Genomic DNA, 288358 nt, shown 5'->3' with positions numbered 1-288358 from the left:
ACAGCTGTTTTTACTGTTAGATTGGATTATCAATTGCCAACCATTTGCTTTTAACAAGCATAGTATAATGCATAGATAATGTAATCTAAGTTGGAATGTTGTTTTTATTGCACTTCATTATATGGGTCTCATTTTCACATAAGTGCAGCATTTCTTATTTGTTATGTGTAGCTTACTTGCTTAGAATGTTAAGTCGTAAGTTTAGAACAGGGAAATAGGTTGAACTTATAAATCTTTTGACATATTATAAGAGACTTGTGCGGTGGTGAATTAAACTTCTACATGAGTTACATAATATTTTGGGGTCTCATCAAGGTTCTGAGTGGCATTGCAGTGTCATGCATATGCAGCTGCAGGCTACCTATTGGATTTTGTTTTGCTACATTTTGCTTGGTTGGCTATTGATTCCAGTTTAATAGTAATGAGAACTGTCTTGCTTTCATAGTGATTCTGTGCTGACTGATACATTTGAATTTTCCAGAAGACAATAACAAAGATTGATGAAATATTAACTTTTTCTTGCTAGCCTGCCATGTGCTTTTTGGCACGTTTACTGTGGATTCTTTGTTATCCTATGTTGTCTTTTCACAGTAGTCTTCTTGAGAACTAGCCGTAGTCATGTGTACTTACAGCAAGAGTTGTTGACACATCTCGAAAAGCGGCTCGACACTGCCATCCAAGAGTGAAACGACTTACATGGATCAGTTGCTTTATTTTATTTGCAAGAGACCGGCACCACGCACTAAGGCTAACTTGACACACACTGCTGGAGTCATCAGACTCATCTAGAATAGTTACCGGAATCATTCTTGCAGTGTTCATGTGACACTTTATCTTGGGTCGTCTGACTCATCTAGAATTGTTAACCGACTCCCTCAGCACTAGTCTTGTAACACTTTTGAGAGAGTATAGGCGACTACTACAACAGAGTATGCATGACTATTGTGTGCGGAGTCACGCAAACACCTTGTATGGAGCACAGATAGTCTCGGGACTCTCTGCCAAAAGAGAGTTCGGGTGTCTCCCACAAAGTGTGTCATATACGTGACGAGTCCAGACTCTTCGAAAAGAGTAAGGGATACTCTTTTTTTTCTTAGTGTGTATGGTGGATCGGCGCCCGCTCGAAAGTAAAACTGACGTCTGGCGTACTCCGGACAGAAGGCCTCTGTGCTATCACTGTGGAGAAGCCGGTCAGGTATACCGCGAGTGCCTATACCGCCACCTCGGACTGCAAGGTTTTGCCGCGGATTCACCAAGGCCCATATATGGCGAAATGCCTAGGGCGATTGAAGAATACCTGAACCAGCAGAGTATGCCACTGTTCCCGTTGCGGCAGTCGCGCTCGCTGTCCCCCAGGCGACCAGAAGCCCTCCAATGGCACTGCAACGACGATCACCAAGCCCTCGCCGGGAAAACTAAGAACAGCGACCTTCGGGGGCGAGGCCGCTGATAATTGCCCTTCCGAAGACCTCGCATCGACGCGAGCACGGTCTATTCAGCACGATTCAACGACGACAGCAGCCGAACTTAGCGACAGACTCTCGCTAGACATACCTGTTGTGCTCGACGGCCCCCACGTTAGTGCGTTATTGGACAGGAGTTCCGACTACTCAACATTGTGCGGAAAACTAGTGACGGAACTTAGAAAAGTTAACAGGCCTTGGTCTGGAACGCAAATTCGTACCGCTGGCGCGCATATCGTAACACCGTTGGGCATGTTCACGGTCAGAGTACAAATTCGTGGGTCTACGTTTCCAGCCACCTGCCTTATGCTCCGCGATTGTTCTCGCGACCGCATCTTGGGCGTCGACTTTCTGCGAGAGTATGGAGCCATGTTAGACCTCCGGTAGCGCACAGTGACTTTTTCGACAGAAAGAGCAGCGAACAGCCGCGACGATTGCCGACGTGACGCACTTCAGGTTTACGCCGACAGTGTAACTTTACCACCACGCACAAGTGTTCTGGTAGTGGTCGTATGCGACGGTCTACGTAACGGCGAAGCTGTTGAAGAGATGAAATCCTCTCTTATGCTGACTCGTGTTGTATGTGCAGCCCGCAGTCTCATTATGCTTCGAGATGGACGTTCTGCGCTCCTTGTGACGAATTTCAGCCAGGAACATTGGCACCTATCTCGTCGTACTACTATCGCTTTGCGTCTATGACACTATGACTACTATGCGTCTATGACAAAGGACAACCCAACTCAGACACTCAGCAATATCGACATCAATTCAGACCTTTCGGAGGAAAAGCAGAAAGCGCTGCGGGCAAATTGCTACTTCGGTTCAAGGAGTGCTTCGCATCTCCTTCTACGGTACGCCAGACGCCCATCACGAGACACCAAATAATCCGATCTGAAGATCCGAAGAGTGGATATTGGCAAACCGAAGTTGACGAGCGAGATCGCGAAAAAAGCTGCCTTTGTTACCCCGCATGGACTGTACGAATTTAAAGTACTTCCATTCGGCCTGTGTTCTGCACGGGCCACATTCCAGAGAATGATGGACACTCTTCTGACAAGTCTGAAGTGGCACAGTTGTTTAGTATACTTAGATGACGTCGTCGTGTTTGCGACGACCATCGAAGAACATCTGAGGCGTTTAGAGGCGGCACTTTATGCACTCCGCTCCACTAATCTCACATTAAAGCCAGAAAAGTGCCACTTCGGTTACGAAGAGCTGAAATTTATCGGGCATGTCGTGAACGTCGACGGCGTCCAACCTCACCCAGACAAAGCATTTGCTGTTGCTGCTTTTCTGCCTCCTCGTGACAAGAAAGGAGTACGCCGCTTTCTCGATCTGTGTGTGTATTATCGTCGCTTCATCGCTAATTTCTCCCGGATCGCCGAACCACTCATACGCCGCACGCGAGAAGACACATCCTTCGTTTGGACGCGTGAGCAGCACGCAGCTTTCACCGAGTTACGGCAGTGCCTGCAGGAATCGCCCGTCGTCACTCACTTTCACGAGGACGCTGAGACCGGGGTGCATACCGACGCAAGCCACATCGGTCCTGGCGCTATACTTGTTCAACGCCAGGAAGGACCAGATTTTCTACCACGGTGAAGCGTTACGTGCAAAGCTGCCGTGAGTGTCGACGCAGGTAATTGCCGTCTTCGAAGCCCGGGGGTTACTCCAACCCATCGCACCACCTAGCGCACCGTTTGATCAAATCGGCATGAATCTTCTGGGATCCTTTCCCTTGTCAGCCAACGTAAACAAGTGGATTGGACCATCTAACACGCTGCGCCGAGGCGAAAGCTGCACAACGCGCCTACGAAGTTGCCCACTTCATTATCGATCACATAGTCCTCAGTCATGGTGTCCCATCACATGTCATCACCGGCAGAGGAACTGCCTTTAAAGCCCAACTGATAGAGGACGCATTCGAGCTGAGCTGCACGTAGCATCACAAGGCGACTGCCTATCATCCGCAGACCAACGGACTGATGGAACGGCTAAACAAAACTATTGCTGACATGTTGTCTATGTATGTAGACGTCCAGCATAAAACATCGGATGAAGTCCTGCCGTACGTTACATTCGTGTACAACACCGCCATACAGAAAACCACACAATTCACACCGTTCCGTCTTTCTACGGGTGCGAGGTCCTGACCATGCTAGACGCAATGCTCCCGCACGACACCGATGCGCCACTTACTTCCGATGCTGAGACTTACTCTACACGCATAAGAAGCTCGTCAACTCGCGCGCATGCACATCACGAAGCAGCAGAGTAGAGATGCACGACGCTACAAGCTTCGATATCGGCAAGTCAAATACCAGCCAGGTGACAAAGTCTGGGTGTGTACCCCGATCCGTCGCCAGGGGTTGTCTGAGAAGCTGGAGTAGATACTTTGGAACCTATAAAGTGATAGGCCGCGTTAGTGAACTATGAGGTCATTCCCGACGGTGCCGCGTCGCCTCGGCGTCGACAGCACCACTCAGAGATAGTGCAGATTATTCGCCTCAAACCGTATTTCGCGCGTTAAGGCGGCGCCAACCCGATCTCATATGACTTCCACACTTCCATTTTCTAGTTTATTAAGCATCGGGTCGATGCTTTATTTTTCGGCGGGGGAGTAATGCCACTAGGTGTCACGTGCCAGCGCTGAGAAAGAAGTTGTGACTGGAACGCGCACTCGGCAAGAGGCGGGCGCTGAAGAAGTGGAGGCTGAGGACGCCAGCTCAAGTTTTTGCACTCTTTCTTGTACAACTGTCTGTCTCGCCGAAGCCGGGTACATCTTCAATGGTTTTTTCGTGACACTATACCTCTTATTAGGTTGATTACGACTACAGCTACCCTCTCATTACTGCTGTAGAATTCGTCAATGTTGCCCGCTATGTCCTTATGGATTAGGAATCCTACTCCGTATTGCTTCTTATCTATAGCAGAGGACATGTCCGTTATTCAGCAATGTATAAGCCTCACCAGTTCTTCTAACCTCACTAAGGCCGGTGATATCCCAAACAATGTCTGATAGTTCCTCAGAGTCCTGCTAAGTTATATATATATAGCCTCACTCGACAGGCTTCGGGTGTTAAACGTTGCAAGGGTCAGTTTTCATAGGCGGCCTGTCTGGACCCAGCGATTCTTAGCAGCCTCCGCTGTGTTACAGGTCTGACCATCGCTTTGATCAGGTGCTCGGCAGCTGCTGGGGACTGAGGGCCATGGGTAATTGAGTGAGCCGATTGGGAGGTTGTGGCCGAATACTGCACTAGGGAGGCCAATTCCTGTTCTGGTGAGGCAGTGTCTTGTTGAAGCTTAGTGGGCCTTCCTAATTTGCTTGTACCTGGATTAGTATAGCCCCACTCGCTCTCGGCATCTTTTGCCGGTGACAGGCGTCACTGCAAGCCTGCAGATGTTGTGCACTGGAGGAGGTGAAATTTATGCTCACCATCGTGGAAAAAAAAACCGGCCTAAGAGACTGTTTATAGTGTCCCTGTGCACCCTCCCACACGCACTCAGTGCTTACTCTCTCCCTGTTTTCCTCTTCCTATTCCCCTTTCCCCGACCCCAGTCTAGGCTAGCAAACCGGGTGCTCGTCTGGTTGACCTCTCTGCCTTTCCTGCCCTTGCTCTCTCCCTTTATCTTGCGAAACGCAGACGCAAAAACATATGTAAACTTCCAGCTTCCCGCTTAAAACGAATAAAACATATGTGCTCCCACCGGCGCCTTGTACTGAGATTTACTAGAAGCATTCTTATACAAAAAATAAAGAAAAATTGCAGCGCAGCATCCATCCATCCATACATCCATACATCCATGTTGCCGTGTTCCTCGCGTAACACAATGCGGAGTAATTGGTACGGGTTATCTTACTGCGGTCGGACCGGGTGCGCCGGAAACTTTTACGTAGTCATTATATATGCTAAACTTTGGCCCGTAAGCCGTGACATTTTTTGGTGCCGTCCATGCTTAACAAAAAAACCTGGCGCGGTAGCCTAATTAGTGGTTGCAGAATAAATATTGTCACGTAGTAGTGACGGGGAAGAAGGCAGCAAAACTGTGATTATAGAAACTAGCGTTTTACTGGGCGAACTTCTGCCCTCAAGAGCAATCTACACTCAAAACAACGACAGCGGCGAACACACTCGGCGATCGTCGAACATCTGATCAGCGGGTCAAGCGCGTCGGCTTTTATACGTCAGTCGTCGAATGTTCCAGAGTAATCGCTGGGACCCACGTGCCTTCCGCACAGTTCTACTTTATTCGCGTCGCGCACACAAGCAATCAGATTTCACAAGGTTCGGTCACTGACAGCGGATAGAAGCATCACTAACATTCCAAAAACTTCCAATACATGCAGGGGCGTCCTGCGCTGTGCGATAACATATGTTAGACGGTGGAACGTGTCACCCGATAAAGACAAAGTACACGTGTCAATAGCCCCCTCTTAAAATGCATCGACCCGATGCTGCAAACGAAATTAATAAAGAAAAACACCTGTAGCAAAAAGAACAGCAAAGTGGAAGTTCGTGAGCATCCGTAAAATGGTTTAAGACGCACTTCAGATCATGCACGGCGACGCTGTGAATGCGAAATGCCGTCTGGCGCGACCTCATAGTCCAGTGCGCCAATACGTCGAATGACCTTGTAGGGACCAAAATAGCGTCGCAATAGTTTCTCACTCAGTCGTCATCGGCGTATTGGGGTCCAAATTCAAACACGGTGTATCGAGCGTAATGCACACGGTCGTGGCTACAAGAAGAATGCTTGATTGATAAGAGGGGAACGTATCTATAGCTGCGCTGCTCTCTTCGTTTGCACAGTGTTGCTATCTTGGTTAGCCGTTGCATCCTCCTTTCTTTGAAGAATGGAAACACTGAAAACACGGAAAGCACTCAACATCGAAGAGTAGCAGTCAACACTCCTAGGTTGTTTCAGTCTGCCCGAATCCGTGCGTGAGGGCCACGCGATCTGGAGGTCTTCGCGGTCTGGTAAATCGCCTTAGTGAATCTGAGAGGTTAGGTGGGCCGGATGTGCCTGCTGGTGGTCGATCCGGTGCGGCCTGCGGAGGTTCAGGCAGCTGCTGCGAGGCTGCGCTCGAAGATGAATCAGGGGTGTCGTCGCAGTCGTCCGCCTAATAATGGATGGCTCGATGGAATGCTTCTGGTGTTTTGCGAAGGTGCTGTCTATTTCGACGGAAAACCCGACCATCCTCTGTCAGAACGGTGTACGACCTTGGGGCCAAGAAGGTCTTGGACTTGCGCCTTGATTTCCCATCTATCATTTCCGAGGATGCAGACGACGTCTCCCTTGTGTAGTGGAGTTAGTGTTCTTCCTGTGGTCCTTGCTTGGACATGTTTTTGGGCCTGACCTGATGATGACGCTGAAAAATCTGGAAGTAGCGTTCTAAGACTTCGTCCCATTAGCAGTTCCGATGGTGTTCGGCCTTCCTCGAGAGGACACACCCTGTAATTGAGAAGGCCCAAATAGAAGTCCTCTTTGTTGCTCTCAGTCTTGCCAAGAAGCCGCTGGACCCCTTGTACGCCCTTCTCGGCGAGTTCATTAGACCTGGGAAAATGGGGACTGGAAATCGTATGCACAAAGTCATAACGAGCCGCAAAATCTTTAAACTCTTTTGACGTGAACTGCGAGCCGCCGTCACTGCAAACTTCTAGTGGTATTCCATGCCTTGCAAAGATCTGACGTAGTTTATGGATGACAGTCGTTGCAGAGGTATCCTTGAGATGCTCGACCTCTGGAAAATTAGAGTAGGCGTCATAGACAGCTAAGAAATGCTTTCCGGCGTGTTGAAAAAGATCTGTACCAACCCTCACCAATGGCATGCCTGGAACGGTGCGTTGGCACCGGGGCTCGTCAGGCTGTCGATAAGCAAACTTCTTGCAAACGTCACACCTGTCAATGAAATGGGCAATATCTGTTGACATTCCTGGCCTCACTGCGAACTTGCGAACCCTCGATTTGAATTTTCCTAAGTCGAGATGCCCTTGGTGCACTCGTCGCAGCATCTCTGTTCGCATGCTTGCAGGTACGACTACTTTAGTTCCCTTGAGGAGTACTCCGTTGACTACAGAAAGTTCTTGTGCGAAGGACTTTAACTCACCTTCTACAGGTATTGACGACTGCAGGCTAGAAATGACGTCTTGCACCGTTGCATCACTGGCCGTTGCTGCCTGCAGACGAGATAGGGTGGCTGGTCTAGCAACGGCAGTCAGGACGCCCACGGCATGAACTTCATAATGCAAAATAGAAGTGAGGCGTGCAGACAGGACACAAGAGTAGAGAAGTGGACAACACGAACGCCGACTATCAACTGAAGGGAGCACAGAGGCGAAAAATGAAAGAAGGCACAAAACTCATCTGCGCATGCTCAGGAGTGGTAACACCACGTGTCAATCGGGTACACGTGCTGGTCTACGTGAGAGATAACTGTTAAACACCACGTGTCAATCGGGTACACGTGCTGGTCTACGTGAGAGATATGAACTTCAACGTCCGTTCAGCCTTTTTCTCGTTGTTTCTGTGATGGGATTCGTGACAGTGTGTCGGCAACAACCAATTTACCGCCTGGAACATACTGCAACTCAAACTCGTACTTCAGCAGTTGAAGAAATAGTCGTTGCAGACGGGGTGGCATGTCGCCTATTTCTTTCTTTGAAATAGCCAATAATGGGTTGTGGTCGGTTTCGATAACGACATGTCCAATACGGTAATCATTAAACTTTTCACAGCCGAATGTTATGCCCAGGACCTCTTTTTCTATTTGGGCGTACCTTCGCTCAGTTTCTGTGAGTGCTCGCGACGCGTAGCCTACCGGGCGCCAGTCTTTTCCATGTTGTTGGAAAAGCACTGCTCCGAGTGCTTCCGTCAGCATCTTTCTGAGCAGCACCCACTCACGCTCGTGAACATGCGTCCACTTGAAAAGTGTGTCGTTTCTAATCAGGCTGCGCAGGGCCTCAGTGTGGGCTGACAACAGTGGCAAGTATTTCCTGAAATCACGGTGCCAAGCAAGCGTTGAACGTCTTTCTTGGTCGTTGGCGGAGGGTGGGTTAAAAGGCACTTTATCAGGTCGGGATTTGGCTCAATACCTTTGGAACTAATCTTATCACCCAAGAGGCTGATTTCAGTACGCCCAAAAATGCACTTTTCTGCATTCAAAGTTAGGCCCTCTGCCTGTGCCCTTTCCAGCGCTTTGTACAGGCGTTCATCGTGCTCCTTTCGCGTAGAACACCACACTAGCATATCGTCAATGTACACACGTGTTCCCGGGAGGTCGTCGAATATCTGGCTCATTGTACGCTAGAAAACTTCGGGTGCAGATGCAATACCGAATGGCAGTCTGAGATAGTGATACCGACCAAACGGCGAGCTGAATGTGCAGATATCTTATGTTTTTTTTTTGTCGAGAGGAATTTGATGGAACCCACTGTTTGCATCAAGTCTGCTGAAATACTTTGCATGCACTAGATCACCTTCGATTTTTTCCCGGCATGGCACCTGAAGTGCTCTCTCTTCACCGCCCTAATAATTGCCCGCGGGTCCATGCATACTCTTAAGTCTCCATTTTTCTTCCTCACGATAACCAAGGGACTTACCCAGTCTGACGGTTCTTCCACCTTCTCGATGATGTTCGCATCATTCATCCGGTTAAGTTCTTTCTTAAGCGGCTTCTTGAGAGCGTAAGGCACACGCCGGATTGGCTGAACCACAGGGACAGCGTCCTTCCGGAGCACCATTTTGTACACACGCCACGTCCTGCCAATGCCCGTGAATAGCCTTGGAAATGCCTGCTTTAAGCTTCCTTATGTCTTGCTGCTGTCCACCGAGTTCACTCTGTTGACCAGACCAAGTTGCTCACTTGCCCCGAGGCCCAGAATGGCTTGCTTCTTCTTTATTATGAAGAACTCAAGTAGTACACGCCGTTTGTCTAACTGCACGGCGAGGCGAACTTGTCCACTGTGCGGTATTTCGCCGCCCCCGTAATGGCGCAGGATGCTCCTCGTGGGGTACGGCTGCTGTCTAGTTCCGAGCCTTTTGAACAGCGAACGCGGCAACAAATTACCCTGTGCTCCCGTGTCGACCTTGAGCTTTCAATGCTCGTTGTTACAATCCAGTCGCGACTTTCGGGACCACGCTTACTTTCCGTCGTCCTGATCTCCAGAACGTCGAAGTCATTGTCACTCTCCGCTCCTTCGACCACGTCATCAACGGCTGCTCGCTTCCTCGTACAGCAGGCGGCAAAGTGATTAGGCTTCGTGCACATGTTGCATGTTTTGCCGTACGCCGGACACTTCCTTGGCACATGCGAGAAGTTGCAATACCGGCATTTTTGGCGTCCGTGTTTAGCTTGCGTTCGTAATATAGGTTCAATCTTGTTTTCCTCCGTCCATGCCCTATTTTGCGATTCGGCAAGTTCCTCAGCTTTGCAGCATTCCACATCTGTGGCTAGGGTCAGGTCTTTCTTTCGAAGAAGATTTTCTCGCAGGGAAGAGCTGCAAATGCCATAGACAACTTGATCGCGCAGCATGGAATTTCGTAAATCCCCGAAGTGGCACGTTCTTGCTTTTAGTTGCAGATCCCGAAAGAACTGTTCGAATGGCTCTCCGTGTGCCTGACGACGCGAGCGAAACACATATCGCTCATAAGTTTCATCACACTTGGGCAAGCAGCAGTTTTCAAATGCTTTAACCAAAACGTCGTAGTCTTTAGCTTCCTCTGGTGATGGGTTCAGAGTATTAAACACGTCAATTGCTTCTTGACCCGCAATATGCAAAATAAATTGCAGCTTTCTGCTCCCTACTGCGTGGCTTCGTGGGCTCAGTTGCTCTCAGGTACAGCTCGATGCGTTCCTTGATTGTCATCCAGGACGCTGATGCGTTGTCGCCCACTCGCAGTGGTTCAGGCGGGCGCAGGTCGGTCATGGTCCTGTGAGCGATCCCACTTCTGACACAATGTATCGAGCGTAATGCACACGGTCGTGGCTACAAGAAGAATGCTTTATTGATAAGAAGGGAGCGTATTTATAGCTGCGCTGCTCTTTTCGTTTGCACAGTGTTGCTATCTTGGTTGGCCGTTGCACACAGTCACCAGGCTGGTACTCGACGAAGCGTCGTTGGAGGTTGTAGTGTCGGCTGTCGGTACGCTGCTGGTTCTTGATCCGTAGGCGGGCGAGCTGTCGGGCTTCTTCGGCACGCCGGAGATAGCTAGCGACGTCAACATTCTATTCGTCAGTGACGTGCGGCAGCATGGCGTCGGGCGTCCATGCCGGGTTCCTGCCGTAAACCAGCTTAAACGGCATGATATCTGTGTTTCTTGCACCGCCGTGTGGTTACGCTCCGGAAGAAGAGCCAAGAGTGTGCTTATACACTCATGAAGAATCCGCAATCAGGCTCGCTGAAAAAATCAAGGCTCTTGGGTATCACATAGACGGAAACAATGCTAACTATAGAACAAAACAACATATCTCGAATAAAACAGATGAAGTCCTGAGGTTACTAAAGAGAATTACCGATAGACACAGAGGCTTTGGAGAAGACAGCGCTTTGAGGCTGATACACGCCTTTGCTCTCTGTCACTTCACTTATGTGGCTGTATTATTATAATGGAAGCAGGCAGAACTTAACAAACTTCGTGTGATGCTCAGAAAGCTCGTTAAATTAGCCCTAGGGATACCCAGTAACGCTGCAACCGAAAAACTCGTGAGTCTAAGGGTGCACAACACAATGGAAGAAATCGCGGAGGCCCAGCAGCTAGCGCAGCGCGAATGATTGACGAAGTCACGAGCTGGTAGGAACATATTACCTGCAGGCAATAGGTGCAGAACTGAATACATCAAGGCGCCTAATAGAGGCTGAAGTAGAATTAAGGACTGAAGTTAAGAACAAGATCAGAACCAACCCTCTCCCTAGAAACATACATCCAGAATATAATGTCGAAAGGAGAAAGGCAAGAGCTAAAGCACTCTTGCAGGAAATAGAGCAGCGGAACGAACTGGCAGCTATAGTTGATGCTGCCAGGGGGAAAGGTAAAGAAGCATATATGGCCATTCTATCAAATTAGCAAGGCAAGTTGCAAGACGCTCTCACTATTTTTACCAAGGAACCCATGGTGGCGGAACAAGCGGCAATTGCTCTAGCCATCAGGAGTAATAAGTGGGCCTGCATTTATAGTGATTCGAAATCCGCTGTAAGGTGTCTTGATAAAGGCTACGTAGCTGGAGTTGCACCGAAGCTTATGAACATCTCGGGTATCAGCTCTTCTGTGGGCAATGAAGGCCCAAGATTTTCAGCCATCGCCAGAACACGGAGAAGGTCGGCGCTGCTTTGACTTATCTAATCTTAGGTGCAGGAGGGTGACGACTTTTTGTATGCAATTGCGACCGGCGGCGAGTCATGGTGCCGCTACTACTAGCGTGAAACACTACGGTAAACCTTACAGCGTAAACATTTCAATTTAACCCCCCCCCCCCCCCCCCAAGGAAAGGAAAGGCCGTCATTTATGCCGGAAAGGTGTTGTGGACTTTCTTTTTCGATCGTCAGGGGCCATTATTGGTCGAATTTGCTAAACCTGGAGAGACTATCAATAGTTTCCGATATTGTGAAACGTCGGATCGGCTCCGCGTCGCAAGCAAGAAGAAACGACGTGGAAAATTGAGCAATGGGATCATCTTGCTCCACAACATTGCCCATCGCCACGTCGCTGATGTGGTTACTACAAAATTGGCAAAGTTCAAAGGGGAAACGCCGCAACATCCGCTATACAGCCCAGACCTGCCGCCTTGCGACTTCCACAGTCGGGAGCATTTGAAAAAAACTGTTCAAGGGAACCAGTTTCGTGTCGGACGATGACATAGAGTCAGTTACAGATTTTTGAAGCAACAACCCAAGGAGTTTTATGAGATGGGAATTACGCGACTCGTCAGTCAGTGGGACAAATGTCTAAATTCTCATGGAGGCTACTTTTAGATAAATTACCCCGTTTGTCACATATTCGCATTGGCTCACTTTCATTTCACTCGCCTCCTTCTATTTAGCAGATATCCTGCTTTTTATCACAATACATGACCGGTCATGACTCACAATACATGACCGGTGACAGCTGCTGCTGCGCAATACATTGCAACAAAGGACAGCGTTATTGAGATTTTCCCCTGGCTGTTGCATATGTACAAAAATGTAAACAAGGTTCTTGAATGACATAGAGAGAGAGAGAGAGAGAGATGCAAATGAGAGAAATGCCGGGAGGCTAACAAATTTTCATTAAAAATTTGCCCTCAAATTGTACATTTCATGGCCTTTACATTTTTCATATCAGCGGCATGCACTGCTTTGCTGGTTTCAAATTGATATAGTTCTAAAGTTCGTCTGACATTTGCTTTACTTATTAAATATACAGAAAACATGACATATATATAGGATATTTCGGGCACAATTTTGAGACGTACGAGTATATTCTTTTAAGAAAAAATACACCTTTTACTGGTCTTGACTGTGCGTACCGTTCAAGAATTCGTTTGCAGAATCTTTGGCAATGGCAACGCAGTTATTATTAATGTTTGATGTATTTGATCCATCGACTCTTTCTATAAGGAGGAAGCCGAGCTGCAAAGTGAGCCCCCCCCCCCCCCCCCCGAACGAAATTTCTGGCTACGCCACTGACGTAGAGATATTTGTAGGTGTGCTGTTGAAGAAGTGGGGTACCACATTGGGCACCGAGTTTTGATGGGTTGCAGACATGCGGAGACTGTCAAAAAATGTTTTCCTTGCCTCAATCAAGTTAGCAGATTTACAAGCTGTCCCAAAACGGGACAGCTAGGAATGACAATCGAAATCGCCAACAGCTAGGATCACAATCGAAATCGCCAATTTAAACTTTTGTTTAAACATCAAAGGCGATTTCGATTGTGACACAAAAAACGTAATATATATGCTTGAATGTACGCTCTGCAAAAAACGGTACATCGGACAAACAGAAGGGCCTTTCAGATTCCGCTTTAACAATCATAAATCCCACGCTAACACGTTGCCCAACCTGCCCATCTCAAAGCACGTACATCTTCCTGACCACTCATTTGATAAACTGAAAGTCACGTTGCTTGAATCTGGATTTCGCTCAAATTATGATAGAGAAGCCCGCGAATCCTTCCTTATCCATAAGTTTGATACTGTCGCGTGTGGTATGAATGAATGTGTAGGAAAATTGAGTTGCCTGTCTTTGTAGCCCGTCACTTGTCCCTTCTTCTACTAGTACGTCGCTATTCCCCTTTTTCTGTGTCTGTGTTTGCTTGATAACATAGCACATATTGAGCGCATATCGACGTTTTGTTGTCACGTGACGATTGGTTCTTACAATTCATTTCGGTACGTTTTTATACTTTGTATCTTAGATTATATGTTTGCAATCGCCATCGGTCTATACACGTGTCAGCTATCCTTTGAACGATTCGGATGTATTTTGTTCGCCCATTTTATTCGTTTTTAATGTTAACGTATCTTCATTTGGTTGATAAGCGCCTGTATATTAACTGTACTGACACCATGCAATGCATTCTGATGAAGGCCGGACCCCGGCCGAAACGTCAATAAACCGCTTCATACGCGCGTCTACTTCACTGTGAATATTTACCCGGACCCAGAACTGCTTTTTTTCTGGTATATATATATATATATATATATATATATATATATATATATATATATTGTCACAGACAAAGCCACAAAGATTTCGGTCGACGCTGGAGATCTCTTTATTGATCGTTGTCCTGGCACCTTCGTCGTTCTCTTCTTCTGCGAGCCACCCAACATGCCTAGCATGTGGCACCGAATTGCACCGTGTGGCTGTCAGCTGTGTCGAGGTCGTGGCATTACCCCCCTCCCTAGGAGCATCGTCTCGATGCGGAACATTGATGCACTGGAGATTGCCACGGGGATACTGTTAAGAGAGATGCAGATGGTGAGAGAGGTGCTGAGCTTTGCGTTCAGCGGCTGTTGTATAACTTCAGTCGAGAGACGTGAACGACATCGGACAGGGGTGGGCGTCGGGGACGGTGCGTGGTGCCTACTCCTTCAGGAATCACTTCGTATGTGACGTCGCCGAGTCGTTGAACGATCCTGTAAGGTCCAAAGTAGCGGCGCAAAAGCTTCTCCGACCGACCACGCTGGCGGATCGGTGTCCACCCCCATACTTTGTCACCGGGTTGATAAGTGACGTCGCGGTGACGAAGATTGTAGCGGTCGGCGTCATTTTGTTGTTGGTAGCGGATACGCATTCGTGCGAGCTGGCGCGCCTCTTCGGCGCATCGAGCAAATTCGGCAGCATCAGTGACAACATTAGAGCAGCAGGTGGGTAAAAGCATTGCGTCCAACGTTGTGACAGCTTCCCGGCCGTGCACCAAGCGAAAAGGGGTGAAGCCGGTAGTTTCTTGAACGGCAGTATTGTATGCAAACGTAACATATGGGAGAACGTCGTCCCAGTTCTTGTGGTCGACGTCAACATACATAGAAATCATATCAGCGATCGTTTTGTTTAGCCTTTCTGTGAGCCCATTCGTCTGGGGATGGTAAGCAGTGGCTTTGCGGTGAACTGTACCACTGAGAAGCATGATATCTTCTGTGAGCTTCGCTGTAAATGCTGTGCCCCGGTCGGTTATAACCACTCTAGGGGCACCGTGGCGGAGTACGATACCATGTACAAAGAAGGTCGCAATATCATTAGCGGTGCCTCGTGGGAGAGCTCTGGTTTCAATGTATCGTGTAAGGTAGTCTGTGGCAACAGCAATCCAGCGGTTACCAGCCCTCGACGTGGGGAATGGTCCAAGCAAATCTATGCCAACCTGCTGAAAAGGGATCCTCGGAGGATCCACGGGATGGAGAAGTCCAGCAGGACGCACGGGTGGTGTCTTGCGTCTCTGGCAGTCGCGGCATGTCTTCACGTATTGCTTTACGTCACGGCGAAGGTTAGGCCAGAAGTACTTTTGGCGTATGCGTGAAAACGTCCGTGCGAAGCCCAAGTGGCCCGAAGATGGCTCGTCGTGAGAGGCCCGCAGGATGTCGTCACGTAGTGAAGACGGCACTACAAGGAGGCAGGCGGTTGCGGTCGAGTGAAAACCTAATTTGTAGAGCACGCCATCGCGGAGAAAAAAGGAGGATAACTTGCGCATAAACATAGGAGGCGGCTCTGGTAGACGGTTCTCAAGGTAGTCGATGAGCGGCCGGAGTTCTGAATCATCGCGCTGTTGCTTGCTGATGTCTGATGCTGTGATAATGGACAGAAATGCGTCCTCTTCATCAAAGTCGTTTGGCGACGGTTGAAGTGGAGCACGTGACAGGCAGTCGGCGTCGGTGTGGATACGCCCGGACTTGATTTCGAATGGCGTCTTGCTCTTTACGAGAAACACGGTAGGCACGTTGGCGCACAGGTCTTTTATTCGGATTTGTAATAATTCTGTGTTTCGCAATAGGCGTTTGGTTGACCTTCGATGTTGAAGCGAAACAGTCCGCAAAAGACTGTAAAAGGCTCCAAATGCTAGCCTGTTGTTCAACTGATAATTTAGAATTCACATCAATATTGTTGTTGGCTGGTACGCCACAGTTAGAATCTTCATCAGTGTGTCCTACAGTTAAACACGCGGGAAAGTCACTGACTGGCTCCAAATAGGCAATGGCAGTTCGTGTGGCGAAGTGCTGGTCTTCCACGTCCTCAAAAGGCTCACCATGGAACGGCCGCGGCCAGCGTGGGGTGTGGAGAACCAGCGACGCAGGAGGCTGTCCCGTACCGTACGTCTCCTGTGTCTGGCTTGCGGTTGTGGTGGACATCCTCGGCAGATCTTGCAGGCCGTATTCCGGAGGCAGTCTTTGAAGCCGTCGGCTTTTGCGTAGGTTGTCCACTTCCAGTTCCCGGGGGTCAGAGTACATAGACGCGTACCCAGCACCTCCACCAGTTTGTCACAGACAAAGCCACAAAGACTTCGGTCGACGCTGGAGATCTCTTTATTGATCGTTGTCCTGGCACCTTCGTCGTTCTCTTCTTCTGCGAGCCACCCAACATGCCTAGCATGTGGCACCGAATTGCACCGTGTGGCTGTCAGCTGTGTCGAGGTCGTGGCAATATATATATATATCCGTACTCTAGCCACAGTGTGCTACTGTGACTAAAGCTCTGTCTTTTTCACAAATTATACTTTAACTTTCCTGCACTGCGCGAGAACTTATTACATGCTCCGATACGCTCATTTCACCGTTTGTTTAACTCCCTTAGCATACAGCGTTTGCATGGTTCTTCCAACGCCTTCAACAAATCCTTCCTCCCCATCGCCATAAAAGGATGGAAAAATCTTCCCGAAGCCGTGCATTTAGAGTCAAATCCTTCCAAATTTAGAAAATTACTATCAGACCATTTCTATCCAAAATAGCCACTTTTCTTCACGTTACCTCTCCCAGCAATCCGACTTGCTTGTGTCATCGCCTATTTTTCCTTCTCTTCTTTTTTGCACTTATGTTTAGCATGTTTCACATTTACGTATACACTTTTCATTTAATTTATTGCTGCTCAGTTTGAGATATGTTCATTGTTCTGTTTATACCTGATGTTTTTCGAAGGGACCCTTAAGGGAATAATAAATGATGATGATGAATGCTTTGCAGTGGGCTCACTGGCCTATCCTTCCAATGGTCTCCACTGAGACGGCTGCTGTTCCATGCAAATGCGCCCGCTACAGGCGTTGCAGCAGATTCCTAGAGTAGCGTGAGATTTTGTGACGGGTGGCCGTGTTTTTCCAGGGCTCCGTGGCGGCGACAAAATCGTGTTTTCTTTTTGTGCGTACTTTGAGCTTGCTTCTGTTTTCGATTTGCTGAGATTTTAGCCTTGAAATATTAATGCGCGGGTGGTTTTTGTGCATATTTGGTTTTGCTGGATAGTCAAAGCGTCCATTCGCGCCATATGCTTCAACACGTGCAACCAGGTGGGAGATGAAGTCTTCATAGCCTTTAAATAGTAGCTTGGAAGTGGCAAGACTAATCGCTATTAGTGGTTTTACTCTGTGTGCTTTGGTATCGGGTATATCACTTTGTTAGGAAACTGAAAGCATGGCCGAGTGGTTGAACACGTGCGAAAACGCGGCATACCTTAAATCTGTGCGACATTGATTGCTTCGAAATCATTGCTGAGAATTTGCGACATTTTAAGGATTTCAATACTGTGCGCATCGGCTTTTGCTGGAACGCACGTGCTCTGCATTATTTAGCATTATAGCGTTTGAATGACAAAAAGTCGTGCAGTACATGGCAAGAAAGCCGGGAAAGCGTGCAGTCTGCGGGGGTCCCTCAGGACAGATGACGGGACGGATGAGAATCGAGAGGACATCGAGTCAAGCGGCCCACACTGTGGTGTCGATGCTAGGCTGACGAAAATGGAGGCTTTCCAGAATGAGCCTGTCAAACAGGTCAAAAGAGCTCAAAAATGAGCTTAATATGGAGCGAAATGCACGAAAGGTAGTGGGCAAAAGACTTCAAGCAGCCGAGTAAAACCTGAATAGGGCAGCTATTGTGTACGAGAATCGTCGCGACAATGGAACGCAGTCCCCCGACATGACAGTAGAGGGAGTGCCAGGGAAGTACTGGGAGCACGTGCGACGTGATCAGGGGGTAGTTGGAAGGAGCGGCACCTGCCTTCAGGCTTCCACACAAAAAAGCAGGAGCGCATGACGCTTGTCAAGTCCAATTCACGCGGAAAAGAAAAAGGGACGCAGGGATAGGAAAAATAGAGTGAAATGGTGTTTTTCGCTGGCGACTAAAATCTGGCTAGGTGCTCAGAAGCAATTCTAGAGGCGGTGAAAGTCTATAAAAAAGTGGTGGCAAGAAAATTTCTAGGGCGGACACTGGGTTCTGTCATGGAGCGAGCAAAAGCAAAGCACGCAGAAAATAACGAAGATCCCCTAGGATAACCTCAGAATAGCATCGCCGTCAATACCAAAACGAGTAAAACAAGAAAGAAAGCTCGCCATGCAATAGGCTACATCAACAAGCAGCGTGGCAGAAGAATGGAAAAGGGGGGAACCCTTTTCACGAACTGTGCGACTCTACCTTAGGACCCTTTTCACGAACTGTGCGACTCTAGGGGAGAACCATTTTCACAAACTGTGCGACTCTAGGGGAGAACCCTTTTCACAAACTGTGTGACTCTAGGGTCGAACCCTTTTCACAAACTGTGCGACTCTAGTGGAGAACCATTTTCATGAACTGTGCGACTCTAGGGAAGAAACCTTTTCACAAACTGTGCGACTCTATGGGAGAACCCTTTTCACAAACTGTGCGACTCTAGGGGAGAACCCTTTTCACAAACTGTGTGACTCTAGGCACAAACTGTGCGACTCTAGTAGAGAACCCTTTTCACGAACTGTGCGATACTAGGGGAGAACCCTTTTCACAAACTGTGCGATTCTAGGGGAGAACCCTTTTCACAAACTGTGCGACTCTAGGGGAGAACCCTTTTCACAAACTGTGCGACTCTAGGGGAGAACCCTTTTCACAAACTGAGTGACTCTAGGGTCGAACCCTTTTCACAAACTGTGCGACTCTAGTGGACAACCCTTTTCATGAACTGTGCGAATCTAGGGAAGAACCCTTTTCACAAACTGTGCGACTCTAGGGGGAACTCTTTTCACAAACTGTGCGACTCTAAGGGAGAACCCTTTTCACGAACTTTGCGACTCTAGGGGAGATCCCTTTTCACAAACTGTGCGACGCTAGGGTCGAACCCTTTTCACAAGCTGTTGGACTCTAGTTTAGAACCCTTTTCACAAACTGTGCGACTCTAGTGTCGAACCCTTTTCACAAGCTGTGCGACTCTAGTTTAGAACCCTTTTCACGAACTGTGTGACTCTAGGGGAGAACCATTTTCACAAACTGTGCGACTCTAAGGGAGAACCCTTTTCACAAACTGTGCGACTCTAAGGGAGAACTTTTTTCACAAACTGTGTGACTCTAGGGTCGAACCCTTTTCACAAGCTGTGCTACTCTAGTTTAGAACCCTTTTCACGAACTGTGCGACTCTAGGGGAGAACCATTTTCCCAAACTGTGCGACTCCGGGGGAGAACCCTTTTCACAAACTGTGTGACTCTAGGGTCGAACCCTTTTCACAAACTGTGCGACTCTAGTGGAGAACCATTTTCATGAACTGTGCGACTCTAGGGAAGAAACCTTTTCACAAACTGTGCGACTCTAGGGGGAACTCTTTTCACAAACTGTGCGACTATAAAGGAGAACCCTTTTCACGAACTTTGCGACTCTAGGGGAGAACCCTTTTCGCAAACTGTGCGACTCTAGGGGAGAACCCTTTTCACAAACATTGCGACTCTAGTGGAGAACCCTTTTCACAAACTGTGCGACGCTAGGGTCGAACCCTTTTCACAAGCTGTGCGACTCTAGTTTAGAACCCTTTTCACGAACTGTGCGACTCTAAGGGAAAACCCTTTTCACAAACTGTGCGACTCTAGGGGAGAACCCTTTTCACAAACTGTGCGAATCTAGGGTCGAACCCTTTTCACAAGCTGTGTGACTCTAGTTTAGAACCCTTTTCACGAACTGTGCGACTCTAGGGGAGAACCCTTTTCACAAACTGTGCGACTCTAGGGGAGAACCCTTTGCACAAACTGTGTGACTCAAAGGGGGAACCCTTTTCACAAACTGTGCGACTCTAGGGGAGAACCCTTTTCACAAACTGTGTGACTCTAGGGTCGAACCGTTTTCACGAACTGTGCGACTCTAGGGGAGAACCCTTTTCACAAACTGTGCGATTCTAAGGTCGAACCCTTTTCACAAGCTGTGCGACTCTAGTTTAGACCCCTTTTCACGAACTGTGCGACTCTAGGGGAGAACCCTTTTCACAAACTGTGCGACTCTAGGCGGGAACCCTTTTCACAAACTGTGCGACTCTAAGGGAGAACTTTTTTCACAAACTGTGTGACTCTAGAGTCGAATACTTTTCACAAGCTGTGCGACTCTAGTTTAGAACCATTTTCACGAACTGTGCGACTCTAGGGGAGAACCCTTTTCACAAACTGTGTGACTCTAGGGGAGAACCCTTTTCACAAACTGTGCGACTCTAGGCGGGAACCCTTTTCACAAACTGTGCGACTCTAAGGGAGAACTTTTTTCACAAACTGTGTGATTCTAGGGTCGAATTCTTTTCACAAGCTGTGCGACTCTAGTTTAGAACCCTTTTCACGAAGAGTGCGACTCTATGGGAGAACCCTTTTCACAAACTGTGCGACTCTAGGGGAGAACCCTTTTCACAAACTGTGTGACTCTAGGCACAAACTGTGCGACTCTAGTAGAGAACCCTTTTCACGAACTGTGCGATTCTAGGGGAGAACCCTTTTCACAAACTGTGCGACTCTAAGGGAGAACCCTTTTCACAAACTGTGCGACCCTAGGGGAGAACCCTTTTCAGAAACATTGCCACTCTAGTGGAGAACCCTTTTCACAAACTGTGCGACTCTAGGGTCGAACCCTTTTCACAAGCTGTGCGACTCTAGTTTAGAACCCTTTTCACGAACTGTGCGACTCTAGGGGAGAACCCTTTTCACAAACTGTGTGACTCTAGGGGAGAACCCTTTTCGCAAACTGTGCGACTCTAGGCGGGAACCCTTTTCACAAACTGTGCGACTCTAAGGGAGAAATTTTTTCACAAACTGTGTGACTCTAGGGTCGAATTCTTTTCACAAGCTGTGCGACTCTAGTTTAGAACCCTTTTCACGAACTGTGCGACTCTGTGGGAGAACCCTTTTCACAAACTGTGCGACTCTAGGGGAGAACCCTTTTCACAAACTGTGTGACTCTAGGGTCGAACCCTTTTCACAAACTGTGCGACTCTAGTGGAGAACCCTTTTCACGAACTGTGCGACTCTAGCGGAGAACCCTTTTCACAAACTGTGCGACTCTAAGGGAGAACTTTTTTCACAAACTGTGTGACTCTAGGGTCGAATCCTTTTCACAAGCTGTGCGACTCTAGTTTAGAACCCTTTTCACAAACTGTGCGACTCTAGGGAAGAACCCTTTTCACAAACTGTGCGACTCTAGGGGAGAACCCTTTTCGCGAATTGTCCGACTCAAGGGAGACCCTTTCCGCGAACCAAACAGACCCGCGGGTCTTGCCAGAGGAGGCAAGCACGTGCAACGTCGCCTAGGAGAAAGGATGAGCCGCCCATCCCCGACCAGACTCAGTGCATGTCACGTGACGTTGACGTGAGCAAGATCCCGCTTACGATTTTAGCGGGGCTATTTAAGTGGCCCTGCAATGTATTTTTAATTCATCCATTCTCTTCTTCTATTTCCTTCACCAACCATTGAATAAACAGTGCCAGTTTCGCACTAGAAATCGTCTCGTCCTTGCCTGGTCACCATGCTCTACCGGACGCCTGCAGCCTGCAGCCTGCCGACAACGCCACGCTACCCAATAGTAACGCCAGTCGAGGTTCGAGAAACAGGCGTCGCAACAACTTGAAGCCCAACGATAGCGGAGAACACAGTCGGCGATCGTCGGAATGACCTGCGGGTCAAGCACGTCAGCTTTTATACATCAGTCATCGAAGGTTCCAGAGTGATTGCTGGTGCCCGCGTGTCTTCCAGAAAGTTCTACACCATTCGCGCCACGCGATGAAATCAGGTTACTCAAGGTTCGGTGAAAACAGACAGCGGATAGAACCACCGATAACTTTCGGGAAACTTCCAATACATGCAGGCGCGTCCTGCGCTGTCCGATAACATTTATAAGTCGGTGAAACGTGGTCATCCGATAAACAACTACACATGTCAATACCCCCCTCCTAAAAAGCACTGTCCCGATGCTACAAACATAAGAGAGCGAAACACAAAAGGTCGCTGAGAAAATAAAAGTAACAAGAAACAAACTCCAAAGTAACACAGTCCATAAAAGGAAGGTCCCGAGTTCAGCTATGCAAAGTCTCAAAGTGCGTTAGCGCTGGTAGAACCGCTTAAAACATTGACTATTCCAGGTCGTGAACGAAGGCGCTGTGATAGCGACATGCCGTCTGGTACGACCTAATAGTCGAGTGCGTCAATGCGTCGAATTTCATTATTTATTTATTTATTTATTTATTTATTTATTTATTTATTTATTTATTTATTTATTTACGTTTACTGCAGCCCAGAAGGGATACTGCAGGAGTGGGTGAATACAACATGTGGCAAACACAAATCACAATACAAAAGAAACATACGTGAGGACATGGCTAAAGGGAGTACTCAATAAAATCTCGAAATTCTTTAAGTGGTAAACAACGGATGGACCCAGGCAGGTCATTCCAGAGTTGAATAGTCATATGAAAAAAACTGTATTTAAAAGTGTTGGTGCGAGCAAAAAAAGACCGATAAATTTAGGTGATTGCTGTTTCTCGTGATTAGGGCTTTGCACGGGTCAGGTATGTGTTAGGGGAAACATAATGTGGAAAGTAAAATAGATAGTATAGAAGTTTCAGAGAATTAATGTGAAGACGGCGGGAAACAGGGGTTAAACCGAGCATATGCAGATGAGATGACGGTGAGAACATTCTACATTCTGTCATAGCGGCGGTATATGAAACGAACTGCCTTTTTCTGAACATGTTCAATTTTGTGGATGTCCGAAATTTTGTAAGGGTTCCACATGGTAGCCGCATATTCAAGAATAGGTCTTACAAATGTTTTGTGTGTAATAAGTTTAGTTTCTTTCGGGGCAGCACGTAGGGTTCGGGTTAGGTAACCAAGTTTTTTTAGTGCTTTGTTGCAAGTTGTTAGAATATATTCTGACCACGACAGCCTTGGAGTGAAAAGAAGGCCTAAATACTTATATTCATATGCGCGCTGCAGAAAAGTGGACTCATAGGAGTAATTGAAATATGAGAAATTAGCGTGCTTGTGAAAGGACATGAAGACAGTTTTTTTTAAGTTAATGTTCATTTACCAGAGTTCGCAGCATTCATAGAAAGCTATAAAAGATTGATTCAGAGTGTTATGATCGTTAGGTGTATAAATGACATTGTAGAGAACGCAGTCGTCAGCGTAAAGCCGAATGTTTACTGATACAGTTTGGAATGTCGTTAATATAAAGCGAAAATAGCAATGGCCCTATAAAAGAACCTTGGGGTACTCCGGAAGATATTGATGCGTCAGGAGAGTTGAACGAATTAAAAGAAACATACTGGGAACGATCATGAAGAAAACTACAGATCCAGTCAACAAGAAGAGGGTTATTAAGGGTAAGGCTTAGATTATGTAATAGTTTAGGGTGTGGTGCAGTATCAAATGTTTTCGAGAAATCAATAAAGAGCGCATCTACTTGATGACCTAAATCAAGAGCAAAACTGATGTCATGCTTAAAATCATTTAATTGAGTCAATGTGCTAAAAGCACTACGAAATCCATGAGCGCTGCATAAAATGTTATTAGGCTCGAGAAAAGTGATAATGTGTTCATAACTTATTATTTCAAGGAGTTTCCATGCATGAGAAGATAAATAAAGGTGTCTATACTTTAGAAAAGAATGTTTCCGCCCAGATTTGAACAATGAAATGACTCTCAGCCCGTTTCCATGAACAAGGAACTGTACAAGTAGACACCGATTTCTCAAAAATTAATGTGAGGTACTGACTCGTCCAAAGCGCATAACAATAAAGGAACACAGTGCTGACATTGTCTGGATTGCAGCCTTTTTCGGTGTCAAGATTTAAAATAAGGTTCAGGACTCCCTGCTTAAGTACTGTAACGTTGTTAATTGCACAGGACATGTTAGTTGTCGTGGAAGAGGGAGGAATTTCGCTATTGCCCTGTGTAAATACTGACTGAAAATATTCATTGAATGCTTTAGCAATAGCTCCAGGATCACTTATTTCGGAATCATCCCACCCAGACATTTCAGAAATGTCTGGGTGGTGTTTTTCATAGGTGAAGTCGAACTGCAAAATTTTCATGGGTTATCTTTAATTAAATTAGGTAGAGTGAACTGATAATAGAAGTTCTTAGCTGCATCCATTTTTTACGAATTTCTTCCTTCATAAAGCGAAACTGGTCCTTTGTTTCGGCATTCATATGGCGCTTCCGACCTGCTCTGGCTACTCGACGCTGCAAATGCAGCATTTCCCTTGTCATCCAAGGAAGGTCAGGATTTTTCTTTTTTTGTGTTTTTAATGGCACATAGCATTCTATGAAAGTATAAACAATGTTTTCAAAATGGGATACTATTGTATTGATATCACTGGTACTGCATAACCGGGAGAATCGGTCGAATGAAATGTTTATTGTATCAAGTATGGACGTATCATCTCCATGATTACAATCGTAAAAACGTATAAACATACTGGTGCTTTCAAACTGAAAGAATAATAGTAGCAATAACAGCTTTGTGATCGGAAATACCATAAGTAATCTCAAACTCAAAGCCACTTGTAAAGACCGGTGTACTTAGGCAAATCAAATCTAGTATGGCGGACTCTCTAGTAGGATCAGATACAATTTGTTTCAATCCAAGGGATAGTGAAAAATCGAGCAAGTCTCTAGAAACAGGGACGTTATCTCCAGTTACCGATAACGAAGCCCACGATATGTTAGGTACATTGGAATGATCTTGTAGGATGCGTAATAGTGGTGTAAAAGTTTCTCGCTATGTCCTCATCGGCGTATTGGGGTCCAAACCCAAACACGGTCGCCGGGCTGGCACTCGACGTAGCGTCATCGAAGGTTGTACTGTCGGCATTCGGTCTTCTGTTGGTTTTTGATCCACCGGCGGGCGAGCTGTCGGGTGTCTTCGGCGCGCTGGATATAAGTGGCAATGTCAAGATTCTCTTCGTCAGTGACGTGCGGCAGCATGGCGTCGAGAGTCGTCGTCGGGTTCCTGCCTTAAACCAGCTTGAACGGCGTGATCTGTGTTGTTTCTTGCACCGCCGTGTTGTAAGCGAAGGTTACATACGGCACGACAGCATGCCAGGTCTTGTGTTTGACGTCGACGTACATTGCTAGCATGTCGGCGTGGGTCTTATTCAGGCGCTTTGCAATAACATTCGTCGGCGGGTGGTAGGTAGTTGTGCACCTGTGGCTTGTCTGGCTGTACTGCAGAACGGCTTGGGTGACCTGGGCTGTAAAGGCCGTTCTTCTGTTGATGATGAGGACTTGTGGGGCGCCATGTCGCGGTAGCATGTTCTCGACGAATAATTTTGCCATTTCGGCTACGCTACCTTTCGCCAGAGCTTTCGTTTCAGTGAAGCGGGTGAGGTAATCCGTCGCCACGACGATTCACTTATTTCCGGTTGTTGACGTCGAAAAGGCTCCCAACAAGTCCATCCCAACCAGCTGAAATGTTCGGCAAGGAGGCTCGTTTGGCTGTAGTAATCCCGCTGGCCTCGTCGGTGGTGTCTTGCGTCGCTGACAGTTTCGGCATGTCTTGGCATAACGGGCGACGTCGGCAGTCAGGTGTGGCCAGTAACACTTTTCCTGTATCCTCGATAGCGTCCGGTAGACTCCGAACTGCCCAGCGGTAAGATCGTCATGTAGGGCGTGCAGTACTTCTGGACGCAGCTCTGAGGGAACAACAAGAAGGTCGTTGGCGCGGACTGGTGAGAAGTTCTTCTTTACGAGTAGGTTGTTTTTAAGCGACAACGAAGACAATCCTCACTTAAATGCCCCAGGGACAACGTCGGTGTGCCCTTCCAAATACTCGACGAGACTTTTTAGCTCCGGGTCTGCTCGTTTCTGTTCAGTGAAGTCTGCCGCGCTTATTACTCCAACGAGGCATCGTCATCCTCGTCATCTTGCGGCGGCGGGTCAGTGGTGGCGCGTGATAGGCAACCGGCATCAAAGTGTTTTCGTCCAGACTTTAGGTTACAGTGATGTCGTATTCTTGCCGTCTAAGGCTCCACCACGCCAGCCGTCTTGAAGGGACCTTTAAGTTCATTAGCCAACACAACGCGTGATGGTCGCTGACGACTTTGAATGACCTGCCATATAGGTAAGGGCAGAATTTCGCTGTAGCCCAAATGAGGGCGAGGGATTCCTTTTCGGTCGCAGAATAATTGCCTTCCGCTTTTGACAGCGACCGGCTAGCGTAGGCTATCACCCGTTCAAGTCGGTCTTAGCTTGTGACCAGGACAGCACCGAGGCCTAGGCTACTGGCGTCAGTGTGGATTTCAGTATCGGCGTCCTCGTCGAAGTGCGAAACTACCGGTGGCGACTGCATGCGTCGTTTGACTTCGTGAAATGCGTTGGCATGCTGCGTTTCCCACTTGAACTCGACATCACATTTAGTTCGATGTGTCAGCGGCTCAGCGATACGTCAAAAATGCTTGGCAAAGCACCTGTAGTAGGCTGACATGTCAAAGAATCTATGCACTGCCTTCTTGTCGATGGGCTGCTGGAACTTTGCGATGTCAGCTGTCTTCTGCGGACCGGGGCGGACTCGAGATTTCCTAATGACGTGGCCCATGAAGAGGAGCTCATTGTAAACGGAGCGACACTTTTCCGGCTTCAGCATGAGCTCTGATGACTTGATGGCCTCTAGTACTGTCGCAAGCCGCCTAAGGCGATCGTCGAAATTTCCGGCGATGACGACGACGTCCTTAAGGTGGTAGGCCACTAATCAACAAAAAAAGTTTTTTTTTAAAGGAGTTAGGGTTGATATAAGGTTTTCTTTAGAATAAGCATGGTTTCGTGAGGCTTATAGCGCGTGAAAATACAAGGACGAAACGAAGACGTGACACACACAGGTGCTGTGTGTAGCGCCTGTGTGTGTCACGTCTTCCTTTCGTCCTTGTCGTTTCATGCGCTATAAGCCTCACGATGTCATACCAACAAGCCCAAATCACTGCATTGCAGCATGGTTCATTTACCTTACCCAGCTGTTTAGCGCACAATATTGTAGTCACATCAGTCATGATAACTTACTAATGGAAGGAATAATTCAGTATAACTTGGACATTTGTGTAGCTAAATGTTGGGGTTATGCAATCAACCAGCATAAATATTATACAATAAGTATTAATGAAGTAATGTTCAAAAAACAAATAGATTGAAAAAAAATTTAATTTTTACTGAACCTCTTTGGAATATGAGCTCTTAATTCAAAAGCATTGCATCATTTTCTTTTATTCTAGTTCATTGCACAGGCATATATCTTGGAAATGAGCATATAAAATTTCAGTTCAACTTACATACCCAGAAAAAAGGTTATGAAAGTTTCCGTCATATGAGCCGGAGAAAAATCTTGTTTTGAGAAAAACGTAAACAAAGCTTTCAGACCTAGCGAAACATGTGCAGAACACCACATAGAGACCTAAAACGCACTAGGTTCATAGCTAGGTTGCTCGCGAGATGCATTAGAGTCTCCTTTAGCTCGTGTAGCTGCTCATCTTTTCTTCCTGGCCTGTTCTGTCCCGTAAGTTGACTTGCGCTGAGCATTTTGGATGTGTTGCTGATCTCTGGCAATGCAAACTTTTGTCGTGTAGTACCCTGGTTCGATGCTAGCCTTCCCGAGGACTTCCAGGGTGCTAACACTGCAGAAGGGTTGAAATCTGGGCCAGGTGGTACATAGTTGAACGAAAAAACCAGCCACAAAACACAAAGGACAAGAGGAGAGGTTCACACCACAATGACGGAACTATCAACTGAGCGTTAATAGAAGCGGCATAGTCCCAGCAAGGCCAGCAGAGCATGCGCAATCACAGCATCGCTAATCACTGAGCATGAAAAGACAAGATATCGCACCTATCGCGACCAACCTAGAAATGCAAATTCTTTTTCAAGTAAGCGCACCGATCGGTTGCACTAATGCGGCCATCACCTAATAAACTGATGTAGTGCGCTTCCAGGATTTCTCGCTCTTCTTTGCCCTTGCCCAGACCAAGAATCGTTACATTGCTGAACAAAAGGTAACAGCCACATTCATTGCTATGGCAGAAGGTAGAAGAAACGAGAGCGTGCGTCAATATCTGCTTCCCCTGCTCCTCTACATGATTAAGGTGCGGAAATTTGCTCAATCTTGAAGATGTCGGCACCAATCGACGGTTAAAGTTGCAAGGATTCCGCCGATACCAAGTTTTTAACGGTGGTTGGACATTTTCCCAGTTGTTCAAGGACTTTTCTGTGTGACCTCTGCCCGGCAGACGTTCGGCGGGCGAGCTCAGCGCGGTTCCGCACGCTCAAGCCACGATGTTTACGGATATGCAAATCACCATTGAGGGTGAGGATATATCTCCCGAAGAAGTTAGTGAAAGCGCTGGGTGGACCACGGCATTACACAAGCGAAAGCCCATCATCCAGGGCCCACTCGGGCATGGTGGCCGAGTCACCGACGCGCGACGTGGCGGGAATAAAAGCCAGGCTGCGGCGAGTGTCAAGACACGGCTAACCACTGCTTCGATCGGTATTGCCTCAACTACCGAAAGAGCATGTTCGAATCATAATCCGTCCCCGTGGAGAACTGGACATCAAGAAAATGGGCCGCTTCGGAGTTGCCCAAGCCCTCACTACCGCTGCTAGACTTACGCAGGCGGATACGGCGGAGGATATTATATGTCCGAACATGGTGCAAAACATATTGGTGACAGGCACACGATCAAAACGCAACGCCATGGCCTACGCCGATGTAAAAGCGGTACTTATTGGAAAAAGCCATCAAGCGAGAGACAGTTCTACCCACTCAGTCCCCTGCAGTAGAAACGTACATGGAGACCCCCGTAGCGGAGCCGACTACCAATGGTCTACCCAAAAAGAGGGCGCTGGTAGGTAATGCCTCAGACAAGAGCGCCAGTGTTCGTAAATTGGAAAAGAACGATAGATAAAATTGATGAATCCCTCGAAAAAGTTCAAATTATTATTCACAAACTCGCGGAGGCGGTCAGAGCTCTAGGAGTTAGGCGCGATAGTCTGAAGCGCCACGTTTCTACAACGGCTACAATTACATCGTTGGACAAAGTGAATAAAACCAACACTGAAAGGTCGGCAGCGGCTGCACTCTGCAGCATTTTACAATACAAGCTAACTGCTACGTCCCACCATGGCGGCACATCACAGGATTATTAATATTATTAATATTAATATTAATATTAATATTAATATAGGAATATTAATATTAATATTAATATCCCCTACAGTGGAACTGTAGGGGATTCCATCGTAAAAGGAATGTACGCTAACAGTTCATTCGGACCCACCCGTAAAAGCAACAGCATCCTATTACAAGAAACGCTCACGGATACGGTCACCCAACCGGGCTATAAATCGCATACCCAATATGGTGATGGGAAGAGGGGCATCAGCACATTAGTCACCAACAAATGTGCGTTCATAGGTCACAATCTGAATCTTGCATGCAATAAGGTTGAATACTCGCTCGTTGAAATCATCCCCAGTTCAATACAAGTATATTTATGCTTAACATATACGGTACACCCAAAGACCTCAGGCAAAGATTCGCGGCAATTATCAACAGGGCTACAAGCAAGGCCAAGACATTCCCACTCCTGGTGGCCGGAGACTTCAACGCTCCGCATCAAGCATGGATGTACCAACAAGCTAACCGCAAGGGCGTTGACCTATGGCAAACAACAGTCAATAATAACCTCACGCTTATAACAGATCCGGCTTTTCCGGCCAGGATCGGCAACTTCCGCTCTAGGGATACCACACCTGACCTTTTTTTCATACGGAATGTAGAATGGGCATCTTGGTCCAACCTCCAAGTGAACCTTGGCAGTTATCACAATGTCCTGGCCACCTCCGTCAACATAAGAAGCGGGGACCTCAAAGGGTTCACTATAACAGATTGGGATTACTTTCGCAAGATTAGGGAAGAGCGAGCATAAACAAATGACTCAGAGCTTAGCCTAGAGCAGGGGGCTGAACAGTTAAAGGAGGATATCAGCGCGGTGACAAAGAAAGTCCAGACTGAACTGGATGTGGACAGGAATGATAGCCGCCTCGCTCATCTTCTAGAATCTAAAACGTCACTATTGAACAGATGGAAAGGGCAGAAACTCAACCGAAGGCTCCGAAAAAAGATCGGGGAGTTCAACAAAACTATAGAAGGCCACTGCCACACCTTGAGCAGACAACAGTGGGATGAGGTCTGCAATTCCATGGATGGCCAGATGAGAGTTGGAGTTAAATGGAACCTACTCAAGCATCTGCTCGATGATACCAGTACCAAGTGAAACCAAACACAAGTGATAGCGAAGGTTCTACACCAGGCGTCACAATCGCAGACATTGCAGGCCGTACTCGGCAGCCTCGTTCGCAAGTATCTGCCACTGGGCAACTCGAGTGACGAGGACTATCCCCCCTACAAAGGCTCATCTTGCCCCGAGCTAGATAACCCCTTCAAGGTATGCGAAGTAAGGGAAGCTCTCCAGAATCTAAATTACAGGTCGGCCCCTGGTCCTGATGGCATCCCCAACCGGGCCCTCAGAAACCTGGATGACTGCTCTATAGAATGGTTGACAGTGGAGATTAATGAAATATGGGAACGAGGGATTGTCCTGGAGTCCTGGAAAATGGCCTCGGTCATCCTCATTCCAAAGCCTGGAAGACCCCCGAGTCTCCCAAACCTCAGACCCATTTCCCTCACGTCCTGCGTAGGGAAAGTAGTGGAACATGTCAAACACAATCGAATTTCCAAGCACATCGAGAAACAAGGATTGTTTCCGTACAACATGATCGGCTCTCGTCCGGCCTTGTCGACGCAAGACGTGATGAAGCTCATGAAGTGTCAAATCATTGTCAACACCACAAGAGATATAAGAGGCATCCTAAGCTTAGACCTGGAGAAGGCCTTTGACAATGTACCCCATGCTCACATTCTGACCTCCATCTCGGAGCACAATTTGGGAGACGCCTTCCACAGATACACAAGCTCGTTCCTGCGGGATCGCAAGGCCACGCTCAAAATCGGTGACCCCAAGTCCGACAATTTCAGTTTGGGACCCAGAGGCATGCCACAAGGAGCGGTAGTCTCGCCACTGCTTTTTAACATCTCGATGAAGAAACTATCGCAAAGGCTCTCCAACATAGAATGGATCAATCATACGCTCTACGCTGATGACATCACAATCTGGTGCACCGGAGGAAGCGAAGGATCTGTTGAATTAGGCATACAGGAGGCTGTAGATCAAACAGAGGTGTTCCTGGAAACTACGGGGCTTAGATGCTCCCCGAGCAAGTCTGAGCTCCTCCTCTACAAGCCAGTCAGGAGAGTTCCCAAACCTAGAGGCTGGAAATCGTTGTCTCAAATAAACATCAAACTCCACACTAAAAGTGGCTGTACCATCCCCAGAGTAGGCACCATTCGGGTCCTTGGCATGTGGATCGAATCCAATGGCAGTAACAATACGACGCTCAACAAGCTCACAGCCAAGACTGAGAACATGATCAGGTTCATCAACACAGTCTCGAATGGGCGTGGAGGCTTAAAGGAAGACAACCTCCTCAGGTTGTTCCTCCCCTTCCTCATGAGTCATATAGTTTATGTGGCAGCCATGCACAACTGGTATAACTCTGAGAAGAAACGATTAAACGCGCTCATCATAAAAAGTATAAAAAATACTAGGCATTCCGTTACGGGCGAGCACGGACCTCCTTATGCAACTAGGAGTGCACAACACATTGGACGAGATAATCGAGGCCCAGGAGTCAGCCCAACTATCCCGTTTATCCCGAGCAATCTCGCACACATGCTCTGGCGATGCCCCTCGTTACAGGGACCCAATCGCATCACGGAAGAAAAATGGAGCTCTGCCATCCAGAGCTCAAAGCTTTCACGTCAAACTTGGGCTGTCCGAGAGCCCACGATGCGGCGGTTAAGCTCGGCCTACCAGTCCACACGTGGGAGCGGCCCGCAGCTGTGACCTAGAGCAAAGCTTCTCAGGACCGTGTAATTAAAGTTCTTTTTCTGTCTCTATATCATTCCTATGGCGAGGCATGTTTGCACCGTTATCTGACCCCAGGGAGGAGCGGTGCTCACGCAGGCGGTCATTAATACATAGACCAGTTTGGCCTATGTAAACTCTTTTGCATGTGAGAGGGAACTTATACACAACCCCTGCGACACATGCCGTAAAACGGTTTTCATGCTGCGTTGTGCAAACGTGATTCCTTGCCCTGCCTCGAGAAATGCGCGAACACAGACCCGAAAGCTTGCAAGGGGCAGAAAACACAACACTTACTCCCTGCCTGCCAGCAAACTTTTTGATGTTGTGGCTCACATAATGCATATACGGCATGACTTCAAATTGTTGACTTGAGACGTCGACTTCAGTCGGGGTGTGAACCTCTCCTCTTGTCCTTTGTGTGCTGTGACTGGTTTTTTGCTAACACTGCCATTATTAACGTGTGTCAGAGCATCGTTCAAAGCACACAATGGTGTAGGCAAGGTTACATAGACCTCCTTGGGAGCCCGCTGCCATATGAGACCGTTGAAGCACTCATTTGCATTTTGTGTCTTTCCATGCAGACACTTCATCAGAAGTTCATCTTAACACAAATCACTGAACACTCTTTTCACTTTGTTAAGCACACAGTTTGGAAGCCCTTCTTTGTGCACATACTTCCTTTGGCCGACTGCTTCTACCCTTCTGTACCCACACCAGTTTTGCGGTCCAACTGCGCACAGGCCGTGTCTCGGGTGCTTGTCTGTAGAGCTGCAGTGAAACAGACTGGCTAGGGTAACTTGTGTCATTGCGGAACGGTTCCCCACATTAGCTCTTATGGCGATGCCATAATAATTTTGCAGGCGGTTCATGAGAGCATCTGTGAGCTTCCCTTTACCTCCAAGTCCACACACTGTCTTCTTGAGTTTTCTCAGGCGGCAGCCAACGTGCTTTTGGACAAGCCCAATGCATTCAACTTTCTGGACACTGCTCCTTCCCTACATGTATTTCACAGTCGCATTACTCTTAGTATCCCCGTCACCGTAGTATTACACGGACCTCAAGCTTCTGGTTGTTTCCGACCTTACAAATATTCGGTATAGACCAACCGTCTACATAGTGCCGGCAGTTCCTTAATGAATTTCTTGGCAGGAAGTGCGATTTGTCTTCCATTCCTGGTACTCAGCACATTCTAGGTTCAACTTGCTTTTTGATTGGCAAGACTTGCATGAGCTAGAAAGGGCCTTAACATCAATAACATTTCTTGTGCCGATAGAAATCACTGATACGCAGAATCGTTCAAAGAGGAATGTCCACACTTTTACCGTGTTTCATCACCTGAAACACCACACGTGGCACTCCCCACAACACTACGAACTTAAGCAGCAGCATCAATCATTTATTTGGACGCCACTTCGGCAGCCGCAGCAGAAAGCTGAGACGACATATTGTCGGAGGCGGAGTGACGTGGAGGGGAAGGCATGTTCATCACTTTATAAAATGTTTCCGAAGCTGCGCGCCCTTTTGCTAGCTGGCGCATCACGTAAACGAGACACACGTTTTTCTCCTTGCCATGCGCCACTCTTTTCAATGTATCGAATACAAGCTCGAACCCACGATCGGTACACACGACTGCGCAAGTTGGGCATATCCCTCGTTTCGAGCGTTCCTCGAGCTTCAGTGACGTCTTCAAGCATTCACTACATGCTAGCGATGAAAACACATCAGAAAGGATAGAAATGTCCGCTACCCTGTTTCCTTGGAGCATAGAGTCCTCTAGCGGAGCTTCGTAGGCTTTCGCGATGTTCCCAAGCTTCTTGGCAGTCGCGGAAACATTGGCGTCTACTGTGTTTGAAGACAGTAGACAACTTCAGCGTGTGTTGATTCTCAGCAAACTTGCGCTTCCTTGTTTAGTGGTATAGAAACATACTGCCGTAGTTGCACTAGCACTTGGTAAATTCGCCAAACTGAGCCTGAAGCAGCCACTAAGGTAAACATAACAACAGATATTCTACGAGCAATGCGACGAGCATGATGGCTGGATGGAAGGTAGGAGAGTCCCCGGCCCCTTTGAATCGGTGTGATGGCAGTTGCTATTATGCTCAGCTTTTTATTTTTGTTTAACTGTGTTGTAAGTTATTAAAACTCGCCATTTTCTTTAAATACGTCTTCCTACACTTTTAACCTTATGTCACCGCTCTGCTTTTGAGCCACCAATCCTCCAATCGCTTTTTGCTAATTTACACCGCATATTTACTTACATGACTATTGTTATCTCTGAACCGTAGGGCCTCAGGAAGCGTGACTGCGCCCGCATCGACACCGGATGGATACCATCACATTTTAGTATCAGGTGTTCTATTGTTTCTACAGATTTACCACACACAGTACATGTGTCTTCTTCGTTTAATTTCGTTTTATAGCTCCGCATTCTAAGACATCCTGACCTATCTTCAATGAGTAGGGCACTGCCTCTTGAGTTATCATTAAACGCTTCCTTCCTGATCTGCTGTTTCCAGTATCGATATAGTTCCACACTGTGCTTCTTTTCCATTGAATTTATCCAATTTTCACCTTACGCTTTTTTAACCTGTCGTTTAATGCTCTGTCTTTCTCCGTCTTCGTGTCTGGCATACTTACTGGTTAGCTTCCTAGTTCTTTTCCGCCATTCTCAGTCGACGCTCTTTCTGTATAGGTATTTAAATACCTTAGCTGCCCACCTGTTATCGTTCAATTTCCTAAGGCGTTTTTCGTATAGGATTTTACTCTGAGCTTCTCGTGCTTCGAACGATGCCCAGCTAATATCCCCCTGTACTCCTTCGTTTGTGGTTTTTCCGTGGGCACCTAGTGCTAATCTTCCAACAGCTCTCTGATTTATTTCAAGTCTCGACTGAACTGCCCTAAGCACAGGACCGCATTCCCGAAATAAGCCCACGCACCATTACTCCCTTCCAAATACCTCTCAGTACCTCATACCTGTTGTACCCCCGCAATGCCCTGTTTCATTATCCCGGCATCTCTTCGCCCTTTTGCTATGAGGAACTGTTCGTGCTTTTCCGTGTACATTTTCCCTTTGTTTATCCATACCCCGAGATATTTCGATTCGGCCACTTGGGGTATTTCATGGCCTTGTATTGTAAGCTCCTGATCAGTTGTATCGTTGAAAAACATTCCACTGGACTTAGCATGAGACGAGTGTCCCTCACCCCTCACCTTGTGGTCGTTTCTAGAGTTAAAAATGATTACGAACACAAAACTGTTTTACGACATCAATTAAGCTTTCAGTCATAATAAAATTTAGAAAGTATTTTGAGTAATCATAGTATAGACGAAAAAACAATTACTTTCTGATCCCATGCAATAAGGTTTGCGAATACGAGCGCGTTGTATGAAAAACGTACTGTAACTCCGGAACTAATGATGATAGGAGAATAGTTTTTTGTTGCTGCATATTTTTGAATGTTTGGGCATACAGAAACCACCAAAACCAAAAAATCGATCTCGTGCACACACACAAAAAAATACTTTTTAGTGGCCTACCACCTTCAGTAAACAAGACAGGTCTGCCCCTTCAATTTTGCTAAAACCGTGTCCATCACGCGCTGGACTGTTGCAGGCGGCGAGCACATTCATAGCCTTGAACTCTAGAGGCCGTCTGGCGTGACGAACGCGGTCTTTTCACGATCTTTCTCGTCGACTTCTATTTGCCAGTTGCCAGACTTGAGGTCCATCGACGAGAAGTCTTTAGCGTTGCAGAGCCGATCCAATGAGTCGTCTATCCGTGAGAGGGGTATACGTCCTTCTTCGTGATCTTGTTCAGTCGACGATAATCGACGCAGAAACGTAGGGTTCCGTCCTTTTTCTTCACCAAGACTACAGGAGATGCCCACGGGTTTTTCGACGGCTGGATGATGTCGCCGTGCCGCAGTTTGATCGTCGACTTGTTGCCTAATAGCTTCATGTTCTCGCGTCAAAACTCGATAAGGGCTCTGGCGGAGTGGTCAAGCGCACTATTCGGTTAGTATGCGATGCTTTGCGACTGGTGTTCGTCGAATCCTCGATGACGTCGAAAAGCAATGTTTGTATTGCCGGAGCCGACTTCGGAGTTATTGCTTAATCACGGGGACACTTAGATTTATGTCGAAGTCTGGTTCGGGATCTATGGTCCTCGGGGTTGATGCGTCAGAATCAGATAGGACAAACGCATTGCTGGTTTCCACAATTTCCTCAGTGTACGCGGTCGTCGGGCCCTTGTTGATGTGCTTGAACTCCTGGCTGAAGTTTATCACCATCACTTTCGCTTTCCCTCTGTGCAGAAGAGCGATCCCTCTCGCGACGCAAATTTGGTGGTTGAGCAATAGACGTTGGTCGCCCTCGATGACGCCTTCTATGTCAAGAATCAAGAAGTCTTTATTGAGTAACACAAACAAAATGTATACACAGATATTTGGACCGATAGCCAATGAGGCTAGTAAGCGGTCCAATACAAAATAACATATAGGACTGCAATCACAAACACATTGAAGAAAAACTAACTTTGTAGCCTTGCTTCCATTCCAAAAAATGTTTCTTGCATGTCAGTTTAAAATTCCTAGCTTGCTTTACTTCAATTGGCAACGAGTTCCAAATTTTCGCTCCTGTAAATTTTATTCGTCTTTCTCCGTACGCATTATGGCAAATAGGAAGGTTAAAATTGCCATTGCTGGCTTGTCTAGTGTTGCGGACGGGAATACTGAATGCACCAAGAGGTAAGGGGTAGTTGGTATTTATAATATTATTAACCATAAGAGCTATTTTGTAATCGCGTAAGGTTGTGAATGACATGATTTGCATTGCGTCAAAAATGTTATTGTTAGAACTATTCGAAGAAGGTAATCCCATGGTTTTCAAGGCACGTTTTTGTAGTCTTAGCAATGGTGTTAAATACGTTTTGTATGTGATTCCCCATGATTCACTGCAATAACTGAGATGACTGTGACATAATGAAAAATACAGTGATCTAAGAATAGCAGGTGGAAAGTGCCGCCGTGCCTTAGACAAGGTAAAACAACCGTACGCAACCTTTTTACACACACTGTGCACCTGTTCCTTCCAAGACAAGTGGCAGTCGAACATGACCCCTAAATATTTAAAAGAAGACACACTATCAATAACATTGTTGTCAACACATATAGAAAAATCACTTAATTCAATACACTTTTGTTTTGAACGAAAAATAACATATTTAGTTTTTTCAGTGTTTAAAGTTAGATGATTATTACGAAACCAGGTCGAGATACGTTGGAGTTCATTGTTAATAGGATTTTCTATTGATTCAAGTGAGTTGCCAGTAAAGATAAGTGCAGTGTCATCCGCATACATCAAAATTTGAGAACACTGTATTGCATTGGGGAGGTCATTAATAAAGAGCGAAAATAAAAGCGGTCCCAGAACTGACCCCTGGGGTACACCACACGTAACAGTTTGGTATGCAGACTTGAACTGTTTGAGGACAACTTGCTGCTGTCGTGAAGAAAGATAACTTTTAAAGAATTCAAGGGCCCCGCTACGCACACCATATGCTTCCAGTTTCATTAAAAGAATGGAGTGTGAAACTGTGTCGAAAGCTTTTTTGATGTCTATAAATACGCTTACAGCAACATTATGGTTATGAAGAGCAGATAGGATAAGCTGTGATAGAGTAACTACAGCCGTGGACGTGGACCTGCTAGAAACAAATCCGTGTTGCTGAGGACAAATAATATGATTAACATCAAGAAAGGTTTTCAGTTGGAAAGCAATTAATTTTTCAAAAATGGTATTGACGACACTCAGCACAGATATTGGCCTGTAACTAGACGGGTTGTTAGGGTCACCAGTTTTAAATATCGGAACAACTTTTGCAACTTTTAAAGTATCGGGGTATAAGCTAGAGTGTATCGCATGATTGAATATTCTGCACAAAGGAACACAAAACAAATCAATGTTGTCCTTGATTACCTTAGCCATTATGCCGTCTGGCCCGGCCGCTTTATTCGTGGGCATGTTCGCCACAACACTTGCAACTTCATCGCTAGTAATGTTCGAGAAACTGAATTCATTATTAATACATCGAGGTATGTCGGATTAATACATCGAGGTATGTCGGAGGTATGTTGGTGTCTTAGGGTGTTTTGATGCCAACGGCAATAACAATGCTGGAGCGAGGCGGGATGCTCACTTGATCTTTGAGCACGCTGAAGACGTGGTGACTGCGACAGCCCTCCGGCGTTTTCGCTTGATCTTCCGACAGCGTTATCGACTTCGATTTCAGGTCGATGATTGCGCCATGTCAGTTCAGGAAGTTCATGCCGAGAATGATGTCTCGTGAACACTGTTGGAGGATAACAAAGTTGGCAGGGTAGGTCCGGTCATGAACTGTAATATTTGCGGTGCAAGCAGATCCCAGTCGGCGTAATAAGGTCTCGTCCAGCGGTCCGAATTTGGGGGCCTTCCCACACAGCCTTAACTTTCTTCAACTTGGCGGCGAAGGGTCCACTCATAACGGAGTAGTCCGGTCCCATGTCTGCTAATGCGGTGACTGCGTGGCCGTCAAGCAACGCGTCGAGGTCGGTGGCTCTTTGTTTTGCGTTACAGTTAAGTCTTAGTGTCAGATCACGGCTGCGTAGCGTTGACGTGTGCACGGGCTCGGGCCAGCCCGAAAGCCCGGACCCGGCCCGGCCCCCGGGCCGGACTCGGGCCATTTGGAGATTCTCTCACTCGGGTTTGGGCCGAGCCTGGGCCAGGCTTTCTATGTCTCGGACGGACCGGTCGGGCTCCCCGATCTCGACTGCGTACCTTATGCGAAAGTATGCTTGTCGTCTCGCATGTAGGTCGAGCAGGAAGTACAATGTATTTATTCATCAAAAATGGAGTCTACATCGACGGGAGGAAAGTACAAACGCTAACAAAAGGCAAACGAAAGCTAGCGGAGGCTCGGAAAGCGTTTTAGGTTCTACCAAGTACCGACGCTTTGGAAAAGCCGCCACTTGCAGGCACCTCACAGTAAAAAGGCTGAGAAGGGAAACGTTTGGAAAGTGAAGATAAGTCTGTGTACGGCGCACGTGGGGTCGCCTTTGCCACAAATATAAATTAGCCAAGCGGCAGCGTATAGGGGGCTTTTCCAATGTGCAGTGGTATTGCTTGAAGGCTGGCCGTTGACCGAAGTCGACAGGAAGCAGACGTCGTCACTGTCCGTGCTAGAAAGGTCACTGTTTTCTCTCAGCAGCCCCTTAAACGGGTGAACTTCTTCAACTCGCCGTTGCCGGCACCCAAAAAAGGGGACCATCGGGTGTTTTGTGGCATTCTCAGCACGAGGTTTCACAAAGCTCCGAAGACGCACACCCGGAAGCGCTTGCCTTAACCCTTCATCAATGAACAGCTTCTTGTTTTTGCACAATAACTTAGGATAACAATTGTGTGTGCCCGCTGCATCTGTATATATTCAAGATTTTGTCATATGGAATGCAAGAGTTCAACATTATAAGATCATTCAAATAAACTGATTTTCCTGATATTGTTTCTTTTTGTGTCGGCGTCGCTTTATTGCAGGTCGGGTCGGGCCCGGGCAGGGCCTTAACCTGGCCTAAGGCCGAGCCAGGCTGTGCCGAGCGAACTCAGGCTTCTTTAGCGTCGGGCTGGGCCGCCTGTGGTAGTGTAGGGCCTGGGCCGGGCGCGGGCTGAAAATTGCGGCCCGTGCACAGCTCTAGCCAGTACGTCGCGTCGTCAAGTCCTTGGTTGGTGCATTCTTTGCTTCCAGGCTTCGTCGGGATGGCGGCGTGTAGTTGTTATTTCGTCTAGATAGTGCCTTCGGCATCTTCGTCGGCGGCGGAGGATCTTCGTCATTTCGAGAAAGAGCAACCGCACATCGATGGGTTGCTGCTTTTAGTTTTACGGATATGGGCTGACGGACTGGCAACGGGTTGGGCCACTGGACGGTCGGCGCTGCGGCGACAGGTAGCTGCCTGGTGATGGTGAACGGGTTAGTGGTCGAGAGCTCCACTTAGTGGTGGCCAGGTAATCGCCGATGTCACATGTGCGTTCACCTTGCTGAGGGCGCGATGCGTTGACGGCGAACCCTCGCAGTCCCATGTCGCGGTAAGGACATCGTCGGTAGATGTGGCCTGCTTCCGCGCGCAATGGTAGCAGAACGGGCGGTGGTCGGGAGCGCGCCAAATATCCGTCTTCCTCGCATAGCTGCGCTGGGCCACGGGTGGGCTTGCTGGCGGCGGCGGCGGTGGACGACTGAATTGCGGCGTTGCAGGGCCCTGCCACCGTCGCGGAGGGGGACCTTGATGGCGGGCGACGGTGGCGTAGGTCATTGTTTCCGGCTGGGGCTGCGCCAGTTGTGGTTGTACCTCAGGAACTCCAAGCGATGCTGAATGTCTTCTTTGACGATTTCGGCGACTGAAGCCACTTGAGGCTACGACCTTGGGTACAACTTCTGCAGCTCTTCCCGTAGTTTGTAAAATTCGTGTGGCGGTTGAATTGCTGGTGCCGCCTTTCGAGTCTCTTCTCGATGCTGGTGGCCTGGCGAAGAAACTCGTCAACCTTCTTCGGTGGGCTTCGTATTACTCCGGCGAAAAGTTCCTCCTTCACACCACGCATGAGTAGGCGGACTTTCTTCTTTTCAGACATTTCTGGGTTGGCGTGGTGGAATATAAATACTTTGTTTAGCGCAATACAACGGACACAAGAAAGGCGACCAGGACAAGGCGCTACTGTCAACTATACTGTTGACGTGGCGCTACTGTTGTCCTGTCGCCTTTCTTGTGTCCGTTGTCATTGCGCTAAACAAAGTATTGACGTCATTGAGGTGGCTTCTCATTTCTCGAACCAGGTCCTGGCGGCGTCTTCCGATACAAAAAAGACATGTCGCAGTTTGTTAGCGCTGTTCCAGTTGTTAAATGCAGTGACCCTCTCATACGTCTCAAGCCAGCTTTCTGGGTCCTCGAATGTTGAACCGCGGAATGTCGGTGCAGTGGCGTAGCTAGGTCGTCTGGCACCCGAGGCCCACAGGTCTTCTGTCACCCCCCCCCCCTCCCGAGTGTACTCGAGGAAGGCGAGGATATCGACAATTTCCGGGTTTCAGCACGAGTACAGCCGCCTTGGACACCGCGCACGTCCCCCGGGTCCCCCTCTCCTTCGCTTTCTTTCCCAGAGATCGCGAATGCAGCAGGCATTGGCGGCGAGGAGTTACGGAGTCGCCATCTATCGGAAGCGCCTCGCTGGCGTGGTATGAGGGATCACGTGGCGCGCTCCTCATAGGTTTTGCTGTCAGCGCTCACTGAAAACAACACGCGCAAGCTCGCCCGGACATTTCTGTAAGTACTTTCGAAACAAGAGAAGTTTTCTACAGTCTAAATAATAATCTTGGGCAAACTGAAAGCACAGAATCGTTTACAGACGCTATCTCTTTACCGAATACGTACAGTGAACGCCACTGTGCGCGGTCGCCGCGATTTAGTCTCCCGAACCGGCTTCTTGCGTGAAAGGTAGGCAAACGCCGAGACCAAACTATGTGAAATATGGTCTTATAGTGTTTATATATCTAAATGGAGCGTAATAGAATGAAGCCTCAATGCAGCGATCGCACAGCTTCGCAGCGACCGACTGCGCGCGTCTGCATGCTTGTCCGCGCACTGTTTCGCTTTCGCCGTGTGCGCGTTTTCGCACCGTGCCATGAGCTTTATGCTGCAGAATATGAGCATTTGACAGTATACAAGCAACCAATGTTGCGTGGGCGCTATCAGAGCTGTTCAAAAATAATTTCATTGTAGAGACTTCGACGCCTACGGGGACTGGGATGTGCCGGACGTCGCGACGATTCAATCTTCTTTTTTTTCTAAATTCCTGGACGTTTCAATATTATTCCTCGAGCAGCGTCGCAATATATGTTTATCGGTGTTTTCGGCATGCCATTTCCCGCTGCTTCTTTTTCTGTAATCCAGCGCCTTAATTCATAACACAAACAAGACCATATGCCATGCGTTTTTTTTGTGCTTCTTATCACTCCTTATCCACTCCAGTGAACTTGCCAGTATATATAGCATCGACATGTTCATAGACCAAACCATCATGACATTAGTCGGGCAGCGGACTCGGGCGAGCGTCTCAGTGCGCATTTTTCGAACATTGCAGACCCGGCGCCGAAGCAGAAATCTTCCTCGCGTCTGTGCTTGCTGCATACCCGAGTTTTAGCCGATGACTGTTTGCCGGTTTTATGTTTCGCGAGCCAAGCTTCACGCAGCTTCTTGTCCTGCGGTGACGTATGAATAAGGCTGACACCGCGCTCCGTTGCGTACGTCCGGCACTGCGACACCGAGCAGCAGCCTACCATGTTGCGAACCTTCAAATGCAACCACTACCTATTCTATAGTGCTTTCAATCGTTGTAAATGAGACACTCGAAGCGGGAAAATCCCACCAATAAATGAGGACCGCAGCGTACGAGGGAACTTAAACTTTCCTTTTCAGTTCGCTTCGGCGCTCCCGAAGCAACCGACGTGGCCGCTATGTCCACGTGATCCCTAATAGCACGCCACGCCGACGGTACCGCCAGCTTTTCCAGTGGTGGAGCTATACCATAGTGGAGCTCGAAGCCCATACACGCTGTTTTTTTTTTCTGCGCCAAATAACACAGTGTGCTGCACTGATAACTTGTGATAAGTGCATGTGCACATCTTCTGTCAGACTGTAAGGCTTGGCAACCAATCCAAATGCGACATCGTGGCAAATACGGCTCACGTCACAAGTAAAAAAAATTATAGTTTTAATTACCAATTTTAGCGGCAATATTGTAATTTGCAAAATTGAAGGCCGACATTCATATCTTGCCCAACAACAACTTCACAAGAATCGTCGTAGGTACTATGGCCCGCACTATTTTGGCTGTGGGCAGCCCTGAACGAAAACGAAAATTAAATTATGTCTCAGTGACGCTGATCTCCCCACCATATTAGAAAAACGGAAAACGCCACCTGCCTCCCTGCTGCGCGGGCGCCAATGTTATGACAATTACGACTTCTTTTTATTGTGATCAATAAAGCCTTGTTTTTATTTGCTGCTATACGGACAAAGATGATTATCCTAGCTGCGGTACCACCAAAAGATTGGGACCAGAATAGAGCACGCTTCGCATCGATTCCTGGCGTCACCATAAAAAAAAAGGACCTCGATGAAGCCCGTGCCAGCGAAACCTGTTGGTCTGCACTCGCAATGGAGAGGGTTGAGGGATCAACCTCACTGGTGCACTATTTCATATTTCTTTCGCTACTGCCATACTAGGCACCACCCGCAGTGCCAATGTACTGTAGCACATTGGTAAGTTGTAGCACAGGTAAGTTGTAGCACCCAAAACGATTTTGTTTAAGAAGTTTTTATTGAGTTAATAATATGACTTTGAATCCTCAATTCTGGAATTGAAGTACTTCCTCTATAAGCACTTATTAGGGGAATATTAAGGATATGGTTATTACTTACCTGCCATATTTTCCACGCTACCGAGTTCCTAGTAATCACAGGCACATAACTTCATAGAATATCCGGAAATATCCTTACAAAATTCACGTTTTTTTAAAATTCTGTGCAGCTGAAACAGACACCGTACTTGACATGAAGTCACACAATTACAACAGTTTTCTGAAACTTTTGAGGGTAAGAAGGAAAGCGTGAAACATAACGGCAGGTTTCGCAGCGACTTCTCGGAGCGAGTGGGAGAGGGGAAGTAAAAGCGAGCTGAACATGGCGGCGCCCACGACTATATACAGCCTGTCGAGTCATACGCCGCCAAACTCTTCAGCCGCACCGAGTCTGACGACGATCCAGAGATTCCCATTCGCGACTTTTGACGGCCGCACTTATGCAACGTCGCTCTCAACGACCGCTTCGCCGTAAACGAGAGCGCCGGGCGCGCTCATTGAACGCCCTCTTACTGCTGTCTGTTCCCCTTCGCTGCGCGTTCTGAAAGGAAGAGGGACCCGAGAGCAGTGGCGTAGCAACAGGGGGGGCCGGGGGGCCGTGGGCCCCGGGTGCAGGGGCCAGAGGGAGGGGGGGGGAGGTGTCATACGCCTGAAGACACCCCTTTTTCCGCCGGCTTGACTGGGCGCAAATGGCAAATAATGCTCCGGTATCCAGTAGCCCGAGCTCATGTACCCGATGCGTTGCGCCGCAGAATTGTCGGCTGCAGCTCTATCAACACTCCATGAAATAATTGCACGAGTGTGCGGGCTAAGAAATTTAATTCCCAAAATGGTCGCTAAACTATTCGCCTTAGTGGAATCTTTCATGTGGGGTGTGCCGTGCGTTTATGCTGGGAGCAGGAGTCGCTAAACATACAGTAAGGCGTTGAGGCTCTTGGGCAGTGGCGTAGCTAGGTCGTCTGGTACCCGGGGCCCATAGGTCTTTTGTCACCCCCCCCCCCCCTTATGTAGTCGAGGAAGGCGAGGATATCGACAGTTTCCGGGTTGCAGCACCAGTACAGACGCCTTGGATACCGCGCACGTTCCCCGGGTCACCCACTCCTTCGCCTTCTCTCCCAGAGATCGCGAATGCAGCAAATATACACGCTGTTTTTCTTGCGCCAAATAACACAGGGTGCTGCACTGATAACGTGTGATAAGCCCATGTGCACATCTTTTGTCAGACTGTAAGGCTTGGCAGCCAATGCAAATGCGGCATCGTGGAAAATATGGCTCACGTGACAAATAACAAAATATATCTTTATAATAAAGTTTTAATTACCAATTTTAGCGGCAATATTGCATTTGCAAAACTGAAGCCCGACATTCATATCTTGCCCAACAACAACTCCACAAAAATCGTCGTAGGCAGTATGGCACGCAGTATTTTGTCTGTGGGCAGCCCTGAACGAAAACGAAAATTAAATTGTTTGTCAGTGACGCTGATCTCCCCACCCTATTAGAAAACGCTACCTGCCTCCCCGCTGGGCGGGCGCCAATGCTACGACAATTACGAGTTCTCTTCATTCTGATCAATAAAGCCTTGTTTTGATTTGCTGCCATACGGACAAACGTGATTATCCGAGCTGCGGTACCACCGCAAGATTGGGAACAGAATAGAGCACGCTTCGCGTCGATTCTTGGCGTCACCATAAAGAAAGAAAGAAAAGGCCGCGATGAAGCCCGTGCCAGTGAAAGCTTGCACTAATGTCGGTCTGCACTCGCAATGGAGAGGATTAAGGGATCAACGTCACTGGTCCACTATTTCATATTTCTTTCGCTGCTGCCATATACTGGGCGCCGCCCGCAGTGCCAAAGTACTGTAGATTGTAGCACCCAAAAACATTTTGTTTAAGAAGTTTTTGTTGAGGTAATAATATGACTTTGAGTTCTCAATTCTCGAATTGAAGTGCTTCCTCTATAAGTACTAATTACGGGATTATTAAGGATATGGTTATTACTTATCTGCCATATTTTTCGCGCTACCGAGAAAACCTTTCAGCGCTACCGAGGTGAAAGGTTTTCCAGAAAAAATGAGTGAACATCTGTACAATTATGGTTTTCAGCCCTCCGAATTCGAATATCGTATCGAAATTGAGCGAAAGAAAACGCAAATATATTTTATTTCGACGAAAAGTGCAGCAGCGGACACGCCCAGCTCGCGCGTCTCGTTTCCGCCTGTGATTGGTCGGTGCGCCTCTTGACGTCAGCTCTTGTAACCGACCGCTGCCGCTACACATGAAGCGTGGTGCCAGGTAGTTTGGTGCTGTTTTTCTGAGACGGTAATGGAAATTTTAGAGAGACTGCGTTCTTCTGAGGAGTTCGGCGTTGCTCCCTACATGTACGAGCCGATTGCGAAGAGCCGGCCTCTCGAAGAAGCAAACAATGCTGGTGCGAGCAGTGCTTTCGACGCGAACGAAAGCAAAGTCTTGGGATCTCGTCATGTTGGAAATGCTCTTTTGTGAGTATGTTTTTTTTCAAAGCGATCTAGTGGTCTCGCCGATCTTTCGCCGATCTAGTGAGCTCGTTTCCGGTCAAACAACTGTAGTGTTGTGTTCCTGCATGCCTCCTCGTGGAACGTAAGCGGGGATGCGATCGTCGGCATTTGTGCGCTGTCCAAAGCTGTCGGCAATCTACAAAGACGGTTTAAACGCGTCAAAAGCTTCCCGGTTCATGCAGTACGTGTAGTGACCTTCATCTGTTGACTACCACTCACGTTGACTACCACTGACGTCGATTACCACGCACGTTGACTACCCCGCACGTTGACTACCACTCTACATACACGCAGACGCACCAACAAAGGAATGCAGGGTCGATCGAAGCAGATTACGATGGCACGCACGCAGAAACAAGCGCGGTCAGGCACGGTCGCGGACTCTGCGAAGGAACGAAACACTAGAGTTGACGTCACAACATCGCGGTTTCCGGTCTCCGCTCCGCTCGCTCACTCAACGGGGGGCGGAGCTACAGCGCGATTTCAACCGACGATTACGTCGCTCGTAATTGAAAAAAATACCCCAAATTTCACCTACATGGTTTATAAGGTTCCCGCATCCGTATATTAGCGTCTTATTGAATTCGACAGACTCTTCAGCTTCCATTTAACTTCAGAGAATTTCGGTCGAGAAATATCCTTACAAAATTCACCTTTTTTAAAAGTCTGTGCAGCTGATACAGACACTGTACTTTTGACATTAAGTCGAACAACAACAACATTTTTCTGAAACTTTGGAGAGTAAGAAGGAAAGCGTGAAAATAACGGCAGGTTTCGCAGCGGCTTCTCGGAGCGAGCGGGAGAGGGGAAGTAAAAGCGAGCCGGACATCGCGGCGGGCCCGCGACTCTACAGCCTGTCGAGTCATACGCCGCCTAACTCTTCGTCCGAACCGAGTCTGAAGACGATCCAGAGAATCCCATTCGCGACTTTTGACGGCCCCAGTTACGCAACGTCGCTCTCAACGAACGCTTCGCCGTAAACGCGAGCGCCGGGCGCGCTGGTTGAACGCCCTCTTGCTGCTGTCCTTGTTCGTCTTCGCTGCGCGTTCTGAACGGAAGTGGGACCCAACGCCTTACAACGCCTCACTGTATGTTTAGCGACTCCTGCTCCCAGCATGAACGCACATCATGAGCGCACCCCACATGAAACGTTCCGCTAAGGCGAGTAGTTTAGCGACCATTTCGCGAAATACATTTTTTTAGCCCGCACATTCGTGCAATTATTTCGTGGGGTGTTGATAGAGCTGCAGCCGACAATTCTGCGGCGCAACGCATCGGGTGCATGAGCTCGGGCTACTGGATACCGGAGCATTCTTTGCAATTTGCACCCAGTCAAGCCGGCGGAAAGAGGGGTGTCTTCAGGCGTATAAGACACCCACCCCCCGACCCCCCAACTGGTCCCTTGCACCCGGGGCTTACGCCCCCCCCCCCCTGTTGCTAAGCCACTGGCTACTCGAACAGAAAGTTGCGGGCGCCATCGCGTCCAGTTCACGTCGAACGATTCGCACCACGTCCTCTGATGGCGACGGATGGTGCAGTGCCGGTTGATCTTCACACGTCGACGTTATGGTAGCATTGGGAAGTCTGGCGAATGGCTGCAAGACGCGTCGGATTTTGGCCTGCTCGAATTGTCGGCACTCTTTAATGATAGCATCGAACGTAGAGCAGCTGTTTCACATGAGCAGATTACACGCGTCGTAAGCAATGACCTTAAGCACGCGCCTGACCTTCTCATCGTCTGTCATGTCGTGATCGGCTTTACGACAAAGTGCGCGCACGTCCTGGATGTACGAGACATAGGACACCGTGGGGGATTGGGCACGGGAGGCCAGTTCCTGCAGTTCCTAGAAAATACCCTTTGCGTTGATTTGGAAGCGTTGAGGAACGGGGCGATGATATCAACAAGGCACTGAGGCAAGGGTGCCCTTTATCTACACTGCTGTTTATGATGTAGTACATGGTGAGGACGGAGAGGGCGCTAGAAAGAATTTCAGCTTTAATCACTCATACAAACAGGTGGGTACAGTAGTAGAGCAGCAGCTTCCAGGTTTATTTTATGCGGACGACATTGTGTTGGTAGCTAACAAGCAAATTGATTTACAACGTCTGGCTATAATATCCGTAGACAGCAAGGTGAGATTTTAGGCTAGAAATTGACCGTTATGAAATCAGGCGTTATGGTTTTCAATGCAAGCAGTGAACAGACAGTGGCAATACAGGGCCAGTAATTACCTCAAGTGAAGGAATATAGATATCTTAGTGTATGGATGAACGAAGGCAATACATATATGGAAACAGGATAAAACAATAACTGTAAAGGGTAAGCAAAATGCAGCCATGATGAAGCACAGAGCGCTAAGGGGATACAACGGGTACGAGTTGCTCTGCGGTATGTGGAAAGGTGCAATGGTTCCAGGACTTACATTTAGAAATGCGGTTGTTTGCTTGAAATCAGGGGTGCAATCAAGACTCGAAGGCAACCAAAGGCCAATGGAACGCGTCGCATTGGGCGCTCACAGGAAGACTACAAATGAAGCTGTGCAGGTTGTTATGGGCTGGACAACTTTTAAAGTGATGAAAGCTTACAGTAAACTTGATTATGAGGAACAACTGAGGAATATGGAAGAGAGTAAATATGCTGGGAGAGTGCGGTTGTATTTGTACAGAGAAAAACATTGATTCATAGTGGAGGAAAAGAACTAGGAAGCTTACCAGCAAGTATGCGGCCTGTAGGCTGAGGAGCACGGCAACAAAAAACGTCAAGCATAAAGTAACAGAGGTTGAAATAATCTCATGGGTGACGGCAATGGAAAATAAACCTGACATGAGTAACTACTTAAAAAGAAAAAGCGAAATCAGGAAAAAAGCAATTTATGATAACTCAAAGGAGAGCTCACTACTTTTCGAAGCGAGACCAGGGTGCCTTAAAACACGCACGTTTAAAGCGAGGTATTAGAAGGAAGAAGACGCATATGTGCTTGCGGCGGTGAAGCTAGGGAAACGATGGAGCGTGTTTTATTAGAGTGTGAAGATATCTGCCCAGCGGTCGATTTAGGCACCACTGGCATCCAGCCCTTGGGATCAGCGAAAGCAGGGGGATAGTAAACATGTCTGCAACAGAAATTAGTAAGAGGCAATTGGAAGATTGCTGCATGAAAAGTAGCGAAACGACAAAAAACGGAGACGCACTAAAACAAAGTTCAAAATATCACCTTCCCGTCCACAGATATTAGCCAGATGTTGCAAATCACTTTGCTTGTTTGCTAGCAACACAATGTCGTCCGCATAAAATACACCTGGGAGTTGCTGCTGTACTACTGTGCCCGCCTGTTTGTAAGAGTGATTAAACCGGATATTACTTCCTTCTAGCGGTCTCTCCATCCTCATTATGTACATCATAAGCAGTGGAGATAAAGGGCATCCCTGCCTCACAGTGGCGTAGCCAGAAATTTTGTTCGGGGGGGGGGGGGGCTACGCCACTGGCCCAATATATGTATATATATATATATATATATATATATATATATATATATATATGTAGCTGCACGTTGCAGCTCAGCCTCCTGAGGAAGCTTTAGCTCGGGTGCTCCTATTTAAGTACATGTAGAAGGGGAATTCGTTTTTCCCTGCAACCACTTCACCAAATTTGAGGAGGTTTGTGGCATTTAAAAGAAAAAGTTTAATTCTAGTGACTACTGGCTTCGAATTTTTCATTTAAGAGGTCAATTATTTATTAAAAATTGGCCAAAATTGAAAATTTTCACGAAACGAGACTATCAAGTTTAAAACTCCGTGACTCAACAATGAAAAATTATATCACAATTCTGTGAATTGCATCGAATAGTACATCTACAGCGGACAAAATAGATGTGTTACACATGAATCTTAAAAAAATTTAGTAATGTGGAAACATGGCTTTTGCAGAACCCTTGTACACAACGTAACCAATTAACGTAAGATACAAATTGACACAGCAAACTTGTCCGCTTTGACTGTTATAATAAATGCCGTTTACAGAACCACAATATCTGTTCTTCATGCATAGCTATTAGTTTGTAAACGCCGTGCTTCTATTTTTCCAAACTTTCGAATTTTTCAAAATACTTTAAACAAAATTCAGGCCCTAAATCGAAGTTCTGCTTCCAACAGACACTAGGATTTAACTTTCTCTCTCAAGTGCAACCAATTTCAATAAAAGCGATTAGCAGGATTATCTCAGAAAAGCATTTCCGCGTTTTACAAGTATTTGAATAGGCCGCGTCGGATTGGGCCCGAGCTAAAGCTTCCTCTTAAACAATTTATCGAGGGATCAAATACATGAATAATAACTGCATTGTCATTGCCAAAGATGCTGCAAACGAATTCTTGAAAGCTACGCTCTGTAAATACAAGTAAAATATGTATTTTTTTCATAAAATATTATACTCGCATGTGCCAAAAACTGTGCCCAACATAACTGACGTCAATGCTTCTATGTTTTTTGTCTATTTATTAAGTAAAGAAAATATCACACGAACTTTAGAACTATATCAGTTCGAAACCAGGAAAGCAGTGCATGCCGCTGATATGAAAAATTAAAAGGCAATGAACTGAACAAGTTGAGGACAAATATGTTAACGAAACTTTGTCATCCAAGAACCGTGCTTACATTCTTGTATATATGCAATGGCCAGTGAAAAATCTCAATGACGCTGTCGTTTGTTCCAATGTATTACGCAGGAGTAGCTGTCCCTTGTCGTGTATCGTGAGTAATTGCACCGAAGTTATAGTCGCGACAGAGAGCACGTATAAAAAGCAGGAGTTCTGCAAGATATATGAGGGCAAGTCAAATGAATGAGCCAACAACGGGGTACTTTATTTAAAAGTAGTCTTCATGAGAATTTAGACATTTGTCCTATTGACTAACGAGTTGCGTGATTCCCGTCTTATAAAACTCCTTGGGTTGCTGCTTCAAAAAGTCTATCTGGTTCCCTTGAGCTCTTTTTTCGGTTGCCCCAAAATGTAGAAGTCGTAAGGTGACAGTTCTGAGCTGTATGGCGGATGTTGCAGCGTTTCCCACTTGAACTTTGCCAGTTTTATATTAACCACATAAGCGACGTGGGGACAGGCATTGTCGTGGAACAAGATGACCCCATTCGTCAATTTTCCACGTTGTTCGTTCTTGATTGCGACACGCGGCCGTTCTGGCGTTTCACAATATCGGAAACAATTGATAGCTTCTCAAGATTTAGCAAATTCTATCAGTAATGGACCCTGTCGATCGAAAAAGAAGTCAACAACACCTTTCCAGCGGAAATGATGGCCTTTACGTTCTTTGGGTGTGGTAAATTCGAATGTTTCCACTGTAAGCTTTGCCGTCGTGTTTCAGGCCCGTAGTAGTGGCACCAAGGTTCGTGCCCAATCACAGTTGCAAACAAGAAGTCGTCGTGCTCATTGTGATACCCGATCAGATGAGTCAAGGCAGCGCGAAACTTCTCCGTCTTCTCGCGATGGATAAAAATCTTGGGTATCCATTGCGCACCAAAGAGCCGATAACCGAGAAGCTCATGAATTATGGCGTGAACCGAACCGTGACTGATGTTCAGACGGTCTGCCAGTTCATCGATGCTTATCCTCCGTTCTTGTTTCAGCAGCTCATGAACCTTTGAAATTGTGTGGGGGGTGATTGCACGATGGTTTTGGCCCGGTCTTGGAATGTCTTTGCAACGTCCTTTGAACCGTTTGCTCCAACGCTTCACAGTGGTCAATGAAATGCAGTGTTCAACGTACACGGCAGTCATATGGTGATTAATTTCTGTTTTGGAAACACCTTCAGCTGTCAAAAACTTCGCGACACCGAGTTGTTCAACTTTTGAAGTGTCCATTGTGTGACGCAACCATATTCAACCCAGTGTATGAGAGCCTTAAAGAACATTTATCTTCACACCTGCGTGTCACTTTTGTAAATGAGACATGCCGTTCTCCTACGCGCATGCCTCGCAGATAATGAACGGAACCATTATTGCGCGGTTAGGGTAGGCTCACTTTCATTTGACTCGCCCTCGTACATTAGAAATGCAAAAATACAATGGGATATGCAAATGCGAAAATACGGCTTGATAAAGGACAAAAAAGTGTCACTGGAAACAAAGTTCACTGCATGTATACACAAAACCTCGCAACAAGATATTTAAGTATACGTATAGGTCTCCAATGAGTCTATGTATGTAACAGTATCAGTTAACTGTATATAATGCGTCTAATAACTGTATAACTGTAATAACTGTATAATGCGTATATAATACTGTAATGTCAGTAAGTAAGGAACTGTATATAATGCGTCAAACAAGGCAAATAAACATGTTGCACAATCATAGATTCAGAGAATCCTAGATTCCGCCCCCATTCCATCCACTCCCCCCGATGTATTGAGCGCGACGGAAGGCGGCGCGCTTGCTCCCCGCTTTTCTCCTTTGCGCACACAAGACTGAGCCACCATCGTCGGCTCACCCATTCCACCTCCCCTCCTACGCTTTCACTCGCACATACAGCATGCAGTGCGTGGTCACGATGTTATCACCCTTGGACTTTATACGAAACATGAGGGCGATGACAGGAATGCACCTGGAGTGTCCATATAATTGCTTTCGCAATAATATAATAAACGTATCCGGCAACTGAAGCGTCCCGTCGCTTAAAAAAAGACGCATAGGAAAGTATGTTGGCCAGAATCTAATGCCTACTTCGAGCACCTAATGGGGCTACGGAAGGAATACCGAAGAAAACATGAGACGCTTGGTCCACTGAGAACCAAACGCATACTGCTCAGTATCCTACAGCGGCGAAAGAAGACTTTCCGGAAAGCTTCCGCTCAAGGAATGCGGTGCAATCCTTCGAGTCCCCACAGTGATGGCGGCGAGCGACCATTGTTTTTTTTTTCTCGTCTGCTAGCCAGAAAGCGTCCAAAACTCTGTCCGGTGAAAATCCACTCGGCCAGAGCAAACCGAACGCGCACCGAAGTGTACCGCACGGTGGTCGGGGCCATACGAGAAAAACGTGTGCGCTCTGGTTGGCTCTGGCAGCCCGCGGGTATAGGGTAGCGAGAAAAAAAAATTGAAGAGGCTCAATGTGTCCTCGCGAATAAAAGTCAAAGTAGAAAAATAAATAAGAACGTAGTTACTTTGGCTGACTTTAGTGTCTTGACATGGATGTTCTGGCGTAGGTTAAAAAAAAATGTTGATATTTTTTATGTGACATGACGGCACAAATGAACCACCCCAACGCTTCGTCTCATTGGACCTCGCTGCCTGCTTTGTCAACTCGTCTGCTAGTGTGTTGATTTGGCTTGTCTCGTTGTATGTTCCGATGTAAGACTTTAGAAAAGTCAATAGACCTTTGGCGTCAAATGTTTATTACAACATTAAACCCACAAAGTTCCGCAATTGAAAATCTAAAGCACAACTTTGGAAATGTCAATGCATCTTTCACATCAAGAGCTTTAGAGATTTATACCCATAAAGTTTCGCAATTGATATCCATGCGCTCCATAGATTCCGTGGCCTCAGTGAGATGCCGCGGCGAGCCAGCTCACCATCAAAGCGTCCTTGAAACTTTGTGCTCGGATGGGACTGCTTGGCGTTATGTGACTCCCAGTGTATGGGCGTTGCCACGAAATCCAGCCCGAGTTTGCCATCTTCGCGGTTAAATGTCTTTTCGAGCGTCAAAAAGACATTCTAGACGAAATCCAGAGTGATTTCCGGCGCCGGGGGTCGCTTTGGTCGGCGGTGCATGGACAGCACGAAAAAATTTTGGGGGGGTCTGAAGCCCCATAAGCCCCCCCCCCCCCCCTGGCTACGCCCCTGCTGCCTCAGTGCCTGGTTGATCAACTTTCTCCACCTTTCATCCCTTCCCATTCAAAGCAAAGGGTACTTTCTAGGTAAATCTCCCTCTAAAGCTGAGACAATTGTCGCCTAAGCCTTCCCCTTCCAGAATATCCCACAAGATGTTACGGTCTACGTTGCCACACGTTCCTGTAATGTCTAAAAAGGCCACATATAGCGGTCTACTTCCTACTCCTGATATTTCAATACAATGAGTAAGAACAAATATTTTATCTTCCAAATTCCTACCTATTCTGAAGCCATTCTGAACTTCTTCCAAAATGCCATTATTCTCTGCCGATGCTTGCAGCATTAATTTTATTGCCTGCATTGCTAACCATTACATTGCCGATGTAATGATCAACGGTCTATACGAGTGAATTCTATCTTTCTCCCCCTCTTCTATTATAAATTAATTTCATTCTACTTTGTCGCCAACTGTCTGGTTTTCCTCTATCTTTCAAAGTTTTTTTCCACTGCTTTCACGATAGCTTCCTTATCTTTGGTCCTAGTTCATTAATCAGCCTAATGGGAACCTCGTCTGGCCCTGTGGCTGTGCGCTTCGGAATTTTCTCTTCGGCTTTGTTCGGGTTCAAATTTGTCAGCATCTGCTTCTCTTTCATGTCCTCTATTTCCTCAACAACATCATCATCATTGCCTTGGAAAAGTCTGGCTCTTACTTTTCGGATATAATTTAATGCCGCGTCCCCTTCTAGTTTCCATCGTCGTCTAGGATATGTTGTTGTATTGTTGTTGACTTCTTGCCTAATAATTTTATGTGGTTCCAAAATATTCTTGGCGCGGCGTTCTTTTTCTCACGTATTTCTGACAACCAACGCTCACTTTTACCTTTGGTTGCATCGGTATTTGAACCACAGTATTTTTCTCCCGGTATATTTCCCATTTACTGGCGATTTCATCCTGCGGCAACTGCGTCTTCCTTGCCTGCCTATATTTTCACGGAATGCATTCTGTCGTTCGGTGTTCGCTTTTCGTATCTCCCTGTTCCACCAGCTTTTCGTTTTTTTTTCTTTCCAAAAAACATGCTTTTTCTCTTTCCGTATTTCTGTCGTTACTACACTTAGACGCTAACTATATTCCCACTCTTGGCCATTTGCAAAGCTCTTCCTCGACTCTTGTGACTGTATTTGTTATTGGTTCAGCGTTCAAATTTGGACTGCTCATTTTGCACTCCTTGGCCTGTTTCCCATCTGCATATCCCATTTGCAAAATGATGCGTTTGTGGTCACTCCCTATGCTGCTTGAAGTTGTAAAGGCAAGGCGCAGAAGCCCAGGTCCTGTCGTTTGTGTTCTTCTTCTTGAGTCCTGGTCTTCTGCGCCTTGCCTTTACTACTTCAAGCATGAACCAACTAGTCCAAGCAAGAGTTTTACTATGCTGCTATACCCTTCCTCGTCAATGACCATTTTTCTCAACTTATCATGAATTTCTTCTGTCATCACACAGTAATCAATGGTCGATTGCCGGTTCCCCACTTCCCGCGTTATCTTTTCTTCACACTTACGCCCTGTATTCACGATAACAAAAAAAATTAAATTATGGGGTTTTACGTGCCAAAACCACTTTCTGATTATGAGGCACGCCGTAGTGGAGGACACCGGAAATTTCGACCACCTGGGGTTCTTTAACGTGCACCTAAATCTAAGTACACGGGTGTTTTCGCTTTTCGCCCCCATCGAAATGCGGCCGCCGTGGCCGGGATTCGATCCCGCGACCTCGTGCTCAGCAGCCTAACACCATAGCCACTGAGCAACCACGGCGGTCACGATAACAAGGTTATGTTGCTCACAAAGATCTAGCATCGACTTCCCGTTGTTGTCGGTACAGCCATCTAGATCCTGTATGTGGGCATTCGTGTCACCTAATAGGATAATTTCGGCATCATTCCTGAAACACTTAATGTCATCACTTGTGCATTGCAGTAACCCTTGATGCTTCTCTGTGAAATAATGTCCGGCACAAAAATAGGTTACGCCCAGCCAAGTTTTTTTTTTCGCTTATTGTTTCTGATAATCAAAGTTACTCCTGACATTTTTAATTTACTCTTTCCCATTTGGCTCCCTGATGGATGAGTATTCTGACTCCCCCTCCCTTTATTTCCGACTTAGTTCTGTTGGACCCTTCTCAAACAGAATTCTCAATCATGGGCGGCTCTTCCGAGTTTCTATGGTTCGTTGCTGTAGCCATATACGCCCTTATTTGTTCTCTATTTACCTGTGACCACTATTTATTATGTGGCCACTTTTCCTTTCTTCTGCCACCCTGCATGTTGATGTAGCCTATAGCATGGCGAGCTCTCTTTCTTGTTTTATTACTTTTTCTGGTATTCACGGGGATGCTATTCTGAGGTTACCCTAGGGGACCTTCTTCATTACTACCTACTCTGGCCTCCTGAGCGCCCGTCGATCCACTAAAGAAGCAAAAGCACGACCCGCAAGTCGCGAGGCCACTTCTCGTCCAAGCCCGCAATCAGCCTTTCTAACGACGCGAAGGCGCATGCGCCCTGCCCTAGCGGATTAGTCGCGAAACATTTTGGAAGGGACGCGCGTGAGACCGCGCGGCCAGATATTGGGGAAAGTACCCCGAAAAAAGAAAGCGCACGGACGCTCATTGCAGTGAACACTTGTGCATGGTTCTTTATTCTATGACTTGTGCCTTGTGCCGTGTACCGCGTTGAAACTCAGCGGGCAGCTCGACGCCGGTGCGGTGCCGAAAATGTGCATAGCGTAGGACTGCAACTCCACTTTAAAACAGAAAAGGGCCAGGACTTTGTCCGGACTGCACCATGAACCACGTAGTTGCCGCGCTGCATTGACGGCTGTCAAATTTATCGATAAATCCCTGCGTTACACTTGGTCGACATTTCAAAAAATATGTTACTGAAGCAGTCTTCTCGCAGGGTCAACCCACTCTTGCTGATGGTGGCAGCGTAGGCCTGACTTCACGTACTCGCTTAAGGCGTGGTAACACTAAGTCGATACGAGACCTACAAGACGTTGACGCTGACGATTGGACGACTATTCAGCACTGTGTCACTAAGACCATTTGATCAAAATACGCCAACAACGGCGCAAGAGTTTTCATACAGCGCGACGGGCTTTCTTGTCGATGGCACCGAAGAATCAGCGTGCCGACCATGATAGCTTGAACGGACAACGCGATAGCTGCAGCTCATTCACTTGTATATATAATTATTCGTGCTCAAAATGCGTCGACACGCCTTCGAAGTTGAAATGCACAAGCTTCAGTCTTCTCAAGCCATGCACGTGAGCCAATGTTAACCCTGTTTAGCAAAGGTTGGGTTAGGCCTCCGCCCGTCGACTTCGCGCACCCGCTACCGATGGACCTGAATTTAAAAAAATAAGCAGTCAGGGCGGACGAAGGAAACCGCTCTTATACACAAGAACACCGTGAATTCAAAGGGCGCCGCCATATTGATGAGCGCCGGTCGCGCCATCTATCCCAAGCGCCGTGAAGTAGCAGGCCTGGGCTGCCACGCCGGGAGATGCGACCCGGCGCGAAGGCGAAACTTGGGCTTTTTAGCTGGGCGGAAGGCGTATTTCGCGTTTTAGAGCGCAGCTCTTTGGCGTCCGTTCGTGGGTTTCGCGTCGTCGTCGGCCTCGTAACCAGCTCCGCCCCCCTTTCATCCCCCCAGCGCTAGCAGCGACCGACTGATACCGCTGGATGCCGCTGACGCCGCTAGAGAGTGAAGATAACGTGACTGCATAGACAGGGTGTCTACCAAGTTGACATTTCCAAATTCCCTGAGTTTTCCAGGTTTTCCCTGAGCACCTTTGCGAAATTCCCTGAATGAGCCAAAACTTTGTTTTATGTCAAGACAGGCCGACACCACGTTGCCTGATGCTGTCACTCTCTAGTAAGCATACTGAAACAAAAAAAAAGACTTAATCCAGTTTGAATAGTAAGGAGTAATATCTATTTTATTTAAAAAGAAAACAGAAGGAAGGTGTAAAATGCACAGAGAAAGAAATGGTAAAGCCCATTCCAAATTGAGTCGAACATTTTCAAATACGAATGAAAAGGAGATGCATACATAAGTAAATATTTTTTAATATCAGCTATTTCCATCAAATGATAGCAAGCTCATCTGTATGAGGTCCTGAACTTTGTCACAACTAATTATTAAGGTTCTCTCTCAGCAGCTGGAAAGTCAACCTCAACTGTCCTGACATACTCTCAGCCCGTACACAACATCTCAGTGTTGGGTTTCACTGCTTAAACAATTTATTTTGGTTTGGATGAGGGTCACCTGTCTCAGCGTCAGGCAACACTTAGTTATTTTAGCTCAAGCTCCTTCAAAAAGGCGCCGGCAATTCCTTTCCCGTTAATTCCTCAGTGCGTCGGTCCTTTCTGTTCTCATCCTCCTTCTACCACGCTTTCACCACATGGATCACCTGAAGCATCGTCTTGGTCAGATGTACAGTCAACATTTGATTTTTCGGATTTCCGAGGGGCCGCGAAAAAAAAACGAAAAAAAACGGGCAGTCTGAAAAAAATTAATGCATGTCTTTAACTGCCTTTAAGGGCTAAAATTACCACAGGCAAGTCTGAAAAAGCTCTGAAGGCCTGCCAGTACGCTTATTAGGCATATCAGGGCTTGTACTGTGACAGGAGACGGGGTGCACGCATGTGTAATTAAGGAATACATACTATGTCCCGTGACAATTGCCCCCTTCCCACGCTTGTTATGCTTCACCGCCTAACATTAGTGTACTGAGGCGAAGCTAACTTTCGGAGACTGGCATTACGCAACACGCTGTGCTCTGCGAGTTTCAAAGCCAATCGCGAGGATTACAAAGGCGGACTCGGTGCCATTGGTGATAGCGGCGAATTCTTTCAATGAAAAACACGGCACTGCACGGCAAGAAGCTTAATAGCGAACATAGAAGCAGCTAGGCCTAACGTTGCCGCGGTGGTGGTTACGGCTGCCAGCGGATCTGCCTGCGAGAGTGCCGGTTCGAGGCGGCGAGATAATCAAAATAGCGGCGGTGGCGGCTTTGATTAATGCCATTTCAGACCTGCAGTCAGGGCAGTACACATTGACTATATGGAGTACATGGTGGTGCCGCAAAACCGTGCAAATTATCGGGCATGTCTGAAAAATCGGGCGTCTAGAAAATCGGTCGTTAACTACTCTGGCAATACATCGTGCCGATGACACGGCGTCAATGACGATTCGTTGCGATTCCTCTGTTACTGGAGCCAGCATTAACACGACTTTCGTTCCCTTTCAATAAAGTTACAGCAAATTTTCCCTGATGGAAGCACAAATTCCCTGAGTTTTCCCTGAGTTTTTCCAGACTGTTCAAATTCCCTGAGAATTCCCGGTTTTCCCGGTTGGTAGACACCCTGATAGAACACCGTCGCCGCCATGCAGAAAGAGGAGGAAAGGGTCCCCCCCCCTGTTCTTGTGTGGCGGATAGGGTGCTCTTCAGTTGCCGACGCGCCGGTTATTTCACGTAGGCCCCGGCACGTCGACGAATACGTGACCACCTTCCCACGGCTAGACCTGGTTCTTAGCGCTGCGGAAGCGAGGGTATCATACTGTTTGTGTCGGCATCGGCGGCGTTGTCCCTGAAACCAACTCCGCAGCTGGGGTTGACTCACTATCGGCGTCAGCGGCATCAGTCAGTCGCTGCTATCTCTTCCCTCCTCCCTTTATCGTGTTGTCCGCTTGCTGCACGCGCTTCTGCCCCCATCGTTTGCCGCTGGGTGTACACGCCGCCCCCCTCCCCCCTCTTCCTGCGAGTCTCCGGTTGTCAAAGCGCCGGCTCGAACTTAATTCCTTTCTTCGCTCCTCCTCCAATGCAACCCCTGTGCGGTGGCAATCAGAGAGCCAGATCGGTGGCGGCGGATCTGTATATGTGCACCGCCCGAGCCGAAATTGCCGCTGCCGTTCGCCCTGTGCGGTGGCAATCAGAGAGCCAGATCGGTGGCGGCGGATCTGTATATGTGCACCGCCCGAGCCGAAATTGCCGCTGCCGTTCGCCACTGCGAAATTATCTGCCAGTTCTTTCTGAGCCATGAGCGAGACGACCGATGGAAGTCCTCCGTCTGCTGCTGCTAAACGAGCTGCCAGAGCAGAGGCCCAGCGCCGTCGCCGTCAGAATCCAGAGGTGCGTGCCGCCGAAGCAGAAGCTTACCGTCGCCGCCGTCGAGATGATCCAGGAGTACGCGTCGCCGAAGCAGAGGCTAAGCGCCGCCGCCGAGAAGACCCTGCCGTTCGCGCCGCCGAAGCGGAGGCTCATCGCCGCCGTCGAGAGCAACCAGCAGTAAGCGAGGCTGAAGCAGAAGCTCATCGCCGCCGCCGAGAAGACCCTGCAGTTCGCGCCGCCGAAGCGGAGGCTCATCGCCGCCGTCGAGAGCAACTAAACGAGGCTGAAGCAGAAGCTCATCGCCGCCGCCGAGAAGACCCTGCCGTTCGCACCGCCGAAGCGGAGGCTCATCGCCGCCGTCGAGAGCAACCAGCAGTAAGCGAGGCTGAAGCAGAAGCTCATCGCCGTCGCAGAGAAGACTCTACCGTTCGCGCGGCCGAGGCCAAACGCAAACAAAGGCTCGCATTTGCTGCGCTCAAATTTCGCATTAGGAAGTAACGTAATCGTCGGTAATTTTTTTCTAGCCTGTCACTTTCGCTGTCTCGATTCAATCAAACTTCAAGACCTCATGCAAGTCCGCAATGGCCACACTGAGTGATGTGCAGACTGCAGAAGCGAATACATCGGGTAACCACGTAAGCACGTAACCTGTGAAGGATTTTACAGCACTGTGTTGGTGACATATATTATTAAAGAACGCAGAACATTGTCCTCTGCACTTTCAGCTTGGTCTTGTTTGTCATGGTCACTACTGGGTTGGCCGCGTTTGGCAACCAACTGGCGAGGTCGTTTGACTGCCTGATTAGCAGACGCCAGCCCTTCACCACCTGCACATTGAAAACAAAATAGATGTTATATTAAGAAGGGCTGTAGTTCTTTCCCATGCCATCACTGTTGCGAAAATATAAAGTCCTCGCAAAATGAAATAGAAAATGCACAAGGCCAATTGTATCCTGCAACCACTTAAGAGTACAACATTCAGAACACAAGCCTACAGCACTCGAACAAGCAGCATATGATGCTAAACCTGCACTCATTGGAAAATGAGGAACTACAGTAGTTATAATGTTCAACTACACCTGCAGTCAAAGCCCGTATAACAGGGCGAGCATGACGGATGCAGGTGTTGTACAGTTGCACAAACCATGACAGGGCACATAAAATTACCACCCCTACTTAAAGCTGCATCATCAGGGAAGCCTTTGGTACAAGACAACAACCGCACCTGCATTCCAAAAAATTAGCCCCACCAACTGCAGCTACCTGGTTTCAGACCTGTTTCGCTTGTACGAGGCCATATCGGATTCTTAGCGCTCCCTTAGAAAATAGTAAAAAAAAAAAACTGGTGAGAACGAGCAAAATTTTGCTACAATATACAATAATAATTACGCACCTTATTTTCCTCGCCTTATGAACGGAAAAATTTTGCGCTTTGCCCCGCATAACAGCCCGCACGCAGTTTAGAGCTCAGGAGGCTCATGTGAATTCGTTAAGAATGACACCTGCAACACCAGCTCGTAAAGACAGGCGCGCTGCAAGAACGCCTTCGTCGACGAGCAGTCGTCGTTTACGTTTTTGTGGGCGCATGCTACGTGACGAGCAGGCTTCGGTTTACTTTCATTAGCAATAACGCTCACCAGCAGGGCAACATACTTTCGCCTACAACTTGTCGTTCACCCTTAATGGTCATGCCGTGCACCAGCTGCAAGTATCGCTGACCGCAAGCTCAACTGTTCCGCTTAACCGTCGGGAGCTCTGCCTGAATGAAAACACGAAAATGCTTGCCTTCTTGTTATAGCCAAGGCGAAGCACCGGCGCGAAATTCTGCTCTGTGGGCTTGTCCAGAAAGTGCTCAGAGCAAACCTGCGTGTTACACATATTACGTTCGTAGGGCGCAAAGTTGAACGTGACACCATAATATACACAGATCGAATACTCACTCGTGCGTTTTCACTGGGTTGGTAGTTCTTCCTATTCACTGCAGCTATCCACCGGTGGCGCAGCTTGTCATTCTTCGTTGCGGATGGAAATCGGTGCAGGCTGAAAACACCGCACCGGCACGATTCCCTACGTGTATTGTGCACTTCGCAAACAGCGCTAAGCAACCTGCTCCTTTCCCGCTGGTTATTTTGGCATCCAAACACGACGCAACGATGCCCAGATGACTTCTTGTACTTAGGATCCGCGTGAACGGGCACATTTCCGCACTTTGGAGTCCTAGAGCTAGCGCTAGCCATGTCTGCTGGTCGCCGGCGAACACACTTTGGCACACGGAGGAAGGAAACTAAGGAGAGGCCCTGATGTCACTCTTTGTGAAGCAAAAGTGAAGCCGGAAGTTGGCGTTGCTCATGGCGATGCTCCGCCTTTTGTGCCACCCTCCTCTCTTGTTTACATCTTTCGCGAATGGTTACGCGCGCGGAGCGCGCGCGCTCGCGCAGCATCCGGCAGAGCACGGTGCAGGTAACACAGCGCAACAAGACACGGTGACTAACGCAAACCCGCCCACACAGCGCCTTTGCCACGGCACGAAACCTACCAGAGCAACACGTGTGAGCGCTCAAACAACGCCGCCATTGTGGCCCAAAAAGCGTGACCATACAGCAAAAAAAAATAAATAAATAAATAAAATAAATAAAAAAGCAGCAAAAAAATGAGAACCTACCACGTCATTTCCGCCACACTTTTCTCCTAGCGCGCGGAGGGGGTAGGGCCTCTCCTTCGTTTCCTTCCTCCGTGTTTTGGCAGCCCAGAACAAAATGGCGCTGGTCGACCGGGCAATCCGGGTACGAGAGTATGCGTTCAAATAGTCTGACAACTACTCTTCACTTCGCACGGCACGTACGCAATAAGCGTCAAGCGGCGACACAGTGCTGTGCAGTGGCGTAGCAACAGGGGGGGACGGGGGGCCGTGGGCCCCGGGTGCAAGGGACCAGTTGCGGAACCTGTGAAGGTCGCGCGACCTCCTCAAGTCGCAGGTGTGAATGTTAGGTCCCACCCGGTTGCACGGGCTTTTGCGTCCTTTTGCGCATGCGCAAAAGGACGCTCTATCCTGCAAAACCAAATATACACGAAAACATGCACGAAACACACTCGCGCACACGAAAAAAGAGAGAGAGTAAAAAAAAAGAAAACTACCCATTTATTATTTAAAGGCTAAATATCAGCAAATCAAAAACAGAAGCAAGCTCAAAGCATGCACAAAATACGTATGATTTCGTCGCTGCCACGGAGCCCCTGTGACTGGATGTTATGAGCGTCCTCTTCGGAACGGGGCGATGGGTTGCGCCACGAAGCTCTTGCGGTTATACTGCTTAATGTCCTACCCAGGTTAAGCAATAAATAAAAGCACTATGAACTCCCACGCCCAACTTTTCTTATCCCCTATTGCGAACTGTGCTATTGTACGTCTCCGTCTTTTGTCGTTTCCCTACTTTTCTACCACCAAACCTCCAATCGCCCCTTACTAATGCCTATTGCGGACATGTTTACTTTTCCACTGCTCCCGCTTAACCCAAGGGCTTCAAGGATGCCAGTGGTGCCTAAATCGACCGCATAAAACATGCATAAAACATGCTCCATAGTTTTCCTAGCTTTACCGCAGCAGGCACATGCTTCTTCTTACTTCTTTTATCTCGCTTTATAGGTGCGCGTTCTAAGGCATCCCGATCTCGCTTCGAAAACTAATGAGCTTCCATTTGAGTTATCATAAATTGTTTCTTTCCTGATTTCGTTTTTCCTCTTAAGTAGTAGCCAGCAGTCCTATGAGGACTGCTGCAGCGCCACTACCACCGTCATTCGGAAACATTCCTCGCTCCTGTCGGCGGGCGGTATACTAGCCAACGACTAGGTGTTTACGGTTCTAAAACAACGTCCTGGCAGCGTCTTCTAAGGCGAAGCACACATGCCGCAGCTTGTCGTCAGAGTTCCAGTTGTTGAATTCAGCGACCGTTTCGTATGTTTCTAGCGAGTTATCCGGGTCATTGTCCGGGTCTTCAAAAGGTGATCAACGGCGGACTATCCGATGTTCTAAGAGCCTGGAGAGCGCTGACGAATGCAGCGCCTCGACGAAAGAGGCGGCGTCAGTATTTGCACGGTGGTGGTGGTAGCGATAGTAGTAGTAGTAGTTTTGCACAGGCACTTCGTTCGTGGTCTGCTGGGGCAGCAGGGGTGTCGGCGCAAGTGTGGGTAGTGGGTAGGCAGTTGCCTCTCAGTGTGACTGCTCTCTTAGCAGTGCGAGTACTGCGCTTCCATGTGCCTCTGAGTGCGGACATTGCTGTGTTTTCCGCGCGTGCGAGGAATTTTGTGCACGGGACACCGCGGGTAGGCCCGAAAAGGTGATCGTGCAAACGACAGTGCCGGCAGTCTACAGAGCACCGCCACAATGACGGAATATAAACTAGTTGTCGTCGGCGGTGAGTTTTCCCAGTCCTGTGGCTTTCACTTCGTGATCTCGTACTCTTTTTACTTTGCCATCGCTGGTCGCGCAAGTATTGTACGCTGTCGTGCCTTGGTGCGATACCTCCACCCCTTCTGGTCGTTGCACACGGAATTTCTCGTTTGCCTCACGTGGAGCTTGTTATTTCGTTTGAACGCCTTTTATTTTTCTTCCAGAACTGCGATGTATTCGCGCTTAACCGCTCTTGTTTTATCCCGGTACACAGTATTCATTCGACAAATCCTGTTGTGGTACGCCGCTGTCGGCTAAACACGGTACGGCCTCGGCAATACACGGGGGCGCAGTACGTTGGTAGCACCACTGTGCGCGCCGGTCGGAAGAGCTGAGCATTAACCTCCGCACTTGCAGTCTGATCTCCTACGGCGTTGCTTTGTGCCGTCGCGAATCTCGTGAGAAAAAGCGCCCCTCTTAGCAAGAATGACCGCACATAAAAGCGCACGGTAGAGAAAAAACGAAGGGGAGGAGGAGCGGGTCTGACCGCGTGAGAACCTCCGAGATAAATTCCCGCAATAAAACATAAAAAAGAAGCGGGAGAGAGAGACGCTTGGGGGTGGGGGGCTGGGTTTTCTTTCTTTTTCTTCCTCGGCTTTTTTCTTGTCCGGTTGCCTTGAGGCCTTAGGCTTAAGTGAATAGGCCTAAATCGAGGAAGCGAACGCCGGTGCTAGTCGATGCTGTCTTTCGCAGTGTGTGATGACTCGTATACTTGGCGTTTCCACATCTCCTCGCGCGCGATGTATTTGTATATGTGCGTGTGTGTGTACGTTTCTGAACTGCACTACGAAAACACTTCGTGTTTGAGCCTTTTTTGAGCCTTTACCAGGTGGAATAAATATTTTTACGAAGCATCAGTCGCCGCCCTCACATACTTCTTTGTTAACAAAATTTTGCGCGACTAGTTTTTCGTCTGTGACGCATCTTCGTGACACACAACTCCGGTGCGCTACTTCTACCTGCGTATGTCAGTTCATTGAGAAGCGCCCCCTCTGCCCAACATTCTTGGCAGTTTTCCTTTGTTGGCGCTGTCGGGCATCCGTAAGACACCGACGAGATTGCTCGAGAACAATCAGCGTCAGTTTCAGCTTGGCCGCTTTTTTTTTTTTTAATCTCTCGCCGAGTGAAATCCAAAGATGACATGAAAAAGCGGTATTGCAGGCAATAACTACGCTGTAGAAACCATCGTGTGTACTGGTGGTTCGTACTGTTCTAGCTTCTGAGCGCAACGCTATTTGCGCGTGGCGACTGCAGTCAAGTAGCAGAAATGCATTGTCAAAGCCTGTTGCATGCTTGTATGCCAGTCGATGGTTATGGAACGTGAAAATAAAAGGGCTCAGTGGGTCTGCGCCACTGTGGTAACATTGTGGGCATCACGAGAGTTCACTGACCTAGCGGACACCAGTGATGACAAAGCGTGTGTTTATCCACGCAGCGCACTGTACCTCTTTAAGCATTTAAGCATTCGTTACGTTTTTGTGTGGTTCATTCATTTTCTGTTCAGGTGTTCGGCACAGCTTGATGGGTGTCGTGTATAACAATGTAACCTCAGTCGATATATTGTATAGCATGAAATCTGACATTGTAAACTTTATGACACAGTTATTGGGCAGCTAGCAAAACATTCTCCCACACATTAGAACTGCAGACACAAGGAACATGCACTGGCTTTAACCTTTCATAGGAATGTGTTTTTAACACCTGCAACCGCCTATAGAACACAGTGCAAGCCAAGAGAGGCTTAATTGTGCACTTAATTTGTTCAGAATTTGCTAGTGCAGAATCTGCTCGAATGTGGTGTGGGGTGAGAGAGAGAGAGAGAAAAACTTTATTGCTAGTGTGGGGTGAGAAGCTGTCTCAACTATGGGGCTCTTGCATGGCCCGAGGGGCGCTGCGAAAATGGTGCTAAAAAGCGCCCTCTGTCCTCAACTGGGTAGTACCAAGCTCTGTCGTCTGCTTCGGAAAGCACGTTTACAATATGGACCCCCCACTTTCGGTTTTGTTGTACTGCGGCTTGCAGCGAATTTCGGGCGCCGAAGATTTTTTTCAGGGGTGGCACGCTGCGTAAAGGCAATAACTTATGCAACGCCGAATACGTGTGCGCCGTTCAAGAAATAAGTGGCGAAGTTTTAGCGAGGTGTCAATCGCTAGTGAAGTGAGTCGCGTACGAAGTTGAACTTCAGGTAAGGTTTGCACGCTGCTAGATTCATGTGCACAAACGCAAGGAAGTGCTTGCTATAAGTGCATTCACAGCAGCGATAAGCCGGCATCATGTGTATGGAACTGCTCGAGCGCACGATGGTATGCGCGGCAACGGCAGCGGTCTTTCAGCAAGCTGCAATGTACGAACTGCTCGAGCGCTCGATCGTACGCGCTGCGACGGCAGCGGGCTTTCGACATGACGTGAAACGGCGGGCCTCCTGCAATCTTTGTTGACTGCATGCTGCTTGACAAGTAGTTATGCCTGCGCTGTAGTAGCGACCGTCTGTTCCTTTAGCAACTGATAAATAACTGATGCTATGCATATGAGCTCGCAGTAATGTAGGTGCGAATCGCGCTGCAGCGCGAGCTCGTGCGCTGCTCGCTTGATGTAGCTTTTAATGACAGTGCTCGAACATCGATGTGCTGCAATCAATACTACCTTGCTGCTCTGCCTCAACTTGCTGGCTTGAAGTCAAGGATAAGCACATTTAACTCTCTAACCTGTGCTGCTCGTAGTAGGGTAGTGAATTGTCACCGAATCAGCCTGACCATTAGTGCTCATTTGCACGCACCACTTCGCACGGGTGGAATTGTTAATTGTCGCTGTGGCTGGGTCTCGAATCGTGAATCACCAGCCATGACTGCTGCTATGTCGGTCTGCCGTCGGGAGTGTATGTGCAAAAGACCGAATTTTAGAATGCAGATAAGCAAGGTTCAAGACAGGCGAAGCAGTCAGCATGGCGCAAAGTTTCGCTTACCCAGCGCGCCCGACACTCCGCTTTGTGAGGCCTTGAAGGAAAACGGTAGAATCTGATGTTGGGATTCAGGCCTTCTTGTTCATGGCAGCCTACGACGCAGAAGTAACGACGGTGACGCTTTTTTGAGGCTGAGTTAGGTCTCTCCGGATCGGCGTCGCTGATTCCTTCTGCTTCCAGCATTACGTCTCACGGAGAGTCCGTTTTCGTTAAACAACAGGCGGCAACGAGCTCGCAGTGTGGTCTGTGAGAAATGACAAGCCTTTTCGCACTCGCAACAGGGGAGAAAAAAGTGCGAATTGATGCAAAACTTGGCCGAGAAACGTGCTTTGCCACAGCCAGGGCTCAATACGACCCAAGCTGGTACGACCCAGATGTCTTTTCCCGCGCCGCCACCCAGCGCCGCTACTATTGGCCTCGAGCTTCACCACTGGAAAAGCTGGCGCCACCGTCAGCGTGACATGCTATTAGGGATCACGTGGACATAGCGGCCGCGTCGGCTGCTTCGGCAGTGCCGGAGCGAGCTGAAAACGAGAGTTCAAATTCCATCGTACGCTGTGGTCCTCATTTGGTGGCGAGATTTTCCCGCTTCGAATATCTCCTTTACAATGCTTGAAAGCACTACAATAGGTAGTGGCTGCCTTTGAAGGCGCGCAACGTGGTAGGCTACTGCTCGGTGCCGCAGTGCCGGACGTACGCAACGGAGCCCGGTGTCAGCCTTGTTCACACGTAGCCGCAGGACAAGAAGCTGCGTGAAGCTTGGCTCGCGAAGCATAAAACTGGCAAACAGCCATCGGTTATAACTCGGGTATACAGCAAGCACAGACGTGAGGAAGATTTCTGCTACGGCGCCGGGTCTGCTTCTTCAGAAAACGCGCACTGAGACGCTCGCCCGAGTCCGCTGCCTGTCTGATGTCATGACGGTTTGGTCTATAAACTTGTCCATGCTATAGATACTTGCAAGTTCACTGGAGTGGAAAGGGAGCGGTAAGAAGCACATTAAAGATAAGTATGGCACATGGTCATGTTTGTGTTATGAATTGATGCACTGGATTACAAAAAAGAAGCAGCGGGAAATCGCATGCTGAATGAAAACGCCGATAAACATGCAGTGCGACGCAACTTGAGGAATGATATTGAAACGTCCAAGAATTTAGAAGAAAAAAAAAAGATTGAATCGTCGCAACGGCACATCACAGTCCCTGTAGACGTCGAAGTCCCTACAATGAAATTATTTTTGAACATCTCTGATGCGCCCACGTAACAATGGTTGTTTGTATACTGTCAAATGCTCATATTCTGCGGCCTAAACTCATGGCATGGTGCGAAAACGCGCACGCGGTGAAAGCAAAGCAGTGCGCGGGCAAGCATAGAGACGTGCAGTTGGTCGCTGCGAATCTGTGCGATCGCTGCATTGAGGCTTAATTCTATTACACTCCATTTAGTTATACAAACAATACAAGAACTTATTTCACATAGTTTGCTCTCAGTGTTTGCCCAGCTTTCACGCAAGCCGGTTCGGAGACTCCATCGCGGCGACCGCACGCAGTGGCGTTGCGTTCACTGTAGGTATTTGGTAAGGAGATAGCGTCTGTAAACGATTCTGTGCTTTCAGTTTGCCCAAGATTATTATTTAGACAGTAGAAAACTTCTCTTGTTTCGAAAGTACTAACAGAAATGTCTGGCAGAGCTTGCGCGTGGTGTTTTCAGTGAGCGCTGACAGCAAAACCTATGAGGAACACGCCGCGTGATCCCTCATACTACGCCAGCGAGGCGCTTCCCATAGATGGCGACTCCGTAACTCCTCGCCGCCAATACCTCAAACTCCAGTGCAAGACGCCCATAGTTTTGTTCACTGGTAAGCTATTGTGGCACCAGCCGTGGTTGCTCGGTGCCTATGGTGTTTGGCTGCTGAGCTCGAGGTTGCAGGATCAAATGCTAGCCATGGCGGCTGGATCCTGATGGGGGCGAAATGCGAGAACACCCATGTACTTGATTTAGGTTCATGTTAAAGAACTCCAGGTGGTTGAAATTGCCAGAGTCCTCCACTACGGCATGCCTCATAATCAGAAAGTTGTTTTCGCGTGTAAAACCCCATAATTTATTAAAGCTATTGCGTCAGGTCGTAACATTCTTTAAATAGCATGGCTGATACAAACGACAAATGCTGTTTATGGCTCAGACATCTACAGTTATGGCTCAGACATCTACAAAAAAAAACAGGATTCCATATGGGCTGTGCGACACGAAGTTCACATTGATCATGATGCACATATGAGCTAACATGCTTTTGCTGTAGTATATTTACTATTGAGACACTGATTGTGGCGTTAGCTCTCGTACTGGAGTGGCCTTTCAAACTGGTGATGCAGCTACTTCTCAGGGAGTCGCACAATATCGAGTTGACTTTGAGAGAACTCTCTTGCCACATTAATGATTACCTTGCCTAGAGGATGCTCACTGCAGCCTAATCCAATATCCTAAGCTTTGATTAGAACTTAAGGCTCATTGCTTAGACTTTGGAGCTGTCTGTAGTCTCATGGGTCTCTCTGCTTCCGTAAACTGTTGTTCTTTTCTCAATTACTTTGCAGCAGTCTTCTGCAGACATTGGTAGTGAGGAAGTTATGCAGGCTTACCCCAACACGAACTGTTCTGTAGCATAGAGGCTCAAACCATTATTGTGAGCACCTCTCTTAATGACCCAGTTGTTTCAAGTGGAGGCCCACTGGTGCCGCAGTGATGTGCAATGCATGTACACCATGCATTGTAGACCATGGAAACTTAAACTTTAAGCAGTAAGTTAGAAAAACAGGTGAGTTAGAAAGGATGCATACTTATTAATCAGCACGAAAATAATGGAAGACAAAGAGTAAGAACGCAGGACGAGCAACAACTGAAATTTATTGAACAACTGAAATTTATTGAACAAAATGCTTGAAAAAGAAAACACGAATAAACCAGCTGCTTGCGTGCACAGGAAATCTAAGTCACCTGGAAATAGTTGCTGAGCAATTGCATTTCACAATCTAGCAGAACGACAGATGGCTCACACAGTCTTCGCGCAACGTTTCTATATTGTCAGATGTCTCCAGAGAGGACTGGTGACAATTCATGGGGACAGCTGGGCTTCTGAAACACAACGATAGTGGGACCAGGCTATCGACTTGGCGGGGGTAGCATGCGCACTACTTCATTCTTGTCCTTACTGCTTCTTGCACTACGGCCACTACTGCAGGTGGCATTTCAGCCCTTCCTCGAAAAGGGTATTGGCTCGATGGTTAAAAAGCGGTGTAAGAAAAAACGGCGAAAATAAAACATGGTCAAGGCAGATTATCGCGCAGAGAACACAGTGACAGCTACAGGAACGACACTAGTACAGCAGAGGTGGAGCGTGTTGTGCAGAGTATAAAGAAATGGATTGGTATCTGCATTAGCTGCAAATATGAGTGCAAATATAAAAATCGGTAAATGAATAAAAAGAACACAAATGCCCAACATAAGGCTTCATGCGTACAATGTGAACGCTGTCAGGGCTAAGTTATTATCTGTGCCGTGCTTGAGCTGCACTGTTCGGAATGACTTCGTGGTTCACGTCACTGATGAAGGCAAAGCACTTTGTATAGGCCAAATACCTGCTCAGCAACTTTTAGCAAAGGCCATGAAGGTGGACAAGGGTCCACACCCACATTTGGTCTCCGGGATTGTAGCACACTGGTCAGTGGTGGGTGTTATAACGCCGTGCGCCTGCGTGCCGCTGCTGACCGATGTGTGGCTGCGCAAGCTGGCGAGCTTCCTCAGCTTGCTGAGCAAATTTTTCCGCGTCAGTAGTTAGGTGCTCGATGTCTTGGCATGGAAGCATAGCGTCCAGCATCATCTGAACTTTGCGGCCGTAAAGGAAGCAAAATGGTGTGAAGCACATTGTTTTTTGTACGGAGGTATTAAATGCGAAGGTAAGATAAGGTAAGATATAATAATAATAATAATAACCTTTATTACATCCAGTCGTGTCACGGTTACAAGTCCAGCCCGCATAAGCAACATTGCTTGTGTGCGAGGCTGGGCAGTCAGCTGGTAGTACTGGTATGTGTACAAATAAATAAATAAATAAAAAGAAGAAATATAGGAAAAAAAATAATATTGCAGAAAAAGATAATATTGCATCAACAGGAAAAAACGACATTGACCTTAAAGATAACTTCACAGTCAGGTTCGCATGCTTCAAATCACGAAGAAAAAGTTTTAAAAAATGTGGGCATTACGTATCACTCGCGACCTTGAATGGGATTTTATTTGTTTAAATGTTCCTGTGGTATCATTCTCATTCAATTTATTGAAATTAGCCGGCACCTAGAAAGCACGAGTCCTCTTGCCGTAGTTTGTGTACACACGAGGTACCACATATTTTTCTGTTTGACGTAAGCTGTGAGATTTCATGTGTTCAAGTTCTTGAAATTAGTAGAAAAACAACTCTTACACATGGCGTCGGACAAAACTTGTTGCTTTACAAACATGTCCGAGTGGTACATGCTCAGCAAGACATCTTCCCTATGACCAAGTGTGCCATACAAGAGGCTATAGCAATTTTTTTTAGGATGCGGTTAATTATCTTCAGTCTACTACAAAAAGCAAAGCCATAAATTGTTATTCCGTACCTTATGATCGATTCACCAAGTGCTTCGTAAGCCATAACAGAAAGATTCCATCACAGAAAGCAACCTTTACGACGCAAAGGTTGCTTCACCGAATCCTCTAAAGGAGCAACCAATTCTTCATTAACTTCAGCCCTTATTTCCGGCGATCGCAACAGTTCACCCTGTTCAGTGTCTGCGCTGATTTCAGCCCCAGCGGTACCCGAGTTGTCATGAGGCAATTCCCATGCCCATTGTTCTGTTGTCTGCGATTGATTGCAGGGAACCCGAACTAGTTTAGATGCGTTCCAGCAACGACCGTCGCTCATCAAAAAGCTATTTTTGCCTTTTCTGCCGACAATCTTGAAAGGTCCCATATAGTTTACCGACGCATTCCCACCGCCTGCTGGCTTGCATACACGAACGAAGTCCCCTACATTAAAGGCTGGTCTTTTCGCACCTCGCCTCCTGTCCGTATACTGTTTTGCATACGTCTGCTTCGCCTTAACCCTAGCAGGAACATTTTTATTCGAACCGGCATGGACACCCTCTCTTGTCGGCAAACCCATTGTATTGAGTCTTGTCCTTGGCTGGCGCCCGTGAAGCAACTTAGCTGGCGACACACCCGTTGTCGCATGCGGCGTCGACCTATATATGCCGAGATAGTCAACCACAGCAGCCTGGAGGGGCCGTAGTTTGTCAGGCAACCTGCATGAAATCTTTCAGCACGTGATTAAAGCGTTCAATCGCGCAGTTTCCTTGTGGATAGTACGGAGAAGAACAATGATGCGCAATACCCCTCTCTCTCAAGAATGTTTCAAACATTTGCGATCAAACTGAGAGCCATTATCTGCGACAATTTCTTCCGGATAGCCTTCTCGGCTGAACACAGTCTCCAAAAAATCGACCACACTCTGTGATGTCACTGTACATGAAAAGGCAACCTCAGGCCACTTGGAATGATAATCGATCAGCGATATCATATACCGTATTTACTCGCATAATGATCGCACTTTTTTTGTCAGAAAAATTGACTCAAATTCAGGGGTGCGATCATTACGCGGGTTAAATTTACCGCGAAAAAAAAAAATTTTTCTCGCCCCGCGTTTGCTGCGGGATGCGAGATTGCGGGTGCGGGACACCTAAACAAAAATGGCGGCCGGCGGAGCAAGCCGAGCGCGCCGAACGCGATTTTTTTTTCTTCTCCTGAGTACATTACGTGTATTGAAACAGTTTCTTCCGTATCAGTGATGAATAATATCATTAATATCGGCAAGTTTGCAGCAGTAACGTAGCCATGTCCACTTTGAGGGGACAGAAACAGGTGGGCGCGCTTAGCTGCCAGTGACATGGAAATGCATGGGTGACGTGCTGCGGAAACTGCGACATCTGTCTTCACTACTATCCTAATACGGCACGTTTCCGCTAAGGGTGGGCGAATATCTTAGCTGTGTTACAAGCGTCGGCGTATGAATAGGGTACACTTTTAACGTATCAGAGTAAACGTGGCTACTATCATTGCCGCGCGCGATTTGTTGCGTGCTCACGAGTGCAAAAGCAGATGAAAAGAATCGAAATGCGCCTTTATTGTTTTTGTTGACATCAACCATTATCAAGCCAACCCATAATAAAGGCAATTTGGCTGTACCTCATTTTGTCATATATGTGCGGAAAGTGATGAAAGTAATGAAATGAGGCATCTACTTAAGAATGTTTGGTGCGTGCAGGCCGCTTGTCTTGGAAGAGTCGTTCGCGTAGCATTCGACAGATGGTAAGCGCGATCATTATTAGCTAGACTTAGCACACGACATATCGCTGCGGCAAGTTCGGGGTGCGATCATTACGCGGGGAATAAAAAAAACCGAATTTTGACGACAAAATTTAGGGGTGCGATCATTACGCGAGTGCGATCATTATGCGAGTAAATACGGTACCTACAGTTTGAAGGGGCCCCGTCAATCGGTCCCACTATATCCATTGCTAACTTCTGCCATGGTAGCGCTGTAAACGTCACCGGCTGCAGCGGTGCAAACGACGGTTTAGCGGACTTGTCCGCAGCCTGGCAGATATGACAAAAATGGATTGCTTCTTCTACCTGTTTATTCAAACGCGGCCACCAGTAAAGATCACATAGTCTCTGCTTTGTCCTCACAATTCCTGGGTGACCTTCGTGCGCAAAACCAACAAGGAGCGATGTTAATTCACTCGGAACAACTACCTGCTCGCCGCGCATCAAAAGGCCATCAACGAAAGAAAGCTCTTCCCGCACGTTAAAGTACGGCATTATTTCTGCTGGCAAAGCTTTTCTAGGCGCCCAACCATGTACCACGTGTGCAACAACCTGTTGCAGTGTGCTGTCTGCAGCAGTGGCCACCTGCAATCGTTCCTTTGTTGGGCACTCTGATACAACGGACACAATTTCTTTCTGCATCGTCTGCTGCGAATCACAGTCAAGAGGTAGGCGTGAAAGCGCATCGGCCACGTTATTTTGCGATCCCTTATGGTACTCTATGTCGAAGTTATAATACAAAAGTCGAGCTGACCATCTGGATATATGCAAATGTCGGCGTCCTGTACCGGCATCTGAAAGTAACGTCACCAGTGCCTGGTGGTCCGTACGCAACAAAAATTTTCTACCCCACAAGTAGACGTGCACACGCTCGCATGCGAAGAGACAAGCAAGGGCCTCACGTTCACCAGCGGAGTACTTCCGCTCAGCAGGAGTCGGGGCACGCGATGCGAAGGCTACCGTGCATACGCTGTCACCATCGCGTTGCTGAAGAACGGCTCACAGTCCCTTATCGGAAGCATCTGTCGTAACAATTGCATCAAGGTCTGGGTTAAACATTTGTATGACTGGGCTTGAAGACAAACAAGCTAGAAGCTACGCTCAACCTCATCATCCCACGTGAACCGTTGACCAGACCGCAGGAGCCTTCTAAGCAGCTCGACGAGATCAGCAAATCGCGGCACAAACCAAGCATAGTAACCAGCGAGACCCAAAAATGACCTCAAAGTGGCAACATCGTGAGGAGCAGGCACTTTCACAATAGCATTAACCTTAGACTGCAATGGTGTGAGCCCTTTTGAGCTGACTGTATGCCCTAAAGAGGATAGTTCTGAAACAGGAAATGTGCATTTCTGGTTGAGCTTCAAACCTGAATCACCAATGCGTTTTAGCACCTGGTGTAGATTCTTGTGGTGCTCCTCACGTGTCTTGCCCCCACACAGTCACATCATCAGTGTAACAAAGTACGCCGTTACAATCTTTCAAACTATGCTGCATCATTCTCTGAAAGGCTGAAGGGGCAGAAGCAAGGCCAAAACACACTCTCTTAAAACGAAACAATCCTTCGAGTGTGATAAAGGTGGTTAGTCCCCGACTTTCCGGAGTCAGTTCTAGCTGGTGGTATGCCGATGCTAAGTCGAGCTTTGAGGAGCACGTTCCTCCGGCTAGTTCATGAGGTAGTTCCTCTGTATGCGGAAGAGGAAAAGCATCGGGAATCACTGCCTTGTTCACTTCACGTAGGTCCACATAAAACCTAATTGAACCGTCCTTCTTCCTCACGACGACGATCGGTGAAATCCACTCCGATGCGTCGACAGGTTCAATTATATTTTCGGCCAGCAGACGTTGTATCTCTACCGATACCTGTTGGCGTAGTGTGAGCGGCAGGCGTCGGAGCTTCGCAACGACTGGTTTCACAGATAAACGGCATTTATCGTGGTGAACAAAGCCTTTCACATGCCCTAACTGTTCTGTGAACAAGTGCGCAAACTGGTGCATGAATTCTGAAGGCAGTGAGTCAGGGAATGTCACCTGGCAGCAATTTAAGGTTGAGCCTTTGATAGTGATTCCCAGGCTCCGAACGGCATCAAGCCCCAGCAGCGAAGTGCCCTTGGTTGTGACAGGAAAGAGCACACTGGCTCTGTTTCCCTTGTAAGGTACGTCAGCAAGAAAGCAACCGCTTAACTTGATTTGTTCTTCGGAATACTTACACAAATTGGCAGTCGGCGGTCGCAACGAGTAGGTGTTGGCTAGATATTTGTGGTAGTGCTCTTCACTGAGCAAAGAAACCGTAGCGCCCGTGTCGACAATCAACGACAATCTTATCTTCCTGATAGAAATGTTGGCTCGAATATCTTTCGCCGAAGCATTACGGTCACTGATCTGAAGTACCGTGATGGCGTTGGCCTTCTCGGGCTTTCGAACGGCATATTTCTTTTTCTTCGATTTGCACATGCTTGAAAAGTGACCAATTTTTCCATAAGAGTGGCAACGCTTGTTCCTCGCCGGACATGCAGTCGAGTTAGCCATATGCGATGACGAGCCGCACCTGTAGCAACTTCCTTGCTCAGAGTCTGACCTTTTTCGCACATCTTGAATCTTGTACACAGTGCTGTGCGCGAATTCCCCGAGCTCTTGTTGCGTTTGCTCAATTTGCTTCGCGATGTCAACAGCACGCTGCAGTGTAAGCGAAGACCCTTCATAAAGCATGTGTTCACGGGTTGTTCGTGACGAAGTGTCTTCCAGTAATTGGTCTCGAATCATGCTCTCGGTAGCACTGCCAAAATTGCAAGTAGGCACAAGGTCCCGAAGACTGTTTGTAAATGCTTGAAAAGTCTCACCAGGCAGTTGTTGTCTTTGGCGAAACCGGCGCCGCTCCACCAAATCATTCGTAGCGCTCGCGAAATGCGTATCCAGTGCAGCAAGCGCGTCCTTGAACTGGTCCACCTTGTCCTCGGCTTTGGCATTCGTGGTCACGTCTGCTCCTTGTGCAAGGATGCTGTAGAATATTCGCTGGCCTTCAACCCCGAGTGAGTTTAGCAGAATTGCCTTGCAACGCTTCGGCTTCTGTTCATCGCCGCCAATGGCCTCCAGGAAATCCAGGAATACGCTTTCCACTGCTGCCAAGGCACAGCCGGATCACCGGGTGCAGGCAAGAAAGGGGGCGGTGCTGGGAAACACCCGAGCGGCATGGCTCCGATACTGACCCTCGTCGCCAATATCTGGTGTCTGGCTCAGACCAGACGCATGACACTGGACCACGCAAGCGCAGTATGCAACTCCTTTTATTCGTTGCAGTAAAGCCACTTATATAGGAAATCATATTGAATGACGACGATATGTACACTGAAAGAAATGAAACTGAAACAAGAAAGAAGGATACAACACTGCTTCGTGACTGGGTGGCTTTGGTCCACGGCATTTTATCTCAAGTGTTATATGCGCTATAGGCGTGCTCTGTTTTACTAGATCGCGTTGATCTGTGGGTATTTAAGCAGGAAGTTCTTGGAAAATAAAAGCAGTTGTTATAAAGCGCTTGTCCTTGTGTTGCTCGTCTTCTTTGTCCTTGTTTGTTTGCACACAAAAAGTTTTTAAATAATGAAACTGTTCCAACTAGGCCGACTCGCAGTTATGATCCCATGTGTTGTGCTGGACGTCATTGTACATAGAGATCATGTCTGTGATGCTCTCGTTTAAGCGCTCCGTAAGTCCGCTGGACTGCGGATGGTAAGCAGTTGTTTTTCGATGCCTTCGAGCAGTCATTTTTCGACGGTGTTGTCTGTGATTACAGTGAAAGGGCACCATGATGCAATACAATATGGCACACATTGCGGCACCTGCGCTACTCGGAAGCCGTGGCTCACGGTAGCGTCTCTGTCTCCGCATCACGGGTTCAATAGTCAGTCTTGACAATCACCTACTTGTTGCCATCAGTTGACAGAGGAAAAGGACCAAGAATGTCTAAGCCGACTTGGTTGAATGGCTTATGAGGTGCTTCGATAGGTTGCTTTAACCTGGCAGGCTTCGTGCGCGGCGCTTTCACTGCTGAGATTCACGGCAGCCTTTAATGTAGTGTTTGGCACTTGCTCAGAGCCCGGTCAAGTAATAATCTCACTACTCTAGCAATCGTTCGTGAGGAACCTAAGTGGCCTGATGTGGGCTCGTCATGGCAAGCGAAAAGAATGTTGTCTCGCAAATCTTTTGGAACCACGAAGAGGTAGGCTTAGTCATTCGAACGCGCGTTTTTCTTGTAAAGCACGCTGTCTCGTAGATAGAAGGGCGTCGCTACACGATGTAGATGGTGTGGAATGGTTGTCAGGCGGCCCTCTAAGTGGTCGATGATAGGTTGAATTTCAGCATTGTCACGCTGCCGTCTTATCAAGTCCGATGTAGTAATAGCACCAAGCAAGCCGTTGCGCCTGTGTTTGTCTTCCTTTCTGTTGTACCATCCCATTATAGCTAGGTAGTCCTCATGAACATACTATGTTGCTGAAATGTGGACATTTGCCTCATTGGCCATTATTTTCTGCACCTTTCTGCATTTGACATGGCCTGGTCCATTGCTGTGGCCTATCTTGATGTGGTTTCTCCGCTAGTGCCCAGTGCCCAGCTAGGTCCAGCTTTCGAAGGGTGGTCACAGTGTGGCCCAGATCAGGCTGAGCAACCCATGTGCGATATTGTGTGACCGCCACCTCAGATTTTCATGATGGATGGAGGTGTCCTGCTTAACACGGCACAAAGCTGCATCCCACCTTGTGTGCTTTTAATTTGTTGCATTGAAATATTGTATAATTATAACAATATACTGCACATCTGAGGATTAGAGGCCTGACACTGTGTTTAGAGAGCCTAGAGCCATCTCGTAAAACAAAGCGATGCAAAAACTCTGCAAGCACATGCATTTCTTTAGGAAATCTCCACGTTTGTAGGACGTGGAGATTTGCACACATGTACTAGGTGCTCACTCTGGCACCTAGTACATGTGTGTGGTGTTGCCTCGATGTTCGCGTCTTGGCTATTGATAAACTGCTAGTTGGTTATGATGTAAGTACCAAAAAAGAAAGATGTAATTGGCCAAAGGTGCAGTACTCTACAAGTTTGACTTGGTTTGACGCTTGGTGTGTGTGAACTTCCTGAACTGTGCACCAGGCCTTAATACCGAGCACACCTTGATTTAACCCTGGTGAATGGTCTTAAACTCGAAGTCTGATGAAATAATTTGTGCTGGAAGAATTGGCCCCTGTTCATAGTGAAGTGGTGAGCAGGGAGGGTGCAGGTTATATGTGTCTGAGTACATGAAATTGGATGGCTGCGTAAGTCTGGTGTTTCGATTCAAAGCTTGTGCAGTTGTCTGGATAAATAGCAACTCAAGATCACGTCTTGCATAAGTTGAGCATGCGGTCGGGTAGTGGTAAACTGCTCTCGGTTGGGTGCAAAGCTCGTCAAATGGTTGACTTCCACGGTTGCTGCAGGTCCCAAAGCAAAGTCCAGTGTGGACCATTTGACCCGACATAAATGCAAGAGTGACTAGATTATCCTAAAGCTTCCGTGGCACTCATCTATTTGGCATGACAAATTTTCTTGTACTAAGGTCTAAATCTAAACCTGTATACTGAGTTGTTCTGTGCAGCATTGCCTAGGCTCGCGAGTGCAGATTCTTGCACACCAAGATGCAGCGCCACAGTTCGGAACCCATTAGACAAAATAGTCTTCTCGGCAGGTGTTTACTAGGAAGCTTCTCTGCAGGTTACCGGGCGGTTTATTGGGCAATTTCGCTTCGTTCTTTAATAAAATATACGTTGAGGCTCTGATACTGAAAATAGTTCTCCACTTGTTTGATTGAAAACATGCAGAGAAACAAATAAATTAATGCAATGCTGCCGTACGGACATTAATTTGCAGTTATATATTACTAGCAGTTAGTTGATTTGACAGTGGCTGAATTCGTACATGTAATTGGCACAGCCACAACACCGCAGAGTGATGACACAGCAGAGGACTCTCTCCTGGGTAGTGTTTCGTCCTTCACAGGAAAGTCGTCTGCAGACCTGCCTGCGTTCCAAACAGCTCTTCTTTGTGAAAGAAGTGAATAAGTTGATGTTGAACATGCTTAGAACAGCGTGGAAGAAGTGCAGTAAACGTGCAAGAATTCTAATTAAGAAAACGGCTGCACTTACGAATGTCAGCGAGCACACTGTGTAGAAGTGGATGTTACAAGAGGGATCAAGAGATGGCACCAACATACTGCGCGATGCGCTGGCCAAGTCCTGCTTGTGACTCCTCCACTTCCACAGTCTCTGCAACCTCCTTTCTGCTCTGTATCTATGAATATTGTGAAAACGCCAGTTCTTTTGGTGCCGAAGTGAATACGGAAAAAATTTTCTACCGCTGCTATCGTGACAGCTAATCTCGTTGTGCAGTTGCAGTCTTCGTAGATGCTGCTGCTGCCTGTGCTCGCTGCTAGCAGATGATGGGGCACATAAACACACCTTTAAAATGTGTTCGCAAGAAGCCGGAAGCTTCCAAGCACAAAACTACTGAAGCAGGGTACAGGTAAAGCAACATCTTAGAATGAAACAGTGCAAAAGACTGCGAGTAGTGCTCTGTGTGTCTGTTAGCCACTTGCCCAAGCTTCGCGCTGTTCCATTCAACAATGGCTGAACAAGGGAAGCCTCATTTCGGAGCCGAGCATTTCGACAGGTGTACCGCCATGGTGGTGTGGCAGAGAAACACTGACGATGCGCACTGAAGAAGACCTTCGTCTGCCACCACGAACCAACTCTGTCCTAATGCAGAACTTGTCATGGCTCTACACTGGGGCTTCCTTTGTTTGCCTGCAGTCTTCCGCTGCTTTGTTTTTTCTATATTGATCTACATTGTCCTCATTGTGAAAGTTTCAATGCTTGTAGCTCACATAATAATTAATGTGTGGTTGCACAAAGCAAACGAACAAGGATGCTTGTTGTGGGCTGCCTGTTCAGCCTTCTGTATGCACTGGTGCCTCATTCTTTCATGCAATTATGTTGCAGCGGGTGGCGTGGGAAAGAGTGCCTTGACAATCCAGCTCATACAGAACCAGTGAGTTTTCCCGTATTCTTTCCATTTAAGTGTGCCATGGCATTGAGTGTGCATGCGAGAATCAACTCTGTCCTCACTGCATTAGAACAGGGAAAGCTCAAGTTTGTCTTGTGTGTAAACCTTTCCTGCAAGGTTGGTTGAAAGCACTTTGCATATCGTGTAAAGTGCGTGCAAGAAATGCAGGCACTGGCTCTCACCTAAATGGCACGTACACATTGAGAGTGAAACATGTGGGTAACAGTGCAAACAGGCGACCACAAGAAGGGAGACAGAAGCGCTGGTGCTTGTACTGTTAGCCATGTGTTTCAAGATGAACCATCTCACCCAAAAAGAAGTATCGACTTCGAGATTACATTAATTTTTTTCACTGTGGTAGCATGAATCTGAAATTATCGTAAAGAAAAATGACTTTCTTAAACAAAATTTGTAGCTACCTACCACTGTTCTGAGATGAGTGACATCAGCATTCACTCTGGCAAAACTGTTTTCGTTGAATTTAAAGCATAATTTTTTCTTTCTTTTCCTGGAAGAACACATATACATGAAGAACAGTGATATTGCTTTTTATGTCATTAGTTTTACATCATTCATGAACATGGTATCAGTCATATGCTACCAATAGTTTATGTTGCGATTCGCAGGTGTTGAAGCATATTGACAATTTACTCAAATGTCTGCACCGGTTAATGCTAATTTTCATGCTTTTGGGAAATGTTTTTCCTTGATAAGATATCACAAGGTCGTCATCCAAAAGCAAAAGCAGTAAACAGAAAATAAGATGGCCCACCACCAATTGCACCATCTTATTGCCACAAGTTCTTTGTATAAGTTTAACCCATAATTGCTACTTCTGACAATGGGAATAGTCTGTTAGTTTTTTAATGCGACAGTACAGCCATTTTGTTCCACTTAAAATGAAGAAAATAAATGTTGATGTGCTGTAGATGACTACACATATCCATCATCTTTCTCACCTCCTTGCTAGACTAAGGCGAAAAAGATGCATTAGGGACTCTCGTGCTATCGCCCTGTTCTAGACTGTTAAGGAGTAACTCCAAAGCCATCACTTTACCCAGCAGAATCGAACCTTAAAAAATGTTGGGATCTAATTTCGTCTGGAAGATAATCCCAGTCCTTCACAATGAGTGACGTATGCACTAATGATCCTTATGTCGTTGCAGCTACTTTCAACATGCATTTTCAGTCAATCTTATTGTGGACAACTACAAGCTTCCACCTTTCAGTTCAGACTCATGGTTTGTAATAAATAAAAATTTGCCGGGTGTCGTAAACATTATTTTAAACTTTGAGTCAAAAGGGTTGTGGTTCAGTTAACATTCATAATTCTTTTCTCATGCGGTGTGGGCTCTGGCCCAGCAGGTTCCTTGCAGTGATGTTTCATAAATCTTTGCAAATGAGTTCCGTTCTTTTAGCATACAAAGTAGTGAAAGTAATTCTGTTGCACAAGTCTTGGACAAAACATCACCTATCCAACTACAGACCAATTTCTTTAGCTTCTATTTGCTACATATTTTTAGAGCACGTAATCTAAAAACATATTATTGAGTTTCTTGAAGCTAACAATATTTTATCCACTTATCAGCGTGGATTTCGTAGTGGCCTCAACACCATTACACAATTATTTGAATTCGCTCACATCTGCTATTCTCTAGACAGAGGTCTTCAGTTTGACGCCATGCTTGTAGATTTTTCTAAGGCCTTCAATACAGTTGTACATTCCAAGCTTTTGCATAAACTAAATAATATTTTAAGGAACTTTAGCTTAGTGACCTGGATTTCTAGCTTTCTCTTAGATAGATCGCAATACGTGTGCTTCAATTCCTCTTTGCTAGGAGTCCCACAGAGGTTTAAGTATTATGCCCATTCATTCTTCTTGTGTATAACAATGACCTGCCTGTCAACGCATCAGCTAAAAACAGTCTTTACGTTGATGACTGTGTTATGTATCACACCATCAGCAGTCATGAAGATTGTGATTTTCTAAGCAGAGCACTTGCCAACTTTTGTACTTGATGTAATAATTGGCAGATAAATCTTAACTTCCATAAAACTGTCTTTATGTCCTTCTTGACACATACCACATAATTATGCCTCGCTTATTGTTTCAGTGGTCTTCTTTTGAAAAATATGTTGGAATTCTCACGCGCAATTAATCGTAGTCCAAACAAATTGATCCAATGTGTACTAAAGCTCTAGCAAGCCTAAAGCGTTCACTGCATTCATCTTCCAAGGATTACTCAATCATAAAAATCGAGTGCAGCCCATCTGTGGCTGTGCAGTTTGGAGCCCATATTTGAAATCTGACATCTAAAATTCACGCAGAAACTCCTCTGGGAGTTGTCTAAGTATGCGTAAGTATTGTGCCACTTACTCATCTTCAATCACATCAGTGTCATTATCAATGTTGTGAAACTTGGTTCAACCAACATAAGCCTTTACCAACTCTCAGCGGTTGTTATGAACTTTGTTGAACATGATTCTCCGACCCTTATCAACTCTTATCGGTCCTTATCAACCTGGATGTCGAAGCTGTTGCAAAACCACCACTACAATTGCTGAGGGGTATGGAATGCTTTGTCGATCATTGGGATGCTTGTTGTGAGCTTGTTCCTTATCGAAACATGTGCTGTTCTGTGTGTTGTATGAGTGATGTCAGTGAATGTATGCACTGTTCGCTTCACTTTTCTGATCACTGGTAGCATCTGCCTTATATGGGTGTGAACCATTGCTTAACCCGCCATGGTTGCTTAGTGATTTTGGCGTTGCTGCAGCTAAGTATGTCCGTTGTGCTGCTAAGTATTTAAATTTCTCTAAACTATTCAAATTTCAAACCAGTTGGCCCCTCACATTCATGACTTGCCATTTAACGAGTTTGTTGCTGCAATTGACGGTTGCCAACCTACTTCTTTAGGAGCACATTTTTTTTCTAATTTGCATTATCTGTATTTCGTCTTCTGTTCGGTATCTTTTGTGGTTTTTGTATCCTACTCCTTCCAACACCACTGATAAATAATAGCAGGCATTTATTTTGAATATAGTTGCGTATTGAAGATGACGTGATGATGTTGGTTCCTCACTGCTACAGTAAAGATGCTGTCTACTGCCAGTGAAACCTGGCGTTTCCTCTCGTGACAATATCGTCACATAAAAACCTTGCGACACACTTTTCTCAAGTTCCAATCTTGAGTTTTTCAGCTTTTAAGTAAAGCATGAAAGCTAGTTCTTTGGTAACTCTAGTACAGGTCCCAAGTCCAAGATATCATCATCATCAGCCTGGATACGCCCATTGCAGGGCAAAGGCCTCTCCCATACTTCTGTAACTACCCCGGTCATCTACTACTTCTGGCCATGTCGTCCCTGCAAACTTCTTAATTTCATCTGCCCACCTAACTTTCTGCCGCCCCCTGCTACGCTTCCCTGCCTTGGAAGCGTACAACACTCAGCCTATAGGTAGTACTGGGCGCATGCAGTAAAAGCTGTCCACTGGGCGGAGCCACAGTGGACAGCCCTTAACATAGCGATGGTCTGCCTTTTCATAAGTGATAGGATCCTACTTGTCTAACAGGACATTTAGTACCTGTCATGGGGCATAATAATTGAGGATGAGAGTGGATGATGCCCTCCCAGCAGATCTTTTACTTTATTGGTACAAAAATTTGGATGTGATTTAATGGTAAATGACGAGTCAAATGCACTAGTAGGAAAGCTGCTACATTCTTGCTGCAACTTGGAGAAACTGCTTCAAAACTGCTGGAGTACCTGCCACACAATCTCGGAGGCTTCAGCAAAGGAGTGGTAGTGAACGTCAGGTGTGGCAGTCACCACCACCTTATTTATTTATTTATTTCACACACCCTCAGTCGCCAAGGCATTACACAGGAGAGTGGGGTACATGCGTAAAATAATAACGATTACAACAAACTTGTGTAATGCAAGCGACATGTGCAGTGGACATAATCATTAAGAAATCAAATAACAAGAATATTATGAAATTCGCATCATATAAACCAAGCGACATCTGAACTGGAAAAAGAAAAATGTGAAAGTATGGCACTACAGTGAATGGGCAAATACAGTGCAATTGGTCATGTGGTCATAGTTGAAAAAAAAAAAAGCAAACAAGGTTCGGCAGAAAAGTGCGCTGTCTTTGATTGACACGGTATCATCAGGAAGGTGGTTCCAGTTGTACAATGGTGTGGTTTGCTGGGCCAGTTGGTGCATGGTCAACGTATAGGGTGTTCTGGCAGGTACATACGTGAGCACAAGTAAAAGGAACGGACAGGACAACGCTGGACTTGCAACTGTAAGTCCAGTGAGTTGCAAGTTCAGCATTGTCTTGTCCGTTCCTTTTACTTGTGCTCGCATCTTTACTTGCTGGAACCCCTTGTATGTTTGTTGTATGTGAAATGAATGAATATAAAAACCTGTTTGCGTGATGTGACGGTGATCAACTTGAGATGACAGATAGTAGGTGCTAGAGCGATGGCTTGCTTTACCTCTATGGACGTGCAGTATTTTCTTTTTTGAGCGTGCTCATTGACTCAGTGCAGCCATATGACGGTTGAAACCTGTTCGCGAGTGGTTGCGTATGCACATTATCTTCCTCGAGGATATTCCCAATGATGTGCACCAGCACTGCAGAACCATTTTTGACACACAGGAGTAGTGTCAGGTGGATAACCATGCAGAATAATCATTGTTGACTGCTGCAGAATCTGCGACAAAACCAAAACGCTTTTGGCCATTCCTACCGTGGGAAATGTAACATTACGCCACACCTCTTTGAGGTCCCGGATCCATACTTTGTTTAGCGCAAAACGACAGACACAAGAAAGACGACAGTGTCTGTCGTTTTGCGCTAAACAAAGTATTCATGGATTCGCACCAACTAGCCCGCCAACGCATTGTGCTGAACTATCCCGGATCCATGTTTTTAACCACGTTCACGACATTGCAAACTGTTCAGGAGCTCATTCAACACACGTCCTGCCTCTTGAGGGGCGAAGTGCAACTGACAGTGGTCCAGTGTAGACGGAGTACACCACAGTCAGTTGCACTGTATGTGTGCATATATATATATATGTTATACACACATGTGCACACACATTCGTATACATACACATCTACCATGTGACCGGCTTTGCGCACTTTACACACATACCTTTGTTTTTACACTTTAACACTTCTTATGCTAACACATTAGGAAAAAAAGAAAATATTTGAAGGTGCTTCAGATTTGGCTTGGCTGTGGTAATTAAGCTGTAAAGCTTGGCACTGAGCCAAGGCACCACACGGTCTGTTTGTCTGCAGGATTTTTAATGGATATAGCGAAGGAAAACCGGGGAGTAGCAGTTGTGTGGCTTGCATGCATTGCAAAGAGCTACACTGTAGCGCAGGTCAGCAGTGGTTGCAGAAAGGGGCTGTGCATGTCTCCAGTTTTTCTGTTGCAGAAAGCATCGCTGCGTAGGGAAATTGTTAAAGGTAGACAGCTGTATGAGTAAAAAGCCTTTCAAGAATAGCAAGAGACTCTTACTGCAAAGATAGATGAGATGCGAAAATTAAACATGGGTGGCAACACTGCCTTCCTGCGCCAGCTAGCCGACAGTTTTTGACAGCATCCGCACAGGCCTAGTCAGTTTCCTTATTGATAAAGATGTACTGTGTTGCACTCTAAAAGAGCTAAATACTGAACTTTGCACATTTTGGTGTGTGGCGCTGGCCCAGATGCAATACTTTTGAAATGCACGACCTCAGACTTATGGTCAGCACTCTGGTTTTGAGGCGAAATATTTATCTCCTCATATATAACTTCTTACCGTAAAATTAGTACAAATAGTTTTCAGACTACTTTGTCAGTCTAAACTAATGGTCTTATTGTTGTCGCTTTAACATGCAAACTTGTCTGAGTATCCATGACAATTTGACATCGACTGGGGTGCAGTGGGTAGAAATTCAATACCACTTGCAGTCTCGCTGGCATTGTACCATGTACGAGCGTGCAGGAGAGCACCTTGTTGAGGCTCTTTCTTTATACTGATGGTAGACCTAAGATGGCATTTTTTTTCTTATTTTCAGCTTTGTGGACGAATACGACCCGACAATAGGTGAGCAGACGTGCATTCTGATTGCTACTGTGCCCAACTCCGGACTGACTGGACGATGCATACAATCGCAGTTGTACTTAACAGGAACATGCCACATCAGTGCCATTTTGCTTTCCCTGCAGAGAGTGCTAGAGATCTGCTTAGGGGTCCCTTGAGCATGCTGTAGTGTTCCTTACAAATCATTGGATGCTTGCTCCTAACAGCCCATGTGTGAAGGCACTATGTTGATGTTTTCATTGTTTGGGCTATATCTGATGACCACTGCCCTCTCGTGCTTTGTGAGATGTGTCTGTTGCTCACAATGCATGCTTCTTTCACATAGTGCGTGTAATAACTTTTTAACCCTTTCGCTGTCGCACCTTTCTGGCCGTGACGCACCCCCAGTGTCGGCTTGGTTTCAGGGAACGAGCATAACAGGGAATGAACATAGCAATGTATTTTTGATTATAATTGGTATACAAGTAACATAGTCAATGCAATATGCACATTTCAGTGTTCTGCAGCTGCTGTTAGTAAGCATCGTCATCATCATCATCAGCCTGACTATAAAATCCATTTAACATCCGAATCTGACGATGCGGAACCCTCTTCCTCGCATGCGACTCTGTCCAAGTTCGAATCCGAGCTCGGCTCGTATTCTGAATTGGAATTGAGCCACCGCTCCAATGAGCAGACGAAGGTCCCACGCGCAGGGAGGATGCGCTTCAGTCGCCCGCACAACGGAGAGAAATGTGACTTTGAGTGATCAAGAAGACAGAGGGAGATGGAAAAAGGCTAAAACAAAGTTCAAAGAGCTTTACGTTTACTGCTGGAACTCGGAAGCAACGGTGCGGCGAGAGAACGAAAGCAGCAATCGAGTCGCCCTTTTCGGAGAGGCAACGGGCACATGCGCCTGAACTTGACGCGCCATAGCAGGCACACCAACAGAAGAAAAATAAAAACCTTCAAACCAGCGGAGATGGCAGAACAACCCTTGAACCCATAACTTCACGTGCGCGATGCATGATATAGCGAACGCCGAGCCACCGTGCCACTCAGCGAAAAGAAAGTGGGGAGTGGCAGTCGCACCGTACTCTTCAATACATGGACTAACACAGATCGAGGCGAATATACGAACTTGTAGAAAGAGTCAACAGATGGCGTAGTCAATCCAGGAGCGCCAGCTTTGCGCCCAGGCGCGAAATTTTGAACGCACGATAGAGAACGTACCGGTAGGTCAGTGACACTGTGGGGGGAAGCGCAATGACGTACCGGTACGTCCGTGACAGCGAAAGGGTTAATGCTACTGCTTTCATGTAGTGCTGCGTTGAGCATTGTCTGTTTTGAATTTTGGGTAATGGAGGCAGTTCCATCCTGTGAAAACTTCTCCACGTTCAGTAGGAGGCTTGGTATAGCAGAAAATGTGCAAGAACAAAAGCATAGGTGGCTGTGAGTTTTTGCATTGTCCCAAAGAGGTGTCCTTTGGGCTCACTCTTACAGCTGCAAGACTGATGGCTTGACATCTGTCAGCAAAAGTGCATTGAAAACAAGTCGTTGCCCATTGCGCAGGAAAAGCACTGGAAAAGTAGGCACATGGCCCCCATACCTGTTTTACAGCTGTGTCTTGTTTAGTATTCCCTTAAGTGTTAAGCAAAACTGTTCTGTAATGTACAGTCGAATGTCTTGCAACAAATGTCTCTACAACAAAATGACCTGTATAACGAAGGATCCCGCATGCCTTGGCCAAATTCCTATCTTTTGTATGTATTGTGAACACATCTGCAGTGAAGACTACTGTATAACAAATTGTCCTGTGCACCAAATGAATTTTTGCTTCCCCAACAGCTGACTCATTGCTTTACAATGAATGCATGTTGTGGTGAAGCAGCAGCCCTTCACAGGTGCCACTAAGATACTTCGCTTATGGGTGAACGCTAGTTGAAACCACGAGATTGCACTGAAAGGTTTGGAATCCCAGCTCCCCGATGCAAGAAAAAGCAATAAACAGTACCGCACTTTAACAAATGGCACTAGCACGCTGTGGACATAGATAAGGCCAGCTGCAGTCATGCATTCGATCTGAAGTGTGCAGAAGAAAATTGCCGGTGTCTTTCGCTAAGTGTGATAACTGTTCTCTTTTGCGTAGTAGTGTGCGTAGCCTGCGTGTCTTGAGTGATAGGGCATGCGACCATTATAACAAAGTGACCTGCGTAATGAAGGATTTTGTAGGTTCCAAGAGCTTCGTTACAAAACATTTGGCTGTAGTACAGGGAAAGCGTGCCTGTGTAACAAGGTATCTGGCATCGACTTCCTCTGGTTTCTGGAAAAAAAGAACTCAAGTTCGGCATGGCCCTTTAATTTGACAATTGTGTTAGGATGTGTGAAAATATTGCATGCCTCAACTCCATGATGGACCTCATGGCAGGCATGAATGAATAGTTACTCATGCTTCCAACTTGACATAATGTCCTAACAGGGTCTTCATTTCCTGCTTGCACCATTTGTCTCTTAGTTGCACTATTAGCATGTTGTCCACTGTCTGCTGTGCCTGCATTAATTCATCATCCATATGTTAAAATGGGTCATACACTGAAGAAACTTTAAATCAATAAGGGCATCGTGTAAGGGCTAATAAAGAAAGTGTAATGATTAGGTCTTGCAAATGCTATAACAAGTTATGCAACAATCATACAAAAGCTACAGAAAGGACAAGGACAGGAAGAAAACCAAAATATCAGCAGTAAGCTAGTGTCAATTAACAAACAAGCACAACCACTGTAGTGTTACAGGTGAATAAGCGTGTAACTTTTGTGAGAAAAATAAGTATAGAACTTTTTCAAGTTCAAAGAATAGGATAGCTAGTGTCACATGTTATACAATCAATACAAGTTGGGAAAGTAGTGTTGATAAATAAAATTGGATGTAAAATTTCAAACAATCGATAAACAGCAACATTACATGCTGTTGCACAACTGTTCTGCAACATCATTATGCAACATCACTACACAATGTCATATTGTGTTATTAGAAAAAATGCTTGTCCAGAAGACACCGAAAAGTATCATGGTCAGTCACCGAAACAGTCATGTCGGAAAGGTAATTCCACATCTGTACCACTCGTTGAAAAGCTGAGGAGTTGTATCCCGCCATAGATACGGGTGAATCTGAGACAGTTATATACCCTTCTTGACATACAAAGGGGGATAAATATTGCATGTGTTTATGCAATAGGGTTAAGACATTGATGTCGGGATGTGTACATAATGGTTGTAGCAATAGGTCCTGTTTGATTTGTGTTATGTTTGAGTTATAGCTGTATGAACAATAAATTGTGTGGCCCTGCTTTGAATTGCTTCCAACATTATAGAGTATTTTTGGTGGGGAGACCAAATGGATGAAGCAAACTCTATTTGAGATTGGGCAAAGCTTATTGCCAACTACGGCGTCGATTCTAGAAATGCTAGAGGAGAGATGCTTGTAGAATTCGCAGAAACATTTAAGCTTCGAATAATGAACACCTTTTTCAGGAAGCATAGCAACAGAAAGTGGACCTGCAAAAGCCCTAATGGTGCAACAAGAAATGAAATTGACTTCATACTTCTGCTGATCTCAGCACAGTCCAGGGTGTAGAAGTGATAGGTAGGGTAAAGTGCAGTGATCGTAGGTTAGTGAGGGCTAGGATTCACCCCAATTTGAAGAGAAAGAGCAAAATTGGTAAAAAAGAAACGGGTCAACCTAGAGGCAGTAAGGCTAAAAGCAGACAAATTCAGGCTGGTACTTGCAAACAAATATGCAGCCTTGGAACAGAGAGATGATAATGACATTGAGCTAATGAATGAAACCGTAACTAGGTTGGCTTCAGAGGCAGCAACTGAAGTGGGAGGCAAGGCACCAAGGCAACCTGTAGGCAAGCTCTCTCAATTGACAAAGGACCTAATGAAGAAACGACAAAAAAATCGAAGTGTCCAACTCAAGACATAGGATACAATTCGCGGAACTGTCAAAACTGATCAACAAGACGAAAACAAATAATATTTGAAACTATAACGTGAGAAAAACTGAAGAAGCCGTAAGAAACGTACGCAGCCTGAAATCGGTGAGAAAGAAACTTGGCGTAGGACAAACCAAGATGTAGTCACTGAAAGATAAGCAGGGCAATATCATCAGCAATGTCGAAGGTATAATAAAAGCAACGGAAGAATTGTGTACTGACCTGTACAGTACCCAGAGGAGTCAGAATACCTCCATAGAAACAGTAATGAACAGGGTGCAGAAACTCCTCCTATAGCTAGCAATGATGTCATAAGGGCCTTGCAAGACATGAAACCAGGAAGAGCGGCAGGAGAAGATAGAATAACAGTAGATTTAATCAAAGATGGAGGAGACATAGTGCTTGGAAAACTGGCGGCTCATTAGACAAAGTGTCTATCAACTGCAACGGTCCCAGACAACTGGAAGAATGCAAACATTATACTAATCCACAAAATAGGAGACATTAAGGAATTGAAAAGTTATAGGCTCATTAGTTTACTCCCAGTATTCTATAAAATATTTACCAAAATAATCTCCTATGGAATAAGGGCAACACTGGACTTCAGTCAACCAAGGGAACAGGCTGGTTTCAGGAAGGGATACTCTACAATGGATCACATTCATGTCATTAATCACGTTATCGAGAAATTAGCAGTGTAATAAGCCTCTCCATATGGCTTTCATAGATTACAAACTCATTTGATTCAGTAGAGATACCAGCAGTCATAGCGGCATTACGTAATAAAGGAGTGCAGAATGCTTACGTAAATACCTTGGCAAATATCTACAGAGGTTCTACAGCTACCTTAATTCTACACAAGAAAAACAGGAAGATACCCGTGAAGAAAGGGGTCAGACAAGGAAACACAATCACTCCAATGCTATTCACTGCATGCTTAGAAGTAGTATTCAAGCTATTAAACTGGGAAGGCTTAGGAGTAAAGATCGACGGCGAATACCTCAACAACCTTCGGTTTGCTGTTGACATTGTTCTATTCAGCAACAATGCAGACGAGTTACAACAAATGATTAAGGACCTTAACAGGGAAAGTGTAAGAGTGGGACTGAAGATTAATGTGCAGAAGACAAAGATAATGATAAATAACCTGGCAAGGGAACAAGATTTCAAGATCGCAGGTCAGCCTCTAGAGTGGAGGAGTACGTTTATTTAGGTCAACTAATCACAGGGAACCCTGATCATCAGAATAAGAGTCACAGAAAAATAAAAATGGGTTGGATCGCATACGACAGACATTGTCAGCTCCTGACTGGAAGCTTACCATTATAATTGAAGAGGAAGGTGTACAATCAGTGTATTTTACCAGTGCTGACATATGGGGCAGAGACTTGGAGACTGACAAAGAAGCTTGAGAACAAGTTAAGGACCATGCAAAGAGTGATGGAGTGAAGATTGCTAGGCATAACGTTAAAAGACAAAAAGAGAGCGGTTTGGATCAGAGAGCAAACGGGTATAGACGATATTCTTATTGACCTCAAGAGAAGAAAATAGAGCTGGGCAGGTCATGTAATGCGCCGGTTAGATAACCGTTGGACCATTAGGGTTATAGAATGGGCACCAAATTAAAGGAAACGCAATCGAGGCGGACAGAAGACTAGGTGAAGCGATGAAATTAGGAAATTCGCAGGCGCTAGTTAGTTGGAATCGGTTGGCGCAGGACAGGAGTAATTGGAGATCGCAGGGAGAGGCCTTCGTCCTGCAGTGGACATAAAGTAGGCTGATGATGATGATGAAAGATTACGTAAGCTAATTTACATTTTTCAGTAGTCATGTTATGGAGATTAGAATGGCAATATTCTAATGATCTAGATGCGTTAGCACAGATGTATTTTCAAATTTTTCGATTATTTGCACACCCTTATTTAATGTCCCTTTAAGGGAAAATATTCCTCGGTGAACAAAACAGCGGTGATGTCGTTATTAATTTTCAGAGGACTCCTACCGGAAGCAGGTGGTGATTGATGGAGAGACATGCCTCTTGGACATCCTCGACACTGCAGGTCAAGAGGAGTACAGGTGGGATTTTTATCGATAGAAATTATATGGGCACATAAGGCACGTTTTTGTCATCACCACCACCATGCTGTCATGGTATTGGCGGTGCATTCGTGACCCACGCGTACAGGATTGTAAGGTTGTGCTCTGCATCAGTCGTTGCTCTGCTGGGAGTCATCTAAACCATCATGCTGGTCTGAGGATTGCAGCCCTCAGGGGGGTGATCAGCTGAGCCGGATGTACTCGAGGCGGACGTTCGTTCAGTCTCTGCTGGGAGCGAGACAGCACCACGAGGAAAAGGCCCAGAGTACAAGGAAAGTTCATATTGGGCGATCACCTTGACATTGTCTGTTACACCCTGTGGTGTGCACGAGTCGGAGCTCCCACCATCGAAGGGTCATGCAGCAGTATAAGAAAATGCTGCAGCATGTCCCCATACGGAAGGATGGCTCCCAGCGATGGTGATAGCAAGGCAATGTTATAATGTGCAGGCTTGGGCTGCTTGGTGCATGGCTGAAGAAAACGAGTAGCAGTGCTGAACAGTAGGACATCACTGAGACAGACAGCGCTTCGTCTGTCTCAGCCACGTCCCGATGTTCAGCATTGTTACTCATTTTCTTAAGTCAATGTTCCTTCAGCTCAGTGTAGCCTCCGAGAGCGACCCGGCGCAGTACGACGATGCATGTGAAGTAAGCCACATCTCCTTGGATGGCATTCAGAACAACAGCAGCAGGAACAGGTGCATGCCCGCCTTGGGTCAAGGACCGTAGGCGGGCCTGCCACTAATAAGGCTGACCAGGTGAATTAAAATTGAGTATGCACCGTTTGTATTGCTATCTGAGAGCTTACCCCCCACCCCCCTCCATGGTTGGCTTGAGCAGTCAGGGGAGAGGGGACGCTTGTTCCCGCTCGAGTGGATAATTGCTATGACATGCCAGACATGCCACGTGTTGTCCACTTTTCTTCTCTTGTGTTCTGTCTGCACACCTCGCCTTTCTGCATAATGAATCCTTACCAACTAGCTCAGCTTTCTGTCGTTCTATTCTTACCTAGTTAACTTTCTTGAATATAATTCTTTTTTTCACATCTCGTCGGCATGGTTTCAGGAAGACATTCTCCTGTGACATGCAATTAATTTCGTTTACTAATGAACTATTAGTAGCTCTAGACTTAGGACCTTATATTGATTGTGTATTCTTAGATTTCTCTGAAGCTTTTGACCTTGTCTGCCATGAACTACTTTTTCTTAAGCTCAATAAACTAAATCTTGATGAATCCCGGCCACGGCGGCTGCGTTTCGATGGAGGCAAAACGCGAAAACACCTGGTAAAGTGAAACCTCGTTAAACCATAGTTGGCCGGAGCTTGGAAAAAGTACGTACTAAATGGTAGTACTGTTTAACCGAATAGCATGAGATCGCCCACTTACCTGTCGAACACTGAGCTCAGAGAGAGTGTGATAAAATGGGAAAAAAAAACATGCAGTATTTATTCACTTCACGCGACAAAAGTGTTATTTTCGTTTGATGCCGCAGCGGCCTAGCACGACGACGACAGCGGCCTCAAACTTACTGAAGCTGCGTGCCAGCTTTTCAGCAGCCCGTCTTCTCGGCAAACACTCGCATGGCAGATTCCTCGTCGGCGTTAGGTATTCTCCGTGCACAGTAGTGCTGCAGAAGTCCCGGGGCGCCTTTTTCATTGCCGGGTTATCGTTATCGCGCCCTTGTTCTCGTCTCGACAATTGCATTCATGAGGCTGACGTAACGCGCAGCTTATGCCACTGTCGGGCCTGAATCGCCCGTGCTGTCGCTTTCCGTGTCGTCCTCATCACTGTCGCTAGTCGACACTTTGGCAACAACACTGGCAGCGATGGCGAAAAGTCGAACCTCGTACACCACGTGTCTTTGCGGTCGCAGCAGGGCTGCTGAGCAACTTCGCATTCCAAATGCGACACACTGTAGTCAGCAGCAGATCCCTGTTGCGTGCCAGCGCCGACTTCTTCGTGTCATGTTCAATAGCATGGACGATGTCTAATTTTTCTTCTATGCTGAGCACCCGGCGTCTTTTTTATCCGAGCTTCGGAACGACGCGAGTCCTCGCTTGCATGACGCCATGACGCTCTCTGGCACGGCGTCGAAATGATGTTGATGTGGCCTCACGCACAAACGCACAGGGCGCTTGGAGGCCGGTGTTCCAATCTCTGAGGCTTGTTGTTCTGCCGGGCCGCCCGATGGAGACGGCGCACCGCTGTGTTTGCGTGACGAAAAGTTGAAACGCTACGTTTTAACCGATGCGTACGCAATAAGCTGGTACGGTTTATGCAGATACAAAAAGCATTATGTTCAATGGCCGCTGAGCCGGGGATTTGATTTTACTACTTTTAAAACGAAACTACTGTCTAAACAGGTACGGTTTAATAATAATAATATTTGGGGTTTTACGTGCCAAAACCACTTTCTGATTATGAGGCACGCCGTAGTGGAGGACTCCGGAAATTTCGACCACCTGGGGTTCTTTAACGTGCACCTAAATCTAAGCACACGGGTGTTTTCGTATTTCGCCCCCATCGAAATGCGGCCGCCGTGGCCGGGATTCGATCCCGCGACCTCGTGCTCAGCAAACAGGTATGGTTTAACAAGGTTTTACTGTACTCAGATTTAGGTGCACGTTAAAGAACCCCAGGTGCTCTAAATTTCCGGAGTCTCCCACTACGGCGTGCCTCATAATCAGAAAGTGGTTTTGGCACTTAAAACCCCACAATCTTATTTTTTAATTCTTGACCCTAACATTCTTGCTTGGATAAAAACATCTTTTTTTTAAACCGACAGCAATTTGTGACTGCAAATGGCTACGATGCTTCTCTCTGTTCTGTCCTTTCAGGAGTGCCTCAAGGTTCAGTCCTTGGGCCCCTTCTTTTTTAATTTACATAAATGATTTACCAGATTCTATTAACTCCTCTATTAAGCTTTTTGCAGACGACTGTGTAGTATATTGCTTGATTTCCCTTGATAATGACACATCACTACTACAGCATCACTGACACATCACTACCTTAACATTTCTGATTGGTGTAACACATGGAAAATGAAACTAAACGCGACAATTTGCAAACTAATGAACATTTTTAGTAAACTTTCCACTAACGCTCGCAAGTATAACATAAATGGTTCCCGTCTCGAAGAAGTGACTAGTTACAAATACTTAGGGGTCCGCATTAATTCTAATCTGTCTTGGCAACCGCACGTTGATTATATGGTTAGTAATGCTAACTGCATTCTTGGATACCTGCGGCGAAATTTTTCAATGGCCCCTTCTTCTCTCTTAAGCTCCTTCTTTATAAAACTCGTTCATTCCAAACTAGAATATGCATCGGCTGTGTGGGATCCATTTACTGAAAATCTTATTAGTCACCTTGAAGCTGTACAGAATCATAGCGCACATATAATTTTTTCCAACTACTCTCGTATTTCTTGTTTCATCTATGAAACATCTATCTTTGCTTTCATCTATGAAAGCAAAGAAATAGCAAATGCGTTTAACAAACGCTTTAAGTCCGTCTATACAAATGATAATGATGTAATGCCACCTTTCGAAATGTCTTTGCTGCCTATACCCGATGTTCAAATAAGCGAACCAGGTATACTAAGCATGCTTTTACAACTGAACACTAAAATATCTTCTGTCTCGGACAACATTCCAAACACATTTTTAAAACAGTATGCGGAATGGACATCAGAGTACTTGCACGTTCTGTTCACAAGGTCATTGTGCGAGGAACAAGTACCGAGTGACTGGAGGACAGCCAGAGTGAAGCCACTACATAAAACAAGAAAAAAGCACTGCATTCAAAACTACCATCCAATTTCTTTAACATCTACGGTATGTAAACTTTTGGAACATATAATCTAAATCATATCTCAGAATTCCTGGAAAACAATAATATAATAACAAAGCATCAACACGGATTCAGTAAAGGCTACTGTACAATTACCCAATTAGTTTTAACAGTGCACGACTTTGCGAAAGCAATTAACAATGGAAAAAAATAGATGCTATTTTCATGGACTTTTCAAAGGTTTCGACAGGGTCTCTCACAAAAAACTACTTTACAAATTGAGCAAGATACTGAAAAACTCCAGACTACAGTCAACGACTGAATTTTCGGACATGCCTGATATTTCGGACGTCTTCGCGGCACCGCCACGAGCCCCATAGAATCAATGTATAAAGACATCTGAAGTTTCGGACGCTCGAACCCCCCGCTGTCCAATTTTCCGGACTTTTTGACACGACGGAAGGTCCTTTGGCTCCTCGCACAGTGCCCTTGCGAAGGAAATTGACTTGTAGCTGAAGCATATCACCGCTTTGAACCCCAACTAGCCGAATCTAGCCATCACACACAGATTTGGTCTGGCCACGCTGGCTATGTTCATCGCCGCACTCCCGCCTTCGGCGGAGTTTCCGGAGCGGCGCTATTTCATTTGTTTGTGCAGGCCACGCTTTGGCTAGCGTGCTGTGTGGTTGTGCTGTTGTGTCAAGTGTGCTCTGCGACACAAGGCCTAGGTGCTTCGACGCCCGTCAGCGAACTCCACTGTTCACAACTTGAGGATTTCGCTTGCCTTCGATGGCCCCCACTCCGTCTTCGTCGTCCTCGCCGATAGCATCGAAGCGCGGAAAGCAGTACCGTGCCCACGGAAATAACTTTTGAACAGTTTGTTGACGCCAACAATGAGCTCAACTTGAGCGCAGAACTGACTGACGAGAGAATAGTCCGTCAGGTTGTGGGGGATTCAAAAGACTCCGATGTTGAAAATGAGGAGCCAATGCCTGCGCCGAGTTGACGCGAGCATTGTTGACTCTTTCATCAGTGTACAGTGCTAACATGACCCTTGCTCAGATTGAGGCGAATATGATCGCATGAAACCGGAACGCCGTCCAAACTACAATCAAGTTCTTCAAGCCACTGCAGCATTAACACTGGCTGCCCGACGATGCACATGTACATAATAAACCGGCAGTCCGCTGCATACAGAGTTTTTGAACGCCTCTTTTTATAGCACCTTCATTGATGCTTTGGTACGGTATCGGAAGCCTGGTACTTCGCCCTTTACCTCTAGATCCGAGAAAAAAAAAAGAAAAAAAAAGGTGCGTTTTTTTGCATGCATTCATTTTTTCGGACTGCCTGAATTTCCGGACGTTTTTGCGATCCCTAGAGGGTCCGAAAAATCGGTCGTTGACTGTAATTAATTGGCTCACAGCATACCTTGGTGGCAGAGAATAATTTGTTGTTTCTAATAATCATTCTTTTGAACGACTTCCGGTAGGCTCTGGTGTTCCCCAGGGCTCGGTCCTTGGATCTCTCTTGTTCCTTTTATTCATTAATGATATGCTGCATGGTATTCCAGTTATGGTTAAGCTTTATGCCGATGACTGTGTATTGTACTCGGAGATAGACAATATTACTGACCAGGAGTTGCTCAACGATGCTTTTTGACAAATTGTCGACTGGTGCGATGCCTGGCAAATGTCAATTTCGAGATAACAGTTTTTATGTCCATTTCACATAAGAAGCATAAACTAATGTTTCCATACGGTAATAATAACATAATTATTTCCGAAGTAACACATTATAAGTATCTCGGACTCTGGATCACAAATGACCTCACTTGGGCTAAGCACCTTGAATATGTAGTAGCTAATGCTAACCGCAAGCTTTATTTTTTAAGGAGGGCTTTGAAACTTTCTTCTCCCACTGCACACCTACTCGCATATAAAGCTGTAATTCTGCCGATGCTAGACTATGCATGTGTAATTTGGGACCCTTTTACTAAAACTGGCACTAACAACGTAGAAATGGTGCAAGAAAAGCAGCTCGTTTCATTTATAAAGCCTTCGGACGCACTTCAGTGACAGAGCTCTTAACAACAGCAAACCTGCCATCATTAATGCAAAGAAGTTGTGTATCCTGACTAAAATTCCTTTTTCAACTTAACGGTCAGTATAAGACATCTCACGGGAATAATTACTTTTTCATCTGGTTATGCTACTAGGCAGTGACATAGCCGAACAATAACCACATTTAGTACATGTAATAATTGTTTTAAGTATTCCTTCTTTCCCCAAACAGTGGTTGAATGGAATCATCTAACCAATGACCAAGTTTCAAAGTCATCACTTTCGGCGTTTGTTTCAAGTATTGAGTAACAATTTGTCATCTTGCTGTGCCACTGCTATGTTCAAGCTCTATTAACCTGATTTGTATTCTTTTCGATGCGTATGCTATAGTGTTCTTTATATATGTATTGTTTCCCACCCGGCTAAAATCCCCAATGGGGATTGCAGTATTGATAAATAAATAATAAATAAAAATAAAACAGTGTCACGGCTTCCGTCCCTTTCTTTACGCAGGAAAATAGCACGTACAGTGCAGTCCACTTATAACGATATCGAGAAAGACGAAAAATATGATCGTTATAACCGATGATCGCTATATCTGGACTGCAGTTATCAAAAAAAAAAATTTTTTTTATAAACGCGGAACATACTTTTGCAGCTCCGAACTTGAATTCGCTACTTGCTTTAAAGAATAGATGTAGACAGTAGGCTGTGAAAAGAACACTTTATTTCTAGCACCAATGACCGTGTCAAGGGTTAAGCACGCCGAAATAGTCTGAAATCTGCACTTGCTTTTGCGGCAGCTTCACAACCGCGGTGTGCATGGATCATGGATTCCAGCTGCTGCACGAACACTGGCGGCAATCCTTTAGCATGCATAAAATCAATTAAAGGGGCCCTGAAACGATTTTGGCGATTTTCTACAAACGTACTGAGTCGTTAGAGTAGGTCCTTCTGATCATTAATTGACACATCTAAGTGCTCTGCGTAACGCGTGTAATTTATTATAAGGTTTTAAAAATGCACATCGCTGTCGATCGCAGCGCACTGCTCGGCGGAATTTTAAGCCGCCCCTACCCATATGATGCAAATAACCCATATGACGTCACATGGGCGAGCTATCTGATTGGCTGACCAGGGCGCGTGGTCGATAATTTTTCCAACTTTATGGTGAACAAATGATGCTCGTAATAGTTGCAATGTTAGTTACTTTGTTTTTGTAAAAAGAAAATAACTTAAAGAGAATACACAAGAATAGTTTTTTAGTACACTTGAGCACTTCCGGCGCACAGCAAGTGTCGTCTGCTTGTGTTACAACATGCGCAGTCTTTGACGAGAGCTCCGCCGTCAGTGTCGATCAGTCTTTTCGTGAGCACGATGAATCACCCTTGTTGCGTTGTGGGCTGCAGACGTAGCGACTGGAAAGATGTGAAGTTGCGAAATCGTGTCTCTTTGCAAGGCAGCATACGAGCGAACTGGCTGCTGCGCATCGGACTGCGGCTATCCGATAGGCGCCAGGATTTGCGCGTTTGTGGCCGTCACTTTACAGCGGAAGATTACTAACGCAATAGCGTTTCGCAAGTCCGGTATTAGGGCAAACACAAGCGCAAGGGGACAGGGTCTGGCCGCTTGACTGCGCTGGGATGAGCCATGAGATGAGCAGAAAGGTAAATGTGAATGATCTGCACGGTGCAGCCACCTGGTGGCACAGAGCTCAACCATACACAGTAGCAGCAACGAAGTGCATTCTTCTTTGCTGCTGGTGTGTATTTTTCGCAGGAGTGTAATCATCAATACGTTGTTCTTATAAATGTTTAAAATGTTTTACACTTGGTTAGAGCAATATTAGCGCTTCGTTTGACTGGTTAAGCGCTGCGCCAACAAGTGTCTGGACAGTGCAGACCGATCAGGCTGCTCACGTACGTCTACTCTGAAGTTTCATCAGCTTGAGTTTATGCCTCCAGTCATTTGCCGAAATCACCAGCTTGCCTGTGGTTACCGGAATACCGGCCACCTTCGGCGCTACGACAGAATGCTCGCAACGCACGCTGCTTCGATGGCTCTCGGTCGACGGCCAAGCGCCCAGCGGAGAGGTCTCGCGTGGTAGGAGGCGTGCTCCAACAACCGGAAGTGGACGATGTGACGTCGCATCGTGACGCAGGACCAGTGAAGGCGGAGCTTAGCGCCGCTCGCTCGGCGAGCGAGTTGAGGAGGAAAGGCATGGCTAGGGAGGAGAGTAACTTCTAATCGTTTGTAACTCCATTAATACGTAACGCTTCACTTAAATTGTGGTGCGAATGTTCTACTTAAGCTGTGCCCTATGCGACTACAAAATTTGTCCGAACCGTTTCAGGGGCCCTTTAAGGAGTCGATCGACGAGAGTGCACTTTGCGTGGCCATCGTGGTCGGGGTCAAGGAGCCACTGTCGATCTCGTTGTCACTGTCGCTGATGTCGCCACCATCGCACAACTTTGCCGTCTGCCGAGACAGCACATCTTCGGCGATCGCCTCGTCGGTGACCTCATCGCAGAACGAGGCAGCACTGTCTGCAGTAAAAAACTCCTCCGACACACCACCTGTGTCACCAGTAGGAACGAGCTCCCAGAGCTCGGTTATGTCGGCGACTTCCACCGGGTCGGTCTCAGCGGGTTGGGGAAGTTCGTCCTTACACACAAAGCCCGCGTTCTTGAAGCAATTGGTGATGAACCACTCTGAAAGCGCCTCTTCAACATCGGCGTAAAAAGGGTCTCTAACCCTTTTCCGCTGATCGGCATGGCTGCTGATAGCTCCTGCCTTCACAATCGCGGTGCTCCCGGTTTTCAAGATGGTTGATATCGTTAACTGGACGAGCTCATACTTCTTCACGAGGGCGCTCACCTTGAAGCCGCATCGAGAGTCCTGTAAAATATCCATATTCGTGTCAAGCGACACAGCTTTGCGCTTTGTCGGCGCCATCTTCGAACTGGGTTCAACCATTGGTTGCACGCTGCTTCGGTGGCGTCAGCCTGCTATCGCGAGAGAGACGCGGGACGGGCGCCTGCTTGTCGCTTTCTCTCTCTCTCTCTCTCTTTCGGAGCGACTGTGGCCGACGTGCATGAAGCAGCTAGCGCCATCTTGTGGCGCGCTGCGCCTACTCAGCTATTCTCTGGTGCGCGGGCGAGGCGAGACGCGCTGCGCAGTAATGGCAGCAAATACGAACTTACGGAGGTAAACTTCGCCTCATCTCGACATCGTTCATTTCAGGGAACTAAGCAATGCAAATGTTACGATTATTTGGCATGGAAAACGCCGTCCAGACTGCAAAATTTTGACCGTTATATCCGATATGCGGTGAATAACCTATCGTTATAGTTTTTTTCCCCATAGACTTAACGCATAAAATGACTCTCATGTCAACCCATCGTTATAACCGATATATCGTTATATGTGGTGTCATTATAAGTGGACTGCACTGTATCTCCTCTTTTCATAAGATTTACTACCATAACCGTTGTCTTAAGCAAGAATTACTTTCCCACCTTTCATCGATATCTCCTCATATTGAGCGTCATTATAAAGTGTTTGTTCCTCATTGTTACACCAACCAACACTTTCATTCTTTTGTTCCTCGAACTGTAAGGACTGGAAACACTTGCCCACCTCCACTTTATCTATTATGGACCCAGTGACCTTAAAGATGCGCTTGAATATGTTACCCGACAAATAGCTTTGTGTTTATTTATATCTAAAGTTACCACTCTCTTGTGTAATGCCCTATGGGCCCTGAAAGTATTCAAATAAATAAATTTGTGACGCAACAGAACAAAAATGGCGCTAGCGTCCAACCAAAACGAAGCAGCAGAGCTCAAATCGCCATGGTCATCAGCGGGAATAGTATGTGAATGACAGTAACGTCAAAACACTTCATGCGTATTTGTGTTTGTAGAACCTTTATTCTTGCGCTTACCGCCATACATAACATCGCGTTGGTCGCATGCTTTCATAATTGCTTAGTCGCCATCCATAATCGCATTGATAGCGGCCGCAGTTTCTTCTGCAGCGGTTGCGGAAAACAGTAGTTTCATTTTGACTCAATATGTGCATCGGCCACGTACCTAAAGAACACTGTAGTCGCCATCCATGATGGCTTAGGTAGCATCTGCAGTTCCGTCTGCAGTTGTTGAAGCAAACGGTAATTTCGTTCCGACTTAGTGTGTACATCGGCCGCGTGGCTTCAGCACCGCAAAGTCGCCATTCATAGTTGTGTCAGGAGTGGCCGTGGTTTCCTCCACGGTGGTTGTGGCCGACAGTTGTTTCCTAAGTGTACTTGAATGTGGCGCGAAATACATTTCGTGAAAAGGGACAGAAAAAAGAAGACAGTGAAACTCTACCAACTGTTTTCCGACAACTGAGAAATATACAGAAAAAAAATAAAACTTCTGTGCGTGCCCAAAGAGCCAGGGTGTGCCATAGAACAACATGGTCATAACACATTTTGAAGAAAGCACGTTTATGTAGAATACAATATAATAAATGTATTGCTAACACAATGAAACCCTTTCTTTTATTGAACGCTTCCAACAACTCCCTTGCAATTTGGTCCCTACTTTTGCCAAGAATCAAAATTTTTTCAAAGTATGGCCTACAATGACAGGCTTTGAAGTGCACAGGAAGATGCGCATTGTCACACTTACCAATAGTATTAGCATACTCCCTCAGTCTGTCATTAATACAATGTCCCTTTCGTCCAACGTAGGACTTGCCACAATGTAGGGGTACCTCATAGACCACCTCTTGAACACAGTCCCTGAAAGGTTTGGCATGCTGCTCTCTGGCATCCCCATGGCCCATCGCTTGTGATCCGGGGTCACCATTGAGCCAGCTTGTTGGGAGCTGAAAAGATGACCGGAATGCTGTATCTAGTTGCACCTTCTTGAGGTTGTGGCTCACACAGTGCACACAAAGGACCACCTCTGGCTTAGCACACCCCCTTTCCTTCGAGGACATTTTCACACTGGCAGTGCTAGCCTTCCCCTTCTGTATTAGGGACTCAATGACGAAATCTTTGGATACGCTGAAGGAGCATATCATGTTCCATTTTGCTCAACAGCGTGACTAGTGGCTGATGGCCCATTTCCACAACAAAATTAATACCACGTACAAACTCGTCGAATCTGTATTGCCATGTCACTGCCAGGGCTTCCTTCTCTCTCTGGCTGTACTGTTGTTCGGTGGCTGTAACGGAGTGAGAAGCAGACGCTACTGGTCGATGTTCTCCTGAGGGCTGCGTTTTTGAGTCCAAAAGAACTGGCATCTGCCGAATTTGTGTGGCATACGAAGGGTAGTACTTCACCATACACCTCTCTGATACTAACAGTTTGATTTTGCTGAAGGATGACTCTTGGTCAGGCTACCACAGCCAGGCTGTTTTCTTGCTCAGGAGAGCCTACAGGGGAGCTGTAATCTTGGATATGTTGGGAAGGAACCTGGCTAGATGGTTCACCATCCCAAGAAGATGGCGAAATCCGGCAATATCCTTGGGAGCTTCAAGAGTCTTGATAGCCTCCAATTTGACTGGATTGGATCTGATGCCGTCAGCTGAGACAACCACACCCAAGAAAAACACTTTGGACACACCAAAGCAGCAGTTATCTTGGTTGAGAGTTACACCGGCTTTGGAAAGACGAGAGGACTTGCTTCAAGCAGGCATCATACTCTTGTCACGATCAAAGACATGAATTTTGTCTACCATATTTGCTACACCGTCTTGGTCATCGAGGTTCCGTGCCATCTGATTTTGGAAATATTTTGGAGCTGATGTGATACCAAATGTCATGCGACAGAACCAGTATCAGCCAAAAGGCATGACGAAAGTCATTAGCTCCTGAGACTCTGTAGCGAGCTTCACCTGGTGAAAGTCGGCTGTAGTATCCAGCTTCAAGAAAACTTTGAGTCACCTAGAAGACCAAGAATTTGTGCTGAATGGTTGGCAATATGTGGGGCTCCCAGAGCGCAGCTTCATTCAAACGAGTCAGGTCGACACAAAGTTTGTAACCACTTGAGGACTTTGCAAGTACTACGATTCCTGCATACCAATGAGTCGGTTTATCAGTCCGACAAATGACTCCTTCAGCTTCCAACCTGTCCAGTTCCTGTCAAACAATACTTTGCAGTGGGATGAGGATTCATCTACAGTCGCCGACCGATTTTCCGGACTCCAATAATTCGGACATGCCCGATTATTCGGTCAGCTTCGCGGCACCGCCATTCTCCCCATAGACCATAATGTATAACAACTGCCGAAAGTTCGGACGCCCTGCAACCCCTCGTCTGATTTTTCGGACACTTCTTGAGCCAACTCGATCGAGGGCATTATGCACCGACTCTGACCGCGGCGCATAGTTCGACTTGCTGAACGCCATTTTTGTTTTGAACGGAGCCTCCTTGCTGCCCCACGAAGTGGCGCTACTGGAAATCCCCGCTCATCATCATCATCGTTTCTGCCTGGTTCGATAGAGTGGTCGTACACTAGTTCCGGTTTCAGCTTAGTAAGCCATGTCAAGACAATCCAGCAGCGGATTTCTTTCTTTCGCGCACGACGCTGCGAGCAGCACGTTTTTCGTTTGTGCGACTGGTGTTGGCATGGTGGTGTTTGCATTGTGTGCTCTGTCGAGGTTTCGGTAATCCAACGCGGCGTGCAACCGTGCCCGCGCAGACTGCACTGGGAAATGCCGGCAAGCGGGTGCCGGGAGGCCTAAGATTTGTCGCCTTCCGATGTGCTCCCTACTGACGCGGAAAATATTCTGCCGAGACCTGCGCAGTGGTAGCATTGCGATTCCGGACACCGTCTCATTTGAGTTTCACAAGTGCTGGCACTGCTGTACTGACATGCACAGAACTCGACGACGGCGAGATCGTCAGGTTTCTGCTGCTCCGCCGGACGATGACTCCGAGTCGGAAGATGACGCACCATGTGCTACGCTGCCGTTGCATGCGGAGCGTGCACAAGCAGTGACTGTGCTTTCAGCCGCCTATAGTGACCGTACGACCCTCTTCGAGATTCAGGCTTATCCGATTGCGCGTAAACGGAACAGCGTGCAACGGCGCACTTACGATTTCTTCAAGCCTACTGCCGAGCCCAAATAAGTGCGTGGAAATAAAGGATTTCATTTTTTTTTTCTTAATCTGCTTTTTCGGACACCTGTTTATTCGGACATTTCCGCAGTCCCCGTGAGGTCCGAATAAACGGGCGGCGACTGTATAAGCGTTAAGTAAGCATGGTACGGTGCCAGGCTTAAGTCTGATCTGGTACCCATCTTTCAGTATGCCAAGGCCTTTGAACAGTTCTGCATGATGCTGCACATCATATTGACCGCAAATAAGACGGGGACAGAGGGAGAAAACACATAAACAGTAAGCCCAACTAGGCCAACTAGGATGTGCAGTGAGTACCAACTAGGCCAATGTGAAGTTCTTCCGCATGATGCTGCGGTTGAGGGTTCGCTACGCCTCCCAGTAAAACTGATGGTAGTCAGTTTCCTTAAGGTATCAAGTGCTTGTAGCACTGGGAAACGTAGTAGTGGAGTAGAAAGAGACGGTTCGACGAACAGTTGCTGGGCGCTTGTTTTCTCTTGCCAGATGAGCTGTGCAACGTACAATCCAAATACTCGATGCGGTTGACCTCGCGGACTTGTCAACAGGTTGTCCATTTTGTCAAGCTGTGGAGGCACTGTAGAATAACTGTCTGGCACTGCCGAGACTTCCACATCAGAGCTGAACTTGAAAGAAGCAGTATAACTGTCTACTGACTATAATTGTCTACTGACGTCCTTGTACTTGGCGTTCTCGGGCACTGCAACGGTATCCAGGCAGGTAGTAGCAAGCTTGGTCGGCTTTGCTTTGCTGGAGTGGCATACCTCAGCGAAATGACCTTTCTACAGTTATTGCAGAGCGACGCACATGCTGGTCATTCTGAGCGTGGATGCAGCGAACGCCTGCAGAAAGAACAAGTAGCATTTCTGGAGTGTTCTATCCTGGGTGGCATCCGAGCGTTGAAGGGCTTTGAGAAATTTGCTTGCGTCTCGTTGAACTGACATGGAGCCTTCTGCGGTTACTTTTGTTGCTTTTTCTTTGCCAGCGTCTTCCCATTGACGTGCTAGAGTCCAAGCATCCTTTAGTGTCAACTTAGTTACAGCACAGCTGATCCGATAGACAAGCCTAACAGCCTGCTAAATATCTGCCCCGCACAAGACACTCTTTGACTTGGGTCAGCAGGTATTTGCAACACCTGACTAATCTGCGCAGTTCTGCGCAATAAACCTCAACGCTTTCGCCCAGTTCTTGAGTACGCTTGTGAAATTGAGAAGATTTATAGAGCTCATTAGCTGGGTGAACAAAGTGCTCCGTAAAACGCTTGACGATGGCTTCGTAGGATAGCAATTCATCTGCAGAAAGCGAAAAAGTATCAAGCAGGGGAGGACATTCAGGGCCCATACAGAATAAAAGTGAGTGTACTTGTACTTTGCGGGAAGCGTGGCAAACTCCACAGACTGCTGCGTAGTCATCATAATGCGTTTTCCACATTGGCCAAGATGCAGCATTGGTGAAGTCGAGCGCGTCTGGTTGCTGAAGAAAAATACCGAGCCGCTTGATATTGGAAGTCTGATGCTCTCTGGCCATGGTTTCTTTTGTGTAGATGAAGGTGAATCAAGGCATTCATTTGGGCACTTCTGACACCATGTCGATACCTGCCAGCCCTCCCGATTCGCCCGGAAGACTTCCGATTTTTGACTGATCTTTCCGATTGTAAGATCACTGTCTTATATCTTCCGAAAAGTTGTCTCTGTTCATGCAATAATGGTTTTTGGCAAACCGGCACCACAGAATCTGCAGCCACATCGTAATCATCAGCATCACCAACAACGGCTGCACTAGCGCCATCGGTATCAACTAAGCAACCGACTACGGTGCCTAGTAAGCCAACCAAAGCCAGAGCCAATGTAGCTCTTGTATTCCATGCATGCCTTCCTCCATCGTGCATTGTTACTGCTGTTTGTGTGTATGATTAGCGTTGGCTAGGCCGTGTGTGCGGTGCACCATGTAAAGTTAGAAACCTTGTGTGCGTGATACCATAACGCTATCAAAGCCCAAGAAAAGGTATTTGCAGAAGTTTTTGCGTTCTTGCACTTCTGAATTTCAGTGCTTTTTGCCAACAAGAAAAGAACATTTTGCATTTTGTGCAACGTGTGGATGCGATGTCAGCGTGCCTCACGGTGCCAAAGGCGACTTCAAACTGGACGTTTCTGCGGCGAAGCATGAAAGCTGTGTTCGCACTGCTGAGCAGCAAGACAACATAGTGAATTTTCTCCAGAACAACTGTGACAACAGTGTCATACGGGATTCCTCGCCGAACACAACCTACCCCTTAGTGTCAGCTATCACGTTGGGGGCCTTTTCTACGGAAAATGTTTCCGAAATGCAACGAGGTGAAGCGTTACAAATATGGACGCAACCCTAAAGGATGCTGAAGTGGCATGGATGTTGAAAGTTGAGGCAGCTCGAACACCGCGTGTGAAAAAGAGACAAGTCTACCTCATCTCCTTGAGCGTCGCAACATCCAAGTGCCTTTACTGCCTCATCGCAATCCTGGCCCCGACACAGGTGGTGCCACCAGACTCATGGATGCATAGATGGCAGCCACAACAGTTGTGACTTGATGCAGAGCTGTTGAGGATGAAGAACACCGGCTACATTGTGATGGACAGACGATCTGTTGGCGCTCGGCTCACTAGCACAAAAAAGAAAAAAATCGGGATGTGCGCACTGTAGTGCAAACCGTGTTGCAAATGTAGGTGCTCGCTGTGGCCTTGCTGTAAAAGAATTTGCGAGGCCTTGATTGCCGCTTCGTTAGCCAATGAGTCGCGAGATGACAAGAAACACAGCTTCCACACTGATTTTGTGCGAAATAGAAACAAGATTTGCTCATTCATTCACTAAATAAAAGCGTGTTGATGTAGTCCGCATTTGCGAACTGTTTTCTGGAGGCTCGCGATAATTCGACATTCAGTTAACTCAGACATTTTTTTCTGGTCCCGTGAAATCCGAATTAACGAGGTCTTACTGTACTGTTTGCTGCAACCACTGTGGACGAAACCGTGGCTGCTGTCGACACGATCATGGACAGTGACTGCGCAGTTATGAACGCACGCGGCCTACGCATGCACCGAGTCGGAACAAAACTACTGTTTGTCGCAACCGCTGTCGACAAAATCGTGGTTGCTATTGACATAATTGTGGATGGCAACTACTCAGTTGGGAAAGCACACCATGGCACGTGGCTGGTGTTGTTTGTGGCGGTTCACGTACAATTTCTGCTGATGACCATGGCAACGCAGACTCCACTACTTCGTTTCAGCTCTTTGGTGTCGCAAGTTTATGGCGCTTGCCAAGCTTCAAAAGTTGTCCGAATTAACCGGTGTGCGGCCAAATAGTCCGAATTGATGAGAGTTAGATCCCATTAGATAATGCACACGCCTGCCGGGACTAGAGGATGAGACCAAATAATTTGCATTAACGAGGATTTAATTAACGAGGTTTTGCTGTAAATGCGCTCTTTGAATTTCTCGACAACAGGGGTTGTGGGCAAATTTTCAAAATTCGAAGAAACAAACTCCACATCGAGGCTGCGCCATGGACACTGTCTGTAGGGAAACAACAGGCTTGTTTAAATTGAAATTGCCGTCATGGAGCTAAACGAGGCCAGGCCAAGCGTGGAATTCATATCACTAGGTGTTTGTTTTGCCCGTTGGTTCACACCTCTGCCATCATGGCTCCATTTTTGACCCATAGACTCTAGAAATGTGTGGCTGAAGGTGAGTTTCAGCCATTTGACTTTGATATGACAAATATCCTCAGCTGAAGCCAGACACTAATAACCATCATGCCTGAAGGCAATTGATGTCATTACAGTGGGAAAGTAAGCTTTGAAAAGCCAGCTATTGAAGAGCGTGAAATGCTTATTCAACTCGACTGCAAAAGATTGCAACTAAGATGGAGATTTTACTAATTTTGTTGTGTATTTATAAATGTTTGTTTACCCCTCCTTTCGGCCTTCAGCATTCTTCAAATCCTTGAATTGTCCTTGCAGTTTCAGTCAGTTCTATATGAATCCTTTTAAGGTGTCTTCAGGGGAACAGTGTCTACAGTGGAAATGCAGAAGAAATGTCGAATTAAGTGAGACAATTATTCAACACTATTGTGAGTAGGGTTAGTTGGTTGATGTTCATGATAGACAGATCTTGAAGCTCACCCGCACAATAATTTATTAATGAGGCCTAATGTTTCAGAGCAGTAGTAGAGTACCATAGGGCATTACTCGGGATGAGTCTTTACCACCTGGTGCTCTTCAACATGCTCGCAAAGCACGGTACACGAGCATTTTTGCATTCTAACCACGTACATCGGACTGCAGGGGAATGGGACTGAATGGGGGCTTTGACAGACTTGATTCTGTGAACAGGGTCTTGTTTGCCTTGTAGCTGCAAGTGTGTATGTGTTTGGCCTCATTTGCAGTGCCATGAGAGACCAGTACATGCGGACGGGCGAGGGCTTTCTGCTTGTCTTCGCAGTCAACAACGGCAAGTCATTCGAGGACATCAGCATGTACAGGGAGCAGGTGGGTGAGCCTTGTTGCTGGGCAGCTCTTCACACTAAAATGATTTGTCTACTGATGTGCACTCGGGTGCTGATAATGGCGAAAAACAAAAACGCTGACAGAGGTGAAAGAGGTAACGTCATTGTGAACAAGGCTTCCACGTGGGAACCAAAAATGTCAAGTTTTTGTCCTTTCTCACATTTGTCATAGCCTGTGTTGTTTTTCACCATGATTCTTACCGCCCAGACGAGATTTCGTCAGACTCTCGACTTTGTGTATTGATAATGCCACCATAACAGGTGGCGAAATATTTTAATCTATCGCCGAGTAAAGCCAGCTCAAAGAAATTTACAAGTAAAGCGATTGCATTGTGACACACTCCACTTGGAGTGGCGTGTCGCGCAAATGCACATGGGAGGGGAAGATCACCACGGGATAAAACACGAGGCATTGTGATATGAATATTGTGACAGTCATCTAGCCTCCCCTGCACTGATACTGTGCTGTTCATTTAATATTGCACAATCAAAAGAAACGTGATTCTCATACGAAATGGGAATGGGCTGTTGAAGTGGATAACACCAGTGCAATAGGTCGTGTACCAGTGGCGAGAGGCTTGCACCACATAAAACAAAGGACAGAAAGGAGATCTTGCCGTCTCCTCTTCATGTTGCCACTGCTTTAGTTACTGCTATCTTTGAGATCCGATGTCATGAAAAATGATGCTTATATGCGTAATGCAGCTTACCTAAAACGCAAACCTTCTCGCTCTACACACTGATATATCCCGCACTTGCACATTGCTTGCCGGTGTGGGGTTCTCCTCCGTGCTCTTGGGACAAAGGAACGACAACACAGTAGTGCAAACAATCACAAGGGCATTTATTGCACCTTTCATAGATCAATGCCTGCTAGCCGAATTGCTATCCACAAAATATGCCGATGGGCGCGTGACAAATCTAGAAGTTTGACTCACCGTGACCGCATAGTGAGCGAATATTTTCGCCCCATGCTGGATCCCAACGCCTGGTCATTCGCATGTACGGTCACGCAAACGGTGGCACATTCCAATGTGGCCACGCGAGTCGGTCTCGCAGAAGCATGGGTCGGTGCACGCGCGGCACGGCACGTCCGTACCGCTTGACGATCTCGAACCCAAAGAGAGCTAGCGCCTTCTCTTTCGGCGCCCAAGTAACCCCACAGCAGCGCGACACTCGCGCCATCTCCCGCACTGTGCCTCAACCACTCCGACCGCCGCGGGCGCCAGGCCTCGCGGCGGGCGAAGCCGCCCTGCAGGAGACAAGCTATGCGGGAAAACTAGATCTTAGGGGAGGCGTGAGAGTCGCGCATCCCCACATCCCCCCAACCTTAAATCACTACATATTCCAGTGAAACATGTCACACAGTCTAACCTCAACACGTGCTTCGCAAACAAGATAGTACATGCAACAGTGGCCGCGCCGAGGAAACGTCCACACGCTGTCCATAACATGCGAGCCGACATTGTCCCTGGGTACACCGCTGGCGTCCGCCGATCACAGCAGCAGCTTTGTAGACTCGACGGAATGATTCCAGGCCAGGGCTCCGGAAACGACGACGCAGTAGTCGGTACGAGCAAGCGTCGCTTGCGCCGACGTGCCCTGCTGGCAAGAGCTGCCGTAGCGGGCGGTGACCGCCGGCTCTTTTGTCCGCCGCCGAGGGTTGCAAGCTGGATACAGGCGGCCGCCGAAGCCGCTGCGCCGAACTCGCCACAGCATCACCATCGCCCAGGGTGGCTCGATCATAGTCCGGAGCAGCAGTGCAGACGATGTGCAGGTGACAGCAAGCAAGGGGTGACTCCAATCATGCTGCGTACACTCAACACACTCGGCAAACACTAAAGTAGTGCAAGGGAGAGGAATTATGCATGCGCATCGCCCACGTGGTACGATGTTCAACTCGGCTAGCAAAAGATCGGGCAGCTACTCAGATGCTAAGTTCATGTGAACAAAGCTCGCTTCCTTGAGTCGAACGAGTAATTTCAATTCGTGCGAGGCTAAATAGAATGAGGGAAGCAAATTGTAACACCTCAACGCCACGGTCCACCAGGTTGTGTCTCTCCACGTGCGACAGGCAGCTTCATAAAGTCTTAGGCCTAAAGCATCGCTACCCTGACAACAACCGGCATCCAAAAACAACACCCAAAATGAGCGCAAAACAGGCAGCCGCGAGGAGACGTCAGCTCTGTGAGGTGGTCCTACTCCGCTCGGTGCACACAGCATCCGAGTTGACGGCGCCCACCGTCCCAGACGGTGTCGGAGCGCCCGGTGCCAGGCCGCAATACCATTCAGCCCATAGTGGCACCCGTGGCCCGCGGCCACCCGGCTCCCAGAGCCGCGACTTCATCCGAAGAAGCTATTTACATAAGAAATTCGGACCACCCACGAGGCTTCCGTACTCACTCGCTTCAGGCTTGGCAATGCTCCGCGGGCGCCGAGTCTCGCTCTCCCAGGATGCAGACCACGTGGCTCTCGTACCAACGAATGCCATTAAAAAAATAACACTTGCGAAAAGGCTTAGCATGTTGACATGTTCAAACACACTACAGCCACCGTCCCCTCGCTCAAGAAAGCACGCCGCTAACGCTAGCAATCAAAATCCACGCTAGCCCTACACTTCGGTTGAAACAAAGGTCTCGAACGAAGCAAAACTTAAATCTATCGTCCGATGCCCCAGGAGGTCCACGTTGGGCAGCCAGATGTGGGGTTCTCCTCCCGTACTCTTGGGACAAAGGAACGACAACACAGTAGTGCAACCAGTCACAAGGGCATTTTTTGCACCTTTCATAGATCAATGCCTGCTAGCCGAGTTCCTATCCACAAAACATGCCGATGGGTGCGCGACAAATTTAGAAGTCCGACTCACCGCAACCGCATAGCGAGCGAATATGTTCGCCCCATGCTGGATCCCAACGCCTGGTCGTTCGCGTGTACAGTCACACCAACGGTGGCGCGTTCGAAGGCGGCCATGCGAGGCGGTCTCGCAGAAGCATTGGTCGGCGCACGCGCGGCACGACACGTCCGTACCGCTTGCTGTCTCGAAATCCAAGAGAGCAAACGCCTTCTCTTTCGGCGTCCAAGTAACCCCGCAGCAGCGCGACACTCGCGCCATCTCCCGCACTGCGCCTCAACCACTCCGACCGCTGCGGGCGCCAGGCCTCGCAGCGGGCGAAGCCGCCCTGCAGGAGACGAGCTATGCGGGAAAACTAGATCTCAGGGGAGGCGCGAGAGGCACGCATCCACACACCGGAAACCCTCAAGTTCATGCTTACTGATGAAGATCTATGCAGATTATCTAGTGATGCTATTTAACATGCTATATATATATATATATATATATATATATATATATAATACAAGAAGCTTGCTGTTCGTGTTGCTTTATTTATTACTGGTGTTACACTTGCAGAAGACACGCTGTCCAGCTGTTTTGTAGTTTTTTGCATTTGATTATCGATAATTGGAACTCGAAGTGGCCCAGATTTCTTTTCACGTTATGCAGGAGTTCGAATTAAAAAGAGCTCAGTGAATTGAGGGCTTGTATGCAGCACTGCCTTACGCGGCGCTTGTGTGCTGAGCCAACGTGAGCGATGATTTCCGTAAGTGTGGCTTCACAACAGCGCGGCGTATGATGCCGTGACGCCACACTTTGAGACAGCTTTTTTGCTGCTGTGAAGCTACAGCTCAAGGCAAAATTTGCATATAACAATCATTCCGAATTTACTGTTACTTTTTGAGCTTTTGATGGGGATTATAGTGCGCACATGTGGTACGGTACAAGCTTGTTTATTTATTTCTTAATAATTAGGAAAATTGGATAATTTGGACTCTTCCTGTGGCCCCGGCTGGCGTATGCATTATTTAATGTAATTAAACTCTCCTTAATTTGGATGTATTTGACCCTGCACCAGTTAATTCAGACAACTCTCTTAGTGTGGCGAGCTTTAAATGTACAATGCAGATGTGCAAAAGGCGGTGCAAGCATCAAATTGAAACGAAGTAACGGGTTCCGCATCGCCATAGTCATCAGTGGGAACTGTACGGGAACTACAGGAACGGTGGAACTCCTCGAGCCTAGTTGCACCTTCATAACCTTTATTCTAGCATATACCGTCATGCACGACACCACATTTTCTGCATGCCTTTAGAACTGCATAGTTGCTGGTTGCCATCCATCATGATCGTGTTGATAGCGCTTGTGGTTTCATCCGCATTGATTGCAGTGAACAGTAGTTTCATTTTAACTTTGTGCCTGAATGGGCTGCATGCGTTCGGAAATGTGTGGTCACCGACCACGATCACACACGTCAGTGGTGACCGCGATTTCGTTTGCAGCGGTTGCCGCAAGCATTAGTTTCATTTTAACTCGATACAATGCACGTGCAGCCTCACAAACGCGGTGGAAGCTATCCAGGATGAAAAGGGATTCTTCCGCAGGCTGGCATCAAACCTGCCAGCTACATTTGCGATGGACGTATAATCTGTAACTGCCCAGCCCCTGGTCAAAAAATCACCAGGATGTGCGCGTGGTTTTGAAAAGAAAGTCTTGGATGAACATATGAGTCTTGTGCCATGGCTGCACTGCAAAGAAAGTGCAAGACGTTCGCTGCAGCCAGTGCTGGTCCACCACAGGGACGAGCATTGCACCCTTCCACACTGCTTGTGTGCTGAATGGAAAAGAGGATTTGTTGATTCATTTAGTGTAAATGCACGCAGGTTTAGTAGGCATTTATTTATTGTTTTTGTTGATACCATCGATAATTTGACATTCGCTTAGGTAATTCAGACATAACTCTCAGTCCCTCGAAATCCGAATTTATGAGCTTTTATGGCATTGGAGCGGGCCAGCAGTCGGTTCCCAGCCGCACTGCAGGGTTGGAAACATCGCCGTGCGAGTTGGTACGCTGCTGGGAGCACGGTTGGGAGTGTGATATTTCGTTTCATTTCATTTATTTTCACCTTAAAGGCTCAAAGGCATTACATGAGGGGGGGGGGTCATACTAGGTGTAATATACAATGCAACAAAAGCTCAGAGAAGGAAAGAACGCAGTACAGAAGGTAAACAATCCAAGAGCAATGACAACATTACAAAGCGGGACATAAAAGAGCGTTCTAAACTGGCATAGGACGAGTATCAGTTAGATTGCCACATGTGATTGTTTAGTATTTTGTGGAAGGTTTGTAGGCTACTGCACGTGCCTATATTATCAGGTAGGTTGTTTCATAGCGTTATACTATTGGGAAAGAATGAGTTAAATAATGGCAGAACTTTGGCTGTTGATTGGTGCTATAGGGTGGCTGGGGTTTATGTGGGATGAAGTTCGATGTGATGGTTGCAGGAGGAGGCGTCGTGATTGAGGGTGATAGAAAAAACCATGGATAAGGCACAGTCGGGAAAAGATACGAGATTCAAGGGACGGCATATTCAGTGATTCTTTCAGTGTGGTGATGCTGGTATCATTTGACTACTGGGAGCATATAAAACGGGAGGCGTGGTTTGGGATCCTTTCTAAATCGTTAGTAAGATAAGTTTGTGAGGGGTGCCAAATTGAACAAGCACACTCGAGTTGGGCATGAAGGGTTGATAAGCTAGCTCTTTTATGTCCGTTGATGCTAATTTCATGTTGCGGCGAATGTATCCGAGTGTGCGCAAGGTTTCTGCACAGATGGATTGAATATGGGTTGACCATGATAGCGACGGTGACATATGCACTCCGAGGTATTTGTATGACAATGTGCGGCTAACCGGAAATGACTTGATCCTATAGGTGTAATGTGCTGTGCTGATTTTGCGGGTGAAAGACTTCATTTTACATTTAGTAAGGTTTAATGGCATGAGTGATTTATCACACCAAGTTGAAATTACTACAAGGTCATGTTGAAGTGTAGTTCTGTCGTCTGGATTATGTATGGGAGCGTATAATATGCAACCATCGGCAAAAAGTCCTAACTTGGCTAGTATGTTGGTGGGCAAGTCATTTATGCATATTGGGAAGAGAAGCGGGGAGAGGCAAGCACCCTGGGGTACGCCTGGCATTACGTCAGAGAGATGCAAGTCCTAGTTATTAGTGCTTGTGGACTGCTTCATTTTTTTTTTAAATTTCTAGCCAGGAAATTATGTTGGGAGAGATTCCAAGGTTGCACATCTTAGAGAGTGATTGGTTATGAGGGACACGATTGAATGCCTTAGAAGAATCTGAAAATATGGCATCAATATGAAGGTTTTCGTCCATGTAAAGTAGTATATTGTGTGTGAATTCAACTACTTGAGTTTCACACAACTGTTTCCAGAAACCGTGTTGGGGATGAAAGAAAAAATTGATGGATTCCAGATAGGTCATTAGGTTTGAAGCTATGATATGTTCGAGCATTTTCGATTGGATGCTGGTTAAAGATGTAGGACGGTAATTTGCCGGGTTTACCTGTTAAACAGGTAATTACCTGTTTTAAAAATTTTGATAATCTGAGCTTTCTTTCAATTGGCAGAGACGTTTCCTGTTCGTAATGAATGCGTGAAGATGAATTGTAGTATCTGGCTTGAGGCTGATATGGTGCCTTTTAGTAATTTAGCTTTTGATGTTGTCACAGCCGGCTGAAGATGAAAATTTGAGATCGTTAATCAGTTTAACTATTCTCTCTGGGCAGATTTCAATTCTTGGAATTGCTGTAGAGACAGAATCGAGCAATGTTCCTGTATCAGTGGCTTTATTAGCAGCGGGAAACACAGACGAAAAATGGTCGTTTAAAGCAGAAGCTCAATGTGCAGCATTAACAGGGTTAGCGTTCGTGAGGTCTATTTGATTAGGTTGTGACGTAGGGGAAAGCATGCGCCAAAATTTGTTAGGGCTTGTTTGAAGAATTGAGAGTAAGTCGTCAGAAAAGAATATGCTTCTTGCAGCCTTGAGTTTGTTTCTAAGTATTGTTTAACACATGAGCTGTACCGCTCCCATGCTAAGCCATTTTGCTCCCATGCAGAATGGCTTAGTTGAGCCATTCTGTAGAGGTGTTTCTTGCAGTTGCATAGTATTTTAAGCTGTCTGTTAAACCATTGGAAGTCAGAATCGGATTTAATAACTAAAGTAGGGATGTATTTGTTCTTGAGGTTGAGCGTTGTAGTCTTAAAATGTTCCCAATTAGCACTGACACTCCAAGTTAGGCATGTACAGTCGAACCCGGCTATATCGAACTCGCAAAAAAACGCCTATCAGTTCGATACAGAGCATAATTCGATATAAGCCTGCTAAATAATTGGATGTCATAAATGCACATACCATTTATAAAATCACTTTATTGATGAAACTAGCTTGCATTGATGAAACTAGTCCTGCATTTTCTTCTGCTTGGGCAATTTCGCTGCATGCGAGGCACGCACTTCCCCACATTGTCTAAGGAGTCGGAGCAGCTGAGGCCGCAACATTCCGCTTTCGCACAGAAGCACCGGACTAGTGCGAGCGCACTTCGGAGGATGTGGGCCAAAGACGGTCGTTGCTTTCCTCGTTGTGCCCATTTTCAGTTGTGCTCGGCACGATGTCGGCAATGTAGTCTTCGTTTCCGGGCTCTACCGTGGTCGCGACACCATCATTTGCGCTCACTAACTCGCGCACCGTTGATTCGTCAACAGCTTCCGGAAATTCTGACAGCTGGCTCCAAACCTCGGCAACAACGACAACGGCTTCGTCGCATTAATCAGAATTTACAGTCATCACCGAGCACGCGGAAGTCGGTACGGCTGAAGCTATTTTGGATGAACCACTCGTACACGGCCGTGCATACGCGTCGGGCGCCACGGGCACTACGGGCACCGGGTCGCGAGTTAGGCCGCTTTAGCCCTAATTTCCCCCTTCAAGATCGTGCCGAGAGTGCACCTCGGAATCTTGTACGTTGCAGAGACATCCGACTTGTCACCGCATTCGACCCGGTTTATGATTTCGAGCTTCACGACGAAAGGCGAATTCTGACGCTTCATCACGGCAACACTGCGGGAGAAGGCGCACACAATGAATCAGATAAGCAGCGAGACAACTCGCACTTTCGCCAACTTGCATGACGAGGGCACAAGAGCCTCTGATTGGCTGTCTGGGCAAGCGCTGCAGGCGGGCGGGCCAGGATCATTTTTTGTAGGGAGGTGTCGGCGGCTCCGAGGTAGCGCGGTCGCATAGGGGGAGCGGTTGGATGGAGCCGCGCCGCCGGGTTTTCCCTTCACCACGAGGGAAAGCCAACTTCCGGGGGCACTTTCCGCCGCTTGACGTTCGATATATCGGGAGTCGCTATTAGTTTTGTTCGATGTATGCATAATTTTTGCTATATATACTCATTGTAACTATACCGTGTCCATAAATTGTTTGATATAAGGAATAATTCGATGTAAACGGGTTCGATATAGTCGGGTTCGACTGTATTCCTGAAGTTAACTAAGAAATTGGTGAGTTCAACATTAATGGCATCAAAATTTCCTCTATTGCAGTCTGTAATTACTTTCTGAGTAGGCGATTTCTTTTTCAGAGGAGTGATGATGCAAATATGAATTTGATTGTGGTCACTAAGACCGGGGAGCATATTAATGGTTTTTATGTCGTCAGGGCCTACAGTTAGTAGTAGGTCAAGGATATTATTACCCCTGATAGTGCAAGTTAGGGCCTGGTGAAGATTGAAATCAAGTACAGTGTTTAAAAATTGTTGTTCTTTTTGCGGAGACCCATTCGACACTGAAAGCAACGGCCAGCTGATTGCTGGATAATTGAAGTCCACGAATAGAAATATTTGTGCCTTAGGATATTTATTTGTTACAGTAGTTAGGGATTCATGAAGTAGGTCGCAGAAGTCAAAGTGTTTGTCCGGCAGCCTATAGCAGGCACCAAAAACAAATTTTAAGGCTCCTTTTGATAAGAGTACCCACATAAATTTTATGTTTTCATCATTGAGGATATGTGAGGAAGGTAGGGTATTTTTAATGGCAATAAGCACGCCACCTCCTTTCTTGCCTTTTTTATCGTGCCGAAAAATGGTCAAATTCAAATCTAAAGGAAACTCTTCTGTATCTATGATGTTTTCAAGCAACCATGTTCAGTTAGTACACCTATGTCAACACTGTCATTGATGAAACTGTGAAGTTGGTCGCGTTTAGGGATTATGCAACGTATGTTAATGAATGCAGTGTTTAGAAATGTCATAGGGTGGATACACTGTGGTAGCGTGCGGCAACCGAGAAGCCGTACTCCAGAAAACGACAGTGGCCGGTGCAGAACAAGGAATCGGCGTTTATTCTTTAGCACACGCTTTTTATAGGCAGCGGTTACTTATCCGCTGCTGATATCAGTGCCTGTGATGACGAAGTGGCACGGCATGCGCTTGGCGTTACGTCATCACATTCCTCCCCCCCAAGATCGTCGTTGTCATTACAATTTTCAGTGGCGGACATCGTGAGACCCATATCGGTCTGGTGGTTTCCTGGCACGCTGACTTCGGCGCAGTGCTGGTGGAGGGTCGGAAGGTGCTTCGGCTTGCGTCTGAGGATGGTCATTGTGGGGAGCAGGCAGTGGCAATTCCTGCCCGTCTGGTGGTGGTGGTGGTTCCGGCGTTATTGCATCCTCTAGGGGAGGTGCTGCCGTGTCCGCTTCATGGTACGCGTGCTGGGGCATGGTTGGGGCCTCCCGATGACGCACAACGTCCTCAGTGCCATGTCTTCTCGGGGCCTACGCACCCATGTTTGATCCTGCATGCTGGAAACTGCGCGAGCGTAAATGGTCAACATGAACGTGGCAGACTGTGTTCTGTGTTTTTACGAGATAGGTCACAGGGCTAACTGGCCGCACCACACACCCTTCAGTCCACGACACTTTCTCTTGCCTGACAGTCTTTACGTATACGCAGTCCCCTGCCCTGAATGAACGGAAACTCGATCTTCGTTGGTCATGCTGCCGCTTTACCGCTTCTTGCTTGCTCTGCATGTCATGTTGTCTCGAAATGAGGGCCTTAGCAAGGACAGTCTCGTGCGCGGTATTCGTTTCAGAAACAGTTCGGCTGGACACTTGCCTGTTACTGTGCTAGGTGTTGTCCGATATGCCAGCAAGAAGTCGTCCAGCCTCTCCCGCAGCGGTCTGCCGTTTTCTCCCTTATCGTGCAACAGCTGCTTGCGGAGGCTCCTCTTAACGGTTTGCACCATCCTCTCGGCAGCTCCATTGGGTTCCGGATGGTATGGCGGGCTGTACGTGCGCCTGATGCCACAGGCATCGAGGAAGTCCTGGAACTCCTGTGATGAAAACTGAGGACCATTATCAGAAATGACTTATTCAGGGAATCCGTAAGAAGCAAATAGACTCCGCAAACGCTCAATAGTCTTCGCGGCCGTAGTTGAGCTCATAGGGAACACCTCAATCCACTTTGAAAATGAGTCAACACACAAAAGGAATGTCGTTTTTTAAAGTTAAAGAATTTCAGTGGTCACAATTTTTTTAAAAACTTACTACTGCATAACATGCAAAACGTTTACAATGGTATTATGATATTATGTTGTTTACCATTTATTGTTATTGCTCTACATATTGTATTTGCTAATGTAATAATTTTCCATGTTCTGTGCGTACTCCTTTCATTATGCTGATGTTTATTTCTTTCCCGATTCCATACTAATAGGTTACCGTATTTCCCCCCTTACACTATACCTTCTCGAAGGCCTGTAAGGTACATGTAAATAAATAAATCAATATTTAGAATGTTTACAGATGACTGTATAGTATATAGGGTCATCAACAGCGAATCGGACCAACAAGCACTACAACTCGCTTTGGATTTGATTGCCACATGGTGTGAAAAATGGAAAATGTCACTGAATGTTAAAAAGAGTGTCCACGTCACCTTTACCGGATAGCACTCATACGACAGCAGTCATAACACTATAAATAATGCTTCTCTTGAACAAGTGTCAGAATATAAATACTTAGGTGTATTTTTTTCTGTTGATCTAAGGTGGAACAGGCACGTTACTCATGTTAGGAAGAAGGCTGTCGGAGCATTAGGTTTCTTGAAATGCAACTTGAGTAGCTTGCCACAGAAACTTCGGGAGCAACTGTATTTCGCACATGTGCGCAGTACATTGGAGTATGCGTGTGTTTGCTGGGATCCATATGCTACAGAACTTGTAGATGTGGTAGCGTGCGGAAACCGAGAAGCCGTACTCCAGAAGACGACAGTGGCCGGTGCAGAACAAGGAATCAGCTTTTATTCTTTAGCACACGCTTTTTATAGGCAGCGGTTACTCATCCGCTGCTGATATCAGTGCCTGTGATGACGAAGTGGCATGGCATGCGCTTGGCCTTACGTCATCACATTCCTCCCCCCCAAGATCGTCGTCGTCATTACTATTTTCAGTGGCGGACATCATGGGACCCATATCGGTCGGGTGGTTTCCTGGCACGCCGACTTCGGCGCAGTACTGGTGGAGGGTCGGAAGGTGCTTCGGCTTGCGTCTGAGGATGGACATTGTGGGGAGCAGGCAGTGGCAATTCCTGCCCGTCTGTTGGGGGTGGTTCCGGCGTTATTGCATCCTCTGGGGGAGGTGCTGCCATGTCCGCTTCATGATACGCCTGCTGGGGCATGGTTGGGGCCTCCCGATGACGCACAACGTCCTCAGTACCGTGTCTTCTCGGGGCCTCCGCAACCACGTTTGATCCAGCATGCTGGAAACTGCGCGAGCGTAAATGGTCGACATGCACGTGGCGGACAGTGTTCTGTGTTTTTACGAGATAGGTCACAGGGCTAACTGGCCGCACCACACACCCTTCAGTCCACGACACTTTCTCTTGCCTGACAGTCTTTACGTATACGCAGCCCCTGCCCTGAATGAACGGAAACTCGATCTTCGTTGGTCATGCTGCCGCTTTACCGCTTCTTGCTTGCTCTGCATGTCGTCTCGAAATGAGGGCCTCAGCAAAGACAGTTTCGTGCGCGGTATTCGTTTCAGAAACAGTTCGGCTGGATACTTTCCTGTTACTGTGCTAGGTGTTGTCCGATATGCCAGCAAGAAGTCGTCCAGCCTCTCCCGCAGCGGTCTGCTGTATTCTCCCTTGTCGTGCAACAGCTGCTTGCGGAGGCTCCTCTTAACGGTTTGCACCATCCTCTCGGCAGCTCCATTGGATTCCGGAATGTATGGCGGGGTGTACGTGCGCCTGATGCCACAGGCTTCGAGAAAGTCCTGGAACTCCTGTGATGAAAACTGTGGACCATTATCAGAAATGACTTGTTCAGGGAATCCGTAAGAAGCAAATAGACTCTGCAAACGCTCGAAAGTCTTCGCGGCCGTAGTTGAGCTCACAGGGAACACTTCAATCCACTTTGAAAACGAGTCAACACACAAAAGGAATGTCGTTTTTTGAAATTCGAAAAAATCCAAATGCACTCACTGCCAGCATCGGGCGGGAAATGGCCATGGCTCGAGCGGTGCACGAGGAGCACTGTTTTGCATCGCTTGGCAGATGCTGCACCTTTTTACCACTCCTTCTATGTCTGCATCTAGGCCTGGCCACCATAGTAGGCTACGAGCGAGCATCTTCATGCGTGATGCCCCGGGGTGCTCTGCGTGCAACAGTCCCAGCACGGCGTCTTGCAACCTTGTTGGCACAATAACACGACTTCCCCACGTGACGCATCCCGATTCTAACGATAGCTCCGCGCGTCTGCTATAGTACGGTATTAGTTCAGCATCTTTGACTTGTGCTGGCCATCCTTCCAGTGTATATCGGTAAACCTTGCTTAGCGTGCCTCTTACTTGGTCGCTTTAGCAACATCCATAGCCGTTAGTGGCGTAGTTTCAAAAACAGCGAGGGTATCTGTCTCCTCTACACTGGTTCCACTTAAAACAGGTAGTCTGGACAGTGCATCTGCAACTTGCATTTGAGATCCTTTTCTATACTTCAAGTCGTAGCGATAAGAAGCCAGGATTAAAGCCCATCGTTGCAGGCGAGCGGCTGCCAAAGATGGAACCTGCTTCCGTGGCCCTAAGATGCTTATCAGCGGTTGATGGTCCGTGAACAACGTGAATGTCCGCCCATACAGATAGCGGTGGAATTTCTTGAGGGCAAAGATTACCGCCAATGCTTCTCGCTCGATCTGGGCATAGCTACGCTCAGCTTGCGATAGGGTCCTGGACGCAAAAGCAATGGGTTTTTCTGTACCATTTGGAAGTATACGAAAAAGAACCGCGCCGAGCCCATACGGTGACGCATCACAGCTTAGCGCCAAGGGTTGCATTGGATCATAGTAAGCAAGTACCGGACTGGTTGTAAGCAAGTTCTTCGTTTCTCGAAACGCAAGAGCACATTTGCTTGTCCAATTCCAACGCTTGCCCTTCTTTAACAGCTCGTAGAGCGGCGCAGCTACGGTTGCCAAGTCCGATAGGAACTTAGCGTAGAATGTTACCATTCCAAGAAAAGACTTAAGTTCTGTACCATTCATAGGCTCGGGTGCATCCTTTATCGCCCTTACTTTCGATTCCAATGGCTTGATTCCCGCTGCTGAAATTCTGTGGCCCAGGTAGCGAACTTCGCTGCAAAAGAGCTTGCATTTTTCCATGCTCAGCGTCACATTGTGATTCTGTAATCGTGTTAACACCTCTTCCAGCTTTTGCCGACAGTCATCAGCACTCGTCCCCCCAATTATGACATCATCAATGTAACACCCTACTTGAGGGACGCCTTTGAGAATCCTGTCCATGAGTGACTGGAATATGGCAGGAGCACTTGCAATGCCATAAGGTAGACGCTGGTATTGGTAAAGACCTTGGTGTGTGTTCACAGTTAAAATCGCCTTCGCAGCTTCGTCAAGTTCTACTTGCTGGTAAGCGGTAGCAAGGTCAAGCACACAGAATACCCTTGAACCTGCTAACGTTGCAAACAAGTCTTCTGGCAATGGAAGAGGGTAATGCTCAGTGAGAAGCACCGGGTTCACAGTGACCTTGTAGTCGCCACAGAGCCGCACTTTTGCTCCCCCATCCTTGGGTACTACCACTAACGGGGTTGCCCAATCAGTTCTGGTGACTTTTTTCAATACCCCAGTCCGTTCTAAGGTATCAAGTTCTTCAGACACAGCTTGCTTCAATGCAAAAGGCACAGGACGGGCCTTGCAAAATACTGGCGTGCTATTTGGCTTCAAATGAACTTGTGCCTTGTAACCCGTTATGAACCCTATCTGCGGTGAAAACACTGCTTCAAATTTCTTCTTTAGTTCATCCACGACATCGTCTTGCTCTACAGCTCAAAGTTCTTGCCAGTTTAATTTAAGCTTTTTCAACCAGTTGCGACCAAGCAGACATGGCAGCCTTCTTCCCCCGTCATCTACTATCAGCACAGGTAAAATATCAGTTTGATCGCCGTGCTCGACTCGCACGTTCACTGATCCTACAACTGGCACCAGCTCACCCGTGTATGTCCTTAAAGGAACCATCGCTTTCTTGATAGCCAGTTGCGGAAACTTCTGCTGAAAAACCGACTTAGGCACGACGGTGACTGAAGCCCCTGTGTCTATCTGCATCTTTATGGTTTGTCCTTCCATCCGAACAGTGACATAGTACGCTGCATTATTATTTGTCATACTGTATATTTCTTGCTCTTTGTCCGAATCGTCTGCCGGGCTATCGATTGCATTCAGTGCCTTTGTTCTGCCTGGGCTCTGTCTGCACATTGTTCTCAAGTGACCTTACTCACCGCAGTTATGGCACTTATACTTGCGGTACAGGCAGCTTTCCGCCGTGTGACGTTTACCGCAACGGAAACACTCTAGGCACTCATTCTTGCCTCGATGGCGGTCCCTAGCTTGACTGCCTTGCTTTAGAACATCAACTTCTAATCTAGAATGCCTTTGTGAACTGCCTTGGTGCTCTTCTAATGCCATTTGCCGAGTCTGTGTGGATGCTATTTCACGGTTTAATGCGATTTTGCACGCTTGTTCGAATGTCAGCTCTTCAGCTGTAAACAGCTCACGTTGTGTATCGGCGCATTGTAGTCCGGCAACTAGTCGGTCTCTAAGTGCTTCGTCTAGAAATTTCCCAAACTCGCAACTTCTGGCCAGGTGCTTCAGCTGAACCACAAATTCGGCTACAGTCTCTTGCTCAAGTTGCATCCTTCGGTTAAATCGGCACCTTTCTGCTATCACGGCCTATCTGGGACTGTAGTGACTTTTTAGCAGAGCCGTTACCTCGTTATAGGTTTTGCTTGATGGGGAATGTGGAATCAACAGGTTCTTCAATACCTCATACACTCGAGGACCCACTACCGTCAAGAATACAGCCAGTTTCCTGCCTTCAGCTATGTCATTTGCCGAGACGTAAAGCTCAAATCTTTCCAAGTAGGACTCGAAGCTATCGCTTCCTTCGTCAAAGTTATCAATTTTTCCCACCTTCGCCATTGCAGCGCCAGCCTTGCGGTAGTCTTCTTCAGCAGCAATCGAAGAAGCAAGTGACAAGCCGTCCTGATCCCATCCTCGTCGCCAGTGTGGTAGCGTGCGGCAACCGAGAAGCCGTACTCCAGAAAACGACAGTGGCCGGTGCAGAACAAGGAATCAGCGTTTATTCTTTAGCACACGCTTTTTATAGGCAGCGGCTACTTATCCACTGCTGATATCAGTGCCCGTGATGACGAAGTGGCACGGCATGCGCTTGGCGTTACGTCATCACATACACATGTTTCGAAACATTTCGCCTCGTGCAACGTCATGAGCTGCCATCAAACATGGCATCTGATGATAAGTTGTTCTGCAATGTAAGTGCGGGTGAGTTGCCGAATTCCGTGATGATGTCAGTTATTGCATCACAGAAGTAGGTCTTGTTCCCAACAATAAGTTTGCCCACCCTCAACTTAAACGCACGCTTTTGTGGCCGAATGAATTGCAGCAGCTTAGCATGTGCAACGCGAGTGGTTGCAGTGAAGTCCTCTCTCACAGCAAAGACTGTTTCTTTTAGCTTATTTCCACAGTTGGGAATTTTTTCTTTTGTTTTAAAGTGAACCAGCTTTATCGTGATTGAGTGTTTTTTTTTCTCATGCGCAAATTTTCCAATTCAATGAGCTCGCTGAATGGCATTTGGTTCAAAGGTAATACGTAGTTGATTATTGCAAATTTTATTATGTTAAGCTCTGATTCTTCTCACGTTTCTTTTTGCAGAGTCATCAATTCCTGGGAAAAGAAAATTGTTACGGAGCAGGCGATTACTAGCGTTGGTATTAGCAGCTTTTAGTGTTTCCATTTCACGTTTCATTTTGACTGCGTCTGCAGGTATGGCGTTCGGTGAGGGCTCGATTTGGACAGATTCCAGCGATGTAATTCGGTTTGTTAGTGTTGAGAGAACTGTCTCATGGTTAGTTTCCACTGCTTTGAACTCTGCGCGAATTGTTAAGACGGTTTCCTCGAGCTGCTTGATAGCCTCAAAGGTAGCTTCCATCTGAGCTTTAGTTGGGCTGGGGTTTAGCTCCACATCGCCGGATAACAATAAAATTAACTGTGAAAGCAATTGCAGGGCGAACACATCGTAACGCGTACATAACGAGTTGCGTAATTTGAAGTCGTAGGGGCATGGCACCGCAACAAGGAAGTAGTTACTGGTCGAGTATTGCTTAGAATGGCTAAGGTAACTAGCCTGGAATGATACGAGCGGCGTGATCATTCTGTACCAAGCGGCGTCGTGCCCTAGGCTTTCGGCGGTCGGTCGTAGATTAAGTAGGGTGCGCTCGCCCCACATGATTAGATATGTGTGAATTAATTGTTGCAAACACTTATGCATTCGAATTACAGGTTGTTTTTGCTGATAGAAATACATAATTATGGTTCTGTCACTAATTTTGAGAGGGCCGCAGCGTCAGTTCAAACTAACTGAAAGTTTTAATTAAGTGGGTTTGAATTAACGAGATTCTACTGTATTATGGGCAAAGTACGCATAATTATGTCGCCTTCAAGCTGCTATTGTAAACCTTGGGGTACTATCAGTAAACTATGGGTGGTAGTTAAATTTCTCTACTAGTTCGAGCGGAGTGCACAAATGTGGTCAATAGCTTCATCTTTTATGCTCTCTGGCGCTGTTTGCCACCTCCCACAAACCAACCAGCCCAGCAGTACGTTTCGACTACCAGTTAATGCTTACTTCACAAATACATGTGACGTGAGGCATCAAAAGCATCTCTGTGTGGTGTTCACGAGGTGTGCATCCACTCTGGGAATTGTGCAGTGGTAGGCACTGTCTACAAAAAGCAGCACAAGCATAAGGCGCCATGGGACAAGCGGCAGGAGGCCAGGAAATGATCCGTGCGAGCACACCAATGCTTGGTGTGAGAGCGTTTTCCCTGCAGGCTGTCAATGGCAAGAAGAGCTGAAGAGGAGACTGGCATACCTGTAGTGTTTCATGCGAGGACACGGCACACTCGATGCTGTGTGGCTACAGCCGACGAAGTGCGTGTGCTGCCCTTGTAGGAGGTCATTTCCAAAGTATTTTTTCTATTTAGGTCCAAATTTATGCACTCCTTTCTTACCCTGCGATTTCATAACACAAAAAATTTAATGTAACAATGTTGAGTGCCACCGTTTACAGCTTTGTTATATGTCGTGGGACTTGCTTCTGCTCAAAGACAAAAGCAGCCTCTGTAGAAGAGGCACCTAATCGGTGGCGCCGCAGCAAGATGCTGTAGCTAGGAGCGCAGGGCACGCCTTTTCCTCACAACATGTCTTGTGGCATGCGTAATAAACACAGGTGGTTTTGCATTATTGCAGATATTGGGATACTCGGTGTGGACAACTATGATCGAACTAAACGTGAGAAAGCGAGAGTGCACGGGTGCCTATGCCGGCGGCTGCACTCTCTATGGGCCACTGCCTAAAGTGACTACTGGCTTTATGGATATGCCTGCTGTAGGTCTTTAACGTTGCCCCATATTCATGTAAAAACATTAGGAGCAGTTTCCCACTTGCCACTTTTCCTCACAAAATTCGTGCCTATGGACATCGTACAGGAGAACAGCGCATAAATTGGGTAGGCGAAGGGAGGCATAGAGAAGACGAACACAGCAGTGCTACACGGACAGGTTAGCATGCATGCAACATGTCGCCTGCCGACAACCTTCTTTCAGAGGTGGGAGATAAAAATTGGCTCAGTTCATGCATTGATTCACGGGCTCTTATAATTTGTTTCTCCAAATCGTAATAAAATCAAAAGCACAACAAGCACAAACTGGATTACAAGTTTGTTTAGTTTGGCACCCTGATATGTACCGTATTTACTCGTATCGAGGCCGGCCCCGATTCTGAGCTGACCCCAGAATGTCCAAAGCCAGAAAAAAATAAACTTACCTCTAACGTAAGCCGAACAAAACAATGAGGAGAGCATTCACAAAATGAAAACAGCATTTATTTCATTTGAAAATGCCGAGCTCACTCTACATAATCATTGCTTCTAGCCTCGTACTCTTGTGTCTGCGCACTCACGCATGCGCAGACAGTGTAGCACAGCTCATACGCGTCAAAAGCGTGGTGCGATCTCGGCGAACAGCTCCTCTCAATTATCGCGCACTTTTCCTTATCGCCATAATTTCCTTGTGGCAGCACATGCAAAAGTCGTCTCCTGTTGCCCTCTTCAACGATGGAGGTTTTTCTCATTAATGCTGAAGTCCCACCCGACTTGAACGTTTGACAGTACCTCTATGGCTAGCACAACTTTTCGTTTGTGGCATCGCCTGTTTGGTGCCAGTATGATAACGCCGTGCCGCACACTGATACTTAGCCACCATACCGATACGACACAGGTGTAAATGGCAACATCGCTCGTGTACTTCGGTTGGCTGCTGGTGTGACTAGTTGTGGCTACGGTACTGACTTTTTTACATGATGCTAGTTATGAACCAGATTTATCATTTTTAATTACAAATTTTTTTTAAAATCCTCAGATCTAAGCCGACCCTAGAGTTTGGTACGTGATTATTTGAAAAAATCTATCGGCCTAGATTCGAATAAATATGATATTTACTACCAATGTTTTCAGGGCCCATTATGTGAATGTCATGATGAACATGTGGGTGTGGGGAGATGAGAAGTGCCTCTAGCTTATGTGAAGGTGAAGACAAATGACGTCCGTGCACTTTTTCAGTGTGCGTTGTCTTCTCTGATTTGTTTTAGGCACATCTTCCAGAATGAGTAGATACCAACTCGGCTAATTGAGTGCTCCTAGAAGCTGAAGTTTCTTGGCATGTGTGGATTTTGCTGACTTGCACAACTTTTATACTGGCTGTGTCTTGTATAAAGAGGAGCTGTCTGTGTAAATTGCTTGTCCTATAATTTCATTGCATAGTCAAGTGTGGACATATGACTTGCTTTTTTGAAACCAGAAAGCTCATCTTGTAGCCTTCAGCGGGTGCAGTCATCTTTAGTGTCATGCACTTGACCATTTCATTCAGTGTGCTACACTAGTCCCTTGAGGCCGTGCCTATTGTTGCTCTGAAGAGCTGCCACCTTTCCTTTTCATGCGACCAGCACTGAAATGCCTATGCTGGGCATTGCACGGACCAGATGTCTGTGAAATCAGCACAGACTGAGCTCACCACAGTGTGCATGCTATTGATGGAATGGAAGTATTGTGCTTGCTTTCACTCCCTCTTTTTTCTGCAATTTCAGATCAAGAGGGTTAAAGATGCAGATGACGTGCCCATGGTCTGTAAGTAGCCTTTGTATGTTTTTCAGCGTGCTTTTTTTGGTATGTCAGGTTGTTGTTAAACTTGAAGGAAGCAGCACAAAATACGATTGAAGATGGCAAGTGACAAACAGTACTGACTAACAACCAATATTTTATTGCTATTAATGTCAATATATACTGCGTACATTGTTTGTCATTTGTTTAGCGTTTTTCTGGGGACCGCTTTCAAGTTGCTAACAACTGTTGATGTATATTCAGAGCGCAGTCCATTCATGGAAAAAAGAAATATGCCTTATCACAAGAATGGAACATGTTGAGTGTGGAACACTATGCTTAAGAATGACCAGTAGAAATTTTCCTTCACGGTGTTTGCTCCATGCTCAGCACGGCCCTACTCATTACACTTTTGGATTTATAAAGCAGAGGTGATTGAACATTGTGTACCTTATCAAATTGGCATTGCCTTCTGCCTGGTGCAGTGTACTATCGAAAACTCTTTATTTGCATTTCGAAGGGAATAGCTTGGTTACCAGTGGAAAAAGTATGCTAAGTCGTCCTATTGAATTTGCACCATTGTCACTACTCTGGTATATCAGTCTGACAATGTGAACTTGAGCATTCTCTTTTACTGGGCTATATTGATGCGGAGTATTTTTGTCACAAGTTCCTGTGTTGAGTATTTCATTTGTTTAGAATGCCGTGTATGCTCCCTTATTGGCTAACAATAACTACTGCAAAACCTCGATAATTTGAACTCTGTTAATTCGAAATTTCAGTCTCAAGGATTTGAGTGGTCCCGTCATTTACAATGCAAATTCTACTGGGTAACTTGAATAGCCTGTGCCGCTCTACCTAGACAATTCGTAGTTTCCAGCTGGTAGCAACGTGCGGCTCTTAGGTTAGGGCACTACATAGCTGCCCCCCACCGTTTCACAGGGTATAACCGCAGCTCATCGTCATTGTCACCAGCAACCTCAGCGAACCAATAGACAGCATCGCCAGCGACATTGCATTTTTCAGTTCCTTGTTTTCCACGTGTAGGGCTGCATCACATTCTGGGCTTTCCTCCGTGCCTCTGCACCTGCATCGTTATCCGCCGTGCTGGTCGGGGGTGTCTGCGCAGCTGTCTACCGCGTGCATTGCTTGTGCACTGCTCATCTGCCAAAGAAGTTCACCAAGAGTTGAGGGAGAGAGAGCACTTTATTTCCGTCCGTCGGGGAGTGTTGGTGATCGGGGTGAGATGCAGCTCCCCCTTTCACCGTCTACTTCCCCACTAGACGTCGGCTGGAGTTAGTTGGCTTCCGGTGGCAGCCTGGGCTTGACCGATGACTTGTTTTTGGGCATGTTCTTCCTGGCCACGGAGGGAAGATTCCTATGACTCTTTGTTTCCATGTAGACCGTTTAGTGCTGGGCAAGCCCAGAGCATGTGATTACCTCGGTCTTAGGGTCACTATGCCTTCATAATTTTTGCATTTGTAAGACTGCACCTCAGCATGTTATTTGTGTAGGATATGCAGGTTTGGGAAGATACCCGTCTGCAGTTTTCCCCAGATTACTACTTACTTCTTTGTGAGAGATCTATGGGGGGGGGTTCTCCTCCCCGTTCTCTAGTGTTCTAGAATTTCTCTGTATGTGGTTAGGTCTCGCTTCTTGGACAAGGAGTAGTCTGCCTGCGTTGAGGCCCGGTGTGTGTGAGTCCTCGGGCGACCTCGTTGGCGATCTCATTCCCTGTGAGTCCACTATGGGCGGGCGCCCATATTATTCCAATTAGGTCGTTGGGTACGTTCTCCTTGCCTACCTGCAGAATTTTGCCATCCTCTTTGGACACCTTGTCGGTGTCATAGGCTTTGATTGCAGTTTTAGATTCGGCGATAATTATTCTGGTTGATGGGCTTGTGATTGCCAGGGCACTCGCCGCCATCTCTGCCTCCTCTGGGGAAGAGTGTCTCACGCTACAGCTCGAGATTAGCTCACCCTTCTGGGTACTCTGCCGCATCGGCGTACACTACCCCTTGTTTTTGGAGGAGGGAGCTTTGGAGTCTTTGGACTCTGCTTCTCCTGCGTTCCTTGTTGTGTATGGGGTGCATGTTTCTTAAGAGGGGGGGTATTCTTAACCTGTTGGTAATTTCTTTGGGGATGGTAGTTATCCCCTCTCGCGATTCTGGGCTCTGGTAGCCCAGTTTCCTAAGGATGGATCTGCCCGTTTTGCTGCCAGTTAATCTGACATATTGTGCCCTTGAGTTTCGCCTCGCACATTTCTTCTAGGGTCTTTGACACTCCTAGGTTTAGGATCGTCTTGATTGATATGCCCGGTGGTAAACATAGGGCTGTTTTGACACCTTTTCTGATGAGGATGTCTACCTTGTCTCTCTCTGCTTTAGTTGTCTTTAAGTACTGAATAGCATAGGTGATTCGGATAATGATGAGAATTGCCTTAAACAAGCTCGGAGGAAAAACCGCGGCTGGCCCAGATGGGGTCAACAATAATATGCTTAGAAACCTCGATGACAACTCCCTTCAGCAACTAACGGCATTCATGCAAAAGTGTTGGGAGCGGGGGAGAAGCCCGGGGAGTGGAAGAAAACAAATCTAGTCCTCATCCCCAAACCGGGAAAGAACTCAAACTAGAGAACCTTAGGCCAATATCGTCAACCTCCTTTGTAGGCAAGCTCATGGAGCACCTCGTACAGAACAGGCTCAACGGATACTTAGAAAGTAAGGAACTCTACCCAGACAGCATGTTTGGATTCAGGCAACAACTATCCACAAATGACGTCATGCTACAACTCGAAGAACAAGTATTGGAAAGGAAGACTACCATATAATGCGGAATATAGGTTGACCCCCTTTTATTGAAGCAAAGAAGTCAGCATAAAAATTATAAGGCACAAAACTGTTTTATTTAGTGGTGCCGCCAGAGCCGTCACCTGCTCATTTGTCTGAGCTGTCTGAACTCTCATTCGAAGAGGTCTGCTTTTCGCTGGCTGCGTCCCACAACATGTAATCCTCAGTGCCGTCCAAAGAGTTGCTAATGCAACACTTGAATGCCTGCACCACCATATCGTCGGGCAGCGAGCGCCAAGCCTGCGACACTCATGTGGCCACATGGCGAGAGGCGGCCTGCGCAGCCGGCCGGTTAGGGTCGTCGAGTTGTCGCCGGCCATCCGCTGATTATATTCTTCAGACACAGTCTTTAAAGCGCTTGTTGAGCATGACGTCCAGTGGCTGAAGTGTTGAGGTCATGCCTCCCGGAATGACGGCGAGTTCTGTCCTCCCGTCGCGGGGTGCCTGCTTCACACCTGCGGTCAAGTGCCAGCGAAAGGCATCCAAGACGAGCATGCTCGGACACCGCAGGAGTTTGCCGGGTCGCCGATTCCGGATGGTCTTAATCCAATTGAGCATGACGGCCTCGTCCATAGCCCTTTTCATTCACGCGAACAACATCCCGCAGGAAAGCCTCTTTCGGCAGCGTCTTCCTCTTGAAGATTATGTATGGGGGCAGCTTTCTGCCGTCCGCAGTACACACGAGCATCACCGTGAAGCGCGAATGCTCGTTCCCCGTAGAAAGAGGCTGGACTTCTTTTGCGCCGCGTTCACACGCTGTGGTGGGCGACGGCATGTCGAACCACACCGGCGTTTCATGAGCGTTGCCGATCTGTCCCAACATGTAGCCATGCTGCTGCCGGAGACGGATAACAAAGCACTGGAATTCGACCAGCTTGTCCTCGTATGCCTCTGGCAGCTTCTGGCAGATTGATGTGCGCCGTCGAAGTGCAAATACCTTGCGTCGCATGAAGCGACGAACCCAATAAATGGAGCCCTTGAATTGTTCCTTGGGCAGTCCGGATTTTCGGGCGATCTCAATAGCTTTGATGCGGATGAGTTCCGCTGTCACTGGCAAAGATCTGGCACGATGCTCGCGGACGAAATCCGCCACCTTGTCTTCGAGCTCCGGGTGCACTGCGCAGCACCCGCGAAAGGACATCTTCTGCGCGTTGCAAGCAGACAGCTTGACTTTCTGCGTTCGCCAGTACCGGACGCTTTTTTCCGACACGCCGAATTGCCGCTGGGCCGACATGTTCCCATGCATTTCAGCATATTCGATGACTTTCTTCTTAAACGCCGCGGTGAACTGACGTCGAGTACTCGTACTCATTTTGCGGGTTATCGGGAAATTCGCTACGCCAGGAACGATCGCTGCACAAAAAGGGAAGATGGCATCGGTCCAACTGCGTAGGCCACGTCCTGGCCGCGTCGGTCACCAAGGAGGCGATAACGATGCGGATGCCGAAAGGTCTGCGCTCCTACATGTTGCCAGACGACTATTCATGTTGTGCCGAGGGCCGGTATATAAGTCGAGGAGTGACCTTTTAGTAATATATTTTGGGAAAAACCTCGACCTATATTCCGCACTATACGGTAGTGACTCGAGAGTCATAGTGGGACTGGATGTCAGCAAAGCGTTTGACAACGCCAAACACAAAGCGATCCTGTCACACCTCAATAACCTAAATGTAGGACGCAATTTATACAACTATATCAAAAGCTTCCTCACGGACCGAACGGGGAACATAAAAATTGGGGGCACAATAAGAAACATTAAGCTAGGCAACAAGGGAACACCGCAGGGATCGGTGCTACCCCTACGCTTCTTAACGTTGCAATGATTGGGCTGCCAGAGAGAGTCGGAAAGCTAGGGGGCCTCTGCCACACTCTTTATGCTGTCGACCTCACCCTTTGGGTCGACAGAGGCGGGAGCAATGGCCAAATAGAAGACACCCTACAAAGGGCAATCCGGAAAACGGAAAGCTATCTCAGACCCATAGGGCTAAAATGCTCGCCGGAAAAATCAGAGATGCTAATCATGAGCTAGCAGCAGGTCAATATCCAGCTTCTTGTCAACAACGCCCTGGTTCCAAGGGTGGACGAGATCAGGATATAGGTATGTGTAACAAGAAAATGGGAGAAACACCGAAATGATAAGCAGACTAGAAGCCATGACCAACGAAACTTGCAGGCTTCTCGAGAGGATAGCAAACAAAAATGCAGGGATGAAGGAGGCGAACCTACTTAGGCTTGTCCACTCTTTCATCATTAGCCGAATGAAGATGTTGAGACGTTGACGCTGCAGGAGAAGGTGCGCCTTGTTGAGGATACAGAAAAGTCCACATGCACGAAAGTGCAACTCTGAGAAATGCAAGGCACCTTTGTCAACGCTTTCAACCATTTCAAAAAACAAGGCAATGGTTATTGAGGCATACGGTAAGACGCGTTCATCAAAGCGATCAAGGATCTGCATCCCAACCTACCCGGACATCAAAGTCGCTTTGATGAAGTGGCTACAACATGCAAATACTGCTCATCTTCCCGTGAACAGCATTATCCTATGGAAAAAGGCTGATAAGCTGGCACTGCGCTTGAGCCACGAAGAATTCAAGTGTAGCAACGGTTTGTTTACCCATTTTAAACAGTGAAACATCCCAACCTACCTGACGGTATGTGGAGAAAGCGAGAGCATGGACACATTGTTGGTTACTGGCAGAAGCATACATTGGCTCCGCTGCTTCAGGAGTACAGAGTTGATGACGTGTACAATTTCTATGAAGCAGCCTTATTTTATAAGATGCTTCCTACTAAAACATTTGCTGCAAAGGAGACCGCTATCTTGGGGACGAAGCAGCCCAAGGACAGAATTACCAACCAGTTTGGCATGAACATGTCTGGAAGCAGCAAGCTTCCATTATTTGTGATTTGTTGAGCGGAGAAGCCCCGATGCTTCGAGGATGCGCGTCTTCCTCTGAAGGACGTCGTCATCTACAAACATAAGAAGGCCTGGATGATGGCAGCAGTGCTTCAGGAGTATGTGCGGCTTCTCGACTAGAAGTTTGCTGCCAGAGGGTGGAAAGTTCTTTTTGTTATCGATAGCTGCTCAGCCCACAGTGACATCAGAAATCTGGAAGCCATGAAGATTGTCTTCGTCCCTGCAAACACAACAGCCATATCTCAGCCGATGGACCACAGAATGATACTGCAGATGAGGAAACTTTGCCGTCACCACCTGCTGAAGCGCATTCTGCTCTGCTACGACAATGGCAAGCCGCACCTGATTGATTTCCTCAGCGCAATTTGCCCGATTGTCTATGCCTGGAGAGAGCTCAAGGCAAATATCGTAACGCGCTGCTTTGAACACGCCACGTTTTGTAAACAACTTGGAAAGGACCACAATGACGCTTGCAGCTTTTCGTGCCCAGATGATGAGGGAAACTTGATATGTGCCCAGATCACCCATCGACTTCACCAAAGAAGATGGTGGCAGGCAAGGCTTCGCGGAATATTTGAACATTTAAGCAGATGTTCAAACAACGTATGCTGACATTGATGATGAAATCGCCTACAGATTGGCAGTTAGTTGCGACGGCGACGATAGCAAACCCAACCGCATGCCCGCTTTAGCGGTTGTGAGCCAACTGGAGGACACGGGACTTGAGGTGGCGAACTACCTCACCAAGCAATCCCACATCAATGATTACGTCAAGTAATATTCCTCAGATATGGAAAATAAAGGGGGTTTCTTTTTGCTGGAAATTCTTGCTTGTTTTTTTTTTCTCTTTTTTTTTGCCTTCGAAAACCAAAAAATCGCGAAAGACACTTTTCGGAAAACCACATGTTCGGGCAGTGCGTCTATAAACTACCATTTCTGTAAATATCAACATCTAATTGATTTCGAAACTATTTTGAATAAAGTTTATAACGAGCTGCGGCAGCCCAGTGGAGCTGCGGTAAAGAAATGGCGTGAACGCCATTTCTCCACCACTCCCCCGAGCCTCGCCATTTTGGTGTTTTGTTCGTGCATTCTTGTGCTTTTTTTCCCCACCATCGGCGGCGGCGGCAGAGGCGTGAATTGCTCGATTGGAGGGCTTGCGAGAGCTTTCAAGTTTCCCGCGGCTGAAGCTGAGATTGAAGATTGAGACGTGAAGCTGAGATTGGGCGACGCGCGTGCTCCTCAAGGACGCGGGAGAGCCTGCGACTCTCATTGGCTGCTGCGTGCGATGACATAGTCTCCTGCATAATGCATCTGGCCGTTGTCTGCTTTGCCTTCTCCATCGCCGGCACCCTTTGTGTGTTCTGCTTGCCATCATCTTTGCAGCCGTTCGCATATTCCCCAAGTTTCTACCGTCTTTACGAGACCGTTGTTGCGTTTAGCCTGCTGATTGTTGTGCGGTCGGCCACAGTGGACCCAAACAAACTCAAGCTGCTACACGCGTTCGGGGCAAGGAAGCGTTCTATGAAGCTCCCCGCTTGCCTGCGTGCCGTCGATGATGGCACCAATGATTCTTGTGGGGCAGCTTCTGCTTTATCTACGCAAGAGCGTGGTTGCGGCGATGCTACCAGCAACTTGATTCCTGCTTCACCAACGCAAGAATTTGTCGTGATGCGTGTGCCTGGTGTCTCGTGCTTGTCACAGCAGCTTCCACATCCTCTTTTTCATATGCCTCGGACAGTGCAATCGCGTCGTCTACTGTGCACTTGAAAACACGTTTCCCGATGTGTGAGGAGAAAGAGGCGGCGAATAAAAAACGCGCTGCTGTGCAACGAGAACTTGACGCTATGCGAGCGAGGGAGTGAAAATTTGCCTTATATTACCAATTTTATTGCCTGATATTTCAGAAAATTCTGCAAATTTTTTCCATGTAGGAAAAACCCGATCGGCAACTGTACTTATTTGCATGAAAGGTCACATTTCGATAGAAGGAAATTCTGATATAGCAAAACAAATTGTCGATTTTACTGACTTCATTGTACCGAAGTTTAACTATCATTATAAGTGGACTGCACTGTATAAACCTTTTCACAGCAATCATGTGGTTGCCATGATGTTTGATTGCTTGCCTCAGTGTTCGCAATGGATGTGCTTGATGCCCAGTGCGATGGATATTTTCACAGTGACTGTGCAGATGGCACGAAGCTCTGGCTACAGCTTCCTAGAACATATACCATATTTGCTCGAACCTAGGCCAGCCATGATTCGAAGGCGACCCCCGAATGTCCAAAGCCAGAAAAAAAAAAAATGACCTCGTATGTAGGCCGAACAAAAAAGTGAGGACAGCGTTCACAAAATGAAAACAGCATTTATTTAATATGAACATGCTGCCCTCACTCTATGTCGTCATCGCTGCTAGCCTTGTGCGCTTGCGGAAGCGTGCAAGCTTGCATTCACTGCCCATGCATGCGCAGACAGTGTGGCATGGTTCGTATGTGTCGGAATGCAGCGTGTTCTCGGTGAACAGCTCCTCTCTGCTATGGCACACTTATCTTCCTTGTCGGTGTCATCTCGTTGCTGCACACGCAAGAAGTGACCCATTGCCCCTTCCAATGATGGACGTTGTTCTCACCAATGCTGAAGTCCTGCCCGGCTTGAACGTTAGGCAATCAGCTAGCACTACCTTGCAGCTAGCCCTTTTCGTTTGATAGCGGCAGCATAGTGGAATCGCTTGTTCAGTGCCATTACGATGATGCCACACCACACGCCGGCATGACACAAGCCAAAATGGCAATGTCGCTCATGTACTTCAGTTGCTACCGGCGCGGCTAGTAGTGGCTACGATACTGACTTTTCTATTGGCACTAGCAATGCACCATATTTATCATTTTGAATTACAAACTAGCGCATTTTTTTAAATCCTCGAATCTAAGCCAACCCTAGAGTTTGGTATAAGATTATTTGAAGACTATCGGCCTAGATTCGAATAAATACGGTAAGCGCTTTTGGAGCACTTTACAACTTGTTCAAACGGTGCGAGCAGTGTATACGGCGCTTGTACTAGAAGCAGGGCTAGAAATGAATTGCAAGCTGTCCAAACTTTATGCTTCTGAATTAAATTGGGATCACTGTCTTTTGCTCTTCATTCTTTATTTGCCACTCACTGAAGAGGCGACTTGTCATGCTTCTTACTGAGTAATGTCCCTTGGTACGGTCGCTATCTCATTGTTTATTTTCTGCCCAATTGCCCTCGAATGTGCTCAGTTCCGGTAGATTTGTTCTTGCCGCACACAGGGCTCGCAATGTAGATGTTCTGCACTTTGTGCATTGTTGCTAGTCACTTGCTTACTCTGTGGACCGTCGCAAAACATTCAGTTTCGAACATTCACATGCCGTCGGTGAAGTAGCCATCATCCGTGCTTCATCGCATGGATTCAAGAAGCGCCCATTCACTCATTCTTGGTACATGAGCGATAGAGTGGGCGTAAGTTTCAGTGCAAGTTGGGGTGGATTTGTGTAGATAGCCAGGAAGCAGCGCTACTCCCTTCGTCACTGTGTAACGAGTGGTACTCACTCTTGCCAATGTTGAAGTCCTTTGTTTAGAAGCTAGCTATACAATGCTGGCTGATGAGTGCAATGCTGGCGGGTGAGTGAATTTTTTCTATCCTCGAGTAAAGACATGCACTGCGAAGGGCCAGCAACACAGGCAGGCCTTGTGTAGCAGCGGTCCATGAACTTGGCCACAAAATAATTCCAGTCACTCTTCTTGCAGCCAAATACTCTACCCAACTTCCTTCCGCTGTACCACATTTTTCAGCATGAACATAGGACAGTGCATTATCAATCGCCCAGTTGCATTTCCAACAAGTGATCGCACCGTAGCAGTGTAGAAGCAGTTATGGTTTCATTTTCGCTTGAAGCAAAGTGCAGTGCACTACCAGAAGCGCGGTCTTGTCCCTCTGGAGCAAACTATGTCATGAAAAGTGTCTATATATGTTTACTACTGTTTCTTCAATCCCCCTACATAGTACTCCCGGACACAGTACTTCGTCAAGCCAATTGTCAGCTTTTTGGCTGTGTTTTGCAACATTTTGATATTGAAATAAAGATTTGATTTGAAAACCACAATTTGATTATGAGGCATACTACAGTGAACGACCCCAGATTAATTCTGGCTAGTAATCATGTCTCATTATGCGCGTTCTCTTCCTTCTTTCACCCTTCTTCCTGCACACACCTCTTCATTCTCTTGCACTTCACGGAGTGCCCTTTCAAGACAGTGTTTTTTACACGTACTTGGATTCTGGAATACTTCAGGTATGCACCTAGAGCTGCGGTTTCTGCCGCAAAGGGCGTGAAAAAAGAAAAAAGCCCACTGCACTTTGGAGCTTCCTTCTTGTCTGGTTTGTTGCATCAGTGGTGTGTGACGGCAAAATTTATGGAAAACATCAACAGCGCAGGCTGAGAGCCAACACTGATGTTTTTGTGGACGGCCCATAAAGTGACAACTGATGCACCGATGGTTTGATAGGAGGAATGGAATAACAAACAATTTGTAGGGGTCCCCTGAAGCTTGTAATATTGAGGTTTCACTGTATAAAGCATTCCCATAGCACTATGCGGAAGTTTTGCGATAGAAAGACAGTGTCCATCATTGAGGGACGCTGCAATTTTTACAGTTAAACTCTGTTATATCAAGCTCGCAAAAAAAAGGAAATGCCGATCATATTGATATATGGCATAATTCAATATAAGCCTGCTAAAGAATTGGACCTCATAAAAGCATATAGCATTTCTAAAAGCCCTTTACTGATGAAACTAGCTAAGTTTCGCATGAAATAGTCCTGTATTCTTCTGCTGGGGCAACTTTGCTGCAGCAACAGCACACACTTCTCCACACTGTCTAAAGAGGTGGAGCAGCTGAGGCCACAACCTTCCACATTCATGCAGCAGCACCGGATTAGTGCGAGTGCACCAATCATTTCGTAGGATGTGGGCAAAGGACCATCGGTGGTATCCTCATTGTGCCCACTTTCACTTTTGCTTGGTACAATGTCGGCAATGTAGTCTTCATTTTCAAGCTATCCTGTGGTCTGGCACCATCATCCACACTCACAAACTCGTCGACCGTTGATCGGTCAATGGCTTCTGCAAATTCTGACAGCTCGCTCCAAACTTCAGCAACACTGGCAATAGCTTCGTCATTGCATCAAAATTTTCAGAGTCATCACAGAGTATGCAGAAGCCGGCACGTCTGAAGCAGTTCTGGATGAACCACTTGTACACAGCCGCCTCGACATCTTATACACAGCTGTGCATACACGTCGAGCACCATAGGCACCAGGTCGTTTGCTGCCCTAATCTCCCCCTTATTCTTGAAGATGGTGCTGAGAGTGCTCCTCGCTACGACATCCAACTTCTCACCGCGTTCAACTCAATTTATAGTTTCGAGCTTCATGGCCAAAGGTGAATTCTTCCGCTTTGCATTAGCCATCACAGCAGGAGGCCCACAAGGCGCAAATGCAATGAACGACAAAAGCGGTGAGAAAAGCGGTACTTGCACGATCAGGGCAAAAGAGCCTTTGAATGGCTGTCTGAGCAAGTGCTAAGGGTGGACCAGGATCATTTTTTGCAGAAGGGGTATCATTCCCCAATGTTCACAGCTTGCCCAACACCACGTGGTTACCCGCCCGAGCGCATGGATGGAGCCGGACTAAACCACTTTTGGGACATGTTGGCGGGTTCCCCAGCCGCTGCAAGGGAAAGCCAACTTCTGGCAGCATTTTTGTGCTGCTTGACGTTCCATATATCAGGAGTTTCTATTTCCCTTCGATGCAAGCGTAATTTTGCCATATACAGTAAAACCTCGTTAATTCGAAGTCATCCGGACTGCAAAAAATCTTCGAATTAAGCGGGTTTTCGAATTAACCTTACACACACAAAAATGCAACCTGCTTCCAAGCAAAAAATTTCACTGCAGGAATGTGCTACCTTTATTTGGTGATCTTTGGATTACTTAAAGTAATCAGAGATGCTGGTTTGCCATGTCCTGTAGTTCAAGGCTCCAAGGATCATGTTTTCTAATTGGCCAACTACGTGCACCATTTGGTAATTTCCACCATGGCACTGAACAAAACTGCAGATAACGTTCAGCGATACGATAACTTCCCTGAGAGCGGGTGCTTGGAAGGGCTCGTTAGTGTCGTCGTCATCATCTCACATGGTCGCATCAGCGGTAGCTTCACTCTCCAAGTCTGAGTAGCATGTTTGTTGATCATTTTGATAGTTCAGATACTCGGCGGAACCGACTGCACCGGATTCGCTATCCTTTGCGCAGAGTGCATTGATGCGGTCGCAATACTCGTCTCCTCCTTCATCAAGTGCACATGAATAGACAGCATCAGCGTTGACGGTGCTTTTCTTCGAGAAGCCAGCGTGTTCAAAACACCACATGATCAAAGTGGATTCCATTTGCTTTCATGCATACACAATACAGTTGCCGACCGTTTATTCGGACCTCACGGGGACTGCGGAAATGTCCGAACAAACAGGTGTCCGAAAAAGCAGATTAAGAAAAAAAAAATGAAATCCTTTATTTCCACGCACTTATTCGGGCTCGGCAGTAGGCCTGAAGAAATCGTGAATGCGCCGTTGCACGCTGTTCCGTTTACGCGCAATCAGGTAAGCCTTAATCTCGGAGAAGGTCGTAGGGTCACTATAGGCGGCTGAAAGCACAGTCACTGCTTGTACACGTTCCGCATGCGACAACAGCTTAGCACATGGTGCGTCATCTTTCGACTCGGAGTCATCATCTGGCGGTGCAGCAGAAACCTGACGAACGATCTTGCCGTCGTCGAGTTCTGCGCGTAGCAGTGTCATCACCTGTGAAACTGTCAAATGAGATGGTGTCCGGAATCGCAATGCAACCACTGCGCAGGTCTCGGCAGAACATTTTCCGTGTCAGTAGGGAGCACATCGGAAGGCGACAAATCTTAAGCCTCCCGGCACCCGCTTGCCGGCATTCCCCAGCGCAGTCTGCGCGGGCACTGTCGGTGCCATTAGACACTTGACGCGATGTTTTCGTATGCCGCGTCGGAACACCGGAACCTCGACACAGCACACAAAGCAAACACCAGTCGCACAAACAAAAAACGTGGCCTACACGCAGCGTTGTGCACGAACAAACAAATCAGCTGCTGGATTGTCTCAACACGGCTTACTAAGCTGAAACCGGAACTGCTGTAGAGCCACTCTATTGAACCAAGCAGAAACGATGATGATGAGCAGGGATTTCCAGTAGCGCCACTTCGTGGGGCAGCAAGGAGGCTCCGTTCAAAACAAAAATGGCGTTCAGCAAGTCGAACCATGCACCGGTCAGAGTCGGTGCATGATGCTCTCGATCAAGTTGGCTTAAGTAGTGTCCGAAAATTCAGACGAGAGGTTGCAAGGTGTCCGAACTTTCGGCAGTTGTTATACGTTGTGGTCTATGGGGAGAATGGCGGGGCCGCGAAGCTGACCGAATAATCGGGCATGTCCGAATTTTCAAAGTCCGGAAAATCAGTCGGCGACTGTAAGACATATGGCTCCAAGAAGGTCGATCGAGCACTCCTTGCCGTTGTCGTAGCAAAGGCGCATGTGCTTGAGCAGGTGGTGGCGGTAAATCTTCGTGTGGTGAATGACGCCTTGGTCCATTGGCTGAGAGATCGACATGGTGTTTGGAGGAAGAAATACCATCCTGATAGCTTTGAGGTGTGGGATGTCACTATGCGATGAGCAGTTAACAACGAAGAATAGATTCCTCCCTGTGGCCGTGAACTTGCGGTCAAGCCACCCACTCCTCTAGACACTATCGAACTTTTTGCAGCACAGGTAGTCAGCTGCACGTCGGAAGTCTTGCCACTCAGCCCTAAAGACGTGCGACAGGCACAAGTGTCTGATGGCGAGTGCAAAGCCCTCGCTTCCTACTGCCAGAATGGTTGGCCTAAAAAGACCACGATACCACTGCACCTCTCAAAGTACGCCTCTGTGGCAGACGAGCTCTCTGTCTGCGACGGAGTTCTGCTGAAAGGCGCCCAGATAGTCATCCCATCGTCCCTTCAGCCAGCGGTCTTGACGCTGTTGCATGAAGGTCATCAGGGCATCAACAGGACCAAAGCCCTAGCTCAGGAGTCAGTTTGGTGGCCCGGTATCTCGACAGACATCGCCTCTCGTTGCCAACTGTGACCAGTGCGCTTCCACCCGCGTGAACTTTGCCGAGCCCCTGCTCTCCACGGCCCTACCTGGACATCCCTGGGAATTCCTTGGAATGGACTTGTTCCACCTCAACGGCCAGTCGTTCATCCTGGTGGAGGACTATTACTCAAGGTTTCCTGAGGTAGTGATCGTGAGGAGCACGACAGCTCAGGCAATCATTGACGCTCTCAAATCCATCTTTGCCTGCCATGGAATCCCGCAAGAAGTCGGGTCAGACAACAGCCCACCGTTCTCGTCGCAAGAGTTCGCGGCGTTTACAGCGTCATACGGCTTTAACCACAGAACCAGCAGTCCACACTACGCTCAATCGAACGGAGAGGCGGAGAGGATGGTGCGTACTATCAAGGACCTGTTTCGCAAGTCAAAATATCCTTATCTGGCTCTGCTCAGTTATAGGGATACTCCAGGAGTCAACGGCCTTAGTCCAGCCCAGCTGTTGATGGGACGTCAACTCAGAACCAGAGTCCCAAAGCTAGGCTCCCAGCTATGTCCCAACTGGCCCCCAATGAAAGAAGTCGTGGCCGAGGATGCGACTTACCAGCAGAAGCAGGCCGACAGCTACAACAGGCATCATAGAGCTCAAGACTTACCGCCACTCCAAACAGGTCAGCGTGTCTGGGTGTGACCTAATCAAGTGCAGGCTACGGTCCTCAGTCCGGGGCAAAGACCACGAAGCTACGTGTTCGAAACGGAGCGAGGTGGCGCCCTACAGCGCAACCGGCGTCACCTAGTGCCTTTTGGGCCTACAGCCTCCGGAGAGGAACCACCACCACTGCAGCAAGTTCCCTGTCAGGAACCTCGGCCTGCCAACATTGTGGAATCCACGGTCCCTCTCGGACAGTCTGCTACAGTCCCCTGCTGCCAGGGACCGCAGTGACGGTGTGACACGAACACGTTACGGCCGGCCTATTGTTCCGCCGCGCCGTTTGAACTTGTGAAACTTTTGACGTGTTTGGCTTCCTGAATCTCTCCCGTCTAACCTCCAATGCTTCAAGGGGGGCGATGTAGAGGTCGCCACAGTTCAGCCCCGTTTGTTAGGCTGCCACCAGAGTGTGGCGCCCCTGTGACCTGTGTGTGTCTGTCTCTATATATGTTCGGGCCCAATAAAGAAGGGGCATTCCCTTTTCGTACAAGCAAGTGGACGTACGTTTCGGTCCGTCCCTGCGTGCTCGTGCCCCGTGCGATACCAACGACGCGACAAAATGATATTGCATGACAAAAAAAAAACAGACACGGACGTGAGAGAAGACGACTTGCGCTTGGTGCTTTGCGCTTGGTGTGTCGTGTTCACTCACATCCGTGTCGTTTTTTTTTTTTTTTTGTCGCGCAATATCATTTAAGCAATGGATTACCAACTTGCCCGGAATGCTGCTCTCATTAGTTTCAGCAGGTCGCTGAAACTACAGATTACACAACCTCCGAAACTAAATGCGCATTAAGACAGCTTACATTTCCACGCAGCGATCAATCAATCAATTTTGTTTGCCAGAAAACAAAAGTAACTGGAAGGACATCTGGGCAAAAAGCTGTCGCAGCAGGTTGATGGAGGCTGTGCAATAGCAGAGAGGAGCTGTTCACCGAGATCGCGCTGCATTCTGACGGGTACGAACCGTGCCACACTGTGCCATCAACATGGCAGATTAACTCTCAAGCACAATGTGCAGCTGCATATGAGCGCAGCTGCGCTTTGAGTCAGGCGCAGCCTCGGTCAAGACGGGCACATGACCGTGACTTAGAATGACTTTGCAAATAAAGTGAAAACGTTTTCGCACAGCTTTCTTTCTTTTTCTTCGTTCTTTTTTTTTTCCTTGCGAGCAGCGTAAACGTGTTTGCAAGGCCACGTCTGCAGTGTCGGCTCCGTGGACAATTGCCATTCACTAGGAGCCGGCAGGCCTAGCTCACTGGGCCGTCGAGTCGGAGACTGGTGGCGCTTGCGACACAACCATATGCAGCTCATTGTAAAGTGGCTATGTTGATCAGCACAATGTTTACGCAATTATGTCACGCCTAAATTGCAATACATTTGATTTTATCGATGCCGGCGGAAGTAAACGAGCAAGCCAGGAGAGACTGTATAGGCCTAGCCCGTTGGCCGCTGGATCTGGGGCCGATAGCCTTGAATTTTGCTCTATGACCGAGTAAGGCCCTCCCCACAACCTTTCATGGATTATCTTTCACTATAGAGGGGCACTTGCTCGGAATTTTATGGTATGTAACGATGTTATTCACCGCATATCGGATATAACAATAGAAATTGTCTTCTGGTCGGTGTTTTTCGTGCCAAATAACTGTGAAACTTGCATTGCTAAGTTCTCCTTCACCACGACGTGGCAAAACGCGTGCCTAGTCAAGTTCACATCTTCGACCATTACCACACAGCGTGTCCCAGCCCTGTGCCGAGTGTGAAAGCCATGTTGGCAAAGCAGACTTTTGTTTCGCCGTCGATCGTGCGAGTGTCCAGAGTAGAGAAAAAAGAAGAAAAGTGAAAAGCGAACGGCATCTGCGCTTCCTTTCTACAATCTCTCTCTCTCTCAGTGAGCATAGAAATGCGTCGCTGAAGCAGCGGTAGATGCGCTGACAAAGCTCAAAGCTCTTTCGCTCGAGATGAAGCTGCAAATTTTGCAAGACTTTTCTGGAAACCGAGAGCACCATGATCGTGAAGGCTAGAACTAGTGGCCATACCGATAAATGAAAATGGCGGGCTTTATGCACCAGGCCGAAACCCCACCCGTGGGTAAAACCAACACTGGGGAAACCGCTGACATTACCAAACTCTTGGAGCATGTCACTACTGTCGCTACTGACGATGAAATAGGTGCTGCTTCGATGGAGGAGTTTCTGATTGCAGATAGTGCTGCCTCGTTTTGTTGTTGTTTACTGCTGTTGTTTTTACTGCTCCCAATAAGCTAGGGAAGATATGTGCTGCCGTGCAGAGAAGAAAGGAGCAGGTGAAAAGCAAAAAAAAGGAGATATTTGTCCAGTGAAGCACATCAAGAACAACAAATTTACTGACTGTTGTATGGGTGTGGTATATAAAGTTCCCCTTACCTACGGCCCTTTCTTCGTAGGACAAATGGTGCGGTGTATCAGTCAGAGGCTAATGGAACACAAAAGGTCGTTAACCGGTGGATCGCCTTCTAATCTTTCCTTACATTGCCAAGGTTGTAACTGCATGCCAGAGTTAGATGAATTGGCGATATTGACACGTGTACTTTATCGGGGAACCAGGTTTCGCCGCTTAACAACTGTAATCGCACAGCGAGGGACGCGCCTGCATGTATCCGACGTTTCTGGAAAGTTATCGACGCTTCTATCTGCGTGTCTGTTGTCGCCGAACCTTGTGTTATCAGATTTCATCGCGTGACACGAATGGTGTAGAACTTTGTGGAAGACACGCGGGTCCCATCAGTTAATCTGGAACATTCGACGACTGATATATAAAAGCCGACGCGCTTGACCCGCTGATCAGTTTTTCGACGATCGCCGAGCGTGTTCGCTGCTATCGTTGTGCTATAAGTGTAGCCTGTTTTGTGGGCACAGGTTCGCCCAATAAAGGTTAGATTTGTCGTTCACAGTATTGCTACTGTGTTATTCAACGTCATCACCACGTGACATCTGGTGGAGGTGCTTGCGCGTTCATGTACCGAACGCCCCCGCAAAGCCGCGATCCTAGCCCGAAGCCCGACGACAAAACCAACGTCGCCCAAGACCAGCGTGCTAGCCGCCGACTGCAAGTACTGCCCCCGGAGCACGGACTTCTACCTGAGAAGACCAAAGAGATTGTGGACAAGGCAACCCCAATGGCAGCTCCAGCGTCCCCCATCGTGCTGCAGCAGCCCAGGGACCCTCCGACGTTCCGCGGATCAACATTCGAGGACCCGGAAACCTGGCTCGAGACGTACGAGAGGGTCGCTACGTTTAACAGTTGGGACAGCGACGACAAGCTGCGGCATGTCTATTTCGCACTGGAAGACGCCGCCAGGACCTGGTACGAGAAACGAGAAGCCACTTTAACGACATGGGACCTGTTCAGAAGCGGCTTCTTACAAACGTTCACAAGCGTTGTACGAAAAGAGCGAGCCCAAGCACTACTAGAAACCAGAGTGCAGCTGCCAAACGAGACGATCGCGATCTTCACGGAGGAGATGGCCCGTCTTTTTCGGCACGCCGACCCGGAAATGTCAGAGGAGAAAAAAGTCCGCTTCCTGATGCGGGGCGTCAAGCAAGAACTTTTCGCAGGACTTATTCGTCACCCGCCGAAGACCGTATTCTGCAGAGGCATCGACGATCGAGAAAACTCTGGAGATGCGCACCCGGCAATATAACCGCCAGGGGCTCACGCCACAGTATGCCATCCAAGGACTGGATTCCGGCGACCTTCAGGAGACCATCAGGGCCATTGTGCGCGAAGAACTGCCCAAGGTCCTGCCTTCGTCGCAGCCCCAAGTGGCTTCGATCGCCGACATCGTCAAAGATGAGGTTCAGCGGTCGCTTGGAGTCCTGGAGGTGCAACCCCAATTACCGCAACCACAGCCCGAAGCGATGACCTCCGCCGCCGTCGTACGCCGTCAAGGTCCCCCTCCGCGACCACGCCAGGTTCCTGCAACGACGCAATTCCGTCGTCCGCCGCAGCCAACGCGCCCACCCGTCGCCGTGCGCACCTACCCGAGGAAGACCGACGTTTGGCGCGCTCCTGACCACCGCCCGCTCTGCTACCACTGCGGGGAAGCGGGTCACGTCTACCGATGATGTCCATATCGGGAAATGGGACTGCGAGGTTTCACCGTCAACGCGCCGCGTCCACAGCTTGGAGAGCGCCCACGTGACATCGCCGACTACCTCGCCGCTACTCAATGGAGCCCTCGACGACCATCCCGTTCGCCGTCACCAGGCCGCTACCTGTCGCCGCAGCGCCGACCATACACCGGCCCAGCTCGGGGCCGGTCAGCGAGCCCATATCCGGAAAACTAAAAGCAGCAACCGATGGAGGTGCGGTTGCTGTTCGTCGAACTGACGAAGATCCTCCGCCGCCGACGAAGACACCGAAAAAACTACCTCGACGATATAACGACACGCCGCCGTCCCGACGAAGTCTGGAAGTAAAGAATACGACGACGAAAGACAACCTGACGACGCGACGTTCCAGCTTCAGCTTAACACGACGCAGCCGTGACCCGACGCCAAGACCCAACTGCAACGCCAGACAAAGAACCACCGACCTCGACGTACTACTCGACGGCCACGCAGTTACCGCCTTAGTCGACACAGGGGCTGATTACTCCGTCATGAGTGGACACATCGCCGCCCAGTTGAAGAAGGTTAAGACTGCATGGGAAGGCCCTCAAATTCGAACCGCTGGAGGACACCTCATTACGCCGACTGGAATCTGCACGGCAAGAATTACCATTCATGACCGGACTTACCCTGCCACCTTCGTTATCCTGCAACAGTGTTCACGAGATGTCATTCTCGGCATGGGACTTTCTGAACCAACACGGCGCCATCATCGACCTGAAGTCGCAGTCAATAACGCTGTCGGAAAATCAAGCGATACCATCGGAGCGCCCTTGTAGCCACCACGCCTTGAGTGTGCTCGAAGATCAAGTGAGCATCCCGCCTCGCTCCAGCATCGTTATTTCGGTCGGCACCGAAACACCCTCTGACGTAGAAGGCGTCATTGAAGGCGACCAACGTCTACTACTCGACCGTGAAATTTGCGTCGCAAGAGGGATCGCTCGACTGCACGGAGGAAACACGAGAGTGTTGCTGACAAACTTCAGCCAGGAGTTCAAGCACATCAACAAGGGCACGACGATCGCATTCATCGAGGAAATACAGGAAACCAGCGATGCCTTTGTCCTCTCGGATTCTGTTGCATCTACCCCGACGACCGCAGTTCCCGAGCCAGACTTCAACATAAATCCAAGTCTCCCCGTGATTAAGCAGCAACAGCTCAGAAGTCTGCTTCTACGATACAAAGACTGTTTTTCGACGTCATCAAGGATCCGACAAACACCAGTCGCAAAGCATCGCATAATCACCGAAGAGAGCGCTCGACCACTACGCCAGAGCCCTTACCGAGTTTCGACGCGAGAACGCGAAGCTATAAGACAACAAGTCGACGAAATGCTGCGCGACGACATCATCCAGCCGTCGAAAAGCCCGTGGGCGTCTCCAGTTGTTTTAGTGAAGAAAAAGGACGGAACCCTACGTTTCTGCGTCGATTATCGTCGACTGAACAAAATCACGAAGAAAGACGTATACCCCCTCCCACGGATAGACGACGCATTAGATCGGCTCTGCAATGCTAAATACTTCTCATCGATGGACCTCAAGTCTGGCTACTGGCAAATAGAAGTCGACGAAAGGGATCGCGAAAAGACCGCCTTCATCACGCCAAACGGCCTGTATGAATTCAAGGTTATCCCATTTGGACTGTGCTCGGCGCCTGCAACGTTCCAGTGCGTGATGGACACGGTTTTAGCAGGATTGAAGTGGTAGACCTGTCTTGTTTACTTGGATGACGTCGTCGTCTTCGCCGGAAATTTCGACGATCATCTTAAGCGGCTTGCGACAGTATTAGAGGCCATCAAGTCATCAGGGCTCACCCTGAAGCCGGAAAAGTGTCGCTTCGCTTACGATGAGCTTCTTTTCCTAGGCCATGTCATCAGCAAATCTGGAGTACACCCCGACCTGCAGAAGACAGCTGCCATCGCAAAGTTCCCGCAGCCAATCGACAAGAAGGCAGTGCGCAGATTCCTTGGCATGTGTGCCTACTATAGGCGCTTTGTCAAGGACTTTTCGCGAATCGTGGAGCCGCTAACACATCTAACGAAATCTGATGTAGAGTTCAATTGGGAAACGCCGCAGGCCGACGCATTTCAAGAACTCAAACGATGCATGCAGTCGCCGCCGGTACTTGCACACTTCGACGAGAACGCCGATACTGAAATCCACACTGACGCCAGTAGCCTGGGCCTCGGTGCCGTCCTAGTCCAGAGGAAAGACTGACTTGAACGGGTGATATCGTATGCTAGCCGGTCGCTGTCAAAAGCGGAAAGCAATTACTCTACGACTGAAAAGGAATGCCTCGCCATCATTTGGGCTACAGCTAAATTCCGGCCTTACCTCTATGGCAGGCCATTCATAGTCGTCAGCGACCACCACGCGTTGTGTTGGCTAGCTAACTTAAAGGACCCTTCAGGACGGCTGGCGCGGTGGAGCCTCAGACTACAAGAATATGACGTAACGGTAATATACAAGTCCGGAAGAAAACACTCCGATGCAGACTGCTTATCACGCGCCCCAATCGATCCCCCGCCGCAAGACGACGTGGACGACGATGCCTTCCTTGGGATAATAAGCGCGGAAGACTTCACTAAACAGCAACGAGCAGACCCGGAGCTAAAAGGCCTCGTCGAGTATTTGAAAGAGAACACCGACGTTGTCCCTAGGGCATTTAAGCGCGTGTTGTCTTCGTTCACGCTACGAAACAACCTGCTCGTGAAGAACTTCTCACCAGTCCACGCCAGCTACCTTCTTGTGGTGCCGTCAGCGCTCCGTCCAGAAATACTGCACGCCCTACACGACGATCCAACCGCTGGGCACCTCGGATTCTCCCGGACGCTGTCGAGGATACAGGAAAAGTATTACTGGCCGCGTCTGACCGCCGACGTCGCCCGTTACGTCAAGACATGCAGAGACTGTCAACGACGCAAGACACCACCGACAAGGCCAGCAGGATTACTACAGCCGATCGAACCTCCTCGTCGACCATTCCAGCAGATTGGGATGGATTTGCTGGGGCCGTTTCCGATGTCAACATCCAGGAATAAGTGGATCATCGTGGCGACGGACTATCTCGCCCGCTTTGCTGAAACCAAAGCTCTACCGAAAGGCAGCGCAGCCGAAGTGGCGAAATTTTTCGTCGAGAACATCCTGCTGCGACATGGTGCCCCAGAAGTCCTCATCACCGACAGAGGAACGGCTTTTACAGTAGAGCTCACCCAAGCCATTCTGCAGTACAGCCAGACGAGCCACAGGAGGACAACTGCCTACCATCCGCAGACGAATGGTCTCGCGGAGCGCCTGAACAAAACCCTCGCTGACATGCTAGCAATGTACGTCGACGTCGAGCACAAGACGTGGGACGCGGTCCTCCCGTATGTCACCTTCGCGTACAACACGGCGGTGCAAGAAACAACACAGATCACGCCGTTTAAGCTGGTTTATGGCAGGAACCCGACGACGACGCTTGACGCCATGCTGCCGCACGTAACTGACGAAGAGAATGTTGACGTCGCTAGCTATCTCCAGCGCGCCGAAGAAGCCCCACAGCTCGGCCGCCCACGAATCAAGAGCCAGCAGAGGACCGACAGCCGACACTACAACCTCCGACGACGCTTCGTCGAGTACCAACCTGGCGACCGTGTTTGGGTATGGACCCCGATACGCCGGCGAGGACTCAGTGAGAAGCTGCTGCGACGCTATTTCGGACCCTACAAGGTCATCCGACGTATTGGCGCACTAGACTATGAGGTCGTGCCAGACGGCATTTCGAACTCGCAGCGGCGCCGCGCACGATCTGAAGTGGTCCACGTGGTGCGCCTTAAACCATTTTACGGACGCTGATGAACTTCCTTAGTTTGTTGTTTTCTTTGCTACGATTGCTTTTCTTTGTTACCTTCGTTTGTTTGCAGCATCGGGTCGATGCTTTTTAAGAGGGGGTAATGACACGTGTACTTTATCGGGCAACCAGGTTTCGCCGCTTAACAACTGTAATCGCACAGCGAGGGACGCGCCTGCATGTATCCGACGTTTCTGGAAAGTTATCGACGCTTCTATCCGCGTGTCTGTTGTCGCCGAACCTTGTGTTATCAGATTTCATCGCGTGACACGAATGGTGTAGAACTTTGTGGAAGACACGCGGGTCCCATCAGTTAATCTGGAACATTCGACAACTGATCTATAAAAGCCGACGCGCTTGACCCGCTGATCAGTTTTTCGACGATCGCCGAGCGTGTTCGCCGCTATCGTTGTGCTATAAGTGTAGCCTGTTTTGTGGGCACAGGTTCGCCCAATAAAGGTTAGATTTGTCGTTCACAGTATTGCTACTGTGTTATTCAACGTCACCACCACGTGACAATATTGTGCATAGGAATATTGTGCATATCGGCATAGGAATGATGATATGCATCTTATGGTCGAGGCATGCCATATCGATAATGGTGGAAGTGCGTGCGTGAGTCAGCCTTCGATTACCTTACATAAGGAAGCAATCAAATGCCTTAACAGTTATCTCGCACGTAGACCGGCACATGTACGCGATTGACACATGGTGCTACCATTCCAGAGCATGCGCAGATGAGTTTTGTCTTCTTTCTTTTTTCGTGTTGTCCACTTCTCTTCTCATGTCAGTGTCTGCATACCTTACCCCTTTCTTGCATTATGCATTGATCAACCAAGACATATGTCGTTAGGAAATTGCATCCTGTAATGAAGCGTATAATGCATGGTATTCGGTGTAAAAGCTAGAATCGCAGTAAAAAAAAAAACAACTTTGCTGCCTGTATCAGACTGGAATAAGGCAGGCCAACTAAAAAGTTTTGTTTCGATAGTATGTTGGAGGTGGGTAGTATAAATAGGCATGTAACTTGTTTTTTGCCATTGCGAGCGTGATCTGACATCTTCAGTGTAGCGTGTAGTTGGGGGAGCTGAAAACGCAGATTTGTTTATCATAGCCCTGGAATGCAATGTATTCCAGATATCATTAGTTTGGGTTGGATAGATTTGGTGTTGTTTGGTAAGGTTTGTTATAGCAGTGAAGAAAGCATGTAAAGCCGGACAATGTAATTTCTTAAGTACTACAAAGTTCTTCATTCGTCCTGATGGCTACAACAATCTGCTGCTGAATACGTCACTAGTTTTGAAGCCCTCAACTACAGCGATCTCTCATAGCTGTCTATTGGGGCATTAAGCAACCATCAATGAATAAATGTTACGAGCAATTCCTCTGACTGAAAGCAAAAGCGCCATTTTTAAGTTGTGCATGGTGCTTGCAACCAGCGTGCGCAGTTTGAGTGCCGTCCACTTTGTGCAAAAATATTTCGTACTTTAATGCTTGCAGTTGTTTTTTTGTCTGTGCAAAATTGAACTGTTTGTGTGCTTGGATTTCGCCACTCTGGAAAGTTGGTGGCCTGCTTAAATAAACAGGCATGGGGCACAGCCTCTGGCATGGTAGGATTTGCAGGAACTAGGAATATTGTATAACCCTACGCTGCATTCTTCAGTCATGGCCTTTAGCAGCTGTACACTAAACACCAAACACAGCATGAAAGCGAAAATTGTGCGCATACATGCAAATTATTGCCAGTTGCTGCCTGTGTTCGCTGGCAGCCTATGTTCACGTCACTGCCATCACTCGGTGATTCAGGCTTGTGAACAAATATGGTGCTAAATTGTAAACATTCCAAGTTACATCTGTAAACATTTGCACACTTTGAATTTCGCCTTGATTGTCCGTTTATGGCTTGACCTAGAGCCAACCACAACCTCCCCGACTTGCTCCTTGGCTTTCTTGTGTCTGCAGTGGTAGGCAACAAGTGTGACCTGCCGACGCGGGCAGTAGACATGAAGCAGGCGGGCGAGGTTGCGCGCAACTACGCCATCCCATTCATCGAGACCAGTGCCAAGACCAGGATGGGGGTGGACGATGCCTTCTACACGCTCGTTCGTGAAATTCGCAAAGATGTAAGTCCCTGCTCCGCCGACTGTCAACGAGGGGCAATAGTGCCCTGGGCAACACAGTATGTGGTCCTGATTGTTGTAGAAACAGCCACATCATGTGCCTGTCAACACCGGCCAAGTGTTGTTTCAGTGCAATCTGCTTCTTGCATTGCACCTTGGTGGGCACCACGGGGCACATACACTGCATGAAGTGGGTTGAAATGTTTTTGTGTGTTTGTTAGTTCTTTTAATTTTCGTTTTCTGTTACTGGACGCTTCCTGGGCGGGACACCGATACCGATGACGGATCCCCCCTCAACCGACAACCGGGAGTCGTGCAGCTGTGTTGACAAAACCAGTCACTGTGCGATAGGCTCCTGAATAAACACGTCGTACTGTAATGTGATCGCCACAACGACTATGCATTTTATTTAGTTGTGCTGAATATGGATTCATATTTAGCATGCTTCAGAAGTTGAAATGCACGAAAGCCACTTACATCAAGTTTGAGCAGGGGTTGATGCCACTCAGCCTAGGTTAGATGTGGCAAAGCAGCCAAGTTCATGCATTTGCCACTGTTTGACCTGCACTGAACGTCCACAGTAAGACGGTAAAAATTGCTCTTATACAGTCGCCGGTTGATAAATCGGGCACCAATAATCTGGACATGCTCAGTAATTCGGGCAGCCTCGCAGCACCGCCAATGGCCCCACAGGTGTAAAGACGACCAATATTTCGCACAACTGCCAGCTCTACATTTATTTATCCGGACTTCATCCTTGGCTGTGGCGTACGCCGATTCTGCCCCCATTAGCTGCTCTGGCAACATCAAGACATCAAGTATGTCGTCGGAGATTACATGCTAAATGGGAATCCCTGAGGCTTTGCCTTGGTCGCAGCACTGCACCTCAGAGATTAAGGGGGTACAGGGGTCTTGGAGACGAAAAAATCACTAAAAAGTCAATTTTTCAGTTATGTTAGTTTCGCAATCTAGACGTCATCACGCGCTTGGCGACAAAAAATGAACGTGAAATAACGCGTCTTTGTGCAAAAGAACGCCGTATTTATCACGCGAGACGCTCATTTTCATCTGCAAGACGCACCGAAAGCGCCCCATCTTGCGCCGCTCACAGTTACGAAACCGATGAACGGAGTGCCGCCATTTTGGTCTCGTTCGAAAGCGTGTGCTTCCCGTTCCCTTTCCCGCCGAAAACAGACATTCAAGGTTGCTTCAGGAGGGAGCAACCAGGCAACAACGAGAGAGACAATCCCGCCATCCTGTTGGTCCGCGACCATTACGTGACTAAATAGCGCCTTCTGATTGGAGCGCGGGAACGCCGGGCGTGCGCACCGGCGACGCCTCTTTGCCTGAACTATCACTCAGCGTGGACGTGATCAGTCAAGATGCGAAACCGTGCACGGAAATTCCGTACTGTGCATAAATTTGGGAAGCGTAGAAGAAAGCGCGCGGTGCAGCGAAAAGATGCACCGGAACTACGAGTGACGTCTGACGACCTTATTGGACCGGCGGACTTGCAGGCGCTGCAGAACAATGGTGTAACCGAGGAGTTGGGTGCAGCACAACGGGAAGAGGCGATCGTGACGGCTGACGGCGTTGGCGCTCGGCCTGTGCTATGGAAAACGTCGGTGCCGCTCGCGATGTCGACGGCAGACCGTGAACATACAGCGGACACCCCTGATTGTGGAGCAGCAGTCGTCACGGGCGCGTGTACTACGGAGATGCGCACTCGGCCGGACCACATGAGAATCGACACGGCGTATCTCACGGCAGTGGAGCAAGATCAGATCGAGCAACAAGCACTGGAAAAAATAGCGGAACTCTCCTCAGTTTCAGCGACGGAGTGCAAGGTGAAGTGCCTAACAAGTGAGCCTCGTCTGGAAAGTGCGTCGACAAAAACGTACACCATCGTCGACCTCGACATGGTGAACTGTTTACTAAAAGTTGCTGGTTGCCGAGTGTGCCGCGGAGTGGTGACTATCGAGCGGGACTCACGGGAGTACGGCATTGCCGTGAAGCTGAAAGTTCTGTGCAGCAACTGCGGCGAAATTGACCTGAAGTGGAGCTCGCAACGAGTTGGTGGCACTGCCAACTGCAATCCTTTCGAGATTAATGTTCTCGCGGCGCATACCATACAGAGCACGGGAAACGGGCAGATGGTGCTTAACAATATTTTTGCCGCTATCGGGGTTTCGCATAGAGGCCTTCACAACAAGACCTATCAGCACTATTTGAAATCAAAACTAAATCCAGCTGCCACATGTGCCTGCACTGAGAATATGGCTAAGTGTGCCACTTCGGTGAAGAATGTATATCGAAGCCTGAATTTCGGAAATGCAGGTAATATTGCAGTTTCTTTTGTTGGCACTTGGCATACTCGGGGACATTCATCTCGCATAGGAGTGGCCAGTGATAGAGCTTTTTTCAGGCTATGTTTTGGACTATGTTGTCCTTTCGAATTTCTGCCTTGGCTGTGAGCTTGGCCCTAAACCAGGAACCCCAGATTATGCTCACTGGAAGTCGCAGCATTCATGCCAAAAGAACACGTCTTCCAAGGCAGGCCAGATGGAGGTGGAGGCAGCACTAATTTTATTTTAGCGCTCGCTTTCCCTTCATGGCCTGAGGTACACAACCATGCTCTCCGATGGTGACAGCAGATCATACAGTGCCATTAATGAAGCAAAAGTCTACGGCTTCATACCTGTGGAAAAAGAAGACTGCGCAAACCACGTGCAGAAACGCATGGGAACAGTGCTGCGGAATCTTGTGCAGAAGCAGAAAGGGGAAAATAGCGCATCAGTGGTAAGGGCCGCCTGACAGGAGACCTCATAAATAAGCTGACAAGTTATTATGGTTGGGCGCTCAAATCACATTCAGGAAATGTGGATGAGATGCACACAGCAGTGTGGGCTACGTATTACCACGTAACCTCAACTGATGAGAAGCCCAACCATAGCTTTTGTCCCCACGGCCCTTATTCATGGTGCAAATATAATGCAGCCATTGCGAAGAATGAGCCCCCCCCCCCCCCCCCCCCCCCCCAAAAAAAAAAGCAGATACAGTCTGCCATATGCTGTAAGCAATGCACTGCGGCCAGTGTATGAGCGCCTCTCTGATAAGAAGCTCTTGCAGAGGTGCCAGAGAGTGAAGACGCAAAATGCCAATGAATCGCTGCACTCGATCATTTGGAGCCTGGCGCCAAAAGAAAAGAATGCATCACTGTTTGCTGTTGAGGCTGCCGTGGCAGAAGCTATTATGCGCTTCAACCTTGCAAGCCACCAGTCTAGCTCGCACATACTCAGTGAGCTGCACGTGCAACAAACTTGCGCAGGCAGTTGACGAGCATCCAAGAAAGACAGCCGCCGTGTGGCCAACGCAGACAGAAAGCGCACATCATCGGCAGCATTCCAGGAAGCCATCAAGAAGAGACGCAAAGAAAAGCCTGCTTCGGACTATTCTCCAGGAGCATTCTGATTCATTGTAGGGGTGAATTCTATGATTTTGTCCCATAAAAAGTATTTTTCACATTGCTAAATGCTTTTGCATTTTTCTCGGATCATGATTTTCGCACGCGCGAAGATTTGGCATGTGCACTGTGTCACTGTTAGTTCTTCGATTTGCACATTTTTCCTGAATGCTAAACAGTTGGTGAGTGCAAGAAAACTATAATATGGTATGCTAGTGCAATGCAACTTTTTCAAATCTTGCAAGAAGTAACAACAAAAAATTTTCTTCCAAAGTTGCTAATTCAAATTTTGATAACTTTGGCTAATATGTAGATGGAGATACAAACCTTTATATGTGCACTCTTCAAACATTCAGAAACATACCCAGTTAATTTTAGGTCTCTCAGTACAATAAATTTCTTGAGTCACATCCCATATTTATAATACTAAAGATTGCATAACTTTTTTTTCATTAAACATAGAAAAAAACTGATTTCATATTTGCAATCAGCTCACTAAACTGAATATAAGCTGCAAGTTTCAACGCTCTAGAGTTAATAACAATAAAGCTCTGCTCGTGCACCAGGTCCCCCCTGTAGTATAGTGTCGCCCCCTGTCAGATCTATGTGTCATCACACATGTATGTTTTGTAGTTGTTTAGCTAGATGGCGTACCCCCCTTCTGTCATGCGACGAGCATTGGACCAATCGGGAGGTGTCATCTGGCGTGTGAAGCCTTTATCAGCAATAAACGGCCGAGGGTGGCCGAGTCTTCGTTCCAGTTTTCAACGGGAGCAGTTCGCTCCGCGTCTCCTTTACTGCGCCGGCGTTAGCCGCGCGTTCGCTGGTCGGGGCCCCCCGCTTGCCTGCCGCTGCCGACACAACATCATTTGGCGACGAGGATGGGATTCCCGCAGTGGTTCCGACCGACGCCCCGGGAAACCAACGAGCTTCGTGAGTGAAGCGTCCCTTCCGTGTCTGCACGGCCGGCAAACGCCGCCGACGCACTTGGCGTCGCGAGGCTTCCGAGCCTAGGCCTACTCTCCCCCTTGCTCTTCCTTGCCTATTCCTGCGGCGAGCTCCGGCTTGCCTCCTGCACGCTACCCGGCATGGCATTTACGGCGAACCTTCCTGTTTTTCTTGAAGTGCCTGGCCCTCCGTTAATTCCCTGGTACCGCTGGAAAAAAATTTTTCAGGCCCACCTCGAAGCGGCCGGCGGCGGCGACTGGACGGACGCACGGCGAGCGTCTGCGCTCGTCGGCGCTCTCGGGCGTGAGGGACAACGGAAGCACTTTGCAGCCGAGGAGCAGGAAGCAGCAAGGCAGTTAACCAGCGCAGCGTCAGCTTCAAGCGAAGCAGCAAGGCAGTCGACCGGCGCAGCGTCAACGTCAAGTGATGCGGCCCCGCCAGCGTCAGAGTTTCCGAGACTCTTGCAGCGGCTTGACCGGCTGTTCGCCGCGTCAACAAATGTCCTGGCAGAATGGCACGAATTCACCAGCCGAAAGCAGCTCGAGGGAGAAGGCTTCCTGGAATTCGTGACCGCATTGAAAGAGAAGGCGGTACAGTGCAACTTCGGCACAAGCTATGACGAGCGCGTCCGAGACCAAATCATACATGGGATAGCGAACGCCAGCGTTCACGAAAAGTTGCTGGCCCATGGCGAAACCCTGTCCCTGGACAAGGCAGAAGAAATTGGACCCTCGTTAGAAGCCCTGCATCGAGCGAACCGCGCGTTCGACTCGGAGAAAATACAGAGAATCGAGGCAGCTCAACTTGGCGCTCCGTCGACGAGCCAAGATGGCCGACTTCTTTCGGGGAGCCGCCAAGATGGCCGACGCAGTCCGGGAGGCCATGAAGATGGCCGACTTCTTCTGAGAGGCCGCCAAGGCGACGGACTTCTTCCGAGAGGCCGCCAAGGCGACGGACTTCTTCCGAGAAGCCGCCAAGAGGGCCGACATTTCGCACGTGGCTCCTCCGGGAACCGTGGTGCATGCGACCGGTGTGGCAGCACGAAACATATTGCAACGGACAGGAATTGTCCAGCAAGGAACCGGCGGTGCAACGCCTGCCACATGTTGGGCCATTTTGCATCCGTATGCCGCAAAACCCGTATTGTTCAACACGTCTCTTCCGCAGAGACGCTGTCTTCAACTTCCGCAGGGCAGCCGTCCGCGTCTGTCTTGACGGTAAGCGCTTTTGAAACTAAAGATTTGGAAGTTCCGGTCGTAGTTAACGGCGTCTCCATGCGACTGCCGGTGGATACGGGAGCGTCTGTCTCATTGATGACGGCCGAAGATTTTGGAAAGCACTTTGGTCGACAGCCCAGACTGTCACAAACAGCAGTGGACTTGAAAAATTTCTCCAAGCAACGCATCGACATTCAAGGCCTGTTTCAAGCCACTGTCCAGTTTTTTCAAAGGTCATGCTCCGTCACGTTCCACGTAACGACTACAGGAACATCACTGCTGGGTTTAGACGCCATCCAACGCTTGGGCATACAGATCGACGGTACGTCATTGACATGTCGTCTACCATCACTTCCTTCAGTACAGAGCCCCACAGGTGTGCCTCCGGGTTTTGATCACCTTTCCAGTGACGAGTTGGGTCTCGTCAATAACTTTGTGCACCGAATTCATCGGCAGCAAGATGCGAAACCAGTATCTTCAAAGTTGCGCCGAATACCCCTGGCTCTTCGTGACCAGGTCACAAATGAATTGCGACGTCTCGAGGACTGCGACGTCATCGAGCGCGTCGAGGCTTCTGAGTGGGTGTCTCCACTCGTGGTGGTGCGCAAGAAGGATGGAACCATGCGGCTCTGTGTAGATCTATGGGAACAGGACAGTCTTGTGTCTCACGTTCAAGAAAGGGTCTTGCAGAAACAGTGGCAGACTACACAGTACGTAGACAAACGTAGAGGTGCTCAGGCAACTCGTGTTAAGGTGGGAGACACCGTCAGAATAAGATTTAAGAGGAAAGGATTTTTTAAGTACAGTAAACCCCGTAAAGTCAAGGCCCAGATAGGACCGTCTACTTTTCTACTCAGTGATGGGAAGACGTGGCATGTGTCTAAGTTAACTCTAGTGATAAAGAATTCAGCAGATAGTACATTGTGTACCAGTGACAAAGATTTTTTGTACTCGTATTCAAACCTCGATAGTCATTCCGATGACTTGTCTGTAGTGACATCGTCTTCTCATAAGCTTCAGTTAAGTAGTCGGTCTGACTGTATCACTTCCGAGTCTACACAGTCAGCAGTTGTCTCTGATTCCGTGGGGGAATCGGTAGCATCCCAGGACTTGTTGGGACTTCGAGAGGAGCGTCCTGGGCAACCCTCTCCAGCTTCGAACGACAACCACATTCAACTTTCCAACCAGGGGGAGGGAAATAGTAGTGGGACGACTGGGTCTTTAAAGTCGACCGAAACGCGTCGCAACCCCCAAAGTTCTTCTGAGGTACGCACGCGTCCTCATCGTGTCAAAAAACGGCCTCCGCGGCTTGACGATTATGTTTCCTGAATGCAGAGCGTATTGCCGTCTTCGAAATGCCACGGCTAGGGGCCTCGCTGTGACATTTAGGAGGCAGTTCACATTTTTCGTTCACACAGGTAAAATGTGTTCCTTGTTGCGGTACAGTGAGTTTTGTGCCGTGTTCCTTGTTGAACTTTGTTTGAGTGACTGCCTGTGTTTTAGTGCCCAAGACTGGTGCGCGTGTATGTGAACTTGGGCGGGGACGGATTGAATTTTTTGTGGACTTAAGTGCGTGCTTTGTGTGCAACTGGTGCGCGCGTGTGAACATGGGGGGGGAATGAACTGTAATTGCCTTTGGACTTAAGTGCGCGTCTTGTGTGCGCGTTTCACTGTATGTTTACTTTGTTTCCAGGGGGGGGATGATGTAGTATAGTGTCGCCCCCTGTCAGATCTATGTGTCATCGCACATGTATGTTTTGTAGTTGTTTAGCTAGATGGCGCACCCCCCTTCTGTCATGCGACGAGCATTGGACCAATCGGGAGGTGTCATCTGGCGTGTGAAGCCTTTATCAGCAATAAACGGCCGAGGGTGGCCGAGTCTTCGTTCCGGTTTTCAACGGGAGCAGTTCGCTCCGCGTCTCCTTTACTGCGCCGGCGTTAGCCGCGCGTTCGCTGGTCGGGGCCCCCCGCTCGCCTGCCGCTGCCGACACAACACCCCCTTAACTGCAAATGCCAATCTTGAAGGCTTTGTTAGAATCGTAAGGTTGCATCAGCATTGTGATCATCGCACCCATTCCGATACCACTGCGTGTGACCTGCTCTTGTTTGTTGAATTTGCCTTCCGGACAGCATTCTGCCATTATGTGCTTGTTTGTTTGTTTAGTGTGCATTCCAGACAGCGCTCCGCCGGCTCCAAGAACTCTTTCACGCAAAGTTATCGCCAGTCTGGGCCAAATAGCACCAATGGTGCCCTCGCAGTCCGAATGAGCCTGGCTCGGCAATTGAAGAGACTGAACTGCCACCTTCCACAACAAGCTCAATTGCAAACATTATGAATGATCTGCTAGCCTGTGGTGTGTTGATTCCTGCCGCCGTTACATTTGACGACTTTGCAGACGACAGCACAGTGACAAACTGAACGATGACAAAACAATTCAGGAAGTTCTCCCACTATCAAACCGCGACTGAAACTTGGATGCTGATGATGTGCAATGTGCTCTAGAGCCTTCACATGCAGATCTGACTCAAGCCTTCGCAGTCCTTGTATCAATGTAAAGAGACAACATAAAACTAGCAGAAATACAGGCGGACTTCGTTGCACGTAAGCGGAAGTGCTGTGGGGTCTGATGTGTGATTCTCACACCGTACTCTTGGGACAAAGGAACGACAACGCAGTAGTGCAAACAATCACAAGGGCATTTATTGCACCTTTCATACATCAATGCCTGCTAGCCGAGTTGCTATCCACAAAACATGCCGATTGGCGCGCGACAAATCTAGAAGTCCGACTTACCGCGACCGCAAGCGAGCGAATATGTTCGCCCCATGCTGGATCCCAACGCCTGGTCGTTCGCGTGTATAGTCACGCGAATCGTGGCGCGTTCGAAGGCGGCCACGCGAGGCGGTCTCGCAGATGCATCGGTCACCGTGCGCGCGGAATGTCCGCGCTGTTCGGCGACCCGCCGGGGAAGAGGGCCGCTGCACGTGCGGCATGGCACATCCGTCCCGCTGGCTGTCTGGAACCCAAGAGCCTTGTCTCTCCCGCACCCAAGTAACCGCAGCAGCACAACACTAGCGCCATCTCTTGCACTGCGCCTGTACCATTCCGACCGCCGCGTGTGCGGCGAAGCCGCACTACAGGAGACGCGCTATGCGGGAAAAACATCAGGGGAGGCGCGAGGGTCGCGCATCCCCACAGTGCATACAGCAATGAATAGACCACTTTATTGACGCTGTTTCATGTACATTAACTACAAGTTCACCCTTTTGGTCTGGGATGTGCATTGATGGATCAGCGAATGGAACTTCGTCTGCTGCTCACAACGACGTTTCGACGAACAGCCACTGACTTTGACCCATGTACCGTGCCGATCAGGGAACACTGGTGCAGCGATCGCCTTATTGTCAGCCTACAAATACCGTGATTTGGCAGTCACCCAGAGGGGCATGGAACCGGAATGGCAGGAGCGGTGCCGCTCACGTCTTTCTTGCAGCTTTGCAGGTTAGTAATCCGAACTTGCATTGCTTTCACACACATTTTGTTTTGCCAGTTCCACCCTAAGTGTTATTTGCTTGCCTGAAAACTCACTCACAAGTGAGACTATTCATGTCACCGCTTTCGATTGTTGTCGTATTTCTTTTTATCTGTGCTGTAGCACGGGTAACAACAGACGCAGTAGGTGCAAGAAATGGAATGGTTTAGTGAAGATAGCCTGGCTGCTTTTATTCCGTGCGAATCAGTAGGTGCATGCGCACTTCATGATGCGATAGGCGGGCTTGCAATGACGCGATACGGCACTTCCTCCCCCTTAGAAGCACAGCCTGTCGGGTGGTCTCCTTGTGCACGTAGAACGCCTAGGAACTCCTAAGCCCGCCGGTACACTTGAGGTTGCTTCACTGGAAGCATGGGAGGTACCAAGTGATCCGTCTGACGATGGTTCAGCGCCTTCCATTGCAGAGGGTTGATTACTCTCTGTGACTTGGTTGTCTCCAGGTCGAGTTGCGTAGAATTCTTGCTTTACTTCATCCGCTGCGAGTCGTGACCGCACTTGGTCTACGTGACGGTGCTGCACCCCTCCTATGGTGTCCACCGTGACCATACACCTACCTCATGTTGATGTCACCATGCCGGGTAACCATCTCTGGCGAGCCTGATAGTACTGCCGTGACCAAACAGGCGTTCCCGGTGAAAAGACTGTTGGCAACGGTGCTGGGGGTCTGCTCACCGTGGAATCCCGTGCCACCTCTTCATCTGGAAAATGTGCACTTAGGCGGGTCCTGGGTTGAAAACCCAGCAACATCTCCGCGGGCGACTTGCCATCTCGAGTCGGTGTTGCCCTGTAGCGTAGCAAGAACTTGGAAATACGACTGAGCAGACTTCCATCCTTATTTTTCTTGATACCTTCCTTAATGGTGCGCACTGCACGCTCCGCCAATCCGTTTGACTGCGGATAGTATGAAGTGGAGGTGACATGACAGACATGGTTATCTTTGAAAAACCTTTCAGTCACTGAACTGCTAAATTGTGGCCCATTGTCGGAAACGACTGTATGCGGCAGACCAAAACGCGCAAAGATCCCTTGCAGTACTTCGACTGTAGTTTCTGCACTTGCTGTTTCAAGAAGTACTGCCTCTATCCATTTTGTTTCTGCATCTACCACCACCAAGATCATGTGACCTTCCACTGGCCCTGCATAGTCGATATGTAGGCCAGCTTGAAGGGACCTGTACCGCTGGCATGGGCCAACATTGCACGCATTGCTGACAGCTTTGTACCAGCTTGTCTATGTCGTGGTCCAATCCGGGGTACCAAAACATCGTACGGGCCAGGCACTTCATTGCAGTCGTGCCTGGGTGGGTGTCGTGAAGTTCTCTCAGAATAAGTGCCCGCACTGTCTCGGGCAAAACTACGCGATGACCCCAGTATATTAGTCCTTTGCTCACAGTGAGTTCATATCTGCGGGTGAAGTACGGCTGAAGGCACTGTTGCTCCGGTCCCAGCTGGTTTGACCAACCACAAAGGATCCACCTCTTCACCTGTCGGAGAAGCATGTCCTCGCTATTTCTGTCTGCCAACTGCCCTGCGCTAAGAGAACAATCTGTCAAAGCTTGCGCATGTAGCACATATTCGACGGAATCATCTTCACCAGGGTGCCCTTGGTCCAGCAGCGGCAAGCGCTTAAAGCATCGACATTCGCGTGTAGTGGTCCTTTCCGGAATTCTATGTCATACTGATACGCTGATAAAAGGAGCGCCCAACGCTGTATCCTGGCCGCCGCCATCTCCAGAATTGGTTTCTCGGGATGAAACAGCCCTGTCAATGGCTTGTGATCCGTTATCAGACAAAATTTATTGCCAAAAAGATAGTCTCTGAACCTTGTCACACCGAAAACTAGGGCAAGCGCTTCCTTTTCCAGTTGCAAGTAATTTCGCTCCGCCGGCGTCAAGGTTCTAGAGCGAAAAGCTATCAGATAGTCTTCGCCGTTGATGCGGTGGGACAGCACTGCGCCCAAGCCGACCGATGAGGCATCGCATTCCAGTCGAAGGGGTTTTCGCGGGTCATAGTGGACCAGAAATTAAGCCTTGCCTAAGGCACTCTTTGCTTCTCTAAACGCGCTGTCCTGGGATGGCCCCCATTGCCACAACACCCCCTTTGCCAGCAAGCGATATAAGAAAGCCAGCGTCGTTGACAAGTTGGGCAAGAATTTAGCATAACAAGTAACCAAGCCCAAGAACGATTTCAGCTGGCTTACCGATGTTGGCTTCGGCGCGGCCAGTTCCGCCTCGAGGTTATCTTGCAGAGGATGAAGACCTTTGGCATCGATGCGGTGCCCCAGAAACTACACTTCCCTAAACCGGCACTTGGCTTTGTTCAACTTCGGGTTGTGTTCACGAAGCTGCTGAAACACCTGCCGCAGTACCCATGTGTCGTTTTCCTTTTCCGCCACAATGATGTCGTCGAGGTACACTTGAACATTCGGCAAACCTTGCAAAATCAATTCCATGCGTCGCTGGAACAAAGCGGTGGCTGGAGCAGTCCCAAATGCTAGGCGATTGTAGCAGTAAAGGCCCATGTGTGTGTTGAGTGCCACCGTCTTTCTAGCTTCGTCGTCCAGCGGCAGCTGATTGTACGCATTGCGTAGGTCCAGAGTGCTGAAGACTTCGCCTCCCAAAAGCGCCGCAAATATGAATTCAACTTTGGGCAGGGGATACTGTTCCAAGTGAGACGCCGGGTTGACTGTTAACTTGAAGTCGTCGCACAATCATATATTGCCGTTCTTTTTTGCTATCGGAACCACCGGTGCTGCCCAATCTGAAATGCTTATCGGCGAAAGCACTCCATCTTGCACGAGATGGTCGAGCTTGGCCGAAACTTTGGAGCGCATGGCATAAGGCACTGTACGTGCCTTACAGAAACGTGGGCGGGCTCCTTCTTTGAGGTGTAATTGCACAGGGGGGCCCTTGCAACAGCCCAGCTTGTTCTCGAAAAGATCCGAAAATTCATCGAGCAGCGGCGTCATCTTGTTATCACGAAGAACATTTACACTTGAGGTGGTTCTAATGTCCCAGAAGGACACACTTGCCTTACGGAACGCCTCTATCGTGTTCCGGCCGCAGAGCAGTGGTCCGTTATATGCCACCACGATTAGTGTGTTGGTCACAACAGTCGATCCACACTGAACCCTCATGGTTGTCTCACCGACAACTGGCAATCGCCCGACGAAGCATGTTAAGCGGAGTGACGTTTTTTCCAGTGCCGGCCACCATTTGCGATGTTTCTTAAATATGTTCTTCGGTATGGCGCTGTCCGGAGAACCCATGTCTAGAATCATGCGCAATTTCCGGCCCTGCCATGTGAACTCTTCCTCGAGTGGCTTCAACGTAGCTCTGTCGGCAGAGCTGTGAGCGACAAGAGCAAGCAACATTTCTTCTTCACTCTCACCTTCCATTTCCTCGACGGCAAAGGCACCACATTCTCGAGGGCAGCCACAGGTGCAAACCTTCGCCAGATGACCTTTCGTGCCGCAATGGTGGCACTTGGTGTTTCGATGACGGCACTTGTGTGTTGCGTGGGGGCCGCCACAGCGCTCACATGAATGGTTGTTCTTTGCAGTGTTCCACTTCGTCCAGGGTCGTCGTCCTCACTGCGACTGTACAACATTGATGCTGGTTCCCGTAGTCACTGGGTCTGCACCTCGCATGTCACGAACGTCGCCTAGCGCCTTCTTTGAAGCTATGGCAAATTCTTCTGCTTCCTCAAAAATTAGCTTCTTCTGCGTTAATAGGCAGCGTCGTGCGTCGTCCTCCCTGATTCCGCATACTATGCGGTCTCTCAGCATACGGTGCAGCGAGTTGCCGAAGTTGCAACTTTCCGCCAGTCCCCGAAGGTCGGCAATGTATTCCTGAACGCTCCCTCCATCCCTTTGTTTGCGCGTGAAGAACGAGAAACTCGCCGCTATTTCATTGACTTGAGGATTGTAATGTTCCTCGAGGTATTCAACGATTTCATCGTAAGTCTGGCTGTTAATCGACACGGTTAGAAGGCGTCCTTGCAACATGCGCACGACATTATCGCTCAATGAAGACACCAGCAGAGCTCGGCGTTTGGCCGTGTCGGTAATTCCATTGCCCTCAAAATAAGCTTCCAGCCGTATCCTGTACATGCTCCAGCTGCTCACCATCTCGTCGAAAACCGGTGGGCGAGATGCCATCATTCGATCCTGTCAGTAGCTGACCATGCTCACATGAAGTCCCACTCTCGTCGCCACTGCTGTAGCGCGGGTAACAACAACAGACGCAGTAGGTGCAAGCAATGGAATGGTTTATTGAAGATAGCGTGGCTGCTTTTATTCCATACGAATCAGTAGGTGCATGCGCACTTCGTGATGCGATAGGCGGTATGTTGGGTTCAGTTATGGCCACCAAGATCGACCATCTGGACAACCAGAGGAGGCATTGCAATTTGCCTTTTTTTTTGTGTAGAGGATACAAAACCCAACAAGGCAAGTGAAGACTGTGGAGAATGTGTAATTGACATCTGTAAATCAAAATTAAGTATCCAATCAGTGAAAATAGCAAATGCTCACAGGCTGGGCAATTCAAGTCTGGTAGCAATCGTCCTTTAATAGCAATTTTCGCTTCCTATGTTGAAAAGCGGGAGGTTTTAAAAAGCACTTATAAATTAAAATGAAGCAATGTCAGTATTTCAGAGGACTTTTCTGAGGATGTACATAGAAAGAGAAAACATCTATGGCAGTTTGTGAAATCGCAAGAACAAAGTCGCGACAAGATCAGTCTTGAGTACGACATAATCGCGAGAAGTACTTGTTCGATGATAATATTGTAAAGAAGATAACGAACGTGCGCACGGAGTCAGCAGCATCGGCAGCAGCAAGCGCGCGCGCAGCAGAGGCTCGAGCTCAGGAACTGCGCGGTGCATCTTAGAACCGGCGATCGCTACGAACCGCAATTTATCTCCTTTATAATATAAATGAGGTGCTACCAGTAGTACAGTGAAACCTCGTTAAACCGTAGTTGGCCGGAGCTCGGAAAGGTATGCACTAAATGATAGTACTGTTCAACCGAAATAGCATGAAATCGCCCACTTACCTGTCGAAAATGTAACACGGAACTCGGACAGAGTGGGATGAAAGGGGGAAAAAACATGCAGTACAGTCAACGACCAATTTTTCGGACCCTCTAGGGAACGTAAGAACGTCCGAAAATTCAGGCAGTCCGAAAAAAATGAATGCATGCAAAGAAACGCACCTTCTTTCTTTTTTTCTCGGATATAGAGGTAAAGGGCAAATTACCAGGCTTACGAAACCCTGCCAAAGCATCAGTGAAGTGGCTATAAAAAGAGGCGTTCAAAAACTCTGTATGCAGCTGACTGCCGGTTTATTATGTACATGTGCATCGTCGGGTAGCCGGTGTTATTGCTGCAGTGGCTTGAAGAACTTGTTGGTTGTTGTTTGGACGGCGTTCCGGTTGCATGCGATGATATTCACTTTGATCTGAGCAAGGGTCATGTCAGCACTGTACACCGATGAGTCAACAGTGTTCGCGTCAACTCGGCGCTTGTAGGCGGCGCAGGCATTGGCTCCTCATTTTCAACATCGGAGTCTTCTGAATCCCCCACAACCTGATGGACTATTTCCTCGTCAGTCAGTTCTGTGCAGAAGTAGAGCTCATTGTCAGCATCAACAAACTGTCAATAAACTGTTCGTGGAGAAACAGTGGAGTTCGCTGACGAGCGTCAAAGCACCTAGGCCTAGCGTCGCAGAGCACACTTGACACAACAGCACAACCACACACCACGCTAGCCAAAACTAAAGCCCCTGCATCGACGCGCCACCGCCGCTTTCTTAAGTAGCGACAACCTTTGTTGAGCGCCGCCCTTTTCCCCTCACACCAAATCCGGTTCCGGTATTTCTGGTTCCGGCATTTCCGGTTTAAAAATTTCCGGTTCCGGCGTTTCCGCTTCCTAGATTTGCGCTGCGGGAATTTCCGCTTTGACTGCTGTTAGACCACAGTGAGACGCCCGCGCGTGCTTAGCAGAGCTGTGGCAGTCACTATTAGAAGAATGGCCGCTGAGTCAGGGATTTGACTTTACTACATTTAAAATGAAACTGCTGTTTAAGGGGGGAAGCGGGGATCAGATCGCGATTTTCGCGAAAAAAATCGATTTTTGAAAAGTACGCTTTTCAGAATCTACAGCATCATTTCTATCTTGTACTGAAATATTTCACCGAAAAACAAACTCTAAGCACTTAAAATAAATATATTTGTCGGTGCTGGCATCCACAAATCCACCCGAAATCGCGAAAAAGCCGCGAAGTTCAACGCGCGACTGCTCGGCTTTCCCGCCACGGAGCGCCGCCATTTTGGTATCGTTGGAAAGCCCGACTCTTTGACTCTTTGTCCCAGCCCTTCCCTTCCTCCCCTGCCAGCCAGCACGCGCACAAAAAAAGAAAAACAGGAGAGTGGCAGCACGGAGCAGCCAATGGCTGCCGCGCCCCGATTGGCTCTGCGCCGCGGCTCGTTGTAAGGCGCCTCCTCATTGGTCGACGCCGCGCCATAATGGCGGCCGAGGCAAGGAGCGCAAGGAGCGTCTGCTTTTGTCCGCTGCTGGGAAGCCTTTCTGGACTTTCCTTCTCTTGTGTTTCGAGGACGTCGACCACGTGCAATGGATCCGCGCAAGTTCGAAAAGAAGTACCGGACGAAGCATGCCTACGGGAAGCGGAAACGCAAGCCCGTCACAGCAAGGAAGAAGCTGCGATTGTCAGCAGGTGGTTCGGCCGAGCCGAGCGTCCGTTCAGAATCGGCGGAGTACGCGCCCAACGTGCTGCGGGATCTTGCGCCGAGTCGAGCACCAGCCAGCGATAGTGAGACGAACCATGACCTTTTGCCGTCGAAGCGCGGGCGCAGTGTTACTTCACCGGTGACGATCGACATGCCAGTGAGTCTCGCCGTACGCGAGCGTCCCGTCGCAAGTTCGTCCAGCACAGATCACGGAGTGAGCTTGCAGCAGTCATCGCCGCCCGACTGCAGAGCATCGGAGACGCGCTTCCGCGGTGAGTCGTTCAACGCCGAGATGTCTCCGCAGCCAACAACCGCCAGTGAAGGCAGTCCCATGCCATCGACGAGTTCCGGCGCTTCGACGGAGCTGCAACGCGGGCGCACGCTCGCTGCCGCGGATGCGCCGGCGGCCGACCTTGCCGCTCATCGCAGTGTTGACTGTTCGCCCAGTGAACGTCGCACTATTCAAGCTCACCTGGAAACACGATTTGTGTCCGCGGAAACTGCAGAACTGCAAGCGTCGAGAGTTCGCGAATCGCTTCGCGCGGTTTCAGCAACGGAGCGCAAGTTTGGGCTGACTGGCTCACAGGAAAATGCCATTCCCGCACCTCCAGAAGAGGAGTTTATGCTTGTTCAAGTTGCTGCTTTGAACTCGCTGATTGGTTCCCCGCTTTGCCCAACTTGTCAGCAGCCCGGCCTAGCAGTGCACCGCGAGACTGAACTGGGACTAGCTGTGAAGATGGTACTTTCATGCATTTCCTGTGGTAGTACCCTACAGTCTGAGTGGTCCTCACAAAGGAAGAGCGGCTCTAGAGCTTTCGAGGTCAACATCAGAGCTATGCAAGCAATAAAGAGCATTGGGAAAGGACCAACTGCTCTTAATGACTTCTGGGCCACCATGAATGTCTCGCCTCGTGGGTTACACCACAAAACATATGATGGGCACCTCAAAAAGACTTTCAAGCCTGCCGCAGCGGCAGCTGCACACAACATCTTCACAGAGGCTGTAGAGGCAGTGAAAAAGGTGTACACTGAAATGGAGACAACATTTTCAAAGAACATAACAGTAGTGTATGATGGCACATGGTTGACACGCGGCCACAGCTCCCATACCGGCGTAGGCTGTATAATTGATTTCCATACAGGGCTTGTGTTGGACTGCATAGTTCTGTCCAACTTCTGCCTTGGGTGCAGCCGACAGCCAGCAGAAAGTGACCCCAACTATGCTGAATGGAAGCAGCAACACCAGTACCAGAAAAACACTGATGTGAATTCTGGAAGAATGGAGGTTGAGGCTGCACTACAGCTCTTCAGGCGCTCCTTGAGCAGAAATGATTTACGGTACACAAATATAGTTTGTGATGGGGACAGCCGCATGTTTCGCACTCTATGTGATGAAGAAGTTTATGGTTTTGTGCAGCTATCTAAAGAGGACTGCATAAATCATGTAAAAAAACGAATGGGGGCTGCACTTCGCTCTTTGGTGGCCAAGGCAAAGAAAGGAGAGCCACTAGGTGGAAAGGGGGGCCTGACACAGCAGCTCATCAAAAAACTGACGAACTACTATGGCCTTGCTCTGCGGAACCACTCAGAAGTCGAGGAAATGCAAAGGGCAGTAATGGCGACGTACTACCACATCACATCAACAGACGATGAGCCCCATCATGAGCTGTGTCCCCCTGGCCCCCTTAGCTGGTGCAACCACCGATCAGCTGAGGCAGAAGGGCAGCCAGCACCAGCTCACAAGTACAAGCTTTCAGCTAAAGTTGCTGAAGCACTCCTGCCTGTGTACCAGCGCCCCTCAGACCCTCAGTTGCTGGCCCGGTGCAGAGGAGGCAAAACTCAAAACGCGGCTGAGAGTCTCCATTCAGTGATATGGTCACTAGTATCAAAAGACCAGCATGCCTCACTGTTTGCCGTGGAAACAGCAGTGCACGAGGCAATTTCAAAGTACAACTCGGGCAGTCTGAAAGCTTATTCAGACCTGTGCACAACATTGGGCCTGCGCCCTGGTGCCCTCTCTCTTCAGCGGGCTGTCGAGAAAGACTCCCAGCGAATGAAGAAGGCACGCAAAGTCCATCTCCTGAAAGGACAGAGGGCTAAGAAGTCACCTGCTGCCAAGGACACCAAGTTTTACAATGCAGGAGCATTCTAGACAGTGTGTGCCAGTATGGAACTTTGAGGCTTGTTTTCTCAAAAGTTTGTTTTGGGCTTATCACCTCGCTCGTGGAAAGCATAGCACGGCAATGGGAGCACGGATTTTAATCCTGTTTGTTTTGCTGCAATTGCTGAAGTGTGCCTTATGTCAAGACAGTCTCAGATTTACCATTTAGCCTCACCATTGTTTTATTACACAATAATTGGAGCATGATACATTCTAAACATAAAGAGAAGGTGCATACTATATCGTTTAGAAGAAGAGCAGAGAAATTTAAAAAGAAATTAAGAGAATCTTGACTTAGACTATACTTCTTAGTAACTATTAAAAACATTTACAGACCCATAACCCATTTTGCTGTCACGCTAGGCTTTCCACGAGCAAGCAACATGTTAGCAATATATAAATAATGATAAAATAAAAACTACTGAAGATATTATTGTGAAACTTTGCAGCTGTCTGTTTGATGCTATTTCGAACCTGTATAACAAATTTCATCACTCTAAGATAAAAAATGAAAAAGTTTGTTCCGATCCCCTCATCCCCCCTTAAGTGGGTACGGTCTAACGAGGTTTTGCTGTACAGTGCAAATTGTACGCAGCTGATATGAAATAATGACTAAATGCTGCGAAGCATGCAGGTTTACGCACCTGAGAAGCATTGTGTGACACTGAGAGGAGCAAATCTAAGCGTCGTGGTCATATTGGAAACGGCAGCTAGCCGCCAGCAGACTTTTAGAACTTGAAAAATTCGGACTTGATCAATATTCTGGACATCATATGCACTGTCAAGGTTCCCACAGACCCAATGCATTTTTGCGACTAATTTTTCGGATGATTTTAGGCCCTGAAGTTTGATTTTCTGGGCTAAATTGCTCGTTCTGAGCTACAATACACAATCTTGGAGACTACCATGCATAATTTTCTGCTGGCTTGGCTTCCAGTGGCCTGCTTTATAGACACTTTTCACGGTGATCATGTGGGCACTACCCCGTTTCTTCACATGGTAACGTGTCTATTGCTTGCCTCAGCTGCCTCCGCTGTTCCTATGTTTACAATGCATGTGCATGACACCGGTGCGGCTCCACAAACCTGTTGACAGATATCATAGATGCGGTGCAGACAACACGAAGCTTTGTCCACAGCTTCAGACGACATGCAAGTGCTTTCAGAGCTTGTTACACCCGAATGGGAACCAGAAGGTTCCCATTTGGCTCAGCATTGTAAAATATGCAAGTGCAAACCCATGTTTCATGATACCACACCACGATATTGAAAAAGGGCCGTGACACCACCGCCCGAGAGTTATCGGAAGCATTCTTCATTCAGTCATTGGGGTCACAGTGCATTAGTGTGCCTTCCTTAACCTTGTACAGCGCTGAATTTGGTTTTTTGGATTCTGTCGCATGAGTGCGCTCTTGGGATTGGATGTTGGTGGCTCCACCGCTTGGTGCTCCCTGCGCATGTTCCTCTAGTTTCAGCTGTTCTATAAAGGAGTGACGCAATAAAATGTCAGTTGAGAGTAGCGCCTTGTCCCGGGGGAGGGGTTCATCTTTCTTATGTCTGTTGTTTTGCGCTAAACAAAGTATTCATAGTGATACAGCGCTGGCGGATGAGTAGATTTATTTACCCTCAAGGAAAGCCATGCATTGCAAAGGGCTGGCAATGCAGGCAGTCATAATACAGTAAAACCTCGTTAAACCGTACCCGCTTAAACAGTAGTTTCGGTTTAAAAGTAGTAAAGTCAATTCCCCGACTCAGCGGCCATTGAACATAATGTATTTTGTATCCGCATAAACCGTACCAGCTTATTGCGTACGCATCGGTTAAAACGTAGTGTTTCCACTTTTCGTCGCGCAAGCACGGCGGTGCGTCGTCTCCATCGGGCGGCCCGGCAGAACAACAAGCCTGAGAGATCGGTACAACGGCCTCCAAGCGCCTCTGCGTTTGCACGTGAAGCCGCATCAACATCAACATCATTTCGACGCCGCATGGACGACGTGCCAGCGAGCGTTGTGGCGTCATGCAAGCGAGGACTCGCGTCATGCCGAAGCTAGGATAAAAAAGATGCCGGGTGCTCAGCATAGAAGAAAAATTAGACATCGTCCGTGCTACCGAACGTGACACGAAGTCGGTGCTGGCCCGCGGCATGGATCTGCTGTTGACTACAGTGTGTGACATTTGGAATGCGAAGTTGCTCGGCAGTGCTGCTGCGACCGCGAAGAGATGTCAGCTACGAGGTTCGACTTTTCACCATCGTTGCCGCTGTTGTTGCCGAAGTGTCAACTAGCGACAGTGATGAGGACGACACGGAAAGAGACAGCAGGGGCTATTCAGGCCTGACAGTGCCAGAAGCTGCGCGTTACCTCAGCCTCATGAATGCGATCGTCGCAAGGAGAACAGGGGCGCGATAACGTAACTATTCCAAATGAAAAGTTTTCTGAACTTTGGCACCCGGCAATGAAAAAGGCGCCCCGGGACTTATGCAGCACTACTGCGCGCATGCACGGAGAATACGTAACGCCAACGAGGAATCTGCCGTGCGAGTGTTTGCAGAAAGAAGGGCGGCTGGCTGAGAAGCTGGCACGCAGCTTCAGTAAGTTTGAGGCCGCTGTCGTCGTGCTAGGCCGCCGCAACATCAAACGAAAATAACACTTACGTCCCGCGAAGTGAATAAATACTGCATGTTGTTTCCCCTTTCATCGCACTCTCTCTGAGTTCCGTTTTCGACAGGTAAGTGGGCGATCTCATGCTATTTCGCTTAAACAGTACTACCGTTTAGTACGTACTTTTTCCGAGCTCCGGCCAACTACGGTTTAACGAGGTTTCACTGTATAGCAGTGACTGCACGGATTCATTATACTCCTTAATATGCCAGTTACTATTTTTGCAGGCACACCCTTCTTCCCTCTATCGTTCCACATTTTACATCATGAATGGAGCGCGGTGTGTTAGCGAACACCCAGTGGCATTTCTGACAGCTGATCGCACTGTAGCAGGGCAGAAGCAGTAATTGTTTTGTATTTGTGGCGCTTGCGGTGACGCAACGTGCGGCTCGCCGCCGAGAGCGCGATCTTGTTCCTCTAGAGCAAACTGCTCCGAAAAAAGTGTCAGTAGTCTCCAAGAATAAGAGGCACACACTATCGCTCCAGAGCGCGTGCGTCATCCTCCCATCTTGGAGGCCATCCCGCTCTTGCTTGGCTGACAAAACTCCAGGAGACGCCACATTTCTTTTTCAGTTAACACTGTCGTCGCAATTACTTGGTGCGGAATCCGGTTACGTCGCCGTTCTGCACGTGGTGTGCCTCAAAGACATTGTGCGCATCCATGTGTGCCACCTCCTGTGTCTTTGCGAGAGCCAAGTGGTGCGAAGAAATGTTGAAAATGTGTGACCCTGACATTCCAAAAATTAAAGTAGCTATTATTAAGCAAATAGAGAGTGAACATTCCCAGGTTGATGTTGCAAAAGAATATAACCAATCCAGCATTCGTGTTGTCCACTTCTCTTGTGTCCTCTCTGCACGCCTCACCTTTTTTGCATAATGAACCAATCCAAGCAAACACTATCTGACTACGTTAGAAACTACAACGTTAGCCGTTTTGGAAAAACATGGGAAAGTGGGAGATGGAAATTCAAGACGATAAGCAAAACGAGAACAAAGTTAAAGCGGAAGCCAACATTTCAACAAGTGGACTTTTTTTCTTCAATGCGTTTAAAAAGACAAGTCTACTTGTCGAAACGTTGGCTCCCACTTTTGCCTTGTTCTCATTTTGCTCAATGTTAGACGTTAGCTGCTCGAAGCCTAATAAATTTAATTATCTTGGCTCAACACATTTTATGCGAAGCGTATTACGAGAGCACAGCCCAGCTCCTCAGGCGCGGCGGTGTTGCCTTCAATGACCTTTGACCCCATGCCATACCACGTGACACCGTGACGTCACGACAGAGGAGAAACGGGGCTCCAACTCGCGCCGTCGCTCGCGGCGTCATATAAGCAGCTGCGCTTGCCTTTGCTAGACATTTTCTAGGTGGCTTTGATCGGACGCGGTGAGCGTCGAGCAACGCAGCGTTCGGCGCGACAACGAAATTTCTTGGTGGCTTTGGCTCAACTCTTGCAAGATGGGCTGGGTGGGAATCGAACCAGGGTCTCCGGAGTGTGAGACGGAGACGCTACCACTGAGCCACGAGTACGATGCTTCAAAGCGGTACAAAAGCGCCTCTAGTGAATGCGGTGTTGCCTTAGAAACGAGCTGCTCTCGTGCGTCGCTTGCTCAGGCGCACATTTCGTTGCCGCGCCGAGCGCTGCGTTGCTCGACGCTCACCGCGTCCAATGCGGGGCGCATAGTCGCTGCGCCGTAGCCCATTGTCTTACACCGCTTGGCGGGTCGACGGGAACGCTGTCGTGTTCCACTCTTGAAGGCGAAGCAGAGTAACGCATGAGTTGTTTCTTCGTCTAGCCGAACCAAATATAGCCAAGCAACAGCAGTTCACCAGGCTAAACAGTGGTTCAACAACTAAAATAAAGGCTAGTATGCTTCGCCTCCTGGGCTTAACCTTAGCTAAGCCACAGCCATTTTTTAGGACTATCTTTAGGTCCCCGCCAGGCCCAGAAGAATGGTCAACAACTGTATAGGGAGAGCAGTTACTGCATGCTGATTGTAATACCTGGTTTGGACTTTTCGTGCTCTTCATCCGGCTGTGTGTTTATAGTGTGTGTTCATCATTTGTGTGTTCATCATTTGTGTGCTTTATAGCATATTGTTCGAGGAAACTCTGCTCGCCTAAGCACACGTTCAGAGAGCGCATAGTTTTTAAGTGAAAACATTGATGCCTGCTCTACTTGCACGGCAACTGAGCGAGATTGTTGTTTACACTGCAGCATCAAAGAGGCCGTCACTCGTTACTTGTTTGGCTTGCATAAGAGGCAAACTGTTTTTCGGTAAAAAAAAAGTTTGTCAGCGTAACAATACACACAGGCCTGCCACGGTACGTAGCCCCATTTCGTTCATGGAAGCAGCAGCGTATCCAGATGTCAGCCTTCGATCAAGAACGGCAACGTGGTGGTGGCCCTGCACCGTGTCGCTGCGTCCCACTTCTTGCGTTTGCATTGTGCTGTACTAGGAGTGGTTCACTTCAAGATGATATGGCCAAGACCGAACTATAAAAGCAGTTTCCTTCATCCTACTTGCTTCTCCTGTACTTCAGGTCGGCCGGTGGTGCACGAACTCGTCAGCTGTGCTAGGCCTAATGAATCTGTGTGCGACGAGGTTGACACTGCTTTAAACTCAATGTGGATGGCTGCAAATCATGCATCTCTACTTCAGAAGTGTTTTTAGCATGAAATAAATACAGTAGAACTCGCTGATATTATCCCGTTATGTACAATTTCCCGTTATCAACCTCCATGATCAAGAACACAGAAAAGTGACCCATTACAGTTACGCTTATTTTTTGACAGCTCATACCGTGTTTACTCGCGTAATGGTCACACTTTTTTGTCAAAAAAATTGAAGCAAATTCAGGGGTGCGATCCTTAAGTGGGTTACATTTTTCCCAAAAAGAAAAAAAAAATTTTTTTTCATCCCGCCTTTGCTGCGGGATGACAACAGGTCAGCAAATAGGAGGCTGCTGCCGTAACAGTGTGGGTCACCAAAACCAGAATGGCGGCCGGAGGTGCAAGCCGAACACACTAAACGGGATTTATTTTCTTCTCATGACTACATTACGTGCACGAAACAGCTTATTCTGTATCGGTAATGAATAATATTGTTATCGATACATGTTATCCATACATTCTCATCGATACAGGGGCACATCTTTCTATGATGAGTGCTGCCTTCCGACGACGACTAACAAGCCCCTCACCCCAGCGTTGGCACGCGTTGTCTGCGTTGCGGATGGTGGTACTGTGCCTATCATCGGCATGTGTACAGCACGTGTCAGCATCGCCGGCCGCCACACTCCTGTCCTCTTCACCGTGATTGCTCATTGCCCCACGACCTCATTCTCGGCCTCGATTTTCTCTCCGCGCATTCTGCTCTTATTGACTGCTCTTCCAGTACCCTTCGCCTTGAGTTGCCGATTCTCGCAGAACATTCTGACACACCCCAGTGCCACCTACGCCCCACCGGCTTTATTCGCCTGCCGCCAAAATCAATAGCCTATATTGAACTCTTGTCTTCCCCACCAGTCCCTGATGGTGAGTACCTTGTCACTCCTCTGCCCGACATTCCACTACAGTACGACATTACCGTGCCTCACGGTATACTTACTATTACTGCGAACCGCACTTTCATGCCAATCTTTAACTTTGGACTGGCAAAGCAAATTCTACCACAAGGTATTTGCCTTGCCAACATTGATTGCCTCAGCGACCATCACGTGGCAACTTTATCGACCGATGCTTCTTGCGAGCTTAGCAGGCCCATCGTGCCAGCTTCTGCTGCCAATCCCAAGATACAAAAAATGGTTGCGACGGTTGTTAGTCTTCTGGGCAGGCTGAAGACCTTTACCAAATATTATCATCCTACAGAGATATTTTCGACTTCGACGATCGCCCTTTAGGCCAGACGCTCGCGGTCAAGCATCGGATTCTTACTGGCGATGCTACTCTTATTCACCCATGACCGTATCGAGTTTCCGCATCGGAACGCCGAGTAATTCAAAGTGAAGTCAACAAAATGCTAGACAAAAGCATCATTGAGCCTTCTTCGAGTCCCTGGGCGTCACCTGTAGTGTTGGTTAAGAAGAAGGATGGCACGTGGCGCTTCTGTGTAGACTACCGCCATCTGAACAACATTACTAAGAAAGATGTCTACACGCTCCCACGTATAGACGATGCCCTTGACTGCCTCCACGGTTCCAGCTATTTCTCTTCTACTGATCTTCGTTCTGAATACTGGCAGATTGCTGTTGACGATATGGACAGAGAAAAAAAACGCGTTCATCACACTTGATGGCCCATACCAATTTAAAGTAATGCCGTTTGGATTATGCAACGCCCCTGCCACCTTTGAGCGCATGATGGACTCCTTGCTCCGTGGTTTCAAATGGGCCACATGTCTCTGCTACCTCGACGACGTCATCGTCTTCTCACCCACGTTCGACACTCACCTTGAGCGTCTAACAGCTATACTTGATGTATTTCGAAAGGCGAAGCTGCAACTTCACTCGTCGAAATGTCGTTTCGTCTGCCGCCAAATTACTGTTCTGGGCCACCTTGTTGACGCTTGCGGAGTACAGCCTGATCCCGACAAAAGTCGCGCTGTCCGAGACTTTCCGGTTCCGAAGACAGCCGCAGACGTTCAAAGTTTTGCCGGGCTATGCTTGCACTTTCGTCATTTTGTTCAAGATTTTGCGGCAATTGCTAGACCCCTCACTAATTTTTTGAAGAAAGGCGCACAATTCTCGTGGGGTACTGCAGAAGCCGCCGCCTTCTCTCGTGTCGTCACTCTTCTCTCCTCACAACCCATTCTCGCCAACTTCGACCCTGAGGCCTCTACAGAATTGCGTAGAGATGCCAGTGGTCATGTCGCAGGTGCCCTCTTAGCCCAGCGTTAGTGTGGCCAGGATCACGTTATTGCTTATGCGAGCCGCCTCCTCACACCATCGGAGCACAACTATTCCATTACGGAACGAGAATGCCTTGCTGTAGTCTGGACGGTTGCGAAGTTCTGTCCTTACCTCTATGGTCGCCCTTTTTCCGTAATCACTGACCATCATGCTCTCTGCTGGCTCTCATCCCTAAAAGATCCTACAGGCCGGCTTGGTTGATGGGCTTTGAGACTACAAGAATTTTCGTATTCCGTGGTCTACAAATCTGGCCGCCTGCCCCAAGACGCTGACAGCTTGTCGTGTTACCCTGTTGACGACCCTGACTCCTCCAATATTACCATTGCTGCTTGTGTATTCTCTGTGTTGCAGCTACTTCATTTCGCCAACGAGCAACGTTGTGATGCCTACATCAGAGCACTTATCGACCGTTTTGAACACTCTCCGGCCGACGCCACTCTTCGCCTCTTCATCCTCTGCGGTACTCTGTACCGTCCTAACTGTCATCCGGACGGCTCTGAGTTCCTACTTGTCATACCTAAACACCTCCGCTCAACCGTTCTAGAAGAGCTCCTTGACCCACCAAGGGCAGGACACCTCGGAGTATCTCGAACCTATGACCGTGTACGTCGCCGTTTTTTCTGGCCGCGCCTTGCCCATTCCTTACGACGTTACGTCGCCGCTTGTGAACTTTGCCAACAACGCAAGAAACATTCCCAGCCCCCCGCCGGTTACCTGCAGCCGCTCGACATCCCTGTGGAGCCCTTCCATCGTGCTGGCTTAGACCTTCTCGGCCCATTTCTGGAATCTACTTCAGGAAACAAGTGGGTTGCCATCGCGGCGGACTACGCGACCCGCTACGCCGTAACCCGCGCTCTTCTGACCAGTTGCGCAACTGATGTTGCGGACTTCCTCCTGCATGATATCATTTTGATTCATGGTGCTCCGCGTCAATTGCCAACAGACCGTGGCCGTACGTTCTTAGCCAAATTTATTGACATCATGCGTGCCTGCTCAATACAGCATAAATTTACCACCTCCTACCACCCTCAAATGAACGACCTCACTGAGCGTTTGAACCGCGCCCTTACAGTCATGCTATCTAAATATGTTTGAGACGACCACCGTGACTGGGACCAGGCTCTACCTTACATTACATTTGCGTATAACTCTTCCCCTCTCGAAACTGCTGGCTTTTCGCCTTTTTACCTCTTGTATGGCCGTGAACCCACGATACCACTGGACACTGTGCTTCCGTCCACCACAGCTTCAACTAGCGCTTATGCCCATGATGCTATCGCCCATGCTGACCATGCTCGCCAACTTGCGTGCACTCGTCTACAAGTCTTTCAAGGCAAACAAAAGCAACGCTACGACCTCCGTCACCGTGATGTCCATTTTGTTCCCGGCACCCTCGTGTTGCTTTGGTCACCATCGCGGAAAGTTGGCCTTTGTGAAAAACTGCTTTCCTGCTACACAGGCTCATATCACGTGCTTCGCCAAGTAACCGATGTCACCTACGAAATCGCTCTAGCCACGCCCACTACGTCCTCCGCTGTGACAACCAGTGCCGTTGTCCACGTCGCCCGACTCAAACACTACAACTTTCCACCTGCCTTGGATGTTTAACAACACCGTGATGGCGCTTTTTCCGCCGAGGGGTAGTATTACGGTATCATCGAGCGATGCTTAAGGGACGAGCCGCTGCGAGAACGACGACGAAGTGGGTCTGTGCCCTTGGCGCGGGCGAGTGTCGGCCTGGTGGTCTGGATTCAGTGTAAATACCCTGTATATAGCTTCTTTCATCTGTGTTTTTCCACACGCAATAATATCGTCAAGTTTGCGGCAATAATGTAGCCATGGTCCACTTTGAGGGGACAGAAACAGAGATGGGCGCACATATCTGCCAGTGACATAGAAACACATGGCGGGCATGCTGCGAAAACTGCGGCATTTGTCTTCACTACTATCCTTATACAGCACATTTCTGCTAAGGGTGGGCGAATATCTTAGCTGTGTTACAAGCGTCAGTGTATGAAGAAGGTACACTTCTGACGTATCAGTGTAAACGTGGCTACTATTGTTGCTGCTCGCGATTTCTTGTGTGCCCACGAGTACAGACGAGAGGAATCAATAAGGCGCCTTTTTTGTTGTTGTTCACCACAACCATTATAAAGCTTACAAATAATAGAGCCAAGGCAAGTTTGGTTGTAGTTTTTTTTTTTTCCTGGAAGTGTGGGAAGTGATGAAAGAATGAAAGGCGCATCTGCATAAGAATGTTTGTTGCTTTCAGACTGCTTGGCATGTGTTGAACATTTGTTCGCGTAGCATTCGACAGCATTCAACAGATGGCAAGCGTGATCATCATTAGCTAGACTTGGTACATAGTGCTGCGGCTAGTTCAAGGTGCGATCATTACACGAGTGCGAATATGCAAGTAAATACTGTACATTCCCGGAAAACACAATCTTTCGGCACCAGTGTTCAGTTAATCGCCAAACCGTGATTGTATGATACGTATTCCAGCTGCTGGATGCCATATCGACAAGAAAAGGCGCAAGGCACGCACAATCAAGAATGGTAGTCACCTGCTGCAGCAGCTTCCCCCCAATACTCGCCCAACCATGTCGTGTGATAACACTGGTATGCATTAAGTTTCTTCTTCCAGTACCAGCAAATCTCCTCCTGGGTCCTCGCGCACCGCGTTCGCAGCTATCACCACCAACCCTATTAGAATAAGCATCTTCACTTGTCTGTTTCATAGTGCGTTGCCTATGGTGCCATTGAAAGGGAACTGCATGCGATGATCCAAACGATAAACCAAATGCACCACCATTCCCTGCTGCAGGCAGTGCAAAGGAAGCACCATGTATAGCGACATGATGGCCATCATGTGTTTCCCACCAGGTCGATTTTGTATTTCCCGGCTGTCTTAAAACGCCAAGCAGTGGGAAAATCACAATGCGTGTCTTGGGTTGCTTGGGCCCTACCAGCTCAATGGGTGTCCCCGTCTAGTGCCATGCCGAGGGAGCACTTTTAACACTTCCTGCCAAAATGGCCCACTTGAAGAAGGTGCCGGCCAGGGCCAAATGTGTGGAGCACAAGTGTAAGCTTGCTGAAGTCGTGAAAACGACAATGTGTGGTCTCTTGCTGCAACGATTGAGGCAGCACTTCGCATGACATAAATGTCAACCAAAGTTGCTTCTGTCAATATATTTTTTACGACTTTCTCGGTTAGTACATTTTCTCTCGCATTTCTTTTTTCCAAAATGTTTGAATGAGGTTCTAGTGCCTGTATTGACACATATATTACAGTAAAACCTCGTTAATTCGGATTTCACGGAACCGAAAAAAGTGTCCGAATTAACAGAATGTCAATTTATCAAGGGTATCAAGAAAACAATAAGAAAATTCATACTATGTCAACACGCTTTTATTTATTGAATGAATCGGCAAATCCTGTGTCTATTTTGCACAAAAGCAGTGCAGAAGCTGCAATTCTCGTCGCGTAACTCATTAGCGCTCACAGGAGCAAAGGCCTCGCGACTTCCTTCACAATGCGGCTGCGGCATGCGTCTTCATCAGAGGCATGCTTTTCACTAGTGCACACACATCGCAATTATTTTTTCACCAGTGTTGCCGCCCATCGTGATGCCGACGGTGCTCTTCATCCTTGACAGCTTTCCACTGAGTACAAAGGAAACTAATGTTTGCCGCAACCCTTGTGAACAAAACCACAGCTACTCTCAACGCGATCATGCACGGTGACCTTGCGGTTCTGAAAGTGTGCGGCTGACGCCTGCACTGAGTCGAAACGAAACCATTGTTTGCCGCGATCATGTATGGCAACTGTGCCGTCTGAAGGCACGTGGCAGGTGCGGTGCTAAATGCAGCAGTAAACGCACGAAGAAAGGCTTTATAGGCACAAATAGACATAAGGCCTTCAGGCGTTGGTGACATTCATGTAAGATTTTCACAGATTATGGTGATGCGAACTCCGCCACTTCATTTCCGTCGCTACCATCGCTTTTTGCTCTTTTGCATTGCACATTTGCGGCGCTCCGTGTTCGCCGAGCTCTGAGAGTAGTCCGTATCAATCGATGTGTGACCAAATACGGCCAAATTAACGCAAGTTTCATCACATTAAATAATGCATACGCCTGCCGGGACTAGAAGACCAGTCCGAATTATCTGATTTTCTGAATTAACGAGAGTTGAAATAACGAAGTCTATAGCAGCATATGTGTCCCACTGACACAGTTTGGCTACTAGTCGGCCGAATATTGGCATCAGCATCAGGTCGACCTTTTGTCGGCATCGGTGTTGTGCCAGCCTGTAGTGCGACATACCACATGTTGACTGAATATTATTGTGAACAGCTCAAATTTCTTCCAAAATCTAGCACAGATACCGTGTCATCGGAACTGCTCAGACATGAGTTTTTGCCCTCATTGCACCCTGGAGGCCAACTGCTATTCCATACATATGTGTCGTCTGTGCCATGAACCACCGACGTTATACAAAAGATGGAGGACGCTTAAGCTTCGCTTTGTAGGATGCGATAACATTCAAAGACCCCTGACGGCTTCTCACGCTTCCTGCAACTGGAGTCTATGTAACCGCAATGTTTACTGGGAAACACTGGCCACGAACGCTATGCACGAAGACAGGCTTTGTGGTAGAAACGCGGCCTCTTGCTTGGGCTGTGATGTGGCAGAGGCGACAGCCAGCTGCAGGTATTGCAAGGAACCGGGTGGGGTTGCTCCATGGTCCTTGATAGTCATGTGCCAGCGCGCGCAAATGGTGGATGCTGTGGCCAGTCTGTGAATGCTAGAAATGCTGGAAAAGGGGTTTCTTTGAGTTTTCGCGTAACAGAACTATGTTTTACAATTCAACACTGTCATGTCTCCAGGTTGTGTGTAAGTCGTACTTTATGACTTTGCTGCGTATTTTAGCTTCAGAAATTCAATTAGCTCAGTAGCTTCGTTGCGCCACATGGAGGGCCCAGGTATGGGTGGTTTGAAAATCTTTTTGCCCAAACTACCTCCGACACTGGATTTTCTGCGACACGTGACCCTTAGCGCTCTCACATTACAATGTTTTCAGGGCTTGTCGATAGGGTGCAGCGCATGTGTGCTCGGAGCATGCAAAGGTGCCAATCAAACTGGCCACAGCACCTGCATATTTACAATGAGAAATTTTTAAAAGAAAAGGAAAACTTGTGGCAAGTTTGTGACAAGGTGGTTGTTTATATTGGCAGATAGTATAGGATGTTGAAAGGAGTGCTCAAAAGGACAAATAGTTGAAGTGTTGAACTTATGAGTTTGTTGAGCATATTGTTTTTAAGTAAGATAATCTCCCCCCCCCCTCCCCGCCCCCCCAAAATGTGCATCTTAGCCAACCATTTCTAACACTGACACGAGTGCAATATCTTGGAGATTGACAAACAATTTTCATAGCACCAATTTCTCTTTAGTGCGACGGAAAGCTCACTGGTCAGTGAGCTTAATCATGAAGTGGTAATGTGGAAAACACTGTAAAACATTGCTTATCAAAATTTTTCCATGAGGATTGGAGCATTGGAAACATGCTGGAAACAGTTCCTATTGGCGGCGAGGCGTTACGGAGTCGCCATCTATCGGAAGCACCTTGCTGGCGTAGCATGAGGGATCACGCGGCGCACTCCTCATAGGTTTTGCTGTCAGCGCTCACTGAAAACACCACGCAGGAGCTCTCCCGGACATTTCAGTTAGTACTTTCAATACGAGAGAAGTTTTTTACTGTCTAAATAATAATCTTGGGCAAACTGAAAGCACAGAATCGTTTGCAGACGCTATCTCTTTACTGAATACGTACAGTGAACGCCACTGCGCGCGGTCGCCGCGATGGAGTCCCGAACCGGCTTCTTGTTGAAAGGTAGGCAAATGCTGAGAGCAAACTATGTGAAATATGTTCTTATAGTGTTTGTATAACTAAATGGAGCGCAATAGAATGAAGCCTCAATGCAGCGATCACACAGGTTCGCAGCGACCGAGTGCGCGTCTGCATGCTTGACCGCGCACTGTTTCGCTTTCGCCGCGTGCGCATTTTTGCACCGTGCCATGAGCTTTAGGCCGCAGAATATGAGCATTTGACAGTATACAAGCAACCATTACGGAATCCTGCCTGGTCCTTTGCTTGACAGAAGTCTAAGGTGTTCCTGATTCTATTTGCGATTACCTTAGTAAATAGTTTGTAGGCAACGGACAGTAAGCTGATCGGTCTATAATTTTTCAAGTCTTTGGCGTCTCCTTTCTTAGGAATTATGATTATGTTAGCGTTTTTCCAAGATTCCGGTACGCTCGAGGTCATGAGGCATTGCGTATACAGGGTGGCCAGTTTCTCTAGAACAATCTGTCCACCATCCTTCAACAAATCTGCTGTTACCTGATCCTCCCCAGCTGCCTTCCCCCTTTGCATATCTCCCAAGGCTTTCTTTACTTCTTCTGGCGTTACCTTTGGGACTTCAAATTCCTCTATACTATTTTCCCTTCCATTATCGTCGTGGGTGCCACTGGTACTGTATAAATCTCTATAGAACTCCTCAGCCACTTGAACTATCTCATCCATATTAGTAATGATATTGCCGGCTTTGTCTCTTAAAGCATACATCTGATTCTTGCCGATTCCTAGTTTCTTCTTCACTGTTTTTAGGCTTCCTCCGTTCCTGAGAGCATGTTCAATTCTATCCATATTATACTTCCTTATGTCAGCTGTCTTACGCTTGTTGATTAACTTCGAAAGTTCTGCCAGTTCTATTCTAGCTGTAGGGTTAGAGGCTTTCATACATTGGCGTTTCTTGATCAGATCTTTCGTCTCCTGCGATAGTTTGCTGGTATCCTGCCTGTTGCGTGGGCGCTATCAGAGCTGTTCAAAAATAATTTCATTGTAGAGACTTCAACGCCTATGGGGACTGTGATGTGCCGTCGCGACGATTCAGTCTTTTTTTTTTCCTAAATTCTTGGACGTTTCAATATTATTTCTCGAGTTGCGTCACACTTTATGTTTATCGGTGTTCTCAGCATGCGATTTCCCGCTCCTTCTTTTTTTGTAATCCAGGGCGTTAATTCATAACACAAACATGACCATATGCCATGCTTTTTTTTTTAAATGTGCTTCTGACCCCTCCCTTTCCACTCCAGTGAACTTGCCAGTATCTATAGCATCGACAAGTTCATAGACCAAACCATCATGACATTAGTCGGGCAGCGGACTCGGGCGAGCGTCTCAGTGCGCGTTTTCCGAACATCGCAGTCCCAGCGCTGTAACAGAAATCTTCCTCACATTTGTGCTTGCTGCATACCCGAGTTGTAGCCGATGGCTGTCTGCCAGTTTTATGTTTCGCGAGCCAAGCTTCATGCAGCTTCTTGTCCTGTGGTTGCGTATGAATAAGGGTGACACTGGGCTCAGTTGCGTACGTCTGGCACTGCGGCACCAGGCAGTAGCCTACCATGATGCACGCCTTCAAAGGCAGCCACTACATATTGTAGTGCTTCCAATCGTAAAGGAGACACTCTGAGTGGGAAAATCTCACCACTAAATGAGGGCCGCAGCATACGAGAAAAATTAAACTCTCATTTTCATCTCGCTTTGGCCCTCCCGAAGCAGCCGACGCAGCCGCTATGTCAATGTGATCCGTAATAGCAAGCACGTCACGCTGACGGTGGCGCCAGCTTTTCCAGTGGTGGAGCTCGAGGCCAATTTGCCCTATTGCGCCTATAGGTGAGCGCAATGGGGATTATACACCAGCATTGGTGGGACGCAGACAAGTGCGGCTATAGCGGTGAGAAAGTATTGCTCTGTTTATCAAGCTGATGTTCCTGCTATACATGCTTTCCAAAGTGGTAAATAATTTCTACTATACCGTACTTACAGTCGCCGACTGTTTATTCGGACCTCACAGGGACTGCGAAAATGTCCGAATAAACAGGTGTCCGAAAAAGAAGATTAAGGGGAAGAAAATGAAATACTTTATTTCCACGCACTTATTCGGGCTCGGCTTTAGGCTTGAATAAATCGTGAATGCGCCGTTGCACGCTGTTCCGTTTATGCGCAATCAGATGAGCCTGAATCTCTGAGAGGGTCGTACGGTCACTATAGGCGGCTGAAAGCACAGTCACTGCTTGTACACGCTCCGCATGCGACGGCAGCATAGCACATGGTGCGTCATCTTCTGACTCGGTCATTGTCTGGTGGTGCAGCAAAAACCTGACGAATGATCTCGCCATCGTTGAGTTCTGCGCATGTCAGTATAGCAGTGTCGGCACCTGTGAAACTGTCAAATGAGACGGTGTTCGGAATCGCAATGCAACCACTGTGCAAGTCTCGGCAGAACATTTTCCGCATTGGTAGGGAGCACATTGGAAGGCGACAAATCTTAGGCCTCCTGGCACCTGCTTGCTGGCATTCCCCAGCGCAGTCTGCGCAGGCACTGTCGGTGCCATTAGACACTTGACGCGCTGTTTCCGTATGCCGCGTTGGATCACCGGAACCTCGACACAGAACACAAAGCAAACACCACCATGCCGACACCAGTCGCACAAACGAAAAACGTGCCTTACTCGCAGCGTCGTGCGCAAAGAAACAACTTAGCTGCTGGATTGTCTTGACATGGCTTACTACGTAAGCTGAAATCGGAACTGCTGTAGAGCCACTCTATCGAACCAGGCAGGAACGATGATGATGAGCGGGAATTTGCAGTAGCGCCACATCGTGGGGCAGCAAGGAGGCTCCGTTCAAAACAAAAATGGCGTTCAGCAAGTCAAACCATGCACCGGTCAGAGTCGGTGCGTGGTGCTCTCGATCGAGTTGGCTCAAGGAGTGTCCGAAAAATCAGACGAGAGGTTGCAAGGTGTCCGAACTTTCTGCAGTTTTTATACATTATGGTCTATGGGAAGAATGGCGGTGGTGTGAAGCAGACCGAATAGTCGAGCATGTCCGAATTTTCGGAGTCCAGAAAACCGGTCAGCGACTGTATTTAAATCTAGGCTGAGAGTTTAGGCTAGTGTCATATACCATACTCTAGGGTCGGCTTAGATTCGGGGTTATTAAAAAACGCGCCAGTTTTTAATTGCAATTGATAAACATGGTGTATAGCTAGCACCATCTAGACAAGTCAGTATTGCAGCCGCTACTAGCCGTGTCAGTAGCAAACTGAAGTACACGAGTGACGTTGCCATTTTGACTTGTCTCATATCGGAGCTGGTTCTTTTTCCTGTGCTATCAGTGTGTAGCGTGGAGTTATCGTAATCGCACCAAACAGGTGGTGCCACTATAGTGCCGCTTTCAAAGTTTACTAGCCGCAGAGGCATCGTCAAACGTTCAAGCCAGGCGGGACTTCGGCATCTATGAGAAAAACGTCCGTCGTTGGAGGGGTTAATGGGACATGCTTTTTTGCAAGCACTGCAACGATAATGGCATTTACTGTTCGAAGATGACAGCAATAAGGAAGATAGTGACGAGGCTAGCAGCGATGATGTCATAGAATGAGCTCGACATGGTCATTATTCAATAAACGCTGTTCTCATTTTGTGAACGCTGTCCTTGCTTTTTTGTTCAACCTACTTTTGAGGCAAGTTTTTTTTTTTTTTGCTTCGGATTTTTGGGGCCGGCCTAGATTCGACGAAATAGGGTAATAGCTATGAGTTTTCATGGTTTCCAGTGCAGCAGCTTTGGTCACTAACCGGTTGAGTGTTCTTCTTTAGCAAAGCCAAGTTATGTTTTCCAAAGTTAAACAATGCTTTTACATGTGATACGCAGTTTAGCTTGTTGCCATAGTCACGCGTGTGCTGATATCATGGTGCTGGGACCCATTTATGGCACAACGAATCGAAAACATTTTATTTCTCATAGAGAGACCTCACAACTCTGGGTACTTGCAAATTCGTACGTGTGCAACAGCACATTAGCCAGCATGCATTGTGGCATGCGTGTGCCATTTTTAGTGCAGACTTATTTTACTTAATACGCATAGAATAATGTGCAAATGTCTAATAATGTACAAACTGTTAATTTAAGCAATAACTATACTCAATAATAGCAGTCTTATGTATATACATAAAGTATTCTCATATACATCCGAAGTAACAAGATCTCACTGCCAGGCTGTGCCACTTACTGGTTTTCTAGATTTACTGGTTTTTCTAGAAGACTGATTTATAGATTTAAAATCATAATTCCTGCTTTAATTGGGAATGATGTGCTGGATTCTACAAATCATGGTTATCTCACTTCCATCAACATCTCGCAACACATCCTGGCCAGTTGTCAGTCCCTTTGAACGGACACTAAAGTGGTGAGGTGGCTAAAGGGGCAGTGTGTCGGGCGCCGTATGCGCGCCGTGGAGGAGGAGCGCATAAAGTGCAATGAAAATATTGACCGCTGCCAGGGTTCGGGGTGCCGTCATTGTCCGGAGCGCGTAGGATTCCCAGTGCGGCGACCGTGCGCACTTTGAGCTACCTCGCTTGCATGCAATGTGTTCACGGTATTCTAGAAGTGCACTGTTTACTGAACACGTTACTTCATTGTCTGAGCTTTGCAGAGGTGGGATGCCGCAGCGTCGTGCTTTTGAAAGCAGGTATGTATTGTGTACGGGGCTGAAAAATTGGCACGATTCGTATGTGGCAGAAAAAGTGTAGTTTCTTGCAGCTCCGAGGGATGCTTTGCGATAGAAGAAGTTGGCCCACAGTATAAAACGGAGATACGCAGAACTTGCGACTGCGTCGTATGTAAACATCACTTTGATGCAGCTAGTTGTCGAAAAAGCACTTGCCACTGCATAATCAATGGTGGAAATCGTGGAAATACCGTACGATCAGTCAATTGCACCTGTCACCGGATTCCGTTCCGCGTTTCCGTATGCACCGAAATAGTATGCAGAAGGGAATAAAAGCTCTGTGAAAAAGAAACTAGTGAAAACTGGTGCTGCTAGCTTTCAGAGATGTTATTCCATGTTACCTGCCACGGCAGCCTATACAGTTCCTGTGGTGTCGTGCTGCCGGGCTCGAGGTCGCGAGTTTGATTCCGGAGCAGAGAACGCATTCATGTGGAAATGGAATGCTCATGCACAATGCGTAGGGTGCACATTAAAGAACCTCAAGTGATCTAATTAACAGGGAGTCCCTGCTGCGGCGGGTCTGACATAATTAGATCATGGCTTGGGCACGTAAAACTACATAATTTAAGTTTAAATTGTAACATTCTATATCACAGCTGCGGTTCATGGCAAAACTTAAGTGCACACCAAGGATGCACCACCACTGTTTATTCCAGAAAAGGTTTTTGCTGTGCATATTGCAGCGTGCATGACAAATGAAATGAACTGGGCACTATAACAGAACACGAATCAGTTAACAAATACACAGGAAAAAAATGCAAAACAAAGGTCAAACGAAAGCACTGCACCACGTAGCTATCACTTAATCGCAGAATCTACGTGGATGATAATTCTATTTCTGTGGGAGAGCTATTCAGGGCTGATTGGTGCAACCTGAGCATGCCTTTTCTTTTATATGATACTCTTATTTTGCTCGTCAGCTGGTCTGGGTGGTGCCGAACAGCATTTGTCGCAGTGCATTGCTAAATGTAAGATTGAAGTTGCAAAATTTTTTAGTTGCGGATGACACCATTGCAGTATAGGTGTAAACCAAACAAAACAGGAATAACAGTATTTTATCTAGTACTCGGCTTTGCTCAATCCGATGCATGCACTGACGAAGAAACAAAGGCACATCGCACCGTGTGTCAATGTTCTCCTGGCTGTCACTGCCCGCCCCGCTTTTCACACTTTTTGCACACACATGCAAAGCTTGGCGAATGGGTAAAAGCACATGCACAATGTATACAAAAATGACGAACTTGCAAAGAGAAAGTGAACAGGTAGCCTGCATTCAGCTGAACGCACTCCGGGCACATACTGAGCTCTTGAAGACTGGTGCCATCTTTCATTGCCAATTTGTGCAGTTCCCACCCATCACATTGCCCCTTCTAGCCACTGTAGCTAAAGGAACAAGACAGGTTGAGTCACTGCACAGAAGCCACTTTCGCTGTGAGTGGAGGCTTGGTTTGGATTGAGTTAATGCACTGGCTCACTACGACGTCACGAATGTTTATGGCATCTAATTGGGTCTGGTTAATTTTTATCTGTAGAGATGGACTAATAAAGGAGCCAAAGCATGAACTTGGGAAGCTGCGATGATTTTTACTGAGGCGCAGCAGCCCAGATAGATACTTTGGAATCCATGACATCATGTCATGGGGTTTTTAGCGCAAAACTAAATGAAATGGAAGTTTGGATTTCATCCGTTACTCATTCTTTTTTTTCTTTTTTTTTTTGTAATAAACGCCGTCAGCCAAAGCTGACTTAGTCTAGTGTGCTGTGCTGACCCTCTTATCCCTCTCCTCTCCCAATGCAGCGCGAGTGGAAAGGCAAGGACAAGAAGCGACATCGTAAGGAAGGTCGCAAGAAGCGCTGCTTCATCTTATAGGACGGTGAGTGTGTGCACAGCACAGCCAGGTGTGGTGAAAATAGTTTCTCGACACGTTACCTAGAGGGAAATTTGGTGCTGCTGTGCTATGATATGCTTGGGAATGCCAGTACAGTAAAACCTCGTTAAACCGTACTCACTGAAACAGTAGTTTGTTTTAAAAGTAGTAAAGTCAAATCCTCGACTCAGCGGCCATTGAACATCATGTGTTTGGTATCCGCATAAACCATACCAGCATATTGCTTAAGTATCGGTTAATACATACTGATTCCACTTTTCGTTGCGCAAATCGGCAGTGCATCGTCTCCATCAGGCGGCCCGGCAGAACAAGCTTCAGAGATAGAATAATGGCCTCCAAGTGCCCTGTGTGTTTGCGCGTGAAGCCACATCAACATCTACATCATTTCGACGCGGTGCCAGGGAGCGTTGTGGCGTCGTGCAATCAAGGACTCGCATCATGCCAAAGCTCGCATAAAAAAGAAGCCGGGTGCTCAGCAAAGAAGAAAAAATTAATACATCATTCGTGCTATCGAACGTGACATGAAGAAGTCGGTGCTGGCACAAGACGTGGATCTACTGTTGACTACGGGGTCTGGCATTTGGAATACGAAGTTGCTCGGCAGCGCAGATGCGACCACGAAGAGATGTCAGCTACGAGGTTCGACTTTTCGCCATCGCTGCCTCTGTTGTTGAAGTGTCGCTTTGTGACAGTGATAAGGATGACACGAAAAGCGACAGCATAGGCGATTCAGGCCCGACAGTGGCAGAAGCTGCGCTTTACATCGGCTTCGTGAATGCAGTCATCGGGACGAGAACAGCACCCCGCAATGAAAAGGTGCCCCATGACTTCTGCAATGCTGCCGCACCTGTGCCCGGAGAATATGCAACGCCAACAAGGAAACTGCCATGCGAGTATTTGCCGAGAAGAGGGGGCTGGTTGAAAAGCTGGCTCACAGCTTCAGTAGGTTTGAGGCTGCTGTCATCACTGCTAGGCCGCTGCGGCATCAAACGAAAATAACACTTTTGTTTTGCAAAGTGAATAAATACTGCATGTTTTTTCCCCTTTCATTACACTCTCTGAGCTCCACTTTTGACAGGTAAGTGGGCGATCTAATGCTATTTCGGTTAAACAGTAGTATCGTGTAGTACATACTTTTTCCGAGCTCCAGTCAACTACGGTTTAACGAGGTTTCACTGTATATTGTGACTTCGGATTGGCATCGTTCTCGGAGAGCCAGGACACCTTGAAGGACGTGCCTGGCAAACATCATTCTGTGTATCGCAATGATTCATTCTTCACCAAAACAGTGTGTAAAAGCTGTTTTAGCTTTATTATTACACAATAAACATGTTTCGTTTTTGTTATGAGAACATGTTATTGCACATACAATTTTTTTATTCTATGAAACGTGAAAAGTGTCAGCGGGCTGCTAAAGTTGGAGGACAGACAAGATTCGCACTAGCTTTAGAACAGTTTGTCATTTGTTCTTGCTTTCTTCACTTGGTTGTGCATTGTAGGTGAGTAAACTTCATTGGAAGGTGTAATAAGGGTGAATTAAAAGATTTTATGAAGATTTTACTTTAGGAATGCGCCATTTGTGTAGCCATATCCACGTTTTAGGTGAAGCCTTTTAAAACACCAGCCAACACAAGTTTCGCAGACGTGTACCATCATTCCCATGACAGCAGAATGCCCTTTAGGAATCTCCCATAGATGGTGCCACCAGATTTCCGTGTAGGTGTTATAGTGAGAAACTATGGGTGGAACACATTGCGCAAATATTGCAGTCTAGCTCATTTGTAGTCCCAACTAGGCCTAAGGTTTATTTCAAGTACCTCAAGGTAAAATAACATTAGGTTATAAGGGGAGAATGGTATGAGAAATTGCATACGAAAATTTGGTAGTTCCTGCTTATATTGGCACGTGTACTTGTCTTTATCGGGCGACCACGTTTCGCCGCCTAACAAATGTTATTGCACAGCGCGGGATGCACCTGCATGTATCCGAAGTTTCTGGAAAGCTATCGATGCTTCTATCCGCTGTCTGTTGTCGCCGAACCTTGTGTTATCTGAGTTCATCGCGTGACGCGAATGGTGTAGAACCTTGTGGAAGACACGCAGGTCCCAGCGATTAGTCTGGAACATTCGACGACTGCTGTATAAAAGCAGACGCGCTTGACCCGTTGATCAGATTTCGATGACAGCCGATCGTGTTTGCCGCTACCGTTTTTCTTTGAGTGTAGCCTGTTTTTGAGGGCACAAGTTTGCCCAATAAAATGCTCGTTTCGTTAATCACAGTTTTGCTGCCTTCTTAACTGTCACTACCACGTGACAATATAGTATTAGTTACAAGAAATAGAAAAAACAGAAATATTCATTTATACTACTTAAAATGTAAAAGGGTGGCTCCTTGGGCTGTTTGATAAACATTCTTTGGATAAGGAAAAATCCTTCGTAGTGTGGAAGGCATAGGAAGGAAGAAAGAAGGCGACAGAACGGATCCCACAATCGCAACTCGGTGCTTGGTGCGAGTGTGCCAGTTGGTTGTGTTTTCTTGCAGGCCCATTGGACGCAAAGTGGCCTTAGAGCATGCAATGCAGGAAACGTATATACAGTCGCTCGCATATATGGAACTCCTAAAAAAGAAACATGGAAACTGGTTATATACAGTGCAATTTAGTATAGAGCTTCTGAAGAATTGGACAAGACAAACGCATACCATTTGTAATAGTATTTTATTGACAAAATGGCCTTATTTCAGCCATACTGTGGCACGAAATAGTCCCAAATCTTTCTTCTGCTTCAATATTTTCGTTGCCTGGAGGAGCACATTTTTTTCTCCTCCGAGGAATCTGAGAAGCTGAGGCTGCAGCTTTCCACGTTCGTGCGGTAGTGCCTAAAAAGGACAAGCTCATGTGTCACGTTGAAGCAGGTGGGCGCAGCGAGCAGTATCAGACAGCACCAAGTGTTCCCTTCACTCCCGTCTCTATTAACAATCGTGAAAAAAAGTCTGCGATAAAGTCCTCATTCTCACTCAACCATGGTTGCTGCACTTTGGTCTGCGGACACAAGCTTGTTGATAACTCACCCGTCAATGGCTTCTGGGAAATGCTGACAACTCGCTGATACCGACTTCATTGCACTCGTTGGAATGGTGTTGTCAATGGGAATGCGGAAATTGGCAGGACAAGAGCAGTTTTCATCATTTCCTTCATCGTGTCGGCTTAGGGTGCTGCAGTGACGTTAATTTCCAACTTCGTGGTGAACAGCAGAGTCTGCCATTTCACGCCAACCATCGCACAAAAACAAAGGCAACACGTGGAAAAACAAAACAATAAAGCAACGGCATGTATCACAACAAACGTGCAGAAAAACAAACTACGATGACGAGAAACCATAGAAACTGATTGGCTTATGAGTAAGGTTTGCGGGGCAGGTCAGGATCATTTTTGGTAGGGGGTGCCAGGCTGTGGCGCCAAGGAGCCATGCAGATGCAGCACGGCTAAACCACTTTTTCTGACGGGGTGTTGGTGGCCGCCGCGTGGGAAAGCCAACTTCTAGGGCAGTTTCATGCTATATACTATATTGGTAGTAGCTGATACTTTTGTTCGTAGCCATTTAACCTATATATTCTCATTGTAAATTTACTTTGTTGAGAAATTGTTCGGTGAAGGGATAATTGCATGTTGCCAGGTTCGATATAGTCAAGTCAACTGTACATACAGTAAAACCCTGCTGTTGCGTTCTTTGGTGCTGCATTTTCCTGGCTGCTACATCGTTTTCGACAAGTCCTGGTATAGCTCTAATATTGGGATCCAATGCATTGGGAACCCCACTGCTGTGTCGCAACTGTGGGACTGTTCCTGTATTATACGTTGCGAACTGCCACTCCACACCAGTCCGAGCGGCCTTGTTGACTTCTTATGTATTTTGGCTGGCTTGACAATTGGATTGGCCACCCAAAGTGCCGGAGGTGACACCTATGACGTATTTTTGGTTTCCTCCAGCAAATGTATGGCCTCTGAAATCTGCATTTGCTATCTAAAGATGGTGTCTATGGCTTGTTTAGGCCCTAAAATTAGTCCTGGCGCATGCATAGTATGCGCCAAAATATGTTCCGTATAAAGCCTAAGGGTGATTCACCGTCACTGCGCCTTATGCTGTATGTGCAAACGAAAGCATGCAAGGGGAACCGACAATCACGGCTCAACCTCGTGCATGCCAGGAAAGTGGGGAGGAAGCTTCGCGCCATCTTCAGCCACGCTCGAGGCACTGGGGGGAGGGCAGGGGGAGGGGGCAGTGTTGTACTCCGGCATCAACTGTGTACAGCGTGGCCACGGGCCATCTCTTCAAAGTGATCTGCGTTGGGGGCAGAGCTTAGGTATGCCAACAGCTCATACCATTGTGTGTGCTCCAGAGAAAAGACGGGGAATGCGGGAGATGCAAATTCAAGACGATGAGCAAAACGTGAACAAGGTGAATGCAGGAGCCAACGTTTCGACAAGTGGGCTTGTCTTCTTCAAGGCCTTGAAGAAGACCTCACTTGTCGAAACGTTGGCTCCTGCATTCACCTTGTTCACGTTTTGCTCATCGCCTTGGGTGTGCCGTGTTTTTGCCAATCAATTTACATTGACGCCACAGACAGCACGAAGGTCACTTTGCTCGTTGCTGCCGTCGCACTTCCCCACGCTAGCGTTCTGACAGCAAGTGTCAACAGTCATCAAGTGTGATGTGTTCATGTTTGCCTGTGCGAGCTGATACCCATGCTTGTTCATATAGTTAATAAGCAAATGTTTGTAAGTTTGTGCAGACAGTAAAACTACTACTATCCTTACTTTGTCTAGCTGTCTAGTAATTTGCTATTGCAATCAAGGCTACACCTTTTGGGTGAAACTGCAACTTTTTTTATAACGGAACAATTGTGTGTAGTTCACCACTACTCTCATTTCTCAATTTTTCAGATTTCTCGGCTCTTACATTTTTTCTTCTTTTTCTCTTTACTTTTTTACAGCCCCGTGAAAAACTTATCAGTGGGGTTCTACTGTATACAGATAGTAGTAGCACTATCTTGGTGGCTGTCCAGGTTAGATTATGCTGCAGACGTCTAGTGTTTGTCTGCGACACTACTAGTGGTTCCTCCGGGCTGTTTTTCAGTGTACACCAGTGTACTTTAGAGACTTGGTCATCAGTGTGTCTATTTGCACTTGCCAAAGTAGCGTTGTTTTACATGCTCATGCAATGAGATATTTAAGCAACAACTGGTCTCATCAATATATGATGTGTCATACGATGAATAAATACAATGTACAGCTCTTTTAACAGGTGTGGCATACTGGTTCACAGCAGTGCTGAGTGAATCACTGTTGTGGAAGCAGGTCTGGGCAGGTATTGGTGTTGTTCCTTGGTGTTCCCGTGCACCGACATGCAAGGTCAAACTAGTTTGAGTGTAAGCTGGGCACTGATGTTGTTTTCCCTGCATTGCAGGTGGGTGCATAGCTACCAAGGACATCGTTGGACCTTTGTTGCCATACCAGCAGGAGAGGACAGCCTGTTGCAAACTGTTAAGGATGTGCAAGGGGGTACCTTTTGGGGTAGCCAGCTTGCAGCAGACTGGAGGACTGGCCACGATGTGTGCTCTGCCGTGTGTCTCACAGCGACCCTGTTCTAATTACGTGCTGTGTTTATCTGTGTCGTCCACTTCACGGGCGGTCTAGTAACGTGAAGCAGCAGGTGCTGCATTGTCTTACATTTTCACCACATGCATGTTCAGTTGGATGTTGCCTGCCTGTGACAAACTTGTTAACCCCCTTTTCCTATGTGTCCCCAGTTTATCGAGCCATTTCTTTTTGTGCTGTCTTTCTGTCGGGCTGGTTTCTTTTAGCTTCTCACCCGCCAGAGTACCTTTCTGTGTTTTGTGGCGGGTTCTTATGCATCCTGGTTGGTTGCACACTGTTGGCTGGGGGTGGGCGATGTGATGTTCCAAGCTGGCCCTCGTGATGCAAAGCCCTGCTCCTAGTGCTTCCCAGGTGAACGCCAACGGCCAACTTTTGGAATTGAGTGCGCAGCAAACTCTGGCCTCGGCACATCTAACTGTGAATGTTTGGTCTTGACTTCTCTAGTGTTTGTCCAATAATGTAGCCAACTGTTTGTTCCTAATGTTTATTTCGGTTACATTTTCTGCCATGGTGTGAAGCTCTTGCCCTGGCAGAGCTAACTGTAGCTGACTCATGGTGCGAAGCAATTCCTTGTGTGCACTTTGGCTTGCCCAAGCGTTGTTGCTTTCTCGGCCGTTCCACGCCTACCACGGTGGCAGCAGTAGCTTTTAATTCGTGCCTCTGACCTTTTCGTGGCTACACAAAAACGATGCATTGAAATTGCATGATGATTGCCAAAGCTGGTAAGACTCGACAAACCAAAGCATGTGAGGGATGTGATGCCAACAAGACCTACCAGGTCTCGCTTAGTTTGTATGCTAGTGTCACAAGCGTGAATGCCCGGCTTTGGATTTACTGCCTCTTCCCCTTTCTTGATTGCTGTTGTGTGTCAATGGCATGGCAAGGGTTCATGACATTCAAATTGTGCACGATGCCACTCCTGTCATTGTTTCATGCCGTTGGAATCGAGTCATACAGCACAAGCCTCACTTGTATAAACTGTTTTTTAACACTACTGTTCTGCCTCTGTGTTTTATTTTGGGGCATGCGCTATACTTATTCAAAAGGCATGGCTCAGCTCTGGTCGGTCAGACCTCGAGAGGGTGGATGTTGTTGGCAAACCCTACAAATAAACGGACACAAACGATACAAAGCCAAGGAAATAATGGAAGCTTATCACAAATTTAACCGTCATTGATAATTTGTAATTGCAAATTTGAATTTAGAGAACGCCATGCTTTTCTTAGTTTCATATGGTTGTTAATGAATGTTGAGCCCCTCAGTGTTGATTGTTCTTGTCCGCAGACATGCACAAGTATGAGCAGTGGAGTATAGTGCGTTATCTTACATCTAGCACCCGTCAGAAGTTAATGCGTGCATTTGACTGGTTTTTTGGTGCAGTGCAGATAACCGATGGTCATTAAGGGTTACGAACCGCTGCGGTTGCTCAGTGGCTATGGTGTTAGGCTGCTAAGCACGAGGTCGCGGGATCGAATCCCGGCCACGGCGGCCGCATTTCGATGGGGGCGAAATGCGAAAACACCCGTCTACATAGATTTAGGTGCACGTTAAAGAACCCCAGGTGGTCAAAATTTCCGAAGTCCTCCACTACGGCGTGCCTCATAATCAGAAAGTGGTTTTGGCACGTAAAACCCCAAATTTTAATTTTTAATTAAGGGTTACGGACTGGATTCCAAGGGAAGGGAAGTGTAGCAGGGGGTGGCAGAAAGGTGGATGGATGAGATTAAGAAGTTTGCAGGGACGACATGGCCACAATTAGTACATGACCGGGGTTGTTGGAGAAGTATGGGAGAGGCCTTTCCCCTGCAGTGGGCGTAACCAGGCTGATGATGATGATTGGCGCAGTGCTGTCAAATACAGCAGGGCATACCCAGGCGCTTAGAGCCAAGTACATGCACGTAACTCCTTTCCTATTTTAATCATGTTCAGCTTATGCTATGGTGTTCACACTGCTGTGTGCACAAAGTCGTGTGTTATTCCCAGCTGTGTGCAATGGGGGCAAAATGCAAAAGCACTTGTCTACCTCCCTGTCGCTAGTTAAGGGAGGAGCCGAACATATTTGTGATGTCTGTCTGTCCTCGTGGTCGACATCGGTGGTCTGGAAAGGGGAGGTGCTCTTGGTATCTTAGTGAGCCGATTCACCACTGAAGGGCTGCAAAAGATTTGCTCTTGTAATGCACACACCATGCTGCACTTCTGTGATGCGATGGTTCATGCATTTTGCGAGTATGCTGGCAAATTGCTGCAAGCCCACGATTTCATACAATGTTTGTTGCTGTATGCAAACAAGAGCATTAAAGCTAGATTATGCAGATCCCACACACTGTGGGAATCAAAGCATTTGTAGGTAACTGGCTATCCAACAATGTTCTAGGTATTTGCAAAGCTTTGCCAGATGGGCCAAAATATTGTCGCATATCTTGAAAAGGAACTGGTGGAATTTATCCTGAAGAACACGTCGGTGGGACAGCACCCTATTCCTGCAGAAAGTCAGCGCTGAGAAACATTGCAGGAGCATTCACGTAGGACAAGGCAGTTCACCACGAATGTTGATCCTGGAATCCGAATTCTTGTGCAGGTGCCCAGCGGAATGACACCATGGCCACCAGCCGTTCGAATCTGCGAGTCGTGCCAGTGCGCATTACTTCATTTAGAAACGTCGCCATATTCCTCTGTAAGATGGAATAGTCCGCGCCGGTATCCTCCGGACGATATCCACGGACAGGTATTTCTAGGCCTGTCACGAGGCACTGTGGCGGCTGCTCCATACTCTATAAGGAATCTGCGACAAGGACAACACGCGCGGTCGTGCAAGCCTCATCTTCAAAGCGACCTGCGAAGTGTACAAAAAGTGCTGACTGCTGGTAGCATCATATTCGCTGTGCTTTAGACGCTTCATTCACGTTGAAGCGAGACACAGCACGAAGGTCAATTCGCTTGCTGCTGCTGCCACGCTTCCTCACTCCAGCGTTTTGGCAGCCAGATTGTGCAGTGATCGAGTGAGAAGTGTTCATGTTTGCTTGTGTGCACGTGACACTGTGCTTGTTCGTTTAGTTAGTAAGCGAATGTATACATGTTTATACAGTCGATAAAACTACTATCCCTACTTCATATAGCTGTCTACTAATTTGCTGTCACAATTGATGCTTCGCATTTTAAGCGAAAGTGCCACTTTTTATAACGCAATGGAGCTCACCGTAGCTTGCGGTGTGCTGTAAACCTTTTGTGTGTCTGCACGCAGCAGTATGGGTCCATTCTCAAAGGTTGTCATTGTTGCTTCTGGTGGCCATGAAAATGTCTAGTGGATGACGCTTTCATTGCCGCTCGTAGAAGTTCGATCGATGCTGAAGCATTTTCTCTTTATTACTGTCGCGGACAAAAATTTGGCAGCAGTCTTTAGAGGGCACTGCACAAGGCCAGTGAGGAGCTCCTTCACTCCACTCCTAGCATCAGGTGATGCAACTTCTTGTCCTTGGCCTGCTCGTCTGAAGAGGTACGTCATATCTTCAAGGAAGTTAGTACTAACACCTGCGTTGGCATTGTCGGGATCAGGGGCTCAATCCCATCGCTCGTGATCCGTTGACAAGATTGGAGTCCGGCATGAATTCGAAGGTGGCTGGCCCATGCCGTCGTCCAACTTATCCACGCTGAGGACGATGAAGGGATGGACTACTGCTCATCGAGAACGAGGAATATGGGTTTATTTACAGTATTTATATCGGCCTAACATGACTGCTTAAGAAAAGTGTGTCGAGCATCCACACAACAGCAGTTTTTAAACACTTGGTCCTTCCGCGTAACAAGGTGACGGGAACGTTCATTTAGTCATCTCAAACTAGCCCCCTCTCCGCAGGACGGTTTACACACACATGCACACACACATGTTCACGGTCCGACACCACACGAATTTTGTAGAACTAGGAGCCGTTCCGGGTAGCGTCTTGGTCAGTGCGTGGGAAGGAGCCTCCGTCGGCGTTCCCGCGGCAGCTCCCCCGCCCGTAGGAGATCAGGTCCGCGTTGTCATGTTGTGCACAAAGCCTGCTTCGTCGAACTGCTTCAGTCACAACGCATCCTAGCTGAAGCGACAAAGAGTGGAGGATGCGCGTATTGATACTGACACAAAGTCGACTTAGCCACGCCGTGGCTAGAGGTTGGCGGCGGCATTCCAAGATGAGGTTGCTACCGCTGGCATAACTGGCTGGCAAACTTGCACTGCAGCTGTCCGTTCTTAACAGTGCCTCCATGGCCCGGAAAATCTCGACTGTCTAGCGCTGACAACCGTTGGGCAGGAAGAGAACGGCTGGTGGCCAGGGGGTGATGCCTTGGCTCGCAGCGACCACTTGTGTAATGTCACCCCCCCCCCCCAAAAACATGCAACAAGGACAGGCAACTGCAAAATGAACCCCACAACACGGCTCTGCGCCGAGATGACGTACCTTGGCTCTCACTTTAGACCCGCTAAAATTTAAAAAAAACATAAGTACAGAAACAAAAAAAACTGCTGCATTTCGCTATGCCAATTTCTGAAGCAATTTCGTGCATACAAATTCAGCAATCATGGAGGGAATCCTGCTAAATGAGAGGGGATCTTGGCTTAACGAAATTAACACAGGTAACCCTAAAATTTAGGCAGGACCCTCAAACGCAGAATTCAAATTAGTCTGCTCAAACCATCTGCATTGCTATGCAACTTTCCTTATATCTAACGGAGAAGTTGTACTCTTGGAGAGAGGCTCTATCGGAGCAAGCGGCCATTTTTTCGGAGGGCTGTTTTCAGCTCGGCCGGCCGTCTCATGCCCTGGCCGACAACATGGCCCAGATAAGTAACCTGCGAGCAACCAAACCTACACTTTTCCGCTTTCATCGTTAAGCCAGCTTCCCTCAACTGTGAGAACACCTGTTTGAGGTGTGATACGCGTTGTTCCCAGCTGTCCGAAAGAATTGTTACATCGTCAAGATAGGGCAAGGCGAACTCCTGCAAGTCTTTTAGGGCAATATCCATTAACTTAGAGAAGCTAAACGGCGCATTCTTCAGCCCGAAGCTGAGTGCGGCATAGCGGCTGGCACTTTCTGAAAGGGGAACTTGGCAGTACCCCCGCATGAGATCTATAGTTGAAATGTATTTCGCAGCGCTAACTCTTTCAGTTCGTTCCTCAACGTTGGGTATTGGGTACAGCTGATCCCTAGTGATGGCATTTAACTTCCTGTAGTCAACACACGGACGAGGGTCCTTGTTAGGGGTTTTTATCAGTATTAGCGGTGACGTGTAGTCACTCTCAGTGGGCTCAATAACTCAACCCTAGCATGCGCTGTATCTCTGCCGCCACAATCTCTGTCTTGGAGACACCCTGTAAGGCTTCGATGTTACTGGTTCGGTTGATGTCAGCTCAATTTCATGCGTTATTAGTTCGGCTCTACCCAGCCGATCGCTGAATCTGTCGAGATATTCCCCTAACACCTCTTTTAGCACATCTAGCTGCTCGGGTCTTAGAGCGTGCGAGCTTACAGAGTGTTCTGCTACTTCTAGGCCGATTTCAGAGTTGGAGGTTGCCCTATACTCCTTAAAGTTGGTACTAGTGCCATCCTGCTCTTTTGCTTAAAATTCATTTGCCAATTTGTTCTATGAATTTCAAATCGTTGTCACTTTCCAGAATGGTTTTACGAATCTTTGTTACCTTCAAGTCCTTCTCTACGTCTACCTCAAGCTCCTCACACAACCACAACAGGTCAGCTCCCGTCAAACACATTAGGACCATGGTCGCTACTTTAAGCTTTGGCTCAGCTGTCGCACAATACTTGCTGCGATACCCACGCAAATCAAAATACAAGTAAAAAGATTCCGGCGAATCAAATCCAAAAACGCAGAGAAATTGAAGCCTGGTAAATCCTACAGCCAAAACCAAACGCTTACCCTCTGAAGCAGCACCATATCGCCAGTCCTCCGCCGCATCCAGTCGCAAGAGGTGGTCGATCTCAAGTCGCCTCCAACTTGATGAGGATACCGGTCGGTCACCAAGTGCCAACGTCTGTCAGCTGCTGTTGCGGTCTCCGAGTCGTAGGCCGATCTAGGAGCCGTAGGCCGATCCCACCGCTGCCACCAGTTGTCAGGATTGGGGGCTCAATCCCACCGCTGCCACCAGATATTAGGGTTGTCGGACAATCCCACTGCTGTCAACCAGATGTAGGAGTCGGACGATCTCGTCGCTGCCACCATTTGAAGGAGTTGACGGTGGTAGAGAGGAACTCGGCGAACAGGATTTATTTACATTATTTACATCTTGGACAAGACACACATCAACAGTCTAGCGCGACTCCCAAATGGAGCACGCAAGACGACGCATACAGCAAACAGCTTACGAGCACACGGCTCACGAGTACATTTCTAGCAGGACAACGAGCACTCGGCTCACTAGTACATTTCTAGCACGACAACGAGCACAGCACCCTCTAGCAGCCGACAGTCGCAGCTTATAAGCGCTCTGCTTGACGTCACAGTTCGACGTCATTGAAGATGACCCGCCGTTTTGGAGGAGGATGAGGGCTAACATACACGTGCCGCACGCACACACTGGTGTAAAGATCCGGAGCCGACTTCAGAGGGGCTTCGTAGAACTCTGCACAGTCCCGGGTGGCGCGGCCGGGTAGCACATTGTCTGGGGTCTCGAAAAGCTCATGGGGAGGTTCCGCCAATTACCTCCCCTGAGCTGACCCCGCGCCACGTGGCTGCCGGTTAACCACAGTTCTCTGAAGTGCGCCCCGTCGCGGTTGGATTGGAACACGTGCAGCGGGCTGAAATAGCTGGCACGTTGTCACCCCGTACGGCCATTCCTAACAGCATGCTGGACACTGGCTTTGACCACTCGTTAGTGGTAATCAGCACTGGTGCAGGTGCCAGTAGCCGATGGTGGAACTCATGCCACGACTTCAATTGCTCCTCACGGTTTTGAATGTGCGCGCCGTAATCCAGGCAAAAGGAGACATTCCTCAGTTTAGTGACGACATCCCCATTCGCTGTATTCGGCCACGCGCTTGAAGTCGGCTATCCATTCAGCGTCTTCGAACATGTCGCCATGGAACAACTTCGGAAGCGTGTACCAGATCGCTACTGGGCCTTCCGTACCAGTTGAAGTGGTATTCCGGAGGCAGTCGCTGGATCCTGTGGCTGGCGCTATCAATAGACGGGAGTGGCAAATGGCACTGGGCTGGTGGTTACACTCCCAGGAGGGGTCTGCAGTATGGCTGAGAGTTACCCCACTACTCCACCACTTTGTCATGCATCTTAAAAAGAAAAAAAAGAACGCCCATGCACCCCTACAGATGGAAAACCAGCGAAGCTGAAATGTGCGGCCCCGGTGTTTATCGCTGAGTTAATTCCAGTAGCTCATTAAACTATTTCCCAATTATTTGTTACGTCTTTGTGTTTGTTAATGTTAGGCACACGTTTGGCTTGGGTTTATCACAGTGTTTATTTGAAATGCCACACATTGGGCTTTGCATAACCACCATCATGGAGGGGTGCAATGAGTGGTTCATTGTGGTAATCCAGCGGGTTCCTCCGTATTTCTGAACAATGTTACCCATTTGTGTTTCGTAATGCGTTAATCGCAGTGTTTGACTCGGTTATGTACAGTAGTTTCCAAGTGACGCACCTTTCAATTAAAGGCTGGGACACATTTTTGAACCTCGGATCCTGAGCCCGACGTCGCCGTTGGCGATCTCGCTTGGCGTCGGCGGCGTAACGTTGCCGCTTTAGCTGCGCTTCGCGAACTAGCTCGGCTCCGCGGAATCGGCCTGACATTGCCGCTTGCGCTCCGCGTCGCGGGCCCTCTCTTGTGCCGAGGCATTAGAGCAACGCCGGTGAGATCTCTCCCACTCCTGCTCGCGGTGCTGTTGCTCGTAGGCCAGTTGCTCCTCGGGAAAAAGAGCGATGTGTGGCCGTCCTATTGCAAAGTTTGATAGAGGCCAAGAGACTGCCAAGCGCGCGCTCTACCGCGAGAATGAATCGTCACTATCGGCGTAGCCAATGACGCTTCTTGCCTCCCGCCGGAGGGCTTCTGTGGTCGGGCCGCGAGCGTTTCGCCTAGGCATATTGGCGAGCTCCACCCCTCGAAAAGCTGTCGCCACCGTCGGCGTGACGTAGTATGGGGGATCACATGGACACATGGCCACGTCGGTGGTTTCGTAAGCGCCGGAAGCGAGCTGAAAACGAAGGTTTACAAGTTTACAAGCTATGGTTCTGATTAAGTGGGGAGTTTTTCCCACCTCGGGTGTGTGCTTGACAACACTTAAAAGCTCTATAATAAATAGCGGCTGTCTTTCAAGGCGTCCAACATGGTAGGCTACTACTGCTTGGTGCCGGACGTACACAACGGAGCCCAGTGTCAGCTTTTACACGTATCCACAGGACAAGAAGCTGCGTGAAGCTTTGGATCGCGGAACATTGAGCCGGCAAGCATCCATTGGCTACAACTCGGGCGTGCAGCTAGCACTTCTGCGAGGAAGATTTCTGATACGACGTCGAGGCTGTGATGTTCGGCAATTAGCAGAAAGCGCGCACTGGGGTTCTCGCCGGCGCGCAGTGCTCGGCTAATGTCGTGAAACTTTGGTCTATGAACGTGTTGATGCTAAATACTGGCAATTAAGTTCACTGGAATGGAAAGGGTACAATAAAAAGCACAAAAAAAGGCATGGCATATGTTCATGCTTGTGTAGCACCAAACAATGAAATCTACTGTATTAAGGAAAAGAAATAGCGGGTAATTGCTCGCTGAGAAGACCGATAAACATACAGTGCGATGCATCTTGAGAATTAATTGTATACTTAAAACGTCCGACACCTTAGAGAAAAAAAATTGAATTGTGAGGGAACATAGCAAGTTACATTCGTAGGCGCCAAAGTCCGCAGTTTTAACGGAATTACATTTGAACGGCTCTGTGTCCACGGAACGCTGGTTGTTTGTGTACTGTCAAAAGCTCGTACGCTGCGGCCTAAAGGTTGCGCCACGGTGCGACAACGCGCTCGCGGCGAAAGCGAAACGTGCGTTGAAATGCATGCAGATGCACAGTCGATCACCGAAAACTCGTGCGATAGCTGCCTTGAAGGTTCATGCTGTCATGCTTCATTTTTTTAGACAGCCCACTTTAAGAACATATTTCATATAGTTCGCGCTCAGCGATTTCCATTCTTTCACGCAAGCCGGTTCAGGATACTTAGCCGCGGCGACTACGTGCAGCGGGCGTTCACTGTACATATTCGGTAAGTAGATATATAGTGTCTGTAAACCATTCTGTGTTTTTAGGTGGACAAGAGTATTATTTTGACAAATAAAAACTTCGCTTGTTTTGGGAGTACTTGCAGGAATGCCCAGGAGGGCTCCCGCGTGGTGTTCCCATTGAGCAGCATCAACATCAAAACCTACGAGGAGCGCGCTGCATTATCCCTCATACCACGTAAGCGTGGTGTATCCGACCGATGACCGAGTCCTCGCCCCCAATACAGCTTCGCTGTAAAAGAAACTGGCAGCGTTCATTGAAGCAGCTGGCTCCTGAAAAAATGGCTGTGGCTTAGGTAAGGTTAAGCCCAGGATGCGAAGCATACTAGCCTTTATTTTAGTTGTTGAACCACTGTTTAGCCTGGTGAACTGCTGTTGCTTGGCTATATTTGGTTCGGCTAGACGAAGAAACAACTCATGCATTACTTCTTCGCCTTCAAGAGTGGAACGCGACAGCGTTCCCGTCGACCCGCCAAGGGGTGTAAGACAATGGGCTACAGGGCAGCGACTACGCGCCCCGCATTGGACGCGGTGAGCGTCGAGCAAAGCAGCGTTCGGCGCGGCAACGAAATGTGCGCCTGAGCAAGAGACGCACGCCTTAGAAACAGCGCGTTTCTAAGGCAACACCGCATTCACTAGAGGCGCTTTTGTACCGCTTTGAAGCGTTGTACTCGTGGCTCAGTGGTAGCGTCTCCGTCCCACACTCCGGAGACCCTGGTTCGATTCCCACCCAGCCCGTCTTGCAAGAGTTGAGCCAAAGCCACTTCTCCTCTGTCGTGACGTCACGGTGTCACGTGATTTCATGGTCACCGCCGCGCCTGAGGAGCTGGGTTGAGCCCTCGTAATATGCTTCGCATAAAACGCGTCGGTGACTGGGCAAGGTTCTCACATGTACAGGTGTAGAAGTCGCGGGACGCTTTTTCTTGTTGCCTAGTGCACGTCGAATGCAGAAATCCGTAGGCGGGAGCCCCGGAGCTGGCGAAACGGAAGCGAAGCAGGCCCGTTTGACACATTGGCGGCAAGACGCGCGCGGCACGCCGCCGGTGGCAAGAACGCCGCGCGGCAGAGAGGCCACATCGGTTGTGCGCGCGGCGGCCGCCGCGGAGTCACGTGACAGCGCAGATCTCGCTTTGTCTCGAATTGAGCGAGCATAGGCGCGATATCGCAGTTGTCGCGCGCTTTTTCCTTGCTCGGTTGTCAGCGCGCTGATCGCGTTGATTCCTGCAATGGCAGATGCAGACGACGATGTTCTGACGACGATGAGCGTTTTGGTCATTGTGTGTTCTCTGCTGTTGCGACGGCGGCGCTCGCAAAAGGCACGCAGACGAAGCACTAGCGCTGTTTGTCGCGGCTGGCTCGGAGCGCTCGGTCGTCGATCGTGGTTCCGCCGCCGCCGCTGGGAGTTAACTTCGGCAGTAGCCAAGAGGTGGCGCTTAGGAGAAAGCCCGGATAGTGTTCCTGTATATGCTCCCTGCGGGAGCATATACAGGAGCACTAAGCCCGAATAAAGCCCCTCAATTTTCCAAAAATAGCGCCATTCTTAGATCTTTCCGCCACCCCGCTCACCCAGGCGCTTCCTCCTCTACTCCTCCTGTCGCCCCAGCCTCCTCCGCTCCCCCACTGGCCAATCTGTGTCACGTGAAAGCAGGCCCCGCGCTTTTGTATATTTTTTCTTTCCGGCGCAGAGCAGGCGCCGCGCTTTTGTATATCTTTTCTTTCCAGCGAGCTGCGACCCCCATTCTTGGGCCTGCGCGACGAAAGTACAGCAGGCGGTTTGAAGGAGCGCGGTAGTTTTATACAATGTGTTAGGGCCGAGTGCTTAATTGCGATGCCGTGCTGCTGCGCCTACGGTTGCCACAACCGACCCAGTGACGGCAAAAAGCTTTTTGCTTTACCATCCGCCGGGCGCAACGCAAAACGAAGAAAAGTGTGGATTCACAAGATCGGGCGGGCTGACTTCGAGCAAGTGGCAAAGAACGCGGGCTTTGTGAAGTAAGTGCCACGGCTCCTCCAACCTCTTCTTTTGACGCCCGTGTCAAAACGGGCCCGTGTCCAGTGCACTGGGGGCCCGTTAAAGAACCCCAGCTGGAAAAAAATTAATCCGGAGCCCCCATTATGGCGTGCCTTATGAGATCGTGGTGTTGGGATGTAAAACCCAAGAATCAACTTTTTTTCTGTCTTGTGGGCCTTGACTGTTCCAGTTAACGCAACACTGCTTCCTTGTGAAAACTTACAACGCAAAAGAATACAGACGCACGTAGTATACAGAGATAAAATTAGCACTTCAACAAAAGTGTTGGTGGTGCCAATGAGGGGAGGGGGATAATTATTTTCTGAACCTCTTTCCAGGTGTCCCATCAAGTTCCTTTTTTTTTCTATCAAATTCTAACCATTTGCACTGTAATAAATAAATAACGATTTCATATGCTGGTACGTTGTTCAAATTATCTATACCGCCTATGTGTGAAAACGTTGCTCATGGCCACCACAACCTGTGCATGAGCTAAGTACATTTGTAAAAGGCGCGGAACAGAAACGGCCCTGCTGCCAGGCATTGCTGACCGCAGACAGTCGGAATCTCACACGCGCTGGCCGAACAAAAGCAACCTGCAGGTACGTAAATTAACCTACGAAACCACGTGCACATACTTTCACGCTGTCAAAACCTGAAACTCTGGTAATTACTCGCGTGTCTGAGCACACCGCGTGCTTGTGTCGTGCTTCAGCAACACGAACTTTCAACGTGCGCGCGCTTTACGCCTTAAATACGCCTTGAATAATGGTGCTTTTCTCTATTTCTTCCGCAAATCCGACACGACATTCTTAAGGCCAGTTACCGACGGACAAAGCAAGATCTAGATTGAAAAAACTGCTCCGCAGGACTCGAACGAACTTTTCCGCGGATTTCCTCCCGTAGCGTGTTAGCCGTCGTCTGCTACGGCAGGCCCACCACCGGCGGCGCCGAGCGGGGGAGGAGGGAAGTGAATGGCGCTACTTTGGGAGATTGAGGGGTTTTAAGCCCGGACGCCTCTCATTGGTTCGCGGCACGCGGCAAGGCGCCGAAAATGGCTCCTCGACCCATCCTCTGCGCGGCAGACCAAACCGGTTCCGCGGCAGGTTTCGCGGCACGCGGCGGGCCGCCGGCGGCGTGCCGCGCGCGTTTTGACGCTAGTGTGTCCGTACCTTGCAACCTAAAGTTTGCCCGCGCGGCACCAGCGCCGAATGCTCCCCTAGCGGACCGATGGAAGTTTCGAGGGTCGTCGCTGCGCTGGCGCGAGCCCGTGTTCTGTACGGCGGGAGCGCTCGTGCGCGTGGTTTTTGCGCTGCCGAGTGCGACCTCATCAGCCAGGAAAGGTGGCACGCAATACTGATGTGTTGTCGATTGCCACAGCAGCCTCGAAAACACGAAAGGTCCTACGCCGCCCGTGAAGTTCTACAGATTTCCTGGGAAGTGGTACGAGGACAGACAAGCATGGATAACTGCAGTGCGCGGCCGAGTCAAGCAAGTCTCATACTTTCGCATTTGCGTGTAATATCTTGAAAGCGGAATAGTCGTATGCCTGGTTTTAGTGCACGGCCGTTTGTTTAGTCGTGTCGCGTTGATGAATTGTGGTAGCATCCGCCGTTTGTTAGCGGTAAATGAATGCGTGTTGCGCCGCTAAGCTCTACGACGCGTGCTCGATTCCCAGCCACGGCGGCCGCATTTCGAAAGGGGCAAAATGCAAGAACACCCTTGTTACCGTGTGCTTTGATTTTTGTAAACGTTATAGAACCCCCAGAGGTTAAAATTATTCCGGAGACTCCCCATTACAGCGGGCCTCATAATGATTTCGTGGTTTTGGCACTTAGAACCGCCGAATTTATTTGATTACACTGTGCCTTCCCTCGCTATCGGCATGGACGAGCTCAAGAGAATTATTTCCTTTTTCCAAACGCTGAAATTTAAATTACTAGTTGTGCAGGTAACGAACGGGGCCGCGCGCTACTTTTGTGTGGTAGCAGACCGTATTTAATGCAAGCCGCGGTCGTCGCGTGCATCGGGAAGCAGCAGATCGGAAAGCAGCCGCTCGAGACGTGCGCGTTATGTTTGTTGTTTGCCCATGCTTTCTAAGTATCTAAGTGTGCAAGTATCATAACTTGTAGTGGTACCACTCTTGTAGAATAATATATGCGCACAATCAGAGGAACGTTACCTTTGCAAACATATTATTGGGAGTAATTTAATTCCCACAACAAATAGGCCACATACTGTTTCATTTATATGCGATGCAGATGGAAGCGGCGCCAAACAGACCAATGGCAATCACAACAGTCTTCTCAGCAGTCAGCACCACCGGTACATCTGCTTTCCTACTGCAGCGACGCAGCTCTTGAGCAGCAGCAAGACACGTGTGAAACGGACTCCAGAACATGCCTTTGTGAAGTGACGGAACCGTCAAGAAGCAGCCCAATAGATCTGCAGTGATCGAGTAGTATGACAACAGAAGTTCCTGCTGCCAGTGTGACTTATGTTGTAATTGAAATAAAAGTGACTACATTTCTGAACAAGGTGCATACCTCTAACTCGACGTCGTCTACGATCTTGTCGGACACCTGTGACACGCACTTGGCTTTCACTCTCACATCACCGTCCACAATTAGTTCAACGCCGTACACGTTCGGAAGCAGACGCTCCCCTATCGTGAGGTTGCCGCCACGAAAAAAAGCTGTCGGCGTCGGAAACCGTCTTGAAACCGCACGGCAATCTTTGCATCGCTGTTGCGCAAGCAAACGATCTGCCGCCGTCGAAAACAGAGCGCCGTGAGAACGAGCAGCGAAAAAAAGCGCGGACGGCACAACGTAAACGAAGCGGAGACTACGCCACGACGCGACCGCGCTGCTTGGCGTTTCCGCATTGGGGCGCTGTCAGGAGAGGCGCAGTAGCGCCGCCTGGCCATGGTTTTCTCGTCTATAGGCTCACGTGCTTTTCCAAGGCAATCGATCGTCGCGACAAAAAAAAAAAAAAAAATATGCGCCCAGCAGCGGGGAAAAAGAAAGCGACTTGGCCGTGAATCGGGTGGTTAAATTATTCATGGGTAGACACGGAGCAGGATGACACGGCAGGGGCCAATAATGAGAAGCCACATACACAGCTCTAATTCATCGAAACGTTTTATTCGATGACACGAGTTATTTATACAATATCAGGGGATCGAAAATAAAACCAAGGAGACAAACATATAAAGTACTCAACTCACACGTGTCGTCACTGCAATAGCATCGTACCTGGTCATTTTCAAGGCGATGATTTTAGATGCCTTTCTTCGATGAGGCTGTTAGGAATGGCCGTGCGGGGTGGCAACGTGCCAGCTTTCAGCCCGCTGCACGTGTTCCAATCCAACCAGACAGGGCGCACTTCAGAGAACTGCGGATGACCGGCAGCCACGTGCGCGCAGTCAGCTCAGGAATGTGGTACTCGGCCGCGCCACCCGGGACAAAGCAGAGTTCTACGAAACCCTCTGACGTTGGCTCCGGACCTTTACACCAGTGTGTGCGTGCGGCACGTGTATGTTAGCCCTCATCCTCCTCCAAGTCGACAGCCCTCATCCTCCTCCAAAACGGCGGGTCATCTTCAATGACGTCGAACTGTGACGTCAAGCAGAGCGCTTATAAGCAGCGACTGTCGGCTGCTAGAGGGTGCTGTGCTCGTTACGCGCGTAGATTTTCAGTTAGTGCATCATTTGCATGAGAAGAGCTCTTAGGGCCATTAGTGCGTGTCCTGTGCGGACAGAAGGAAGCAGGAGGTTTATGACTGGGTTGCTCGTGTGTGTTGAGGGCAGCCGTATTCTGACTTCTCTAGTAGGCGCGCGCGGAGCTAGTTATTAGAAGACACATTTGTTCGAAGGTTCCTCTGTGTTGCGTAAGTTACGCAAGTTTGGTTGATCGGTTAAGGAACGTGTCCAGTGTGGACTAAAGGAACAAATGTGAGTAAGCGTGATAAAAACTTTGGGTATGACGCAAGCACGTGTTCGGAATAGGGACCACAAAGCTAGCGCGATTGTATTTACGTACCTATGGAGTTGGCCAGACTGTTCAGTGGCAACAGTGCGCGAGATAAGTACGCCACTGCGATAGGTAAGAACAGGCTGTTCATGAAGTTAGGCTGCTTAAGATATGTTCGGGTATTAGTGGTTGAGAAGCCTTAGTTTAGTTGTATGTAAACCTTTGCGCTTATGCAGTGCGACGGTCAGGTTTGGTCAAACGCAGGGGTAACGTGAACGCTCGCTTTGGCGGCACAAAATTTTGGGGCAAAATTTTGGGTTTCCCAGTTGAGTGACTTGCATTGAAATTTTGATAGGAGGCCTGGTTGGTTAACAGCTAATTCCGGACGTTTGAACGCTGAGCGGTATTGTGTTGCCGGGTCGACTCTTCTGTGCCAGTTGTTGTAAGATGGTTCAAAGCATTCCATGCTCGCAGGGGTTGCAGAGAGCAAAGCCATCGTCTTGCTCGCCAGCCGTTCTCTTCCTGGCCAGCGGTTGCCAGCACTGGCCAGGCGAGATTTTCCGGGCCATGGATTAGCTGTTAGGAATGGCCGTACGGAGTGGCAACGTGCCAGCTTTCAGCCCGCTGCACGTGTTCCAATCCAACCAGACGGGGCGCACTTCAGAGAACTGCTGATGACCGGCAGCCACGTGGCGCGCGGTCAGCTCAGGAATGTCGTACTCGGCTGCGCCACCCGGGACAAAGCAGAGTTCTACGAAGCCCTTTGACGTCGGCTCCGGACCTTTGCACCTGGGTGTGTGTGCGACACGAGTATGTGAGCCCGCCTCCTCCAAAAGGGCGGGCCATCTTCGGTGACGTCGAACGGCGACGTCGAACGATGACTGGACGAACGTTTCCGTTCGCTTGGAACCAACGGCTTATAAGCAGCGTTTGCCGGCTGCTAGAGTGTGCTGGTCGTCGGGAGCTGAGTGCTCGTTGTCATGCTAGAAATGTACTCGTGAACTGTGTGCTCGTAAGCTGTTTGCTGTACGTTAGTTAGTCTTGCGGGCTCCATATGGGAGTCACGCTAGACTGTCGATGTATGTCTTATTCAAAATGTTAATATGTAAATAAATCCTGTTCACCGAGTTCCTCTCTACGACCTTCAACTCCTTCAAGCGGTGGCAGCGGCGAGGTCGTCCGACGAATCTAATAAGGCTAAAGATGGAACGCTCACACATTTTTCTTTCATGTTGTCGATTTCTTCAGCTTAAAACAAGGGAATTAACAATTTGAACGTTGCAACTTAGAAAAACTTGTTTGACGAAAAAATTGGAAATATGATCGTGAATTAAAATTTTAAAAATAGGTAAACATATAAATGAAAAGAATGGTGGGGAGGGAGTACGATCAGTCTAGCATGGTAATTGATTAGATTGACTTAGATGTTTGGATTGCCAAGCAAACATTTCTGTGGCTGAACCCAATGATAGAAGCAGATATTAGAGTGTTTTAGAATGGGCAGGTTGCAAGTGCTAGGCGGCGCCCCGTCTTTCCGACCCCTAGCGCCATCTGGCGAATAGTTGCGCGAATGTGGTAGGATTACTCACGGCGTCAGCAGCCCGCACTGCGTGTTTGGCATCCTGTCAAACGATAGCGATGGCGCGAAACAGCGTGCCGATATTAATTTTAACCGGGTTTCTGGGAATTACAAGATCTTCATAGCTTTTTTCGTGAAAAGAATTTATGGAAAGGAAGTCGTCTATTTGAAATGGGGCACGTCTACGACGTGAGGGAAGTGTTGAACTCGCACTGATCGGAAGTGACTGCTAGGTTTATTCCGCAAACGAAAAATAATGCACCAGCGAGATGCGTGAAGCTCAGCGTAATTTACTTCGTTATCTACGGTGTGGACGCATGAAATTGTAGGCGAAATTGATTCTTGAAGATCGGCGACAGCAGACAAATCCTAGCGGGGAGCTGCGATTGCCGTGCTGGCATCGCAGGGAAGTGCAAGGACGCCGCGGTCGTTTCCCTGTACATACATGACGGCAAATACGAATCCAAAACATCTCATCCAAGAACGTGGGGCGTATGAACGACTCGTAAGACCTACCAGAGGTATTCTAACGTTGCTCTCCCCAAACACAAAAAAAGGGGAATGAACTTACCAGTTGTGTTAGACTACGCTGGGAAAATATTTTCGCCCAAGTTACTGAAAGTGCGATACTTTTATGTTGCGATTTTTCAGTGCGTGCAAAGGAGGTTCCAATGAACCATGTTGTCAAAAATTTTGGTGATCTCATCTGCACCTTCGTTGCTATGCTGCCATGGGCGCAGAAGAGTGTATTGGCGGCGAGGAGTTACGGAGTCGCCCTCTATCGGAAGCGCCTGGCTGGCGTAGTATGAGGGATCACGTGGCGCGCTCCTCATAGCTTTTGCTGTCAGCGCTCACTGAAAACACCACGCGCGAGCTTTCCCGGACATTTCTGTAAGCACTTTCGAAACGAGAGAAGTTTCTTACTGTCTAAATAATAATCTTGGGCAAACTGAAAGCACACAATCGTTTACAGGCGCTATCTCTTTACCGAATACGTACAGTGAACGCCACTGCGCGCGGTCGCCGCGATGGAGTCTGCCGAACCGGCTTCTTGGGTGAAAGGTAGGTGAACGCTGAGTGCAAACTATGTGAAATATGTTCTTATAGTGTTTGTATAACTAAATGGAGCGTAATAGAATGAAGCCTCAATGCAGCGATCGCGCAGATTCGCAGCGACCGACTGCGCGTCTGCATGCTTGTCCGCGCACTGTTTCGCTTTCTCCGCGCGTGCGTTTTCGCACCGTGCCATGAGCTTTAGGCCGCAGAATATGAGCATTTGACAGTATACACGCAACCATTGTTGCGTAGGCGCTATCAGAGCTGTTCAAAAATAATTTCATTGTAGAGACTTCAACGCCTACGGGGACTGTGATGTGCCGTCGCGACGATTCAATCTTTTTTTTTCTTCAAAATTCTTTGTCCATTCGATACTATTTCTCGAGTTGCGTCGCACTGGATGTTTATCGGCGTTCTCAGCGTGCAATTTCTCGCTGCTCCTTTTTTGTAATCCAGTGCATTAATTCATAACACAAACATGACCATATGCCATGCTTTCTTCAAATGTGCTTCTTACCGCTGCCTTTCTACTCCACTGAACTTGCCAGTATCTATAGTATCGACAAGTTGATAGACCAAACCGTCATGACATTAGTCGGGCAGCGGACTCGGGCGTGCGTCTCAGTGCGCGTTTTCAGAACATCGCAGACCGGGCGCCGTAGCAGAAATCTTCCCCGCGTCTGTGCTTGCTGCATACCCGAGTTGTAGCCGATGACTGTTTGACGGTTTTATGTTTCGCGAGCCAAGCTTCACACAGCTTCTTGTCCTGCGGCTACGTGTGAATAAGGCTGACACCGGCCTCCGTGACGTGCGTCTGGCCCTGCGGCACCGAGCAGTAGCCTACCATGTCGCGCGCCTTCAAAGGCAGCCACTACCTATTGTAGTGCTTTCAAACGTTGTAAAGGAGACACTCGAAGCGGGAAAATTTCGCCACTAAATGAAAACCGCAGCGTACGAGGGAATTTAAACTCGTTTTCAGTTCGCTTCGGCGCGCCCGAAGCAGCCGACGCGGCCGCTATGTCCACGTGATCCCTCCTAGCACGTCACGCCGACGGTGGCGCCAGCTTTTCCAGTGGTGGAGCTCGAGGCCAATAGCTCAGCCGGCTGCAACCCCTCCTCAAATCTCTCAGCAAGCCCTAGCGCTGTTCGAATGGGAGAGGATTGGGAAAGAGTTCCACGGCTTTACTGCGGTACAGTGTAGGAACAAACTACTTTGTTTGATGCATATCCTGGTACGCACTGCAGGCAGTGGCGTAGCGGGGGGGGGGGGGGGGTCATATACGTCTGGAGACACACAGAAATTGTTGATATCCTCGCCTTCCTCCAATAAACCCGGGGTAGGGGGGTGGGGGGACAGAAGACCTATGGGCCCCGGGTGCCAGACGACCTAGCTACGCTACTGACTGTAGGTGTCCCGTTGCTGCCATCATTGCTGTAAAAGCAAAGAATTCAGCGTTATAACGCACTTGGCATAACGCCGGAACATAAAACAGCTTATGCCTTCGGACGAGCGCTATCCAGTGTTGACGCCGTTCTGCTTCATACGGTCGGCTTGGAAACCTGTAAAACTTTGTTCTTCGTGAGTTGGTGTACGTGCTGTTGCAGCCCACTACTCAACAGCTCGGGTTGCACTTCGGCATTGCTCAGAAAAGGCAACAGCTACGCGCGAAACAGTGCGCATACAGGCTTTCCGAACGCAAGCGGGCCGGTCGTATCCTGCCGGTTCTGCGCTCGCTGCCGCGAGGGGCGCCCTAGTAGGCGCGGGAACTACGTTCGCAACCTGCCTATAGGGGCCCCAAGAGCTTGTGGCCCCAAAGAGCTTTGCAGGTGTTAGCGTTGGGGCACGCAGTAGCGAAGAGTTAAGAATAGGGCTTTGCGTTTGCGGATAGCTGGATGGATGGATGAATGAGGCTCAACCCTTTGAATCGGGCGGTGGCGGCGCGTGCCACCTAGCCTTGAATGGTACTATATGCATGCATACCTATGTATTTACTCCTTTACTTTTGCGTTGATATTATCCACCAATCAGGTAGCCTCCGTTTAGTTAGTTCTACCTGTTCAAAGTCTGTTTTACTTTCACTGCCTTTAAATAGTTTCCCGTTACATTCAACTGTCGTTTACAAGAAAGTATCAAGTGTTCAGCCGTTTCCTCCTCTCCACACGCCCCACACAACAAGTCTATCCCCTGGTATCTGGCTTGGTACGTTTTAATCCGCAGTACCCCTGTCCTGGCCTCAAACAACAATGAGCTTCCCTTAGAGTTAGCCATAGAAAATGTTTACAGTATTTCTTGCTTAAACGTCCTGTATGTCTCTAATGCTGATTTGGGTTGCGTCTGTTTTCCATGTACCCCTCTCTGTCTCCTTAACCTTTTTCTTGACAGATGATGCCTTACCTGTACCTCCACTGCTGCCCAAGTATTTGCTTGACAATTTTCTAGTTCGCACGCGGACATTGATCCACTCTGCCCAGATTGTGGCACTGAATTTAGCTCATTAAATCACATGCTCTGGCAGTGCCCTGTGTTACAGGATTTTAACCGAGAAGAATGGACGAAGGCCATCACAGACCCTAACCAAGACGTCCAGCTCCTGGCTGTCCAGAGGGCCCATGAATGAGCAGAGAAGCATGGCCTCTCTGTTCCGACATGGGACTAGCCAACGGCTGGGTAGGGACCTGCAGGCTCCCGCTTAGCTCCTCAGGGCCCCAATAAATTCGTTTACTGCTACTACTACTAGTTTGCTTCCTCCACCTTGTGTCAGCATTCCTCGTGTGTAAGTAACTGAAAACCTTCCTAGCCCACCCGCATTTCCCCCATTTTCCTCAATTGCTCATCAAATACTATCTTGCTACTAGCCTCTCTGTCCTCGAAAGAAGACCATCCCAGATCCCTCTGCACCCCAAGATTTAGTGTATTGGCATGTGCTCCCAGAGCGAGCCTACCCACACCATGCTGCCTAGTTTCCAACTGTGTCCGGGTCTCTGCTCTCATGCATAGAACTGCATTGGCAAAAGTCAGGCCCGGAACCATTACTCCCTCCCATATCCATCGTACTGCCTCGTACCTATTGTAGTTCTACAGTGCCCTACTCGTCATAATCGCTGCACTTCTCTTACCTTTAGTCGATACATATTTTTCGTACTCTGTCAGATACTCAATTTTATTATTTATCCACACCCCAATATACTTGTACTTATCGACTATCTCAAGCTTGGCCTCCTGTATCCTATGCTCGCCGCAAATGTTGTCATTAAAAATCATGACTGCTGATTTTTCTTTGCTAAACTTCAAGCCTAATCTGTCTCCTTCTGTACCACATATGTCCATCAATCCCTGCAGATCTTCTGTGTCGTCAGCCATTAATACAATATCATACGCATACGTACATCCGTCCTGGTAATGACTCTTCAATCAATTTTCCCGGTTTGAAAAATAATAGGTTGAAGCCGAGTCCAGTTTGCTGTATTTTGGCCTCTAATTCTTGTCGGTAAAGCATAAACAACAGCGGTCACAATGGGCACCCCTGTCTAAGCCATCGTCGAATCATTACAGGCTCCGAAACCTGCTTTTCCCATTGGATAATCACCCTGTTACATTTATAGATATCTTTTAAGAAATTGGTTACTCCATCTTGCACTCCTAAAGCTCTCTTGAATTACTGTTGTAGGCTCCCTTGATATCCAAAAAAGCCAGCCGTAGGGGTCTGTATTCCTTTTGAGCTATTTCAATGCACTGTGTCAGTGAGAACAGATTGTCTTCCAGCCTCCTATGCTTCTGGAACCCATATTGTAGCTCTCCAAGCACCCTCTCGTTCTCTACCCATGCCTGTAGTCTGTGCTTTATAATCTGCATAACCACCCTGTAAACCTCTGACGTCACTGTATTAGGCTGGTAGTTATGTCAGCTTTGTCCCCCTTTCCCTTATATATAATTCTCATCCCACTTAGCCTCCATTCGTCAGGTACTTTACCATCAATTAACATTTTGCTCACCACCTCCCTTAATGCTTTCCTATATTTCGGGCCCAATTTATTCACATAATTGGAATACCGATGTGCTTCTTGGTACCCTCTCCTCGACCCTTTCCCACTCTTTGTCCAAGCGAAAGCAGTGGATTGACCGGGCTATCCCTCTCTGACATACTGTATGTAACAGTTCTCTGTTCTGAAAATTTTTCCCTCATCATGGTTCCTATGTGCTCCATTGCCTCCTCTCCTTCTAACCGAGTACCCTGAGCTGTTACTATATACATCTGCTCATTATGCAGAAAATAAGGTGAGGTGTGCAGACAGGACATAAGAGTAGAGAAGTGGACAACACGAACGCCACTTCTCTACTCTTGTGTCCTGCCTGCACGCCTCACCTCTTTTTTGCATAATGAATCCTTACCAACTAGCTCAGCTTTCTGTCGTTCTAATACATCTGCTCTAGGCTTGTCCTATTACCCAAGGAGTTCAGATGTTGCCAGAATTTCCTAGCTGTCTATTTATCTTTTTTATTGCTTGCTTCTAACAGCCATTGGGATCCTTTTGTCCTAATTTTCTCGTTGATCAGATAGGATGCTTCCCTTCTGCATTTTATGTAGTTTTCCCATTTTCTCTCTACTTGTGCTTGTGTTTCTCCCTTACTTTTGGAATACCTGCGTTCTTTGGAGGCTTCCTAATTTTTCTTTATGGCCTTCTTAACCTCTTCATCCCACCACCTCTTGAGTTTTCGTATCCCTTGCCCTGTTCTCCTGACTCGCACCTTACCTAGCTCAGGCTCAAATAGTCTCGTTAACTTTGGGTAAGTCCAATCAGTTTCAGTACCCTCTGATATTTCCTCTTCAATTTGTTTGGCTGCTATTTCCACTTGCTCTCCTGAGTAAAAGATCCCATCGCGCTGTTCCTCATGCCTCGTTACTGCTTTAGTTTCCCCCTTTAAACTCAACTTGATTTGTTTGAGGTTGCTACCTATTGCCCTCGAGCTCCACCACTGGAAAAGCTGGCGCCACAGTCGGCGTGACATGCTATTAGGGATCACGTACGTGGACATAGCGGCCGCGTCGGCTGCTTCGGGAGCGCCGAAGCGAGCTGAAAACGAATGTTTAAATGTTCCTCGTACGCTGCGGTCCTCATTTAGTGGCGAAATTTTCCCGCTTCGAGTGTCTCCTTTACAACGCTTGAAAGCACTACAATAAGTAGTGGCTACCTTTGAAGGTGCGCAACATGGTAGGCAACTGCTCGGTGCCGCAATGCCGGACGTATACGCAATGGAGCCCGGAGTCAGCTTTATTCACACGTAGCCGCAGGACAAGCTGCGTGAAGCTTGGCTCGCGAAACATAAAACTGGCAAACATCGGCTACAACTCGGGTATGCAGCAAGCACAGGCGCGAGGAAGATTTCTGCTAAGGTGCCAGGTCTGCGATCTTAGGAAAACGCGCACTGAGACGCTCGCCCGAGTCCGCTGCCCGAATAATGTCATGATGGTTTGGTCTGTGAACTTGTCGATGCTATTAATACTGGCAAGTTCACTGGAGTGGAAAGGGAGCGGTAAGAAGCACATTATAAAAAGTATGACATATGGTCATGTTTATGTTATGAATTATTGCGCTGGATTACAAAAAAGAAGCAGTGGGAAATCGCACGCTGAGAACACCGATAAACAAACAGTACGACACAACTCGACAAATAATAATGAAATGTCCAAGAATTTAGAAGAAAAAGATTGAATCGTTGCGACGGCACATCACAGTCCCCGTAGGCGTCGAAGTCTCTACAATGAAATTATTTTTGAACAGCTCTGATAGCGCCCACGCAACAGTGGTTGCTTATATACTGTCAAATGCTCATATTCTGCGGCTTAAAGCTCATGGCACGGTGCGAAAACGCGCACGCGGCGAAAACGAAACTGCGCGGACAAGCATGCAGACGCGCACTCGGTCGCTGCGAATCTGTGCGATCGCTCCATTGAGGTTTCATTCTATTACGCTCCATTTTGTTATACAAGCACTATAAGAACATATTTCGCATAGTTTGCTCTCAGCGTTAACCTATCTTTCACGCAAGAAGCCAGTTCGGCAGACTTCATCGCGGCGACCGCGCGCAGTGGCGTTCACTGTATGTATTCGGTAAAGCGATATCGTCTGTAAACGATTCTTTGCTTTCAGTTTGCGCTAGATTATTATTTAGACAGTAAAAAGTTCTCTCGTTTGGAAAGTACTTACAGAAATGTGCGGGAGAGCTCGCGCGTGGTGTTTTCAGTGAGCGTTGACAGCAAAACCTATGAGGAGCGCACCGCGTGATCCCTCATACTATATGCCAGCGAGGCGCTTCCGATGGCGACTCCGTAACTCCTCGCCGCCAATACTTCTGGAGCCCTGTTCATCTATATTCATGGCTCCTAATGTACAGTATATCCTATGTGACATTAACGCATAATCTATTGTTGAGTGTCGACCCCCTACCTCCCACGTTATGATCCCGTCACACTTCTCGGTAGAGTTACAGACAAGTTATGCCTCTCACACATATCCAGCATCATGTTACCTGTGAAGTCTGTGTACCGATTCATGTCTTCGACATGCGCATTCATGTCTCCTAAAACAATTATCTCACATCCTTTTCCTAGCTCACTGATGTCCGCTGCTATACAGTCCAACATTTTTTTTCCTCTGTAGCATTTGATCCTGTTCAAGGGTATACAAAGCCTAGTAAGGTTTTCTCCCCCTCTACTTTTTCTTTTAGCCATAAATGCACCTTGCATTCCTGTTTGACCTTTTGCCAATTTGTATTTTTATGAATGAGTGCTCCAATTTCCCCGCCCTTTCTGCTACCCTGCACTCTGTTGCAGTATTCCCATGCATAATCAGGGTTACAGGGCGGTTGTTCCATGTCCCTAAGATGTGTCTCTACAAATCCATAAACCATTAGGTTCTCCTGCCTTAGTTGCTATTCGATTTCCTCCCATTTTAGCCTATTTTTGTCACCTTGCATGGTAATGAGCGCTATGTCTGACCTAATTTGGCTCTGATGCTTACTTCTGTTCCCTCTCCTACAGTACCGATGCTTGCTTGTTTGTAGCTCCTGCCTCGAATCGTCCATGCCTACACTGGTTCCTTCAGGGCTCTGGGTCCCTCTAAAAAAGCTGTTGCCTGGTGACCCATCCTGCCCCCTATCCTTTTGCCAGTGGCACCACTGTAGTGAATGCCATCCTGTACAAAAGGCCGGGAGCCGGCTCCGTACACGTCCATGTTGACCTCCATCACGCCGTACCCGAGTAGTCGGCTCAGACTCCTAATAACCCGATTGGCCTTGACCACCTTCCTTTCTACCTGGTCAGTCTGGCCCTGGACCTCTGGGATAGTGCATATTTATTTATTTATTCCTCAAATGCCCCTGGAGAGGGGTTTTACATGAGGGGTGGGGAGCTTCAAAGGAGAATATGTTCGACGGCAGTCACACTGAAGTGGTTCGCCGCTTTTTCAGGCAGATCATTCCAGTCTCTCACTGTACGTGGGAAAAAAACGAATGCAGATGGGATGATATGATGTGCGCGCATGCGGGGGGTATACTGACTGAGTGATTAGTCCGTGATGAATGGCAGTGAGCGAGTGATATGACGTTGTTACTAATCGGGTCATGATAAAACTTGTGATATAGAATGAGCCTGGACACTTGATTTCTCGTTTCTAGACTAGAAGGATTCGCAATAGATTTTAGCGCTGTGGCACTACTATATCAAGAATAGTAATGGAAGATAAATCGTGCTGCGCAGTTTTGATCAGATTCAAGCATGTTAGAAAGATTAGCATGATTAAGCTCCCAAACCGAGCATGCGTATTCAAGTTTGGGCCTTACCACATATTTGTATGCAAGAGTTTTTACCGAAAAAGGGGCAAATTTCAGATTTCGCGGGAGAAAGCCTAAGGTGCGGTTAGCCTCGTTAGTTTAGCGATGTGAGAGGACCATGAAAGATCATGCGTTAAAATAAGCCCTAGGTATTTATAACATATCATCATCATCATCAGCCTGGTTAAGCCCACTGCAGGGCAAAGGCCTCTCCCATAACTTCTCCAACTATCCCGGTCATGTACTAACTGTGGCCATGTCGTCTCTGCAAATTTCTTAATCTCATCCGCTTACCTAACTTTCTGCCGCCCCCTGCTACGCTTCCCTTCCCTTGGAATCCAGTCCGTAACCCTTAATAGCCGTCGGTTATCTACCCTCCTCATTACATGTCCTGCCCATGCCCATTTCTTTTTCTTGATTTCAACTAAGATGTCATTCACTCACGTTTGTTCCCTCACCTAGTCTGCTCTTTCCTTATCCCTTAACGTTACACCCATCATTCTTCTTTCCATAACATTTCACAGATAATATTATTGAGTAAAGAGATATGAGGGTGCTACACAAGAATGCCGGCGATGGAAAGAGATTTATGAGGTTTTATTTACATTTAATGACATCAACCATGTCTTACACTGTTTTTCAACTGTTTGTAAGTCACGCTGTAGGACAGAGGTATCTTGTAAATAACACAGTCGTCCGCAAATAGGCATATGTTAGAATATATATCATTAGGAAGATCATTAATGTAGATTAAGAAGAGAAGGGGGCCAAGAACTGAACCTTGAGGAACCCCAGAAAGCACAGGAGACAAAGGAGATGAAAAGTTATTTGCAAAATAACACTGTTGCCGGCTGGTCAGAAAACTTTGCAACCAAGTATAAATTAGGGGATTGAGATTCAGGACTGAAAATTTCAAGAAAAGATGACTGTGGGGTACCTTATCAAAAGCTTTCTTGAAATCTAAATACAATTCACAATGAGTCTGCGGGTATATTTAGGTCTTATTGGGAACTGATGTTATTTTTAAAGAGTGGAAGTTGAGTATCGCAAGATAAATTAAAAATCCGTGCTGACTATGATGAAAAAAAATTGTTAGAAATTAGAAATCTCATGATGTGGGAAAAGAAGACATGCTCCATCAGTTTGGAACAAACACTCGTAATGGAAATTGGCCGGTAGTCGAGACATGACGTTGAAGCTTTTTTGGGGGACTGGAATGATCTTACCTGTCTTTCAGTCCTGCGGTACCACTCCAGACGAGAGTGACTCTTGAAATATATGTGATAAGATGACACTAGTGACATCTTTTGTATTTTTAAGAACTTTCGCATTAATTTCGTCAATACCAGCCGATGAAGTTAGCTTCAAAGATTCTATTAGACTGCAAATGCCATCAGGTTCAAAGATGATGGCTGGCATGAGAGGATATTGAGGGTTAGGGAAATAAGGAAGGTTGCCTTCAGATTGTCTTGTAAAAACTGAACAGAATGTAGAATTAAGTGTTGTTGCAAGTTCGGTATCAGGGATAGGGACGCCATTTTGGTCAAGTATTTTTATTACCTTTTATGGGCATGGATTGACAACCTTCCAGAAATGACGAGGGTTATCTTGTAGCATATCAGGAAGTGAGGTTGAAAATAATGATCGCTTCCTTTTGTTATCTTGTGACTGAAAGATTTTATCAATGAAGCGGTACTTTTCCCATGCGTGTGATATGCTAGATTGCTTGGCGATAGGATAGAGCCTTTTTATTCAGGTGTTTTAATGCGTTAATAAACCAAGGTGATGAGGGCCGTTCAGTTACAGTGATGATAGGAATACGGGCTTGCGTTAGTTCCTGCATTTTGGATTTAAACACTAACCAGTTATCTTCAACGGAACGACAAGCAAACGTTTCAAGAAAGGAGTAACTGAAGTGAGTTAACTTTTCATTGAACGCGACATAATCACCTCTGTCGTAGAGCGTTATGACCTTTCTTATTTTGGGGGGATGTGCTATAAGAAATTGAGAAGTAGCGTGAATTACAACATGATCACTAAGCCTGGGCAACAATGTTATCTCAGAAAAGTTGTCAGGATGCATGGCAAACAAGAGGTAGAGCAAGCTGGACGATTGATTTATATGCCTTGTTTGGTTGAAGATGAGCTGAGATAAGTCAAACGTAAGACACGTATCAAGAAACTCACTTTTTGCGTTGTGCTTGTTGGAAAGTTGAAATCTCCGAACAGAATGATTGGCACGTTAGGAAAAGAATGTGCCAGAATGCAAAATGCCTCTTGGAAGCATGCAACAAAACTTTAATCGGCATCAGGAGGACGGTACTAACGAGATTCTAATATTAAGGGGGGGTGAGAATTTTTAGTGCACACAAACAGTATTTCCAATGGAGAGGAGGTATCAATTTTGAAACAATGAAGATTGCGGTAAGTGGCTATTAACACTCCTCCTCCTCACCTCACATCATGATCGCAACGGGTACGGTCACATGCACCCTCCCGGAGGCCTCTCTAAGCTTACACAGCCCAGTCTCAATGTGCCTCTCAAAGTCTTAGCTTCTCCCCTTGAGCACGTCATTGAGCCCAGCATGCATAATGACCAAGCTGTTGTCCTCCCTGCTGTCCCCTACCACTTCCCGCGCCTTGGTCATCGCTTCCTCCATGCCCTTGCCCGCTTGCGTCTCCACCTGCACTCGCCCGTCCGCATTCACTCTCGCCCTTCTGCCCTTCTGCACGCGAACCGTTCGCCGCTACCCTGTGTCCGCTGCCCCTCTCTTCGCGCTCGCTGGCGCCCCTGTGGCTGCAGCGTCGCCTCACTCGGGGCGTGTTGCGCTGCTTCGCTATAACTACGCAGATTCACCGGCGGCGAGCCGACGACCGCTTGCTCTGCCTCCCACTTCGCCTGTAGGGTCTACCCTACTTTCTGAGTTTTTGCCACCGGCTTGATGTCCTGACCCGACATTCTCCGCTGCCGCGCCTCAAGCGCATCGAGCTGCCTTTCCAGTTCGGCGCTCCTTTCCCTCTTTTCACCAAGCTCGGCCACGGTCCTTACTAATTGCACTGCCTGGGCGGCTTCCACCTTGACCAAATTATCGACTTTCGCCTGCAGTGCTACCTGCTTCTTCTGCTCCTCCCTCAGGTCTGCTTTAAGCTCTTGGAACTTAGCCCATAGAATAAAGAACTAACCTTAGAGAAGGGAAACTGTACCTTCCACAATGGTACCAAAATAAGCAGCGGCAGCGCATGGAACTTAGCGGGGCGGACGCCAGGTGGGGTTGCTCAACCAGGAAGGGGTTTGGTTTGAATTTTGTGGCGAATGGACGTACTTTTCGGGGCTCCGTGGCGGCGACGAAATCTAAAGTTTTTGTGCATGCTTTGAACTTGCTTCTGTTTTTCATTTGCCGATTTTCTTGCATTTAAATAGTAATTGGGTGGTTCTCTTTTTCTTTCTTTCTTTTTATTTGTCTCTCGTATTTCGGGTGAGCGGGTGTGTTTCGTGTACATTTGGTTTTGCGCCACGTGCTTGTACACGTGCAGCCAGGAGGGACGTTGAGTGTTTGTAGTCTTTAAATGGTAGCTTGGAAGTGGCAAAACTAATAGCTATTACTGGTTTTACTGTGTGTGTTTTGGTAGAAAAGTGAGAGCGTGGCCGTGTGGTTGAGTGCGTGCGAGAGCGTGTCTTACCTTCGGTCTCCGCGGCATTGATTGCTTTTGAAACAGTGGTGAGAGTTGCTTTGCGGCATTTTGAGGATTCGGATCCTTTGCGTATCGGTTTTTGTTAAAAGGCACGTGCTCTGCATTGATAAGTATTACAGTATTTGCATCAGTAGTAGCATTATTGTAGTATTATAGCATTTGCAAAAATCCGTGCAATACATGGCGAGAATGCTGGGAAAGCAGGCAGTGCACGGGGGGTCCCGCAAGGCAGATGAGGAGACGGATGAGAATGGAGAGAGCGTCGAAACAAACGGCACACGATGTGATGTCGATACTAGGCTGCAGAAAATGTAGGCTTCCCAGGAAGAGCTTTTCAAACAGATGCAAGTGTTCAAAAATGAGCTAAACAGGGATCATGATGTACGAAAGGTAGTTGAAAAGAGACGTGAAGCAGCCGCGAAAAAGCTGAACAGGGCCTTCCAAAAAATGAAGCGCCAACGGTAACGGCACACAAAGAAGGAACAAAATACAGGACAAGGCGCTGTTGTGAACGAGAATGTGCGTGACAATGGAACGCAGACCCCCGACGCGACAGGAGAGGGAGTGTCAGGAAAGTACGTGGAATGCGTGCAGTGTGATGAAGAGTTAGCTGGAAAGAGCGGCACCTACCTTGAGGCCGCCACGCGGAAAAAGCAGGAGTCCAGGGGATAATGCCCCTTGTCGAGTCCGAATCACGCGGAAAAGGACAAAGGGAAGCAGGGAGAGGTAGGAGATAGTGAAAGGGTGATTATTGCCAGCGACTCAAACCTGGCTGAGTGCTTAAAAGCAATTGTGGAGAGGATGAAAGGTGATAAAAGAGTGGCGGTAGGAACATTTCCAGGGCGGACACTGCGTTCTGTCTTGGAGCGAGCAAAAGAAAAGCTCGCGGAAAATGCCCACAAGCGCCACCTTGTCATAGTAGCAGGTGGGCTAAATGACGTCCTAAACAGGAAAGGGACAGAACAAGGCCTGCGCTTGGCGAAGGAGGTGCATGACTTGCGTGAGCTATCCCCTCAGGTGCAGATCGTGGTGTGCATGATACCGGAGGTACCTGTGCGTGACAGTCACGTACAAAGAGCCGTAGTGGCTGCAAATGAGGCGATATGGAAAATGAGCCGAGAGAAAGGCTTCGAGGTTGTCGAAGTAAACAGGGGAAGTGAGAAGGTGTGGTGGTTTTAAACGAGACGGGGTCCACTTCAATTGCAGGCTGGCACGGGAAATGGGCTGGCGACCTGGTGGTCGCGCTGTTGCTTTTTTAGGGGGTCCGCGCGCGCTGAGGAGGCCAGAGTAGGTAGTAATGAAGAAGGCCCCATAGGGGAACCTCAGAAGAGCATCACCGTCGATAATAGAAACGAGGAAAGCAAGAAAGAGAGCTCGCCATGCAATAGGCTACAAAAATATGCAGGGCGGCAGAAGAAAGGAAAAGTGGGCAGATATTGAAGAGCAGTTAAATAGCGAACAAATAGGGGTGTATGCGGTTACAGAAACGCACCTTAGAGACTCAGGAAAGACTTAGAATTATGTTTGGGAAGGGTGCAACAGAACTAAGTCGGAAAGAAAGGGAGGGGGAGTCGGAATGCTCATCCATCAGGGAGCCAAAGGGAAAAGAGTAAATCCACAATTTCAAGAGAACTTGGCTGGGCGTTACGTATTTGTGGACCGGAAATAATTGCACAGAGAAGAATAAAGAGTTAGTGGAATGCATAAGCGCTGATATTAAGGGTTTCGGGAGTGGTGCAGAAATTGTCCTATTAGGTGACTTGAATGCCCGCATACAGGATTTAGATGGCTATACCGACAATAACGGGAAGTCAATGAAACATAACCTCGTTATCGTGTATACAGGGATTAAGTGTGAAGCGCAGATCACGTGGGAAGTGGGAAACGGGCAATCGACCATTGATTGCTGTCTGATGACAGAAGGAATTCATGATAAGTTGAGAGAAATGGTCATCAATGAGGAAGGGTTTACCAGCATAGGGAGTGACCATAAACGCATCATTTTGAAAATGGGATATGGAGTTGGGAAAGAGAGCAAGAAGCGTAAAATGACCAGTCCAAGTTTGAACGCTTAACAAATAGCAAATATAGTCACTAGAGCCGAGGAAGAACTTGGCAAATGGCCAAGTAAATAGAATATGGTGAGCTTCTAAGTGTAATAACGACAGAAATACGGAAAGAGAAACAACATGTTCGGTGGAAAGGAAAAAAGAAACCGAAAAGCTGGTGGAACAGGGAGATACGAGAAGCGATCGCCGAACGACAGAAAGCATCTCGAGAGCACAGGCAGGCAAAGAAGGCGCAGTTGCCGCCGGATAAAGTAACCAGTAAATTAGAAATATACCGGGAGAAAAAGTATATGTTTCAAGTACTGGTGCAAGGAAAATTAAAACGTGAAAGTGTACGTTGGTTGTCAGAAATACGTGAGAAAAAGAAGGCCGCACCGGACAGGTCGCCATTAGAATATGAACCTCGCAACGTTTAACGCTAGAACGTTATCTAGTGAGGCCAGTCTAGCAGTGCTATTGGAGGAATTAGAGGGCAGTAACTGGGATATAATAGGGTTCAGTGAAGTTAGGAGGCCAAAAGAAGCATATACAGTGTTAAAAAGCGGGCACGTCCTGGGCTACCGGGGCTTCGCGGAGGGAAGAGAACTAGGAGTCGGATTCCTGATTAATAAGAATATAGCTGGTAACATACAGGAATTCTATAGCATTAACGAGAGGGTGGCAGCTCTTGTTGTGAAACTTAATAAGCGGTACAAAATGAAGATTGCACAGGTCTACGCCCCTACATCCAGTCATGATGACCAGGAAGTTGAAAGCTTCTATGAAGACGTGAAATCGGCGATGGGTAGAGTGAAAACTAAATACACTATACTAATGGGGGACTTTAATGCCAAGGTAGGTAAGAAGCAGGCTGGAGACAAGGCAGTGGGGGAATATGGCATAGGCACTAGGAATAGCAGGGGAGAGTTATTAGTAGAGTTTGCGGAACAGAATAATATGAGGATAATGAATACCTTCTTCCGCAAGCGGGATAGCCGAAAGTGGACATGGAGGAGCCCGAATGGCGAGACTAGAAATGAAATAGACTTCATACTCTGCGCTAACCCTGGCATCATACAAGATGTGGACGTGCTCGGCAAGGTGCGCTGCAGTGACCACAGGACGGTAAGAACTCGAATTAGCCTAGACCTGAGGAGGGAACGGAAGAAACTGGTACATAAGACGCGGATTAATGAGTTGGCGGTAAGAGGGAAAATAGAGGAATTCCAGATCAAGCTACAGAACAGGTATTCGGCTTTAACTCAGGAAGAGGAACTTAGTGTTGAAGCAATGAACGACAATCTTGTGGGCATCGTTAAGGAGTGTGCAATGGAAGTCGGTGGTAACTCCGTTAGGCAGGATATCAGCAAACTATCGCAGGAGACGAAAGATCTGATCATGAAACGCCAATGTATGAAAGCTTCTAACCCTACAGCTAGAATAGAACTGGCAGAACTTTCGAAGTTAATCAAAAAGCGTAAGACAGCTGACATAAGGAAGTATAATATGGATAGAATTGAACATGCTCTCAGGAACGCAGGAAGCCTAAAAACAGTGAAGAAGAAACTAGGAATTGGCAAGAATCAGATGCATGCGTTAGGAGACAAAGCCGGCGATATCATTACTAATATGGATGAGATAGTTCAAGTGGTTGAGGAGTTCTATAGAGATTTATACAATACCAGTGGCACCCATAACGATAATGGAAGAGAAAATAGTCTAGAGGAATTCGAAATCCCAAAGATAACGCCGGAAGAAGCAAAGAAAGCCTTGGGAGATATGCAAAGGGGGAAGGCAGCTGGGGAGGATCAGGTAACAGCAGATTTGTTGAAGGATGGTGGACAGATTGTTCTAGAGAAACTGGCCACCCTGTATACGCAATGCCTCATGACCTCGAGCGTATCGGAATCTTGGAAGAACGCTAACATAATCCTAATCCATAAGAAAGGGGATGCCAAAGACTTGAAAAATTATAGACCGATCAGCTTACTGTCCGTTGCCTACAAACTATTTACTAAGGTAATCGCAAGTAGAATCAGGAACACCTTAGACTTCTGTCAAGCAAAGGACCAGGCAGGATTCCGTAAAGGCTACTCAACAATAGATCATATTCACACTATCAATCAGGTGATACAGAAATGTGCGGAATATAACCAACCCTTATATATAGCTTTCATTGATTACGAGAAAGCGTTTGATTCTTTCGAAACCTCAGCAGTCATGGAGGCATTACGGAATCAGGGTGTAGACGAGCCGTATGTAAAAATACTGAAAGATATCTATAGCGGCTCCACAGCCACCGTAGTCCTCCATAAAGCAAGTAACAAAATCCCAATAAAGAAAGGCGTCAGGCAGGGAGATACGATCTCTCCAATGCTATTCACAGCGTGTTTACAGGAGGTATTCAGAGACCTGGATTGGGAAGAATTGGGGATAAAAGTTAATGGAGAATACCTTAGTAACTTGCGATTCGCTGATGATATTGCCTGTCTTAGTAACTCAGGGGACCAATCGCAATGCATGCTCACTGACCTGAAGAGGCAAAGCAGAAGAGTGGGTCTAAAAATTAATATGCAGAAAACTAAAGTAATGTTTAACAGTCTCGGAAGAGAACAGCAATTTACGATAGGCAGTGAGGCACTGGAAGTCGTAAGGGAATACATCTACTTAGGGCAGGTAGTGACGGCGGATCCGGATCATGAGACGGAAATAATCAGAAGAATAAGAATGGGCTGGGGTGCGTTTGGCAGGTACCTAGATTATTTTGGTACCACATAAAGTTATTAGGCAGGAAGTCAACAACAATACAACAACAGATCCTAGACGAAGATAAAAACAGACTGGAAGGAGAAGCGGCAATAAATTAAATACGAAAAGTGACAGCTAAATTTTTCCAAAGTAATGACGAGGTTGTATTTGAAGACAAAAGGAGCATGAAAGAGATCCAGGTGAAAAAGGAGCTGGTGCTGACAAATTTCAACTGCAGGAAAGCCGAAGAGAAAATTCCTAAACGGACAGCGACAGGGCTAGACGAAGTTCCCGTTAGGCTGATTAATGAACTAGGACCAAGAAGTAAGGTAGCTCTGGTGAAAGCAGTGGAAAAAACTTTAAAAGATATACGAATACCAGACAGTTGGCGACAAAGCAGAATGAATTTAATTTATAAAGCTAAGGGCGAGAAACATAGAATTCACTCGTATAGACCGTTGACCATTACATCGGTAATATACAGGTTAACAATGCAGGCAATCAAATTAAAGCTTCAAGCATGGGCAGGGAATAATGGCATTTTGGGAGAACTTCAGAATGGCTTCAGAATAGGTAGGCGTTTTGATGATAACTTGTTTGTTCTTACTCAGTGTATTGAAACATCGAAAGTAGGAAACAGACCATTGTATGTGGCCTTTTTAGACATTACAGGAGCCTATGACAACGCAGACCGCAACATTTTCTGGGATATTCGGGAAGGGGAAGGCTTAGGTGACAATTGTCTACAGCTTTTGAGAGAGATTTAGCTTTAAAATACCGTTTGCGTTGAATGGGAAGGGATGAGGAGCAAGGAGAAAGTTCATATCAACAAGGGATTGCGGCAGGGGTCCCCGCTGCTGTTTATGATGTACATGGTGAGGATGGAGACGGCGCTAGAAGGAAGTAATATAATATTTAATCTCTCATACAAACAGGCGGGAACACTAGTAGAGCAGCAGCTCCCAGGTTTATTTTATGCGGACGACATTGTGTTGCTAGGTAACAAGCAAAGTTATTTGCAACGTCTGGCTAATATCTGTGGACAGGAAGGCAACAATTTAAGTTTGAAATTTAGTGTTAGAAAATCAGGTGTTATGGTATTCAATGAAAACAGAGAACAGACAGTGGAGATACAGGGCCAGGAAATACCTCGGGTAACAGAATATAAATACCCTGGTATATGGGTAAACGAAAGCAATAGATATTTGGAAACACAGGAAAGAACAATAACAGTGAAGGGGAAGAGAAATTCAGCCGTAATGAGGCACAAAGCGCTATGGGGATACAGTAGGTACGAGGTCCTCCGAGGTATGTGGAAAGGTGTAATGGTTCCAGGACTTACTTTTGGAAATGCGGTTGTTTGCTTTAAATCAGGGGTATAATCAGGAATCGACGGGAACCAAAGGTCAGTGGGTCGCCTTGCATTGGGCGCTCACGGGAAGACTACAAATGAAGCTTTGCAGGGTGATATGGGCTGGACTAGTTTTGAAGTGAGGGAAGCTCGCAGTAAAATTGAGTATGAAGAGCGGCTGAGGAATGTGGAAGAAAGTAAATGGGCTGGGAGGGTGTTTAGGTATCTGTACAGGATAAATATTGATTCATAGTGGAGGAAAAGAACTAGGAAGCTTACCAGCAAGTATGCGGCCTGTAGGGTGAGCAACACAGCAACAAAGAAGGTCAAGCGGAAAGTCAGAGAGGCTGAAATATTCTCATGAGTGGCGGCAATGGAAAAGAAACCTGCCATGAGTAACTACTTAAGAGGAAAAAAAGAAATCAGGAAAGAAACAATTTATGATAACTCAAAGGGAAGCTCATTACTTTACGAAGCGAGATCGGGATGCCTTAGAACACGCACCTATAAAGCGAGATATGAGAATGAAGAAGAAGCATGTGCTTGCTGCGGTAAAGTTAGGGAAATGACGGAGCGCGTCTTATTAGAATGTGAAGACGTGTACCCAGCGGTCGATTTAGGCACCACTGGCCTCCTTGAAGCCCTTGGGTTCAGCGGGAGCAGTGGTAAAACAAACATGTCTCCAATAGGCATTAGTAAGAGGCGAACTAGGGAAACGACAAATGACGGAGACGTACAAAAGCACAGTTTGCCCTAGAGGATCAGAAAATTTGGGTGTGGTAGTTCATGGTGTTTTTTTTCTGTTCCCATCCATCCATCCATCCATCCATCCATCCATCCATCCATCCATCCATCCATCCATCCATCCATCCATCCATCCATCCGTCCATCCGTCCGTCCGTCCGTCCGTCCGTCCGTCCGTCCGTCCGTCCGTCCGTCCGTCCGTCCGTCCGTCCGTCCGTCCGTCCGTCCATCCATCCATCCATCCATCCATCCATCCATCCATCCATCCATCCATCGATCCATCCATCCATCCGTCCGTCCGTCCGTCCGTCCGTCCGTCCGTCCGTCCGTCCGTCCGTCCGTCCAGCGGAAGTGTTTTTTTTAGAGCAAAATCTAGTATGGCTGCTTTCCGCCGGTGGCGTGAGCTGGTATGTGCCGTGCTCGCCCTGCTGCCTATGCGGCATGCCTCATTGCCTGGCCTGCCGCCTAGCTGGTACGTTCTAATTGTCGGGAGACCAAAGAGCCTCTACTGACATCCATACAAACAACCCACAAGTGAGTGAACAGGACGTGCGACTTTATTGGCAGAAGAAAAGCAGCGCACCTTCTCGTACCAGAGCAGAAATAAAATTTGCATCTCGAGATGCGCTCAGGAGCTCACTTACGTCATTGCACATGGCGGTCTGGTAACGAGTGACAATCAGCAGCGCAAGCAAATTGGACAGTGGCCCACCTGTTTGCATCGATAGTCGCCTTAACTTTATTGCGAAACAATCAGGCAACGCAGGAATCTGCTGCCGCAGCCAACCCAGCGACATGGACTACCCGGCATTTTAGTGTTACCTCCTTTTCGACCTGCAGATTTCTTCTTTCGCGTGCCGCTAATGTGTAACTCCCACTTAGTGCCTCACATTCTCAATATGGGCATGGTCAGTTTTGTGGGCAGCACCATTTTGCAGCCACTTTTGCAGAGGCCTTTCCACTCGTGTGGCTATCAACTTCATACACTTCGGATCATGTAACCACGTATGCTGGTCTCCGTTCACTCCATACCACGTCTGATGAAGGTCCACAAGCATAATTCGCCCACTGCTGCAGCATGAAAGGTCGAACGGGGAGCACCAATTACGGTGTGTGTAAATTGGGAGTCATTGTCGCTGTGTGGACTGCAGGAGCTGATGGTTACCTCGCGAGACTGTTGCCCAATGCAGCTTACCAGATCGTCACATCCAAGGAACATAACATGGAAGCCATGATCAAATGAGACTCAGCATTCAATCACCGCATGAGGTTCAGACAATACACCGTACATTGGCTAAGATCCACATGACAACAGTGAGCATTCACGCACTACGGGTCGCTTACAGAACATTCAGCTATCCGAGTTCAGGCACAGTGCTTGCCTTCGTCGCACATGACGGTCTAGTAACGAGTGACAACCAGTGGCGCAAGCAGATTGGACAGTGTCCCGCCTGTCTACATCGACAGTCGCTGTAAGTTGCATTGCAAATCAATTGAGTAATGCACGTACCTGCGATCATAGCCAACACAGCGATATGAACTACCCAGAAATTTAGCCTTACCTCCTTTCCAACCTGCACATTTCTTTTTCTTTCGGGGCCTCTAATGTGTTGCTCACACTTGGTGCACCACCTGCTCTCAATATGGACATGGTCTGTTTTGTAGGATTCACCATTTTTCAGGCCTTTCCACCCGTGTGGATATCAAGCTCATACACTTCGGACCATGTAATCACGTATGATAGTCTCCGTTGACGCCAAATCATGGCCGAAGAAGGTCAGAAGCAATATTTGCACACGGCTACAGCAGGGAAGAACGGAACGGGGAGCACCAATCACGGTACGTGTAAATTCGGAGTCTATGTCGCTGTGCGCACTGCAGGAGCAGGTGCGTGCCTCGAGAGACTGTTTCCCAATGCAACTGACCAGGCTCCCACATACGAGAAACGTAACATGGTGACGAGTACCAAGTCGGACAGCAGTGAAACAAGATTCCGCAATAGATCACTTCAATGTAGCTTGCGCAAAAACACGGGCTATCGAGCAAGAATAGCAGTTCTGAACGAGACTCGGAATTAAATATGGGAATGAGAAAGCTTGCATTCAAGAAAGAAGCCACTCTAACTTGCAAGTACCGAAAGCCAAACACATTAAGAAAAGTTTAATGCTACATAACACACAGTGCAAATGTTAATGCAAGACACGCGCCAACGCCGCATCAGCTATTTCAGGAGAGGAATAGCACATGGCACCGTACCCTAGACAGTACTGCTACACATATGTTATGCTACGAGACAGTGACTGGTATTAAAGGGACACTAAAGGCAAATACTAAGTCAACGTGACCTGGTTAAATACCATTCCAGAAACCTCGCAACGCTTGTTTCGTGCAAAGAAACGACTTAGTTTACGAGGAAATTTCATCTGAAGGGTCTGAATACCGTTTTCGAAATTCAAATCTCCCGCCACCCAACCGGGGGAGTGGTGACGTTGCATACACTCTTTGCTGCCATCGGTGAGTCAAACGGCGCCCCATAAAAGGCGGTACCGAGCCAAGACAGAGCGACAGAGCGGTGGACTCGCCGCTGCGCAGCTGCTTTTTCGTGAAGTGGCGTAGACCGTTCGGGCATCCCGTGACATCACATGGAAGTTGAATTCTCTGCGACTTGTAGTTGGTGCGAGTTTCGCGAGCCAGCAAAGCCAGCGCAGCACTACGCGATAACGAAACTACTGAAACGCGAAAGCGTGGGCGGCGCGGAGTCGAGCGAAAACGAAACCTTTCCACCGCCCACGTCGTTGTCAAGGGTAATGTCAATTAGTCGTCTTTTGTAAATATGAACTAGAACTAGACAAGTAGCATTTTATTTTGTGTTATAATACAATACAAGGATGTTTTACGGAAGGAGCGGTTGGGTACTAGTGACAGAATTTAACTGAGGAGTGCTTTCGTCATCGGGCAAGTGCTTGAATGTCCCGGGGGAGTCTCTAATCATGTCCTGCATTTACCTCAATTTCTCGATTATTAAGGCTTTCTTCGCGATAATATTGACGCCTCAGAGATTCTCGAACACTAATCTATTACTTCAGCTTGACTTAATATTTGACATTATTGTTCCTTCAAGTATGAGCAAAGAATTGATTGACTTTTTATATTTGGATGAGGAAGAGGAATGATCTTTAACAAGAATGTGGAATGAAAAAGCATGCATTAATAGAAAAAAATTATGCTTGGCACAAATGGTATTTGACAACGCCAGGAAGCTCACTAAGGAAGGGCAAGCTGACGGAACTTTTTTTGGCCAGCGTCGTCTGTGCTTCACTTCACTTTATTACCTTATGGCCCCCATGATTGGGGGTATTACATAAGGGGTGGGTAGCTAAGAAAATAGATTAAATACACAAGGAAAATATGTTTAGGTACAAGTTTGCTCGCTGGTAAATATGTTAATTTTACAGTTTAACAACGTGGATGGGCAGGTGATTGCGGCGATGTCGTGTGGAGGGCCGTTCCAGTCCGAGACTGAACGTGGGAAGAATGATTAGGCAAAAGTGGTAGTGTGTGCATGTGGACGGGCGACTTGAAGGGGATGACCAATGCGCAGTGAAATGCGTGCAGGAGGACTGATGTAGGGTGGATGATGAAGTGAGCTCTAAAAGAACCTATGAAATAAGTACATAGTAGCGATACGACGCCGACAAGCCAGGGTTGTTAAGTCGGATTCTGCTTTTAATGATGCTATACTGACATTATATGAATAGCATGAATGAATGAATCTTGTGGCACGGTGCTGTACTGATTCTAGACAGTTTGTTAGATATTTTTGGTCAGGGCTGCGGATGGCAGAGGCATATTCTAGCTTAGAGCGTACGAGTGTGACTTGTAGGCAAGCAATTTTAGGTTTGGTGGCGCTAGACGTAGATGACATTTTAGAGAACCAAGGCTTCTGTTAGCAGATGATATCACTCTAGTGACATGCGCGTTCCAGGTTACATCGTTAGACAACATTGCCATTTGTTGGGCGTGTTGGTAAATTGAAAGCATGTTTAGCGCCAGCAAGCAAGGACGGAAGGGAGACGACAACACTATCTGCTAACTTCAACAACTTGATCTTCAGGAAATACACCTATATAACCCATGCACAGTGACGCCACCTTATCCAAATCTTACCCATCCCAAGAAGCCGTCTCCTAATCTAACAGGTGGATTGAAGGGGCACTAACACACGTGCCTCTATTCCGCCAGATAGCCTGAGCTTCAATGATTAACAATGCTACAATTTATTTCTAATACATCGGGCTCTTTTCTGTGTTCATCGTTAAATTCATGTTCTGTGGCCCCCCTCCTCATCTACGCCAATTGCCAAGCTCGGTCACTTTCCTTCTACATTCGCTGCAAACATTTGCCCAAAGAAGTCTTGCGGTTGTTTGGTGGCCTTGCTCCTTCCGTTGGCCATGGCATCAGAGTCCTAAAGATGATGAGAAGTGAGTAGTAAAGGCAAGCGAGGGTGGTGAAAGGTTTGCCGAGAGTGACGCTGGACGCTCCAGGGAGACAACAGGGTGCCTGCAGGAAGTGGACCGACTTCCTGGCGATCATCAGTAGCGGCATGGAATATCTGTCGCAGAGGACTTTACCCGGCCTGCGTGACAGCATCCCTAAGAAGAAACCTAAGGGACCTTGTGGCGTCAGGACCTTCGCCGAGGTTAGTCTTCCAGATTACGTTGAAGGTGTTCTTGAACTTAGCCCCAAGTTCGCCGTAGAACCAAGGTTGAGCGCGCCGGAACTTCTAAGCATTGTGCGAAGGATTTCAAAGTGCGCCCCACAAGGTGAAGTGAATCGATGTATCTCCGAAGGGGTCGATGTGGTTTCGCGCAGCTAACCGATGGTCTCACGTGTACCGGTTAAGCGCGCAATTTCGTTTCTGAGGCAGAACGGTCTGTGTGTTTTGCCAGCGGACAAGGAAGGTGGCTTTGTTGTCCTCAAGGAAGGTGATTTTACCACGAAAGCCTGCTCTGCGATTGCCTCTGTGTTCGACCAGTGTAGTAATGTATCTCTCAGAAAAATCAAGCTAGAAGCAAAGCGTCTTTGTAAGAAGGCAGACCTTAGTCAGTTGGGTCGTGAAATTGACAACGCGAAGTCTGGTTGCCTTCAAGTTATGTTTAGTGCGAAGACGCACAAAACCGATTACCCATTAAGGGTAATAGTTTCAGAAACAGGGTCATGGCAGAAAAAGTTCGCTCTTTTCTTGCAAAATAAGCTGCGAAATCTTAATACTGACGACCCATTTTTGGTTATGAGCTCTGCAGAAATCGTAGATTTCCTGAAAGAAAATTCTGACAAAAGCTTATCAGCTTGCTCCTTTGACATAAAAGCCTTGTACTACTCCTTGGCTCAAAAGAAACTAATATCTTGTGTAGAAGAGTACATAGACGAGTACGGCGTGGTTTCGTTCCACAATTGAGCCGGTTTGTCCGTTAAGGGATTTTTCGATATGCTTAGTTGCTACCTTCACTCTACATATGCAGCATGGAATGACGACATATTCATTCGAAAGCAAGGGGTTTGCATCGGCTCATGTTTGGCGCCCATACTAAGTGACTTTTTTCTAGCTCACCATAAAAGAAACCTGTCCCGTACCTTGTCGGAGCACAGGATAGTTAAAGTTGTCAGATACGTTGACGACTATCTCGTTCTTTTTGGACCAGAGGCACGTTTTACAGTAGGCAAGCTTTACGAAGTATTTTCTGCAGGCCTTAGCCCACTTACTCTCACGATTGAAGAGCCCTCCAATAACGTGCTGCGTTTCCTAGATATTCAGCTCGAGTTCATGGACCGGCACACATGTTTGGAGTATAAACCTAGAGCTAATATGCCCCTGTTATCGTATAGGTCAGCCCACTCGAAGCTCGTCAAGAGGAGCATTGCCAGCTTATGCTTTGCAAAAGCTCTAAAAACGTCTTCATACCATAAGATCTATACGAGCCTTATGGATCAATCGGGAAGGTTATCAGCAGCAGTGTTTCCGGAATCAGTGCAAGTTTCGGTCGTCGAGGGGCTGCTAAAAAGGTGCAGGTCAGATAGCACAATTCAGGACACGGCAAATCAAGGGACGGGACGTAGAAGGAAGGTAGCGGTAGTGCCCTACCTGCATAGAACGGCACATAAACTTAAGAAAATGGCTAGCCGGGTGGATACAAAAGCGGTCTTTTCCGCACCAAAAGCTGGCAAAAATATGTCGATCGATGGTCCCGTACCGTAAGCCAGCTGCCGGTTGCTCTACGAATCATCGAAAAGCGCCAGTGGGATGCGTAGAGACTGTTGTATATGAGCTTTCGCTGTCCTGTGGGAAAAATACATCGGACAGACAGGGAGGTGTCTTAATGACAGATTACGGGAACATTGCCAAACTGTGAAAAATAAGCAGTACGGTTATTTGTCAACCCACTGTCAAGAATGCGGCTGTGCGCTGGTGTATGAATCCTGCCGGGTTCTTGCGAAGCACAAAGATAAAGACGTGCGAGAGATCATTGAAGCTCAGGCTATCTGGCGGAAGAGAGACACGTATGTTAGTGCTTCTTCAATCGACCTGTTAGATAAGGAGACGGATTTTTTTGGATGGGTAAGATTTGGATAAGGTGGCGCCACTGTGCATGGGTTTTAAAGGTGTATTTCCTGAAAATCAAGTTGTTGAAGTTAGCGCATTGTGTTGTCGTCTCCCTTCCGTCTTTGTTTGCTGGCGCTAAATATGCTGACACTACGCCTAGGTATTTGCAAGACTGGTAATGCTATCGTTGCAGAGGTTGCAGCTACATCTGAAGACAGAATTTTTGTTGTTGAGGTACCTGGATGTCTCGGCCAATATCCGTGCTGGTGGAATCATGGCAGAGGCTCTTTTCACTCTTGACACAGTCGTCTGTAGACTTGATATCTCATCCAAATACTTCTGGAACGGCTTCTTTGTTCGTGGTGTAAAGCCTTGCGAATTCGGCTTCAGCCCTTTCGTGCTGGTGTAGATGGGGGCTCCCGTAATGACCAAGATGTGCTTGGTACAGACTCTGGGCAGAACAGTGACACATGAGATACAGCAGAGATTATCCAAACTCATGTAGTGTTTTCTTTTATGTTCGAACCAATTATGCTGAACTGTAGACACGAACAAACGTTCATATAATCTGCTACAAACAAATTACATGTATCTGAAGACTGGCAAGCCAAGACAGCATATGTCAAGCATATTTATTTCTGAACCAAGTGTTGTTTACCTTGTAGTAGCAGCCAAAGTCCACACAATGACCTTGTTGCAGTAGGCAGCAACTTCTCTTTAGTGCGTGGAGTTCGTTGTGTTATACTGGTGCTGTCCTCATTACTGCATGTCTGGAACAAATTTTGGCTGCATTAGAAATTGAATAAGCAGAATATTGCAGTATGAAATGCAAAAAGGTGTGACATATACATTGTAATGATTTGTGACTACAGAACACATGCTAATGTGCACTTTCTGTTCTAGGGTGATTAAAGGGACACTAAAGTGAAAAAATGATTTGTTCTGCATCAGCAAATTACCGTTCTACAGCACCAAAGACACCACTCTTACAACGATAGGACGTTTGGTAAGCCAGAAAAAGCGCAAGAACGAAATATGGATGGCAGCGCCTACTACTTAAGTTCCCGCAACTGGGGGCTGTGTCGTCTTGGATTTTGATGGCATCTTCTAGGGCTTACTAATTGTATATAGCGGTACAGATTGACTACACCGTGTTCTAAAGGAACCAAATATTAAACGTAGCAAGTTTCGGGAACCTTTATTCAGCCAACGCAGCCCAAATGCGAAAACATACTTTGGAATCTCTGACGTCACGCTTACGTACCGGCGCTGACGTACCTGCGCGAAATTCAAATACTCATACTTGGACCTTCATTTTCTCATCTAATAATCCAACTATTTTTTGAAATGACTGCATGCAGGTTTCTCAAACAATGCTTCATTAGTCGAAACTGATTTATTGTTTCGCTTTAGTGTCCCTTTAAGCAGCATGTTAAATAAATATTACTAGTGTCCGTAAAATTGATGTCTGCCTAACTACAATGCATGTCAACAGCTTAAGTATTATTAAGATCACAAATGGGAACATTTGTGCGCTCATTTATACACTAGAAGAAATCACACTGCTGGTTTCACAAGCAAATGCATGAAAGACATGAAGCAATTAGAAATGATGCATTCTTTTTCTGCATAAACGTGATGCATCGCTTCACTACAAAAATGAATGTCTTCAGGTAAACCAAATTGAACAGCAAGAATATTTGGAACCAAGAGATACGAAATATGGGTGAATTATCATGTGTGAAACTGTTTGATACATTAAATTCAGTACTTTAGCTTCAGTTTATCAAATGGTTATTCGGTTCTGTGGATGAAAGAACTTGGAGGACTCGGAAAAAGATATATTGATAACGCTACTCTGTCATCCACGGCTACGGCTACTACGAGATAAAAAATGTGACACGCGTTCCGATATCGCTTTCTTTTTCGTGAATTCGCAACTAAAAGTTTATTTCGAAAACAGAAACGGAGGGTCCTGACTGCCCATATGTAATGCAGCATCTAGTTCGTTAACTTGTCTGCGCCTGTAAGTTAACGAGAGCAATATTACATAAGGATTCAGGCAACAATATTAAACTACTGACCTGTACTGTTGTCCTCAGTCGAAGAATACGGTTCCCGTTTCGATGCAACCGCACGGCTCACGACCGAAACGTAGCTTTCGGGCTTACATGTCCGTTTGCAAACACGTCACTTCAACACAAGTTAAATAACGGGAGGCATCGAAGCGCAATAAACTAGTTTTAGCAACAAAGACGCAACCAGTCTATGTGTACGAATGAATGAATCCGTGCCGCCATGCACTCGAACATACGGGTAAAAATTTTGAGGCAGGCGCTGGGTGCACGCACGTGGCAGCAGACGACCCCAAGTGGAGTCCGCTGCTGCCACGCATGATGACGTCACGAAAATAAAGTTTAATAAAAAATAAATAAAATGCTAACATTATTGTTTTGTTGTTAAATGCACTAGGCCTAACTAAACAAAGTGTAAGAAAGAAGAAGTGCGCCGTGCCGAGCTCCGCAGCCGGATCGCCAGCGCTACTGAAGTGGGGCTCGGGCTAGACGCTGTTCTTGGTTTTGACTGGCTAAGCCTACGCTGTTGCGTCTTCTTGTCCGCGTCCTTCGTGTCCACCACAACCGTGTCGGACTTCTTTACCATAATTGGTGGAGGTTTGCTGGGTCTCCTGCAATCCTGGAATTGCGCAGCCGGACTCTCCCTGCCATCATGACCACCGAAAGCGCCACGAGCTTACCACCATCTGCTCCCCAGTCTACCGTCTGCCCCGGCACATTCCGCCAGCGGGACCCTCCTATCTTTAGCGGCACTGACGACCACGACGTTGATGACTAGCTCTCCTCATACGAACGCGTCAGTCGGAACAACAAATGGGATGACATCACGAAATTGACCACCGTCCCTTTCTACCTCACCGGAATTGCCCACTTGAGGTTTCGGAACCACGAAAGCGAAGTCCGAAGCTGGACGGTGTTCAAGACAAAGTTCAGCGAGGTCTTCGGCCGCCCTGCTGTACAAAAGCTTCGTGCCGAACAGCGTCTGCAGTCGCGCTCTCAGCAGCCTGGTGAGAACTTTAACAGCTACATCGAAGATGTCATCGATCTCTGTAAACGCGTCGATGCATCCATGACTGAGGGCAATAAAATCAAGCATATCATGAAGGGTATCTACGAGGACGCGTTTCAGATGCTCATTTCCAAGGGCCCCTCTACTGTTGCCCAAGTTATTGAACTGTGCCAAAGCTATGACCAGCTCCACCGTCAACGCCTCCTCACCCGCCGTCCTGTTCCCCATCAGGAATCGTTGTCCGGCTTGACCTCTCCTTTTCCAGATGCCACCCTCCTCTCGCAAATCAAGGCTTTCGTCAGGGAAGAAGTTGCTCGCCAGCTCTCCCTGATCTCCAACCCACCGGAGTCGAGTTCGTCTCTTAGTCCGACCCTACGACACGTAGTTCAGGAGAACATTCATTTGGGATAGATGGTGCATACTTGAATTAGGAAGGAACAGCGCAAACTAAGACGATCACAAGAGGGGAGAACGACACAGGACAAGCGCCAACTTCATCTATCTTTATTCACCGAAAATTCAGCAAATATAGGAAAAACACAGACATGCGCACAAAGACCATCATGTGTCATCTGCCAAACCCTTCAAGATAAGACATTTCGCTTTTGAAGAGGGTCACGGAAGTATCACTAACACAGTTTTTTCCTCTTTTCTTTATATGGAATGCTTCTAACACCTCACGTGCCTTAGTTTCCCTACTTCTGCCAAGAATCTTTATCTCTCCGAACCGTGGTTCATACTTCTTGCAGTACTGGCATTGTTTTTGTGGCGAATGTTCTGCCGCTTGGTCACACACGGTGCAAGTTGCGCAATGTTGCGAAAGATGCGCACCTCCTTCTTTCAGCGACCTCACATGTTCAGCAGCACGGTCGTTCATGCATCTGCCCGTTTGGCCCACATACTTTTTTCCGCACGTCAAAGGTATTTCATATACCACACCGGTGCAGCACTTTACAAACTGCTTTCCATGTTTTTTGGTGCAGTTGCTCCTCGTACCCTCGCTCGCGACGCGGGCGCAGAGCTGAGCTTGTTTTCGAGGAGCCGAAAACACGACCGGGACGCCGTGTCTGTTTGCCACCTTTTTCATATTGTGGGCTATCCTATGTACATACGGAACCACTTCCGGCTTTGCAGCTAGTTTTTCTTGTGCGCACGGTTTCTTGACCATGGCACCTTTGATATTTTGCAAGATCGCTTCAGCCACTGCTCTGATAACCGTGCTTGGGAACCCCGCCGTAACCAACCTATCAACCTGCTTGTCAAAGCTCGCACTCATTGCGTGGTGACACGATTTCACGAGAGCAGACTCAAGATAAAGAAACCGTGCGCCATTCTTCTTTTCAACTAAAACAACTGGCGATGCCTATGGGCTGTCGGACGGTTCAATGACACCACGCTTTAGCATGTCACCTACTTGCTCATCAATGACGCGTCGTTCTGTCGACGAGACGCGGTAGGGTCGCTGCCGTAGCGGTGAAAACAAAATAAACCGAAAGGATGTTTATCCATTGCCGCGAATCCACGACGCCCTCGACAGCTTACAAGGTGCAGAGTTCTTTTCGTCCCTCGATCTACGCTCTGGTTATTGGCAGGTGCCTATGGCTGCAGAAGATAAGCCTGAAACTGCTTTCATCACACCAGATGGCTTATACGAATTTCGTGTGATGCCCTTCGGGCTTTGCAACGCGCCCGCGACTTTTGAGCGCATGATGGACACTATTCTTTGAGGTCTCAAATGGAACACGTGCTTGTGTTATTTGGATGATGTAGTAGTGTTCGCACCAGATTTTCCTACTTACCTTCATCGCTTGGAGCAGGTTTTACGCTGTCTCAGTGACGCTGGCCTCCAACTAAATCTGAAAAAATGTCACTTTGGGGCACGCAAGCTGACAATTCTCGGACATGTCGTGTCGAAGGACGGCGTTCTCCCTGATGCCGCTAAGCTCTGTGCTGTTAAAGAATTCCCGAAGCCAACGTCTCTAAAAGACTTGCGCAGTTTCATTGGCCTGTGCTCGTACTTCCGGCGCTTTATTCGAAATTTCGCTTCGATTATGGCACCTCTGACAGAGCTTCTTCGGGGAGACCCCAATCTTTCCGCGTGGTCCTCGACTTGCGATGATGCCTTCGCGACGCTACGTCGCCTGCTCACAACACCACCGATTACTGCGCCATTTCGATCTAACTGCTCCCACGGAAATCCATACGGATGCTAGCGGTGTTAGTCTTGGCGCTGTGCTCGCGCAGCGCAAGCCCGGCTGCTAAGAATATGTTGTTGCTTACGCAAGCCGTACTCTGACGAAAGCTGAAGCGAACTCTTCCGTCACGGAAAAAGAATGTCTCGCGATCATCTGGGCCATCACAAAATTTCGCCCATACCTGTACGGCCGGTCCTTCGATGTCGTAACCGATCACCACGCACTTTGCTGGTTGTCGTCTCTCAAGGATCCCTGCGGCCGCCTAGCCCGGTGGGCACTGAGGCTCCAAGAGTACGATATCCGGGTTGTCTACCGCTCAGGCAAGAAGCACGCCGATGCCGATGCTCTTTCGCGCTCGCCTGTCCACGCCGACATTGTCAGTGTGTCTGTCCTAGACGACCCACTTCTCCCATTCGCTTCTGTCGACATGGCTTTGGAGCAGCGCAAGGACTCCTGGATTTCATCTTTGATAGATTCCATCTCTAATTCACCTGCACACCCATCATCCCGAGCGTTACGCCGACAAGCTTCGCACTTCGCCATCCGCGACGGAATTGTCTATCGCCGTAACTACGGTTCCGACGGCCGCAAATGGCTGCTTGTAATACCTCGGCAGCTCCGCACTGATGTATGCGCCGCTTTCCACACCGGCCCTCAGTGCGCACACGCTGGTCTCTTCAAGACCTACACCAGACTACGCCACAGGTTTTATTGGCGTGCAAAAGTATATTCGCTCTTGCACAGAATGTCAACGCCGCAAGCCTGATCCTTGCCGCCCTTCTGGACCAATGCAACCTCAGCCATGCCCTTCGCGGCCCTTTGACCGGGTTGGGATAGACTTATACGGACCTCTGCCATACGCAGCTGCTGGTAATCGCTGGGTCATTGCAGCTGTAGACCACCTCACGAGGTATGCAGAAACGGCCGCTCTACCAGCCGCGACGGCTCGTGACGTTGCTTCCTTCCTGCTTCACCGCTTCGTTCTACGTCACGGCGCTCCCCGCGAACTCCTGAGCGACCGAGGTCGCGTCTTTCTCGCCGACGTGATTCAAGAACTTCTCGCTGAATGCTGCGTCATTCATCACTGTACCACCGCATATCACCCGCAAACAAACGGATTCACAGAGCGCTTTAACCGAACTCTTGGCGACATGATTTCGATGTATGTCGCCTCCAACCACACCAACTGGGACCTCATCCTTCCCTATGTCACGTACGCCTACAACACGGCACCCCAGTCAACGACGGGCATTTCTCCCTTCTTTCTTCTATATGGCCGCGAACCATCATTTCCCATTGACACTATTCTCCATTACCGTCCCGACTTATCAGAAGGTACACTGGCTTCCGAAGCTGCCCGGTATGCAGAGGAATGTCGGCGACTAGCTCGCGCCCTTACAACGCAAGAACAAGCGCTACAGAAATTTCGTCATGACGACGGGCGCCCCCACCACCAGTTTTCGCCTGACGCTCTTGTTTGGTTGTGGGTGCCTCCTACTTCGACACAAGGTGTCTCCACCAAGTTTGTATCCCGATATCATGGACCATACCGGGTTCTACGCCAAACTTCTCCGGTGAACTACGTTATCGAACCTCTGACGCCCCCTATGGACCTGCGCCGCCGAGGCCGGGAAATTGTGCACATAGATCGGCTCAAGCCGTATCACGAGCCCTTCGTCCTCACGACGCCTTAGGCCTCCTGTGCGGCTCCGTCTTCAGGGAGGGGGGAAGTTGTAAGGAAGAAGTGCGCCGTGCCGAGCTCCGCAGCTGGATCGCCAGCGCTACTGAAGTGGGGCTCGGGCTAGACGCTGTTCCTGGTTTTGACTGGCTAAGCCTACGCTGTTGCGTCTTCTTGTCCGCGTCCTTCGTGTCGTCCACAACCGTGTCGGACTTCTTTACCATAAAAGGATTTATTTTATGCTGCATTTTAAAATCGAAAATGACTGTCGGGGCCTACACGCGCGTGCACGCAGTGGGAGGATCGTTGTCGTTCCTTGTGGCTTTGTTGTGTGTACTGTAGTACTGGAGCACTGTGTGATATCTGCGAGTACGAATAACGTTGCCGTTACGAAGCTACAGAAGCTTCGAACGAACTGTACTGCATCCACGAAACAGCACGCCATGTCGTCTGATTTGGCCTGTCGGTTTCGAAGAGTCGTGATAACACAGCGCCGACTGCATATGGTGCCGACACGGATAATGCATATGGCAGAGTGTGTCATATGTAGCGCTTTCTTAAGTTGTGTTTACGCCTTCTGGTAAAGGCGGATGCCTGTTTGGCCTTGGACACCACGTCGACACACTACTCATGAGCTCGAAAACGCAGAAGTGGTGCGCGCCGGCACTGCCGTCGATGTAGGGTGCATACACATTTCCAAATCACTTTGCATAGTAAAGGTGCCTTTTGTTGATGAACAAAGTGCATTCACTCAGTTCGCGTCGCCTTACGCACGCAGAAGCCTAGTAACGAAAGCCTGGACGTGAAACGGGAATCTAACAGAAAGGCCTGTTCCCGCCTGAAGGCAATGTCAGCAAGTGTCCATGACGAGTTTTAAGTGACTTCCACGAGGCTGGGCGTTGAACAGTGTGTGGAGTGCCGCTGCTTCAGTCTGGCCAGAGCCTTAACTCGCTTTCATGAACCAATTGAAATGCACAGTGTAATAGCTGCTATAAATTCTGGTGCAGTAAGACAGCCATTCCATGGCAGCAATGAAAATAACCTGTGGAAGTAATAGTAATGCGATAGGCTTTTGTGGTGATTGTCATTAATGCATCACATGCATGGGAGTTATTAGGGTTGGCGTCCGGCACCACGTGCAGAGAATTTCAACCGACCATCTCACCCGGCCTCGTCGAAATGAGGCGTGACTTCGCCTGCTATTGTTGGCATCCTGCACCTCGTGCACAAATAACTTTCTCTGACCCGACCTTCTTTCACCAGGCCTTATCGAAATTAAGCGCGACTTCCTAATTCGCCATGACCATTTCGAGTGTCTGCCGGAAACCCCGCAGTGTACAGGCCTCTTGTGTGTGTGTATATGTGTGTGGGTGTGCGAGTTTAGAGAGACCCTTTTCTCGAATTGAACCTAGGGGAGAACTTCCACGAATCCGCAACGCGCAGAAGAGGCGGACAGGCGTCTACAATACTAGGAGGCGGGACGACCTCTTCCTTGCAGCAGGCTCGGTATAGCCAGAGGAGGAGGGGCCCTCTTTCTGTGCCGGTCACGTGACGTCGACGGAAGCATGATACCACCCACGATTGTAGAGAGCCTATTTAAGGGGCAGCGAAACGTACTTTCGAACACTTCATGCTCTTCTCATTTTTTTCCACAACCTTTGAATAAACCGTGCAAGTTTTGCTCTAGAAATCGTCTCGCCTTTGCTTGGTCGCCATGGTCTACCGGATGCCTGCAGCCCGCCGACAACGCCACGCTACCCAATAAGTAGCGTCGGTCGAGCTTCGATAGGCAGGCGCTGCTACAACTCGGCAGCAGTACGATACGCTACCCTGGAGTATGCAACAAACTGACTGGCAGCGATTGGGATACGGAACTCTGGAGACCCCAACTTGGACGACAACTAAGAGATCGTAGCCTCTTCGTCATGATGGCAACGTTCGGAAGGAAGGTGTCTGGATTCATGGCTGCATATGGTGAGTGCACGGCTTTTCTTCACTGAGATATCACTTGGATTTTACGTATTTTTTGGAATGTACAGTGCAGTGATTTTTTCTTTAACCATTGGTGGAAGTTTTGAGTCCGTCAAGGTTGTTATAGAGTGAAGAGTTAGCAGCACTAAAGGCAGCCATGAACTTGAAGGCACTAAAGAAGCCGGAATTGTTGAGCTTGGCCAAAGAGTGGGGCCTCGAAATTGCCGAATCAAAGAGAAAGCCGGATATCATAGAGGCGATCCAAGCGATCGAGGCAGACGACGATGAACTGAAGGAATGCCTAGATAGCATTGCGGAGAAAGAACAATAGCGTAAGCGCCTAGAGGAAAAAGAAGAGCGTAAGCGCCTAGAGGAAAAAGAAGAGCGCGACCGTGTTGACGCGACGCACTCGATATGAAGCGCCTAGAGAGTGAGCTTCTGAAAGCCCAAAATTCTGAAAGACCTTGCCCAGAGGCACGTGAAAGCGAGTGCAGAATGACAGACTTGATGGCACCCTATGCCGTAGGAGGTGACATAGGTCTTTTTCTGGTACAGTTTGAGCGCACGAGTGAAAAGGTGAAATTCGCGAGGAATACGTGGCCGCAACGCTTGCTTACGTTACTGCCACGTGAGGTAGCTGATACCATTGCTCGCATGGGGAAAGAAGAAGCAGAGGACTTCGATGAAGTGAAAGCGAATCTGCTTAAAAAGTATAGGTTATCAGCAGAAGCATTCAAGCGAAAATTCAGAGAAGTCGAGAAGACCAAAATAGTCATACTCAGATTTCGCATACACCTTAGAGGTAAACCTGAAGGAATGGCTCAGCGAAGAGGGTACACTCGGCGACGCCGAAAAGACAATGCAGTGCGTTGCTTCAGAAAAGTTCTACCGCCGGCTGCCAGTAAACATCAAGCATTGGGTTCAGGATAGGCCAGGCGTAGACACTATCACGAGAGCGGCCAATCTCGCTGAGGAGTACGTAACCGGCCGTGCGTTCTAAGACAACGAAGCCCTAAGAAGGAGGTAACTAAATACAGTCCCGACAAGCCAGAGCGATGGTCAACGTCGAATCAGTATAAATCAAAGGAAAGATCAGATTCAGTGGAAAGTAGTGACGAGAACAGCAAGGAAAGGGAGGAGTCACCCGAACAGAGGGCAGAAAGGCAAAAGAAAAAAGCTTTCGAGGCCAAGAAACCAATAGTTTGCTGCAACTGCCAGCAAACAGGGCAAATCTCCGTGGGATGCAAAAATCGCAAACTTGTGTTGATGTCACTAACTAGTAACGAGGAAAATCAGAAATTGCTAGAAGCGTACATTCGAGACCTCGTGGTAAATGGCAAACCGTGTAGAGGGCTTCGCGACTCGGCAGCCACAATGGACGTGGTGCATTCGTCGTACGTAGAGGAAGGCCAGTTCACGGGAGAATGTGCTTGGATAAGGCAAGCTGTGGAAACCTCCAGTGTTGTCTCCCTGTGGCCAAGATTCGTATCGAAGGACCTCTTGGAGTACTTGACACTGAAGCTGCCGTCTCGGCACATCTCCCGCCTCAGTATACATATTTGTTTTCTAACAAATCTGAGGATTTGCTGCGACGCAGGGGGATCGGGTTTAGTGAAGGGATAGTGCAAGCCTTAACTCGTTCCAAGGCAAGGGAGCTCGCGGCCAAGGCAGTGTACGAATGTCCAGTGGTGGAGGAAACCGGTTTGATGGAGGATTCGTCAACCAACACCAAACAGGACAGCCCTATAGGGGATAATGCGGAAAGTACACCAGTTAATGAAGAGGTCAGGAAAGCAGCAGAGCCTCAAATGTCTCGCGAGGCAGAATGCAGCCAAAGGTCATTGAATGTAAGCCTTGCCACATTGATTGCTGAGCAGGAAAAAGATACCCCCCTGCGTAACTAAGGCCTGACGCTAAAGAAGTTGTGGCCAAACAGAACGTGAAGTTCTTAAAAGGGCAGGTGCCCTTTATAGAAAGTACACCAGCCGAAAGGGAGTGCAATTCGACCAACTCGTGGTGCCGCATCCTTATCGTGAGCAGCTCCTGCACCTGATTCACGGGGGCTTTTGGACAGGGCATCTGGGCATTCGTAAACAAAGGACCACTTACTGCAGGAATTTTACTGGCCCGGCCTCATTCGAGAAGTAGAAGCATTTGTAAGAAGCTGCGACATATGCGAGCGCATAGGCAAGCCCGGAGATTAGGCTAAGGCGCCAATGAGACTTGTTCCCATTATCACGGAGCCATTTTGCAGGCTCCTAATAGACACAGTGGGACCACTTCCCTCAACGCAGTCTGGCTATCGACATATTCTTACTGCACTATGCCCCGCAACGAAATTTCCCGAGGCAGTGCCTCTCAAAGAACTAAGCTCGGTGGAGATCGTCAACGTGCTTTTATCTATCTTCGCGCGAGTAGAGTTTCCCGCAGAAATCCAGCCAGATCAAGGATCCATCTTTACGAGCGCACTGACCTCGACGTTTCTGGAAAGGTGCGGTATTAAAGTTATTCATAGCTCAACGTACCACCCACAGTCAAACGCGGTAGAGAAAGTCCACTAAGTCATGAAACGGCTTTTCCGAGCCCTTTGTTATGAGCACAAAGTCGATTGAGAGAGTTGCTTGCCTGCAGCAATGTTCGCGCTTCGAACTGCACAGCAGGAATCAACACGATTTTGACCTTCAGCGCTCGTTTACGGATGCTGCCTTCGCTCCCGTCTTCGCATTGTTAGAGAAGTCTGGGAAGGCGGGGCAGACGATCCTTCGGTTGTGGCATACGTGCTAGAGCTGTTGGACTGTCTGCACACTTCTCAGGAATTATCAGGGCAGGAAATGCGTAAGGCACAAAGCAATGCTAAGCATTACTATGACAGGACGGCTCGCACGCAACGCTTTGAAGTGGGGGAAAAAGTAATGATCCTGAAACCCTCGTTGAAAAACAAACTAGAGGTTCAATGGGAAGGACCGGTTGACATAATTCAGAAATTATCTGAAACAAACTACGTAATCACGGTACCGGGAAAAGGAAGTACACCACCCCCAACTGTACCATAGCAATCTACTTAAACCCTACCGGCAGAGGGAGGCCATTGTGAACATGTCCTTTAACCAACCTGAGGAGATGCCTGTCGACTTTCCGGATTTAACATCAGTAATGGAGTCAAAAGACATTCACAAGGCCTTGACAAGCTAGTAGCAGGCGGAGTTGAATTCTAATCAACGGGCCGAACCGAGGGAACTAGTGTTTGAATTTAAATACGTATTTTCAGACACACCGGCGATCGTTCACGATATCGAGTTAACCTCGTCGGACCCAGTTCCTTCGAAAGCTTATCGCGTTTCGCCGCGTCATCGTGAAGTCATGACCACTGAAATAAACAAGATTTCAGAGCTAGGTGTAATCGAGCCAGAAGAGAGTGATTATACCTCGGCTCTTATCTTGGTTTAGGTCCCAGGAAAGGAGCCGCGACCATATATCGACTACCGCAGGCTCAACTTAATCACGAAGGACCAGAATTATCCAATACCGCATATCGAGGAAAGGCTTGAGAAAGTGAGCAGTGCTAATTTCATCTCTACGCTCGATTTAGTCAGAGGGTAATGGCAGGTTCCGTTGACCGAGAGGGCAACAGGCTTGCGGCGTTTATATCCCCGATGGGAACCTTTCGTCCGAAAGCCCTTAGCTTTGGATTGAAGAATGCACCTTATTGCTTCTCTAGCCTTATGGACCAGGTGCTACGAGGAATGGATGACTTTGCACTTCAGTATCTCGATGCCATAGCAATCTTTTCTTTGTCATGGGCCGACCATATGCAACACCTGCGAACCGTGCTGTGTCGTCTACGAGAGGCCAACTTAACTGTTAAGGCTCCCTCCCAAAGGCCAATTAGGGCGCGCGGCGGTAGCTTATCTAGGTCATGTAATAGGGCAAGGCCATCGTCGGCCTTCCGAGGTTGAACTGACCGCAATAGACAACTTCCCGCAAACACGCCCCAAGCGGGACATCAGATCATTCCTTGGCTTGGCAGGTTATTACCAAAGATATATCCCGCGGTATTCCGAGATTGCGAGTTCTTTGACGGATCCTCCCAGAAAAACAGAACCACAAACGGTGAAGTGTGATGACGCAAAAGAAAAGGCTTTTAGTATGCTGAAGAACGCACTAACGAGTCAGCCAGTGTTGAACGCGCCCAACTACTTTAAGCCATTCATTCTTCAGTATGATGTCAGCGACAGGGGTATGGGGGTGGTGCTCTTTCAAAAGAGAGGTGACGAGAACGAACACCCTGTACTATACGCCAGTAGAAAGTTTTCAGTTCGCGAGGAAGCATACAGTGCATAAGAAAAGGAATGCGCCTGCGTATGGGTGGTGCAGAAGCTAGCTTGCTATATCGCTAGTTCATTATTCACCATAGACTCTGACCACTGTCCCCTCACATGACTGCAGTCCATGTCTACGAAAAACGGTCGTCTTTTGCGCTGGAGCTTGGCTCTTCAACAGTACACCTTCAATATTCGCTACAAGAAGGGTAAGCTTAACGGCAATGCTGATGGTTTGAGTCGTTGCCCCAGGAGTAACGAAAGCCTCATGCTCATCCGGGTTTCCGTGGCATTTTTACGTTCGTTCGTACATTTTTCCGAATTCATACGTTTTTCCGAAGTGTAGTCGATTGTTAGCTGATTTTAATAACCACGTCTTAACGCTTTCAAGAAATGGCTGTTTTTAGTGTTTAGGGGGAGGGACGCGCGTGAGGAATGGGAAAGGTGTAGCGGGTTTTCTTTTTATAAGGCCTGGTGTGTCTTGGAGGAGGGTGGCCTTGTACTCGCTGCTTTGTGGTTGTGGGTCCGGCACTGTCCTGGGGTGATTGCTTGCCCCCGCAGGAGACGAAAAGTTGCGAGGCCTGCTTGCAAAACCAATTTCACCGGACCGGACCAGGGAGAAAAGTCACAAGAGTGCCACGAGGAATGATGATTACCCCCAGGAATCTACTTGCTACGAACTAAGGGTTCGTCACCTTTAAGAGGAATTCTGCTACTGAAACGCCGATCCCTCGTACAGCGGCTGCTGGCCCCTACATGTCGGGATCTTCCGCCCCCGCCGGAGATGCTGTTAGGGTTGGCGTCTGGCACCAAGTGTAGAGAAGGATTTCAACCGCCCACGTCACCCGGCCTCGTCGAAATGAGGCGTGACTTCGCCTGCTATTGTTGGCGTCCCGCACCTCGTGCACAAAGAACTTTCTCTCACCCGACCTTCTTCCACCAGGCCTCGTCGGAATGAAGCGTGACTTCCTAATTCGCCATGACCATTTCGAGTGTCTGCCGGAAGCCCCCCAGTGTACAGGCCTCTTTTGTGTGTATATGTGTGTGTGGGTGTGCGAGAAGAGTTGACTGTTGGGCTAGTTGGTCGTCCATATTTGAAGTAGTAGCTTAGCGCAAATAAAACCACAGACACAAGGAAGACAGACAAGGACAAGCGCTACTCACAACTGTTTAATTGAAAGGAAGGATAGTGCATATATATATATCCTCTTGTCACGCATGCGCCTACCAAACAGAAGTGAAGCCGGTACATGCACATCAAAGGCGGTCGCGCAAGAAGTTAAATTCTTGGCAGGAGCGGCAACGCGTCTTCCAGGCTCGCTCTTGATGCCTTCATTATCAAGAAGAATAGAGATAGATGTGTGAGTGAGCCTTCTATCACATTACTGGATGCCGAATTTAACTTCTTGCGCGACCGCCTTTGATGTGCATGTACCGGCTTAACTTCTGCTTGGTAGGCGCATGCGTGACAAGAGGATATATATATATATATATATATATATATATATATATATATATATATATATATATATATATATATATATATATATATATATATATATATGCACTATCCTTCCTTTCCATTAAACAGTTGTGAGTAGCGCTTGTCCTTGTCTGCCTTCCTTGTGTCTGTGGTTTTATTTGCGCTAAGCTACTACTTCAAAATGTGGGTGTGCGAGTTTAGAGAGACCCTTTTCTCGAATTGGACCTAGAGGCGAAATTCCACGAACCCGAAACGCGCAGAAGAGGCGGACAGGCGTCTACAATTCTAGGAGGCGGGACGACCTCTTCCTTGCAGCAGGCTTGGTATAACTAGAGCAGGAGGGGCCCTCTTTCTGTGCCGGTCACGTGATGTCGACGGAAGCAAGATCCCGCCCACGATTGTAGAGAGCCTATTTAAGGGGCTCCGAAATGTACTTTCGAACACTTCATGCTCTTCTCATTTTCTTTCAACAACCTTTGAATAAACCGTGCAAGTATCGCACTAGAAATCGTCTCGCCCTTGCTTGGTTGCCATGGCCTACTGGATGCCTGCAGCCCGCCGACAACGCCACGCTACTGAATAAGTAACATCGATCGAGCTTCGATAGGCAGGCGACGCTACAATTCGGCAGCAGTACGAAACGCTACCCTAGAGTACGCAACAGAATGCGACCATTTACACCCTGTACACGTATTTAGATAAATGCTTTATCTCCTGAAGATATGGTACAGCACCTCGACCTTGAGTGGATCTTCCACTGTTCAGGCTACACCAAAACCGCTCTACCTTTGTGTGCTTCATTTTTGCCAACTGTCTTTGCTCTACGAAGAAGGCCAGGTTTCTCTTACTGAGTTTCACTCACTAAGGGAACATGCTTTTGCGACTTAGCTGGATTTGAAGCAATCAACAAGGGTCAAACACATGTGGTAGAGCTTTAGTGGTACAATTTTTAATTGGGGGGCCATTGTACATGCACCCCTAGGAAATAATTTCCTATGGCAAATACTAACGTAGTGGCATTTCTTTTTAAAATTTGTATGCCTTAAGAATATTTTTTAAAATATAGAAGTGTGCCTGCAAATTTAGGAAATCTCCACATTAAGAAATGTGGAGTCCCTGATGTAATTCCTAATGCATTTTGGTGCATTATATTATTCCCAATGGACTCCTCAGTATCGCTGTTATTTCTGAGCATCTTCTCACAACAGGTATTCTTTCACCTTTGAAACAAATGAAAGTCCTCCCCTCTTTAAAACTGGTGATAAGACATTTGTAGCTATATATAGATTGATCTTCTTAGCACCTTATTCAAGTAAAATGTTAGAATACATAGTGCATAAGCATATTGTTGAATTATTTGAATCACATAATGGGCATGTAGGTTCTAACATGGCTTTCTGTATGGATTTAGTACCATGTCGCAGTTAACTCACGACGTCACTCATGCTTGTGTTTTCTAGCATTTCTAGCAATGTCAATCACGATTAATAGTCTGCACTTCATTTGCTTGCTTTTTTCACATTGCCTGGTGTGTTCATATTGTTATTGTATATATACCTGAATAAAAAATTCGATTTCAAGTGAGTGCTCCTATTACGTTTTCACGGTCATTCATACTTTGTGCACTGTTTCTAGTCTTTCAAAAATGCACTAACTCACCCAGCTCTCAGTGTGGAAGCTTAAAGCCGGCTATTAAAATGAGAATCCAATGAACATGGAAACTGTCTGTAGGACAATAGGAATGCTTTTACTGTTTGCAACATACAGTTTGTACATGTTGGTACAAGAAGATTTGAAAGAGATATACAGAGTGTTACAGTGTGCAAGGCTGAACGGTCCCGTCTTCGCCATGAATACTGCCATGTCATAATAGGTGTGCGCAGGTCTTGCACTGCAAGCCAGAGACTTGCTGCAGGGCTTTCTTATTCTAGTAGGAGTCAGCTGCTTGCATTCATAACGTGGTTGGTAGATTGCTTACCTATTTCCCATCTAAGTCCCTGCATTTCATTCTGCTGTATTCACCGAAATATTTTCAGCACCTTCTTTCAATGACCTTTAAGGGTTACATTCATATTGTGTCAAGGTGTTTTCTAATGCACCAAGATTAAAGATTCTGACAAGTTTTCAAAGCTGACGCAATGGCAAAAATATTCTCAGCCATAAAGTGTGCTCAGTGAGACACCAGGCACCTTGTCCCACAAAACGTCAATAATTATATATTTAGATACAAGCACACCAGTTTCTTACTTGCCAAGCTGCAGCTATACACCAGTAGGCGCCACGTGGTTTTTCCGAAAAGAAGGTTGCACAAGTATTTAAATACACTCTTTAAAAGTTTACTGTTAAGACCAGTGTTTCCTTCATTTCAGTTGCAATATGCGAAGTAGGTAGCAAGAGTGTGTAGCTCTAGGGCATCTGCTGCTGACAGAGCTGAGCTGACATGAAGGTAAAAGGGCATCCCTACATATATCAACCCAACCTAAAGGTATGGTTTGATAAAGACATGTTGCGCTATAAAGGTGAATTAAAGGTCAGCAGGATTATATGGTAGTGTGACACGCACAATACAGCTGGGATACAATATGCAGATTACTTTGCAATTACTCATTTGCTTTCTTGGTGTTGCATGGCAGGAAAGAAAGCTGCAGCATAAGTCTGCATGCTATAGGGTTATTTATCTTCATAACATCATGAAAAAATTGCAATTCATTGCTCCACCAAAGGCACCATCAGTCAGCTAAGCCTTTCTTGACATAAAGCTTCTCAGCCTCGTCTCTACATATGTCAGCTTTGAGAATGTCTTTTCACACAAACTTGTCACAGGAACTGTGAAAAGGAGGTCAAGAACGCAACAAAAATCTTTGGAAACTGATTTGTCCAGTCCAGTATCATTTTACGGGCCTGGCTTTCTTGATGCCAGTTTGGGACTTAAGAAGCTGCAGCTTAGCACGCAAGGTGTCGAATTATATATATTTCAGAGGAGCTGTACATAAAAACCTAGTTTATTATCCCCTATATAAAGGTGCAAAACGCTCTACATGGATACTATGAGATAAACTTGCGTAAATCCCACGCAATGTGGGAATTGATGTTAGGTGGAGTACTTTACAGGTAGTTCGCTATGCCAAGGTGAAGGGTTGCTATCAGTCGTTCCGAAATGAACACGCGTGTCACGTGGTAGTGACGTATAAAGAACACAGTAGAAATACTGTGGACGACAAAACTAACTTTTATTGGGCGAACCTGTGCCCACAAAACAGGCTACACTTATAGCACAACGATAGCGGCGAACACGCTCGGCGATCGTCGAAAATCTGATCAGCGGGTCAAGCGCGTCGTCTTTTATACAGCAGTCGTCGAATGTTCTAGACTAATCGTTCGGGCCCGCGTGCCTTCCACAAAGTTCTACACCATTAGCGTCACGCGATAAAATCAGATAACGCAAGGTTCGGCGACCACAGACAGCCGGGTAGAAGCATCGATAACTTTCCAGAAACTTCGGATACATGCAGGCGCGTCCCGCGCTGTGCGATTACATTTGTTAAGCGGCGAAACGTGGTCGCCCGATAAAGACAAGTACACGTGTCAATACCCCCCTCTTAAGAAGCATCGACCCGATGCTGCAAACAAACGAAAGTAATAAACAAAAGCACTTGTAGCACAGAGAAGAAAAAAAAATAAGTTCGTCAGCGTCCGTAAAAGGGTTTAAGGCGCACCACGTGGACCACTTCAGATCGTGCGCGGCGCCGCTGTGAATGCGAAATGCTGTCTGGCACGACCTAATAGTCCAGTGCTCCAATACGTCGGATGACCTTGTAGGGTCCGAAATAGCGTCGCAGTAGTTTCTCACTGAGTCCTCGTCAGCGTATCGGGGTCCATACCCAAACACGGTCGCCGGGCTGGTACTCGACGAAGCGTCGTCGGAGGTTGTAGTGTCGGCTGTCGGTCCTCTGCTGCTTCTTGATCCGCAGGCGGGCGAGCTGTCGGGCTTCTGCGCGCTGGAGATAGGTAGCGACGTCAAGACTCTCTTCGTCAGTTACGTGCGGCAGCATGGCGTCGAGCGTCGTCGTCGGGTTCCTGCCGTAAACCAACTTGAACGGCGTGATCTGTGTTTTCTTGCACCGCCGTGTTGTAAGCGAATGTTACGTACGGCAGGACGGCATCCCAGGTCTTGTGTTCGACGTCGACGTACATTGCTAGCATGTCGGCGATGGTCTTATTCAGCCGCTCCGTAGGACCATTCGTCTGTGGGTGGCAGGCAGTTGTCCTCCTGTGCCTTGTCTGACTGTATTGTAGAATGGCCTGGGTGAGCTCCGCTGTAAAGGCCGTTCCTCTGTCGGTGATGAGGACTTCTGGGGCGCCATGTCGCTGCAGGATGTTTTCGACAAAGAATTTCGCTACTTCGGCGGTGCTACATTTCGGCAGTGCTTTAGTTTCAGCGAAGCGGGTGAGGTAGTCCGTCGCCACGGCGATCCACTTATTTCCGCTTGTTGACGTCGGAAAGGGTCCCAACAAGTCCATCCCGACCTGCTGGAATGGTCGGCAAGGAGGCTCGATTGGCTGTAGTAATCCGGCTGGTCTTGTTGGTGGTGTCTTGCGTCGCTGACAGTCTCGGCATGTTCTGACATAACGGGCTACGTCGGCGGTCAGGCGCGGCCAATAATACCTTTCCTGTATCCTTGACAGCGTCCGGGAGGATCCAAGGTGCCCAGCGGTTGGATCGTCATGTAGGGCGTGCAATACTTCCGGACGCAGTCCTGACGGGACAACAAGAAGGTTGTTGCGTGCACTGGTGAGAAGTTGTTCTTTACAAGTGGAGTGGGTTGTTTTCGAGAACGAAGATAATCCTCGCGCAAATGCCCTAGGGACAACGTCGGTGTGCCCTTCCAAATACTCGATGAGGTTTTTTAACTCCGTGTCTGCTCGCTGCTGTACAGCGAAGTCTTCTGCGCTTAAAATGCCGAGGAAGGCGTCGTCATTTTCGTCATCTTGCGGCGGCGAGTTGTTGGGGGCGCGTGATAGGCAATCGGCATCAGAGTGTTTTCGTCCGGACTTATAGGTTACAGTGACATCATATTCTTGCAGTCTTAGGCTCCACCGCGCCAGCTGCCCTGAAGGATCCTTTAAATTCGCTAGCCAACACAAAGCGTGATGGTCGCTGACGACTTTGAATGGCCTGCCATCTAGGTACGGGCGAAATTTCGCTGTAGCCCAAACGATGGCGAAACATTCCTTTTCGGTTGTAGAATAATTGCCTTCCGCTTTTGACAACGACCGGCTAGCGTAAGCTATCACGTGTTCATGACCATCTTTTGTCTGGACTAGCACGGCACCGAGGCCTAGGCTACTGGCGTCAGTGTGGATTTCGGTATCGGCGTGCTCGTCGAAGTGCGCCAGTACGGGCGGCGACTGCATGCGTCGTTTGAGCTCTTGAAATGCGTCGGCCTGCGGCGTTTCCCACTTGAACTCGACGTCACATTTAGTTAGCTGTCAGCGGCTCAGCGATGCGTGAAAAGTCCTTGATAAATCGCCTGTAGTGGGCACACGTGCCAAGAAATCTACGCACTGCCTTGTCGATGGGCTGCGGGAACTTTGCAATGGCAGCTGTCTTCTGCGGGTCGGCGTGAACTCCAGACTTGCTGATGACGTGGCCTAGGAACAGAAGCTCATCGTAAGCGAAGCGGCACTTTTCTGGCTTCAGAGTGAGCCCTGATGACTTGATAGCCTATAGTACTGTCGCAAGGCGCCTAAGGTGATCGTCGAAATTTTCGACGAAGACGTCATCCAAGTAAACTCAGGTCGGCCACTTCAATCCTGCTAACACCGTGTCCATATGACGCGCTGGAATGTTGCAGGCGCCGAGCAGAGTCCGAATGGCAGACGGCCTCCGTCGTAGAGGCCGTCTAGCGTGATGAAGGCGGTCTTTTCGCGATCTCTCTCGTCGACTTCTATTTGCCAGTAGCCAGACTTGATATCCATCGAGGAGAAGTATTTTGCGTTGCAGAGCCGATCTAATGCGTCGTCTATCCGTGGTAGGGGGTATACATCCTTCTTTGTGATTTTGTTCAGTCGACGATAATCGACGCAGAAACGTAAGGTGCCGTCCTTTTTCTTCGCCAAGACAACAGGGGATGCCCACGGGCTTTTCGACGGCTGGAGTGATGTCGTCGCGCAGCGTTTCGTCGACTTGTTGTCTTATAGCTTCACGTTCTCGCGGCGGAACTCGGTAAGGGCTCTGGCGGAGTGGTCGAGCGCTCTCCTCGGTTATTATGCGATGGTTTGCGACTGGTGTTTGTCGAATCCTCGATGACGTCGAAAAGCAGCCTTTGTGTCGTTAGAGCAGACTTCTGAGCTGCTGTTGCTTAATCACGGGGAGACTTGGACTAATGTCGTAGTCTGGTTCGGGAACCATGGTCGTCGGCGCAGATGCGGCGGAATCCGAGAGGACAAACGCATTACTAGTTTCCAGAATTTCCTCGATGTACGCGATCGTCGTGCCCTTGTTGATGTGCTTGAACTCCTGGCTGAAGTTTGTCAGCAACACTTCAGTCTTCCCTCCATGCAGTCGAGCGATCCCTCTTGCGACGCCAATTTCACGGTCTAGCAGTAGACGTTGGTCACCCTCGATGACGCCTTCTACGTCGGCAGGCGTTTTGGAGCCTACGGATATAATGCTGGAGCGAGGCGGGATGCTGACTTGACTTTCGAGCACACTTAAGGCATGGTGACTACTAGAGCTCTCCGGCGGTATCGCTCGATCTTCCGACAGCGTTATGGACTTCGACTTTAGGTCAATGATTGCGCCGTGTTGGTTCAGGAAGTACATGCCAGGAATGACGTCTTGTGAGGGAGGGAGGGAGGGAAAACTTTTGAGTCTTTGGAGAGTTTCGCGGTTACGAGGTCTCCGTCGTCTTCATCTTTTTGGCGCTGGCGACTGGAGACTTCTCTTCAGCAAGGGTGGGCCCCTATTCCAAGGCTCCACTGAGTCGCGCTGCATCGCTCGCGTGCTGCACTAGGGCCCTTTGGGCCGTGAGCTCGCTGCTGGTGAGCCGACTCTCCCATTGCTCCGCACTCGGGTGTTCGTGTTTGTGGAATGCTTTGTTGCATTCGCACTCCCAGGTGATGTGGTAGAGTGTAGGTTTGGCACCGCACCAAGGGCAGGTGGCCCTGTATTGTGTCGGAAACATCTTATTGAGCACGTGTAAGTTGGGGAAGGAGTTTGTCTGTAGTCTGCGTCAGCTGGTCGCTTCCTCCTTTGAGAGGTCTTTGTGTGGTGGCGGATATCTAATTCTAGTTCCTCTATGTAAGTTCAGGGTCTCTGCGTATCCCCCCTCGCAAGCCTGTAGGTGGGTCTCCAGGGCATTCGACCACCCAGCTCGGAACGCTTCACCTCGAGCTAGGCTGTCTGCCCTTTCGTTCCCCACTATGCCTACGTGACCCGGGATCCAGATCAGTTTGTGTCAGGGCTTTTCCTTCTCGGCGGAGGTGGCTCCGCTGAGTATTCTGAGGGCAGTTTTGCTGATTCTGCCTCTCGTGTAGTTTCTGCACGCCTCTTTTGAGTCCGTCAGTATGTTTAGAGATCGGCCTGTTCTATAACCTTCCGCTGCCGCCAGCGCTACGGCAATCTTCTCGGCCTCCGTTGTGCCGGCGACCTTTGCTGTTGCATACGTGATCGGGTTTCCTTCCCTATTAACCACTACCGTCGCGGCCACGCGTTCTCTTCCGTGTAGATATACGGCGGCGTCCGTGTATACTGTATTGTCTAGCTGGGCTAGCGTTCTCTCAACATATTCGGCCCTAGCTTTTCGCCTGTTTTCGTGTAAGTTGGGATCCATATTTTTTGGCAGTGGTACCACATTAATGGTTTTTCTGAGGTGGTCCGGTACGTCCGCGTATCTGTCTGTCAGCCCCCTCGTATCCCGACCCAACCTCCTCAGGAGCGCTCGTCCCGTAGGGTTGCCTCTGAGTCTCGCGGTTTGCGTACCCAGCAGAGCCTCGGCGAGCTCGCTGAAGGTGTTGCTGATGCCCAGCTGGAGCAACTTCTCGTTCGACGTGTTTCTCGGTAGACACAGAGCCGTCTTGTACGCCTTCCTGAGGATGGTGTCTGCTTGCTCTCTTTCTGCCTTGGTCGTCACGTGGTACGGCAGGGAGTACGTGACTCGGCTGACAATTAGGCTGTTGACTAGCTTCAGAGTGTCTTCTTCTTTCATTCCGTATCTCTTTTGGGACACCCTATTGATCATGCGGCCCACCTGTTCCGCCGCATTGCTCAGCAGGCTAAAGGTGTGGCTGCATTTCCGGCTGCCTTGTAGTCACATGCCCAGGATCCTAATCATGTTCTTCTCCGGGATGTTGTGTCCCTCGAGGGTCACCTCCAGTGTCGCTTGCGTTGGGTGCTTGCCGACCCTGAGGAGCTCCGACTTCTCCCTGGAGCATCGCAGACCCCTTTCTCTGGTGTAGTTTTCCATGCAGGCCGCCGCTTCCTGCAGTTTTTCTTGCTTCTCTCCGAGGGATCCTTGGGTGACCCAGATTGTGACGTCGTCGGCGTATATCGCGTGCTGGATGCCTCGGATCTCGTTAAGTTTTCTTGCCAGGCCAATCATTGCCACGTTGAAGAGGACGGGCGATATGACAGATCCTTGGGGTGTGCCCTTGCACGGCGTGGGGAAGACGTTGCTTCTCAGCTCGCCCAGCCCCACCGTCGTCGTTCTGTTGCTCAGGAAGTCCCTGACGTAATCGTGCACTCTCTTCCCGCAGTTGGTGTTGTTGATGCCCTCCATGATGGCCGCGTGGCTCACGTTGTCGAAGGCCCCCTTTATGTCGAGAGCCATGACGACGTTTTCGCCAGTTTTCGGCATCGTCTCGAGCACTTCCTCCTTGAGTTGGAGCAGCACGTCTTGCGTTGAGAGGTTGGCTCTGAAACCGTACATGCTGTCCGGGTACCATCGCTCGTTTTCCAAGTGCGACTGGATTCTCTTCGTGATCACTTTCTAGTACAGCTTGCCCAGGCACGACGTTAGGGATATCGGCCTGAGATTTTCTGTTTGGAGTTTCTTCCCTGGCTTCAGAATCATTACAACGACGGCGTGTTTCCACTCCGCCGGAACTCTTCCTTCTTGCCAGAGCTTGTTGAGGTAGGCCGTCAGTTGGTCGATGGCCTCGTCGCCGACATTTCTGATTAGCGAGTTCCGGATTTTGTCCACCCCCACCGCCGTGTTCTTGGTGGCCGATCTCATCGCCTCGACGACCTCTTCTCTCATGAACACTGTTGGAGGATAACGAAGGTGGCAGCGTAAGTCTCGTCATCAACAATAATTCTTGCCGTGCAGATTCCAGTTGGCGTAATGAGGTGTCCTCCAGCGGCCCGAATTTGGGGACCCTCCCATGCAGTCTTAACCTTCTTCAACTGAGCGGCGATGTGTCGACTCATTACGGAGTAATCGGCCCCTGTGTCGACTAAGGCGGCGACTGCGTGGCAGTCGAGAAGCACGTCGATGTCGGTGGTTCTTTGTCTGGCGTCGCCGTTGGGTCTTGGCGTCGGATCACGGCTGCGTCGTGTTGAACTGAAGCTGGAACGTCGCGGCGTCGTCTTTCGTCGGTGTAGTCTTGGCTTCCCGAATTCTTCAGGATGGCGGCGTGTCGTCATTAGGTCGTCGAGATGGTTTCTTCGTTGTCTTCGTCGGCGGCGGAGGATCTTTGTCAGTTCGACGAACAGCAAGCGCACCTCCATCGGTTGCTGCTTTTAGTTTTCCGGATATGGGCTCGCAGAGCGGCCCCGGGCTGGGCCGGTGCATGGTCGGCGCTGCGGCGACAGGTAGCGGCCTGGTGACGGCGCACGGGATGGTCGTGGAGGGGTGCATTGAGTAGCGGCGAGGTAGTCGGCGATGTCACGTGGGCGCTCTCCAAGCTGTGGACGCGGCGCGTTGACGGCGAACCCTCTCAGTCCCAAGTCGCGGTATGGATATCGGCGATACACATGGCCGGCTTCTCCGCAGTGATAGCAGAGCGGGCGGTGGTCGGGGGCTCACCAAATGTCTGTGTTTCTCGGGTAGCTGCGCTGGGCGACGGGTGGGCGTGCTGGCGGCGGCGGCGGTGGTCGACGGAATTGCGGCGTTGCAGGGCCCTGGCGTGGTCGTGGAGGAGGACCTTGACGGCGGGCGACGGCGGCGTAGGTCATCGCTTCTGGCTGGGGCTGCGATGATTGTGGTTGTAACTCGGGAAATCCGAGCGATCGCTGAACTTCTTTGACAATTTCGGTGACTGTGGCCACTTAGGTTGCGATGAAGGGAAGATCCTTTGAAGCTCCTCTCGTACGACTGCCCTGATGGTTTCGCGCAGGTTGTCGGTGGCCAGTGACTGAACTCCGGCGTAGTTGGTCGAGCTCGTGCGGCGGTTGAATTGCAAGTTCCGCATTTCGAGTGTCTTCTCAATGCTGGTGGCCTCGCGAAGGAACTCTTCTACGGTCGTCTGTGGGCTTCGTATTATTGCGCCGAAAAGTTCCTCCTTTACACCACGCATCAGCAGGCGGACTTTCTTCTCCTCGGATGTTTCCGGGTCGGCGTGGCGGAACAGACGGTTCATTTCCTCAGTGAAGATCGCGATCGTCTCATTCGGCAGCTGAGCTCTGGTCTCCAGTAGAGCTTGGGCTCGCTCTTTTCGCACAACGCTTGTAAATGTTCGCAGAAAGCCGGTTCGGAACAGGTCCCACGTCGTCAAGGTGGCTTCTCGATTCTCGAACCACGTCCTGGCGGCGTCCTCCAATGCGAAATAATTATGTCGCAGCTTGTCGTCGCTTGCCCAGCTGTTAAACGTAGCGACCCTCCCATACGTTTCCAGCCAGCTTTCCGGGTCCTCAAATGTGGAACCGCGGAACGTCGGTGGTTCCCTGGGCTGCTGCAGCACGATGGGGGACGCTGGGGCTGCCATTGGAGTTGCCTTGGACACAATCTTCTTGGTCTCAGGTAGAAGCCCGTGCTCCGGGGGCAGCTGTTTAAGACGGTGGCTTGCTCGATGTCCCGGGACGGCGCTGGTGTTGTCTTTGCGGTCCGGGCTTGAATTAGGGCTTGTCGGGGGCGTCCGGTACATGAACGTAAAGCACCTCCAGCGGATGTCACGTGGTAGTGACGTATAAAGAACTCAGTAGAAATACTGTGGACGACAAAACTAACTTTTATTGGGCGAACCTGTGCCCACAAAACAGGCTATACACTTATAGCACAACGATAGCGGCGAACACGCTCGGCGATCGTCGAAAATCTGATCAGCGTGTCAAGCGCGTCGGCTTTTATACAGCAGTCGTCGAACGTTCCAGACTAATCGTTCGGGCCCGCGTACCTTCCACAAAGTTCTACACCATTCGCGTCACGCGATGAAATCAGATAACACAAGGTTCAGCGACAACAAACAGCCGGGTAGAAGCATCGATAACTTTCCAGAAACTTCGGATACATGCAGGCGCGTTCCGCGCTGTGCGATTCCATTTGTTAAGTGGCGAAACGTGGTCGCCCGATAAAGATAAGTACACGAGTCACTCGTGTCACTCGTGTGCAACTTGCTTTTGAATTTCAAACGGAGGCGACCAACAACGGGTGTGCTGCTGATGAGACACCCGGATCTTTTCATGTGAGCCATCTGGTTCCAACGCAGGTAGCATGAGAGTTGCATGACAAAGCTGGAACGACGACAATGCAACGAACACAATGGCATCACAGAAACAACCACACATCTAGTGGCACAAGCTAATATACAACTTGGGTTACTGGGTTGGCATAAAAACAGGCAAGAATAACAACCCCCATTATTTAAATCTTTCAATACGAACTATAACAAAACATTTAGTGCTTTCTTGCACCAATAAAACTACATAAAAAATCACATACTAACATTAGCAAATACTACACAACAAAAAGTCCATTACAGCAAGAGCAGTACTGTATTACTTATGCGACTTTATTTTATTGGTGAGGCCACGCAAGCAGAAATGCCAGGTGATAACACTTTGCCAAAGCTCAATGAAATATCTCGTTTATTCCACTTCGTTTTTGGTGGAGTTTAGTTTGCTGGTCATTGATGCTTGTACATGTTGACATAGCTCCGGCCAGTCATGACAAAAGCTGATTTTATTATGATTATGGCATGCAGTTTCTCAGCTCCAAGCCTTGCTGCTCTTTTTTTTAGCACAGCTTCCTTCAGTTGCAGCAATATTGTAAAGTTAATATGCGCTGGGCCAATGTGCATACATTTCTGTACTCTTGCATGTGATCCTATCTTTCTTCTTCTCCCATTTGTGCCCAGAATGATGCAGTTGACTCGATTTCTAAAGTTGATTTTGCATTGCTTGTAATTAAGCTTGCAAGGCAGCATTCTCCACTCTTTTTTTGTCCTTGCTGGATTAGGCAACAAGCGAGACTACTGCTTCAGGTGGCACAGTGGTTGCTTTTTTTTATACTCCATTGTATTAGCATTTGCTACTAACTTAGCAAGAACCTGGTCCAGATGCCAGCAGTCCTAGCTTCACCTTCATCACAGATGTCTGACAATGCAAATTATTGGCAGAACATTTGCAGATGATGCACTTCAACGTGCTCACCAGCTTGAATGCATGTTGCTATGCAACGCTTTTGTCCAGCAGTTTGTCCAGCATATTCCAGCATATTCCACTGCCAACAAAACATGTGTGTCTGTATCAGCATCACTCTTTTCCCTGGAGTTTGGTCGAATGAAGTGCTGCAAGAGAAGAATCTGCCTAATGATTGCACGAATTCCTGAGTATACATTAAACAAAAGAAAAATTGAATTGTTAAGCAATGTAGGTAGTTGGGCGAGTTGGTTCAGCATGACAGGCTTGTAAAAGTACATAAGATACAAGGACAAAAGATAGGACAAGAATCAGTAGTGTGTGCTACGTGTGTGTTGTCCTTTCTTTTGTCCTTGTATTTTAGGTATTTTTTGTCCTAGTATTTTACTGGCCTTGAGATAGCCTGGCTACTTATCCGCTCTTTCCCACAGGCTGTCCTGCTGGGTGTTTGTTACCGACCACCTGTTAACAGCCCTGATTTCCCTGGAAAATTAAACAGCACTTTATGCCAGGTTACTGCCGCACATCCTAACGCTCATATTATTTTATTCGGTGACTTTAACTTTCCTGGTATTGACTGGCATGACCTATCTTCAGCAGCATCAACTAACACTGAAGCTAGAGACTTCACCAATGTCTGTTTGAACTTTAATCTTTCACAGCTTGTTTCTGAACCAACACGTGTATCGCTTGACTGTGCGAACATCTTAGATCTTATACTAACTAATCACCCCGACAGCTTATCTTCATTAACCTTCCTTCCTGCTATCAGCGACCACAAAGTTCTTCACGCTACCTTTTTCTTTTCCGCACCACCACGTGCAACTTATCACAAAACTATCAGCCTGTACGATAAAGGAAACTTCGAAGCGATTAATGACGAACTGACTGCCTTTCTACCACACTTTCAATCAAGATTTTACGAGCGAACCACTCGTACAAATTGGACGCTGTTCAAAACTAAAATTATTGAATTAGCTGACAAACATATACCGAAAATTACCTTCCGTCCAAACCGTCGGAACCCATGGTTCACTAACCATGTAAAGCGACTAGAAAATAAGAAAAAAAGACTTTTTCGATCTGCCAAGCAAAGTACAAATCCTAACTTATGGGAAAAGTATTATTCTGCCGAGAAAATGTACTTATCCGCTGTTCGCAGCGCCAAGCATACTTTTTTTAACATCGATCTAGCGAAAATACTTAGAGACAACCCCAAGAAATTCTGGGAAGTAATAAACCCCCCTCAAACTCGCGCCATAACTCTCGCTGACGATTCTGGAGATATCATGACTGATACCGACTGCGCCATTTCGTTCAGCGATGCCTTCGCCTCAGTTTTTACTAAAGATACTAGTTCTCCCCTACCATTAATGTCTAGCAACATAGTATCCGTAATGCCGGCCATCGCGTTCTCTGTGGATGGTATCTCCAAAATAATTGATAACCTCAAACTATCTTCATCCACCGGTGTCGATGGTATTAACTCGAAACTGTTAAAAAATACTAAACATATCTCAGCCGCATTTTTGTGTCTCTTATTTTCTCAGTCACTTTTAGCAGGTTACATCCCTTATGAGTGGAAAGTAGGAAAGGTCATTCCTATCTACAAGGGAGGCAATAGGAATAACCCACTAAATTATCGCCCCATCTCCTTAACAAGTCTTCTATGTAAGATAATGGAGCACGTCATTTACTCACTCATCATGGACCATTTAGACGCCAACAATTTTTTTCATCCTGCTCAGCATGGGTTTCGTAAGGGCTTTTCTTGCGAGACCCAGCTAGCTCTTTTCCTTCACGACCTTCATACGAATCTTGACTGTAATAAACAAACTGATGCTATCTTCCTCGACTACGAAAAAGCTTTTGACAAAGTCCCTCACCGTCACTTATTACATAAACTTTCTTTCTTGAATTTAGACATGGATGTATTAAAATGGCTAGAAACGTTTCTCACTAACCGCGAGCAATTCGTTACTATCAATGACCAGTCCTCTGTCAACCTTCCGGTATCATCAGGTGTCCCTCAGGGGTCTGTTCTTGGACCACTTCTATTTTTAATATACATCAATGACTTACCCCTTCATGTAACTTGCAAAATTCGGATGTTCGCTGATGACTGCGTGCTTTATCATACCATTAACAATGACACTGATGGAGACATTTTGCAACAAAATCTCAACCATGTACAGTCTTGGTGTGCCCATTGGCTAATGACTTAATCCCAAAAATGTAAACATATGTCATTTACCCGTAGTCGTACACCCTTCTTACCTTCTTACACAATAGCCAACAATCAGATTGAAATAGTAAAATCATTCAAGTACCTAGGCGTCATAATTTCCTGTGATCTTAACTGGGGCACGCATATCAACACCATAGTATCATCGGCGAACAAAACACTCGGATTTATGAGGCGCCACTTGCGTCATGTGCCTCAGGATGTCAGACTTGCGGCGTACAAATCGCTTATCAGGCCTAAAGTCGAATATGCGTCACCAATCTGGAACCCATATAAAAATATCTTGTCAACGCACTTGAGCGCTTCCAAAATCGTGCGGTAAGATACATTCATTCATCCTATTCATATGACGTAAGCATATCATCTTTAAAAGAGAAATCTGAGTTACAGTCTCTCTCGCACCGCCGTAAGATAGCCAGCGTTGCTCTCTTTCATAAGTTTTTCTACAGTTCCCTTAAACGTGAGCCATACATCATTCCACCCGCAAGAATATCGCAACGCGCTCGTCATCCACTCCAAGTTTTAAAACCACGCTCACACACAACTACCTTCTCTGCTTCTTTTTTTTCGCGAACAGCAACTGATTGGAATGCCCTTCCCAACCATGTTGTATATACAAATAATCACCATGTGTTCATTGCTGAGGTTGCTTCTATTTTGTCAAATTAATTACCATTTTGTACAAATTCATCACCTACTGCACTTTTTTGATTGTATGCAATGTATCTACCTTTCTTCATATGTTACACTAGTTACTAAAATGATTTGTCCATTACCACTGTTTCTTCTCTTCGGCCAAATTTACTGTTGCTTCTTTATTCTAATTGACAATTTGACACGAGTAAGCACTTGTTTGTACAAAGTATGTATCACTTTTCAAATGTTTCGTTTGTTATCATGTTGAATTTTTTGTTACAAGATGTACCCCACCCCTTATGTAACACCCCTGATAAAGGGGCCTTTAAGGAAATAAACTGACCTGACCTGACCTGACCTTAGGTGCATTTACATGTCTGAAATAATTTAAGCATGTCGCATCTTAGTTTCAACAGGTATGGCTGACTAGATTTTGTGTGGTTTTTAGTTTTCCTGCATGAGGGTTTACATCTGAGAGAGAGAGAGAAAGGGACAAGGAAGGTCGGGTAGGTTAACCAGACGTACATCCAGTTGGCTACCCTGCATGGGGGTGAGGTACGAGGGGTTAAAAGAAAAAAAGGAGACAAGTGGAGATAGTTCACTCGCACAAAAGACAGATGGTGTCTATAAGTATCTTTTCAGATTCATTTATTTTAGAAAGTCATTAGAGCATGTATGTATTCTTCGTTGATATGGCCAAGCACCCAGGATCCTAGCCTCTGTGAAAGGTCAACTATCCAGTTGGGTGGGTACATTCTAAAGGGGCTGACATTGGACATCAAAGAGGGTTCACTGACAGGGGAGGGGCTCCATGGTCTTTTCGCAGTTACAGTGGTCTGATTTAATAACGAAGGACAGTAAATTTGTAAAGGCACTTGATCAAGTGTGCCTCTAAATACCAGGGGTTACGAAGAAGGCCCAAATGTCATAAAGAGTTCTAATAGAGCTTTCTCTCACCTCGAAAAGGAGATGGTGATGTTGCAGCAGGTGCAAACATCTTTGAAAGTGAAGGCTATATATATAGTGAGTAACAATGGCTCTTGAAAATGTAGCCCGAGAGCTCATCACTTTCAAGCAAACGAGATGGTACTCAAGCAAGATGTTGGAATGTTGAATATGTGCTCTGAGCGCTTTAGTATGTAGGCCAAAAGTATGTAGCTTGTAGGCTATGTAGGCCAAGATTAAGTCTCTCTGCTGATTGCAATTGTAACAATTCAACTGTCAACAATCATGAGTGTGTTTTACACAGTAGATTCAAGAAAAGGCTACCTCGACCATGGCTACATCACCAATTTACCAGTTCAGAGCTATGACTGTTGCTTCTGCAACGCATCTATTTGCTGTGAGAACATCGGTACTCAAGTAGTGTTAATTTCTTGCAGTATTCTTTAGACCGAGTTACTTAGCTTTATCAATGGGCATCCTCTCGTCATATGAACAAACCCAGCCTAATGGCCTACTTATTAAAATCGCTATTGGCATAGCGGATGTGTAACATGCTTTCTTGTCTAGTTTTGTCAGTCGGACTTCGAGCTTCACTTTGCTGCAGCAGATGTCCAATTAAAATTATTCACAAGCCTCTACGTCACTCGTGTTCATCCAGACTACTAGTGTTATGAATCTGGTGGTCTAGTTTGTTCAACGCCTGTTGCATCAATTGCAGATGTAAGCAAACTAAGTTGAACTTAACAACTATTTGTGACATAGATGTAAGTATTTTACCACTTTTCTTTTATTTCTTTGATGTCAGTGTGCAAGAGTATTCCCACAGTTCTCAGCCACACAATGTCTCGTAATGCAGTCATTTAGGTCCCTAAGGCACTTGTGAGTGCACAGCCAAGGACGCTACATAATTGTTTGTAAACATCAGTGATACTCGCAGTTCCTTCCATCTTTAACACTGCCGTGGCGGTGCTGGCTGCTTGAAGGGAAAGCTTCCAAAGTTCAGATGTGATGACCTCAGTGTTCCAGCCGTGCAAACCTTGGAGTGCCCACCACGATGAAGCCACAGAATATTGGCAGGCACACAGCTGGTGGTTCCAAGTGCTAGGCCTGCACAATCAGCCTTCCTATGAGACTTGCTATCCCATCCTTGTGAGCTATGGAACAGTCATCGTTGTGGTGGCGAGATAATCTGCACTATATGTGCTGTTCACTTCAAGGGCTAGTCCTTCAAAATAAATGTCACTGAAGAAATTTATCGCCCCAGCCTTGCAGGCTTTGCAGTTGTCATTGCAGTTGTCCTTCGCATTGATAGGCTGCTCTGAGGGCTGGGCTGACAGGTTGTGTCATTCACCTCCGGGGACATCCTGGCTTTGTGAACTTTAGGTCTTTGTACTGAAGGGCAAGGTCAGACAGGAGCTGAAGCAAGCAGAAGGTGCTCCCGCCTCACAAACCTACAGATGACGCCTGCAGCCACAGTACGACTCCTGGGTATTACAGCACAAAATGTAAAGAGCTGAGAAAGATGCCATGGCTACCCCGATCTTGCTCCTTTAATAGAACTCTAATGTGAATGATCATGATAGAAGAGTGATGCTATCTTTCTCTTCTGTTTGAAATAGGTACGAGGGCATTCAAGGCAAGAAAACAGGAAAATTAAAGGGCCTACTTGTACGTATTAAGTGAGGGACTAATCACTGCAGACCACGAAGCCCCGGGGGACAAAATTGAAGGAAATGACTGGAACATGGAGGAAAGCCACGTAGGAAGGTCGCCCCGTGGATTGCGCTGAAGACATACCGTCAAGACTTCATTGGACCAGGGCAACCAGTCAAAGCCTGGCCAACACATCACTACAAGAGTACGGTTTGTAACTTCACCAAGCCACGGAATTCTAACACAAGGCCTGTGAGCTCCCGTTTCTGTGGTCAGAACACGAGCTTCTCGGTATGGTCTCCACTTTTTTGGCCAAATGCGGACATTATGTTCGAGATGTCACGGAACCTTCGGCCAAGCCTGTAGTTGCTGGGGTGAGTGCAGTGCTGCTTCCCTCATCGTTTCCCTTGCTGCAAGTGAAATGTTTTCTTTGACTCAACAATACTTTTTTCATCGCTTTGTTTTGTGCCACTGCTTCATTTGTTGTAGTCTGCTGTTCACGTCTAAATGCCATGTTACTCTTAGCTTCCAACTTAAATCTTTACGATTTACTTCCGCTTCCATGGGTGCATTAAACTTTTGCTGCATGTATGCAATGACTTTATTTTCTATTGGGTACTATGAGGTTTTGGGTAAGTCGCCAATTCCCAATATAAAGAACCTGCATCATATCTACTGATTATTGGTAGCCACGTGGAAAGCAGGCAAAGGCACTAAATATGTAATGGCTAAAAATCACTCCACATAGTCAGATGGACTGCTGCGATTTTTAGGCCTGCCAAACTTACAAGGACACGACAGTGCAAGCCAGAAAGTACTTAAATTTAGAAAAATATACAAAATAATATTCGGTTATTCATTATATTGACTGCTTATTAAGTAAAGACTGGCAGATGTTATTCCGTAATGATGCTGTGAATAGCCATGCAGCTCAATATAGTAGCAGTCGCAATGGGTCTGTGCTGCAGACATGCAGAAATGTATATGAAGTTTATTAATTAAATAAATACATGTAACATCTGACGAGAACCCAGTTGCCGTATACATGCAGCCGTGCAGGTATGTCTGCGTAATCAATGAGCGCAAAAAATTTAGGCCGCAAAAATTGTTCAGTGGCTTGTTTTATTTGAAATTAATTTTGCCCAAATTACACACAAATGAAAAATCATCACATATTTGTCTCAAGATGACAAATATAAATGAGGGGGGACATGGCAAGACGAGGAGGAGAACAAAGCCAGAAGGCGATTGGGCTTGGTTCAAAACCTGATAGCAGCTTCAAAGCATGGCCAGAAGGTTGGCCCAGGATGCTAGACAATAGATGTATGTTGGGAAGAGTTCGGGGGCATTGTGGTCAGCTCCATGCTTGATCCATAGTACTATCTGCAATGCGTGTCAATAATTGGCCTCCTGAGAGTTGTTTCCTATGTAAGCATGGCTGTGTATGTTTCGGATCAAGAACGGAAGTTATAGTTACCTGCTTCTGCGCCGGAATTGACAGATGAGCACGCTTAATAAATCAGGACGTGTCACTGGTGTACTGAGTAGGCGTATGTTAGCAGGCTAGGATTTTCTTTGTCTTCAATTATATTTGTCATCATTTTACCTGTTGCACAATGTAGACCAACGAAGGCCCAAGCACACGAGGGAAGATAGAAAAGTGAATGCATACATGGCTTTCTTTAATGTCAAAATGAATGTTTTCTGCTTCAATGTCATAATACATACATGCCAACATTTTCAATTACATCACAAAATGTCAGGCTTCTAGAGGTTGTTTATAATTCTTCTATTGAGACAAATAATTATAATGTGGGCATTTCTCAGACACTTTATCATCTGCACATGATCATCACCACATCGCGTTCTTCATCTTCTTCTCTTGTTGGGACCCATCTTATGATTGATTTGTGCCTTCATTGTGATCGGTCCACCATGTCTTCGGGGCGTATTAAAGGTCATGCTAACTGCTAAGTCACAATAAAATTTTTTTTCATTTGCGTCCTAGCGAATGAAAAAACTGATCTTAACGGAATGCTAATATTATCGATGGGCAATTTTCAGAGCCAGACTGCTCAGACCCACACAGTTATTCAGACTTATTGGCAGCAGTGCCACAAGTAAAACGGCAGGTAATATTTTGGCTAACGTTACAAGAATATCTTGCGAATAAATATCACAAACATTTGTTTTTCTATGACGCAGATTATGTTTGCTGGGAATATAGAGCAGCGTGCCTTTTCATAGCGCCTCTACTGGCTGAAGCCATGTAAGGTTCCCAGAAGTATTGCATAATTCTGTTTCCTAAAATTAGCTTTGCCACAATACAGCCGTGTTATGCAGTGAAGCATACGCAATATACGGCAGCGAAGCGTATTATAAAAGTGGGAAAGTGCCACTGTCACAGGACATATAATGTGTTTCTTAAAGAGACACAAAAGAATAAAAAATTATTTCGTCTGCATTAGTAAATTGTCTTTCTACAACACCAAAAACACCACTCTTACCACTATAAGACGCTTGGTAAGCCTGAAAAAGCGCACAAACGAAAGACGGGTGGCGACACCTCCTTCAAGTTCCCGCACCTGGTCGCTGTGACGTCATGGATTTGGATGGTATGTTCTAGGGCCTACTTAAGTATATAGCGGTACAGACTGCCTACATTGTGTTCTAAAGGAACCAAATATTAAGTTTCGGGAACCTTTACTCAGCCAACGCGGCCCAAATGCGAAAATATACTTTGGAATCCCTAACGCCACACAGACGCACCTGCGTCGGGGTTTCGGCGCGAATTTCAAATATTGATACTGCGACCTTCATTTTCACGTCTAATAAACAAACTATTGTTTTACAATGGCTGCCTGCAGGGTTCTAAAACAATGCTTTATTAGTCTTAACTGATTTATTGTCTCCCTTTAGTGTCCCTTTAATGATAGAAGTGTGCACCCGCTCTCTCCTGTCAGTAAAAGAACCAATACACCTCTTAATTGTACTAGCAGGCCATCAGAGCTACTATGGACATGGCTGTGGCAATGTGAGCCGGCCCCGAGATCCCGTGGCACCATGGCTGGCTGGCTTAAACAAACAGTGGCTACAGCGGCTACCTCTTCGCTCCACCTCCCTCAACTTGATGACACGGCTGACCGAACCCAGCCTTCTCACAACTTGGTGACCAGGACGACTGAGCCCAGCCATGCCAGCATCAGCGCACCGACTTTACCAAGGCGAGTAGTTACGTGGCCTCGCACGGCTCAGCAGACGTCCTGCGATTGTAGGATGCACGGAAATTCTACATTGAAATGCCGGACATCTGGTTCATTCAGCTAAACACCCATTTCATTCTCAACAAGGCTCCAGGCTCCGCCTGCGTTTCAGCTGTCAGCCCCTGCTCTGACTTCTACAAGGACTTGTGGGCAGCCGTCCTTGCTCACTATGTTATCTCGAGCGCTCACTCTCCTCTAACTGGTGCTCCATCACAACTTCTCTCACCATCTATCGCGTCATTCTGCATCTTGTCGTCCCACATCAACTGCGTCCACCCGTGCCGGTCAACAGCACGCGCTGACCCCAGCATCATCCTCTACTCGGTCTGTGAGCCTCCTCCCCAGCTCAAAGGAAGCTGCTCGACGATTCTTTCCAAGAAATTCACTGGGCCAAACGTAAGCGCTTTCTGTTACTCCACAGCTTGTCGCTCTCCTTCCTTAGGCGTTCGAACATGCTGCCCACTTTCCACTCCGGGCACCTCACTCATCTCCAATTCAGAGGCTCAGCCACCGGCTCCACAAGGCGCGAATTTCACTCTTGCTGGCACGGCGATGCCACAAGCACAACCTTCGTTATGCGTTCAGTGACCACTGCAACCCTGATGCTATCGGCATTCGAGATTCCACTGCAAGCGGCAGCAGGCAAGCTTTCCGATGTTGTGCTCACACCTTCCGCGGATGCATGGCCTACCGAAGTTTTGCAGGAGCAATTCTGCCATCCGGTTTCTTCAGCTCGAGAATCACTTCTACATCAACAACATGAGTGGCCAACACTTGGGCTATCTCCACCCGAGTCCCGAGCTGCCAGACGGTCTATTTTTGGAGCTCCGACTTCTACAGGCCTGGGCATCTACGAGTGACTGTGGCAGGTTGCGATTTTTCAGTCTGGTATCATCGTGGCTGCGCCTCACTCCAGGGCTGCCTGGTATATCTCTCAAATTGCGTGAATCCGACACTACCAATGACGACACCGTCTGCACACTTTACCTAGGTTTTACCTCTGGACTTTATTTCAATTGCATTTCGCACTAGGAGATGGGCCCTGTAACCGCGCGACTATCGCCTCCAACGCAGGCAAAGGAAATGGGCTCACGCATAGGAAGAGCAAGAATGGAACATGCTAGTGCGCGCGACCTGAACGGCCGTTCCCAAGATCCCGTGACACCATGGCTGGCTGCCTTGAATAAGCCGTCGCTTCCTCTTCATGCTGCCTCTGATAATATAGGGACCAGGACGACCGAGCCCAGCCTTCCCACAACTTTGTACATACACCTCTGCTCACAGTGCTTCCGTCGCAAGTCAGAAAAGATTGCCTTAGCCTGCAACTCATTATTGCATTCATGTAATTACCCATGAGGACTTGTTAATTTGCATTCCAGCAGAAGGGTTAAACATTTAAACAAGTCAGAAATCAAAATGGAGCAACTCCCATGCGTTATGGGAACCAAAGTTATGGTAAAATTTTGCTGGTAACCCCGCATTCTTATGATTAACGTGAAGTGTTGCTAGGGGGACCGACATGTTTGTGTAAAATGAGCAACTGTGCGTGTAACGACAGCAAAAAGACGTCAGTGACCATGATTATGTGACACTGACGGCATGATTTCTACTGCGGTCATTTGAAGTCAGCTTACGACATGCAGACTGTTGCGTTCTACATGTGCACTAGACGCGCATATGGAAGACAAGCATGATTTGTGAAGTTATCAGTGATTATGTGTTATATAATCGTACTTACTTATGGCTATGTCATGTGACGTATGTTAAAACATAGATGGCTTCATAGGTTTCTCAGCTGAAAGCAGTTTTTTTAAGATCCCACATGGGTTTCTTTGAAAAACAACTTCATAGTCAAAAAAGTTTCCCCTGATCCAGGGATGGACTGCTGGCCCAGGGATTTAATTACATTTCATTTTATTACCTTACAGACCCACAAAGGGTTGACCCACGAGCATAAAGACCCACAATGTCCTGGGATGGAACCGAGGACATTGTGCTAAAGTCAGGTTGATGAGAATGTTCCTTTTCGTGAACCCTGCTTGATCTTGCGGGCTTCCACAGAACTAATTTGCCAATAATTGGGCTTAGGAGCAGGAAAATGGTTGACGGCCCTGACTTTGACCGCCTCGATGCCTTGAAGTAGCATACAAGAGTTTACTGGCTAACAGCCTGCTTCTAAGGTCACATGTAATTAAAATGAATTATATTTACTAACACGTGCAGGATCGTTCTAATAATATATGCCTCCATTAACCCATGCACTGCCCAAGATCATAACGCGCGGAAAGCACAGTTCACGTTAGTAGGCTCTGCAAAGCATGACAAGATGCACACCATGAAATTTATTTGAATTGTTTAAGTGCTTCCTAATATGGTCATTTAATGGGACACTAAAGGCAAATACTAAGTAGATGTGACCTATTAAAGTAGCATTCCATAAACCTCGCAGTGCTTGTTTCGTGCCAAGAAAAAACTTAGTTTACGAGAAAATTGCACCTGAAGGGTTCACATACCTGAGAGCAATTCAAATTGCCTGCTTCTGAGGACATAGTGGCGACGTTGCGTCATCACTCCCCTTCACTTCCATCGGTGAGTAAAACAGTGCCCTACAGACGGTGCTAGAGTTTTCTGTGCAAAATGCGTAAGCATGACCATGGAGCAACCGAGCCAAGACAGAACGTTGGACTTGCCGCTGCAGGTGCTCTTGATAAAGTAGCATGGACTGTTCGGGAATCCCGCAACTTCGCATGAACATCGAATTCTCTGTAACTTCCACTTTGTGCGAGTTTTGCGAGCCAGAAAAGCCTGCTCAGCACTACGTGGTAACGAAAGTACTGAAACGTGTAAGCGTGGGCGATGCTTTCAGGGTAACCTCAATGGGTTCTTTTTTCTAAAAATCTAATAGAACTAGACGAGTAGCATTTTCTTTCGTCTTATAGTGCAATGCAGCGATCTTTTTATTACTAGATGAGTCCTAGCAACAGAACTTTAATGAGGAGTGGCATCGTCATCGGGCTAGTACTTGAATGTCCCGGGGGAGCCTGTAATTGTGTCCTGCATTTACTTCAGTTTCTCAATTACCGAAGCTCTGTTCGCAATAATAGTGATGCCTTAGGCGTTCTCGAGCACTAATCTATTACTTTAGCTTTACTTAATATTTGCCTTTAGTGTCCCTTTAGCCACTAGTCCCTCTGACCTGCATATGACTTGCCACAGTTGAATGGTATCGCGCTCATAACACCCACAACACAACACACAAAGTGCTTGGCATGGTTCTTCATACATCCTTATCTCTCAGTACTCGTGGTACAAAGACACAACTGGGCTAATCGTTTTGGTGCCGGAGAAACCACTGCGGCACCATATCTGCGAGCCAAGTTTTTCAATTTGTAGCTGAGCACATATTCTGAGCACATTCTGAGCACATATGGCACAAAGTCATGTCTAGGGATGTCTGTTTTTTTATGTCTGATGGTGTGCCCTAATGAGCAACGCTTCAGCTTTCAAAGAACAGATTTGGTAACAGCATGTACAACAAATTGAGTGAAGCTGGATCTTAAATGCCTGTTCATTTGATGAAATCGCATCAATAGGCCACTTGCCTCAATTGGGCAAATGGCCAATAAACCATAGTGCCCTTTCTTAGGGCATCAAGGGGCAGCCGAAGTCAGAGCCCTCGAACAGTTGCCTGCTGATGTATTTCATGATGCCTGCAGTTAAGACGTCTGCTGCTGTGGCTGTGAGTGGTAGTGGCTTATGCCAAGGAGATGGGAGGGTGAGTGCCACAGTAGCTGAATTAGTAAGGCACCACATGCCTAATGAAGGTGGTGTGGATTCAGCTCCCACCTACAGCAAGCTATCTTTTCGTCCACTTTCATTTCACTTTTCCATACTATATATAAATTCCAAAGATGCACAAATAATTTACCCCGTGCTTTCGCCTAGTTCATTACCCGTTTTCATCATCTGGTCAAACAATGATGGCTCAGCTCGATACAGGCTACTTCAGCGTGGAAGATAAGAACGTCCGAGGAGGCCAAAGGAAGTGACTTGCAAAGACAGTCGATTTGTCGTAAAGGTGCTTAGAGTAAATACTCACTAGTGCACTAAACATGAAAGCTCTAGCTAAGTGTGCCCCAATTGCTGACAAGAAATGCAGAAATAAGGTAACTTGTCAATCTAGTATATGCTCCTCACAGTGCAGCTTGCTGGCGAGTGCCGCAACACCTGTCCCAGCAGAAGCGCAACTAGGGGACCGATGGAGAATAAAATAATAAAATAAAAATATATATATATATATATATATATATATATATATATATATATATATATATATATATATATATATATAAATAAATAAAAATAAAATAGCATGAATCTTCTTAAAAGGCGGGAGCTGACGCATACGCTTTCCATTCCGTGTTGTGGTACTTGTTAAGTCGTCAGTCCTCACACCACCGGCAACTGCGCTTTCCATGCTCGTATGTTTACATTTCTAATGGCATTGCCGGTCACTTGTGTCATTCTTGTGCCTGTCCGTGTAGAGGCTTGGTTAAGAGGTCCTCTTTGCCACATTAGGGCGAGAAAATCGTTTAATAGATCAAGATTAACATAAAATACATGTTTTCTTTAGATTGTTGCTCCGGGTGATCTAGTGCCTCATTTGATTCCCCCACGCCTCCCCCCAATGCTTCATAGGCTTCATCGCCTCTATTTTTTCATGCTGGCGGCCAGACCAAGCTCTAGTTCCTTCAGCGTCCAGTGAAGGTATGCGCCTGGGAGGGGCTATTTGCATGGAGAAGCAGTGTCTGCCTAACCGGACCCCTTAATCTGATTTGCAACTAGAGACAAGTCTTTCATTTAAAATAGCGTAAGGCTTGTCACCGACTTGTGATAGCATTGAAATGCATATTAATAATGTGGCAACAAAAGGAGTAGCAACACAACATCGCATGAGCTCACGAAGGTATATTTTATCAGAAAGATTTTGGACATGTTAGTAGCACTTCAATTGCCTTAATGAACCCAGAGGTGCACTTGTTTAATGCCTATTTGTAGCATTACTAGACAAACTAGCACTGTCACAACATCAGCCTCTTGCGTGTGCGCAAGAGGCTGATGACCAGAGGCTGGTTGATGATGACCAGAGGCTCACTGATGACCAGAGGCTGGTTGCGGTCTTGAAAGCGGCCGAAGAAGCCGGCTTAACGTTCAACGCAAAAAAATGCCGGTTTGGTGCTACGGAAACACAATTCCTGGGTGATATCATTGGACGTCACGGCATCTCGCCAGACCCAAAACTTATCAAAAGCTTGCTTGAAACGCCGGAACCCAAAACCAAATGTGATGTTCAGCGCATGCTCGGTGTAATCAACTGCTTTGCGAAGTACGTGCCACGGCTTTCTGAGCGGACTGCGCTTCTCCGAGCGCTTATCAAAACACACGCTGTATTTGAGTGGACTGAAAACCACAGAAAAAAGTGGAAAGGTATCACTCAAATTCTAACCATGAAACCCGTACTCGCCATCTTTGATCCCCAAAGGCAGTCTAAAATAACATGTGATGCATCAAAAGATGGCATGGGTGCAGCGCTCTTGCAGTGTCACGATGGCGATAAGTGGCACCCAGTGGCATATGCATCCCGTGCGCTAACACAAGCTGAGCAGCATTACGCGCAGATTGAAAAGGAGACTCTCAGCATTTCGGTCGGCTGTGAGAAGTTTCACCACTTCGTGCACGGGCACAAGTTTTTATTGAAACTGACCATAAACCGCGAAACTGCGAAAACCGCATAAACTGCGAAAGGGATCTGTCCCATGCCTCCGCGCCTTCAGAGGTTCTTTTTTTAAGACTTCTGAAATATGATTTCGTTTTGCAGTACGCACCAGGAAAACACCTCGTCTTGGGCGACATGCTGTCAAGATCGGCTCCGCGTCACGAGGACATCGCTGGCGCCGCTGACGACGTGGAAGTGCACGCAGTGCAAGTCCTGGGCTATTTGGTCACGGGCGCTACGCGACAGAAGCTGGTGCAAGAAACAGCGCGTGACGGTTACCTGAGCACTGTCATCTCCAGTTTGTCAAGCGGTGAGAGCCTGCAGGGTGATCTCAAGCCGTTTTCGTTCAGAGCTTTCCGTCGTGGACGGTATATTGCTGAAAGGAACAAAAGTGGTCATATCTAAAAGCATGCGACCTGAAATCTTAGGACGAATTCATACTGGGCACCTAGGATTGCAGAAATGCAAATAAAGAGCACGACGTTTGGTTTTTTGGCCTGGGCTCAGCAGCGACTTGTCCCTGCTGATTCAGAGTTGCTCTACTTGTGGGAAGTTTTCATACAAGCAACCGAAAGAACCGTTACTCATGCGCCCAATCCCATTATGCGCATGGGTTCGAGTTGGTGGAGACATTTTTATGCGAAGCATATTACTAGAGCTCAACCCAGCTCCTCAGGCGCGGCGGTGTCGCCTTCAATACCACGTGACACCGTGACGTCACGACAGAGGAGAAACGGGGCTCCAACTCGCGCCGTCGCTCGCGGCGTCGCCTTCAAGGCTGACCACGTGGCACCGTGACGTCACGACAGAGGAGAAACGGGGCTCCAACTCGCGCCGTCGCTCGCGGCGTCGCGGCGGTATATAAGCAGCTGCGCTTGCCTCTGCTAGACACTCACGAGGTGAGATGCCTCCTGGAGACAGAGCTGCTCGTTGGAATGAGAAGCGAAGGTTGCGGGGGAGACTGTTTCTAGGTGGCTTTGCTACAGCGCAGCGACTTCGCGCCCCGCATCGGACGCGGTGAGCGTCGAGCAACGCAGCGTTCGGCGCGACAACGAAATGTGCGCCTGAGCAAGCGCCGCTCGCATGAGCCGACGCCGACGACACCGGCTTTTTTGCGACATGAGCTCCTTAACGCTGTCGCGTTAAAATGAAAGCTAGTATGCTTCGCATCCTGGGCTTAACCTTAGCTAAGCCACAGCCATTTTTTTTTCATTTGGGGGTAGTTCGTACGTTGCAGCGTTTGATGCGCATTCAAACTTCCCGGAAGTCCAGAAGCTTCAGGACACCACTGCAAGAGCAACAATGTCCGCACTTAGCGCAATGTTTGCCGCGTATGGTGTACCTCTGGAGGTGTGCACCGACAACGGGCCGCAGTTTTCAAGGTATGAATTTGCAGAATTCGCAAGAAAATGACGTCGCTCATGTCACATCCAGTCCCCACTTCCCACAGTCCAACGGTCTGGCAGAGAAAGGGGTACAGATCGTGAAACGCCTCTTGAAGAAAAGTGAAGACTCACGCGAAGACTTTTGGCTAGGCTTGTTGCCTACCGCTCTACACCGCTTGTGGACGGCCGATCACCTGAACAACTTCTTCAAGGCAGGCGTCTCAGGTCGAATGTACCCGATTTTGGTGACGTGCAGCCTACGCCAGTCAAAATACATCGTCAGACCAACGGCGGAAAGCATTTGTCACCCTTGGACAAAGGGTCGATCGTAAGGCTGAGGGTCACAGCATGGTCCCCGAAAGGTATTGTGATGGGTAGAACTTCTCCTAGGTCCTGCAACGTGGAAACAGAAGGTGGTCGGGTGTTTAGACGTAACAGACGGCATCTCCTTCAGACTCGCGAACAGTGGACAGCAGACGAGAGTGATGATGATGACTGCGGTTCGTCTTACAGCTTGTGCACTGACTCTAGAGCAAGTAGCTCCGTTGATGTTACACCGTGCCAGCCTACACGCCCGCATCCTCAAGCGTCGTCCCCCGATGGCCCGGCACCAACTACAGCGCACCATGTGCTATCTCCTCCTAGACCGACGCCAGTCCCAAGAAGGTCGGGTCGCACCAGTACGCCACCGCAGCGGCTTCGGTACGACGCGGCCTTTAATCAAGTAACCTGAACTGTTGTGCTTCCTCGTTACCCATCAGAGGATGTATCGGGCATGTGCTGTTTGTGCTACCTTTCAGGACAGCACTGATATCACGCGTGCGTCTGACTATTTAAGTGCGTGCCAATAAACCCTTCGCTGCTTCTTGTTCCTGACATCGTGTAGTTACCTCGATTTTTACCAGACACACGTCGCACACGTTACACCCCGGTAGTATTTTCTTATATCCTACTACTGAATCTCAGCTAGTCCATTTGTTTTCTGAGTTACGTAATACCACGTCATGTGACATTGACGGCATGCAGATTACACCTGTAAAGCACGTCTTAGACATTATATCGCCTCTTTTAGCATACATTTACAACCTCTGCCTGACATCTGGGGTATTTCCTGCTAAAATTCACAGCTAAAGTACTTGCACTGTTTAAAAAAGACAATAAAACTGTGATGTCTTATTACAGACCCATTTCTATACTTCCAGTATTTTCAAAAGGACTTGAAAAAATAATATTTCCGCGTATTTCAGATTTCCTTGAAAAACATAACCTGTTCACGGACTGTCAATATGCTTTCCGAAAGGGACGGTCAACCCAGCTCGCGTTACTAGCACAAGAGGAACTAATATTGCGAAATTTCGAAAACAAGCTGCTCACGCTCGGGGTTCTTATCGACTTCAGTAAGGCGTTTGACTCTATTAACCATGAACTTTTGTTAAAGAAGCTAGAGGGCTACGGTATTCATAGTATTGCATTGGATATAGTGAAATCCTATATAAATCAGCGGAATCAACTCGTTTAAATTAATGGCATCTGCTCTCAGTTCAAGGAAATAACAGTTGGTGTTCCCCAAGGGAGCTTATTGGGCCCCCTTCTTTTCAATATATAGGTAAATGACCTTGTTCTTGTCGATAGTGAACCTAAATACATCATCTACGCAGATGATACTACGGTGATTTTTTCATCGAACAACATTGCAAGGCTGGTTTCAACCGCTAACTCTGTTCTTAAATAAATATAGAGCTAGTCACAGGATAATGGCTTAAAAATTAACATTGACAAAACAAAAGCTATTTTATTTCAACCAAAAAATAAAAATGTGAACTTAGAGATCGACATTACAATAGGTTGTTCAAGAATTGAGCTTGTTCATTCTGCGAAGACGCTAGGTGTCTTTTTTGACAGCCATATATTATGGACTGATCACATCGACTTCCTTGGAGGCAAACTTGCGCAAGTCGCTGGGGCGCTCTTCAGTTTAAGACCGTTGCCACACAAGGTAAAACTTATTTTGTACAACGCTCTCTTCCTGAGTTACGTACCCTAGTGCTGTCTCGGGTGGAGTACGATGTCTCCTTCAAACATAAACCGGTTATTCTTGCTTCAAAAAAGAGGTAATACATAGCATCTGTAATGCTCCAGTAGACGCTCACACTGCACCTCTATTCAAACAGTTTAAATTACTCACACTGCATTCTCTGTTAGAGTTCAGGCTGTTACTAGCCTATCGTAACGTAAAACAAAGCCAGTAGTACATCACGTCGTTAGCGCCATTAATTAGGAACAGAACAGAATACAGTACACGGTCACCTGAACACTGATGTGCCGCATCCTCGCACTATGTTCATCAAATTTTGCACCATCGCTTACCAAAGCCTGTTAAACACACAAATGTAATAACATAGATGTCACTTCTTGTCCTATATCTCATTTATATGAGCATTTCAGTTATTTTTGAACACGAATTAATCTGTTGTTCATGACTGTTTCTGAGATAGACTGTCGTTACACATCTCCGTTTGATATTAGCCTCTGTCAACGGCTCAATCCTGTCTTATTCTTTCCTTACAATGATTACTTTGTTAATGACTCTATCACTGCTTTTCTTGCTCTAGTGTAGACTGGGGATTACGTAGTTTTTTATGGTTTGTTTTGTTTTCACATTGAATTTCTGTTTGCTGGCATAGGGTCGAAGCCAACTTGTCATTTTTTTGTTTATGTATCGTTTTTGTTGGTCCTGAATCAGTGCCTGTGCCTTCTGCTGCTGCCCTCAGACCGGGTTTAAGGTCCGTCAAGTTGCTGCGAGCAACTTTTTCCTTAAATCCGACATAAATTGTATATTTGTGGAAATAAAGGCATATCGTGTATGGTGTAAAGCAGCAGCTTATAAATAACACCAACTCTTCCGGCCAATGTACGCATTACCATGTGAAAGCAGCAGCTTACAAACAACACCACACAACACAAATTATATGTTTGCCACGTGTTATGAAAGCTACATCAATAAAGTACATCAGAATTGGTGCTAAGGCTAGTGCACAATA

At 47.8% G+C, this 288358-nt stretch overlaps 2 protein-coding genes and 2 pseudogenes across 2 annotated transcripts; 2 read left to right on the top strand and 2 right to left on the bottom strand.

Annotated features, from left to right (window-relative positions):
- Positions 1-27783: 27783 nt before the first annotated feature.
- Positions 27784-43876, bottom strand: LOC139050198 (uncharacterized; annotated as a pseudogene).
- Positions 43877-64446: 20570 nt separating this feature from the next.
- Ras85D (ras-like protein 1) lies at positions 64447-200197 on the top strand. The gene is made up of 9 exons (XM_065452529.2): positions 64447-64750; positions 81188-81236; positions 87333-87361; positions 93323-93407; positions 110831-110933; positions 130589-130628; positions 155210-155370; positions 193456-193531; positions 199012-200197. Exons 1-8 carry the CDS (start codon positions 64720-64722, stop codon positions 193525-193527), a joined length of 570 nt encoding a protein of 189 aa, XP_065308601.1. The 5' UTR covers positions 64447-64719; the 3' UTR covers positions 193528-193531; positions 199012-200197.
- On the bottom strand, positions 164805-168157 carry LOC135918837 (uncharacterized; annotated as a pseudogene).
- LOC139049798 (uncharacterized) lies at positions 171117-173670 on the top strand. The gene has a single exon (XM_070525599.1). The coding sequence runs from the start codon at positions 171182-171184 to the stop codon at positions 173447-173449; it is 2268 nt and encodes a 755-aa protein (XP_070381700.1). The 5' UTR covers positions 171117-171181; the 3' UTR covers positions 173450-173670.
- Positions 200198-288358: the final 88161 nt, after the last annotated feature.

The sequence above is a fragment of the Dermacentor albipictus genome, chromosome 9 (genome assembly GCF_038994185.2).
Source record: "Dermacentor albipictus isolate Rhodes 1998 colony chromosome 9, USDA_Dalb.pri_finalv2, whole genome shotgun sequence".
NCBI lineage: Eukaryota > Metazoa > Arthropoda > Arachnida > Ixodida > Ixodidae > Dermacentor > Dermacentor albipictus.
This window is presented reverse-complemented; position numbering and strand designations above follow the sequence as displayed.

Excerpts from the sequence above, each read along its gene's own strand:
- Ras85D (XM_065452529.2), top strand. The coding sequence starts at position 64,720 with ATGACGGAATATAAACTAGTTGTCGTCGGCG. Across the intron at positions 87,362-93,322 it reads CGAATACGACCCGACAATAG|AGGACTCCTACCGGAAGCAG; the intron begins GTGAGCAGACGT and ends ATTAATTTTCAG. Across the intron at positions 155,371-193,455 it reads TTCGTGAAATTCGCAAAGAT|CGCGAGTGGAAAGGCAAGGA; the intron begins GTAAGTCCCTGC and ends CTCCCAATGCAG.
- LOC139049798 (XM_070525599.1), top strand. The coding sequence starts at position 171,182 with ATGGATCCGCGCAAGTTCGAAAAGAAGTACCGGACGAAGCATGCCTAC.